Here is a 288,358-nt window from a genome sequence, read left to right as displayed (position 1 = left end):
CCCCTGCCAGACACAGCCCTCTCCTTTTGTTCTTCCCTGCTCCGCCACTTCAGGACGGGCTGTGATCGCTGCCGGCCCTCCACGGTGTGGAGCTCCTGGTCTGGTTCCACCCTCACAGAGCAGCCTGGAGGCTTGTGTTGCTGTGGACAATTTCAAAATTTCATCCCTGGTTTAGTGCCTGTTCTGGGGAGATACAAAAGATATCCATCTCCGAGCCTATCAGTGTGGCAAGCGGCGCGAACAATAAATTCAGAAAACGTCATATTTTGAACAACCAGTTTTGGTGTTTTCCTCCAGTTCCCCAATGAAAAGGTCTAATGTTTTCTAAACACTGATTTTTTAATAAGGAATAATCTGTGGTGCCAGGACAATGCGGTTTTAGACTCATACATGTTTACTGCATAAACTGTGAAGCCTGTGAAGATTTATACACTGATCAACCGCTTCAGCATCCTGAATCATTCCAGAGACAGATTGTCTGTAAATAGGAGACCTTGAGGGAGAGAAAATGTAAGTAAGAACGTGCAGTTGCTCTAACAAGCAAAAAACCTTAGAATAGGGGGTGATCTTCAGTACTGAAAAGCATTTAAAAGTAGAGCTGACAGTTTTCCATACAAAGGCATACTGATGAGGCAAGACGAGTCAGAGGAAAAGCAGCTGCCGTATAAAACAAGCCACGACAAACCTCTGCAGCCTGGGAGGACCCAGACCATAGGAGAAGACCCTTTACCCTTCTGTTCCTTCCTAACCATGCATGGGCAGCGCGTGGGCAGTACGGCCCCTAAGAGGGCAGGGGAACAGTTCTGCCTTTGGGGCTTCCCGCGCAGATTTGCCTCCCCCTTCCAAAGCATCCTCTTCCGAGGTCAGACCTCCTCAAAGATACGGGGAGCAGCGGTGGCTGTGACAGAAGCCCCCACTGCAACCAAACACCTCCAGATGAAGGGTGGTAGGAAGGGACACAACCAAAGTGACGACTCTCTGTTTTTAAGAGCAGCAGCAGTGCCCAGTACCCTCGCTGGGACAAGGTTTGAAGGCACTGCCTTGGTTTATCAGCAGCAGAGCAATGCCTCGCCCTCCCCCAAGCCCATGTGGGCTGAGTCGGGGGGGGACCCAAGCACAGTGGACGAACGGGCTGCTGTCTGCCACCTGCTATAAGGGCATTAGTAACGAGATGCTGCAGCCTCGGTGTTTCAAAGCCGCCTATTTCTGGTTAGATTTTAACTTGAAGAAATTGGCTCCAGGCAGCTGGAGAAGAGTCTGAAATATTACTTCATCACGCAGAAGCTTTTTAAGAAGTAAAAGAAGAACTTTGAAGAGTCACCTTTGGGCAAATTCACAGGTGAATCGAAGCACGGATAAAACGCTCTTTGCAGATAGCACGAGCCGCCAGCCCCTGCATGCAACATCTCGGACTCGAGCGTTGTTATTTACCTGTGGGAAATGACTCCATAAAGTTTCCAAACGGCAGCACAGGCACTCCCACCCTCTGCACAGATTTGCAGAGGGGTCTCAGACCTGTCTGAGCTGGTGGAGAAGCCCATCTGCAAAAGGAGTCTTAAAGCAGGCACAGCAAGAAACACTGTCCTTGTAACCGTGCCTAATGTGGGCATCAAAAGTATATACGAGGGCCTCGGCACTGTTGAGAATCGGACCTTTAAACTCACATGGAGTTTATGTCCTCCACAATTTGGCCATCTGAAACTAGAGAGTCTCTAAGTCACACATACAAGAGACAGGAAAGTATAATCTACCCAAAATGCAGCTCGCAGAAACCTGCAAGGAAACAGCTAAAATAGACCACCTATTACTTTAACTTCTGTTTTTCCCAGGCAGCGGAGTTAAATCTGCTACCTTTTGTGTACTGTAAATGTAAGCAGTGAATCCAGTTTGTACCAGCTTCCCTGGCCCCAAAAGCTGACCCACTGTCTTTACTTTCAAAGGCAGAATTTATAAAGCCTGCATTGCAGTTCAGCCTTGAGTTTGGGCTGACATTTGTCTCCTTCCCCAAATGAGTTGCCTGGTTACATTTCAAGCAGACTTCTGAAAGTATACAAATGTACTTCTTCTAAAACTGATAATCATCTTCAAGGGGGAAAGGCTTATATCCTGTTTTTGCTGATGAGAAGGGCCCCAGGCACCCTGATTTAAAAAATGATCTGACAAGAAGCGAAGACTCAAATGCTCCTTGACACATATACATCTGACACCTCAGATAATCAGCATAGTTTCATGGAATTAGCTGAAACTCCATCCTCATCCCCCACCCCACACTTGTCATCTCACAGCAGAAAACATGCTGAATAACAGTGCAACGCACCAGGGCTAGGCTTTTATGATATTTTCAGTCCAGAAAAAAAAAATAAATTCTTTTTTCTCACTGCTTTTTCCATCAACAGAGCTATTCTTCCCTTGATGCCGTATCAAGTGTTTAAAAATTTTCCACAGTTCCATTTCAAAAGCAGTACATGAACCCAAGGAAGGAAAAATGGAAAAAGAGAAGACAAAAGGGAGCTGCTTGAGCTCGGCTTTCAAACAAAGAAGCCCAAACAGGGCCTCCATACTCCTGAGCTGGAAGCCCTAGTCTGCCTTCAGACAAATGCCTTCACTTCTCACTGACTTCAGTGACATCTGCATAGTGTGGGCATGGGAGAAATTGGGCCCATCTTGCTTGAAAAAACTATCTATCTGTGCAAGATTTTGCTCACAAAAGAGAAGCTAAAGGATATGTAAGTCACGTGAAGGCACATGGATTTGGAAAAGGAGCACTTTACAGTGTAGAGGAGTGCAATCATAGAACCATAGAATGGTTTGGGTTGGAAGGCACCTTAAAGATCATCTAGTTCCAACCCCCTGCCCTGGGCAGGGACACCTCCCACTAGACCAGGCTGCTCAAAGCCCCATCCAGCCTGGCCTTGAACACTTCCAGGGATGGAGCAGCCACACCTTCTCTGGGCAACCTGTTCCAGTGTCTCACCACCCTGACAGTAAAGAATTTCTTCCTCATGTCTAATCTAAATCTCCCCTCTTTCAGTTTGAAGCCATTACCCCTTGTCCTATCACTACATGCCCTTGTAAACAGTCCCTCCCCAGCTTTCCTGTAGGCCCCCTGCAGATACTGGAAGGCTGCTATAAGGTCTCCCCAGAGCCTTCTCTTCTCCAGGCAGAACAACCCCAGCTCTGTCAGGTGTCTTCATAGGAGAGGTGCTCCAGCCCTCGGATCATCTTTGTGGCCCTCCTCTGGGCCTGCTTGAACAGATCCATGTCCTTCTTACATTGAGGGCCCCAGAGCTGGACATAGTACTCCAGGTGGGGTCTCATGAGAGCAGAGCAGGGCAGAGCAGAGGGGGAGAATCATCTCCCTCAACCTGCTGGCCACAATAAATTACTCCCACACCTCAAGTATTTTTGCAACAGCTACATTTCCAAGATCCCTTCTTTATTCTCATCCCCTTTGATCTATCAAGCTCCTTTGATGTAATCAGTCCCTGTTTCTTTCCTCCCAAGAGTTTCAGAGAGTCTGTGCCCTACTGTCATGACTACGGTCAATATCCCCTGAGTTAGGTCTCGTCTTCCTGCTCCATCCTCCTACTGCTCCTCCCACTGTCAAAATTTCCCAAAGTCTTTGTCCATAGCTGTCTCCTTGTTCCTTCTCAGCATTGTCCTTAGGTGTCCTACAAATGACATCAATAGATAAATGACCTGTAATCCTCTCTCAGTCCTTCCCAGATCTACTTGGTTTCTGAGGATGCTGGTGCAGGAGGTGAAAGGGCAACTCCGTATGGTCTGGCACAGGGGGTTTTGTTTTCATTCTTTCATCTCCACTTCAAAAGTAGCACAACAAAACCCAATTTCCTTCACCTTTCCTGGCACCATTTTTCTTGATGACTGGTATTGCTGCTCCTGCAGTCCTGTGTATATCTTCACCTATGTGTCTCCTGAACCTTTTTCTGTATGTCACAGTCCAGGGCAGGAACTCTCTTTTGTAGCCCCTGGAGCAGCTGTGTCTCAGCCCATGCCTGGACTTCCCAGCCACTTGGGTTAGGGCCGTATTGCTGATGCAATAATGTAGATGGAGGGTTTGGATTTCTAGGCATATTTTCCTTCACATATTTTTCTTTCAGTAGTGGGCTGTCAGTAACCTCGGAAGAGTGAAATCTTTACCCAGGCTCTGATTATCTTCCATCTTACTGGAGGTAGCTTTTCTACCAGCCTTCCAAGTTCTCACCTAAACTGAATCAAACAGTTTCTTTCTCAGGCTTCGCTTTAGCTCGCAGAGATTTGAATTTGGGAATAAGTTAGCATCCCCATAATAAGACTAGAAGAATTTCAGCCCACGTTACATTTTGGCTGCTTATCTGAGGTCTCTGAGCAACCACGGTTTCCATCAGCTTCAAATGCGGATGCTCAGCAACTTTGGAGAAAAGTAGGTCACTAAATTCAATAAATTTCATTTGAAAAACTGGTATAAAACTGTTCTCTTTAAAAAAAATCCCAGTAGTTTTTGCTTCTAAAAGGCTAGGTATACTTAAAAGCATGGTCTCTTCCCCCATATTTTAGAGTAGCAAGGTGCCAACAAACACCAAAAAGTGCAGATAGCTGGGACAAGGAAGACAGCGGGGGATTGACGCTTTTACAAGTTTGGCTTGGGGAAAGTGAAAAAAGCCACCGCAGTAAAAGGACAGAAAATATATGGTGAGTTGATAAGATATCTCACCAGCCTTACAACATTCGTAGATAAAGGTTTTGCAATCTGTCCGCATTGTATTCGCGTGGGGAGTACGTTGTAAAAGCAGTGGCGTCCGGCCGTACACACCACTGCAGAAGTGTTACTATCAATACTGTTAAGGCTTGCATTTATTGTGCCGGGTGAAGGTAGCAACTGTGATAGCTGAGACCACAAACACTGCCCGTTTTAACCTTTTGGTTTATGACTGTTTACCATTGCTTTTTAGGCATCATTTTGTGTACCCACTTCAATACGTGGCTCCACACCCACTCTGGACAAAAAAAGCATTTTGGTCAGCTCATTACAGTAATCATTAAGTATAAGAGGGTTAATTTCAATAATTAGATATAAAACATACCTGTAAATGATGCAGCTGTCTTCACTCCAATATTTTTAATCCACATACTCAAATTTATAATTCTACATGTAAATTTGTGTGTTTGTATGCATCTGTCCACCTATTTTAAGGACTGTCCTGGGCTCTCTGTTGTTACAGAGTGTCTCTATGTTGTGGCATTTGGCATCTCCTGGCATCTTACAGTAAAGGCAAGGGCATTGGAACTTTTATAAATAACAAATCCAGAAAATGATTGCAGCCTCAGCCCGCTCGTTGACGTTCACTGTGTGCTCCTGCAGCCAAGAGAGGCCATCCATGGGTGAAGCTTGCTTCTCTGTCCAGGGCAACCCCGTGCCAAGCGCAGGGCACAGCCGCAGCCCGAGCAGTGCGCACAGCACGGGGCAGGGCATCCTCAGCCTGGTGAGATTTACACAGTGATCAATGGCTTCGGCATCCTGAATTACCCTGGAGACAGTTTGCTAAGAAGGTGGCCTTAGGGAGCAAGAAATAGAAGCAGGGAGCAGATTCACGGTTAAAGGAAGAATTGGTACAAGGCACTTTATAGGTGAAAATTCAGATCCCTTTATGAATTTCCTAAAAGCTTGAGGTGTTTGAGTCCAGGGCTTTGCTCTGGTCCCGCTTCTAGAACTGATGTGCAAGTAAATCAGGCTCCTGCATGAAATCTCTCTAAACGTGTAAGACGCCATCAATCAAAAGGTGTAATCAGCTTTCCCCTGCTCAGTCCCTGCAGAGCTATTCTTGGCATGCTGTTGGGAGAAAGCAAAGGCAGAGAGATGCTTCCCCCCCCCGCCCCCCCACCGCCGAACGTGGTCCCAATAAGATGGCTGCCCCGCATAACGAATGCAGCCAATATCCCCTGTCTGCAAACGGAATTTCACAGTGTGTCATCGCCACCTCTGCCAAGGTGATCGATTCCTGGTGTCTGGGACTGTCGGGTCGGCGTCTGGTCCACCCTGATCCACAGATATTTCTACCTCATTTGACTGTTAAAAGATTTTCTTCTCATTTCTGGAACAGCGTTATCAGACATGCCCTAAAATTTCATGAGAGAACTACAGACCAGCTCCTGCCTCCCCTTTCGTGTACGTTCAGCTCCCCAGGTGCACCAGAAGCAACGTGAAAGATGAAAGCAGGGCAAAAGGAGTCGTGTCCACCAGCGCTCCCTCTCACACTTAATGGCTGTGAAGAAGAACTTGGGAACCACGGCGTAGGAGTTTTAAGAAGAACTTGGGAACCACTACTTAGGAGTTTTGGATGCCCTCCGCGTTAGCAATTATAGAAAACCTCCCTATGTTACTGCCAGCCCCTGAGCCACAGCCACTTGCTGCAGCCCTTCTCTGAAACAGGAGCTTTACGCTGGGCATCAGGGAACCTGGCTTATACATGCACACACACACAAACAAATGCGGAGACATTTTGATTATAGGACTGTTTTTTAAAACAATTTAAAGGATGTTCACGGAACCAGGAGGAGACATAAAGGCCATAGAGCCTCACAGGAAAGAGGGGCGGAGAAGGAGGGCTGGGAATTACCATACCTGGGGCTGCAGCGCTAAATCCATCCCCTCGGTCCTCCTCGGCACACTGTAGGATTTTACATCAAGGTTTCCCACACCGACATTAACCCTCAATCCACACATCAATGGCTGTGTCCCTGCTGGGATGGTTTAGAAGATATAGTGTCAAACGAGGCCTTTCAGCAAAGAGCATGGCGGTGAAATCAGATCGACCTCAGAAATTTTATTCCTTTTTTTTTCTTTTTTGTTATACAAAAATCTTGCACAAGGGTTACTGCATATTTTGCAATGCCAAGATGCGTACCGTTCACATATAGAGGTTACACAGGTGTCACTGGGAGAATGTATCCCTTCAAGAATTGTTCTAATTAGTGACTTGAGCTTTCATTTAATTACACTCTTTAATACGCATCTTGGAATTACAGAGGTGGGTGTAATTTAATTAGCCAAAAAAAAAAAAAAAGGGTGCGTTTATATTCCCTTAAAATATAGGTTACACTTAAGACATGACAGGGATGACACAGATTTTTCCCGGGAACGGGGTCCGTACGCCTTCACCTTGAGGCATGTTCAGACGCAGCCCTGGGCAGGAGAGCGCGAGCGTGGCTGGGGGCTGACAGCTGCTCATTAGGGTCTGCCGGGGGGTCTCAGCCCGGCTCCTGGCGGACAGGTGGCCACATGACAAACGAAACCCCTCACAATTAGCACTAATTGACACTCTTGTGGCCGGGCTCCAACAAGAGGTCGGGGAGAGGGTGAGCTCGGAGGCTGAGCATCCCATCCTGGCAGCGAGGATGCCCTGCCACTGCCGTGTTGCCGCCTGCAAGCATGGGACCCAGAGCCAATATTTTGACAGCCCTGGCATCCACCAGGGCCTCCTGACACAAACTACTCCACTTTTAGCTCTGCTGCAAATGCCTTAGCCTGGCCTCCTTCCTCCACCGGCCCTGGGACTCTGCCCCATCATCCCTCCTCCCTGCCCTTCATCCCCTCCCCACAGAAGCGCCGGCTTTCCGGCGAGCAGATGCAAGAATCTGAGTTTGCTACCATCTCCCACCTTTCATTTTTTTCATTTAGAAACATTTCCACATTAAAAATGTGCAGTAAACTGACCAGCTGCCACCCCTTGATGCTTAATCCTCTCTAATCTGGTCTGGGAACACTGAGATGTACAACTTTTGTTTATTATGCAGCTTCCAAAAATGATTGAATGTAGCGAGTAGCGAGGGTAGCAAGTGAGGAGAAAAGGAAGCAAACCCCTCAGCTATTTATTTATCATTTGCGAAGGGCTTGCATGGCACGCTCGCACCACCGAGAGCGATGTTCACCTCCTTAGAGGGCACGTACGCCGCTCAAGCCGTGGACTGAAAAATGCCCCCATCCAACGCAAGCCTGCTCCACCTGGGAAAGAGATAGCCCGTGCCCCATAGACCTTGCAATCTAACGGCAAACAACATGGTCCTCAGGGACAGAATTAATTGGGAGTTTGGCTTTTATACTAGTTGGCTTGATTGACTTCATCTGAGGCCTCACAAAAGCAGTAAGTCTTTCAGAGGGGCTCCCTATAAATTTATGGCTCACAAGGCAGGAAAAAAAATCTCATGTAAATTATACCCTTTGAAAATGATCATGAGGTATCTAGATGGCCCAGGGGACTGGGGAGGAAGCCTGAAGTTTCATCTCTGGCTCATTTAGCATAGGTAAGCAGCAATAACTCATTGTTATTCTCCTAAAGCAATGTAAAAGATTAGGAAAAACAAGTTGGTTTATTGGTCTGCTTATACCATGCCCGGTACCAAAACACCCAAATACGCTGCTGTCTACAACCAGGTATCTACAAGCATTTTTGGACTTGAAAACCAGCCAGGTCTCAGGACTGACTGGTGGGTAGTTGCAGTGACAGACCGGTCCTCCTCTTCCTTTGTGGGTGGCCTCTCCTCCTTTTGCTGAGAAGACACAGTCACACCTCAACATTTTTGTGAAATGGCAATTAGGAAACCCTGCTGTATGGGGAGTGATTAAAAGTCCGTCTGACAGTGCCACTGGCACGTTGCTCCATGTTGCTCCACGTTGAGCATAGGTTCATCTGGAGCCCCACCAAGTCTTGCCTTCAACAGCCTCCATGGCTCCAGTCATGATTTCTAATCCAAACACCTAACATGACCTTTTTTTATGGTGCCAAAAGCTTTTCCCCTAGTATATAGCTCTTCTTCCTGACAGAAGTACAACTTCTTATCCTTCGGAGAAAAGACTTCTCTCAGGATCTCACCGTCTAACTTGTCTAAGAGAGAGTTCCTAAGGCATCTATAGATAAGTGAAACATTCAGTAAAATTCAGCTTTAAAAAAATTCTTTTCCAGTCAGTTGTATCCCCCTTATGTCTCAGCTCTGACAAATATTGAGTCTTTGCTTTTACTTGGCTTGGGCAAAAGCTTTAAAAAAGCAATATAGAAAGCTCTAGGGGTTCCGGAGGTCAGGATCCTCTCTCAGTTGTCTGCAAGCCATCTAACAAAGTCATCAGTTCTTAACAAAGTGCAGTATTAAGAGCATATTGTTTCACACATGCTGCTTATCATTTTCCACTTCGAAACAAGCAGCTACGAGCTCTTCTAGAGGGGCATTTTATTTCTAGCAAAGACAATCAACCTGGAAAAAGTGACTGATTGCTGTAGTGCTAGTTTGCATTTCATGTCACCTTGCTTTCAAGATCTCATTAATTACATTACATTAATTAATTAATCCTGATAGCACACCTGTTGTTAAGAATTATCCATACTTTATAGTTAGAGATGCCATAAGAGAGCTATTAAGAGGCTTGCGTAGGGTCTATATTAAAACTGGAAACTCTGGTCTAGTTTTATACTGGACCCAGATTGTATCTGGGTAAATATATGCCCTCCCTCTACCCTTCCCAATTGTATCTGAGACTTCCCAACTTCTGAAAACAGAGGCAGTATGAAAGGAGTCACGCTCACCATTCCCAGTGTGAGAAGAAAGCTTGGCTCATTTATGGCGCTGTACATGTACAAGAAAATTATTGCAAAAAGGCAATAAGGGCAAAAACTCCTGCATTTGCACACCTTTTTCATTCACCCCAGCTAGGGCAGACAGATGGGGCTGGCCCTTGACTTCTGTCTGGGTTTAAGGCAGAGCCAGAGCTGGTGGCTGAGCCCTGCTGGAGGGCTCACTGGGAGATGGGTACGGCTGGAGCAGCCCAGGCACAGGCAGAAAGGGCAACCCGTGGAAGCGGCTAACAGCCAAGTCCTCACTTGGCCTTTCCTTTCTGTGGTGTGGTAGGTGGCAACAGTGCTGGGGACTTGGGTCGGGCACCACTTTCCTCAGCTCCCATCCTGGGGGTGGGCAGTGGTGCAGGAGACCAGTCAGACTGGCCAGAGTGCTGCCTTCTCCTCCTCCACCCATCCACCCAGCACACCCCAGCTTTGCCTGTGCCCTGGGAAGCCGTGCCGTGGGCTAAGGTACTTTGTGCCACTCCTGTTTTTACAGGAGTGCCATTTCATTCCTAGATAGGGTGGGATGCTACAGCCAAGCATCGAGATGATGGGGACACAGGCCACCATGTCCCAGTTCAGTGGGATGTATTACAGATTACCTGCTAACTCCCTTCAGGGAGAAGTGGACTTTTTCCAGACATGGTGCGTTGGGTAACCAGACAAGTCCAAAACCCCTTTGTGTTATGGCCTGCCTTAATTTCAGAGCCTGCATCCTCAAACAAGGGCCACACAGCCCTTTGCATGGCTTCCTCACAAACCAACCAACCAACCAACCAACCCAGGAAAACCAAGACTCCTTGCTGCTAGGATGGGTGCTGAAGGGTGTCCTCACATCTCATGAACCTCAAACAGCCCAGCTTCCCTCCTTTCCTTATTTCTCCCTCCATCTCCTTTTGCTGCACCTGAGGAGGGATTGGGTCACCCCAGGCATTCCAGTTGCCCAGGTGGCTCCCCTCAGAGGTAGGACAGAGGTAAGGGGAGGCTAGAGCCAGCAGGCATGGGCTGGGCACGATGTCCCTGTGTCCTCCCTGCTCTCCAGCAGCATTTTAGCATTACTCCAATCCCAGCAACTGAGTACTTCCCAGAGAGTTAATTTGTGAAAAGAAACGGTATCGATTTGAGGTGTGTGCAGCAGTAATTCTGTCGTTCGGCTTCAGCTCCACACAATCACACTTCATTTTTAGTCTCCAAACAATAAATAAAGATAAAATGAGCATTGGCTTAAACAGCATTTAACAGGCATGAGTTCCCATAGAGCAGCATGAAAGCGGGATCCATTGCTGCTTTTTCCTATGAGAATCAATAGGAAATGCTGAATGAGTTAAGAAAAGCAGAGAATAAAAATAAAGATTACTGTTAGAACAGGGTGCTTTCCACACCGCTTGTGCTGTATATCTGTGATCCTTTTGTGTCCTTCTTTATCCTACCCTGGAATGGAATTAGCTTTCAGTCTTTCTGGTGTTGTTTTTTTTTTTTTTTTAAATAAAAAAAAGAAAAAAATTTGATCTTATTTAAATCAGCCCCTTAGCAGGTTGGCTGAATTCTTGAAAGCCTAACGCAGCCTGCAGATGTCTGTCTGTGCAGCCACATGGCAGAACCAGGCTTTGGGGGTCCCCAGAGCATCACGCGGGACCGGGAACTTCTTGGTGCTGGTTCCAAAAATCCATATCCCTTTCCAGTTCATTACAAACGCCTATTGTTTGCCATATTTATCTGCCATCACTGCTGTTTGTTAGCAAATGGAAAAAGAAATGCCAGGACTAAATTTCAGCCTGCCCTTAGAATAGTGGAAAGGGGCTACAGGAATTGAATGACAGATGGTCTTTGAATGATATACAGAACCTCTGCCCCTGGGCCTGCTTTGGAGGAGCTGTTTTGGATTGTTGCTCAGAAGAGTGGGAGGTTGTTGTGTGATATGTGATTATTCCATAATAATTTTAATTATTTTGCCTGTTTTCAAACAATAGTCTCAGCCTTTTTTAATTTTTACACTCACTGAGTTGTGACACGAGCATTCTTTCCTCTGTGTTAGCAGGGATTAAAATCAAACCCTGTATCCCTTCCCATTTTTTTTCTTTTTTTTTTCAAATAATCCATGTTTAAATAAATTACCTCAGCCTGGAAAAGTGAGTTACAGGGCATTCTCCTGACGTGCGCGGCAGAGAGAAAAGCGAAGGGCTGGGGAGCGGGGCGGGGGGGGATGGGGAAGGCTTTATTGTGTTTTGCAGGATGAGATTGTCACCGTAACAAGTTTCAAGAAGAGGCTGCTCTTTAACTCCTCTTCCTCGGCGCGGAGAGCGCAGCTCTGGGAGCCTCATTTACATGCATATGGGTATCTGATTGGATCTGTTCAAAGGTACAGTAGGAGTCAGTCAGATTGCATATGATGTGCATATAAATGAAGTTCCCAAAGTGGGGTGTGATGCTTCGGGAGAGACAGGGAAAATATGCTGTCTCTGCTTCATCCAAAGTCCAATAGAAACTTGGGGATTTTTTTTATTTATTTTTTTTTAACTGGCTTGAGATAAGCAAGAGTGCAAGCCAAAAAAAATACATATGTATGTACATACATATATATATATATGTATGTATATATTTCTTCCCTCCCCGTTTTCCGAATTTACATTTTAGACCAAACACAGCTCGTCGCTGAAACCCCATAAATCTCGTTAGCTCTGCATTATCGGAGCACATGTTGTTTGGTTTACAGGATGACTGCACACACATCCCTCTGCACGGGGCAAAGTCGCGGGGTTCAGCTCCTCTGGAGAACACACACCTCCCAGCCAGCACGCCAGCATCACGCGTGACTCCATCCCTCCTCTGACAAGCAGGAATCTGGGGAAAGCTGCTGGGTTTTGAGGGGTTTTGTTCTTTCTTACTGTACAGCAGATCCTGTTCAGCCAAAGCCAGGGGTCCACAATTTTTTGGGTAGCTGTAGGGGCACAGGAGCACATGGCTTGCTCTTGAGTGCAGGTAGCAAGCGCAGGGAGTGCAGGGGGCAGCTAGAAGAGTCGGGCAAAAAATCATAGAATCATAGAATTGCCCAGGTTGGAAGGGACCTTTCAGATCATCGAGTCCAACCATCAGCCTAACTCTGACAAAAACCATCACTAAATCATATCTCTAAGCACTGTGTCTACCCGTCTTTTAAATACCTCCAGGGATGGTGCCTCAACCACTTCCCTGGGCAGCCTGTTCCAATGCTTAATAACCCTTTCAGTGTAAAAATTTTTCCGAATATCCAGTCTATACCTCCCCTGGTGCAACTTGAGGGTGTTTCCTCTTGTCCTACTTGCCTGTTACTTGGGAGAAGAGACCGACCCCCACATCTCTACACCCTCCTTTCAGGCAGTTGTAGAGAGCGGTAAGATCTCCCCTCAGCCTCCCTTTCTCCAGGCTGAACAACCCCAGCTCCCTCAGCCGCTCCTCATAAAAGTTGTGCTCCAGACCCCTCACCAGCTCCGTTGCCCTTCTCTGGACACGCTCCAGCACCTCAGTGTTGCTTCAAAGGAAGCTCAGTCCACCCTCAGCAGCAGGTGTGCTCCAAAAGGGGTAGGGATGCTCCAAAAAATGCAGCAAAATAACATGGTAAAGGACAAAAGGAAACGTTTCACCCAGTGAAATAATCATTAAAGAAAGCTACATTTCTGGGCAACGCTGAATTTAAGTAATACCGTGGTTCTAACCCAGAACAGGACAAAGCACTCTGCCTACAAGCCAGGACCCCTTCGGTCCATGGGTCCTCCTGGCCCCCATAGTGTGGCAGGAGCTGGGATGGGACCCTGCGGCATGTGGGCACGGGGAGAGCCCTCAGCCCCACAAGCAGCTCCATCCCTGCCGCGCAGCTGGGGTAACCGGAGGGCCCTGCTGCCATCCCTGAGCTGGCTGTGAGGAGGAACACACAGAGACTGGGAGATGCCCGGTTAAGATGGCTGCAGAGGCCGTAAGGATGGGCGCTTAATTCCTGCCACGAGTTGCTGTCTTGGGTGATGCAGGCTACAGACGGGGGGATCCTGCATCTCGTGCAGGGGGACGTGCTCTGTAATATCTACAGTTTTATTTTCATCAAGTCTCGGACTGTTTCTCCATGGAGTGTCTCACTCATCCCACAGTTAATGCCCAGTTGAAAATCAGATTACTCCCGTCCCACCAGTGAGGAGAGCCTGGGAGGTGTAGTCTGCCTCCCCCAGGATACACGCCGGCAGATGAAACCTAACCAGTCCCTGCAAGGCACTCTTGAACCACAGACACCAAAGCCAGTAAGCATATATCCTCCCATGGAAGCAAAAATGCTCTGTATTCCTGTCTCCTCGGCGTTACAGGGAGACCAGAAGAAGTGGCTTAGACGGTGATGAGGATGCTCTGGTGAACATCAAGAGTCCCTTGAAGCTAGATGCTGTGGTTTCAAAACCTTAAAGCCACAATGCACATCTCTAAGAGAAATGTTTCCACAGCAATCGGGGGGAAAAAAAAAAAAAAAAAAAGAACTTAAAAGCTCTGTCTTTTTCTTTTCTTTTTTTTTTTTTAACCTGCCAAGACTTGTATTCTGGTCTGGGTGTTTCTCATAAAGCATTAGAAGATATCAAACATTTCAAGCCATCATTAAAAGGAATTTACTGTACAGCTTTAGGGACACTACCAGACATAAAAGGAGCCAAGCAGAACACTGAGCACAGGTGAATACAACAGTGAGACATTTCCAGTTCTGCAGCTTAAAAAATATTTGTTTCTGTAACTTTGGGCTACTTGCTATTTGTGGTTCAGAATCTAAACAGCTTTGCTTTGCCTTTGCTTTAAAGTTGCACCTTGAACTCCTTTAGAAAGAGCCCACGACAAGCAGAGCAGGTATCAGGTCTTAATAACAGGGCTTAAAGGCCCGTGTTTGCGGGGAAATACGAAGGAGGGTCACTGCTACAAGAGCGGGCTCGCAGGCAGGAGCCCATTTCAGTTTTTATCAGCAACCCAGATGGTAAAATGAAATCTTGTAAAACTCAGCCACAAGACGAAGATTGGTGGAGCGGCAAACAAGGAGAGCAGCTTACTGTCACAGGCTGGATGGTCGCAAGCCAGCAACATGCCTTCTAAGACAGCTGAATGCCGCGTAATGCAGGTAATGCGTTGGAGATCGGAGAACAGGCTCTGCCTGGGACCACGGGGACTTGGAAAAGGACTTAGAGTTGCTGAAGACAATTGCCTCTACAGATGCTCTCACAGCAGTGGCGTTGCAGAAGAGAGCAGTGTGGTCTTTGGGTGCATAAGTGGGGGATACCTGGTAGAAATCACAAAATATCCCATCTCCACATTCCCAGATACTAACATCCACCTCTGGAGAAGACCGTGAAGTGGTCTGTACGCATACAAATGAAATACAAGGCAGGGCTGGGAAAGGCTTTTCAGCTTCTCCAACACAGGCACAACACAGATGCTGGGCAAGGAGCAAGGCAAAGCGCCAGGACCCCAAGCTGGCATGATAGATGTTTTGAGCCTTTTCAAAGGAAGCGTAAGGGTGACCCGTGCACAGGGGATTTGTGCAGTTCAAAGGGGTCTTTTGCCACCAGAAAAGCAGCTCTCAATCTGACTGGTGGCACTGGCAATTAAAAAGTTACAGTGGCTGCTCAGCACCCCATTAGTATTTACAATGAGCCTGGAGATCTCGGTGGTGAATCACTCACTTGCCAAAACCCCTCAGTCAGGTTGCTGATAATAATCTGATATCATAGGTAACAAAGTATGGGGCATAGGGCCTCACTATTACATTTCCTTGAATACAGGTTGTTATCTCGTATCTTTCCATGGGTTTTTTTCCGGGGGTCTGGACTAAATGACCTCCCGAGGTCACTTTCAACCTGAATTATTCCATCATTCCACCATGATACCTTATAAAAAGTGAAGATCAAGTCACAGACCTCACCTCCAGACTTCGCAGGGCTTTGATGTCCATCACCCTTGCAAGACCTTGAAGTTCTCTCCTGGACGACAACTCTTAGCACTGAAACACTGCAATTGCCTCTGTGATACATGGAACAGCATTAAAAGAAAAAGTGTGATTTTGGCCAGCTGGGGTTATTTTAGAAACCTTTTTAAAATTTAAAAAAAAAAAATAATAAAGTACCCCTGGGAAATAATTGTTATTCTTCATTCATTGTTTAAACCTTCAGAAAAAGCTTTGCAAATACTTATGTACAGTGTTTGTCATAAAAAAAGTTAAACCATATGATACATATATGATATGTGTTATATTACTTCCTTGAATTGGCCAAATATAAGACAGACTACAAGGTGAGAATATAAGTGGTTGCTTAAGTCAAAATTCCTGTTAAAAGTTTGGGATGTTTAAACACAGATCTAGCTCCCAGCATTAATAAGAGCAACAACAATGATGGAGTTTACTTAGGAGGTTTTTCCCAGTCCATCATACCTAAGGCTTAGATTTTAGTGATGTGTAATGCTAATCCACATTGTTTAAATGCCTGCTGCCCTTCAAAGTATAATCCATCTGGAACTACGAGAAAAACAAGAATCAGTATCCAGTGGTGCTATTAATTATCCTTCATGGATTAAATGCTTCAATTCCACCGGGTTATCACCCTATAACGACACTGCTCAGTAACTTTGCAGTATCTTTCCTCGCCCAAACAAGCTGAATCACATCATTTTTGCATACTGCTGCTAACATAGTTCAGGGCATCGTCTACATAATGTCGTTCCTGGAAGCCAGTGATTGAGAGAGTGCAAAATGTGTGTCCTAAGGGTTTCCACTGAAGGACTTAAATGGAATAGAAAGTCAGAGGTCCTGAGAGGTCTCCTGGTAAGGATTGTTTGCCATGCCTTTGAGCGGAGCCCTAAACTGCAAAAGTAGCAGAATATTGGATATTTTTTGTCTGTTTAAGAAGCCCAGTCCTCTTGAAGTTACTCAGACAGCTCTGATTTCGAAACAATTTATTCTGGGTACCCTAACTGCAGATTTAACTTCTTACTTGCGATAGTTTTATTAATCTTCACTGACATTTCACTGAGAGACCACAGAAAAACCAGTGCTACTCAGTCCATACCCTGGTCTCGAGCCTGCAGACCAAGTCAGCAGGGAGGTGGCCTGTGTAAGGAGCCCTGGAAAAGGTCCTTAGTGGAATTAATTAGTATTAAACGCACTAACATTTCTTGCAAGCAATTGACAGGTTTCCTTGTAAATTAATTCAGAAACCGGCTGCAATGAAGTGGTGCTCCTGGCTCTGCTTTACCCTTCTCATTCAGGGCGGGTGATGTGGGGACACCCAGATCGTCCGATTGAAGAAGAAAGGTATTTTTCCTAGCGCTTTCCCAGGCACCCAGGGAGGCCGCCTTCTCTCCCTCTATCAGATCCCACCACCATCTCAGCTCTTCATTTCCATGGCAAACCCAAGCAGCAAGACCTGGTACCGCAAGAAAATATATTCTTACTGAATGCTGAACATCTTTTCTTTTTCAGGAAGCTCTTTCCACCACAGACAAGGTACTGGGATACTACTCAGATTTAACTACAGGGTTACAGATTTAACTACAGACCACCTTCTGCTCCCCGCAGAACCCTTTTTCTTCAGTTTTTGCTATTTCAGATAGAAGTGCTAAAAAGAGGTGTTTTTTCCTGAGTATTTGCAAATGTATACGTACACGTATACACTCAGATGGAAAAAATATACAAACAGCCTAATTTAATATAGCATTTCCTTTATGAAACTGTGAACAGCCTGTGTTTTAAAAATAAGTTTATTAATCAGTATGAACATTAAAATAAAAAAAAAGTTAAAAAGTCAGTATGTACGAATGGGTTCGTCAGCTATTCCAGGAAGATACAAAATAAATGGAAACAGTCATTTAATGCTTACTAAGTACAGTATATATCCTGTTAATCAATGCAAGAATACAAAGGCTGTGATTAAAATGCAGGTTTTGTTATTAAAAGGTACAAAAGGCTAAATCTTGATACATATGACTCATCTCGACTAGAAGCAGAAATGGTCAGAAAATTTATGGCTTAGTAAAAGGTTGTTTTGACTGCAAATAACTGCAGGTGAAACCACAGCCCGTTCAGTGAAATTTTCTTTAAAAAAAAAAAATTAGCATTTTGGTGTAAGAATGTAATTTAGAATGTAAAAATTTTGCTTAGTGTTTATTTGAATTTCATTTCAATGCAAATATTTACTTACTGTATTACAAATTTACATGGTCAGAGCATGAATGCATATTTAAATTATTATATTATCTTAATCGCAAATTGACATTTTAAAATGTCACATAAAAGCACAAATTAAAGAGCCTAGCTTAATACAATAAACATGATGTGTGACTTCAGAACAGGTACTTCCATTTTTCTTCTGTTAGCCTAGAAATACTTAATTAAGCTATTTTGGGGATTAATAAAATTATTTCAAACCAGTTTATTAAAATACACACACAGAAGACAGTTTGATCTAGCAAAAGAACTTTCAACCCCAGCTAAGTAGCAAAAACTAATTATTTCTGTTAAAACTTTACAACTTGACTCCATTCATGTTTTGGCATGCTACTCAAATGAGTAGAGCATAAAAATCAAAAGAAAAATAAAATTCAGGGATTTAATTTTTAGAGTGGAAGTGGACAAAATTTGCAAAAGACACTTGAGGTAATTCCTGTTTCATGTAGAAATTGAACTTTGACATGATTAGAAAGCAGGCAAGGCAGTGATGGTTTATTACCCTCAGCACATTGATGTATCACAGTGTGAATGGAAGAAAATTGCTCTGGAGGTCTCAGAGCCCACCCCTGATTCCTTGTCACGGACCCTGTCCCAGTGCTCAGCCGCTCTTGTGGGCAGAAAATTCTTCTTCCCTGTATGTAGCCTACATCCTCATGACTTCTCATCTGATCTCCAAAGGACATCCAGACCACTTAAATACTTTCCATTTGTGCTTACCATATGTTAAAACTGGCCTCACTTTTTTCATCTTCTTCTTCTTCAGATGAAACCAAGCTAACCCTGATATTTTTCCTTCAAAGGTCATATTTGCTGGTGGCAGTTCCCTGCTGCCCTTCCCTGGCCCCTCCTCTCTCTTGAATATACAGTACTTAACACCGGTCTCCAGTGCCGAGCACCATACTATTTGAATATCTGCATACTAACGTCTAACACATAGCTTTAATTATTCTTGTGTAATGCTGTGGATGTACATTCGTCATTCCAATCTCCAACTTTTCTGCTGCCGAACTGCTCCCTAGACATCTATTCCCTTTCTTGCATTTCTGCAGTCAGTTACGCTACCGAAGTGTAGGAGCTTGCGTTTATCAAAATCTACCCCGTTTTTTGCAGAAAAATTCCTCAAATTTTCAATATAATTCTGAATGCTAGTCCTGCCCACCGACACACTTGAAGTGTTTCCCAGTTTGGTATTTAAATCTGCCTGAGAGTGTCCAAACGACAGTGGAGGGGCATTCAGTGCAGCCTTGCAGTGTGGCAGGGAAGGGTTCCTTGATGTTCTTTGGCCAGTTTTCATCTGACCATAGGTCACATTTTCCGTATTTGTTCACGAGACTATCATGTGAGACAGTATAAAAATCTACTAGGAATCAAGATCTATCTGGCATGTAGAGGACATGCCCTCCTCTGTGCCCCAGCGGAGGCCATGAAGATGCTCAGAGGGCTGGAGCACCTCTGCTGTGAAGACACCCAAGAGAGTTGGGGTTGTTCAGCCTGGAGAAGAGAAGGCTCCAGCAAGATTTTACATCAGTCTTCCAGTACTCAAAGGGGGCCTACAGGAGAGAAGGGGAGGGACTCTTTTTGAGGGAGTGTAGTGACAGGATGAGGGATAACAGTTTTAAACTGAAAGAGGGTAGATTTAGATTAGATATTAGGAAGAAATTCTTTCCTGTGAGGGTGGTGAGACACTGGAAGAGGCTGCCCAGAGAAGCTGTGGATGCCCCATCCCTGGAAGTGTTCAAGGCCAGGCTGGATGAGGCTTTGAGCAGCCTGGTCTAGTGGGAGGTGTCCCTGCCCACGGCACAGGGTTGGAACTAGATGATCTTTAAGGTGCCTTCCAACCCGAACCATTCTATGATTCTATGATATCGTTCTTCCTTCCATAAGTCTTGTTGCTCATAAGTCAGTTACCTTGGCTTGATGTGTTTTATTCTTAACGAAGCCATTACTGACTGTTGCATTGTTTTGTTTCGTCCAGATGATCACAAATTTTGTCATGATCCATTGGCATGTATGTCCAAGAATTAAGTTAAAATGAGTCTGATTCCTTCCTTCTCTTTTTAAGATCCCCTCGTCTTCTCTTTTTAAGAGAAGGTAGACCCCTGAGACGCCATCACCCATGCTTCTGAAGATGCACTCCCCCTTCCCAAAGCTCTGCTAATTCTTCAACTCCTTCAAGCAGCTCCCAAGCTATCCAAATTCATGCCTGACATGTCCAGCTGATTCGAAATGTCTCATTCTTCATATACATTTCTTTCTAATTCTAGCCAGACTCCTTAGGTGTTAGTTACTAGTATTAATTGTTTTAGCTGTTTCATTCTTTACTGTAAGGGTGGTGAGGCACTGGAAGGGGTTGCCCAGAGAAGCTGTGGGTGCCCCATTCCTGGAAGTGTTCAAGGCCAGGCTGGATGGGGCTTTGAGCAGCCTGGTCTAGTGGGAGGTGTCCCTGCCCATGGCAGGGGGGTTGGAACTAGATGATCTTTAAGGTCCCTTCCAACCCAAGCCATTCTATGATTTTATGATTCTATGATTTAATCCTTCATGAAATACAAGGAAATACCAAAAACTTTGCCCTTCTTAGCTTCCTCCTTGTTAGATTTTCCTCACCGTTGAAGACTGGACTGATGCTTTTTCTGGTCTTCCTCTTACCGGTAGTATATTTTCAGAATCTTGTATCTTTTATAATTAACTTTGCTTGCTGCACTTCCACTTAACTCAGTAAACACCTTGTAAAAATCATTTTTATTTTAAGAGGCGCACACAAAAGAAAAATGCAATTGCTTTCCTTAACATAATCAAATAGAGATTTTTCAAAGTTACCATGTCATTTAAATATCCCGGATCAGTAGTGACATGGTGAATGCCAATGAAATACCACTTTCATATTATACCAGCATCATTCTGCCAGTAAATTTCCCCATGTAGACAAGTCCTTAGCAGTATTCCCCAGTGTTCTCCCATTGTGAGTGACATTTCACAGAGCTGAGAAGAATAACATTGAAATGACCCTAAACCGTGACAGACCGCGGCAAAATTGTGAAAATGCAGTGGCTTTGAATATGAATTATTTTAGATTTTAAATACATATTTCTTTTATTAATCTAGCGGAATTAGGGAGCTATTAAATACAGCAGACCAAACAAAAAGAAGCTAGGAACTGTCGTGCAAAAAAAAAAAAACCCTATTGCAGTCAAAGTAAGACGACCAGGCTAACAAATCTCACTGCAAAATACCTACAAGGTTACAGCTATTTGTATCTATTTGTACATGTAGATCCTAGTCTTACTATTCCATGTGGTGATAAATGCTAACTATGCATATTTTTTCTGGGAATTGGCCTTTAATAATTATCATAATCATATCTGGCTCTAAATACCAGGTAGTTTCTCCACTCTTGCCGGCCTGCCGCCCTTCTAGCTGACTTCCGCGTTTCCTGCGAAAAGTGGTGGCACTGTGGATGTCAAACTGTGCTTGGCAGCTTCACCGGAGAAGCTGGGAAGGGCTCGGAGAACATCCTGAATCACCAGGCTCTTCCGCCTCCTTCAAAAGCAATTGCAGGAAGCCAGTAAACTTCACTGAGGAGGCAGCAAGCCAAGGTGAGGGTGTCTTTGCATCAGGTGTCCTATAGACGTTCCCCCTCAGCTGCAGTGAGGCAGATTGCGTTAGCTCCCACGTGTTGGTCATTTTCAGGATTATTGCAGAACCTCCCTTTTTGCAACTTTCAGACCCAAAACGGCCAAACTGTCGCACACTATTCAGTAAGTTCTCAGCAAATGATGCCTAGAGAGAGAGAGGAAGATCTCAATCCTAAATTAATCGTGCATCAGAGGACGTCACATCTTGGAGATCTGCTCACTGGCAAAACTTTCCAGTGCAAGTGTTTCTCCCCGAAAAACTGGAAGCCTATTGGAGTAGGTGATAAACAAATAGCAATAAATCAGTGTGATGCCGCTACTGTACTGGCTACACATGGATTTTTCTGGCTGAGAGAGAACTTACAGGAATGGCTATGGAGCTGTAGTAGCGTAACCACTCACGGAAGCGGCAGAAGGGTATAGCAACCTATTTCAGAACAATGTGGCTCAATGTTTGGGCTTTTTTTAAATATCGCAGCCAGCCTTTATAGCCTAGGAAGTATGACATGGGGGTAGTTCAGTAGTCCAAGCACAGGACTTGAGCCAACAGGATTTGGGTTTGCTTGGGTTTGCTTCCTGTAATGAGCGCTCTCCTGCACTCTGTCTTTCAGGAGGCCAGATTTACAGATTCTTTTTTTTTCCAGAAATATTAATTTCCATTGTCTACCTTGCCTACCTTTCCTTGCCTAACTAGAGTATTCACAGAATATTCACAGAATGACAGACTGGTTGAGGTTGGAAGGTTCACCTGAGGTCACCTGGTCCAGCCCCTTTGCTCAAGCAGGGCCATGTCCAGTTGGGTTTTGAATACCTCCAAGGATGGAGACTCCACAACCTTTCCAGGCAGCCCACACCAGTGCTCAGTCAACCCCACGGTAAAAAAAAGCGTTTCCTGATGTTCAGAGGGACCCTCCTGTGTTTCAGTTTGTGTCCATTGCCCCTGGTCCTACCACTGGGAACCACCAAAAAGAGCCTGGCTTCTCTACACTCTCCCTTCTTTACATCCTGTCTTTTATTCAGGCTGAACAGTCCCAGCTCTAATTCCTGTGCACAGAAAGCTCATCAACTTAAAATCCCAGTCTTAAAAATAGGCTTAATTAAGCGCTCACCTGGGATGGGGCCTCTGCGGGATGCCTCTGAGCTGCACCAGCAGACCACTACAGAGAAGACTTGTCTTCCACAGGCTCTGCAGTAGCTATTGGGGGTTTAAATGGAAGGCTTGTGGGTGCAACACCTTCCATCCAGCATGGTTTAGAAGAGGAAAAATTCCATTTGTTTGAAAGGTTTTTTGCTGTATTTAATCACGTTCCTTGGTTGCTCTTTGATAATGCTTGTTTTGTTCTCACATCTTTTTTTTTTGCATTATTTTAAAATGGGTGGCGGGAGATGCTTCTCAGAAAAAAAAAATATATATATTAGCAAAAGAGAGTTTCATGCAACTATAATTCCATTTAGATCACTGTCAGTGACAGGCGGAATTTACTTAAAGATATTTTCTGTGCTTTACGGTTACTCATTCATGCAAATAAAGATAGCCCTTGAAGCCAAGTCACCTTGCCCTCTCAATCATCCACCTTGCCCTCCAGAGCTCTGGGGGGAATGCTAAATTAAAATCTGTCTGCTCTGGCAGAGGTGGGTTTTTTGATATAAAGCCAGAATAATTATTCAGACATATGTTTACAGCTGCAAGGTTATATTTTGCTGAAGATTTTTTAAAGTGAAAATGTAACTTGGTTGCTAAAGGGTTTTCTGTTTAATCACTGCAGAGGTATGGAAGACAGGGAAATTTGTGCATTTTCCCTCTTTCATCTCACTTCTTCCAACTTTTGTTTGTTGGACTCATTTTTTTTTTTTTTAAATAACCTAAAATTTTGGAGGGTTGAAAACATTTCCAAGTCATATCATTTAAGGAATTTCATTATGTTTTTGTGCACAGAAACAAAGTTACAGTCTTCTCCCTTTTTTGGCCTTCTGTGATGGTAACAAACACCGGTCAGACTGAAGTAAAAGACTACAGAAGGGTTATGTTAGTCATGTTAAGAAGAGTTCAATGGAGGGCTTCAAACAATATTTAAAGTTGTTTTGCAGCACTGAAAATTAGCTTAAAGGATGACAAATGCAAATTGAAAAACACCTAGCTGGAATTTACAAACTCTCCCATAATGAAAAAAGATCCACACTTTAATTTTTTAACTGTAGTGATCCTTGAAGCAAGAAGAAGAACAGAAGAAACAGAATGGGAATATTCTCAAAAGGAAGATGACTCTGTCTTTGATGTTTTAATGGCACTCATGTTGCATAACCCTTGCAGGAACATGTAACATAATACAAAATAAACTTCCTCAAATGCAGCAGAATTCCACTTTGGGTATTAAACTCTTGAGTAGTGATGCATCTAAAGAAACTTCCATAGGACTAACTCAATGAGAGACCTGAAATACCTCTAGATGCTTCCCCCCGCTTTTTATTTAAGCCAGCTTGAGCTTTCAAAGCGATGCTAGTTGTGAACCAGGCCTGGCCAGTTTGGCAGGCTCTGTGTTCCCACCTCCACAGCTGGAACACATAGGCAGTGAATGAGGTACGTAGCGCATCTGGATTTTTGCCTCTCTCTTCCACTAGGGTGTTGCCTAGCTGCTCTCGAAAGAAAATCAATTATAGTTAGATCAGTGTTTTTCAGCCGTTCACCTGCCTGGAGCTTCCAAGTCCCTGGCAGCACTGCCTCATGAAGCTGCAAAGCCAGGAAGATGGGGGCCATGAAAGCGGAGGCTCCAGGCAAGTGGAAATTAGAAACACTGGGAAAAAACCCAAGTTGTAGTAAAAGTTCGGAAAATTTGTCTCATAGTAAAAGACTCCAGAATCTTAGTTATATTACTTAAACCGAAAAAAGACCTAAGAAGTGATTGACTATTGTAAGCAGGCACCTTCGTGAGGAAGTGGTGTCTGATGCTGCACGACTTTTTGATTCAGCAGAAAAGGACATCCAGGAGTAAAAAGCCAAAGCTTGAGAAAAAAGTGGAAACAGAAGTTTTAAAAGAAGCATTATTAACACCTAAAGAATCATGGAATGACTTTTTGTGGATCCCTCAAAGCTTTCATTTCAGGACTGGGCAGGTTTCTAAAGGTGTAGGAGCTGCCTGGGTGTAGACACCTGAGGGGAGCCTGGCTTGTGTCCTTAGGGAGGTCACACGAGATGGTCACTGAGGTTCCTCTGTCCTTGTAGTTCCGTGGAAGCAGTCGGAGACATCAAGAAAATAGTTTCAAGTTATGAAGCTTGCAGGCAGAGAGAAATCACCTGGAGCCTACGAACCTTTACTTGCAGCCCAGAATCAGTTCTGATAAAATCTTTGAAATCAGCCCACACTTTATGGGGTGAGAATGGGCTGAAAGAGAAAAAAAAAATTCCAATTAATTCTAAGAATGTTTGCTTGTTTGTTTTATTCATCTCTCTGTCTCATACTATGTTATACATAGTCGTGTTGAAGTGTTTAGTGTAATCTAATAATCAAGAGAGTTTGGGAACAAATTTATGTACACAAAGAAACTTTTTCTCCATTATAATCTCTAATCCTGGATAATGACATTACATTTTTGAGACACTGAGATCAACATTGTAACTGAGCCCATTCCAAGACCTATCAGCTTTCATTAACACAGCCATTCATCCCTGCTTTAATCTTTCTTCTTAAACTAATCAAACTATGAATCAAAGAAAATGTCTTTGTCCATACGGCTTAAATTTTAGCGAAGTCTGATATTTAGCTCAGGGTCTGATTCACAAAAACATCCGCCCACCAGCCTAGATTTGTACAGTAATTTCCAGGTAAGACACCTTTCTTGAAAAGACCATACTTCATACTGGAATTTAACACCAAGTATAGAAAAAAAGCATACTGACATTCAGTTCAGGGGCTTAATGAATCAAACCAGAACGATTCAGGCCTTATTAGCCCCAGTTATGTGTCATTTCATCTTATACAATCATTTTCCCCACCTATTTAATTTAAGAATAATCTTTTGTCGCAGTTATTTTTTTAACACTTAGGAATCGGGTGGACTGCCATCAATGCCACTTTCTGATACGATTTATTCTTCTTTAATGAATTGTCAAGATGCTTTCTAGTCTTTCTGAAAGCAGCTCATAAAAGGCACTCTTTTTTTATTTTTTTAAAGGAGTAGGTTTCTGCTCTTTGTGGATCTTGCAGAGGATTTGGCCTCCTGTTTAATTGAACAGCAGATGTGTTAGATGGAGAAATTCCAAGCTGTGGGTTGACTACAGAGCTGGGAAGTAGCAGTCTCCTCTCATTGGCCTTCTGCCTTCAAGGTTTCCAAACATGATGTTGGGTTGACCAGCATTTGCCAGTAACAGGATTTGTGAATGCCAGCAAAGGCTCATCTGCGCTCTGATGCTTTCAAGGTATCTAAAATACCAAGTGTTCTGTTTCGGTTGCATTATATTGTGAAAAGACAAGAAGCTAAGTTACCCGTCGCAATGCAGAGAGATAGACACCACCTCCAGCCCTCCCACCTTTCAGGTCAGTGCTGCAGTCCTGTAAGGAAGCACTACCGTGGTTAAACAAAGAAAGATCTGTTTTCAGAAAAGTTATTTACAGGACATGCAAATCCTCAAAGTTTACTACCACCACACACACACAGACTCCACTGAACTCATAAGTACACTCCTCGTGAGCGTGTGTTGCTGAAAAGAAAGGTGAAGGCAGAGGAATGAGGGAGTACCATTAGACCAAGCTGTTCAGAGAATACCGAATCCTTGCCTCCCTTCCTGACCAACATTTGAAGTGGTGTTTTCTGTCAACAAGAGTGGCTAAGAGCCAGATCCAATCCCTTTCCTCACTGAGAGTAACTCCTTACTCCCCCAGTAGCCTTGCTGATGGAGAGGTAAGGAAGTGTGGAAAACCTTTGGCTGTATAGCAACCTAAGGAGCTTGTGGGCCCACATCGTTCGAATAACCAAGAAAGGTGCAAGTCCATCGCAACCATTGTATACATACAGGAGCTGATATACGTGCCTATCTACCTACCTATATAGCATGTATACATATATGTGGCACTTACACTTTTATCAAATCCCACTGATTGGATGGGATGATAAATATCAAATAAGAATTTTTGCAAATGGCCATAAAAAAAAAAATCCTGCACCAGCAATAAGATCAAGAAAGGAAAGACGTGGAACAAGCCATGATCTGCTACAAAACATCTCTGTTCCTCAGTCTGAAGTCCTCTTAAAATGCATCATGAAAACTCTGTGCAGAGCTACAGCTGCCTTTACACCCAGTGAGCCAACCTCACGTCCTCCACAAGCCACTAGCTACAACATGAAACTCTCCACTGGATCCTGACAGCCATCCGGCTCCATCCCAAGGCTGAGTCCCTCTCCTGCAATGGGATTCACCTCCCTCCTGAAGGCCTCACGCACAGGATCTCTGTTGCTATCCTTCCATTTCCTCCCACAGCCTCCTACCTCTGATGCCCAGAGAGGACGAGAGAAGCCGGAGAGCTAATCAGTGTCACGCAGACAGCTGAGGTATGACCATGATGAGACACGAGCCAATGCAGGTGGCATTCATTCCACAGCTATGCGTTGGAAAAGCAGATTTTGGAGCAGAGGGATGTGTGAAGTTACTTTTCTGCCTCCCAGGAAACTGCTGTATGCTTGCAGGAGAGTTTTCATAGGTATCCAGAGAGAAAGACTCATGAATTTTTGCCATCTCCCTTAGTACCGCTGGAGGCTTTACGCTCCTTGTGAGTAAACCGGCACCACAATGCTTGATAGACTTTTAAGACCCGAGGTGACTCAAGTTAAAGTCCTCCCTGGGAAATCAGGGACTTGCTTGCAACAGGTGTTATTTAACTTTTGAAGTTCCTTAAATTACCCAGAAGTTAAGAGAAAGAGATGAAATTTGAACAAAATATGTTAAAATACTTTTGAGGGTGGAGAGAAAAGAAAGATACTGAAACCAGTGTCATGCAGATAACGCTAAAGCATTTAAATTTCAAGGTCTGAAGTTTCAGATTAGCTGGTTATGGGCAAATTTTTTAGTCTTAGAAGGTAGGTAATATGCTTTAAATGTGGGTTTAGTGCAATTAACGCTTTTGTTTGAAAGCCAGAAACATATAGTTGTTAGAGATCTCCTGAAATCAGGTGCACGTGTGTGCTCAGTACTTACAGACTCTGGCAGGCCCCTGAAGTTGTAGCAGAGACACAGTACCTCCTGCTCAGGAGAACCCTGTGGTTCTCAGAAGAAAATAAGCAGGACCCAGATCTGAATTTTGAAGGTACATACACAATCTGGTGCTGCAAACAAAGTTAACAGAAAATGGGTATTAAAAGCAGAATTCTGTCTTATCAAGTGCTACAGTGATGGTTCATCTAAATTACAGCCGTAGTGGCCCTTGCAAAGGAATTGTGTTTCCTATAGCGGACGGGAGAGGGAATTTATATTCTGCATTGATGAAGTCTAGCTAAATAAAACCATAACCAGTAAACCACCAATATATGGTTGAACGGGACAAGACCTATTTTGAAGAGGAAACTGTCATAACCACATAAGGAGATACAGATGGGCATTATAGTTGCCTCCAGCGACTGGGAGTAAATGGAAATTGCAAAATGTGTCTTCATTGTTTGATGAAGAGCCTTCTTGGCAGAGACCGGATATGTGCTCTCCATACCAAAGGATTGCCCAGCCCACACGTTTCCCAAAGCCCATCCATGAGGATGAACGCTCAGCCAGTTTGCATTAATCAATGTCCCAGTATGCACCAGGCACTGGGAACATGCCTTGTCTGGGTGGCTTGATGGCATTAGACATCTCACCACACTCCCCTGAGATGGGGCAGGATTTTGTGACGATCCCAAGGAAATAGACACCAATTGGGCAAAGTACAAAATTCTGCAAAGACAAATTCACCCTGGATTCCTGTCCCCCATTTAGACTTGGGTAGGCCAACCAGCGAAACTAATTAAGCTTCTGGGCTAAGTTTGTCTTCGATCAGATGGAAAGATGACAAGAAAAATTAAGGGAGCCTAGCCACGCTTTATAACTAGCACTCTTAGTACGAACCCCTGCCATTTAAAACTTTCAGTTGAAAGTCTACACTAAGCTTCTGTATGACTCTTATTTTTCGTAATGAAACTTCTCATTCTTGTTTTCTGGAATGTGAGAAAACATAAGTACCCAGAGTATGTTGGTACGCACAGACTGCCTTGTAACTTCTCCTCCTCCTCCAGCTGCCTTCCTTAGCAAGTCTTAGACAAGAAAAGTTTCTTCAACTTTTTCAGCATTTCTGTTACAGCACCTGGCCAAGCCAGCCTGATCACAGAGAAAGCAAGCAACAGTGTTCACTGCCTCGTCTCCTTTCCTCTCTCTGCATGGTATAACCAGCCTGGATAACACTGGAAGCCACCAGTCTGGTGTGCATCGGTCTGATATGAACCTTTACTGATCATGTTTATCCAGCACCTACTCAGTTTGATCTGCATACCGAGCCACATGAAAGCTGTGAGGCAGAAAGTGCATTTCAAAAATGTGATTTTCCTTTCAGATAAATGCGTTTTACTCAGAGCAAGCTGAATTCTAACTTCTCTCCCAGATTTTGCATTTAAAAATTGCTCTTGAAAGTTGAGCAGCTAAGCGTCCAAATCTATGGAGAAAGTTCCAGTGTCAATCTGTAAGGCAGGAACTATCCTCTATCCATGCCCCCTGCTTTCTACTTTCTGCTTCTGGCTAGTCCTGAATTTATTTATTTCGTTTGTTTTTATAGTCAGGACGGTTTTGGATGCCTCCAAATGCCCAGAGGACTGCTGATCAATTAATATAAGTGTTATTCCATGCCTACAATTACCAGAAATAGAAAAGTTCTTCATTTTCACCGGAGATACTTGCGGTTGCTAAGCTGGACCTCTTTAATTGATGGTAGTTACATCGAAAGTGAAACTGATGATTGGGAGATACCCACCCATCCAGCTGTCAATGTCCAAAGCTGCTGCTATGACCTACTAGCCTGGAATGACTCTTGCCTTTGGATGAATTTCCTCTATTTAGGGCATGATGCTGCATGGGACCATGGGACTACACAGGGTCTTCCTTCAACATTGTAACTGGGGCCTATAGCAAGATAAGACTTGTTTTTCCTGTGCTTTCTGTGATGTCCATGTGTAATAATACTTCAAGGACAAAGGAGAAAAAGCTGCATCTATCGAAAACCACGGAGAGGGGGAATGGTGTCAGGGAATCAAAGAGGGACGAAGAGTTAGGGAGGAAAATAAGACTAGAGCAATAGCCACGCAGCAATGTGCCAAGACCAAGAGGGGAAAACGAGCTGAAAGAAAAGCTGGGCCAAACAGAGCAAGGAGCGGGGGATCAGAAACTAGCGGAGTGGTGGGGAGAGATTCGCGAGAAAAGATGTGTCAGCAGTAGCAGTGCGTTACATTATAGCTATACACCTACATGTAAATACAAGCAGTTTGGGAAAATAAAGCCCAGGTCCCATGCATTTCCAACTGACCACCTGAAATAAATCTATTTGCAACTCTTCCTTGTCTCTGCTCCTCATACGTAAGACAACAGCGCTGTCACCATCACCACCCTGCCCGGAGCGCCATGAAAACAAAACAAGGTTCCTGAAGCACCGCAAAACCCCAGTGGTGGACAATGCAGCAAAACCTCAAGAAAATGAACAACTTCTGCCTGCAGAGCCGAGCTTGAATAGCAGGCAGAGACCACACACAGAATGAGTCAAAAACAAAGTGCTGAATAGTTGCCTGTTAAGTAAGTATTGCCCCTTCCACGTACAGAATAAGGCCACAGCCCCGTGGGAAAAATATTATGCAACGCAATGACCAAAGCTTGTTATGCAGGGGGTAAATTAAGGGCTGCATAGAAAACTTGAACACTACTAATATATCACTTCTGCGTGCTTGTCAACATAATAATTTCCTTTGAAAGCATCTTTTAGTGTAATAGATATAAGAGGGGGGAAACACAATTATTCAGAGCCACGTGAGGGTCCGGAGAGAAATGAAATACATGTTTTGTGCTTTTGGGTGGACTCTCAGATGAATGCCCCTTGCATGGATTTCTCTGATTTCAGACCCTTCCTGTGAACTTTACTAAAGAAAAAAAAAAACAAAACCAAAACACATAAATTTCTAGAACCCAAAATAAACAATCGATTTGCTAAATTCAAGTGTCCTCCATTTTCTTTTTTATGCATGCCCCCAGCCAACAGTAACTAAATGTCATTTTCTGATAGTGTATGCATAAAAAGTAAATACAGCTGTTTGGGGGCTTTTTTTGATTGACCAGGTTCATTTCTGAAGCACTTGTCTGAGAATTTCTACCCGACTTCAGGTTTGTAATTAAATTATCTCAGATCCTGAGGCATCCCAGCAATACCTCCCAGAAGAGAAATCCCAAAATCTTTAGGATCAGTGTCTATGCCTCTGTACCTATGAATCTTTATATATATCTATGTATAAAAAAAAGTATGTATGTACTATATATAGACTTATACCTATATTTGTATTTAAATGTATACATAAATATATATATATGGATATAACAAGTGATATATCGAAGAGATGGAGGACAAAATATTGACTCCCCTGTGCAACCCAGACCCAGCCTTAGCGTCGGGGGGAGCAGCAGGGAAAGGGAAGCCCCCGTGACCTGGTGTGGCCGCAGCCTCGTCCCCTCCCACTGCCATCGGAGTGTTCCTTGGCCACCGCCAGTGGTCCCGGGGGAGCCTGCGGGGCTGGCATCAGTGGGAACAGCGGGACCAGGACTGGGATGGGGAGCAGGGAGGGTATATGAGATGTGCCCTGCCGGCGGGGTCCCCAGCGAAGCCGCAGGTATCCCCTGCTGCAACTCAACCTTCCCAGGGAAGGAGAGGCGGGGGGAGAGGAGGAGAGTCTTGGCTCCCCGATTAAATTTTATACATCCCTCCACTGTTTCTCAGGTTGCTTTCAGAATCAGAAAATCCAAGAAATATATTCACAGATGTTCCCTTGTTTATTTGTTGACTCTGTGTAATTTGTTTGCCCTAATTTGTTTTTGTCTATCATGGGACTTCCCTTTTTAATTTCCCTTTCTCTGTTTACCACTCTTTGTGGAGCAGCGGTCTGTTAAGCTGTGAGAGGCACATGCCAAATTAAAAAAAAAAAAAAAAAAAAAAAGAGGAGGAAGGAAAAGAAAAAAAAAAAAAGAGGCGCCGCAGATTGTTTTAAGCATTGGCTGCCCCTTTGGGCCTGAAGGCCTTGCTTGCAGCCTGCACCTGCTCCTCCTCTTGAGACACAGGGCTCCTGATCTTTATCCCCTGCCTTTAAGCTGCCTGATTCCTATTATCCAAAGTCAAACAGCGTTCTCTACATTCACGCCTCCAGCACTTGGCATGAAATTAATAAGCCTGGCTGATATATTTCCCTGGAAGCCTGCCACTCTTTAACAGTGGTGTTAGATTAAAAATTTTGGCATGGTTAATGAACAGGGAAAAGCTGAAGCCAAAAGTTTCATGCAGCAATGCAAAGATTTGGGGGTTATGAAAAGAATACCAACTTTGTTCGCATTTTCTGAATGCCGTCCTAATTACAGGGTTAGATAACAGTCACAACAAAATAGTCATGGCTAGAAGAAAGGACCGTGTTCTCATCCTTCCCTCGCATTTGATTTTATCTGTAGCCTTTTCAATCGCATCCCATTCTGCTGCATTGTGTAACCTGAAACACAGCTCAGTTGGGTTCAAAACTCTGCAGCTCACACAATTAGCAACGAAAGGGGGCGGGGGGGGCAAAACCCAGATGCTGCCCTGTCCCCCCTCTCCGGGGCCTGGGAGCACGGCAGTCCTCCTTCAGCTTCTGCTGGAGGCTGGGGACAGCCTCTCCCCGACAAAGCAAGGGCCGGTGTGGGTTGCAGGCGACAGCGGCATTCCCAGGTTGTTCTGGCATTTGGGCACTTCAGATCTTCATCTATCTCTAGTTTGAACAGATTTTGTTTAGAGAATGCCGGCGGCGTGATTGTTTTTTTCATATAAATAATACTCCTAAAAAAGAATTCCATGTGCTTACGCATGTACGCATGTGTGTTACATAAATGCACATTCATATAAATACCTGGGCATAGGGAGGTGGTTCTGCCCCTCTGCTCTTCTCTGGTGAGACTCTACCTGGAGTTCTGTGTCCAGGTTTGGAGTCCTCAGCACAGGAAGGACATGGACCTGTTGGAGCGGGTCTAGAGGAAGGCCACGAGGATGCTCAGAGGGCTGGAGCACCTCTGCTATGAGGACAGGCTGAGAGAGTTGGGGTTGTTCAGCCTGGAGAAGAGAAGGCTCCGAAGAGACCTTATAGCAGCCTTCCAGTACCTGAAGGGGGCCTATAAGAAAGCCGGGGAGGGACTGTTTGCAAGGGCATGTAGTGATAGCACAAGGGGTAATGGCTTCAAGTGGGAAGAGAGGAGATTTAGATTAGATATTGGGAAGAAATTTTTCACTATGAGGGTGGTGAGGCACTGGCACAAGTTGCCCAGGGAAGCTGTGGATGCCCCATCCCTGGAAGTGTTCAAGGCCAGGCTGGATGGGGCTTTGAGCAGCCTGGTCAAAGGTTCACAACCTGGAGGTGTCCCTGCCCAAGTCTGGAGGGTTGGAACTAGGTGATCTTTGAGGTCCCTTCCAACATAAACCATTCTATGATATGTATGTGTACATGAGCAATACGAGAAATGCTGTCTGAGTCTTTCAGGTGCAAGCCTTTTACCTTTTACTTTAATTCGTGTGACACACAGCATGCATTCACTGGGTTTCTGTTCTCTTTGAAAATAAATTATTTTAAAGTTTCCCCATAATAGCCACTTTCTGCCTCCTGGTTACTCCATTATGACTACGCTGTTACTACCAAAGCTGTAAAAATACTCCGAAACATACAGTTTGGCGAACTGAAAGAGAAGGAAAACAAGCTAGTGCTAAAGCATTCTTAGCATGTCACCCTACGGGTCTGATTTAGTGTTAGGAAAAACACAAGACCCATCTCTTTCCCCATCTGCCATAGGTTCCGCAGCTGCAAAGTCATAGTGTCTGACTAGTGGCAGAAATGCTCCCCTCTTCCGTTCCCTATAGAGTCTTGACCATGCTCCTGAAAATCCCTCAAAGTATCTCGCCAAGCAGCTGAACTCTAAACTAAGGGCCATCCTCTACCGCAAAGAGGCCAGCTCCAGGGAGATCTGCAGCAGTCATTTTGCTCCTGAAAACTGTGCAACAGTGCTAATGGCAACAGAAAAGAACAACTTCTCCAGCTCACCTCTCAGGGGAAACTTGGAGTGATAGGGCACTGTATTGCTTTACTATTGTCCTACCTACTTTTTCCTTATCTGCTTTCCCTCCTCTGCCCCTTTTTTCCTCTGTTATGAACACAGACTTGCCACCATGCCTTGACCAAATCCATTTAGCATCTTCTGGCTCTTCTGCTGCACCCAAATTCTCTCATTACCTCCCGGGATGCATTTATTTTCTGTCTGTCAAGGTACCCTTTGGAGCAGTGTTTTCCGGGTTCTTCGATGTAAATTCCCTCCTCCAAAATTTCCTTTTCCATAGTCAGTAATGACTTCCAGCTGCATCAAAGGGACATCTCTTCCACATTAAAAAGTCTTGGTTAGTCTGCTACCACTGAGGCGGCCAAACTCCTTTCCCTTTGGAGAAATGGCCTGTCCTCAGCACGATTTTTCGAAAGCGAAATGTGTCCCTCCCTTGAATTATCAACATGAGGTGCACTGCTTGGGCTGGCGGTTAGCGCTTCACGCACCGCGCTGTCTGGTTTCGCTCAGAAAGTGCCGGTATCACACAGCAGCTAATGCATTAATGGCTAGCTTATACTACCACGTCAACTGCGGCCTCGGCTGATATTGTAGAAAAGTGTGAAACGATAAGGAAATTGCTAATCTGAGTGATAGGGCATGGCTCTGCGTGCAGCTCCTACCTTTCACAGCCACTCTTTACACATGCGTGCCCTTGGACGGCTTCCCAGGCTGTCTCACTCCAAGGGTCTCCCATAACGCTCCTCCTCTCCACCTTGGGTCAAGTCGCCTTCTCCTACGCTAGCACCAACAGCTGGAGGCCAATGACATATGAAGTGCACGCCGAACATAATAAGAGTTTACAATGCTAATAACTTAAGCAGGCAGCATTTGACCGAGGTGTAAGTGTGACATGGCAAAAAAAAAAAAAAGTGATACGGGAGTTTAGACGGCACAACTTGTCAGACTTTGCATCTTACATCCAGATGAAAGAGGGCATCTGCAAAACATGACCTTTCCTAAGCTGTCCTGCTTGACCTCCTGTGGAGCTGTTCCAGGAGCCAGGAGGGATAGGCATATGGGGAGCTGATTAGACACTGGGAGCTTTTGTTCCAGAATTTTGAATTTTTGCTGAGAATCTAGAAACCATTTTTTTTCCACCTGTCTGCCAAAAGAAAACCGGTTTATAGTTTTTATTTTAAAAGCAACAATTTCAAGAAAAAACGACTTTTTTGCCACCGAATTACCAATTTCCCATTTGAAGAAAACTGGTTGGAAGGAAAGTTTTTGACCAGTCCCTTCCACCAAGCATCAGTTCCTTCATTCTGTGATCCTACTCGATGAGTCCTTTGTGCACCATTGAGCTCAACTCCTCCAACCTACCTAACGGCTCCAACCGCGGCGAGCTTCTCTGTGCAGTCGGAGCAGGCTATGCAGAAATGGCGTGCATCTCCATCAGATCGTAAGGTAAGGTAGCCCCAGCCGTATGCTCAAATATTGGCAAAATTGTGATATTTTGAATGTCCAGCACGCCTCTAATTTTCAATGATGAGTTACACATGAGTTTATCATCAGTTAAAGGGAATCAAAATCAATTGAGTATGAGCTCACTGTGTATTAATCAGCATTGTCTGCTACTACTAGAAATAGCGATTAGTCTATATTATTACTGTGTGAAAAGTGGAGGGCTGGTTTAAATATGTGTTAAGTCATCATTTGGTATTATGTGGCTCCTGCCGTTCTGGTCTCTCTATTCCATATAAAAATGGCAAAATCAAAAAAAGATGTAGAGCACAGTGATATCGCATCAGTTCCTCCTGGTAGAAACAACAATAATACAGAAATTATTTGTTTATGTGACATTTTGGAAAGAATGTGACAAAAATGCTAAATATCTCTCTATATTATCTCACTACATAAGCTGTTTCTAGCGTCTGAGTCAGCCATACTACGTGATACTGCAAACTCTTCAGATTACATGAAGTTTGAGAAGTGCGGATAAACACAAATGTTATAATTGCCAAAATAAAAGAGTGTTAAGGCAGGGAGAATCCAGCTTAAAGCCTAGCTTAAGAGACTGGATCCGTCCTCTTTCTGTAACAGCTTCAGCCGAGCACATTTAGAAATCTCCCTATAAATCTTCATCTGTAGCTGTGTTTATTTCCTCCATTCCCAGCAGGCAGCCTGATGCCTTCATGCCTTGGAACCTCCTCTTTATATTAATTCCCCCTCCCGTTATATTTTAGCTGACTAGAAACTTCCCCCCACCCCCCTTGATCTTTATTATTGTTTATGTTGATGTATGGAAATTAACGATCATAAGGGAAAAAGACATCTGTATTTGGAGTGGGTTGCAGGAATAGTTGGCATAACAAAGAGCGGCTGGGACCTGGTTTGCAGTATTTTCCCAGTAGATGCTCTGAAGAGGGGCATGGTCTAGAGATAGCTGCAGCTTAACAGCCTGCAAAGACCTGCAATGTTAGACCGTGTTTTGGACCTCTTCTGCCACATTTGTTTGTCCGTTCTCACTGCCCACCCTATCTTCACACCTCTTTCACAAAGCCTGTGAAAGCAACTCCCAGGCTAATGCTGGAACAGGATGAGGCACCAGCAGAACAACTGGTGCACGTCAACATTTAAGGTTGAATGAGCTGGGGAGGTAAACTCCAGTATAACAAGGGGGCTGTGCTGAGAAATGGGGCTGTGGGGGTTATGGATACTACGTGTGAGAGGTGTACATGTGTTTTGGAGACCCACACAAAAGAAAAGTCAGTATGCTGGAGAAGATAAACCAGAACTGGACCTGAGGACAACTGTCCAGTGTTATTCATTACCCTGGCCTCTCCCAAATGCATCAGATAGTCAGAGATCTGCTGTAAAGCAGCAAAGATCACAAGCCCATGGTGATGCAGTATCTTGAGAAGGTCACCTGGTCTTCGACCACCCTTACATCTCCTTATCTTCTGCTTTCTCAAGGGGTTGGTTTGACTACCATTTCTGGCATTTATCCAGAAATTCCCCAGCTCTTTGTTTTGCCCCCCATGTGTCTCCCCAGATTACGATTGGAAGGTACTAGTTTCAAGATTTTCTCCCGTTATTTTGCCTAGCGGAGGGGGTGCCAGACATGTCCCATGAGACCTATTCAGCTGGTGTCCCCCTTACTCCTGCTTCGCTGCAACACCTTCCTGGTGGTAGTGCTGGTGCTGCACTCACCACCACCACCAGTCACACAGCGGTGCCGGGGTGATGTGGCACCAGCGCAGGGCCTGAGGAATGCATCTCCTGCAGGATCCTGCTCCCCAGCCTGCGACCCGGCATGTTTAGTCACACAGCTCTTGCGTGACGCAGTGCATGTGACTGCAGCCATCGTATGATTCAATATGTGAGATTACCACCCCAATCTGTGACCCAAAAAGTGTCACACTACATTTCACGCTCGCCTAATTCCAAGTGACCTCTCAGCAGTTCGTATTTCCTCTCTTTCTGTGGGTTTTCTTCTCTTTTTCTCTCTTTTTCTTTTTTTTTTTAAGGCAGCGGATGGTTGTCAAACATGTTATCCACGCGGATCAGTCCTGGTCGAAGCTGGAATACATCGCTGGATTTTTTCCCTGGGGTTGTCTGGGAACTGTGCGCGCTGCTCTGTGACGAGCTCTCCCTTGCCCTGCAACCAGCAAAAAGATCCTAAACTACCCCAGGTGCCAGCTGCATCCTGCCAGATGGTCAGGGATTTTTCTCTTTCAGTTTCAGACTGACCCAGCAAAGATGGCACGCTCCCACCAGCTCTACGTGACCCACCGCAAAGCTATGTCCTTACGCTCAGGCAGCTTCCAATGGCTGCTCTCCCGTAAATGCGTTACCGTCGCTTCTTTGAGAGATCTGGGAGGGGAGGATCAATCTTCATTAATTTGTGGAACAGGGACCTTGCCGTTGCCGAATGATTCTTTTCCTCGGCGCCTGGGAGCGCGCTGCTACCTCCAGCCCTTGGAAAACCCCAGTTCCAGGCACCAGAGGCACCTGGTGCAAAACTCCGTGCCATGGACTCGCATCTTTGCTGGAACGCCGAAGGCCAGATACGCTGAAGATGCCATGCGTTATCCTGGGGGCTCTGCTGACACCCTGCCAGCCTCGGGCTGGCAGGAGCTGCCGAGGCAGATGCTTGCCCACGTCTCCCGGCAGAAGCGCAGCCGAGTGGTGACTATCCAGGAGAGGGGAAGAGGTACGAATAAAATCCTCAAAGTAAGAGCATGGTGCGCTCGTGAAATCTGATTCCTTCATAATTATTTCACTTAGCACTCTTAATGTTGCCAATTATACAAGAGGGTGCAATTATTCATGCTATAGGAATTGCGACATGAGAGCAGGTCAGCGGACTTTTGATTATTAGATAAAGTTCATCTCTCCAGAAATATTCTCATGGGCCAGTCTATGGCAGCCGAATGAACTCTCACAGGAGTGATGAACCATTGCTAATTCTCCCCTGCTCCGTATGCAGAGCACGTTTTACCGTCCTCATCATCTTTAACGCTATCAGCAAGGTACCTTTTAAAAAATGTGAAAGACCCTGCAAAAGATGCCTCCACCGTTCTCTGCCCTAGGAAGAATAAAAAAATTTCTTTTAAAAAAATCAAAATTAAAATAGGCACTGATTAATGTAGCCTAGGAAGAGCTTAGTATAGGCACACTGAAGGTTGTGTTATTGTGATAGAATAGAAAGAGTAGGATAGAGCAGAACAGAGCAGAAGTTACTTCTTTGTCCAGATCAATTAGCCTACATTCTGGCAATTAGGAGAAGCTAAAATTGATCATGCAGTCAGCTACCTCTTTGAATCCTTTTTATTTACAGGCATGTACACAGTGCCCTGTTTCCTGAGCCAGGCAGGAATCAAGAGGAAAGTTTCCTCAGTCCCAGCTCTACACCTCTTGCAGCCCACACTCTGCCCAGAAAATGAGTTCTCTTCCCGTTTTTGGTTTGTTTGGGGTTTTTTTTCCAGCATCATGTTTCCTTTTCTCTTCTTTCCCTCTCTTAGATTTTCTTGGCCGTGTACTTCATCAAACTCTTCCTCTCTGTCCCCTAAATAAGTCGGTTTCTGACCAGGCTTACAAGCAATCTACATTTTATGTAACTCTTGTATCTATTTTCATCCTGAATACCAGTTTTTATCACGTTTCCCCTGATCTCCATCATAAAAATAGAGTAGACAAATAACCAAAGTTTGGTCATGTCCAGGGACAGATGCCTTGAAGAAAGATGCAAGAAGTCTTCATTTAGATAATTAAGGAGAAACCTGCTCTTGGCGGAAGTGTCTGCTTAACCCCTGTCTCTTGAATGGCTTCTCTATTCACTGAGGCAAAAGGTTGATATCCCTTTTGCATTTTTCGTCCTACCATCTAATGTGACTGTAGACTTCTTAGTTATTGGTAATTGCTCTAATAGTAAATGTCTAATCTGCTTTTAATCCTGCCAACTTGGAGCTCCATGATATCTAGCCATCGTGAGCTTCACAAGTTTATTTTGCATTGTGTTAAAAAAGCATTTCTTTAGATTTTAAATAGTAATAGTGTGTTTTAGTTTAGATACTCATTTCATCTGTCATTACCAGAAAGAATACGCAATCTATTTACTTTCTCCATTTTCAGTATTTTATATTCTGCCAATGTGTTCCCACTTCCTCATCTTCTTTCCGAACTAAGCCGTCTTAGTCATTCCAACCGTAACTCAGATGGAAGCACCTTCTATTTTTACAACCACCTCTGCTACCGAGATGGAAGCTTCTGCTTCACACGTCTTTTTGAGACAAAAGAAGCAGAACTTAGACCAGAATTCTGGATGACGTCATACTTTATGATTTGCGTCTTCATGACATGTCAGATAGGACTGTCACATGCTCAGCACTCAGCCCCATTTTTAACACGGCAAGCCTTTCAGTCCTTTCACCTCTAGCTGCGTATTGATCAGCCACTTTCACCGAGCTCTTGGGCTGCCCCAATTATTTTCTTAGTTATGCCGAACTGAGATCCCAACAATATTTATGAGTAGCTTAAATTATTTCTTCCAATGGAATGTATCAGATGGGATAATTTAAGCTACCTTGTATTCACTAAGAACAGAAACCTTCACTTTCTGTGTCACAATCTATTAATTAGTTTATTTTATTTTTTAAATGCTCTTTTCAAAACCTGACTCTCAACACCCTAGGTTTTGGCATAAGCTCTTCTCTCAGGCCGTTGAACTTTTTTCCCACTGGTCCTAGTTTTCCAGCTGGATCCCTGTACTCCCCACCTGAGCTCTGCTCTATGCCTGAGCTGACATGTCCACCCTCCTCTATTGTTTCTTGGTATGAGAAAGGGTAGCTGATTTCTCACCCTGTATATCACAAAAATTTACATTCAAACAGGGAGAAGTTTACACCCTGGGTCAGTAACGTTTGATTATATACATCCTGGTACTAGGGCTGCTGAGAAGCTCTTTTTGCAATCCTTCTCCCAGTACAACATGCTTAAAACTAGTAGTTCATTATGTCGCTCGTTTTCTGTAAACGAAAGATGAAAAAATACATTTTAAGTCTGGTTTCTCTTGCTTTAAGGCTAAAGTAAAGCGATACAGAATAAATTCTAATGTTCCCACCGAAGGAGAAAGGGGAAGAGAGAGAGAAAGAGTGAGAGAGAGAGAGAAGCATGACCTGCTGACATAAGTAGGACTGAATATGGCAAATCTTCTGCAGTAAGTGGAAGAATTTCTTTTTCTTTTTTTCTTTTTCTTTTTTCTTTTTTCTTTTTCTTTTTTCTTTTTCTTTTTCTTTTGCTTTTGCTTTTGCTTTTGCTTTTGCTTTTTTTTAACCATAGATACCGAAGTCAATGCATTAAGTTATTTCTAGGGGCATGTCTTAAGCCTGGCTCTTCCAAAGTGTAAATCAATTATAACGACAGACATACAAGAGAAAAACATGCAATTAGGCTTGGCCCCAAAAATCTTAACAATAAAATACTACCACTGACCTGTCTCTGTGACAGAAAAAGTGCAGCCTGGACAGTGTCAGAAGACAGGATATAATTATTAAACAAGGAAAGACCAAGATTTTGAAAGAGGGAATGAAACGTGGGAACCTAGCACACTGACAGAAGGATCCATCTGCCCTGACTTTCAGGGCTGAAAAGACGGTAAAGCCTGACTTTGTTGTTTTGTGTTTTTTTAATTATCAATGGGAGGAAACAGAAGTCTCCAGAGGTGATTCCTTGGCACCTGTTGTAAATGTCTGTCTGAGGATGTGATGAAAAGTTCTCTCGGGATACCTGTTCTATACATCAGAGTCCAAAGGGAGCCTTCATGATTTAATTCCAGTGTAGACATCCAAGAGTCATAAGTGACCTAGCTTTGATTTAGACACCTAACTTTAAGACAGCTAAATTACGTTGGATGTACTTCACCCAGTCTTCCTTTTGTTTAATGTCATTTTCCCTTCCAGAAGACAGAGAAGGAAAACGTTGTGACCCCAGCACATAGTGACCCTGGGCAGTCACCGTACAATGGACCCAAAGAGTCGCTGAGCACAGCAGGAACCTGCAGCATCTGGTATTGCAGTGGCCCAAACCTCAGCAGTAGCTTCTCCAGCGGTGAGCTTGGCCACCTGCCTTTTTTGCTAGGAAGACTCCAGCATAAACATAGTTCTGCCTTCTCCTGTAAATCACAGGAAGGCTCAGGCTAACGGCTCATGTACCTGCATTCACCGCGAAGAATCAAAATTGCATGCAGAAAGAAAAAAAAAAAACAAAAAACCCAAACTGCAAGATTTTCCCCATTAAACTCCCACTGAAGAGGAGAAAGGGAACCATGAGCATCCATGAGAGGCACACTTACATGACTGGGTGCAGACAGACGTACTCTCATTCCAGTATGAAAAACAGAGAGCTGCATGGGCATGCTTGAGCTAAAAACTCACCCCTATCTCTCCTCAGACCTTAGTTTCCTTGCAGGAACGCTGGCGGGGATGGCAGTTGTGAACACCTGCTTGACAGAACTGACTGTGAACTGCAATACTGCTTGTTCAGCTCTTTGACTACATTAAGTGCCACTAAAACACTGCAAGTGCTACCTATATTATTCAACTTTTAAAGGTATAACGGGAACTGGCAATCATTATTGGCTTGGCCAGAGTCTGTGTGAAATTTGTTCTGGCTGGAAATAAAAAGCATAGCTATTACAATTTGAGTAGGAAAACTCGATCATTAGCTCATATAATTGCCTCATAATATATAAGGACTGGTTTATCTCTCTGTGATTGGAGCAGGGAAATAAGTTCATAATTCTCATAGGCAGTGCCACCAGCTTTACTATTGGCCATGCACAGGCTGAAAAGTCCAGCTCAAATCCTGCTCTGGTAGAGACTCTGTATAGACCTAGCACAGGCAAACGAGTTGGATGGGATGTGAACTCTTATGATAATGACAAGGAACGAGGAAAAAAAAAATTAAAGAAAGAAATCCACTCCTACCTCAAGAATACAACAACACAGCCCCATCAGTTTGTTGCCACTGGGCTTCTCCTGCTGTCAGACTTCATCAGCCGGACCAAGGCTTTACACCAGCAGCTGCCTTCTTCTTGCAGAGGCCAGTGGATCCACAGTCTCAGCTGGCTGGGCAAGAGGTATTTAGTCCAGGCAGTCCACCAAAACATCTGCTCCAGTGTCACCACGCTGCCTAGCCCAGAAAACACTTTCTAAAATGTTATCCTGACCACTAACAGAGGCCAAAAGCCATTGCCTCAGCAGCACAAAAAGAGAGCAGGAGATATCCACCAGCATCTAAGCACCTCAGACCATGCCTTTTATATTATTGTTATATTAATAAATGAGAAAGTAATGTAAATGTTCAGAAGTTAGGAAATTACAGTTGTATCCCTGCCAATGGTAGGGGGGTTGGAACTAGATGATCTTTAAGGTCCCTTCCAACCCAAACCATTCTATGATTCTATGACAAAATGAATGTGACCCTGAAGTTGTCTTGTGCACATGTTTTACAACATGATCCTTAATTACATTACCACTGGTTTTTATCTTTCTTTCAATACCCAAGATATTGGGTATTGCTGTTTTCTCCTTATAATTTACTGTTGTAGCACCCAACCTTTTCTGTCAACCTCTTACATCAATGTAGCTACACACCCTCCAATGACCATTCCACACTGATGTACTAGATGAGGTTAACTGTAGATATGCAATGTATCCCATTAGCTGGTTTGACAGCTGGATTTCATGCACTCACACACAATCAAATAGTCCACGCAATACTTTTTCTGAGCACACTCCATAAACCTGATGGTTTATGGGAGCTGGGATTGTCTGCGTGTGCAGTGTCATGTCTTCGGTGGAGTATTGCCTTCTGGAGCAACCTTTTCCACCTTGGATTATATAGAAGCAACCTCATTCCTGACTTAAGCATTAGTTGTTTAGAGTTGGGCAAGATGAATAAGCACCCGTGATGCCTGTCTTGTTGGATAGCCAGGATTTTTGTAGCAGCCACTGTGTTTGGGTCAATCTCCATGTACTCTGTTTATTGCTGTGTGTTTTGGTGCTCTGAGAACCAGGGCCTGAGCAACTCAGGCTGGACAGCCTTAAGAAGGGACCACACAGGTGTGGCTACTTGTGAATGCATGGCCATTTAAATTAATTGTTCAGTATCATCGAAAAACTCTGTTTGGGCTGAAATCCAGTTCTCCAGGATGGCATTAGCCAGCTAAACCACAGTGCTGTCCCTTTTCTTACTGCAGTTTTCTGTCTTGTTCACTATTCGCTTCCCAACTTGTGCGGAAGACATGCTGTAGAGGCCCTGCAGGCAATAGTCTCTTCCACCACCCAGTCCTGCCGCGTCTCCTGCACACCCTCCCGGCTGCTCTCCAAGCTCCCGGCAGCTTTCCCGCCCCCAATAACCCCATGGATTGAGGAAGGGCTAATTGAACAAGTAAGTTTACAGACTTCCTAGAGAACTTCGCTCACCTGCACTGGAAAAAGTGGAAAACAAGGTTCACTGAATTCCGTTAGAGTGAAAACAATGGCAAACAGGCTCATAAAGATCACTAGACAAAAGTTTTAAGCGGTCTTAAACTACACTTACAGAGGTCTCTGTCCCCTTTTCTAGAAGTCCGTGTATCACATTACCATCTTCCTGAGGAGCAAAGAGCATTTTTAGGAAGGGTGCAGTTTGATAAGCAAATTTAAAAAAGGTAAAACTAAGGCGGCATTTTCAGACGGGGCAGTACAAATGTGGAGCTCACCAAGGTTTAAAGGAACCAAAATTAAGGGATGCAGTGAATCAGCCCCAGGACTGACTACACAGTAAGAAATTAACCTGACAGAGCAGCATCAGAAGCTCTAGAGGATGAGGATATTTTTCAACTTAGAATTTAGCGGAAAAGAACAGGTAATGAGGGCAGCTTTTAGATATCACATCTGAGCAAACAGCCCAGAGGAACCTGAGACTGTCCAAATATCTAAATGAAAATTTAAGAGAACCCCCAGCACCAGAAATTAAGAACTCTGCCTGAAGCTCTGACCTGGCTTCAGCAAAGAGCGGCACTTAGGTATGGGGGAGCATAAACATGACTGTTTAAAAACAAGGAGGTGAAATGCAATCTTCCCTTGAAATGGGCTTGGTGATGAATATCAGTACAAGATAACAGAAAACCTTACCTCTTCTACTCTTCCTCTGCAACTTTCACCTGTAAGCTTATCATCAGGCTCTTGAGATGCATCCGTGACTGTTCGGGAAGTCATAGTAGTCAGCAGGGCCTACAGATATCCACAAGGATAGACCTCAGAACCCTTTGCAGATGCGGAGACAAAGACACTGCAAAGGACATAGCTTTCATTGGCCTTAAAAATTTGCTCCATTAAAATTAGGCTTATGTAGGGCAATCAGGTTTGGGAACACCTCGAAAAACTTTTGAAGGCCCACTGGAAGCGAGCTAGCACCACCTTTGTTGGAAGTTGAACCAAGGCTGACGTAGCAGGTAAAAGTACTGAATAAATTTGGTCAAACGTATCAGAATTCCATTGGCATGCAACAGGAATGGACTTGATCTCTACTGTTTTGACACTATAATTATCTGCTACCCGATTTATCCTCCACCTTTTATAAGATATGACAGTGTTCACTGATCAAACATTGCTTGTTTTCAAACAGAAGGGGTCAAAATCTTTTGTTTTGTGAGCCCATTCCTTGCTACCCAGGCCTCTTTGTATTAGTATTCTGATAGTGGCCCAGCAGCCGAGTAGCATGGAGGGGAGCAGTTGTTTTGGTTTGAGTCCACTTAGCATTTTTTAGCCCCAAGCACTGCCTCCAGCCACTTGCACTTCCTTAAGAGGATTATTTGCTAGTGATATTTTCTTGAAAAAACATCAACACAATGTGATGCTGTTGCCTTTGGTTAGGAAAATAAGAGAAGTTAATGACCAGGCATATGTCCAGGAGGGATTACTGATGTCATTAATATTTCTTGTTTATTTAGTGGCTTAAAAATAACAACAGAAACAAAACCAGACTTGTCTCAAAACTTTTTTTAGCGCAGACTAGCTCATCTTGGTACCCCCATGTCCCTCTCTCCCCTTTCACCACCCACTTCCACTGCGTAGCCTGGGAGAAGCATTTGGCTTTCAGCTCTGCAGGCAAAAGAAACAGCTCTCAGAAGAAAATGTTCCTTCAGGTTGACCCAGATCAATATTTCTATAGCATTTATGGTTAAATTTAGACTGTAGCTGGGATCATTTTTGGTAAAGACTAGAGCACCGGGGGGAAGTCATTGACAAATATTATCTCCCGTGAGGGGAGGACTTTTGTGCCCTGGTGCTGAAGGCACTGATGGAGGTTTGGGTACGTTGATATGGGGATGGCTGCGCTTCCATGAGAGCAGAAAGCTGAAGTGAAACCCTCCACTGTTCAGAGCAGTGCCCTAAATCCCCAGTGGTCCCTCTTGGCCCTCATTGCCTCTCAGAGAATGGCAACAGGGGATGCTGTTTTGGGAGGACAAGTGAGTCTGAATGCAAATCTGCAGTCCATTTTCTTTGTCCTTCTCCTGAACCTACAGCTGTTGTGCTGGGGACTGTGGAGGGCACATCCCTGCTTCATACGTGTTTGTGGACGTACAGAGCACTTCTGCAAAGCAGAACAGCTGGGAAACTGGGAAACTGGGAACACATCACTACAGACCACACAGCAGTCCAGTGGAAAACGCTTGGGTTTGGATGAGGTTTGAATCAGAGGAGGAATTTGAAGTATCATCTCACACAGTCTAAGTGACTGTCCTAACTCAGTTGAGAAGATTTGATGTGGAATTGAATGACTTGCAGGTAGTACGCATATAGAAAAAAGGTCATAAGTCATTACGGATTGGGGCTTAAAGTCAACACCCTGCTCTGGAAACAGCTTGACATTTCTTTGTAGTACTTACCTCCTTCAATGGGAACTCCGTTGGTATGTTCCAGGTGGGACCTTTATGCACCATGGCAGGTTTTTCTACACAGCACTGTTTCTCTATGTCCTTACCCATTGCTGCCAAGATAACAGCATTCAACATGAATACTTAAAAAATATCTACCGTAGCCACTCCTATGTTCATCTTTATCTCAGAACATGGGAAATTCACAGTTTCCAGTGAACTTTTCCTCAGTAGAGGAAATAATGGAAGAGTATTGCTCCTACTTTATAAATAGGCAACATGGAGGCCAAGAGGGCTGCCAAGACCTCACAGCAAGGAGATGAGTTTTCAGAATTGGTTGTGAATATGCTGGGGAAAGTTCCAGAAATTAAAAGAATTTAAAAAATATAAAAAAAAAAAAATAAAATGGAAATGCATACTCATTGGTAGGTAGGTCACAAGGAAACAGCTGACAGTATGCAATACTCAATATTTGAAAGAGTTGAAATGGTCACTACCCCCATGCTGCGTTCACTGTTCGCAGAAGGTAAGACGAACCAAGCATCTCTGCAGGTACGGTTTCTCGATTCTTTCCTGTTGTGTTACAAAAGTCATTTAGAACCTACTTTATCGGGAGATGTTCCTGTCAACAAACTTATTGCCCTCAATATTGAGGAAACCAACTGAAAAGGGAACGAGAATCTAATAACTGAAATGCTCTCCCTGCCTCCCCCAAAAATCGGTGACGGGTGGGCTGTACGTGGGGTTGCGCACACACACCACTGTCGGGTACCAGCCTGGAGGCTCAGTTTGGTGGTGGTGAACAGTGAAAGCAATGCAAGTACGGAGAAATTCCGCGTCTTGAAGTTTACGTGCAGTTTTGGATGTACTGTAAGCCAAGCCTTCAGCTGAAAGAAACGTGTTGCAACCCAAGGCCAGTCAGTGACAGATCTAGGAGGGCACAGTCCCGTGCAAAATAAGCCAGATCTGTAAATCCGTGTAAACCCACTGAGAGACAAATCACATATGTACCTACACAGCGAGTCCAATTCATTCACAGCGGGCATGTGGAGTCTGACCCAGCAACCGTCGGGCTGGCCAAATAGAGATTTTCATCAGTTGCCCCGCGGCTTCTCGTCTGCCCTTCATGGTTAAGGGTCAGGCTCCCTTTGCTTTTCCAGTGCCATCTGAGCGTCCTCTCCTGTCGGCGTGGGCACGCTGAACCTTGCATCGGGAACTGGTGACCAGCCAACCTGGCAACTGAAATGGTGGGTCAATAACCTACTTGACCTACTGGTCTGCATTTGGCCGCTATACCTACGCACTGTCTGTTACATGGAGTCAAAACTACTTTGGCACAAGTCGCAGAGCTCCTACCTTGACAGCTGCTAGGATACGTTCTTCTATAATTAGCTGAAGGAGCTTGTACTTAGGGAAATGTGAGTTTTGCCTCTGCTGCCTCTTTTCCTGCAATGCCTCAACACAAAGACTGGCTACTCTACCGCAAACGTCAAAAAGCTCCAAAATGCTTGAGAGCTGGTACTACTCAAATACAAATAGACACCCTCTCCCTCGCATCCAAAAGTTAAAAAAGCAGCCCCCTGACAGCCTTTTGGAGGTACTTTTGTCCTCACTTTGCGATAGGGAAACTGAGGCATGGCAAGCGTGGGTGACTAGCACAAGGTCATACACGCCAGTGGGAGTTCTGGGAATAAAGCCCAGAAGCTTCTGGCATATTGAGACACAGGCATATATTTCATGCCGCCTTGGCAGGCTGCGGATGCTCTCCTCTCCTCCCCGCACTCGGTGTGCCACAGAAACAGCCTTTGTTCTCCATAACTCGCTTCCAAATGTTTCAAACATCACTTCTGCTGCGAACTGTACAACTCGTATTCGGTCTCCACGGAGTGCTTGTCCAGCCGGAATGTGGCTGTTTCTGCTTACTGCTAGGCTGGACTTCCTCTGATCCTGAGTGTTTGCCAACTTCCATACCTTTGATGGGGGTACGGGGTCAGCCCGGAGAGCTTGTCCTGACATTTTAAGTTGCCTTTTGTCCTTCCCAGAGACCCGCTGGCCACAAACACTGGTCAGGAGGAGACCTGTTTGCATTCATTTTTACCAAAAATGTTTAATTCCGCTTACAACTACAACTTTTACCCTTTGCTAGCCTAGGCTGGAGTGGGCTGAATAGCATAGTGGCAAAAAGATACCCCAGCCCATTAGCAAATCTTGAAGCCCCAGGAGGCTCGAGGGGTAGGGTTTTGTTATTAAACTGCTGGTTGGCTGAAACCTGGGCTGAACACGGGTCAGGGTCCTTCAATGAAGAAGGAAGAATTCGGAGTGCATCTAGGACAACTTAGCACCACAGATAGCCATTAGACTGTTTGTGGGCTCTCCGTTCTGTTTTTTCGTGGAAGGATGTCCTGACCTTGAAAGTTGTGTAAACAGGGGAGTTGTACAAACACGTTCCTCCCGGCTCCCCTCGTGCCCTGCGCGCAGTACCGGGGATGGTATCACACGCTCTCCACACACTGATGATAAGCTGAACTAACAAGAAGACGAAGAAAATGTGCCAAACCCGCGGAGGGAAATGAAAATCAAATCCCTTTTCTCGCATCAGCGTCAGATTTTTATTTCTTGACAAGATAGGGGCTCGGTGGAAGGGAAACGAAACGATTAAAAAACAGATAAAAACTAGGAGGAAAGCGCATATCCAAGTCATCCACTGCCCTCCCGTGGCTGTGTGTAAAGCACCTCCAAAGCACTTGGCAGCAGGGAAGGGCCTCATCTTTGAGCCCATTCAAATACATTTGCCAAATTAGTAGATTGTCTTTATGTTGTCTTTCCCCGGCACTTAATGCTTGGCTGTTGGCCGAAAGATTGTTTCTAACTTTAATAGTGGTAGAAAGTTAATCAGAAAAACCCCAGAAGGTATGTTACACGTACAATTTATAAACCACAGGAAAGTATAACGTATTAATATTTCTCCACAGTTTTTAGAAAAATATAATAGTGAGTTCTTGTGTCAAATTCAGTAAAATCTCTTGCCACAATAATATTATCTTCTGAGATTAACCCTGCATTTTTCCTTAATGCAACACAAAAGTCCCTGAAAAATTCCTGGATCGGGCGCAGATAGGATTACAAAGTCTTACTCATTTTCCCGTGCCGTCGCCGAAGGGGCAGGATTGGGATTGTCGGGTGCGTTGGAAGCGTTATTCTGTGGCTTTTGATCCAGCAGCGTTTTTGGCGTGCGGTGTCAACGCATACACGATTGAGGTTTGAGAGACGTTCAGTAATCTTAAATCAAAAATTGGCTACATTCTTCTCAGAATTTCTGCTGTTTGTATGAGCTGCTTCCCACATTCGCCAATCAGTAACCTACAGATTGCTAAATTACTGCCACACTGCCGACACGGCACAGGTGTGTCTTGTTTCTAGGAAAATAATGGGAAAATGTGCTGTCACCACAGAGGCGAGCGCTGAAGGTCAGATGAAGGACAGGTTGCTGACTGAAGCTCTGTCAGCACAGATGTGATAATTAAGGGACACTTTCTCTGTCCTGGATGTCCCCACACGGGCAGGGCAGCCCATGCAGCAACAGGGGAAGACGGTAGAGGGATGTCCCCTGCTGCCCAAACCCACCATGGCCACCCTGCCCACCACACACCCAGCAGGGCGGACACGTGGCCTGGTCAACTCAAGGGAGCTGCTGCTGTGAAAGGTGTCATGATGAAACCCCTAAGCAAGCGGACAGAGAGGGAATTTTGAAGGATATACAAGTCCTCCTATTTAAATACGGCTCCACAGTAAGTAGCCGACACGGAGGAAGAAGGAAGGGCCCTGCTTTTCTCTCCACCAGAACACAGAAGAGATGGCTGAGTTGGTGACACACAGCAAAGCCTGGGGGCATGTGTTTCAGAACAAGATAGCATCTCCAGAAAAATGTTCATTTGGACAGGAACTAGAAACAAGAGAAACCAAGGAGGCGGATTTGTCACCACAGGGGGATCCAAGAGTCATCCGAGCACGCCAGCAATACTGCACTACCACCAGGGATCCATCAAGGCAAGCACAGAAGAGGAATGACTCGGGACGTGACGGGGACCTTCCCTGCAGCTGACAGCAATCGATCATCAATGAGGATTCTGCAAAAGGAGAAGAAAGAGGCACAAACAACAGAAATTTCTACATTTCCCTGATGTGTGAATACAGCAAGATTGGATGAGACATCTCATGTCTCTCTTCTAATAACAATACATGACTAAAATCAACAAGTGCCACGTGGCAGCCCCTCAAAGAAAGATGTCAGGGTCTTTTTTGCAGCTTCTTTCAGAAGATCTCTTCAGAGTCTCTTTCAGTTTTCCCCAGGAGAGAAAATAGGAATATTTATGGTCGAAACACTCATTGCTGGATTCTCTCCTAGTGAGGTGGCAGACTGCAGGAACAGGAGGGTGCCCATCATCAGGAGCACAGGATGTGGGAGCAGGCGGCTCTGCTGGAGACCCGTCAGAACAACCAGGAGGAGGCTGAACTGCAGAAGCAAACTGAAGACAAATAAGGTAGAAGCCCAACTTCAGTCCTCCACAAAGATGTTTGGCTGAATGCAAAGTGGCTGATCCATCACAGAATCATAGAATGGTTAGAGTTGGAAGGGAACTTAAAGATCATCTGGTTCCAACCCCCTGCCATGGGCAGGGACACCTCCCACTAGACCAGGTTGCTGAAAGCCCCATCCAGCCTGGCCTTGAACACCTTCAAGGATTGGGCATCCACAGCTTCTCTGGGCAACCTGTTCCAGTGCCTCACCACCCTCACAGGAAAGAATTTCTTCCTAATATCTAATCTAAATCTCCCCTCTTTCAGTTTAAAACTGTTACCCCTTATCCTGTCACTACACTCCCTGATAAAGAGTCCCTCCCCGTCTCTCCTGTAGGGCCCCTTTAGGTACTGGAAGGCTGGTATAAGGTCTCCTCAGAGCCTTCTCTTCTCCAGGCTGAACAAGCCCAACTCTCTTGGGTGTCTTCACAGCAGAGGTGCTCCAGCCTGCTCTTCATCTTTGTGGCCCTCCTCTGGACTCACTCCATCAGGTCCATGTCCTTCCTGTACTGAGGACTCCAAAGCTGGACACAATACTCCAGATTTGTTTCTGCTTCCCCCTATATATGGCTGCTAAGAGCTGAAGTACCAAGCAGGGAGCACTAGATGTTTTAGAAACCTGGTACACCTGCGTCAGATGATGTAATTGTGTCACTGAAAGCTCGTGGCACAATTCACTTGGCTTGAATGTTAAACTGGCTGACTATACCCTGCTTAGGATGGGGAGGTTAAAGGAGAGGAAGGATCAGCACTTTAAATTACAAACATCATTCTCTCATTTAGAGTTCTGGATAAACAAAAACTAATGATCTTTCGAATGCGGATGGAACAAAATGCTGACTAAACTAGGGCAGGAGGGGGGCATCCGAGGGGTCTGACATCTCCGGTGTCAGTCAATCACTCATATCTATTTCATTTCATTCACATGTCAAAGAGAAAACATATTTACTTACCTAACAAAGCTACGTTTGCTTATGTTTGCAGTGGCCTGATGACATGAGCTACCCTCGACTCCGGTAGGGAGGCAAATAGGCTTAGATTACAGTTAAAAACGGCACTTCTGTTTGACGGAGATTACGCACAGAGCGAGAATGAAAAAACAGCTAAATGGGGACTTTGTCGGGCCTTTCCTTATTTGGGGCATTGTTGCACCAGATCAAAATCAGGGTGATTGACGCCTAAGTTGTCATTTTAACCCCAGCACAGATGTTTGGGGATGTGCAATTAATAACTGGCCCTGGCGCCTCCCAGCAGCAGGGAATCAGACAAGGGGCAAGGTGTGAGGCTGCTGCCCGGGCCAGGGCTGCCTCAAACCCCGTTCCCTAAGAACAGTTTTACTTTGAAGCATCCTTCTGTCTTGAATCTGGATGGAAACAGGAAAGCTTAATAAGATTTGTAAGCAGAAGTGCTGCAGGACAACTGGGTTTTTGCCTTGCGGAGTAGCAGGGTGCGTACAGAAAAGCCGCCCCGGAGAGCAGCACCCAGCAGGGAAGCACTCAAGCCGAAATACACGACTTCTGTCTCCCCTGAGACATTCCAGCCATGTTTTGGTATCCGAGAAATTTAATCACCGATGTTTGCAATCAGGGCAGTACAAATGATGATTTTATAAATGTGTTTACCTGAATGTTAAGTATTTTATTTATCATTTCCTTCCTCACCCCAGTCCCTTCTCCCTCTTCCCGTCTCCTCAGCCACCAAAACACAGGCGAATACCAGATTGTCTGTAGAGCTGAGAAACCGTTTAATTTAGATGATGAATGAACCTCTTCCTGACTTAAAATTCAATGGGACAAGTATGCACTTATGTTTGTGGAAATAAAAGTTGTCACTGAATTTACTAATGTTTCCTCTTGCTGCTAAAAGAAATCTCAAACAACAGCCGCAAATCCAGAAGCTTCTCACCTTACTAGCACGGAAAACACTGAATTTTAAGACAAACTGATAGAAGCCATTCTGAAGCCTTCAAGATGCCTAGGAGCCTCAGTTTAGACTGGTAAAAGTGCATCACAAAATCTAGCCGGCCTCTTTGCCAGCATCAGCTGCTTTAAGAGACGGATTGAACCACCATCGCAACGACTTTGTGAACGGGAACGTGCCCGGTGCGGCCGCAAGTGGAGACACCCTCCCGCGGATCTCATCCCTCTCACTCCCTGTGAAGCTTTAAAATTCTTCTAGGTAGGATTTTAAAACTTCACACAACAAGCATTGGGTTCGCATTCGTAAAATGATTGCTCGTCTGCTGTATCCTCCTCCTACCGTTGGCTTCTGGTTTGCTCCATTTTTTTAAACGTTTGCTCTTTTTTCCCCCGCTAGCCGTGGCTATTTGCCAGCACGTATCACGTACACGGCCCTTTCTGGCATTTTCCTGATGCTGTCTGGCTCAGGCAGTGCATGTTTCCAAAGCTCTCCGAAATCTATCTACGGATTAAAAAAAATACGTAATAGACAAAGCAAATCATTACTAAGTACTTGACTTTTATCCATCTTGTTAGCCAGCCCCAGAACCATGGAGAGATTAGTTAGCAATCATACCATTCGTTCTTGTTTGTCGTATTTTTAGGCTCATTGTAAAAGTACTAATATTTTCACGGCTTTCAATAAAGGACTGAAGATTTCTTTAATGATTTGTCCAAGGGATTTGACATTGGGAACCATTTCATTAAGCAGGCTTTAAAAAGATTGCTATTCACTCTCATTCCCCAAGCGGGTTCCAGCATTATCCATTATATAATTTATTTATTATATAAACAGCGTATCAGATTTAGTCCCTTTTTTCCCCCTCTTTGGTTAAGATTTGCTTTTGGCCTCGTAGCAGAAAGCAAATAAATAAACTAACAATAGTTATAGCAGCTAAAAAGTCTACATATAATCCTCACAAACTTTTACAACTCCTTGGTAATTCTGCAGGGGTTTGGTAGCTGGTTATGAGCTACAGCGAAATCCAGGCACTTCCCAGCTCCCATTCGTTAGGACATATGCATTAATGTAAATATAACCTTTTGAATTATTTTAATGGGAAGAGCAGGGCTGGCACTGGCTTTCAGAAGGTAGCTGGGAAAATATTTACTATTCCAGTGGCGCCGAGCCTGAGAGCGCAGAATAGCTACAGTCATAGAATTTGTTGGGTTGAAGGCACCTTAAAGATCATCTAGTTCCAACCCCCTGCCATGGGCAGGGACACCTCCCACTAGACCAGGCTGCTCAAAGCCCCATCCAGCCTGGCCTTGAACACCTCCAGGGATGGGGCATCCACAGCTTCCCTGGGCAACCTGTTCCAGTGCCTCACCACCCTCACAGGAAAGAATTTCTTCCTAATATCTAATCTAAATCTCCCCTCCTTCGGTTTGAAACCGTTACCCGTCGTCCTATCATTACACTCCCTGATAAAGAGTCCCTCCCCATCTTTCCTGTAGGGCCCCTTTAGGTACTGGAAGGCTGGTCCCACCTTTAAAAGGTGTAACGGTACTTTACCGCTGAAATATTACAGCCAAGTTTTACGGAGCTGTAAGAGGAAAAGCACCGGCTGCTCACAACTTGCCCAACAACTCAGGAGAAAGGAGGCACAAACTTCACCCTCTGCTTTTTCCAGAGTAAAAGATGCACGTGGTTGGGAGCCAGCTGCTTTCACAGCGATGCTTTCCTTCATCGCTGTGTGACGATGAATCACTGACGATCTTTGGTGACGGGACCAAAAATAGGGCTAGGCGCAGAGAAAGGCTGGCGTAGGGGGAAAACCTTTGCCGTGCTCAGCCCCGGCTCTCCCAAGCGACAGCGAGCACGTCGCTCTGCCTTCCTTTGGATCCTCCTGGGAGCAATTGACCACCTCTCCCTGCTTGGCTAGCTGTACCCCCCGTGCTGCATTCAAGGTTAAAAGGGGCGCCGAGAAGCCGCAACGACAAGGGCCGCGTCAGCACGCGGCAAAGTCTGCACGCTGAAAATAATTACGGTTTTCTTTGTCAGAGTGAATCGGGGAATGGGAAAGCACGGCAATTTCTCTATGCAGAGACGTAGGCAACAAAGCAAAGCTTCTTATTAGGTAACAACTGTGCTTCAGCTGGCTCCCAAACAAACGCTGCCTTCGAAACGACGGCCGAGCGTGGCCCAGGCTTACAGCTGCCGTGTCTGGGCAGAGAAAACTAAGCTCTTTTCGATGCCGTCTGTAAGGGCAGCACACCCCCAGCCACCCCAGATTTTTAGGAGAACGAAGGAAAAAAGGGCCTCTGCCTGATGACAGCCCATGCCTCCTCTCCCCAAATCTTATTATTTCTGTATCACTTTTCTCCTTTAAATCATTTCCTTCCTGTTTTGACAAATAAGGCTCTATTTCAGACCCTCAACTTCCATCCCATAGTAATCAGCACTTCTCCAAGACCCTCTAACCCGCATTAAGTGTGTCTGCTAAGAACATCTTTGATGCCTACTGCTTGTTTTTATTTTCCTTTTCTTTGAGTCCATCCACTGGGCTCTTCCTATATCAAATTCCAGTTTCTTGCCCTTAGTTTCCAGGCCCTTGACGACTCTATCTTTCTAGTCTTGTCTATTACTGCATTTCAACAGGGATGTTGTGAAAATAAATTTGTTAGTATTTCTGAAGCACCCAGAAACCATGGTAATGACTGCCACAGAGACGCTCACGAGGAAATTAATCATTAATGTTGCCATTGTAGGGCTTGAATCCTGCGCAGTAAATAGGGCTTGAGGGGGTCACACTTCAAATGAAATCACCACCAGCTCATCATTAATTCACTAGTCTCTACCCCCTGCACCAGATGAGGAAGAGGTCTTAAGGGAAGAAAAAAAAAAAATAACAAGAGACTGAAAGAAATGAAATCTGCAACTCGATACTTATGCAAAAAGAGGTGGCATTAAAACTATAGGGGCAATTGAACTCTGGTATTTCCTAACGCCGGAGCGCTCAACGTTACAGCCTGAAGTTGCCTTGAACAACTTCTCCTCTCTGCAATGTCATTTCCCAGAAAAAGTGTCAAAACAGAGGCGATGGTTGGGCTTCCAAGCAATAACACGGATGTTTTAGGGTGGGATTCAGCCTGGGATTAAGAGGTGTTAATTTTGATGTCTGACTGTAGGGTACACTCATGAGCTAAAGATTCGGCTTCCACCATCGCCAGCACAGCAGGAGCAGGTCAGCTCACCCGAGGGCAGGCACTTCTGCTCCCCTGAGGAGCCCCGAGGCTGCGCGGACCACTCAGAGTAGATCTCCACGGACGCCTAGAGATGCCTAGCGAGGTCTTAATATAAAATCAAACGTACATGGCCAAATCTGCAGCCAAGTATTGAAACAAGAGACTGCCTTTCTCTCTTCACGCTCCTGTTGCATCCCTTTTTTTCTGGGATTGTAAACCTCACGGTAGGCAGTCTGAGCCTCTGAAGAACGTCACTTACAAGGGTTTATGCTGGTCAGATTATTTGGGCTCTACCATGATATAAGCATTGAATATTAGTTACAACACCACCATCATCACTTTCTTTCATTTTCCCTTTAACGTGGTTATCCAGGGTGGGATTCTGTTGCCTGGACACAAGTGTTCAGCCATCATTTTAGATCATTTTAGCCTGCCTGGCCTCCAGCTGCTGCTCCTGCCCTCAGGTCTTCCATGGGTCCTGCCAGCTCTGCACAGGTGCCCGAGGTCTCCCAGGGCATCTCAGGAGATACCGGGCACCTACCTTGGGCAACTGAAGCCCAGCCTGGCAACAGACATCTGAGTGGGGGGCAGAGCTAGCATAGAGACTTCTCATCAGCTGCTATAAACAATTTCATTGGAAAATGAGGAATAATAGAACCATAGAATATTTTGGGTTTGAAAGGACCTCTAAAAGTCATCTAGTCCCACGCCCCTGAGGCACTCTCAGAGCACCTGCCTCCACCTCCTCCCACGGGACACAGAGGTACCCTCAGCTTTTCAGAAGTGCTCTGTGAAGTAAAGATGAAGCTTATCACCAGTGACGATGATTGACCAAATTCCTGCCAGCAAGGCTGCAGGAAGCAGCTGCATGTCCCAGAACCACTGTGTCACATCCAGAATACTTCTCACATGCCATAATGTAACGGTTTGGGGACTGGGGGATAAACGAGAATCTGTGAGTATTCCACCAAGACAGAAGTTCACTGGAACAGAGAGAGACCTGACCTTGACAGGCCTCTCAGTTTTGGCTGCCAGCTCTTCTGAGCTTGCAACACTTAATGTTTCGAGTCCTGTGTTACAACCTAGGTAGGTGTTTCTGACCTCTGTGTGTATTAAATACATTGACATTTGTAGCCTTCATGGAGAAAAAGACTACAAACATCAACCTCACTGGCCATAAAACTTGAAGGCAATGAAAGGAGCTAAAAATCTATTCAGAATGGTACTCCAAGGCTGGGTCTGACTTGGGTTTTTTGTGGGTTTAACGTTCAGGTAGGTGAAGTGCACCTGCAACACTGATGTCATCACTTACAAAGCGGGATTTGATGTCAAGCCCCTGCGAGGTCTGAAGGCACCTGCGTATAGTTGTGCACCTTAATCATCCTCACATGTCTCCCAGCAAGGCCACGTCTCCTGTCACGCGGTCCCTATGCTGCCATCGGGGCAGTGTGCCCAGTCTGGCTCAGGACTTACACCTGCCAAAAAGTTTCCAGAATATTATTGTACAATGAAATAGCACAGTGCTTCGGGCAAAGACCTTAAAGCTTATGCACTCCTCTGACACAGTTCCCTTCTCAGGATTATTTATTTTCATGCTGGTGGCAGTAGCCACAAAATAGAGACAGAGGGAAGCAGGGACCCCTCCTCATGCCCAAGCTTAAGTGCAGACCCTCCCCCTGTGCTGGCTCCCAAGGTCCTCCCCACAGCGTCGAGGGGAGAGACAACCCATGACAGAGTGACCCCATACAAATAATGCTGGTGGCTGAAGTATTTACCTGAGGAGATGAGGGTTTAACTCAGCAGCCATTAAAGCTTCACGCACTCCCCACCCTCACTCTTAAGAGAGCACCGTTAGCTCACAGCTCTACAGAAAGCAGAGAGACGTTCAGAATAAGGACATGAACCCCAAAGGTATTTTAGATCCATTAGTTGTAATTTACACAACAATGACATACAGCATAAAGACAAAATATACAGATTTTCATATATATATATACATGGATCAACACAGTGCACAATTTAAAATTATGTTACAATTAAGTGTACAATTTTAAATATGGCTTTATAAACTAGTAGTAATAACAGTGCTAAAATAACGTATGTCTCATGTAAGTTCATACCAAACAACATAATGCAGCTACAGCAGTAAAGTCCTCATTTAGCAACGCGTTGCTTCATTTTGTTAATTAAACCCTGTACACTGCAGCTAGCTGGATAAATCCCTCTCCCTGTATCCATCCACGTGCACTATATTCTTTCTGGATTGCACACCCCAATGGTTAAAACTTTGGATCTTGCATTCTTCCACTATCCTGAAAAATAAAAACCTGTACATTCAAGGAAAGATGAGTTGTAAGAACAAACGAAGAAGTGAGGGAAGAACACACACAAACATAGTGCCCAGTGAGAATATCACCACGACCAGTGAAGCTTAAAAATGCACTTTCTTGTTTTTGTTCAGAGAGCTTAAAAAAACAAGAGTAACATCTTGTTTACCTTACTGCCGCAAACAAGGCAAATTTTTAGGTGAGGATAATTAGAGGAATAAGAGAAGTGGTAAATTCTGGGTCACTTGGAAGCTCAGTTGGAAACTCCGTCCCCGCTGAAGCAAATGGCACTTTTGTCAGCAGCTTCAAAGGGGGCAGGATTTTATTTGCTCTGTAAAAGTTGAATGCCTTTTGCAAGCATATGCTCCGTTTCAGCTTTAGTTTGTTGAGCTGAATGTGGAAATTATTAGATGAAAACCTACAATCCTTTTTATGCATGAGTCAGACTAAATGCCCATAACGATCTCTTCTGGCCTTAAAAAAAAAAAAAATCTGCAAGTGAGGCAACCAGGATGCGGTGCTAACACTGAACACTTCCAACGATGGAGATCCCTGTGCTGTACACAGACATCCCATTTCTTTTCCAAACTCCTCAGGGAGCTGCAGAAAGCCTGGCTGAGAAGTACTTCACATTAGGGTATTTCCATAAGGAAGGAATGCAAGAGAAGCCCTCCCCAATGGCCACCAAAGAGAGGACTGCCCAAGACCGCTGAGACAGAGCCCATTCATGCTGCAACACCTCTCTCCAATAAGCCAAAGCTGTCAAGACTGGGGTCACCGGCCTGAAAATTAAATTCCCCCTCCCACCAGCAACCCACGCGGCACAGGGAATACCTTCCCTTGACAGGGCACCAGCTGGACACAATGACCCACGTTCGCCAGTAAGCTCGAAGCTGCACTCACTGCAGTGCCCTGCAAAGGGGCCAGATCCGAGCAGATCCTTGCCCTCGCCCTTCGTCACCGGGGCATGGATGGTTCTGCAGCGTGAGCACGGGATGACAGCACGCTGGCGGCCTCACCGGAGCCACAGCTACCAAAAGGAGCCCCTGCGCTGGCTACCCAGCACTCATGAGTACCCGAAGCACAGCACAGCACACACGGATACCTGCTGAAAACCACCGCAGTCACTCAAAGGTACCTCTGGTCCTTTTGGTCCACAGGATTAGACACTATTACTCGGGTGCTCCTCCGGATCACAGCCACTGACACGTATGGCACAACTCGCACCTACGCTATACAGATCTCTCTCCCCATTTCCATATGCCAGATACTGGGCCATCCAACATAATTCTGCATTTAGAGTGCATAATTTGCTTTATTTTGATCACATGCCTAATTCATAATTTTGCAGTATTTGGGGGTGGGGGGTAGGCTAAATAGCTACTTGGCAGAAAACAGATCTGAATTCTTATTCAAACATCTAAGGACAAGATGCACTTGAATTCATCCCCTGCCACAGAAATTTCACTTGGTGAGCTGCCCTGCATAAATCTGCACATAACACACTTTTCCAGCAGGCAATATTTTGTAAGGCTTAGTATCTGACAGATATAGCCCTTTCAATGAAAACAGTATGAAACTGTCATGATTACTTGAGCAGACATCACTGACAAAAGGAAATTTGTGCCTGAACTGTTACTGCAGAAATATTTCAGGCAATATTTTTCAAAGAGAATATAGATCTGGAGGGACATTGCCAAGGTTTTAAAGATCAAAACGTGTGACTTGCAGTGTTATAATTGGATGGGAACAGTCCTCCAGATCTGAAACATCGGGTTTGGTTTGGTTTTTAAATCAAGCACCACATTTGTAGGATTTCTGTAGGACCTATACGTCCCGGCGTCTGTTTCTCCCACTCGGTAACAGTGAGCTCTGCTGACAGAGCCAATGAGTCCAACAGGGGTAAACAAATCCCTTCTGACATGACAGAGTGTTACATAGTCAAACACTGCAATTCGCATGAAAAAACAACAGACTGCTTCAAATGTAACTCTTCTGGAAATGCAGGGCTTGCTTTAAACTCCCATTTGCCAAACGAGGAGCAGACCAATTATCCGTTCTCTTAAAGCAGCACAACGGTAACAAAGGCAGTGCTCAACCTTTAGCGGTATTTAAGGTAAAATAACCAAGAACCACCACACTGTCTCCTCGCTAGGATGAGGGGTTGTGCTCCAGCTCGTGACCAGGGAGGGCTCCCATCCAGTCACTGGAAGTGGCATTAGCCAGGCCACAGGTTCAGCCCGAGTCCTCCTGCGGCAACCTGCCACTTGGCACCCTTCCTGCATCCCACCCTCTCCTCTCCCACCCGCTGCCTCCCTCCCTGACCATCCAAGGCCCCCTGCCCTATTTTGGGAGGGGCCGGCCAGCACGGAGGAGCCCCAAGCTAGCTTTCCTCCTACCAGGACCACGTACCACCATCTACCCGAAACCAGCCCAGGGCTGCGGCTGGGACCACGACCAGGTTTGGCGCTGGCAGCTGTGATGCTCTCAGAGACCTCAAGGACATCTGACTCATGACAAGTGTCCCCGAATCTTTCCTAACATCACCCCACAATGAGTGTCTGGCCACAGTGGTGGGAACCCCAGCTAGGGGAAAACCTTATGTGGTCCATGTCACCTCAGACATGACATCATGGCATCCTTCACCCTCCAGCTTGAAATGTCCACCCCAGCTCAGCCATCGGGCATTCGGCACCCTGTGGCTGTTCCAGGTTTCACTGCTGCAGAGACACCTGATGTCCCTGACCCTCAGCAGCAGCGCAGCCAGGACCTCTGGCATCCCTACGATGGATTTGCTTGCAATTTTGATCAATGAGGGACGAAAAAACCAAACAAACAAACCAACGCAAAAAAACCAAGAGGAAATAAAGATGCTCTCCAACTATTTTACGTCCATATGGCCCCTTAGCACTATGATAAAAAAATAGAAATGATCAAAGAGGGCGGAAAAAAAAAAGCCAATCAATCAAAACACTGCAGGACTAAGAAAATATTGCTCTTCTAGCAGAATTTTGGCAAGTCAAAAAAATCTGGGTTTTTTTTTTTTTTTTTGAAGAAAACTCATCTTCTCTTTCCCAATGCAAACCAAAATTAATTTAAACTTTTTTCACAGATGTTAAAAAAGTTGTTTTTTTTTTTCTTTTTAAACATTCCTGCCCTTCCCCACAACACTTTAGTAAGACCAGCTTCCAAAAGAATGAAGTTTGGATTAAATCCTTTTAAACAGGTCTAACAGTCAGTATTTGTTTCTGGAAGGGATAAATAAACCTAAAGACTGGCTATCAAACCTGGACAAAATACTACACCTATAAATTCCTAAAGAGATGCCGTTTTCCTAGTTTCACCTGTAGTTTGAAACACAGTCAAACACAGAAACGCAGACTTTATCAAGAGTAGTTGTCATGAGAAGAAAGCCAACTAACTTCTCCCAACCAACATCTCCTCTAAACTAACCTGAGCAGTCCTCAGAAAAGGCAGGCATGTGACGAGCTGCAAAATACATTCACCTCACTGATTAACACCCTGGGATGCCTCAGCCGACAGCCACAGGCTGCTCCCCCTTCTGATCCTTTCCTCTTCACCTTCTGCAGGGGCAAAGCCCGTTACCTGGCTGGTCAGGGTGAAGTTCAGCCTCCGCTGAGGCACGCCGATTTATTCAAAACAAAAGTAAAAAATGCTGGGTGCGAATGTAACTGTGGCCCCGGCAGGCACCTCCATCCTCAGCACAGGTACTCATGCTATGGTGTGGCAGGACCCGCTCTATCCGCCATGCCAACAGCTCCGGGTACCGGCGGGAGAATGGGGCTGTGGCACAACACCGGCTGTCCACTGCTTTGGTGTCTCCCATCTCCATGCACAGCCATGCAAAATCCCAATCTGGCTGTGCTCAAGCGGGAGGGTAAAACAGCACCATTGACTTCTGGTTAACCCACGTTTCGGGATGTCACAAGGACCCCTGCCACAAATAAATCTGTCAGCCCACCGAAATTACAAAGGTGACAGTGTCTGCTGAACTCAGGCTGGTCTTTTAATAACTGTGACTTATGGCTGGGACTCATCTGCTGTCAGCAGGAGCCTCCATACCTGCAAGCACACCCTCCCAACGCTGAAAAGACGGAGGAAGCACAGCCTTCAAACACACACGGGTAAATGAATGAGAACATCTCCATAAGAATTCCCAACACATTCCCAAGCATTTTTAAAGAGGAACTTTTTGACACGGATGCCTTTTATCCAGAATATCAATACCTAATCTCCGTAGGTAGCATTTGCCCTGACTTGGCTATTAAGTTTCACAGGCGCTTCAGGCCATCACCTCTGTGCTTTCAAGCCCAAGACTTATCTTCTTGTGTCCTATTCCTGTGATTGGTTTCCCGAGAAGAGTCCCAAGTAAGTGGATGATGCCTTCCTCCTTCTCAGTTTTGGTTCACTTTGCAAATGATACTTGCCCACAATAGTGGAGATCATTGACTGGAACATGGCTCCAAGGACATGTCTGGGGAATTGAGGAAACAGGTGCAAATTCATGCCCATCTCAGACCACATCAAACTTGTCAGCTCTCGCTGGGCTGGCTCCCATACATGAAGAGACCCAGGAACTCACGGCAGACACGTGTCCCCCTGCTTTCAGAGCCACGGCTCACTCAGCATTTCCCCAGAGTAAGCACTTCCCTCTACAGGAGATACTCCACGATCCAAAAGAGGTACTCTTTGAAAGCTGGAGTTATTTCAAGCTCCAAACTATTAGGACTACCAACAATTAACGCTCTAAAGCAGTTGCCTGCCCTGTCTCCTCCCAGAATGTATGGCACAACCAATACATTATAAAAATTTTGCTGCAAGATCCCGATTCATTTAACTGTAACTTATAGCGAAAGTCATAATTAAAATATTTTTAAATGGGCCACTACCAAAGTCTGCAGGCAAATACCCAATTTTATACATGTTTACAAATACCACAGCTGTCTCTGAGTTCTATATGCTTTATCTCTACTTAAAACCAACTAGTCATGGCCAAGCAACACTGCTTACCTTCAAACAGGTAAGTAAATCCAATGGATTCATTCTCGCCTAACCTGCATTTAGGGAGACACGAACACAAAGCATGTCAGCACCTGTGCAATCATTCTGCATTTGGGGTTCCAGATTTACAAATGCGCTAGCAAAGGCACCTTAAAAATCAATTCTGGTCATGCTTTCAGCACCAGGAAATCCCCACAGACAGCAGTGCTGAGGCAGCTGCCCTATCTCAACTGCCTCCTTTGCACCGGCTTCAGGGACTGTGCACTGTGACCCAGCACAGTGCCCAGCACCCTCTGAGGCACCTTCCTAAGCCTGGGCCAACACCTTACATTTACACAGCATCCCATGCCTAGAAACACCCCAAAATCGCTTTGCAAGCTTCGTGGGTTTGACGTGCCTGTTGGTAAAGAACACAGGGCACCCACTGCTGAGGCACACCGGACTTTTAGTAACACATCCCAATTCTTTAGCCTTGACTATCAATAGCAGACAACAGCCAGTGGCAGGAAGTAAAAACATAATACTAATTTGAAAACACAGAAGAAATCTGGCCAACACACATTCCAGATGAGTGTTTGGGAGGTCATTCATTAAAACTCACATTTCCCTTCTGAATAAAAATATTCTGGAGTAGCGATTTCCACATTTTACAAAGAACAAGAAATACTAAAAAGCTCCTTTTTGTAGAAATATTTTTTTCCCTCCTGCCTTCCTTGAACTGTGAGCAGTTCCTTCCTGCAAACACTGTAAGTAGCATGTGCACCCAGAGCGTGGGTAGCTATCAAATAAAATCCCCCCCACATCCCCTCCAAAAAAAAAAAAACAAACACCTCAGCCAAATCAATACAGCATCAATCATTTTCTTCCTTGGGAGAAAGGTGTGCCAATCATGCCTCTTCCATCTTTGTCCTTGACCCATTCCTGGAAAGATAAGATATCAACACAAAACAGCTCTGATAAATGCTCCACTTCCTGGAGGTCTGTCCCACCTGGTTGCAGAATCTGGTTTTGAGTGCGAACAAAAACGTAGACTGAAAGGTCCTGTTGCCCTCTGGACCTTCAGTTTGCCCATGTGTGTTTTAAATAACTGTTTACCTTGGTTCCACCTGAAAACTTACACAAAATGAATTAAGGTTGAAATAGTCCGGGTAGCACATGACAGCTGAGTCAAGCACAATGGTCTCTTCCAAAGTGGTATAAACCTCTTCCTGACCTGGAGGAGAAAATAAATCACACTGATCCCAAGAAACAGCTTGTCTGCAAAATGGGAGATGCTTGTACGCATCACTTGCATTGTTCATGATCTCTGTAGTCATCCATGTCCACATCCGAGTCAAAGAGGGAATGTCCAGTGTAATCTGTGTCAGGGGTTTGAGAAATACTGTTCCCTTCCTCATCAAATGTTTCTGTCCTTGAATAAAAACTGAAGTCCTGCAAAGGGGAGTAAGTCTTGCTTGCTTCACTGCTTTCCTCAGATTCATACAGAGTGTTATCATCATCATGGTGCCATTCTGGCCAAAATTTCCTCCTTATTCTTTCACAATACATAGCAAGGTTAATCAGTTCACCTGCAACACAGCACAAGAAACACCAGTAAATACATCCAGTCAATGATGCTTTAACTCACTTGCTGATGCAGAAACACATTACCACTGTTGGGAAACAATTTGTGAAGGTTCTTTCCAAAGACGTTTCAAAATTCCAAGATCCCACCATTCCTCTTAGGGACTCTGTTTCTAACTTTCAGGTAACTTAAAACACACGTTATTAACCTACACACAAGAAGGGTTACACTGGAATGAACATAAATGCATGTAGCAAAATAGCTATCCCAAATTCAACCTCTATAGAAATAAATCAAAACAAGATATTAATACTGTAAGTTTTTCATAGTAAAATTCTTGCTTATTTTGCAGAAGCCTCGTTTCTAAAGACAGAATTCGATCCTATATATACACTTACTAAAATACGGTGAATTTAGCTTTTCTACCACCAGATGGCAGCGTTGTCTGCAAGATAAATTCACATTCTGAAGTTTTTATACAGTCTCCGGCTCACCGTTGATGTTCCTAGCCTTAGTAGCTTATGCCTTATGTTTATACATACATGTACGCTTAGAGAAGAAATTACAGAAAACTTCAAAGAACAAAGAAATAACAGCATATTAAAGGGAATGTCTGTGAAAACTGCACTCACAATAGCATGAGCAGCTGGATGGGTACAGAGAATCATCCATACTGCTTGGGTATTTGCACCTATTACCATCTATTTATTTTCTTTACAGACAAACTAGTTCAACAAACATTGTATTCCTTCTTGAAAGCCATGGACCCTTCAGAATTGTATCTGTGATTCCCCAGACAATAAGGGGAAGAGTTGTATAGACAATACTTACGTCCTCAAGTATTTTTTTCCCCTCAAAGTTTTAATAATGAGCGAGTCTATGCCTCCTAACTGTTGCTTTAATACCTCTCCCTTGCACAGAGCAGATCTACGGGTTGGATTTATTCCTTTTACACCTATTTCACATCCTTTTCCTCCTTAGCTCTTCCCATTTTTCATACTGTGTCTGGTTTTATTTTGAAGAGGGATGCAAAGATACTTTCCCACGCCGATACCACCCCACAAGAAAAAAAGAGAAAAAACCGTGTGGAGGGGAGGGGTATGTTTCCAATTCATGCGAAAGCACAGTGACTCCAAAGCCAGGCTAGACTTTTTCCTTGACCAACATCGTCAATAACAGCAAAGGCTGTAATTTCAGTGGGACAATAGCACTTGCAGTTCTATGAAACTACTCAGCTCAGCAGAATTTGGCTCATGGCCGTGCTTCTGTCTTCTCATACTTTACCCAGCATTCATTCTTTAGAGGCATTCAGTCTCTGCTATGTTAAACAAGGAAAAGATCAAGCACAGGAATAGAAACAATTACCATGTAGAACATTAAAGAGAAAACAAACAAGAATTTTAAGAGAAAATAACATTACAGGGTACAAATGCTACATCAAAGGCAAGAACAGCCTGCGACGCAGCTGAAGTGCTGCTGCAGTCTTCAAATAGCTGAAATGCTGCGGGTCCTTACAAGGTGCTCCAAGTTTAAACGTGGCAAATGTCACCAGGAGTTTTTCATCAGAGATGAAAAACTTAAGTTTTCTTACCTTTGATCAGTCTCTCTGGTCTAGTCCCTGGGAGTGTCCACATTGCCTGTGCCAGATGCCCAAAGACAGTGGCATCAACCGTGGAAACGGTTGGTCCCATAATGTACTTCTTGTCACCTGTAAAAACAACAGCAAACATTTCTTACCTGGATGACACCTCTCCCCAGTTAAAAAAAAAAAAAAATTCCCTGGTTACATCTTTAGCATTATTTTTTTTTTCTCTGAAATCACTTAGCTGAAAATGTTCACTGGTTCAAAGACAATTCAATGTTGAATATGGTTCAAAGCTGTTGCTAGGGTTCAGCAGGTGAAATCCATTACTGCAGCTTCCCCTCTGCTCATCACTTCTGTAACTAGGCCAATTACAGAGCTACCACTGGCCAAATAACCTCCTCCGCTCATCACAGCTGGCAGCACGCACACACTGCACTAGTTCTGCTGCATATAAAATCTCTGCAGCCAGCAGGTGCCTGAAAGCATGATTTTCTCCTTTGGTGCAAACCCACAATCGTTCAACCACGGTTTGAAATCAAGAATGCACTTGCTGAAAGAAGCTAATCACCCTGTATCTCTCGTGCGTACAGATCCAGTTTCAGGTTACCCATTTGATCACATGAAAAAAGGAAGTTGTACCCAAAGCTTCTCTCCCACCGTTTGCTCAGGCTGAAACCGATGCAGCAGTCAGACTGGCAGCAACTGCTCAGAAGTGACCGGCATCTTCAGGAGGAGGACACAGCCATAGACAGGAGTGAACATCTCCTCTCACACACCACCAGCGCAGGGTCCCCAACACAAACACTGGTTTCTACTTCGCAGAGACCAAACAGAGCTACATCAGGCACGCAAGTTGCTTAGGAGTGGCCTGGGTCAGAGGAAGGACGTGTCCACTCCACACAGCTATTCTGCTTACCTCTCTGGGCATCCCAATGCCATGATGGTCCTAAGTGGCCACCACAGCACAAACAGATGGAAAACTACCTAAGATAGGGAAGAAAATCATGTTTCAAAGCCACCATTTGCAGAGAAACATACAGCAGAAACTTGGAGCAAAGACGACACATACGGCACGCAGGTAAAACATGCGGTATTTCAGAGATCAAGTTAGATGGTTGCACAGTCCCTGCCTTGGCCCAAAGTGCTATAAACTCTGTGAAAGTGGTACATAATTGAATTCTCCAAATCCAGTTATCCCGTCTCCCCAGGACATTCTTCCCCTGCCCAATATAAGCTGCCTGTAATTCAGCAGGTTATTAAATGTTAGGGTTATTGAGTGAGTTTAGAAAAACTGTCCAGCAATAAAATGCATCAAATTCCAGAGTACCATACAACGAACGCTGACATCCCCCTGTACTATACAGTGTAGCAAAGCAGCGCTCAGGAATAACCAGTAACAATAACCTCCTCCAGCCTGTCGGGTGTAATTTTAACATGGAGTTAACTCTCTCCAGCTCTCTCATGGCTCCATCAATCTATTGTTTGAAAACTACGTAGAGGGTAAATGTTGTGTCTTTTCAGTACTTATGTGACGCCTAGCATTCATCGATCTCAAACACAGCTCAAAAATTGGTCCCCAAACCACAGTTATATGCCAACACTAGAATTTAGCACCGTACAACCAGGTCTGGGATTCAATCCATAACGATGTTGTGCTGGGAAGTTAATACTGCTGTTTCCATCTTGCTAGAACTAGGGCAGGCAGTGAGTGAGGGCTAAACCACCCCACTCTTTTGCAAGCCAAGCAGCTCCCCAGACACAACACGTACACCCTCAGGTGCGTGGAAACAGAGGGGAAGCGGAAGAAATAGAGCTGTGGTTCCACAATACTGTAAATCTGGTTTTAGGTCACCCTGCACTGCGTAACACAGCCTCCACGCACATTTCCTCCTACCGGTTCCAATCCATTCCCAAAACTTCCCAGTACAACAATTTTCCAGAAGACTTTCTGACAGACCAGGTATCGTCTCTCAGTGTCTAGTTTTATGCCAGATTACACAGCGCCTGTCACATCGAGGCTGCCATAGTGCTAATAATCTCAAACACCCCGATCCCCTGCCTAATCCAGCAGAAATGCAATCACCTGGTCACACCAGACTTGGGTCAAATTTGTACTGCCTGGGGATTTGAGAGCACACAGCTCCACTATTTACAAATGCACCCACCAGAGAATTAAAAAGCAGCTACTTCAGCACGGGGTCGAGAAACCCCAGCATGAGACAGATCTACGATACACAGGGCCAACAGGAGACCTGCAGCCTTCCACAGCAGCACGTACAGCCCACGCAGGCTGCTGCAGGGCATTACAGTTAGCATTAGAGGCTTGCGTTCAGGTTAGTCCCACCTCTGTGTTTCAGCTCTGAGTGCCCCTGCCCTCCACAAAACAGCAAATGCTTTTCAAAAGCCTGTTCAGGCAGCTGCTGCCCTGCAACTCCCTGCTCAAAAATCCCCATTTACCCAAAAGCCTGAAGCAAGCAGACAGCTGAGAGAGCACCAACAGATTTATGGGCACTGCTCACTCACTTGCATCTTTTAAATAATTACCAAAACATATATTTTTATATATTGCTAGCTCATATGCCCAGTTCCCTCCACTTCCTTAACACGACTACCAGGTAGCAGGAAACTACTACAACACAAGGAAGTTATATTCGTGGTTCAAGGACTGCAGGACAAAGAGCAAGATGATACCAACAGGGCAGAATGATCCATCACAGGATTCCACATTCCAATTTCCACGTTTATAAGAGATCTGGAGGAGTCTGCTAGGGAAACAGGTACATGGAAAAAGGAAAAATGATTCTCAGAAATGAAAAAGAAAAAAAAAAGCACCCAAGATGTGACTGGGAATGTCAATATGAGTGTCACAAGACCTGACAGATGCCAAGTTATCGTTCTCTGGAAGCAGCTCTTGGAATTTAAAAGGCATTCTTGTTCCCACGTGAATGGCTCTGTTAAAAAATGGGGAGCATTCAATTAATCTGATATACCTGATGACTGACAGCTATAGTTTGGTATGTGCAGCTATTCTGCATGATAGACATCCTTTTTAAGCTCTTAAAATTGCCCTCTAATTAACAGCCAAAATCCCAACTGCCTCCTCCTAAGGGAAAATATGCAGGCACATATACGTGAAGGAGAAGATTGCTGTGCAGGCAACAGACTAACTGACCACCTTCTCCTTCCCCCTGTGAAACTGGAGGGTCTCCAGTCAGGCTGGAAGTCCTCATCCTACCTCCTGTCCCCAGTCCCAGGATACCACTTGGAGACCACAGTTACCAGACCCAACCATAAACAGCTGGCTGGAGAAAACGTCACCATGCTGGTATTAATGAAAAATCAAGGCAATTATAGAAAAGTAGACAAATGCACCAATAATCAAGAGGGCAAATATAATGATTCACATAACTGCACACTGACTAATCTGACATCCGTTTCAGAGGGGAAGATGAAAAATACTTGACAAATCTGAGTGTCAGCAGAGACTCCAGAGACAGAAGGATGCAGACTTCAAAAAAGGAAACCAAAAGACTTTTACAGGTACTCGGGAACACATTTCAGTTTTCTCTTGAAGGTTACGTCTATTCTTGGCAGACAGGGATGACTTCAGCATGGACACATCCACTGCTGCTCCCTTCAGCCTGCCAGTGCTGCCTAGACAGAATAAGGGGGTTCTGCTGAGCTCCCAAGTCATAGGTTGAACTTGCTCCATCACCTGTACCAACCCCATTCCACTCTGTGACATACATGGAGCCATCCTGTGTCAACCTCAAAGCTATGGCAACGGCAGTCCCACAGCTGAGGGCACTTGGAGCTGGCCACAGCTCTGCAGACGTGCCCAGGTCTCCTCTTCTAAATGATCTGCTCCCTCCCTTCGTCCCCCAGAAAGAAAAGGGACCTCTTAAGCTCCAAAGTTAGGTTTTCTTTGAAGAGGCACTAGAACAGGTAACTTTTTTTGTTAACAAACCAAATGCAGCATGAGAAAGCATTGACACAAGAGAAGCTGTCACCAAATCCCTGCCTTGTCAATTTTGCCCATGCATCGCATGTCTTTTTTCTACCTTGATCCCAATCCAGCAATTCAGCAGGTTTGTTTCAGAAAACAAAATCACAGAAAACTCTACAGAGTCTAGGTCTACAAACATCTGCCTTTCCAAAACACCCTGGAAGCCCAGAAGCATCTCCCTTCCCTTTCTGAGCAAGCACTCAGTTTCTACCTTCTGCTGGGCTCTTCTCACTTCGCTCCCTCCATCCACTCCACACCTATTTATTCAGAGGATGTGCGATATGCCCTCCCTCTGGAGCACAGAGCAGGGAGGTATCCCTCCTGCCCTCCTCTCAGCCACCTCTTTAAAGCGATCACAATAGGGAACAAAGCTGCCACACAGGTACCATCTCCCTTGGTTCCTTGTGCAAGAGGCAAGCAGCACAGCGTAGACGGCTCTGGTGCAGATTTTGGCCTGAGCTACACAACAGAAATAAGGCTCACATGGTTCCAGCTAAGGAATAGCTGGAATAGTCTTAAGGTCAACCTTAAGACTAACCCTATGGGATCCACCCATGACAACCAAGAAGCCTAAACCCACCCATTTTGACAACACAGACTCATCTCCTACTAGCAGCTTTGAATAAAGCTGCTAACACCAACCAAATACAACAAAGTCTAGCTCATCAAAATAACATCTGCAAAGTCTTTCCAAGTGGCTGCCTCATAACTGCCTAGGTGGTGGAGTCTCCGTCTCTGGAGACATTCTCTGTCTCCTAGGCTAGGCAGCCTAGGTGGTGGAGCCTCCGTCTCTGGAGACATTCTCTGTCTCCTAGGCTAGGCAGCCTAGGTGGTGGAGCCTCCGTCTCTGGAGACATTCAAAACACGCCTGGACGCGTTCCTGTGCAACCTGCTTTAAGGTGACCCTGCTCTGGCAGGGGGGTTGCACTAGATGATCTCCCCTTCCAATCCCATGATTCTATGAACAATCCATCAAACAGCCATAAGTTCCATGAATAAAAAAAATGAGACACCCCCCCCCAAAATATAAATAAGAGGTTTCATTTCCAGAACTAAACACTACATTTTCCTAAATTCACATAGCAAAATGCTCTTCCAAAATGGTATCACGTTCTGCTCCTCTAGACACACATACCAGGTGCACAGAGAAGAAAGCCATTTAGCCCTCTAGAGACAGAATTTGGTAACAAACAGCAGGGGAAAAAAGCACTGTCCCTGCCAGAGCAAGGGTGACAGCAGCAGCGCAGACTCTACCTACTGACAAAATGAGATTATTTGTGTACACAACCAAGCTGCCAGGAAGCAGTCGCCATCAATTTCATCCTGTGGACAGCAGGCTGTGATCAAACAGAATGCGCGGAACTCGCTGTACTTTACCCAGGAGGCTTGCTAGAGTCCGCATGTCCTTCTCCATCAGCGTGTACATCTCCTCCTCTGAGAAGCGGCCAATGCCATGGCCGTACATCTCCCGCTTCACGATCCCTTTGGTCAGATGGCAGAGGATCCACTTCAGCAAGTCACTGAAGGGGCCAAAAAGTGAAACCATCTTTTGTGTCTCGTGAAGATTTTCCACCCATTGGCAATAAGCCAAAGTCCTAGAAGGATGCGAAAATAAGTTACAGCAGTGAAATACCCAGACAGCCCATCACCACCCTGCAAAGGCTCGCAACAAAGGTTAGGCAGCGAGCTTTCTTAACGCTGAGCACTCACTGCCCTGGTGGAGAGGTAGTTTCCAGTAAAGAGCAGACCCTGATGCAACTCAGGTGTGACAGCAGACAAAACTGACTTTGCAATCCTTACGCAGGCTGCCCCACACTTATTCTTTCAGTAAATCATGACTCATTCAAGAGAAAATGGCATTCACATTGAAATACAAAATAAACACTGCAGAATTCTGCTAAACTCGCATAACAGAACTGCAGTGCCAAATCTGCCAAAAGGATTTATTAGCTAAAGATGATTGACTGCACAGACCTGGGGAAAACAACAACAAACAGCCCACAAAGAAACCAATCTTTCCCACCAACCTGTTTTCCCCGCTTTCTATACTGCTGAAACTTAGCCAAGCAGTAACTTTGCCCCAACATAAATACTGTAGCAGTCATTTTTCAGAAGATCTCTGCTCTCCTCAGAAACTAAGAATGACACAATCTTTTAAAAATAAAATGTAAGAAAAATGAAGGGGTGGTGGTTATTGGATTAGTTTTCTCCTGTATTTTTTCCTCTCTTCAAAAGGTTGATTTTGTGAGAGACACCTTTTCAAAGGACTCTGTTGTATTTTGAGCTGTATTTCAGGTTTATCGAATGGCAGATACATTACTTTGAAAGGTCTTTTTATAAAAATTTGTCTTACCAGCTGAAATTTGTTCCCTACGTGAATTTTTGTTCTTTACTAATATTTTCAGCAAACAAAAAATTGATTTGTTGCTCTCACTACTCAAGAAACCTATGAAAAAAGAAACATTAATTTTTTTAATATCTAACATCTTCTCACATTACGAAGAAACCAAAAAGACCACATGATTTTTGTCACCAAGTTCAAGGGATGTTGGAAAAAGAGGCTAAAGACACCTCAAAGTAGACATGACAAATATGTGAAGCCAACAGGCTCTCAGAAACACTGGGAGTTGATACACATATTCCACTATGTTTGTAGCAATTTCCAAAATTACAAATCTAAAAGTGGATTTACATATTTGAGATCGTATGAAAACAGGCCCATGGAGACATGATAAACTAATGCAGCTAGATCAAAAAGTTGAAATAGCAAAAGTTGCAAGTTCATGTACACGATTACATTAAACTTAATAATTCCCCATTTCCAATACGATCAGAGCTCAATTTTTTTTAGTTTGGAATACAACTTCAGTTTTATCTTTGTACATATTTCTAATTCCATATAATTTCCTTAGTGCTGATACAGATCGCCTAATTCGAGACAGGGGGGAAAAAAAAAAAAAAAATCACAAAGCAGTATTTCCTGAAGAATTCCTGTGAATTTTTTTTTAAATGTATGTTTTATCAAACTCATGTATGTCACAAACAGAAGCTGAATTCAGCAGTACCACCGGGGAACAACTATGTTTCCACCACGAAAATGTATTAAACTTTAAGTTTCCACAGATTCTTTACTGGAATTACTAATAACATGAGGTAAAAGAAGAACATTTGGCATAACAGCTGAAAAAAATCCACTTACAGCTCAAATTTAGAATGTTCCCAACAGAGCAGGTGAAAGGCATTTTAATTCATTTAAAAATTGTCCACTGCAGGACAATGCCTTCTGCTCAAACTGATTTCATTAAAATCAGTATAGTGAGGCACGTGCAGGTTTTGCTGCAAACGCACTGCTATGTTTCTGATGGCTTTTATCCTCAACAGGTTTCTCCACAACCCTTTACACTGTATTAAAGTGACGAAAGCATCCTGCTGAAGTTTCGCACGCTTCGGTACCACTCTTCAAACGGGGTTGTTCTGCACAATCCTTGTTTTTCAAAATGGACGGATCAACTCAAGTCACTGGGCTGCTTTCAGCACAGCAGAGTTTGAAACAAAGCCAGACTTAGCGAGAGGCACCAGCACAAAAAGGGGGAAAGCGAAGCCAGCAAGCACAGGCATAAACAGCTAGTGAAACGCCAGAAGTATTGTATTTGGCTAGATGTGGTGGAAGACTGCCTTGCTCCAGGAACAAAGGTAAAACAGGATTTAAGAAGGCTGGAAAGTAGACTGGGCTGAAAGCATAAGGGTGCTCCATAGAGCAGAACGTTTCAGTAGTCGTGTTTCATGGGCCTGGGAAAGGAAAAGGTCCCTTCGGCAGGTGCAGCTCAGAACAGGAAGAAAAACTCTGGTCTTGGTGCAAACGCTGGGAAATAATAGCAAATACTATCTATATCTGTAAGTTATTACTTGAATAAGCTGGGGGAAAAAAAAAAAAAAAAGAAAACTGCTCTCCAAGAGGACTGCTGTGCATCTCACTGCAAAGACCTCTTCTTCCCCAAGTACAGACCTGACCAGCTTCACGCAGCAACTCTGCAACACAACTCAGTTGCTTTAGGACAACAGGCCTGGCCATGGAGAGAGACAACAAGGAAAAGAAGCTAAAACAAAACAGAAAAAGAAAACAGGAGACTCTGCTGCAGCATTTTAAAAAGTCACCCCAGTCGCAGAAGACTAACTCAGCCCTATGGACTTACCATCACTATTGTTCACACCAGCAAGCTGGCACTGCACCAAGAATGATCAACCATGTCCAGGATGGCTTTAATTTCATGAGACAGGATGAAGAAGGTTTCCCACAAAGCTAATTAGCCTATACTTTAAATCAAAAATACATTTCCCTAGCGCTCACTTGCTTGCTCTGGGGCAGAAGGTCTTTGGGTCTGGAAGAAGCAGAGATCAGACGAAGCGTTTAACGATCAGGACACTAAGGCAGGGAGAGCAGAACTGCACAGGATTTAGGTAATCCTGCTTACGTTAAACTGTCAAGCACTATCTTAAGACATCTGCTTGTCACTCTGAATGAGTAAAACTATCACATGTCCCAAATCCCAAATTTACATGGGCAATAAAGGCAGCTAAACAGACAACTACAAAGTTTACTCCTACAATTTTATGGGTTTGAGCATGCAAAAGCAAAGAAAAAAAAGCAGGCTCAGATCCAGCGAGTCAGTTAAAAGCACTTTTAAAACTGGCTTTACAAACACTTTGTTAAAATAATTCTATTCAAAGGTTCATTAATCTGTGCTTCCTATCAAAACATGCTCCTCTGCATTTAATCCCACCCTTCATCCTTCTGCTCAAACTACATTACTAGAGTATTATCAACATTACAAAAGGTTAGAAAATGCCAGAAAACTGGTAGTCTATGTAACCTACTTCAGCATAACTATACATCTTAAACTACAGTTAGTATTTATAGGATGACATAATTATTTTAAACATTGGCCTGAACTGAGCATTTTGGGAAACATTAACATTCCCATTTGTGCCAGCACATCTGTACAAATCTTAGAATATAAATAAAACAATAATGCGTTAAAGAGCAATGCTGCGGGGGTGAAGCAAATCTGAAGTCTAAATGTAAAAGCAGCTTTGGCCTCAATACATAAATCAGGAGAGGAGATGGAGAAAGTGACTCATCAACAGTGGCTTGCCTGATTATTCCCAAACTCTCTGAACATCAAGGCAAGGGGGAGGTGTTCACACGGATGTGAACTGGGGCTTATTTTGCCTATCTGAACCTGTGCAGAGTGGAATTTCTTGATATACAAAAGGATTATAATAAATTCATTCCACAACCTCCTGTAGAAACACCACCTGCTGTGCACCATCCAAAAGCAACTGGCTTTTAAGCTGCCAGTGGCATTCAAGGGTCATCATTGTTAATAGCAGGAGAGACGCTGCTCTTGTAATTGGCTTGATGTATTTAAACATATTTATATTATAAACGTATTTTATGTTTAATACATGGCAAGTCTGAATGCCAACCAAAGTCAGATTCATTTGTATTCTCATACCATGCTTTTCCTGTGCTTCAAGCACTCATGAAATACGTGATGCTTACATGGTCTTCTTGAAAGACAAAGCAAGAAGTGAGTTGAATACGTATGCGTGTGTGTATATATATATACATATATACACACACACGCTCTTATAGATCACCTCTTTAGATCACTAAGGTTGTGTTTGACAATACAGCTAAACCAAGCTAACAGGTTAGTTTGGTTAAGCTGCGTATTCAAGGCTTTAGGTTCTCACTAAGCACATTAATGTCATCAGCCTGAGATCCTTCTCCTGACATTAAAGTGCCAGAAAGCACCTCGCAGTGCCTGCTAGCCCTCCAGGCACCAGGAGCTACCTGGTTTGAATGCTGGCAATGCTGCCGAGTCCAGCATGTCAGCACCAAAAGGATGTGAGAATCTGACATCCCCCAGCCCATCTTACACAGAGGTCTGGTCCCACCAACGTGCTGCAGATACACCAAAAACTCAACGCATCCCGAAGATGGCTGTGCGTGCCCCACTGGTTTCTGAGGGCCCACGGGTCGCTGCAAGCAGTGGAGGCTGCCCAGGGCAAGCCTTCAGCAGATAACAGAGGTCTGCAGTGGGTCCAGGGCCTCAGACAAGAGCCACAAAATCGGTCTGCTCCCATCTCTTCCCTGCTGACTCAGCCCAACACCCATTCAGGTTCCCAGGCTTTTTTATTTTCTTTTGCTGATTTAAACATAGCAAAAGCCTAATAGTTATGGCATTCTCCAGGGACAGGAGTTCCAGTGCCAGCTCCCAATCAGTCTTGTGCATCTCAGAGATATGCTCTAATCCCAGCACAAAAATAGGTATGCTCACTCGCTTGCTGTCTTTCTGCCTGACCCCTGCCAGGTATCGCAGCCTGGGGCGGAGACAGGGTGTCTAGAGGCTGAGGTTCACAACAGCCCTGCATTGCTCTCAACTCCAGCCAGAGCAGCAATTTCCACCTGTAAGAGGCACTAATTAGTGAAGATGAGCAATTACCTCAGCAAAAGCTAAAAGTTTCAGGAGGAGATGCTAAACACCCACCAGGATTAGCTCCATCCAGAGACAGCATACCACAGGATGTACTTTGCTTCTTTGTTCGATAAATGTACTACAGTATTACTTATTTATGACGAAGCTACTTTGCATGCTGCTGGCAACGAAATGGTATGAAATCACTTTTTATATCACTGCTTTGGAGGCTGGATTTTATAAACCTTATTCTGCAGAAAGGCAATCGCTGTCCCAAGTTCCTCACCGTGAGACTTGAGGACACCATGAACAAACCCTAAGCTTCTGGTGGGAAGTGGGCAGGTTCAAGGACCAATGTGAAGGGATCCCACAACCACAGATGCAATGCTGTCAGGGAGAAAGGCGGTCCTACACAGCTAAAGCCTGATTTTATTTTGGTCTAAATACAAGATGGTCAAGGTTCTTATCCAGGACTTAGAGCAGTACAACTGTGATGCCACACAGCTCAGGCTTTGCCTAGTACTGAGAACTGGCATGGTGTAACCTCACCAAGGTAGCAAGCTTCTGGTAAGCCACACAGCAGGTACATACAGTAATACAGCTGGATGTTCTATCTACTACACTGCAGCAAAAACACATGCCTTAGGGAAACTCAACTGTGTGACTAAACAGGAAAGGCAACAGGGACAGAGTCAGGCATACAGGTCTTTATTCTTACTTGGTCTAGCTTTGTCCACCCATTTCAATGCCACCTCCCTGAGTGAGCACTTGAATTGGCAATACCTGTCCCCCATGCCCCCCCCTTATATCACACCCAGCAGTGCTGAGTCAGCTCAGAGGGAGCCTGGATGGACAGCCAACAGCTTCACAGAGGAAAGCGTGATTTGTAATTGAGACACAACAGCTGTGTAAGTTTGTCATCAGTAATGTTACATTTAAAGCAGTTAAGTCTATGGACCGCGAAACAACCGACACTAAGGCAAGGAGATGGAGCATTAGGGGATTAAAAGGCCTCATCTTCCCTTTGTCAGCTTTTATTATTGAGGGGGGAAAATGAACACACAAAATAACCAACATTTGCAGGCTACTTGAGTCAGATTTTTTGAGGCTATGGACTACACATGGGCATAACTGGTGAAGGTCACACTTCTTGGAAGGCAGGCATTACATTTCTAAACCACACCATTTGAATCTGCCTACTGAATGCTAAAATTGTTCCCAGGAAACACTAACAATTATTTGAAAAACTATAAGTACACGTGTTGCTGCTCATATTCGATCACAAGGTGAAAGAAAAAGCAAGTAAACGCATTCAATTTAAAATCACACATTGTTTTGAAGAAAAGAAGTGCAACATGAACAGAAGACTTAGTACATCAAGGACTTAAATGCACGCTAGCAAGCAAACTACTGGGAAAATGCCTTGTGCCCGCTGAGGCAGCCAATGCAGCATCCAAGATGCCATGTCCACCTGCTACTTCTACGAATTCAGGATGGAAAGGGCACTTAAAAAAGGACTGAAACGTGAAGTGGGGGAGGGAAATCACAGGTATTATTTTCAAAGGTATCAGTAAAATGCACAAAGTACCAGCAAGGCTATGTTTTCCATTCATTCACATACTTCAGCTTCTCCGGATACTCTAAGACTGTATCCTATCAACTGGCACTGTTGCCAACAATACATATTAACAGGACTATCCTGTGTCACAGGAAAGGCAATAATCCATATTGTAATCACACACAGAGATAATTAAAATCAGTATCTGTAATAACACAATATTCTGGATTCACTATGAATGCTGGATTTGTTCCCCTGCGCAGACCCAAACCAAATGTATTCAGCCATCTTGATTATTTGCTCATTATTAACAAGGCTGATCCTATACGGAGATCACGTGAAACAGGACAGAGAAACAGCCCACTGCTGCTCCCTTCTGCAAAGCTGCAGGTGAAGGGCCTGACTTCTCACCGTGCTTCCACAGCACAACAGCTTCTCAGGGGAATTACCCCCTGGCTCATACTAGTGCATGCAGAAAGCAGCAGCAGTTTTCTAGGGTGAAGACAGTTGTGAAATTAATAATTGGGTACCCAAGCTTTCTGCAAGAGAAAATAAGCATTCACATCCAGGCACGAGCGCAGGGGCAGATCTGATAGCGCAAGAACGCAGCCAGCTTCGCCATACAAGCTTACCAGTAGAAGTGCTCCTCCACCATTTTTGTCACTGCTCTGGAAACAGCTCTTTCATGCGGGCCAAGGTGTTTATTTAAATTCACTCCAAGTTTCTCTTCCAAAAAGTCAATAATGAACTCTGTGCCAGATACTTTCTTGTGATTGTATTCAATCCAAGGCATTTTCCCTTGAGGGGAAAGTTTTCCATCAAAATAGTTCTAAGAAAAAAAAGGAAGTAAACAAACAAACATACAGACAAATGAGGCCCTTCAGGTTCTGTTTCAATAAGAATAAAGCTTTTAAAATATTTTTCTGTGTTTTTAAAAGGCAAACTTTTTTTTTGTTTAATACTCCAGACTAGTAGTAGCTGTTCAATCAGAGCAAAAGCGTTACCCTGCATAATTCAGATAAAATTATTTCCAGGTCCTGCAAGGTGTTACATGCTTTTATGTTGGATGCCACGTGATGTAATATTATTTAAGTACCCAGGCTATTTAAGGGGTTGGAGATGCTCAGATCTCCCAGAAGACTGGGTTTCTTATTTGTCGTGATTTTTAATCACAGGACTGAAACTTAAATTTGGCTCTTGCACAGAGCAGCGCTTTTCACGTTAAAAGTACTCTACGCAGATTCATCCACTACCTATCTCAGACAGCTGCATTACCTCCAAGGATAAAACACACACAATCACAAGCATGTAACGAAAGGCCCATCATTCCTTCACTGGCCAGGAATGAAAATCTGCCTTTACATGTGCTTCTGCAACTTCATAACGTAGAAGTGTCATACATTTACAGACACACTTGTTACAATTGGATCTCCAAGAGTCTCGCACCAGTACAACACTACTGTATTGCTGGATGCTGGTATGCTCAGCATAGCACTCACATGCTAGTAGCAATGTATTTTCCCCATTTTACAGTTGGGGAAGGTGAAACAGAGATTAGAGAATTTATGTCTCATCTGACAAACACAAGAGGAATTGATGGCTTCCAGAACATGATCAGATGTTTGACTTCAATTCTCTCTTACTGTTGAAGGCAGAGCTTTCTATTTTATTGTGATTCACTTCCTCATGTCCTGTTATCTACTGAATGAAAAATCCCAGCTCAGAAACCCAAACCATAAAGGCTCATAATAAACAGGCCCATACTCAAGTCTCTGTCAGTCACCCTAACCATTTTTGGATCTGGCTCCTAATCGCTGGAGGTTTAGGTTTAGTAGTTCTGGACCTCAAATATTTACCCTTCCTGAATCCATTAAAGATGCGTTAAGGTCCTCCCGCAGCAAGGAGCGTACACCAGAACATGCCTCCATCTCAGTCTGAGAGCACAGCATCCTGGCTACCACTCAAAACACGGATGGGCAAAGCACTACAAACGCCCAGTCATTCCCGAAGACTCTTCCCTCATGGATGAAAACAGAAGAAACGGGTAACGCTGCTGGGAAAACAATGCCTTCTGGCCGTAGCCTTTTCTGGGATTTCTGCCCAAACAACTGCGTGGGTCAATAAAGCAACTGAATCCACCCCGCTTGCATGTATGGGTGACGTCGGGAGAAACTCTAAAGCTGCTGCACACCTGAAACTGAAAGGAGAGCACTGCCCCATCCTTCCACATTCCAGACCTTTCCTTCAACAAAAAGGCTCTTGCAGCACTCAGACTGACTGATAGGTTTCCATATTTTTTCATTATGAATTTACTACAGAATCATAAACTTTTTCTGGAACTACATAGTGTGTCTATATGGCACTGAACATTTAATCTTTATTAAGCCCTTTCAGAATGAGATTTCCCTTCTTGTGCACAAACACTGATGTTTTACAAAAGCCACTAGACTTTAAGATGTGTTTATTACACATTGCAATTACTACAGTCCATATCATCTGCAACGCAGAAAAAAAGCAAGTTTTATTATTCAATTACACATTTCTTCAAGCACATATATTATATATATGAATACATTGCGTAAAAACTTGTTAGCACTGCATTAATATTACACTCTCAAAAACACAAATGAGAGCTAAAGTTCTTATAGGAAAGTTAGTATAGGTAAGCTTAGAAAAGCCTTCTCAGGATTTTCATGTTTCACTACATAAAAACAAAATAGGAAACATCTTTCAATGACCTGAGAAAACCTTAGTCTCTTGACAAATCTGTTATACTGTTCTTGCATCCACTGTTCTCAAATGGGTAATTTTAGGCTTGAAACCTCAGTACCCTTACAGCTGCTACTAATTGCCATCAAATATTTATCGATTTTCCACTTAAAAATTGTTCCAGCTGCAAAGCAGGGAAAAGCTATGGTATTATCATTAAAAAAAAAAAAAAGAACAATCAAACAAAATATCCCCTCATACCTCATAGTACGTTTAACTGAACTGCAAAGCAACAATAACAAAAGGTCCCCAGAACCTCATTTATAGAGGAATTTATGAACAGAATGGCATAGGGCACTTCTGGGGCAATTTTATAGTACTCTCCAGAAAAAATTACGTTCCACATTTTCAGTGCTTATGCTTTTAGTTTTACTCACGTCTCTTCACAAGGAGGCTACCATCTTCACAGACCCAGCACAAAACCAGCATGTTTCTGCTGTGCTAATTACTTCTCAGATTACATAAATGCTCAGCTCTCCATATTTGTGAGGGAATCAAAGAACACCCAAAAGATCTCCACGAACACACAGAATAGGCTCTTTCTAAGCAAGCTCTATCAAGAAAAGCATCAAAAATCTGAAAAAAAAAAACAAAACAGCTGGGTACTATGACAGCCCAGCTGGAGTGGGGCTGCCAAATTGTTTTGGATGGAGAACTTGCACCTAGAAAGGCAGCTTCGGGAAAGTGTAAGCACGTTACAAGAGCGCATCCATTGGGAGCAATTCAGATGAGAGTAAGGTAGGAATGTGTCTCCCAACTCCACTCCTCATGTGCCATTAAAGCACGTTGTATAACACACAGCACGTTATTCAATAGTCTGATGCCCTATTAATAAACACAAGGAACTGAAAGAGTAAAAGCAGTCCAACGACCTCTGATGCCTTTTCTTCACCCCATTTCACCTCCCTTCGAAGCATCCCCTCCCCAGGAAGGTGATGACCACAGCAATTCTCCAGAGGCGAGCCCTGGTGCCAGCAGCACACAGGCAAGGGAGGTGTTTCCTCCTGCGTCAAGCCATATAGCCCCCCTACATACCCACCCCGCTGCCTGCCCGGGGGGCCATTGGCTGCCTCTGTCACCTACAGTGTCCTACAGGTAACACAGTCACAAGGGAACAAAATAAATGTCTCCGGATAGTCCGAGTATAGAAAACTTCATAACTCCAGCTGAGAACGGCATTGCCTGCTGGCTCTCCTCCCTCTTAATCCCATGGTGGCATCTACACCTTTCTCCGCCCATCAGAACCAAACACAGCACCCTACTCCTAACACAAGGACAGAAACAGAATCTGCCTCTTCCAGAAGAAAAGCTGGGTCTTCGGCTTAGCTCCACAAAACTCACCTCTAAAACCCTACATAGGGTGGGTAACCCCAAAACACCTTAAATCTGTATAAACCAGCACGGCTAAAGTGTCAACCTGGCATTCCCAGCATCTGCGGGACCTGTTCCTGCTCTCCCCCTCCGCATGTGGAGCATGTGGGCAACTGAGCTGGGCTAAATAAACTAAACCTTCATGGCTCCAGCCAAGCCAGCTCTGTCCCAGCCTGATCTGCCACAGAAAAACACAGGCAGGAAGGGACAAGAGGGAGCCACCTGCCGCTGAAGGTAGGACTGCTGGTTTTGGCGGTTCCTCTGACCTGTGCCAGCTTAGGTGCTCACAGCTAATGAGTAAGGACAGATAGATGCAACCCCAAAAAGCAATCCTGACCATCAGTACAGAGAATAAAGAGGGGAAGATAACCCCCTGGAAATACCTCTCTCTCTCCAAAAAGCTGGGTGAGTCACTTCTACCCAGCATTAGCTGTCTAAATGGCTCCAACTTGAATCACACAAATGCACAGTGTTATCTTTTAAAAGTGACCATAACCTGTCACAACCGTATTTTATAACCACAGCTTGCTTTAACTACTCTCCACCAGAGCAACTTTGACCATTGCAAACCTCTGAATCGCATCAACTGCCATGAAAAACAAAACAGAAAAAAGAAAACCGTTCTCACCAGAATAGTTTTCCCCTCAAACATGCCATTTCTACCCGAATTACTCTGGGTGGAGAGGCAATGTGCACTAAGTCCTCCTGCTCCAATGATGTGTTCAAACTTCAGTTATCTTGCAGGTTCTGTAAACCTAAATGAGGAAACTACATCCCACGGGATGGAAATCTCCCAGTTTAATGCCCTGAAGTATCTGATTCAAGTACCATTAAATCGTAAGATAATGAACATTAAACTCAGGCTTTTAAAGACTTAAGCAAAATGTGCTAATTAGGTTTTCTTTCACTTCCGATGTAAAGGAGTTTAATCGCATACAAAGCCAAATGAATATCAACCACAAACGTGTAAAAAAAAAGAAAAGGTTGTAATATGGTTGGTTTTCCTCTGTAAAACACTGGACATAAACAAAACATTCTTCCTAACACCTTGGTCTGCAGAAGTTAAAAGTGACTTGAACTCACGTTGGGCGAGCAGGCAACTTACCCACATCTCAGTCTCTTTGAGAAAGTAAGATGCCAAATTTACATCATTTGCGGGGAAAAAAAGAAAGAGGAAGAAAAAAAGAAAAATGACATTTCTTCTACCCAAGATTCTTGTTACACTTGTGACCACTGTTGTACCATCTTAAATACACTCAATACTTTACACAAAAAGAAAAGAAACCTGTTCCACGTTTCAAAGAGCTTCGACACCACAACAAGGTGCACGCCAGACTCGCAGCGTCACAACTAAACCTTGCCGCTAACAGGCGAGACTGCTACATTCAAATTTCTGCTCTCCCAGGTTTCATTCACCCGAGTAGCTCGGGCTTCGTCCCCTGTGGGAAGATGGCCCAGGATACACCCAGCCACAATTAAGAAGCGGCTTTCAATACCTCTAAAAGCAATCCTGTCTCCCTTCACTGGAAGTGAAGCACTGGCAATGGGGGGTGAAGCAAAAGGCAAGTATGTCTTCCCAGGAGAGCTCCAGAGAGAAACCCTCCAGGAAAATAAGAAGCTGCAGCTGTCTAATCTTGATCTCTTTCTTTAGCACGGTGAAATTCTAAGAGACTACATAATGTTACACTTCAGTTTCGGGGTGTTATTTAGCATTACATAAACTCCAGACCACTATCCCACTTCAGCATTTCCAGCCAAGGTAACTTCTGACATTCATTTAGCTTTGCCAGTGAAATGCAGAGCTGTTCCAGATCAATCTTATTCAAGTTGTATCTTTAAAGGTTATAAACACCGAATTTAGGCAGAGACAAAAAAGTGTCGGGGTACCCACCTCGTTGCAGGTGTGTGTTTACATCCCTCTGGGTGAGACCGACTGGGGAGGAGGGCAGAAAGGATGCCTATTTGGCATTTTATGAAATCATAGCAAACTGCAGGGTAAAGGAAAGCTGCACAGACGTACCTGGTAGGGGAGATCCGCCATTCTTAAGTAAGTTTCCATTTTCAGGCAGAAGGGAGATAAGCTTGGAACGCCATTGGTAGGCCGTGAAAACTGATGCAGTATGATAGCATCTTTCGAATCAAGCTCTTGCTCTTTCCTGTCAAAAAGAAAACAGAATTAAGGAAAAAAAAAATAAATGAACAGGTGCATGATACATCAATAGATTAAACAGACAAAGGAGACATCCTGGCCGAGACAACGCAAACATCCTCCTTTAACGGGGGTGCTGCAGGCTTGTGATTCCTCGGATCCAGAGATGGCGAGAAGGAAGCGGGGGGGGGGGGGGGGAGGGATAAACGGCAAAAAACCCGGTGAAGCGGAGAAACCACCCCCATCAGGCCTCAGCGCCCTCGCCCCTCAGGTGAGCGCCGCCTCGGCCCCGCGGCCGGAGCGCCCTTCGCTTCACCGCTTCTCCTCAGGGGGCAGCGCCCGGCACCGCCGCCCTCCCCCAGGCCCCCCGCCGCCCCCTCACCGTATGGCCAGCAGCTCGTGGAGCAGGTAGGCGGCGGCGGCCAGCAAGGCGCCGCCCGTCAGGTACAGCGTCTTCTTCCACCAGGAGTCGGTGCCCAGCGCCGCCATGGTGCCGCCCGCGCCCCCGCCCGCCAGCGGGAAGGCGACGATCTCCCCCCCCCCATAGAAGGCGGGCGGCGGCTCCTCCGGCCCCCCGCACCACCCCAGCGACAGGCTGCGGTTGCGGCTCAGGTCCGCCACGCAGGAGCGGGGAGCCGCCAGGCCCACCCCCCACAGCATGCTGCGCCCGGGCCCCGCATCCCCCGCCGAGCCCCCCGCCCTGCCCTGCCCAGCCGCGGCGGCGGGGAGGGCCGCGCCGCGCCGGGCGGCTCCGGCGGCTCCCTCAGCCGTCGCTGCGCGGCTGCGCAAGGCGGCGTGGAGGGGAGGAGAGGTGGATGGGGAAAGCGGGGGGCCGGGCCTGCCCTTCAGGAGGCGTTCGCGTTGTCCCCCCTTCGCCGGGCCCTAAAGTGTCCGTGGGCTGCCGCCCTGAGCATCGCCTCCCCGGCCCCGGCCCCGGCCCCGTCCGGAGGAACGGCGGCCTGGTGTTTGATGCGGTATTTGGGACATAGTGCGCCCCGGTGCCTGACCCAGGGTGCGGTATTGGGGCCGGTTCTCTTTAGTATCTTTATCAACCATCTGGGTGAGGGGATCGGGCGCACCCTCAGTAAGTTTGCAGGTGACACCAAGTTGGGCAGGAGCGTTGGTCTGCCTGAGGGCAGGATGGCTTTGCAGAGGGATGTGGACAGGCTGGATCCATAGGCTGAGGCCAATGGTCTGAGGTTCAACAAGGCCAAGTGCCGGGTCCTGCATTTGGGTCACAACAACCCCATGCAGCGCTACAGGCTGGGGGAAGAGCGGCTGGAGAGCTGCCTGGCAGAAAAGGACCTGGGGGTGTTGGCAGACAGAGGGCTGAATATGAGCCAGACCAGGTGGCCAAGAAGACCAACAGCATCCTGGCCTGTATCAGGAACAGTGTGACCAGTAGGACTAGGGAAGTGATTGCCCCCTGTATTTGGCACTGGTGAGGCCCCACCTCCAGTACTGTGTTCGGTTTTGGGCCCCTCGCTACAGGGAAAACTCTGGAGCGTGTCCAGAGAAGGGCAATGAAGCTGGTGAGGGGTCTGGAGCACAAGTCTTATGAGGAGTGGCTGAGGGAGCTGGGGTTGTTCAGCCTGGAGAAAAGGAGGCTGAGGGGAGACCTTATCACTCTCTACAACTGCCTGCAAGGAGGGTGTAGAGAGATGGGGGTCAGTCTCTTCCCCGAAGTAACAGGCGAGAGGACAAGAGGAAATGGCCTCAAGTTGTTCCAGAGGAGGTTTAGATTGGATATTAGGAAAAATTTCTACATTGAAAGGGTTATCAAGCATTGGAAAAGCCTGCCTAGGGAAGTGGTGGAATTGTTATCCCTAGAGGTATTTAAAAGATGGGCAGACGTAATGCTTAGTGACATGGTTTAGTGATGTTTTTTGTCAGAGTTAGGTTGATGGTTGGACTCGATGATCTGAAAGGTCCCTTCCAACCTAGGCAATTCTATGATTCTATGACTTCAGCTGAACTTGACCACCACGAGTGTTTCTTAACACCCAGCGCCCGGCAGCAATTGTCTTTCTGTTATTTCGATGCTGGATGAGGTGACTGAGAAGAACACCTCTACAAGGAGAAAGATGCAGAGAAGGGAAGCAAAATGACGCTAGAGCAAATCCCTCATTTATCTGGCACCGAGGGCCCCCCTGCACCCTCGCCTGCTGCCTCGAGGGCCCTGGGTGTTATATGTGTTATATTTGTTGGTTGATGGTGTTATATTTGTTATGTGATGGTGTTATATTTGTTATGTGATGGCGTTATATTTGTTATGTTGACATTATATTCTGCCAAACATCCACATCACACTGACCCTAAAACGCTAACAGTGCCCTTTGTGGTCTCATTAATACCGCTGCCCAAACAACTTAGTCCTTCATTAAATGCAGTGGTGTGTACAGAGCTGCTCCAAAAAGCTCCCACTTTGTTATGCCATCAGGGGCAATAGAAGTGACCTGATTCTTCACACAAATGGAGCCATTTTCAGTGTCTGGTAGGGGATAGATGGGGTCTATGCCCAGAGCTTTGTAGGTGCTTTAACTCAGGTTATGGGACAGGTTAGACAAAGGAGGAAGATGAGGAAGAGGAGAGCCCTTAGCAAAGCCGTGGAGTTCAGATCCATGTACCAAGTTCTCCAAGTGCCAGCAGTGGCCAGTTTTGCATTTAGTTTTGCTAGGCAACATCAAGCAGTGGTCTCTGCCTCCTGCCTGCGCTCACCGGGAAGGGTGCTATGCTCTGACGCTTTCTTGCTGTAGCTCCTTGCAGCATTTTGTTTTATTCCTCACTTTTAACTTGTTGTTTATGGGTGTTCGGTAACCACAGGCTACAGTGCAAGTGCCACGAGTTTGATACATACCATGTGTTTGATACTGTGCTGACGCCCTGCTCTCAGGAATTAATGGGATCAGAGAGGTCCCAGGGACACCGTAAATCTTGTTCCACAAACAGGTTGTTCCCTCCAAACCCTGCTGAGCTCCTTTGCCCTCATCCTTCACAAGGTGGGGGCCGAGCACCTTCTTCACAGCTTTTGGGCCACTCCACGCTACAGATGACACACAGGTAATGAAGTAAGAGTGCAAAGTGAGAGTAGCGGCTGCTCCCTGCCACAGCTGATGATTTGCAGCATGAGGTTTTGTCAAATTCTTACAACAGGGCAGCGAAGAGACAAAGAAGGAAAGTGCTTTTTCTCTGCCATAGCACCTGCAGATCTCTGGCTGAAGATTTGTTTCAAGTGGCAGATAGCCTAATAAATCTGGACCGTCACAGCCTGGTAACTGGTCTCAGCTTTTGCTACTGCAAGGGAATTGCTTGTTGTGTTACAGATAAGAGAGATCCAGTTACAGATGGGATCTAAGCTTCTGTGAGGGCAAAGAAAGGTCCTGGGCATCCGCATCCCAGCTGCTGCCACTGCTTGACTTGCAGAGGCAAATGAGCTATCCTAAAACCTGCGTTTGGAATCAATGGCCAGCACAAATGGGGAAGACCGTTGCGGGAGAGGAGAGTGGGAAGGAGGGAGTAAACCATCATCTCCCGAAGCTGCCCCAAACAGGGTGGGCAAACCTGGTGTTTGGAAGGAAGTATTACTGCAATTTATGCTCTGGAAGTCAGTGCTTTTTGTTGGCAGCCCTGCCTGTGCCTTTGCTGGCATTAAGATGCTGTACAGATGCAAGGGAGACAGTAAGGCAAACTGGTTGCCCCAGGATTATTATTTAGTCAGATTTGTTCAGCAAGGAAATTGCCACCCTCCTGATGGACAAGGGCCTTACACTGTGTTACTGCTGCTCTGGGTGCGGTGTTGCCCAGAGGCTGCAGCGGTCCAGCGCACGGTGATGCCCCAGCATGGGACGCCCCAGCTGCAGATCCCGTGTGCCTTGTGCGGGGATCTGGATACAGATCCCTGCAGACACCCAGGGAGCCTTGTCCTGCTCATAAACCAGATTTTAAAAGGTTGGTTATGACCTGTATGGCACTGACCAGACTCGACCACTTAAAAGGTGCATGTCCATCTTGTGAGCCAGAGTCTCCTGCCAGCAGTTACTGAATCCGTTTGGCCTGGCAGTCTGGTAGCCAAGCTTATCCGCAGGCAAAACAGCAAAGTGCATGTCCTCAGCCCGCCTTTTCCCTGGCTGTTGGAGAAGGCAGTGTCCATTCCTCCAGGGAAGGTGCACAGCCCCACAGGGCACACTGTTGCCTGTGACTAATGACTTGTTGACTAATGACTAATGAGAGGCTAATTAGACAGTGGTAGTGCCCAGGAACCCAAGCTGCAGCACTTCATCCAGCAGTGGGTAGTTTTCTGCTCCTGTGCATCGCAGGTGCTGCAATCTCGGACTGGTTCCTGGCATATGTTTGGGTTTTCCCACCTTTGCCTCAAAGAAGTTCACAGGTGACGCACGCTGGACTGATGGCCACCTTGCTCTCTCGCTCAGGGAGGGTGGGAATCCAGCATCGTTGCTAAATTACCACTTTTCATTTTTGTGAGTGGGGAAAATAAGAGCTAACAGTGATACACCCACATGCCTGTCTGGCTGCAGACATGCACTGAGCGCGGCACAGTCTGGAACAGTCATCCCTCAAATACATCGTGCAGAGCAAAACAAGATCTAATACGTTAAAGTACACTTTTATCTGTAATCTGTTCTAGTGCAGCTGCCTAAAGGAAGAGAGAATAATAGAATAAAATAAGTAGATTTTTCCAGTTAACATAAATCTAAGCCTACTTTGTTACTCAGCAGGTCAAATTTTTCTTCTGAAGTCTGCAGTTTGCTTTGGGGGCAGGGAGACACTAATAAACTCATTAGTGTTACTAGAGTCTGTATGTTGGTATAAAAACTCTTGTTGCTTATTACATTAATTTATTTTTTTTTCTGTGATGTCTTTCCTCCTCTTTAAAAAAGCCTGCAGTTAGCGTGGCCAGCTGCCCATGGAGCTGGTGGCAGATATCAAAACCACGCTGTGAGCCCAGCGGTTGCGATGGGTCTTTGAAGAGTCCCACTGCAGCCTGAGAACTAAATAAACATCTTAAAAGTCAGGGCATATGCTGAATGTGTTGTCCTGAGTTTTGCTTTCCTGTACTGCCACATCTCCCTGGGGGCTTCGAGAATCAGGGACACACGTTTTCTGCTCGTCTCCCACTCTGGTATCACCCATGGCTTCTACTCACTGCCTCTCTCTCTTCCACATGGCCAGAGTTTTGTCAGTGCAGAAGAGCTTTTAACAGCTCCATTAATCAGTACAGGTTGTTTTTACAGGTTGCTCTGCCTGAAGCAAAAGCACCTCACCATCCCCACGTGCAGTGATGGGTTGTCCCCAGCCAAAGTGACACCGCGGCTCAAGTAGGACTCTCTCTTTGTGTGCTGGCAGGGCATCCTCCAGTGGGACAGAAATGCTTTCCTTCTCTTTGAAACAGCCCAAACTCACTGAGCCCTTGTCTGCAGAAGACATAATTTAATAGGGTTTTGTGGTGAGGGACAAGTTTATGAGAGGGTGAAAAAAGGCTTTTTCATCGCCGGCAGGCTCTCCAAGATCCTTCTGAAATAATCACTGACTGCTGCCAGGATTGGTTTTGTTGTAATATTAATGATCTCTCTGGGCAGCTTGAGTTTCATACGCACATCTTTTTAGTTATTCAGATAAAAATAGCCAATGTAAAGCTGCAAAATGGTCATGATGCATTTCGATTTGGATTTAGAAAAGGGGTTAATGATAACTTTAATGACATACAAATGCACAAATACATAAGAAATGCAAAACATCCAGAGTCCAAACTACTTCTTCTGTGCTATACAGAAGTACCTATATCTAAGTCCAGATTAAGTGCAATTCCAGGAGTTTCCCAGAGTTTACATTGCACTTTCTGGTAAACAAAGCCACTTTCTGAGGTGGCACATACCCTGAGACTGCCTCGAATGATGTAAATAACTCAGCATTTTTTGCCCGCAATTAGGGAACTATCCTGGTGTTCAAAAGCTTTATGCTTTTGGTCTTGGGAGGGGGAAAGGATTAATGAACAAGGCGACACCTTGCTTTCTTTAACATTCAAAGGAAATCTGGTACTGCTCCGTTTAGAAAGAACAACATTGGGGTTCACTGGTTTTTAACAGCCCTGGGCATGGCAGAGACACAATACTCTGTGTTACAGGAGCGTGCAAAACGCTTTAAAACCTGTTGGAAGCCTTCTCAGGTGCCACAGCTGCGCTTGGCCGTTCCTTGCCTGTGGATTCCCATTTGCCTGCAGACATCACTACCTTCCAAGGTCTGTGTTTGTAATCTTCTACTGCATTTTGTGTCCGACTGCCTTCTGCACAACTACACAGATGTGTATCTAACCACTCGCCTGCTATCAATGCCTCCGTTCCTGCAGCCACAGCAGGCAGCACTCGGTGGCTGTAGATGTGGCTGTCTAGGTCAGGACCTCCTCCGTTACAGCTGGGAAGCGGGGCAGGGACCCTCAGGGCAGAGCCGCCGGGGTGGCCGGGTCCCATTCGTTCTGTGAAGTGTAACTTCAAGGCGGATCAAGGGAGGCGAGGCACCCAGCTGCCACTCATCCGACAGCAGGAAGGCAGAGCTGGGAATTAAACCCCAAGTTTCAACGCTGGGGCTATGCTTCATCAGAGCGTGTTCAGGGTGAATCTGCTAACTTTTATGGTTATTTATGTGAGCTGGATACATTCTTCTAAGGTCTCCTCTTTATTGTATGTTTCTTTTACTTTCCTTTTTATATGTCTTCAGGTTGTATACGCTTATTCTAATTGAGGAAAATAAACACCAGATCTTTTTCTATATCATCTATTATTGCAAGTTTTTATAATACAACTACTGTACACGGCAATATTAGCAGTGTAATCTCCAAGTTGTTTCAGGGTTGTGGGTTTTTTTTAAGATAACATATCTCATGAAGACACAACAGAGGTTTCAGATTTATTAATGGAACACTAATGCTCTTCACAATCCTTTTAAGCAGAAAACAATTTTATGTTTTAGAAAAAGTGAATATTGATTGTATCTCTGGAGTGACTCCATTTGGGAATAAAAGCACAATAAAATGCAGATCAAAGTATATATCCTGAATCCCTAATGCACTGAGAGGTGGCTGTGCAATTAATGCACGTGTAAGTCAAGACAGGTCAGGTGATTTTACATCCTAGGTGAAATCACAACCCTTCTGGCTGGAATAAAACGGGACATCATTTTATATTGCTTCAAGAAAATTGAATGTGTGTCGATGCAAATAAAATCTACTGTTAGTACAAACATTAAATGATTGGAACTTTGTCCTATAACCTGGAGGAACCAGGGGAAATACAGGCTGATTTTTATAACAAAAACGTCACCTGGAAATGTTTTTGTGATAATATAATATTTATATATACATACATATATATTTAAAAATATATATATATGGTATTAGGATTTATAATACTGTTCAGTCTAAGCAGAATCAATTAATTTTGAAAGGGTTATAAAAGCAGTGTTCTACTTTCCCTTGAAGAAGGGGCTGGGAAAAATACATGGTTATGACGGCAAGACAGCACATTACTTAAAGAAGAACTATTTTTCAATCATTCATCATGAAGCAGGAGACAAGGCAACAAAACTCACCCCGCATTGGAAAAATAGAAAGTTATTCTGAGACAGCACAGAGCCCAATAAACCACAAAATTTGCTTTGGGATAATTCTGAATTACCTGAAGGATAACCGTACCCACTACAGCGTTACTGCTCCCTCACGGGCCCAGCCCAGCCGAGGCAGTAAGGGAGAGGCGCTGCTGCCCAGCAGCTGCAGGACTTCAAAGGGGAGGCGACTTGGAAGAGAAATGACGAATTCGGGCTTCCACATTTTTCTCCTTTAACAAGTTAACATTAATAATTTTATTAAATAAGTATCAACTGAAGTCAACAGTGTTGCAGTTTTAGGATACAGTTGTTCCTGCCTGTGGGCATCTCCATTGGAATTGCATTTATCTTCCAGGCATCGCTCTTCTTCCTTCTGCAATTTCAATGCTGTCCCCCATCCCAGGTACTTCTGGGTGCCTCTCACATCCCTGCAACCACGGTGTCAACACACACGTGATGATTAACGTTCTGTCTCACTTTTCCAGTCTGCTTCATCAGGCTAGCTAATTAGAGAAGCTGCGCCTTTTGGCTTCTGAACCTCTAGACTGCATGTGATTATTCCATTCAAGCATTTCTTAGAAGCGTGTGGAAAATAAGCTGCCTTTTTTTTTTTAATTAAAGCTGAGATTTCAACATAATGAAAGAAATTGAGAAGCCATTTTCAGAAAAACTTTTTACAAGATATTCTTATCTCTACTCACAGCCACTACAGATTTCCTTTCCCACTACTTCCTCCCTCCTTTATTCCATTCCCTACAAACCTGACACCGGCTGTTTGTGGAAACATATGTAAAGAAAATGTAAAAAGTCCTGCAAAAATGGCTACGAAATGCCACTTGACCTCCAGGGAACAATGGGGAATGAGACAGTGTAACAGGACGTCATGGAAACTTCAAGTTCTGTTTTTATTTTAAAAGGAAATTAAATGCAAATCTCCTCTGAGGCTCTCAGACTACCCAAATTGGGCTTGAGTTAAATTCATTTTTCAATTATTATCTGAAAGTGCTGTTCCACCAGACAAGTTGAGCCAACCTAAAAGCCTCATGGGGCTGTTCTGCCCCACCTTCTCCCTGGCCTTGTGCTCCCACTGCTTACCTCCTGGCTGGCACTAGTCCTCGACAGTGGGAAAATTCAGCTCCCTGAGCAGCACAACCACCACCAGCACCCCAAGGAAAAAAAAAAAAAAGAAAAGAAAAAAAAAAGATTTAAAACTTGGACAAGCACCAGCCTCACCAAAGGGCTGGGACTGGGACCGTGCGGAGCAATGGGGGAGAGATGAGACACACGACAAGCCACAGCAGAGCCAAACAGCTGAGACCACCCAGAGCACCAGTGTTTGCTCTTTTGGATTTTTTTGGCCAGATCAGGTCCTTGCTGTGATTTGTTGTGTTGCAGAAACAAATGGCTGGGAATAGGAGAGTCAAGGGTCCACAACCAGAAATAAACACAGGGGCTGAAAAAGAGCAAGCCCCAAATAAGACTTTTTCCTAATATCAAGGCAAGAATCACCTCTTGCCTCACCACTAGTCCCCGCTGCGTGCCTGGTGCTATAACATTACTTTTTTTACACCTCCTACCATCACTATTCCTGTAAACGTTGAAGCTACGGCTCCATAGTCATGAACAAGTTGCAACAGGAAAGTCAAAGATTTGCATATTTATTTGACTTAAATTCTGTCCATTTCAGTAGCACCTATTAAATCTCCACAGCAACCAGGCTAAGAGAAGAGTGAAATCACGACTGGTTTCCTATGCACAGATTTTAAGAAAAAAGTTTCTGCAGCATGAATATATAGTATGTATTCAGCGCACAGTACTGAATTTGATTACACTGTGCCAGAGATGCATGTTCATGAATAATGCAAGGATAAAAAAACCAAAAAAAACCCAAACCAAAAACCAGCTAAAAAGCAAGGTGTAGGACATTCTCGCACTGTTTGTTATCTCACTAAAATTATCTCTAGTGCAATCATTTACTTTCTAGATTTAAAAGAGGTTGTTTTAACCAGAGGGATGAAATACAGCCAGAATAGTTAGGATGCTCCGGGGCTAGAGACTGAGGATGGAGCACACAGGGACATCTGGAGACATGCCATGGGTACAAGGACCTGTTGAAGCAGTCCCCACACCACTCACTAAACTCTCCCAGGGTGATAGGGCTCCTATACACGTGCAGGAGCAGCAGGTCAGGTGCTTGCGAAAAGGTTTTTGTCAAAAACAGGGGTATCCATGGACAACCAGGTCCATGCGCTTGTTGCTTAAATGCCAGCCATTGTTAATTTGGTATGTGAGCCCGGACAGAGAACCCAAGCAGCATCAAAGGCTTTTTTGTGCTAAGTGCAATAGAAATAGCAGTGAAAAAAAAAAAAACCAGTTCTTTCCCCAGGCGGCTCACAGTTTAATGAAAAACTACACGCAAGCGACAAGCAAGCAGGAAGAAAGGAAAGGATGAGAAAGCCAGGATAACAGCTGGTCAGCTGGTTACACAAACATCTGGATTTAGGAAATCGGTGAACGGGAGACTGCTCCCCCTCAGGGGGTGTTTCTAGTGGTCTACCCTAGGAACCTGCCCAGGTCTCAGTGCTTTCCAGATACTGTTTCTTTCCGTTCACTGTTGGTAAAATTTGAAGCAGTCAGTCATAGAGCTATAAATAACTTAGATTGAAGTCAATTACTTGGCATAGGGAACTCACCCACGTGCCCTGCTGGGAACAAAGCCTGCTGGTTATGTGCTCTGGCTCCACATTTTTCCCCGGTGTCACGCCTCTCCCCAACACTGCATGCTGCTTTGCACGCGTGACCGATGGAGCAAATGCCTGTGCAAAAGAAGATCAGGCAGAAGCAGAACGACATCATCCCTCCTGCAGACAGCATTAGTGAGACCGCTACTGAAATGCTGTGTCCATTTCCACCAGCATGCTTCAAAAAGGGTGTTTACCACAAAATTTTATACGAACTTACACGGCAGCAGTAAGCAGCTGTAGAGTCCATTTATCTAAAATTAAGGGGTGACTTGACTTGAAACTACACCAGCTAGATTTACAAGACAGAGAAAGCTGATAGCAGAGAGGTCCTTAACCTAAAAATATAAGACATTAAGACAACACTGGCTGGGATCTGAGGTTAGACCACTTCAACTGATGAACTTTTGGAACAATTTACTTATTGACATAGTGGCTTCTCCATCACTCAACTCTTTACATGAAGATGAATCTTCTTCCCAAAGCCAAAATACAGCCCAAACAGGTATTATAAAGCAGAATTTACTGTCATGGAAATGATCACACTAGACAACCCTTTTCAGTCTTAATACGTATGAATTACTATTATTTGCATTATAAATTAACTATATTCTTCCGTGCATCATCAGATCCATCATGAAATTGGATCCCAAGGCATCATGCAGGTGCAGCAAACCAGCAAGAACGCAGATCTGTAATACAATAATTTAGCCCACCAAACCTCTACAGCAAGAAAAATGCAGTGGTAGCAAAAAAAATCCACACAGCCCCTGAACCACCACCCCCCGCCCCGCAAAAAAAAAAAAAAAGAAAGAAAAAAAGTTTACTTTTAATCCCTGCAAACTAAAAGTTAGAAAAAACACGTCCAGCCCACCTCTCTACCTGTATACAACAAGCTGAGAGGAAGAGGAGAGAAGGAAAGAGATACTGCCATGGATATACACAAGACATTTTATTGAGAAAGTCCTATTTCATTGCAGATCAACGCTTTTCCTTAACCTGGCACTAGGACTTGAGAGTGAGCAGGTATCTAACTTCAATTCTAGGACAGACTGATAATGCATCGTTTTTCTAGCATAAAACTCTGGCTGCTCAGTAAAATTCTACCTGCAACTTTACTTCCCTTCATTTCGGTAGAGCGAGAAATTTGAAATAATAGGCACAGATACAAGTACCTTTATGGTGAAAAGACTTCTGCCAGCTGAGGCACTCTGGTCTAGGAGATTCTTCTTCCACCCCTGCACAGTTAGCTCACGTCAACTGTAGAAATAGCACGATCTGACAGAAAAGGTTCGCAGCTCTCTGGTTTTTTTCCTCCTCTCAGGGAGAAGGCATAATATAGAAACAAGTGTTTGCGGTTTTTAAAGTGTTTTCTATATTTTAACTGACTCAGTTCAGTAACTTAAATATCTAAGGCATTTTATTTATTATACACTATTGTGTTTTTAAACTCATTCTACATTTAAGCTATTATTCTATGGAGATCTGAGTTTTCCTAGTAGGACTGAAAATGCCATCACATATAAGAGCTTCCTCCCAGCTACTGACAGAATAATTTGCATTTCCCTGTCCAACAATTCAAAACCACTTTTTTATAAGAATACTTACTCTTTAAAAGCGTTGCTCATTTCAATCTTAAATTATTCCTGAGATAATGGGCACTGGTTTTTTTCTGAGACTGCCCTAAAATATTTGGCCAAAAATAGCATAAGCATTATTAATGCAAATGGTAAGCTTGTTGTTAAAAAAGGTTTTATTGTGTCCACCTGGGTAAAACCTTCTTTGCTGTTCCTGGTGGCAGTCCATCACCACCCATCTCAGACTGTCACACGGTAGTGCCAGCTGTGGCTGAGGGCTGTTCGCTTTCCATCTCTGACAGGGCGTCTGTGGGGCTGGACTGTGCCCGAGCCCCGGATTTCACCGCATGCATCGCATAGTTCACGCTCGTGCTTTCCATCCAGCTCCACGACCCCGAGAGGGGGTTATACAACATCCCATTCACAGTCTTGACTGAAAAGCCATCTAGAAAAGAAAGAAGCCATAAAGCAACTGATGTTCTGAAATACTCTAAGTCACTGCAACATCAAACCCTTTAGAACAACAAGTCTTCTTCCTCCGAGCTGGGGAGCAGAGCTTCACAAGCTGGCCTCTGTCACACACCACCACAGGCAGTGGCAACGGCATCACCGGTGACAGTGGGTCCTGCTACCGGCAGTAGCAGCGACAGCTCTGTGCCAGGCCACGTACCATGAGCATGCTTTATGGTGAGCCACCTCAAAGCCGTATGCTAGAAACCCCAACTTCACACCACCACATTTTGGTGACTGGTAACATTTTCTGCAGGTGGAGACATTCTTCAGATTGATATCACACATATCAAAATCAAAATCTGAGCACGTCTTTGAAAGGATTCGGCAGACTCCCCTTAGGAATGGAAAAGATGAGAAAGAGGCAGAAGAATGCCATCACGGACTCAGTGCAAGTGAAGAGTGATTTAGCACTCCCTGCTGAGCCGCGCTCAGTTCACTGCGTGGCTCTGCTGCGTCCCAGCTGGATGCATGAGGGAAGGTGGAAAACACACACCCTATCAAAACAAATCACTCCACTGCACCTGCTTCTCCTTTTGAAGGGAGAACAGAAGGAACCACCAGGATGTGAACCGCTATGTCCCGGTTTCAGCTGGGATACGAGTTAATTTTTTCTTCCTAGTAGCTGCTGTGTTTTGGATTTGGTATGAGAATAATGTTGATAGCACGTGTTGTTTCAGTTGTTGCTAAGTAATGCTTACATTAAGTCAAGGACTTCAGCTTCCCATAAAAGCTGAGAGGGAGCAGAGACAGGACAGGCTGGCCAAAGGAATATTCCATCCCACAGACATCAGGCTCAGTATATAAATGGGGGTGGGCCAGGGATCCGCAATCGCTGCTCGGGATGGGCTGGGCACCTGATCATTGGGTGGTGAGCAGCTGTATCACATCACTGATCTTGTACATTCTTTTACCATTATTGAGTAATGAAGCTGACGAACAACGCAGTGGCAGCAGCGCAGCTCTGGAGTGCCAATGCAGTTATTTTCTCAAACCTGACCTTCGGCGTATGAACCACTTCAGGGCGTACATTCTGTCACCAGAACAGGATGGAGAACCCTGGCATTTTCAGTTAGGGGATCAAACGGAAGGCAGCTGTGACAGTCATTTTGTTTGAGTAATCTCTGCATTCTTATGACTCCACTTAGTTTATTTATTTTATGCAAAATCCAGTAAGCAGCAGTGTCTTTAAACCAGAAACGATACTGATAACATATAACCGGTAACTCACACAGGAGAAGCTGTGTACTGTTGCTAGCACTCACCCCACCTAGCTTATCCCCTTGCCATTTCTACAGGGAGCGTTTGGATACCTCTCCGCATTCCCATCATCTGGCCTAGAACTTACTTGATTCCAGGAGGCGCTCCAGCTCTTCGGGGGGAACAAACTTCTCCCACTCATGTGTTCCTTCTGGTACAATGCCTATTATTTTTTCTGCAACCACAATTCCCAGGACATAGGACAGCTGTGTTTTATTGATTGTAGTAATGAACAAAGAACCTTCAGGCTAATTAAAAGATTAAAATGTTAAATCAGAAGAATATTTATTTTTAAAAAAAAAATGGTAAATTTCATCACATTAAAACACATAATTTGTCTATCTTCAAGTCTACATGCTGCAAGAGTAAGAATTAATTTCATCCCCGGATCAATATTTACAAGTATACCATTTAAATACAATAAAGAATATAACGTTCTAAGAGTATGACTCAGTAGTCCTCAAAGAGTCAGCATAATCAAAGTCTTGGATGGTCTGATAACCATTTTCTTGCCCAAAAGAACATCTGACAAAGTCCCTTATAACGTAACATTGCTGAGAAGTAGATAAATAAAAGATATAATGGTATAATTACCTCCTGTAAAAAGAAAACCTTTTTAAATTAAAACCAAAGTAAAACATGCAATACTGCCTAATTTTTGATTCTGCTGAATGCCGTGCTTGTTTTAATGATTACAGGGTCAAAAAACAAAGCCAGAAATGAATTCTAAGTACTGAAAGAGACTGTTTGGTAGAAATAAAGAATAATTTCTATGTCCCCAGCAGGCTGAAAATTAGTTAAGTGTTCCATTCAAATAATCTATATTCCTTCTGATGACCAGAAAGATAAATCAAGAGATTAAAGGAAAGCTGCTGCTTGTGTACTGGGCCTACCACCCTTTACAAATGAAATAATATCAAGAGGAATAAAACGACACCTGGTATCTCCAAGCATAACTATGACCCTTTAAGAGCAATCCAGGAGCACATCTGATGTGATGCTAGAGCTGGAATAGAATCTTGTGAGTCAGAAACATCATTGCAGCCAGTTTCAATGCAGTCTGAGCCACTGCCATCCACCAACAATGTTTCCTCCCACCTCAGTGAAATCAGATGCAACCAGATTTCTTAAGGTCTTGATGCAAAGCAAAACTGCAATGCTAGGTAATGCCATTAACACTTTTCTAAGGCAGGGCTGGGGAAATAAATTTTCTCTAACTTTAGTTACAGAAGGTGGGAACGTGTACTTGCAAGATGGAGGAGAATGGAAGGCACCTCTGGAGTAGGCTTCGGATCTCAAGCACTCCAAAGTGGAGGAATGAATGCAGGTTTAGGTGTTTTCACATGCCTTCAAATGAAAGCCTTAATGATAATAAAAGAGAATAAATATTCCCAATAATGAAAGCAAAAACTCTCTTACCTTTAACACCAGAGAGCAACACTTGATAAACGCTTCAAGGTCAGCCACATGCTCCACTACTTCAGAAGCTACGATTACATCAAAGGTTTCCATAGACTCTTCCACAATCTCCTCCAGTGAACTGGACTTGTACTGTATTCTCTTGGCCAGGACCGGATCAAATGACTTGTGCTGATCTGCTGTTCTAATGTTGTCCTCCAGAGGATCAATTCCAGTAACTGAAGCTCCCAGTCTACCTAGAGGCTAATAAAACAGAGGATAATTTATTCTCTGCATGAAAACAATTTACTTAAAAGTTTCTGCAGCTTTGCAATGTACATACACGATCCATAAAGCATTACCAGGGAACAAGACAAACAACAGTAAACGATGAGCTCTGATCCAGTAGTTTTATTTTAAATGTTTGTTAAAGCAAGAAATTCTTTAGATTTGGGGGAGATGGTGTTAATTTTCTTAGAAAATTATATACTGGAATAAACACATTTAAATTGTCTTTTAAAATAAATTGTTCTGAATCCATTTGGTTACACCAAATAAAGATTTCCTCCACTATTGCCCTCTGATAGAGGAAAAACAAAGGGGGAAAATCAACACAGTACTTAAAGAGGGGAAAACAATGCCGTATTTAATTACCATCATTACTTTCTTCAACATCCACCTGTAATGGTAAATCCTCATATCTTTTTAATGGTTACTTAATATATGATTATCTCTGGGACTTTCTCACTGCTGAGAACTAAACGCTGATGTTTACTAGGATAGCATCAGGCTTGGCTGTCACTCAAGTTTCTCCAGTGTCTTCTTACTCACAGGTTAACACCTCAGCCATCACCTCTTTTGAAACTGAAACAGGCTGCAGAACATGACCACATGTATGTTATTCCAACCTGGAATTCTCCAGTTGTTCAGTCTGAGAAGGTGATGCAGCACACCGGTTTTGAGAGCAGACTCTGACAAGGCTACAGGATTTTGCTCAGAATAAAAGAAAAAAGAAAACACGGGGGGGAGACTCAGGTCCCTTTGTTACGCCTCGTTTCAGATGCTGATGAAGTTCCCAGAGTAACTCAGCCAGATCTGTAATCCTAAATTCACAAACCATCCCTAGTCCATTGATAATGGATACAGCACCGTTCAGAGCCTGTGCGGCCAAAGGGTTCCACGAAAAATAGTTCCTTCTCAGTCCCAAGTCTGAGCAGACTCCCCAAGAAGCAGCAGTAACATCAGCCTCTGTACCAGGAGAATCTCTCCTGACAGAGAGGAGGTATGCCTCAGGTGTCTGACATTATTCCATGCTTTTCCCATGAGATCAAAGCAAAGGCAAGAATCCCCACCCCCAATATAAAAAAAATGAAGATAAGCAATTCAAAGAAGTGAACATGTAAGGACAAGTTTATAATAGAAAATACTCCTTTAGTAATGAGGATTGTCATGATTAAAGTATTCTTGTCTAGGCTCCAAAGTAAAAAAAGAAAAAAAAAAAAGTTGTCCTACTGTGACTGCACAGAGGAATACTCAAAGACTTTCACACAATTTTCCCCCTCTCCTTTTCTTTACAGTGTTTGAAACCTTATTTTTCTGATGAGCCTCACAATTTTAGAATTCCTCATTACCAACTCCCTCCTTTTCTGCAAACTGCTCCAAAACATTCAGAAACTAACATATATCATAGAAGAGAAAAGCTCCTCCTCAGAGGATTAGAAATTAAGCAGTGTAATAGTAAAACAATACAAGTACTTTGTATGCTTTTTAGCAAGAGAAACTGGAGCATGCTGCTTCTTACCTCGCTTAACAGTCCACCACCGCAGCCAACATCGAGAATCTTTACTCCAGAAAGTGGATTTCCCAAATGATAATTACTACTCATATTCAACAGAGTATCTCTGGAAGAAAGGGGATGTGACTAAGTGCAAACACACAAGGTGGTTTAGTAGATGCAATATGCATTTATCTTAAGTACTACTAAGTGTTTTTCTTTTACAATATTTTCTGAGGTTCTGCAGCAACAGTACATACTAAAAAAAAAAATAAATCTGTCTTCAAAACCATACCTAATAAATGGCACTCTAATATCATTCATAGAATGAAGGGCTGAGAATTCTCCTTCTTCATCCCACCACTTATGTGCGAGGAGCTGGAATTTTTTCATTTCCTTTGAATCCACTGATGAGTGTGAAGTGCTGAAAAGTCTCTTCATGGTGAGCCTAAATAATGAAAGCTGAATGTCATGAAACCAGTACCGACGTTTCATGTCAGATGAGATATGGGAAAAGAAATTCTGCATCAGAAAATGAAAAAAAAACCCAAACTCATGTTCCTTTAGAGGTTCTAGTTATACTTGATTAATAACAAACAGATTTTATATACTGTATGTATAACATATCTCCCAAAACAGATGGCTGCGTATCTGTAATTTTTAAGTTGGTAATTAATAAAACAAAAATAGGCCACATCAAACATTTAAACACTTTTGAGATGTAAAAATCACTTCATGTAACACTGACACAAAGTAAAATTAAATTGTTATAGAAAATTATAGTCCTTGTCATGCAGGATTATTTTAGATACAATACTTACATACTGCTTTTTATTTCAGTTGGAGAGACAGGCAGAGTACCGCTGGATTTCATCTGTATTTTCCAGTTATAGTTCTGAAGGGCACCTCTCAGGCCTGTCTGAAAAGACAGATCAGCATGGTCATCTGCATCAATAAAAGGAAAGCAACCGAATGGAAAACATCAGCTTTATGAGAGCTCATAGGCAAAAACCCCTAGTTTAACAATGCCACCGCTCTAGAACAACAATACTAACTGGGCAAATCTTTACACGTTTGCTCACTATCGTAGTTAGGGAGCACATGGGGATGAAATAAAAAGGGCATATGCTAGTTCACCACCCCAGTACTTCTCTAATTATGTGTGATGACATTTTTCAGAGCCCAAACAAAGAACTTTTCAGGTAGCTGAAATGTTCCAGTTAGCAAAAATTTCACCAAAACGTTTACTCTGACCACAGGCTGTGCATGTGCACAGATATCATTACTGACCCTGGTCTCTGATTCCTGTCTGGACAAAGGAGTAAGAAATTCCATATTGTAATAAGAAATATGGAGCTGCACGCACAGTTTGTATTGTATGAATTGTTAAGGAAATACAAGAAAACCTCACAGACAGTGCGGACACATGGCCTTGAACAGGGTTCTCCAGGTGCGGTGAGGCTCCCCCAGGCCTGAGGGACACTCACCCACCGCCCCGCTGTCACCAACAGCCCCCAAACCACAGCAAAGCCCCACTGCCCCACAGCAGTAGCCCCCTGAAGGTGACTTTAGGCGGCAGGGTGCGACGGAAAAACCTACAGATCCCTCCGGGATGAAGAAGGGCTACGAAGGAGGTGGCCGGGGGAAAACGCTTCCCTCGGGAGAGCTCTGGGGGGAGCCCGCCAGCACCGAGCCTGGCCTGCGGCTGCCTCGGCCTCCTCCGGCGCAGCCGCCGGAAAACAGCGGCCGACCTGAGCCGGGGGCGGAGGGGGGTCAGGCCGCGGCCGGGCCGCCGAGCCCAGGGCCGGGGAGACGCCACCAGAAGCAACCGCCAAGGTCGGATCCGGTGGGAGGTTTGCTGGGGCCCTGCTGCGAGGTGGCCGCCGAAACAGCGCCCCGTCAGGCCACCTCAGCTGCGGGCACCGCGCCGGGCCGGCCAGGCCCCGCCGCCCGCGGGCACCACGCCGCGCCAGGCCGGGGGCCCTCCCCACCGGCGCCCCCTCCCAGCTCACCGCCCGCCGCCGCCGCCGCCCGCCGGCGCCCGAGGGCGCGGGTGAGGGCGCGGGCCGCCCTGCCTCCGCCCCACATCGTCGCGGCCGCCGCCGCGCTCGTCCCGCTCCGCCCTGCTGCCGGCGCCGGGCGTGCGGCGGCCACAGGGCGCCGGCAGCCTCTCGGGGCGGGTGCCGGGAAGGTTGGTTCCGCCCGTCGATGGGGCCCGGCCCGGCCCTCGGTGGCCGCCGGTGGCCGAGGTGCCGGTCCGGGTCTCCCAGGGGCGGCCGCCGCGGGGCTGCTCCTCCCCGGGCCCGGCCGCGGGTAGCGCCGCCGTTTAGAATCTTTCATAAAATGTATTTATAGGTATTTATAGGAGCCGGCAATGTGCGCTCACAGGCAGCCCTGAAAGGCAACCGCATCCTGGGCTGCATCAAAAGCAGCATGGCCAAGCAGGGCGACAGAGGTGATTCTGGCCCTCTACTCTGCTCTGGTGAGACCCCGCCTGAGTACTGCGTCCAGCTCTGGAGTCCTCAGCATAAGAAGGACAGGGACCTGTTGGAGTGGATCCAGATTAGGGCCGCCAAGATGCTCAGAGGGCTGGAGCACCTCTGCTATGAGGACAGGCTGAGAGTTGGGGTTGTTCAGCCTGGAGAAGAGAAGGCTCCGGGGAGACCTTATAGCGGCCTTCCAGTACCTAAAGGGGCCCTACAGGAGAGAAGGGGAGGGACTCTTTATCAGGGAGTGGAACGATAGGATGAGAGGTAACAGTTTTAATGGAAAGAGGGTAGATTTAGATTAGATACTAGGAAGAAATTTTTCACTATGAGGGTGGTGAGACACTGGCACAGGTTGCCCAGGGAAGCTGTGGATGCCCCATCCCTGGAGGTGTTCAAGGCCAGGCTGGATGGGGCTTTGAGCAGCCTGGTCTAGTGGGAGGTGTCCCTGCCCATGGCAGGGGGGTTGGAACTAGATGATCTTTAAGGTCCCTTCCAACATATTCATGTTATGAATATTTATTTTATAAAACATAAGGGAAGCAAAACAAAATGCTGGACAGACCATTACAAGCACTTACTCAAGCTTGTTTTTTTTTAAAAAAACCAAGATTCCAGCTTAGGAAGATGTACAAGCAGCAACAGCTTTATTTTCCCTTTCCCTTCGCAACAGGAAAGCACTGCAGTGTCCTGATGCATTTTGCATTGCAACATCGCTGATACAGCCCGCATTGTCCCACAGGTGCGTCATGGGACATGTCACTGGGGCTCCACCTGGGAGCCCTGCTGAAAATTAGCCCAGTGATTTTATTTAAATTTATGCCCCCTCACTTCTGCATGTGGACCTGATCCTTGCATGTCTCGTGGAACAAGAAAACACTCCTTTAGCAGAGGCTTGTTCAGATGACAGTGATTAGTTCTCAGCTTCCAGTCTCTTATTGCCAAGTAGCACACCGGACTTGCAGGGGAGGGCCCGAATTACAAGACTCCTCTCTCAGGGAGAGGGGAGGCACAGGGGGAGAAGTGATACCCAACATCCCGCATGACACGTCTGCGGCACGGAGCAAAGCCCTTCGGCCCCAGGATGGCCGAGCTCGAGACAAACTCCTGAGTGTTTCCTCTTGGGAACCATCCTGGCTGGTTTGGTGCCATCTCAGGGTCTGCCGGCACAGTCCGGGCAGCGGCCCAGCAGGGACAGGGCTGCTGCCTTCCCCGCTCCCTCGCCCAGGCGCTGCTGCCCAGTCAGGGGGTTGGAATCCATATGGAGCTGCGAGAAGCACTGGCCATTCAGAGCCAACAGACACTAGGAGATCTTCTTCCCCTCGGCGAGCTCGGTGAGCTGGTTTTAACACACTTAAATGGTAAAGAATTAAGCCATTTGTGAAAAAGAATAACTTTCTGACACTTTATTGAGCTGCAGGTCTCATGAGAAAGTCCCATGAAAACCAAAGCTGGCTGGGCGGGAGCGGTGCGGAGCAAGGCTGGGGTAAGCCATGGAAACAGCCGCTGGCAGCGCTCCCGTGCTCTCCGGGCAGACGATGGCAGCCCAGCCGTGGGGACACTGGCATTTGCAGATGAGAGGCACAGCCTGCACAAAGCCAGTCGCAGTTTGACTCGCTCTGCCCTCTATCTAACGCCAGTCTGTTTTATTAACTGACCTTGCTTGGTGCTACAACCCTCGCTGCTTGAAACCTGCCCGTTTACAGGTCTCCTGCAAATTTAAAAAAAAACAAAACAACCTAACTGAAAGGTCTCAAAGCAGCTTGTCCTGGCAGCAATTAAATACACAGCAAACCTGCTTAGTCTGTACGTGCACCACTTCCCTGCTCACTCGCTTCCCATCCAGCAAAGCTCAGGGTGCAGTGGACTCACGAGTCGTTAATAACACCTCAGAGCTCAAAGTCGTCCTTTCTGCCAAGACACACAGTCTTCTCAAGACACAAAACTAAGCCTTCCTTCCAAGTGTGCTTTTGCATATTACTCATGCAAATTAATTGATGACTTCTCATTTACTGAGCAAAGCAAAGGCAAAATCTGGAGAGAGAGAGCGCTAATCCTTACATTGCCATTGCTTTTATATTTGCCATTTTAAAAAGTTCAGTAAGCAATTAAATACATGCACACTGGCAAGTATTTTAGTTAACAGGCTAGGCTGGTTTTAAACAAGAGGTAGCTGTTCCATTTTTCTGTTATTAAACAGAGATCCTCAGATAACAGCAGTTAAATGCAGCAGCCTAGACTCTGACTTCTCCCACAAGACAGAGCCTCAAAGACACCAATAACAGATTTTTTTTTTTCCAAGGCAGTTATCGGGCCATGTTTCAAAGAGCGTGTAGTTGCTCAGTCTTTAAATTTAGAACGTTTTACCCAACTGCTCTTGTTTGGCCTAACCACGGCAGCAGCCGACTCCTGTTCTGATGGTGTAACAGGTACCGTGGGGCACACGCTCACACTGGTTGCGTTGTACTCATCTTCAAAACAGTATCTGCACGGAGACCACTTTTCACTTGATTCCACACCATCCCTTATTTATTACAAAAAAATCTCCAAGGGAACTGCCTCAGAGTAGCTGCATCACATTCACGATTGTACGTCTTGCTCTCCTACAGTGCACGAGTACTGAAATGTTTTCAAGTGTTTATTTAAAAATGTAAAAGAATAGAGCAACAACCCAATTTAGACTTTTCCAAAGCGATACATTCCCATTTTTTGTATGTATTTCCACATGTTTTGATTTAAGATCACTTCAGATGTATGGAATTAAAGACTGGATGCTATTTTAGCCTTCACCCTTGAAAAACATTCATAAGGAAGTTTTAGTAAAACGCCAAGCAGTCTAATGTATGTGAAGCTGACATAGTACCGATGTATTTTTAATTACTGGTGTGCCGAGTATGCTGTTTAGTAAGATTTCTGAAACAGTTAAATACAGAGATCGTATGCTCTTTTTATTGGCATACAGTCACTACCCATATAAGTGCATTTGTGTCAAAAAAATAATTTTCATATGTACAGGAAGTGACAGAATTCCAGTTGTTGGCAGAGTATATAAAGCTTTTCATACACAATCTTTTTTTTATTATTAGACAGAGAATATAAAATCTGAACTGAAAATCAAATTCAATGCATCATAGAAACTGTATTCCTCAATAGCTTTTCTTAAACTTAATTCTAGTTTCTTTCTTTCTCTCTCACAATATCCTTCTAAGGCATCTGAAGTGTTATGCTACCTATTCTTCCAAAAATCCTCACTTTTACCAAGAGCCAATAGTGTACCGAGATTGGATCAATACATTGTTATTTATATCCATACCAATGCAAGTAAAATTAGCGCATTGCAAATTATGCCTTATTTTGCTAATAAGTATGACTGCTTACTCTCTGTAAACGGACTTAATTGGGGCGGTATGTTATTTATAACTGGTTAACTAATTATTTCCCTGTAACGGTGTTTTGATAAACATGCACGTATTCACCAGCCGTTAGCTTGCTTAATAAATGTATAGTTAAAATGTGATTCTTTGCACTGAGGCAGTTTACTTCTGCATTTAATTTACAGAAAAAAAATTACACTGGCAAAAATGCTACATAGCTGAATTCTAATTTTAGTAAATGGATTAATCCGTTCATGAAGACATGCTTTGCAAGTTGCCTGTACTAGTAAATTTTTTTTCTTCGAAGATACAGCCAAAGAGATCTTACTTTGATATTAAGCCTTTTATCTTTTTCACAATTGGTATCGTACCAGACCTTCCAGGCACAGATCACCAGTCTCTTCCTGAATTAATGTTCCTCTGTAACAGTCACTGGCCTATTGTTGTGGGTTTTTTTAACTAGTATTATTTCACACTCTTATTACTACCAGCAATAGTCTGAGTCCGTTTCCTGAAGGAGGAGGTAATCGCAGTGACCTCTTTCACTTTATGGTGATATTAAAAAAAAAAAATTTAATTACGTTGCTGTCTTATCAATGTTTTAGCTTTGCAGGAACCACAATTCTCATAACACTAACAAAAATAACCAGCTTTAATGTTTACTACACGTTTAATGCCTGTGCCAAAGTGTGAAGTTAACCTGTTACTGGTTTTCTAATGTGTACTGAGTGCCATTTATAAATATATTCCATAAAAAAACATCTAAAATACTGAGTCTTGTTCCTGTAATATCCCTGAACGTCCAGAAAGTTCTCTCTGAAAACTGGGTGAGGAATATAGTTCCAGAGCTTAACACCGTCACACAAGATCAGTTAAGTCGCACATATTCCTAATGGGGTTCAGTCTGTTTAAGTACAGCTTGCATTACAGTGACCCATATTTTACACACACAGCATATATTACTTGCTAGTCCAAATCAAAAGGATATTAAAAATCTATTACACATATCAAAAGAAAAAGTATGATGTCTTTTCTTTGTTCTTCCACGCCCCACACCCCCCCGAGATAAATCTCGTCAGGTCCACGATTACATACTTTGACAAGTGTTTTACGCTAAAATCTTTTTCAAGTACTTTAAAAATTTGTTATACCAAAAAAGCTGCCTTTTTCTTTTCTTTTTTTTTTTTTTTTTAAAAAAAAGGTACTTTCTACAATTTAACACAAAATTCGGGTGCAAGAATTTTAAACAAAAAATGAACTAAAGAGCTTTATTGACATCACAGTACATTCAATAGTAATTTTAAGAACATTACAGCTGAAAGAGAATGGCATGTTTTATATTCTTAATAAGCACTACCGTTCTTGAAAAAATGTAATACAAAGAAATCCTATTAGGTATTTAATTCTGAGCAGCATTTGGAAAAAATACACCTATTTACAGATAAAAAAAGGATTCTGGTTTCACCTACATAGCCACAATGTGCCTCTATAATGAGACAAGCCTTTTATAACTCATGGAATTTTTAAACGTCATAGCACTGGTGCCATAAATTCCTCAGCGTTTACGACGAAGAGGAGTTGTTGATCTGAAAAATAAAGGAAAAGGGGGAAAAAAGTTAATTGGAAAAAACAGAAGACCCCCAAACCCACACACACTTTAGGCTTAGTAATTAATAGCTTTAAAAGATTTTTCCAAAATTACTTTTGCCTAAGACAAAAAATCTAATAAATACCATACTTTATTTAAAAAAAAGTGCATATGCCGTACACATGAAGACGAATAGCAAAAAATAATAAAAAAAAAAAAAGTCAGACAAAATACTTAAAAAGTATACTACCTTGATCGTGACTTAGACTTGTGTTTGCGGCTTGCCTTCTTACCAGACCTTTGAGATTTCTCCATGGAGCATGACCGAATATGCTTCGATTTCTTAGCCTTCTTTTCTTTACTGCTTCCTGGTGATTCAGAACTACTCCTCGCACTAGATTCGGAGCCTGACCGTTTTTTGCTATCTTTGGTAGAAATTTTTTTGCTTTCTTGTCTGGAATCCTGTCTTATTATTTTCACACATATTGAATCACCGCGAGAGAAAGTTCTTTCGCTGTCTCTTTTTCTTTTTAATCTACTGTCGTCATGATTGCCAGCCTTACTTTCTTTTTCCTCTTTTTTGGGCTTATCTTTTCTTTTTTCCTGATCTCTCTCCCTTTCTCTGTTCTTTTTTCTGTCTTTGTCTACACCTCCGCTCTGCTCCTTCTTCCTTTCTTGATCTTTACCCTCACTTTTATGTTTGTGCCTATTTCCCGCAGGGCTTCTACGCTGGTCTTCAGTTTTACGTCTGTCCCTGCTTCTGCTGCGGCTCGCACGGTTGGCTCGCCTGTCTCTTGAGCGGCTGCTACTTCTACGTCTATCCCAGCTTCTCTCTCGAGAAGGACTCCGATTTCTTCGCCTCTCCCCTCTTTCAGCGCTGCGATTTCTACTAGACCTTCTCCTTTCCCTTATTTTCTCCCTGCTCCTACTCCTCTCTCTCCTGTTTCTGTGGGAGTAACTCCTGCTTCTGCTGCGCCTAACTTTATGTGAAGGCGTCCTACTGCGACTGTGCCTCTTCTTCCTTTTAGGAGAGGAAGAAGGCGAAGAGCTGCGACTACTACCTGAGCTAGTGCTATAGGATGAACTGGATACGCTGCTGCTACTGCTGCTGCTCCTGCTATTGCTGCTAGTGCTACCGCTACTAGAGCTTCTTGACCCACTCCTTCCTGTCCTTTCTTTACCCTCTTTTTTGAGTTCTAGATCAGGTGCGATTGCGTTTGGAGATCTTTTCTTTTCATGAACCATGTCTGCTTCAAGCTCTTTTGCCTCCTGTGATGCCAAGTTACTGTTTTGTTCTTTGTTGATAAATTCATTCATCTCCTTTGAGATTTTTTCATTTTGTAGCTTTTCTTCTGGGGGGAAAAAAAAAAAAGGTATACAAAAGAAAAATGCAATTAATTTGGAGTAATAGGTAATAATTTCCATACTGTTACTTTTGGCAAAACCAAATTTCCGAGCACATTTCATAATACTTATAAATAATACGCTGTCTGCCATTGTACCAACTACCTACCACACAACTTATTTTCTTTTTTTATAATTCTAGAAAAGTTGCCCTCCTGGTTTAGAAAAAGTGTACAACCCAGACACTTTTAGAAGTGCTTGATGCCATTTCATGTTTCAGTGGTAATAAGAGAACAAAGTTCTCCAATGAATACCCTGGAGCACCCGAACTCCCGAATTCATCTACATACACATACCTTTTCCTCCTGCAACCTTTTGGCACGCCTGATTCTGCCCTTCTCCCTCCTACAATACTCCTCTAGCTCTGCCTACGCTTCCTGCCTTCCTTCCAGCCCTGTTCATCCAGGATTGAGTAATCGCTGGCTGGTCTGAAGAAGTTGTATTTTGCACACGGTGCATGGGTGGCCTCTCAACCTCAGAACAACATTGGCCGTACGTTTTGCCAGCCTTATGACACAAAAAAAGTACCTTCCGCTGTAGCGACGCAAGTTTGTTTTTTGAAAGAAAATACTGGGTTTATGGTGTTTTCCAAGGATAACTTCAATTAGTCCTAAAAGCTAACTAGGATAAACAATTTACATTTGTCCTTGTTTTTAACAAGCCAATGAATTCCAAGGAAGAGAGGAACAGTGTAAAAAGGAGACTTGCAGATAGTTCTTTGCTCAAGACTCAGCTTGAAAGTTAAGACCACAGCATTTAATACAGACAGATGGGGCTTTGAGCAACCTGGTCTAGAGGGAGGTGTCCCTGCCCACGGCAGGGGGGTTGGAACTAGACGGTCTTTAAGGTCCCTTCCAACCCTAACAATTCTATGATTCTACGGTGAAGCTCTTACAAAACAAAAAGTTAAGGTCAGTTGAGATTATATATAAACTTGGTAGTCAGCAAGTACTATAAGCATGGCAAGAACACAACAGAAGAATTAAAAATATATTTCTTGAAAGTAACTTAATGACTATCAGGCCCATATTTTCATATAGCAAAATAAAGAAATTCAGATTCTCAGAGCATTTTCCAGAGGTTTCCAATTTTAAAAAAAGTTTTACTTATTTCCATTCAACCTACGACCCTTTGCATCATTGGCCAAGTTCATCTCCCCTCCCCATTTTTAATTGAATCCAGAAAAAATAACTGACATACAACGTTTGTAGCCAAAAAATGGCCTTTTGATGTGGGCCATCAGTTCCTGAATTAACTTAGGGAATAAAACCGCATCCAGAAACCCACTGTGATTCAAAATGGCAACTGCCCGTGGCAGGGGGGTTGGACTAGATGATCTTCAAAGGGTCCTTTCCAACCCAAACCATACTATGATGGTCAAATCTAACCCAGAAAACAACTCCATCTGGTCCCCAACTTATTCGGTAATATAGGCAGAAGTCAGTGTATATTAGAAAATGCCGTAACCATATATTAGAAATCTCTTCTTTTCCTAAACACCGCTACAAATAGGATTCTGCATTTAGTATTCTTCAGTATTTTGGATGTATAGAATCAGCTTATTTACTCTAGATTTATATTTCGGTAAATAGTCCTATGGAGATGTCCCCAAACTGGCATCTGGCCTCTTGTACTTGGAAGACAGAGGTCACAGGCCACCATTCGGTCACTCTCCACACGACTATCCTTTTATACATAAATCTTAAAACACTCAGAGAAGGACAGGAATATTAAGAAAACTAAAAGTTTAGCTAGTTCAGACTTTTATTAAGAGATACATGTGTCTTATTTCTAGGCCTTTAAAAATAAAAAGGAAGAAATCATCTGTATCAAAATAAGAAAAAGAATATACTATTGTAATAGCACTTTCTTTCTCCTCCAGCTTATGAACTTAGATCATGACTTCTTACCATTGTATTCATCTGTTACCTAGACTGCTCTTCAGCAGTGCAAGGTGACAATTGTGATGCCCTTTTCACCTACATTACTGGTATAAAAGGACAAACCTTACCTTGTATAGAGCAGCAGAAGTCAATCACAGTTTTGGTTTTTTTTTGTTTTTTTTTTTTTTTTTAAATCAAGCCTGTCACCTTCTCAGAGGCTAAGCGTGAACTGACTGGGTTTAATAAATCTTGCCCCAGCAGCAGGTATAAAAACACCATTACGGAGACGCAACATATGGACATAACCCTCAACTATGACTGGGAATAGTGAGTTCAAAGAAACTGCAGCCTCCTGCTCCAGGTTCTGAAAGCTGCACGGCACAAGATTATGTATCAGAAAAGCAGGTTTTTCAGATGACGTGAAATGTGCTTCATATACTTACAGCATACAGCTTTAAGGAATCAAGTTTATATAAACTGCAGTCTGGTGCAGAAGGGTGACATTTATGCCCCAGTCACAAGAGATACTAATAATTTTTTAAAAACACATTATAGTACAATATCTACAGAATATAGATATATGTGCACCATGTCTGCTCTTTTAACGCTGAAGTAGAATAGTTTAGGGAAAACACTACATGGATTTTTTTCTTACTAGAAAGAAAAGCAGCAAACCCATTTTGATCAAGTAGCTCAACCATCTTTTTTTGTTAAAACTTTTTACTTAAAGAACATTATTTCTAAATCTGGCTTAAAATGCATTTTCTCTCCCACCAATTTACATGTGCTAAGCAGTAAACTCCATATACAGCAGCACAGTAAGAAGACATTACATGATTTACCTTCTAGCTGTTTTTCTAGTAGTAGTTGCTGTTCTCTCTCTTTTCTCCAAAATGCTTCCTGTTTTTGCCTGATTCTGTGTCGTAATTCCTCATCATCAGTATCAGATGATTCAGAGCCTCTGTCACTCCTCTCATCTTCACTGTCTCCTGATCCATAACCACCCAGTCCACCTGCGTGCATAAAGTCCAGTCTATCACGAGGAAAGATTAAGCTTTGTTCTTAATATTTCTGCGGGGCAAAGAGGAGAGTAACATTGCCCTTCCTTCACTTCCTCTTCTCTGAAGAAGCCACTTTATTCTGGTAAGTGCCAATGTTGTTTGACTGGTGTGATCAAGGCCCCCATATCTGCATTGATGCTCACTGTCTGGTTCTACTCCATCTGGAACAGCTCGTCTATTTTCGGCAAGCAACCACTGTGATCACGGTACTTTTCCCATTGTATCGAAAGGGAAAAAAAGCTCCCTGCGGAGATCGTAACAGTGCCTGCCTCTGTATCAGCAACCGGACAGAAAATGCCTGGGACCTTTCCCAGAAGACATCTCTGAAATGACTTCAGCCGCCTCCGTAGTCCAAGGCTACAGAAATTCTGAATGCCACATCAATTTTTCTATTTTGATTTAGAAAACACTGCACTTTGACAGGTACGGAGATGGAACAGAAATGGACTTTCTTCTCCCCTAGAGATACCAATAACTACTGGACTGGTAAGAAAGATAAAGTCAATTTAAACATCAGACATGGAGATATTTTACTTTCTTTCAGTCTGAGGTTCTTATGATCTTGATTGAGTTAAGTTTTAAAATGTGTATACTTGTGATGACAACATTCAACCTAATTCATCAGAAATCCACACAAGCAGCACATAACTGATGACTGACACTGCCGTAGTATGTTTTAGATGATAAAAAGCATGTTGGGAAAGATTTTTTGCTGTTGGTGTCTCAAGCTGGAATTTCAATCTCTTTTTTCTGTGTTGTTTCTGGTCATACATGATATGGGAGCCTCTGTGCTTATGTAGCTTTTCAATAAAATAATAATTCCAAAGATTATAGTATTTTTATTTATAGACTTCCACATTACTCTTAACAACTTTCCCTTCTTGTTTGGATGGATCAAAATAGGACAAAAATATAAAACAGTATTCCTCTCTCTGAAGACCGCAGTGTGCTTCTGAAACAATCATACTTTGAAAAACAGACCTATCTAAAGTTTTTATGCATTTTCAAAATCAGGGCAAGATTCTCATACGCTAACTCACACTGACTAGTCCTTTACTCCAAAAACCATCCCACTTATATCAGTAGGTTTACCTGTGGAACAAACAAAGGTGCTGACAATAATAAAAGTTATTGGAAAGCGACCCATGCTCTTGGGCAATTAAAATCTAGTTTCAAAATGCAATTTCTAGAAACGCAAGGCAAGAGTGAAACTCCCCCTTTAAGCCCTCTCAAAAATAAGGAACATACTTACCGAGTCCAGTGAGGGAAGCCAGTGCACTGGACTGTGCCAGCTGTTTTGCAGGAGCTTTGTATCACATCAACAACAGGAACAACATGTTAACACAAATAGCCACGATTTCATAGTCATGAGTCTATGGTATTGTTAAATCTACTACTATTGCTGTTCTTTGGAGGGAGAGAAGAAACATTAAAAACGCATCATCCATTTAAAACCAATTCTAGATTTTCTGACCACGAAGATTTAGAATTTAACTGCAAATTAATAGTGAACAGAAAAAAACCAAATATATACTCATAAATCACTTTCCAAGTTACAGCATCTGCACATCATTTTCAAGTTTCAGTAGTTACATATTTAGATTAACTCAGTTATGTTAAAAAAAAATCTGTTATGTAAGTACAATACATGTTAATATTGAGAGCAAATGAATTACTAATTGAGGACTCAAAGTTTGTCTCTTTTCACTTCTGAACAGCTAAGAACTTGAGATAAAGATGATAGCATTAAGAAACAGCTACAACTCAAGAGGCACTGACACATAGGTACCATTTTAACTAAATAAATGAATTGTATGAAAGAAATGGAATAACTGAAGTAACTCACAATACACTGCACAGGACAACAGTACATGATTACTGGATTTGAACTCTACCAAGTTGAATGCATTATATTGGAATTGTTCTTGGGGGATAACTATGGAGGTTTATGTTCTAGAGACATGCAAATACAGAATATTCACAGAGTAAACTAAAAAAAACAAAAAACCAAACAAAAAAAAGAACCGGCACACCTTTAGTTGCTTTACGGTGAACATCTTTGGCCACATAATAAATTTCTTCATTTGTGACATCTAAGAGAATCTCTGTCAGCAGCATTTTTGTCAGCATCATCTGAAGAAAATTGTATATACACAATTAAAGGCTAAAATCTCATGAATAAATGCTGCATTCAATTTGTATCTATAGGGCATCACTTCTTTTGACAGCTATGAAAGTACTCTCATGCACATTTTATTTAATGGTTTCTTTCAACAGACAGGACTTAAAAACTAAGTCTGAAATTGTTTAAATTTGACCTGATTTCAAAACTTTTAGAACTGTATTTTGACCGTGAACTGTATCCACACGTATTACACACAGCTATCCAGGGCACTGATTCCTAATGTAAAAAATGGTACAACAAATGAATATGTAAATCAGAAATGACTGGTCCCATTTATTCTTTTAAAAAACAAAGAGTACATTTCTGTCTGGTATGCTGCCTCACAGATCCCAATCCTGCAAAAATCATCAGAGGTTACTTATATAGTATTTTATTATTACATATTTACTACAAAAATTGAAGTGTTGGTAGCTACGTCTCCCAGCTGCTCAGTCTGGCCACGTGCTTTACAAAAGTACATTCATCAAACAGTTTAGAATTCAGGGCCTTCATTAACAACGTTTCAGTTGTACAATTAGCATACAACTATGATTTCGAAGTACAAAGTTTCTGCACACACAGTGAAATTTTTGCTGGTCTAGGACTTAGATTTCTAGCACTTCCTTGCAAGAATACATTTTTTAAATTCCCTTTCACAGGAGCTGAGGTTGAACGATAGATTTCAGACGGGTGCACTTAATCACTAAAACTCTTCAGGAATTTGACAAGTTAAGCCAAACCACAGAACTAATAACAATCAATGTAAAGATTACAGTCATTACATTCTTACGTTACTGTGCTAAATATGCGTTATATAACCTATATCTCTCTCTACATGAGAAAAACAGCATTATACAGAGACATGCAAATATAACCTGCTTTACTGTATGATAAGTACTCATATAGTACTCAACAGATACACCTGTATTGACAGTATCAGGCAGAGAAAAAGGGTTTTACTTTGCTATGCCCCAAAAAATATGAGCAAATACGACTACGTTATTAATACCATTTGATATTCCTTTTCTTCTTCTGTCATTTCTGGTTCACTTTGCTCCTCTTGAGGAGCCGGGGACGGACTCCTGCTGATTTTCCCAACGCTTACAGCTTCTGTGTTTTCAGCATCTTCATCGTCCTCATCACTGTCCTACAAGAACAGCAGCATGCATTTCAGGAAAAACTGAGATGTCAAGCTCATTAGTTTCTAGTTATGGTAGTTAACATGATTTACTTTATACTGAAATCTGTATTACAGTTATAAAACTCTAGTTCTTTTCTCTCCTCCTAACAAACACGCAGGTACCTCTCTACCCACACGAGATAAGTAAATACACAGTTGTCAGTTCATTGCCAGACAGGTACTCGGAACTGCAAACAAATGAGATAACTGCTAAAGTGAAGGCAACACAAGGCTTCCTGAATGGGCTCAGTTTAGCAAAAACAGGTGTCTGAATTTGTTCAGCTGCTGATTTAGAATTCAAGCCTTCAAAGACCATGTATGTTTCCAAAGTACAGAAAAGAAAAAAAAGCCTAATTTCATCGTTGTTTCTTTGCTACTGCAGATCAAATAACATACTTTTACCTCTCAGACATTAACAACTTCAAAACACCAAGTAAATATCAGCAAAGCAGCAGCTTAACTTCAAGGAACAGAAACAAAGAGACAACCAGGAATACACAGTCTCTGCTTGAAAGAGACCAAAAAGTTGATACGTTTCAGGAAATGCAAACCTGAGCAAAAAGCAAACCTTTCTACTTACAAATTTGCTTTTTTGAGGTAACCGTGGACCATCCACTTCTTCAGCCTCCTCGTTTTCCTTTTTGTCTTTTTTAGACATCTGTGAGCGTTGCTGCTCCATCCTCTCTTTTTCCAATTTTTTCTGTTTTTCTCGTTCCATCTTTTCAAGGCCCTCACGAATCCAAGCAGGCAGAGTTCTACGCTTCACAGCATCTACATAAGCAAGGTTTACAGTTTTGTAAGATGAAAAAAACCTTCCCCCCCAAAACAAAAAAAAAAAAAAAAAAAAAAAAACAAAAAACCAAGAGCAAAGCAGCAAACCCTCCACCCCAATCCAATCAAGCCACATATGTGATTGTGGGGAAATGCCCATTTACCATAGCTTTTTCTTTCCCTCCTTTTTTATTTAAAAAAAAAAAAAAAGAAAAAAAGGAAAAGTCTTCAAATTTTGCAATTCTTTTCAAAACACAGCTTTTATGTTTTTTCATTAAGGAGTGGTTAACATGTACCAATCTGCGGAGGCTCCTGCTTCACAGGCATCGCAATAGGTGAACGTTGTCGGTCTCTGAATGAGGGTCTTTCCCTTCGATTTTGAGGAGGTGCAGGAGGTGCTGGTGGACCTGGCGGCCCTGGTGGTCCTGGCTGCCAATAAGGTGGATGAAATCCACCTTGAGGTGGACCAAAAGCAGCCCCATGCTGAAAGAGCAATGCAGTTTATTTTTCTTTACATGTAACACTAAACACAGCATGTGTGCAAGTCGGTCTACAGAAATCCATGCAAGTAGGAATCCACGATTTCTAGGCTACTGAGATCTCTCAATCTCTTTTTCTGTGGTCCCCAAGAAAGTAGTTTTCCTTAAATATTTAATGAGCCAACTCAGATTTAAGCAGGGATACTAATGAAGCTGGAAGGGCTTCAATCAATCTCCTTTCGTATTGTGCTAAACATTAAGCCCTATAATCACCATCTATCTCCGGCAGTTCCTTCCCAGCTTATCAACAGAGCATGCAGTTAAATGAACAGTATACAAAATTAAGGTTTAAAAGCCTATGTTAGCAATCTTTCCTTGTAACTACAACATAAGTCAAAAATGGAAAGTTTGAGCTTTCATTACAAAAGAATTTTGCACTGTGCGTTTTCCAGTGATCATTCACAGATGTTATTAGTATGGCTGATTAAAATATTAAATGCATAAATATGTAAGTTTAGTGCAGACCCTGGGTTCTGAGCAAGCTGTATACAATCCAAAAGTCACAGGTCTTGAGGCATACATGAGGGGGTTACTGTTTTAATATTTGCTGCCCAGAAATGCCCAATGAAACTATTTAAGAGGAGAGTGTTTAGGAAGAAAGTTATAGCATCTATTTTTTTTTTAAATTATATTTTATTGACTATTTATTTAGTCACTAGTAGTAGAAGCACTCTTCCACTACAGTTTCAGGCCAAGCATCCCTGTTATTCACTGCAAAACAAGTTTTCTGTAGTACTTAGAAAAATAATTTTAACAGTTGGTCCCACAATAGTAAACAAAGGAAATTATAATAACCTAGTGTATTTGAAAACATTGATTCACTTCCTTCCTCATATTGCTGAACAAGAGCATTTAATAATAACATAGGCCAGAATATAGAAACACATTCTGCCTGTCTTCCCTTGGGTTTGTTTATGAACAGGAGGTGGGTGTTTTAACAGGTACAGTTTGTCATTTAGATCAAGAGTTTTGAAAGAAAAGTACTGAAAATAGGGGAAAGATCCAAAACTTTCTTTGTGTTTAAAAATTTGTGCAATGCCCTCTGCTATTATTAGTGCTAAAACCACCTACAGATTATTATGCTATGCAACTTGTATGCCACGATGAAGAAAAAATTGGATGTGGGTTTTTTTAGAAATACCATTGTTTATTAAAGAATCACAGTAGATAGATATGGACAGATCAATGGATCATCCAGTCTATCTTCCTGCAAATACAGGACTGTTCCCTATGGTACATTATCTAGTGTATTTAAGTATATATTTCTGAACACTTTTTTCCCCCTCTTTTTTTTTTTTCCTTTAAATACAAAACTACGTAATGTTAATTTATATACTGGAACACAGTGATTCATTTTAATATTGCAGACAACAGCCATTTCTCATTACTAGTATAGAAAAAAAAAAACCTTTGGCCTCAGCACAAAACTGAAAACTCTAAAGTCTCTTCTGTAAAGTATTTGGTAAAAATGTGTCATAGCAGATAACAGATTCTGTAGATGTTTGTAGAACTGAAGAATGAAAGTCGCCGCTAGATGATATTAGAGGAACACATCCACGGAAGGGACTCTGCGCGTCTACAATATTAAAGCAACAAATATGTTTCACCTGATAGTCAAACTGGTTCACTGGCCCCATTGCAAAGTTATCGGGAGGTCCCCCAAAGTTGTGATTGTTCTGGTTAAATATATGCCTGTTGTCAGGAGTAAATTCCCCACTGTCCTGACTGTTGCTGTCTTCCGATGGAGGAACAATTTCCATTTGACCTGTGCTTGGAGCCATCCACTGCTGATCTGGAGGTGGGTGAGGGGGTTGGTGAGGCATTCCCCATTCTGTTTAGGATTCAGAATACAATTCAATACCAAGTTAGTACAATTCATATGAGTCACCATATGAGTTCTTGTATTTATCACAAGGTTCCTCAACGCAACGCAGATGATAAAAGTTATGAAGACTCATCAATCTACAGACTGTGTTATACCACCTCAACAATTTCTTCAACTAAATGAAGGAAATACAAATAGCTGTACGAACTGTTTAGTTCAGCTGTACTTTAGCTGAATGAAAACGGCGGGTGGTGGGGGGGGTGGGGGCAGAACTGGACTAAGACATAGATGCTGTAAATTTGTTTATATAAGTTTCCAGTGATATTGAGCCCACCATAGCACTTATAAATTTTGTGAACTGCTAAAGAACTGCTCCTACACCTCTATTTCTACCTTGTTTCAACTTTCAAAGCAATGAGCTATCTTATTCCTTTGCACAGTAGACTTAGAAGACATATTACGGAAAGCAAATGGTTTTGTGAGCAGGAGAACCACTGATACCTGCTTTCCAAATTCTTGTGTCTTGATAACAGGTAATTCCCTAGATTCTCTAATATCTAGCAGAAGTCCCAGCATAATCTGCAGTCGTAAGCCCTCAAACATAAATTAAAATTGGTTAACTGAGTGAAAAGGGTTTAAGGAATTAATTAGTAGCTCAAGTGGCCATAAGCTTTGTGTCCTTAAGAAGCCAGTCTAAAAATTATGTTCACTAATACAGATATATATAGACTGTGACAGAATTTTCACGGTAACAGAACTAATACCTGGCCTCTCAGGTTAATTCCTACCTTCCATCCAGTCCTGGACTAATTCTTTCCATTTTTCTAATTTTTACTGTCCTTCCCATCTGCATCATAACTGGATCCATTACTGTAGCAACTAAAAAGCGTTAACATGGTTTTTCTACTTCGTTGTTCTTTTTCTTGTACCTTCAAAGATTGTGTCACTCCTTTCTCTCTCACTGTCATCCTGGTAGGTCATTTTTAGCTGATTAATCAAATCCTTTTCCAGAGTCAATACTCCTAAAGTATTCTAAGGGACAGAATCCTTTATCCTTTAAGTACAGCTTACAAGAGCTATTGTTCATAAGTGTATGTGTTAACATTTGATACTATTTAAACGCCCAGTTCAGTTCAAGTCAACTGACTTGAAAGCTTGCAAGTGCATACAACAGATGCTGTTTTCACTTCTGGAACATGAATCCCTTCAAAATTAATTGTCTGCAAGTTATGCAGTTGGCTTTCCGATTGCCATTTTGCTTTTTTATTAGTAGCGCCTGAAGGACTTTTGGATCCAAAAAGAAACTTGGAAGGATATGGAGAAAGATGAAGCTTTGTAGAAACAGAGTAAATACACAGAGGACTTTGGCTAGCCAAGCACGCTATGATTTAGTTTGTCTGCTGTGACTGCTTTTACACATTAAGAATAACATTGCCTAAATTAAGGGAAGCTGGGTCCTACCTGCATCAGCACGGTCTTTACCAGTGTCCCAAAATATTGCGAAAACTATGTATTTTTTGAATGATATACCCAACAATCAAAAAATGCATTGGCACATTGTTTTCCGTTAACAAAAGGTGTTACATTATTCTCACTCCTAGATCCAAGATGTTTTCCTGTTCTGCATCTTCTGGGTGAGCTTGAGCACCAAACATTTATAATTATCAGCGAAACATCTTCCTCACTGTTATCATTCTGTGACTATATGCAAAAACTACCACTTAAGATACTATTCTTTTTCACCTCACAGATGCAAAAGCACAGGAGGAAGAACTTACCACCACCGGATCATATGAAAAACAAAGTTGTCCAATAATGACACAGTATTGCTGTGAAAACTTCTACTTACAATACAGAAATACAGCTAGAATACACTCTGTGTACTGCCACATAGTAAAGTTAAAATTCTTACATGTAACTACAATAACTTATAGCCCAGGGCAGGTGGGTGAAACTTAAATGAACCCTGATGGCGACCACCCTTTGTTATGCACATGTAAGAACCGTCAATGACATTTTAAGCTGCTTTTGGTAAACATTGCACTTAAACAAGTTTGAATAGTCACACTGAAAATTGGGGGTGTTATTCTTTCAATCATTAACAGAATCAAGCAGGAAGTGCAGTTTTCACCAAGACAACAGAAGGCCTGGACACAGGCTGACTACCTTGTTCACGCATTTCAAACTGCATTATAGTGTGGTGACATAACAAACCTTTCAGAAAACAACTTCAGAAAAATTCTTAGCAGAAAATACTCAATCTCTACCCCATGCTTATTGACAGTGTTATTTTATGAAGTTTTAAAAAGAAAATGAATTTTTGGCCAAAACTGAAGTTTTGAGGAAGTTATAGAGAACTGAAAATAATCAATACTAACAGAAGCGTTCAACCAACTCTGACATACGATAACTGAAAAACTACACAGATGACAATCAAATAGGTAAGTCAAAAAGGGCAAATATTAAGCATATGAAACATGTAATAAAACATATTTTACACACAGAATTTTGCTTATCTCCTTTTTCAAGATTTTAAAACACCTAAAGCCAGCATCTGTCAGTTGTATTGTGAACTCATTCTACATCTCAAGATCATGCCAGAAGCAGGTATTACGCTACAGGAAAGTGCAACTGATGCACTTTAATTCTGAAGCGTCGTGTTGCCTTTAGTGCTGCTGCTCCTAGTGCAGTGGGATACGCAACAGAACACATAAGATGCAAGAATAAAATCCATGGAAATAAACATATAACTGCCAATTCACAATTTATCTTTCTACAACATTCAGGGACAAAACAAATCTTTTGCATGTGTATATTATAAAAGCAATTTATTTATTTTATATAGATATTACTGAAGTGTTATCAGACCTTTGTGTCTGTACTGCTACCCATTCTGTGGAACACCTGACTGGAAGATAGAAACTGCAATACTCGGTTAATTAGTTTATGCTACTGGTAGTTTTGCATCTTGAAAGCTGAGGGACAGGGCCTATTCACACTCAAAGATATCTGACAAAACCAAAATTTCATTACATGAAAAAAAGCAATGAATGGGAAGGAAAACAAACCTGTTTGCCACATTCTGTTGAAGTTGGGATCCCCCTGAAAATTATTATGGTTGTTTGGACCAGACTCTATCCCTGAAATATCCTGTCCGTTTGGCATCATTCCTTGTTGTTCCACTACGCTCTGTTGCCCTGAGGCTTCTCGCTGAGCAATCCATGCTTGAGCTAATGCAGCCCAGTCAATCTGGCCTAAAATAAACAGCGGAAATTTAAAAGGTTAGTATTCACATGTCTGAAGTTTAACTGTGTTTCTCAATTACATGTCCCATTGCTCAAGAGAAACGGGCAACGTTTACCTTCAGCAAGTACCAGGAGCACCATTAAAAGTTATTCACAGTGTACACTAAAACAGACTGCAAGTGTCAGTGTACATACTTGCTGAAGTAGAGCTTCTCTGTGTATGTTCAAAATGCCATAAGGCAAATTATTTTAGGTTCACATTAGCACTGAATGGGTGGTCGTAATACAAATTTTTCATAAGTGAACTCATTTTGAGACAAGAAAGAAATATATATAGCCTAAATTCTAACTTCATAAACCTTGAAGTGTAAGAAAGATGCATAGTTAGAAAAACACATTTTGCAACCTATACTCTTTGTATAAGCCCTGACTTCTGGAATTCTATTTTATGTTAGAGTTCTCTCCCCCCTTTTTTTCTTTACTACCATTTCGACCAGTAAGTAAATAAATGGCACTCTCAGAAGAGGACAGTAGTATGTCTTCTGTTAATTATCAAGTCAGGAAATCTCTCTAGTGAAGTTACAGAAATTGAAGTGACAGAAAGCAATGTAAAACCAGTATGCCTCATCATTCTGCCCGAGTATTAAATACACGCCTCCACTCTCTCTATCCATTTCAGTATTTCTCTTGATACTTTGAATTGTCACCTAACTCTCAATTTAAGGTATATTATATTCTACTGTTTAAAATGATTTTTTTGGTGGTGGGGAAAAAAATCCAAACAAGAGATCATGGTCATCATGGCTGTAACCTAAAACAAATATCATACCAATCTTCCAGTGAGAGTTTTTCCTGTGTATACATCTGCATTAGTACTTCTGCCACACAGGCAATGGATAAAAAGCAGATTTTCTCAAATAAATGATTCGGCTTGGCTAAAGAACTGATAGGGATACAGATTTTGTAAAAGTACAAGAGGTCTAAATGCTGATCTGTATGATCGGTAAAATGTTGATAGCTTGTCCAGGATAACTCAGGTTGCTTGCCTGTGTTTTACATATGGAATATTAACTATGTCAAAACATGCGGAATTGATGTATGTTTTCTATTTTTTCTAGTTGTTCAAAGAAGCAACTATCGGTCATGCTCTGTAACAAAGACTCAAAAATTCAAATGACAACAGATTAAAAAAAAAAATAAATTAATCCACAAAGCTTTCTCTATACTTACTTGGATCTTGCTGGTGCTGAAATGACTGCATCCACTGCTGTTGGTTCAAAGGCCATTGCTGCCAAGGTTGTCCACCTTGATCCCACATCTTTTAAGTCTTTATATAGTCTATATTTCAACTAAAAATAATAGTTGTATGTTTAAATAGATGCCCATGAAATATCACACAACTGAAACTTACATAACTGCAGATATAGTTAAGCCTTGCAAAGCAAGCTGAAGCAATGCTGGCTTAATATTTTAAGCTGGAGGAAATGGTTCATCCTTTAGAGTAATGTCTGAAAATATTACTGTAAGATTTCAGAAGCCTAGTATGCTTTCTCTGTATTTTCGCAAAGAAATTAACTACCAAATGACGTTCAAGGAGAGATATGACAAGTTTGTAAGATAAGAACTCATCTGACAAAAAATGCAATTTAAAGTCAAAATATAAAAGACATTAGTTAAATTATATCTTTGCCTGTTTCTTAGGGAAAAGATGTGTATTTTTCTATACAAGTGTCATGCAAGGCTGTTAAGCAAGACAAAGGAAAGCCACCGAACGGTAAAACACATCATTAACAATTGCACTGGAGAACTGCACAAGTACAAGACAGTGTCCACATGCATTTTATGCATTGTACAGGCTCGTTATAATTACTAAGTAATAGATGCCTTCAAATCTGAGGAAAAAAAATAATATCACTGCATAACTGCACAGTTACCACATCATCCCTTAAAATCACAAGAAACATTTTTTGGTGTCATGCTGTACATCCTCACCGAGCAGGCAGTGGCGGCCCCTAGGACCTGATGGCACGGGAGCTCCACAACCTGCTTTAAGTGAAGCCCCAGGACCAGCTATGCAAGAATTCGATGAGGCACAGAGGTCTACCAGGTCAATATGCCTATAATGGCATATCAATTCCTTACAGTCATTTGTATACCTAACCTGCCTACACCTAACCTGCTACACATGGAGGACCAGAGAGCAGCCACCTACACCACTCTAAACAGCTTTTCTGAAGACAAAGCCTGGGCTTTGGGAACACTTCACTCCAGGAACCGCTCCCAACGCCAGTACGGAATACACTGCACTAAGCGCGACTCCCTCTGCCCTTCCCAGGCTGTTAGCAACTTCTCAAGAGGCTTTCCCTTCTCAATGAGTATCTCCTCACGCCATTGCATCACCCATGTAGGCTCTTTCAAACACTCCAAACTTAAAAAAAACAAGAGGGGAAAAAAAAAAAAAAACCAAAACCAAACACAAACAAGCATTCCCCGAGGTCACAGGAGCAGCACACAAGACCTAGATGACGCTCGCAGCGATAGAGAACAGATGAATACAGCCGTCCGCTTCAGAGGAAACTGGCTCAAGGCAGCCGGTGTCACTCGGGTGGCCAGCCAGGGACATCGCCCCAGCCGTGACTACTGAGTAGGACACATGAAGACCCACAGGCAGAGGCGGCTTTTGGCTGACCCAAGAAGAGCAATTAAGAGGGAATCCTGCTTGCAAAGGGATCCGGTGCTTAGTGCTTAACACATTCTTACAAATAACTGCGTGATTGCAAGGAAGAGAGCATCACACCACAAAAATGCACAACAACAACAACAAAAAAAGCTGTACATAACACTTTGGGGTGCTCGGTTAGGCAGAGATGAATGCAAGCTCATATTTTACATACTTTCGTCAAATTTTATTTTTAATTTGAAAAATTGTAGATCACCTTTGGTTTGAGACCACTTATGTTCCAGCCAGTGCAAAAAGTCCATGTGTATGGCTCAGAAAAATTCAGCTGAAAATGCATTTTTGGGGGCTTTAAACAAGACCACATCAACTTTGGGAATGGGGGGAAGTATTGGGCAAAACCTACTTTTCTATTTTCACACTCTTTTCTTGCCAAATTAAATATTTGATCTTTTTCCTTGTCCATGATGTCTTTATGATATTAAAAATTTTAGTAGGTGAAGACAATGGCCTTCTTTTGTGTTTTTTCTTTGTTTTGTTTTTTAAAAGATTTTGATCTGTACCTAGGAAGTCAACTTTCTTTCACCAGTTGAGTAAAAAAGTAGCTAATGTGCACTTAATCCAACATTTAAGCTGGTCCTGCCACTCCTAGCTCTCCAAGTACTCATATTTTGTACACAAAGTATGAAAAAGAAATTTCTCATACTATTTTCATCCTAAAGTAAGAAAAAAGTAACTAACTGTTTCTTCCTCCCCTCAATTCATCTCTCTGTCAAGAACCCAAATTCTTTCAATTGTCAAAATAAACTTGTTTACATCTTAAACCAAGGTTTTAACAATTGTGGTTCAAAGCACTGCACAGCCTCACCTTGATGCTCCCTTTGTTTCCAGCTGTTAAATCACGCTAGTGATAAAGACTTAGAAGATTAAATTGTTCCACCAATAACCTAAGAGGCAGGTTTGCATATAATTGAATGCTAAAAAAAATCCATTTTTCAACCAGTTAAAGAAACTGTCAACTTGTCTTATGGAAGTGTAGCAATATTAAGAGCACCTCTACAAATTCAACTGAATTGGAACCTCCTACACACAGTTTGTACTTGATTGGATCAGATGACAATTATTTTTTATTGGACTGGCTATACATCTGTCTTAAAATCTTAGACATTCAGGATTATTTTTTTTTTTTAACATGATCCAGCTAACACAATTACCTTGTAATAAACTTCTGTAGCTGTTAAAACACTTCTCAGTTACCTGTTTCTTATGGATTCTGCACTGAAAAGGATATTTAGTATTCTAGCCTTTTCTTTGTTCTTTCACTACAGGCAGACTGAAGCACTAGTTTGGAGCGTAAGAAGCTCAAAGGTAACCAACTCCTCCAAATCTCCTCTGTATAACCTGCCCCTGAGATAGCAACTACCTTACTATTTTAGGAGGTACTCAAAGAAATTAATTCAACTTTTTTTGTGGGAGAGAGATAAATTATTCTGCAGCTATATCAACCGGAATCTGAGCAAGTCACCAAGAGTCCCAGAAGACAGGCACTGACTTTAGGCACCAGCAGCAGCATTTGTTCCTCTCCTGGTTTCCCTCTCTGCAAGTTATCGTGCTCGAGCCCAAGTCTGTGCTGCTAAGGGAAGCGGTGCCGAAGGACTCCACCATCTTCCCATTACAGACCAGCACGGACCCAGGCCACCAAGGACTCCTCTGGGCTGCTCCCAACCACGTTTCAGGTGTCAGCACGGACCTGGGACCCAGCGAGCAGCTGGGACACGTCCATCCTGGTTTGGAAGGTCAGAGACTTTCATTCAGAGCCAGCTGGCTTTGGGGCCAGAGAAAAAAAAAACAGTTGGGTTTTAGTTGTTAGCATACATAGATGCTTCTCCACCACTCTGCAACATAATACCGCCCAGAGTCTTCAGCTTTCCCCAGACAGATTATTTCACCTTATTATCGCTATTTTGGGATGAGAAATCAGGTGGGGAAGTGCAAAGCAAGAGGTCAAGAGACGGGGCTGACTTCAATTTTGATGCACAACAGTATGACAAGACAGTAACAACTGCATAAAACCCTGAAGAACTTCAACATTTGGTTAATTCAATTTATGCCATCCAGAGCAGACGAATTTAAAAACCACTGCCATTTGAAACTGCTAATTTTAGTTTGTGAACTGTATTTGAAAGCTTTTAATTCTGTATTGCATTTGTGCTTCCACTGTTTTCCCAAAGAAATGTTGATTTTCAGAGGTTGGCAACTACAAAACATGCTGGCTTTCAAGTACAGATTTCTTACCAAATTCAGTATAAAAAAAAAAAAACTTTTTTACTAATCAGAAATATGTACTACAAAAATACTTAAGCAATTACATCACTTTCTTTATGCAACTATATATGCAAAAAGCCCTTTTTCAAGTAGCTTGTGAAAATTGGCCAAAACTATTTCTAATTTTCTATTTATTTCAACTCATCTCTGTTGTGCTATTTTTCGGACAGAAACAGGAATTGGATACGGAAGGAACAAAATTAGCATCTTAAAATGTTTATAAAACTAACCTTAAGATATACCGGCTAAAGGAAAAGACCACATGTATTCAAATTCTTTCAGTAGTGAAAAGTAAATGATGTATTTAAACATGCAGTATTCAGAGCCAGTGAACAGAAGAGGTTTGTTCTAAGGCCTCCACCTACATGGTGACCTGAACCAGCAGGACACCATCACTTCCAGAGAAACAAACTTCCCTGCTTTTTTTGCACCCCACTTGGTTTCCTACACTTTTTCCAAGTTTTCCCTAACTAGTATATGGTAAACATGAAAAAGGTACTTGAGGTAAAATTTTCTCATTCGCTACAGGGAGGCCACAGGCATTTAAAGGTGATTTATTGTCTTCACAAATTGTTTTGCTAAGCACCGCGGTGTTTAATGGTTTTACCTGCTTTTAAGTTTCAGAGGCAAATAAATTGGCTTTAGCTCTTCATTTTAAGTTATCATAGTCTAAAAGAATCATAGAATCATAGAATTTTTCAACAGAATCTCAATATTGTCCCATCGGATATCGCTGATATTTTCCTCTGCTAGTGATGCTATTTTAAAGATGTCAAAAATAAAAGCAGACCGAGACAAGTCTTAGGGTAATGAACAAACCCGATACGACAGTTACCAAACAACACTTTTGAACCTTAGCGCCATAAACTGGAAATGGCACAAACTACTTCTAGAAGAACTCACAAAACACAGCAAAGAAAACATAGCCTGTTCACAGTAATTTTAGATTTACTGCAGGCAATTCACTCCCAATACTGAGGGAGGGAAGAAAACCCAACAAACCCAAAACCAACAAACAATGCCTCTCCCCCACCAAATCAGTAACTTAAAGGCTTGAAACAGCTGAAGCCTCTTGTACTAATCTATGTGCCAAGAAGCAAACATTATTTTCCTGAGACACATGAAGTAGTAATAATGGAGAAAAGAGAATGAAGTCCACTCCCCACCTAATTAAAATCCGCATTGCCAAAACTGAGGACACTACCACACAAATTATAAACGAGTTTTAATTTCTTACCAAGTTCGCAAATCAGCATCACCTGAAAGAAAGAGGCTTCACCTAACACAACGGAGAGCTCTAAGCCCACCTCCCACTAGTGACACGAGGCCAAGTACGCAGCAGAGCACCCAAATTGCAGTGAAACAAGCGTTATTTTCCACTGAAAGGGACCAAAGATGAATACTGGCTAAAATCTACTAAATTTAAACATTAGCAAGACAGTTACTTACTAACAGAGGGGTACATCAACTGTGAAGTCATTAAGACGCTCTGGTCCCAATGTCACTACATGTAAAACAGGTTTTGAAAAGCAAACAAGTTCAAAGAATGGATCCATTTTACAGGTACCTACTCGTAAAGGAAAATGCATATAATACCCTCCTTTATGATGACAGGGGTTAAGGTTCTTTTACTTAGCTGCTCTACCCTTCAATTAAATCGGATATAGCCTTTCTGCTTTCTCTCTCTCTAGCAAACACAAATAAACAAAAGAACATTTATTGGTGCTTCAAGAGCCGTTCCCTGATGTCGGATCCCAGAACAGGAACCTGAATCTATTAAAAATCTGTTTACCAATGAAGAAACAGAAGCCAATTCAGGATTCTTTTTCTTTTATACAGAAACACAATCACATGGGAAAAACACTCTGTCAATTCACATTTACTTTCAGTTACGTGTACTTAACAGATTATGAAAAGTTAATGTGATAACTCAAAATTTTGCTAGAGTTTTTAAGAGCACACATGTTCTGGAATATATCCTGTTGTATGTTTAAAAAAAAAAAAAAAAAAGAGAGATTCCTATTCAAAAGCTGGACCTACTGGAACTTTATCCAAAGGCAGGATCTGCTGAACTTTTATTATTGCAAATTACCGGTACTAAAACGTGCCACCTTTGAGAGGACTGCTGCTGAAAGCTTTCCTGTTGGTGATAAAAGCTGACATAGTGGCATAGATAGGACTTACCTTGATCCCTAGCAAATAGCAACCTCTGAGGGCCAACAGCACCCAGGAAAATTGAAAGTCGCTGTCAAACTCTCTACTACACTTTAGTATTTTACCCAACAAAAAACTAGGTTAAGACAGATAAAAGATATTTTAAAAGGCACCTTTCCATTCCTCTCCTCGATTGTGATGTGCATCTCAGCTATAGATTACACCTCAGTGTTAACCTGCTCTTTTAAGAAAAAAGGCATCTCCTTCAACCTGCCTATCTGTCTGCAAAATAAGGTATTTTTCAATACAGTTGTATGATGTGTCCAGACACACCACACACACTGAAAAGCATACAATTAGAAGTTACTTACCAGTAACCAGAGTTTTGAGTGATAATTCATATGCTCACCTTTAACTCTGGGAGACTCCCCCAAAATACAGTTACCTTGAAGCAAATTACAGGCTTTTACACCAACAGAAATACCACCCTGTCAAGTAGAGCATGGTTTCTTGACAATTCCCAATGGCACAGTACTTGGTGAAGGCCTCCATAGTTAGTTGCCCACCGATATCAAAGATGGGCCCATTTTTTAGTTCAACAGACCTTGAGCTCTAACGAACTCACTCAGATTCCTTGAAAACTCTACCTCGGCAGTTTCACAGTGTAAGTTCATAAAATCTGTTACCCAGTTCAATGTACCCAGTTCAATGGTACAACGTACCCAGTTCAATGTACCCAGTTCAATGGTACAGTCCAGACAATGGAGAGGAGCAATCTTAGGAAGCGAGACTCAGTCCTGTGAATGTCAAAAGATAATGCCCACTTGTCATCCTGAAGATGCTATCTTCCTTACATGCTTTATAAGATTGGCCGCAGCAGAACTGAAAAATATCACGAAATTTTCACTGGGAAGATAAGGAAGACCTGTCCCTAAATAAAATTTAATAGAGCTAATGGATAATCTGAATTGGTCCAATTCTTGCAGATCGTCCAAGACAGTAAGACAGAGACTTACAAAGTTAGCCCAGTTCCAGAAAAGCGCCAGGAAGACAACCAACCATACCTAGTTGGCCAGATGAGTACATCTAGCAGACTCTTCCTTGCTCCTTCTAAGAACCTATCACCATTGTGACAACGTGCTTCTCCCCATTATGAACGTTACACAGCATCCAAACTACATAGAACATCTGTCCCAGTTTTAGCTAGGATAGAGTTAATTTTCTTTCTAGTAGCTGTTGCGTTTTGGATTTGGTACAAGATGAATAATGAGGAACGTTGATAACAATATATTGTTTTAGTTGTTGCTAGGTAATATTAAGTCAAAGACTTTTTCAGCTTCCCACAGAAGCTGAGAGGAAGCATACACAGGAGAAGCTGACCAGGGGGATATTCCATACCACAGACACGAGGCTCAGTATATAAATGGGGGTTGGCTGGGGGCAAGGATGCTCCATCACTGCTTGGGACGGGATAGGCAACGGATCATCGGAGGTGAGGGTTTTTTTCTTTCCCCTCCTTTCCTCCCTGTCCTACCTGGGGGAACAGGAGAGTGAGCGAGCGGCTGCGTGGTCCTAGTTGCTGGTTGGGGTTAAAACACAACATCACCTTACACATCAACAGCTTCTGCAGAAAAAGAGATCTGGAGATTCTGAATGGCTTGTCCCAGGAAATTCATGACAGTGAAATATCTCGGCAGTGCATAACAAGTATTCTTTGGAAGATGACATTAAATAAGATACTTGTTAGAAGCAAGATTACCTGAACTCTAATAAATCAGGACACAGCCTAGGACTCAGGCTGTCCCTAGAAGGAAAGGAGCAGGCACCTTCTGCTGTGTCATGAGCTGAAGAGATCAAGGTTAGGAACTCCTACATCAGACATCAACCAGCATTTGGCCAGATCTCCAAGAAACTATCTGCCAGACTGTTTTTTCAACGCTGTAGACAGGCAGACTACCAACAAATGATTCTGGAGCCTACAGAACCAGAGCCAATAATCAAGTGCTTTCTGATGCAGAAGAGAGGCTGTTGCATCACCTTTCTGTTAATGTTACTCATCATCCCTGAACGGCAGGTCCATATGTGACGTGAGATGGCCTGACAAGTTTTACTTGCAATCTGAGCTCTAATACGTAGCTGCAGAAGTTCTTCTGGTGACTAAAGATCTTGTCTTGCAGGCCTTCCAAACAGGTACTGCATTTTAGCAAGGAAGTATCCATCATCTAAATAAACAAAGAAGTTGAAACTGCAGGTTGCTGTGCATACTTTGAGAACCCCTACACAGCTAGTCTTTGGACCCCAGGGTTAAAGACAACACTCTTCTTGATATTCCATTCACCGGTCAGATATCTAGGTAAAAAAACCCAGATATTCCATTTCCTCGCAGCCAAAGTGCTATTGCGGCCATAACTATTTGACTATCTTTAGGTCTACAGAGTAGCTGAAGGGAAGGACCTCAAGAGGTAGGAGTACAACAAACTGCAATTACCAGTTTTGAAACAAATTAATATTAATAATCAGTGTAATTAGCTAGGTAATCTTTTGCATAAGCTCAAGACAACACAAACAGCAAAGATACATCAGTCTCTGTTTGATGCTCTTTGTGGAATTCCTGGACTGCAGAGAGTCATCTACATCACACCTTGAGAAGCATCTCAAAAGTACCACATACTCTGTGGGCAGAGCTTCTCTGTCCCACATAGGCTTTGGCTCTGGCGATGGACCTAAAGGTAAACGGAGAGGTCTCAGCAGCAGAGGTCCTTGAAATCAACAGCCTGATCTCTTCATCTTTCATGCGAGCGCCTTTTCCTAATGTAAGGTCTTTTCCTTTCATTCAAGGTAGTTGATATTGACTCTGTGAAGTTTCAGCACAGTGACTGAAGGCTTATGGTGAATTTCCATGATGAATTTTGTGGAACCGTTCAGTTGCAAATAGGATAAAGGAAAAACGGCCTCGCACACCTGGAGGAGCCCCACTACCAAGAAGGAAAATTTAATGCAGAAAGGGTACTACAAGAATCATCATCTGGTGATCTTAATGTGGGAGACCTAGGTAAGTCAGAACACCTCTGCAGCAGAAAATATCCGGGAGTATGGAAAAGCGCTGCACCCTATGCACCCATGAAGGAAGAACTCTGGGAGTTACTACAGAAGGGCTGCATGCACACATTCACTCAGAGTCAGAACAAATGCACACCATCGCTCAAGCAAAAACGCACCAGCTGCCATTTTATTTGGGAAAACAAATATTTACTACTATATTATACTCAGCTGCTGATTAGAAAATTAAACATTTATGGGATGAGTTAAGTTTTTCACCCATCCCACTTCTATTTGGCCAAAGACCTCTCTAGATCCCTTAGGGCATCACTCTAAGTTGTTGCAGGTATTTAATGCCCAGATACTGTACATCTTTTCTCTTCCCAAGAGCATTTTTTAACATCAAACCATTCTTTCTTACATTGAAGAACAGAGGCTTTCCAAATGCATGACCAAGATCCAAAATACAGAACCAGAAAAAGAACTGAAGAAAACAGCTTGTTCAGTATCTACAAAGTTTTCCAGAATCTGGTTCACACGTCAGCATGTCTGACTAATATTTACAGTGCTACCAAGATGAAGTAGGCTGAACAAAGGCCAAATTAAAAAAAAAAAAAAAAAGAAAAGTACTATGAAAACTTCTTCAGTGAGTCACTCAAGCAGTGTAGCTTCCAAGGTCTGTTATTTTAAACTTAAATCCACATATCCACTGAGCTGAAGCCAACCCTTTTAAAAGAACAAAAGGACCAGATATTGGCAACTCGGGTATCATTTAATATTTTTTTGTATTTTGAAGGCATAAGGACATAAAGCACAAAACCCACTGCTAAAACGTTCACTATCACAGAAACACCATAGTAACTTAGGTGGTCTGAGACAAAACTCTACTGGGTTTGGGGTGGGGGGAAAGAAGGTCTGATCTGATTTACTTTTTGCACGTATCATTCCACTAGAAGACCTGATGCTAGACTTTCAATTAGCAATGTAAGAGAGTCTTATTTTTTTTCCTGAAGTGCACTGTCCATCTGCAACTTCCTCCTTGATGAACGTGCTCTGTACAAAAAATGAATAGCACCAATAACTAAATAAATAAATAAACAACTATTCTCATGAGCAGATATTACACTCAATAACTACAGTAATCACTTAAGGAAGAGATATCAGCTAGTGATGAAAGCTAGGACGTCTAATAAAACCTACCCATAGTATTATTTGTTGCCAAAGGCAGACTTACGATCATCACATACCTCAGTCATGGGAAGAGGGGAGACTGGACGCTCCTGTCTCCGTAACACCTTTGCATAATCCTGCACCTGACTGAAAATCAAACATGGTTAAGACTCCTCTCTACCACTACAGGTTATATGGTGAGCTGTCCACTAAAAATTTGTGGAATTGTGCTAAATTTGTGGACTCCTAAGCCCTGTAATACCTCTGAGCGCATTCTTTCAGAGCAGGAGTTTGCATGTCACCTGTGACAGTGACAATCCAGGAATTCTCATAATGGCATAACAGCAGAGATGACACAAGGTTTGCTGCTGCCCCAGGCAAATTAAAAATCAGTAGCTTGTCTTCTGATTTGTCACTGAATTGGCAGTAATGCTAACGACTTGTCCCTGGACAAAGCCGAGGCTCCCAGTTCCTCCTGTGCTCTACGATCAGGAGCAGCCGCAGGATCAGTCACCTCCGCGAGAGGCACCACCTCTCAGCGTGGCCCGACTTTTGATTTCAAGAGGGGTTTCTTACTCCTACACACAATACAGCTATTCAGCTGGACTGGCCTGTTATTTGTAACCCTGTCATTGTAAAATGATGTTAGAATATTGTCTGCTGGTAGACGTACCTTATGCTTTGAAGACTACCTTTGAATTCCTCACCTCTAAAAGCTGGCTGACCCTTTGCCTTAAAATAAACCCTTTAGAGCATCCCTTGCTCTCTGTATCCCACACCTTTAGATACAAATTGTTTGTGTACAAACATTTACAGGTATGACTATAAGAGAAGAAATGAACAACCACTAAGGTAGATGAATACTCCCTACAGTAATTTGTTTCAGAAACTTGGTAAATTTCAGCTGGGATAGCACCTCATAGAATCATCCAATGGTTTGGGTTGGAAGGGACCTTCAAAGGCCTTCTAGTTCAACCTCCCTGACACGGGAGGGACATCTTGCACTTGATCAGGTGGATCAAAACCCCAACCAACCTGATCTTGAACACTTCCAACGATGGGGCATCCGCAACTTCCCTGGGCAACCTAGCCCAGCGTCTCACCGTCCTCACAGTAATTAATTTCTTTCTAGTATCTAATGTAATTCTGCCCTCTTTCAGTTTAAAACCATTGTGCCTTGTCCTATTACAGCAGGCCCTACTAAGGAGTTTGTGCCCATCTCTCCTGTAGGCCCCCTTTAGGTACTGGAAGGCCGCTATAACATCTCCCCGGAGCCTTCTCTTCTCCAGGCTGAACAACCCCAACTGTCTCAGCCTGTCCTCATAGCAGAGGTGCTCCAGCCCTCTGAGCATTTTTGTGGCCCCATCCTAAATTGTACAGGCTAGCATATCCCAAACAAGTTTAGTTCAACGCTGAATTGTGTGGGATTGTCTAAAAAGAGTACTGGGAATCTGGCTGGAGCAGTGCTTGGTACAAAAAGGTTTGCAACCCTGTGGTCTGTTTAAGGATCGATTTAGGAACCTCCCGCATTCGCCAAGCCGCTGAACCAGGCTGCGGTGCCTTACAAACGTTGCTGCGCGTGATGATATTGTTAATTTTAGTTCTCCGGAGCCCTCCAGTGGAACGAACTCGTGAGAATCGCCACAGAACTACACAAACATTCCACAGAGACGCTTCATCTCCCAGAGCCGGGCTGCTGACACCGCCGGCCGCCGAACCCTGGCCCACGTGTCGCTTTCCTAACTAGGTTATTACCGCCTAAATAAGTCGACGTCCTCCCCTGCCCATCCAGGGGGGTTCCTTCGCCACCTCCCGGGGCCGGCCTCTCCCGGCCCGCCCCCCCCGGGCGGGAGCCCACAGCACCCACGGCGGCTTCACCCCCGGCAGAGGCGGCGCCGCCGCCGCGCCCCCCGCGGGCATGCGCACTGCCGGCTAACGGGACCCTGTCCCCGATGGCCACCGGGGACCCCCCAGCGGGACCAAGAGGGGGAGGGGGGGGCGGCGGCGGCGCATGCGCGCTGGGCAGGACGGGGGGTCCCCAGGGGCTCCCCGCCGCCGGCCGTCCCTCATCCCCCCCGCCGCCGCCGCGCATGCGCAGCGGGCCGCCCGGCAGGCCGAGCAGCTCGCCTCTTCCCTGTTCCTCCGGGCCGGCCCGGCGCCGCCGCCGGCTCCTCACGCCCGGCTCGGAGCTGCCGCCACGGTGGACGGGCGGCCCCCAACGCCTCCTGGCCCGGCTCGGCTGGGGGAGGAGGAGGAGCGAAGGGGAAGATCGGGTCCGCTCGACCCCCGCCGGCCCCCGGGAGCGCTGGCGAGCGCAGCCTGCCCCGCTACTTACACGCTCCCCTGCCTCCCGCCGCCGGCACCGCCGCTGCTACCGCCCGGCGGCCGCGTTCTCCCTTCTTTCGCTCCTCGTCTTCACGAACAAGACAATATGGCGCCTACTGGCGCTCACCCGGAAGTAAAACGCGTCACGGTGGCGACCCTTGCCTGCAACACGCGAACGCCTCCCGCCGCCATCTTTGCTAAGGGCGGGCGGGCGGGGCCTCCCTTCCCCCCGGCCTCCGGCGGCGGGAAGCGGCCGGCGGCGGGCAACGCCCCCCCCCGCCGCCATCTTTACTGTGGGCAGCCACACACGTTCCTGTGGCTCGCCGCGCTCCATGGCAGCCGCGGCCGGGGACGGAGGGGTCTCCCTCGGCCAACATCGCCTTGTCCCCGCAGGACGCCCCAGGGGCCTCCCCTCGGCGCCGGCCTGCCTTAGTGTGAGGAGACCCGCGGGGAGCTCGGCAGCCCCGCGGCCTCCGCAAGTAACTGCTGGCCAGGGAGCGCAATCCATCGCAGGCTCCGCTGTGGAGCCTACGTGAAGAAGTATGTAAAGGTGCTTCATGAAGTGGATGTAACTCCGGGCAGTGGTGCCGCATGGGGATATATCAGTAACTTCCACGTCGTGTAGCTGCAGGGTGTCGGCCTTCTAAGTCAGTCGGGGCAGTCTTGTGCATCTCTGGAGGATTTGTGGAGCAGGGCAATTCTTGAAGTATTTTATTCAGAATCCCCAAATTAACCTTTAAGCTATGAGATTTACCTTGAAGTTATCGTTGTATATTTACGTGTGAAGATAAACCAAAATCATCCTTGGTAAATAGCTCTTCTTGTACGGATGCTGGGGTTGATTCTGTAGGCCAGGACTTGGTGGTTGCGTTGCTTTTTGCGGAACAGAGATTTTCATTAGCCAGCACATTACTTACCGCTGTGATCACTTCCTTTCACATCATCTGTTGTACATGCCTGAAACATCCATAATCTCTTTGATCGTTGGATAAAGTCACGTTAATACCCACATAGAGTAACAGAATAAACTAACTTCTGTAAATCTATGGAAAATTGAAAGCTTCAAGAAACTTGTGCTTTACTTCACATAATGACTTCATTGTAAGATTTGTTGGTGCCACTTATGCTACGTATTACTGTTAACTGAAGTGTTGTAGACTTTTGTGTCGCAATGGCTGGACCGAGAATGTTTCCCATGGATGGAAGTGTTTTGGAAGTTTTAAGTCTGTCCAGCGCCAACTGACGCGCAGCTGGAACCCTGGAATGGACCTTACGGATGCGCAAGCTTGAAGCTACTGCTGAAACTGGGGATGTGAAGGGGACCCAGTTTTGGTCCTGATCTTGTCACAGAAGGACAAAACTCTGTTCTTGTAAAGGGAACCAACTCTGTCTCTTACTCTACGACCTACGTCATGGATGGTAAGGCAGGGGGACACAAGTGGTGTAGCTTCAGTGTTCAAGGATATGGACTCATCTCTGGGGAGCTCTTCCAAGTGCAGTGAAGTTGTGACGCAAGACAAAAGGAAAAAATGTTCTCTCTTTAGTTGGGAAAAAAAAATGGAAGCTTTGCAAACTCAATTGTACAACATACAGCTTCTATGTAAACAATATAGTTTTCCAAATGGTTGGATGTTTTATTTATAAATTTGTCAAATAATATATACCATAGATGTAAAGGCAAAATGAACAGAAGATAAATGGCAGCTTTATTCTGAGAAACTTGTTAAAGCCCCTAGGATAGATTGGAAAACTGATCAGACTTCTGTTTGTTTTTTAAATACAGTCTGTGCTTAAGGCCCTGTTTACTTAATAATATTTGGAATTAGAAATCTACAAATAAAGTGTACAATGTATCAGTACTGTAGTAAAATTCTAAAAATACTGTTATTTAAATACATGCAGAGTAGAGTCAGACTATTAGTTCAAACAAATGAAAAAAGTAAATGAATGAAAACAAGACAAAACTTTTAACATGCTTGATGTATTTTCGAGCTTAGCAATGGGGTTTTTTGATTACTTGGATTGTCTTTTGTATAAGTGCAAGCACATATGAACATACCAGGGATTATTCCCCATGCACAGATGACAGCAGAGTCAGAACTCTGCTTTGTGAAATGGCTAAATAGGGAATGTCTGCTACTGAGATCGTGGTTTCCTTACAGAGTTCACTGTAATGATCCCCAGGTTACACAGCTCAAACCCAAAAAAAATAACCTAGCAAAGGAATGAGATAAGTGTTAAGAAGTCATAAACCTACTCAAAATAAATGCTTTTCTGTTCTCTTTTAAAAGCAGTACTGCACATTTATGCTTCGTACTAGAAAAATATTGGAAGCAGCAATAGATGTAAGAAACATTCTCAGCACTTAAAAAATAGCTTTTCTACTAATATCAATGAAGACAGAAGTATTTATAACTTTTTATAAATGGAATGTACACCAAGTAGTCTTAAAGTAGTTACAGTACATTGCAATTGTTCTATTATAACAAATAAATTCACTTACTTCTTATATAATGTTGTGCAAAGGAACTGTTTTGACTTGAACTGACAGACTTCTGTCTGAAAATATATTTTATAATCTCAGTTTGCCCAAAAAATAGATTTTGAATCATTTTGAACAATCACTTTCCCCACTGTTTCTGCAGTGTATTTATACATCAACAGGAGAGGTACAAACAGCTAAAACTGCTGGCAAAATTACGCCCTAAGACACACTAAGTAGGTACAGAACCAAAAATTATTCTAAAATAATTAGACTGAAACAGTTCTACTGAACATTAGTGGAATCTCTTTCATGTAAATGTATAAATCCTTGTACAAATGCATACATGTGTACAGAGCACAGCAAAAAAGTTTCCAGCTGTTTAAAACTGAGGACTATCAAATTTGTGTTTAATCAGGGCTGCTGTGGAGCTGTTTTGTGAAGTATGCTACCACTTCTCTAATTAAAATTGGATTTGCTAATTTTTGCTAAATGAGTTGTATTCAAACGCTTGCTTTATTCCCATTTTAATAAATCTTAAAGTTTATCCTTGAGAAATTATTCCTTTCCAAATCTTAGTTTCTTACTAATACATTCAAGTAAGATTTTTGTAATGGGTTGAGAATGTAGATGCATTTATTTCATATCCCTTTATGATTCAGTTTGTGTTAGTATAAAAAAGAGAAGCACATGGTGAAGCTAAGACACTTCAGCCTTTTAATGAATTCACAGGCCACTCTCACCTGCTACCACTTGAAATCCGTAAGCAAGAGCACTTCATTGATACACACAGAGGGTGCAGATGGGAACAGGGTAGGAAGGTTTGGCAGACCGTATTTCATTTTCTAAACAAAGACGACTACAGCGGGTACATTTTGGGCAGAGAAGTTCGGGGTGGGTTGGTTGATTTGTTTGTTTTTCCTTCACCACTAAGTATTTGTAGCCCTCTCTTAGGAGGACAGGCTTATACAAACGTGATGTCTGTACACATATCAGTGTCGGTAAGTTAGTATAATAAATCTGAAGTTTCTCTGACAAAAAAAAGGAAAAAACCCACCAAAACAACGCCCACCCCCAAAAAAAACCCCAAACAAAACAAAAAAAACCAACAAAACCAAGAAGGTAGGGTGTAGCTCTGTGAAGAGTACGTGCTGGAGGCCTGAAAATATTTTCTGGTAACAGAAGATATTTTAAGGAGAGTCTTAAACTTTGGAGCCCTTCAGTTAAATTCTGAAAACCCACAGCTTTTCCATAGTGTGCACACATCAGGAAACTAAGAGTTCCTAGACTCTAGAACCACATTTAACATTTTAGCAAATACAGGGTTCCTGGAATGCTCTGACTTTCTCTTGCAATTCCTGATAAGGAAGTATAACAGATCTTCAGTATGCATATTTATGTACAATCACTTGCTTTAGAGCCAAATTTGGCCACAAAAAAAACCCCAACCCTATGTCTTGAAGGCCACACCAAGTGTGACTTGCATCTAAAATTGTGTATGACATCGCGTGTTAGTCATCAATTCTTCATTCTAAAGCCATAACTTCACCTGTTGCCCTCACTTTTAAAGCGTGTTTCCTTCTCTATTATTTTCATACCTGTTCCTGGCTCTGAACTTATTGGAGTTGCTGCTAACACTGCTTTTATTTCAACTCAGGAAGCCATCACTATTGGTCACGAGCGAGGCTATCTTGGATAAAGGCGTTAGCTTTTTTTCATGCCACTTTCTCTACGTGTCCTATAAAATACCTTAAAAGGAAGGAAATGTTCCCTGGCTGTTAATGAGGAAATAATTCTGCCGGCGTCTTTCATGGTATCCTGGTCTGTAAGTTTACTTGGGAAGATTTCGGCAGTCCAAACAGTATGTGAGCTCAGGTTAAAAAGAAGCAAAGACCACCTCAAGAGTTTCCTGGAAATAGCATTAAAATTAAGAAAATACAGGTTAAGAACCTTGTTCTGTTTTTCTCCTAGGTCTGTACTCCAGGGAGGTAGTTCTAGGCTAAAAAGTAGGAGATTAATATAGGTACTTAGGTTCAGTAGTTCTACATAAGTCAGCAAAAACTAGGAGCTTCAGGCCTCGTCTAGTCAGTCCGTCTGCTTTCAGGTGGATCAAACGCACTCCATCTGTGGTCTCCTAGCAAGATTGCATCATAGAAGTGAAACTTGGTTGGTATTTGCTGCGACTCTTGCCCAGAACTAGTCCTGAGTTTTAACCATTTATTTACAAACAGGGGGAGGGTGTATGAGGTGGATGAAGGGCATGGGAAGATAAGGAGGTAAAAGAGAATTAACATATTTTAACCAACTCTAGTCTAAACATGATTTTTTTTTTCTTTCTTTCTTAGTGTAGACTCAGGTTAAGATGTGCTTAGTTGGAATACATATGGCTAAAGCTGACTGCTTGGTTTTACTACTTTTGGGTAGACTGAGACAATTTTAATCTGTGGAGGGCAACAAATTATTGCATTGGCCAGAAGGCATAGCCTAATTTTGACCTAAACAGAGGAGTTTTCCTTTGGAAGGTAAAATCCTGTGGGAGCAGGGTCTCACTCTGTTATGACAACCAGTTGTCTGGCCTAACAATCCTTAGTGCCTGTACGAGTATGCATAAGTAACGTGGCTAAAAAATATACCTCAGCAGTTTGAGCAAATATAATTATGGCAGGTTTTGCTATTTTCTTACGCAAAAGAGCGAGTGCAGGTGGGAGGAAGGTCTGAAATAGAATAGGAGAATAGGAAAGTCGAGCAAGTAGGAATGACAGCATGTGGTAGAGATAGTGGTCGGGACAGCATGTCTTTTCACCAAAAAAACATTTCCATAAATGAAAAGAGTAAGCAGAAATAAACGTAAGTCTTTTCTCTACCAAAGAGCAAGTTGGACAGGATGGAACTGTTACGGAAGTAATTTGTATTTAAGTAACTGCTTATTAAATAAATGAAATACCGCATACCTTCAAAGCAGACATCAGATTTTGACCTTAAAATGTATCTATTACTCTCCCGGTTGGAAATAAGAAATTACCAGAAGTAACTCAAAACTGTGCAAACTGGATACAGAAACAAGTTCTGCCACTGGGACAGGTGGTATCCTCTACGTACGACACAGGGAAGTCCAGACACGTATGACAGGGCAAAAGTCATCATTTACTGTCCAACTCACACACACAGTGCAAAAATAATTTATAGTTTATTACTCCTGTGAGAAAAGTATTCAGGAACAGATAACAAATTCATGTTTAGAACCAAAAGTAACAGAATTACCCAATTACACTTAAACCCCACACATACTCATACACAAGCTTATATACTGTACATTGTCATAATTATGAAGTCGAAAATTTACTAAATACAGAAGTATTTGCAATTCTCTTTCCTAGTAGGTAAAATGACAATATATATTGATAGATTTACGGTGTGCATATATATATATACACGCGCACACACGTGTGTGTGTGTGCGCGCGTATGTATCTCAGAGGATATACATATGCACACCAATATATATTTATATTAAAACAGGAGTACATTGCTATACCGGTGCCAGTTGGAGACAGCCGACAGGGTACTGGGTATCCGAGGATTCACTGTCACTTTGTGGAAGCCACGTTCTCCCCAGTCTATTCCCCAGTCTCTCGGGGAAGAGCGCTGCAGCATCACCCAGAGCCAGCTGCTGTTACTCCATCCTGGAAGCACTGTGCTTTCCCATTACTACACGGAAGTGACACAATTAGACAGGTTCTTGTCTGCAGAAGTCTTAACAGATGACATCCAACCCAGTTGGATGGGTTGGGAAGGGGATCTGGACTAGATCACAAAAAGTTGAAATATTTTATATTCTTACCGTACACCAGCAAATCCAGGCACTTAACGCTATCAGTATTTTTATTCTCAACTGTTTTAGAACTACGGGTGAAAGTTTATTAAAATAAAGAACGAACTTTCCATAGACCTCAAGAGGATAGGACATCATTTTACATTCTAACGGTACTGTATTTTAATGTATCCAGGAATTTTAAATGTTTGGCAAAGTGCATACTTTAAGAGAACCATCCAGATATTTATAATAGCGTGACTGAACTTCAGAGTCAACATATGATAAATTCTCTACAAGATAAAGGCACAATATTTACAGGTACTCTTACCACTGCAGCTTTAAATAAGATAAACTAAATAACCACGACCATCTTTTAAATTAAACTGTTGTGAATTATAGTAATAGTCTTTCATAAAAAAGTAGATATGCTTGTGCATTTAGTACTCTTGACTCTGGAACCATCTGAACGTGAGCATCACTAACATACACCCACTGTCCTCCTGATGCGCCCATGGCTTCTTTTAAACCTGAAATGAACAGCAAAAGAAGTTGTTTTTTGTCTTTCACGTCGTCATCAAACAAATACAGTGGATATTTCAAAAAGCAAGAGAAGCTTCTAACCCACAAGAATAACTCATGACTTAGATGCAGTCCAGTATTTGTAGTTTGAAATTTACACGTTAAAGAGAACTGTAAGAGAAGCTGGTGGAAGACAATGCTTACAAGTGTACACTGCCAGTGCTTTTTTCATATTTTTTTCAAAAAGCCTAAGACATTTCAAGTACAGCTTACTGATTTCTAACAGAAAGTTATACTAGCACACAACCAGTTCTGACATAGAAAAACCCCCATATTTCCAAAGCTGATCAGCGTGAAATGAAGAACACAAAAAGATCTCATCTGTTCTAACAATCACTGCAAGGGAAGCGTAAGAGTGAGGAAGACTTCCATTTCAGAAATAATACAAAAAATAGACCTTTCTGGGAAACGCGCTTCAAATGCAAAGGGATACTACACAGCATAGACTGGATAGTGCTTGGTTCTCACTCCTCCCGTGAAGGGAAACGGTAAATATATTTATCTTACTCTGACAGCTCAACATTCTTGCTTCCACAAATCATTCACTAACAGATTCTATCCTAGAATCTTATTTCATTCTGCATATCCAAAACATATTAATAAGAACTAGTGTGCTGTTCTTAAAATACCAACAGAAACCCTACAGCAAACTTCGCATCCTCCATGAAAAAGTTTCTTGCTGTTCACATTAAACCAGAGTTTTCCAGATTTTTTAAAAATTTGTAATCCTAAAATAGGTAAAATGCTCAAATATATGGAAAATTTAGTTTAAATTGTCATGGATTTGTCTCTTGTACTAGAACTGCAAATACCAAATATGCCAAGGAATTACATTTTACCAGGCACAACTATTCATCTGGACATATTATTTTGACTAGGAACGAGAGAAGAGTTTTCCATCAATTCTGTTTAATAACTGAACCAAAATTCCATTATCCACTGAGCTCTACGTGGGGTTAATACAGAAGTAGGTCACGTACTGGGTGTAACCGAGGAACAAAAAGAATTGATTTATGCAGCCCTAAAAATAACAGAATATTCTGAGCTAAAACAGTTATTTGCTATAAATCCCCTTAAGGATAAGGAGCTGTACCCCGTGGTTGCTTTTGGTTTTACTCACAGAGAAAGGAGGCTCTGTTTGTACATACCCAGAACACTTTTAGTGGTAGAAATATGCTCCAGTAATTTCTTGGAGGGTGTCCTGACTTTCACATACGCCGCATAATGACCACCTCTCATGGACCCACTGTGCTCCACTATTCCGTAAAGGCTGTACAGCACTCTTGAACCATCCATAACGTTCTGCATTCCCAGATACACAGAAAACAAAGAGAAATTATTTCACAATGAATTTTACGGATATCTTAACTAGCTTTCAACAGTATTAATTTAAAAGAAGCAAACAGACATCTACAGCATTTCCAGTGGTGAAATAAATCTATTCAAAATACTCGAGAGGCTATTAATTAAATTAGTTACCATGGAAGCACCAATACTTGTCCTTAATGCTGTTAGATACACTAACACCATCAGGGCAGCATAGCTTAACTAGTACTAGTTAACATCTGTGGTATTCTTGATATGAATGGAACTTCAATTAGTTACAGTTCCGATCTCGGGATACTATTTGAAAACATTCACTCTAATTTCTCTAGGAAAGGAAGAAATAGTAATCCTCATCACCTTCATCATCATCAGTCCAGTTTAACGTGTGCTCAGGACAACAACCCGTTGAAGTACAATAAAAATAAAGATTCGAAAGGGGTACCTTACAAGATGCGGAACAAAATGGTGCCAAGTCTAAAATCAGGGGGAAATCCACATGCCTATTTACTTTCCGTAGACTCAAACCAGCCTTCAAAAGAAAAGAAGAAAAAAAAACCAGACTGTCAAATAATTATTTTTACTAGGAAGATTTTTAAAGCCAAGGTGCGTTGCTATACCATTAAAAGAAACCAAAAGCAAGAATAAAATTGTAACATTTAAACATTCTTTGTTATGTTTTCAATACAGCGCCTGCTACACATAAGCATGATGGACACGTAAGAGGTTTCCCTGGATACTGCCTAAATGCGCTCTTGAAGGTAACAGGCAGTCAAAAAAAAACCCACAAGCATGTTTCAAATAGTGGTTCTACCAGTTCTCCATGTAAACAGCAAATATTGGTACGCACAATGACACTTAAAAAGAACTGCTCGTCCACCGGTGAGGCAGAGGAATAGACAAGAGGGTTTTGGCCTTTTACCTGGTGGAATCTTTTCAGATGGAGAATAAGAATAGCAGGAACTGAAGAAATCAGCAGCTGTTTCCGGGCATTTGTGTAGACACCGTCCATTTTCTTTTCTGTATTTATGAATACCAAAATAATTTGTAAAGTGGGGCAGTCACACAGAATTTAAGTATTTTTAAACATCTGTTAGAACAGATCTACATTGCAATTAATTTGTACATGTATAAAATCCAAGGGAAATTTTGTGTAGCAACAGAAATTTTTTGTTCTCATTTTTCTTGTTTTTAATAAACATCACCTGCCAAATCTGAGCATTATTTTAACCTGTCCTGCGCAAATCAGATCAAAAGTTGGAAGCATGTACGCTATCTAGGTCAGCTTGCACGCTGAGATACCTACATTGTCTGTTACTATAGCACCCAACTTTCCTGTTAAAACCACCTCACCCAAAATAAATGGATGATCACTGGAACAAGAAAGGGAAGGCGCAGGTCTCTTCATCTATGCTAATGTCCTAACGGCTAAGATAGAGATTAATTTTACATTCTTCAGTTCTTTCTGAATGACTAGATGCTTTGTGCTTATTTAAGAGAAGGGCCTGAGGGGGGGTGTCTACTTCAGGATGCCTCAATCTGCTGGCTTCAGCACGCAGGACTGGGGAACGTGGGCTCCGATCCCCCCGTGCTGCAGAGGGAACTGAATCCGGGGCTCCTACCAAAAATAGCTCAGTGGCTAGCTCTACAGTAAAAGCATTTCCTTCCCTGAATAATTAATTAATTTACTGGTTTTACGCATGTCCAAGGGTAAATATTTCATTTCAGGTAGAATGGAGCGTTTCAAGTAGGTGACTTCTTAAATCTTTTGCTTTAGAAGGCAAAAATTAATTATTAATTATGAACTGATTTTCCATTTTTCACTGTGCCCATGGAACCAAAATATGATTTATATAGCACTTACTCGCAGACCAATAATGATGAATGAATGATTATAAAATAGGTTTTTTAGATTAATTTTTCTGAATTTACCCATGCTTAACCTGTATCTCTCCAGATATCTATAAACGCACAGCAAAGAGGCAATTTTTTGTTACTGTAAGACTTCCCTTTGTATTCTATTTATAAATAATCAGGAGAGCTTAATTTTTTTTTAATCTTTCTGAATTACTACACATTAAAAAAAAAACCCTCCAGTCCTTTTTAAAAGTTTATTTTTCGTTATATTTAAGTTGTTTTTCTTACTCAGTGAACCCTAATGGTCTGCTTGGGCTATACAAACATTGAGGAAAATGTCATGACAAGAAGGTAGTTCTCCCTCATCTCCATTTTTACAAATCTTTGTAAGTTTTTCTTTCCTCTTCATTACAAGTGTCATTTTTTGCCCCTCTTACTTAATTACATGACTTCCCCAATTATGTAAGTTGCTAGAGCTGAAAAATACAGCATTTATTTCAAAGGTTCTGGGATTGCAAAGAACAGAAACAGCAGCAAAGATTAGTAACGATGAGCCTATTCAGTTTGTGGTCGTCATTAAATTACTTATCTTGGATAAAATAAAGATGCAAAATAAATTCTAAGTTGCATCTATGCTTACGTTCTAATATAAGATTTAGTCTTGTTGCCTTCGCAGGATGAACTTTAAAGTTGTTACGAGCAAGTTCTACCTGGGGAGACATCTTCTCTTTATCCACAAGGGGGAGGCCCATGCTGGAGCAATGAAACTGCAGGTTTTGAGAGGCAATTTTGTAGTGTCCAGACAGATACAAGCACTTTACCTGTGGAGTTTGTTTTCTTCTGATACTTCTGTTTCCTTTCCGTGCAGCTCTCACATAAAAGCTTGTTGTTCCCCATTAGGAGCTCTACAGAGGTGAACTGGTAAAGGCAGGACTGAACAGAACATTCCTTTGAGCTAGTTATGTAGCTTTGGGAAAGCGTCTGAAAAGCGTTTTGAGGGTTTTGGGACGGCGGGGATTTGTCTACTGAGAACACGGAATTATTCGATAAACCTAATGCTGAATCCCCGCGGCTCATTTTTTTATCTTCATTTATAGTATCGCAGAAACTGAGTTTGGATATGGCGCTGGAAATCATCTCATCGTTACCGTCACTTGGTTTGTTGGGCGGCATTTTAGCATTTCCATGGTTGACGTGCAAACCAGACACGTTGCTGGACAGGCTGAACGCTGTTTGCTTGGAAGCACTTTCGCTTTCCGAGGCTTCACTGTCTGCATCGAAGCTGCTTTCCGAGCGGCTGGCTTCCTTCTCACTGCCTTCCGTCTGACTTCCATTTACGGCAGAGTCAGCGGTCGCGTCTTTGGAGTACAGGACGCCAGAGCTACCTTCCAGCTCAAGCTTTTTGGTTTTTTCCTGCATGATAATGGGACTTCTTTCCTCTTCATTAGAGGCGGCTTTTCTGGCAAGCCGTCTCTCCTGGTTCAATTGATTCTGTAAATTATGGCATTATTATTTCAGTAATATAGGGGAGAAACAAAAAACAGAACTGTGGTCTAACATAGGTTTTGAAACATAACAAATTCAAAGCAAATTAAACCTATTGTTTTTATATTCTTCATCTCTCACGTTTAAGCTAGTTGATCTCTCCTTAAGATCTTTTTAAACCAATTTAGGATCAGAAACCTACACCCTAGCCGGCTAAGAGCATTACACTTACTGTGAGATCAATACTTCCCACAACTAATTACATTCACTTCGTGGCAGCTGGGGATGGCACATTTGAAGTGGTATTCTCTTAATCTAACTTAAGCTTCTAAAAGGTTCTCAAGTTTAAGCTTGTCCCTCAGCCTCCCGTCGAAGGCCTTAGCTCCTCCAGGAGAACATTCAACTCACCTTGTAGGCACTTGTCTTAGAATTAAATAAAACATCCTTAGTAGTATGTTTGCTAATTTGTATGTTATCTGAAGTTGATTTTTTTGTATTTTATCAAGATTGTAAGAAGAAAAAAAAACCTTGCTGCCACAGAAAACTACTACTATAGACTAAAAAAAACCAAAGCTGCCATAATTTTAGGTGATTTGTAAGTGTTCATGATTCTTTTACTTCTTTCTTTTGTTTGCCTTTTTCCCAGAAGAAATGAGAAACTTTCCTTCCCCTTTTGCTTTTTCCTTTATCTGAGTTGGATCAAAATTCCAGTGATGCCAGCGGGAATCCTCTCATTCACCTCAACAGTTTGAGTTTTGGTCCTTATCTCCTACAACAATCAGTGTCTGCACCTTCTTCTTTCCATCCTTTCCTTTGTTTCTATCACGTCCTGTTTCTACCTCTGTCTCATTCTGCTCCTATCAGTATTTTATATGGTTATTCTGTTTTATTTTTTCTTCGGGTGCATTTAGTGTGTTGGGACCTGATTCAGGAGAGGTTTTATGGTCCCCAACAGGGCACAGACCCCTTCAGTAGGGCTCACTCAGATACCAGGTACAAAAATCTAAAATTGCCACGATCTCATAACCTATAGTCTAGGCACATTCCTAAAATAAGGCTCATAATGCCTTCTGAGCACCAGGAGCTCTGCGCACTCACATCTTCCGCTTCTTGGCATTAATGAAGTATGTTTAAACAAACAAAGTGACATACAGGAGGAGTTAAGCTCACATCAGTGCTCTCACGGAGCTAACTACAGAAACTAACTTTCACGGGTTGCTTCCGTAACAGGGAACCTACGTGGAGGGAAATAGCCATCTGCACACCTGATCCTGTGCCTACACTGCAGCGAGCGCGTAACTTTAGACATGGCTTTGTGTTTAGCTGTTCCTCCTGACTCTCGTTAGGTAGCTTCTTATTTGGTAGAGGGGGTTTCTGGACTGGTTTTGATTTGGATCCCACTCCAGGTCACGGGTACCAAAATGCTAGGCACTACAGGGAACTGCCTGACTTGCAGGCACTGAACTTTTTTCAGTCTATCCCTTAAATATAGACCATAGACTCAATTCATGAAGACTCCTCAAGCACATACTCAGTTTTAAACTTTAAGCAAGAACTTAAGTCCAAATGAAGTCTACGTGAAAGACAAAAAAATACTCCTGAGTATTTTCTTAAGCAGGGTTTAAACCTACACTAAATGCGTGACTTTGTAATTCAAGTCCTTAAACTTGTAAGCAAGTGAACAGTTTATCAAAAAAGGAAAAAAAAAAACAATAAAAATAATTAGAACCCCACAAAACTATTCTCCATTAGGACAATTTCTTGTCTCAGTTAAGCTTGCTTTATACGTAGAGGAGAGGGAGAGGAGCTTGTCTGAAATTACTGCTGGTGTTGACAGGTACTATGTAAACAGCAGTCAAAAAATTATTAAAATTGTGAAGCTCCCCATTTCAGGAGAAAAGCCAAACAAGGAGCGTTCAGGTACTCCGTTGCCTACAAAATCACCCACGGGACAGGCCCCATTTTCACAAGCAAGCTTAGAAAATGAACTGAAGTCACAGAACATCAACAAACGCTGACTGAATTCAACAATTGCTTGTTTTGGATTAGAAGTTTTACTGCAGAACAGTTATATTACACTGAAATAATTAAAAAAAAAAAAGAGACTAAAATAATGATAAATACGTGTCTGAAAAGATGGAGGGGGCGAAGAGGATCACAAAACCTCACCAATTAGACAGACATAATTCATAGGTCACTCTATCCATTTTTATTGAAAGCAGAGCTGTTGCTTCCTTTAGTCTGTATAATCTAGTTTATTGAATCCATACTATATTTTATTTTCTTAATTTTGAAAACGTTTTAGTAATTGTGTTTTATGTATCAGTATTAACTCTATTATTAAGATTGTAATTGGCCACATAACCCTATATCGATGATAAGGCTTATTAAAAAAAAGAATTATGACCGTATATGACATATAATGACATTATATGACAATAATGACAATGAGAGCCTTTCTCACGTTTCATTAACAGTAATATATGTGCACAGTTATTACTACATACTTCTTTTAATCTCTAAGCACTAATACGTACCAATAATCACTTTTGTTAGGCTGGCGTGTTTGCAGAACCCTTTTACTACCATCAGGAAGAACCATGCAGCCAAGGAGGCTGCACTGGAGAGGGGCTGAACCCAGCTCCCCAGCCCTCGGGCTGCTGAAGGCCAAGCGGATCACGGAAACCATCATCTCGGTCCCCCAGAGTCTCTGCTGGCTGTACTATTTTTGTTGCACCCGCTACCAGCTAATCCCTGGGACAGCACTAACGCAGACCTGCCTGCTCTCTGAGCCAGCATTACTTAACAGTTCTTGTGATTGCAACCAGGAACAAACTATGAGGGCACCAGAAGAAAAGCAGTCAACAAAACCAAAAGCAACGTGAATCAAAATTAACTTGCAGATTTTTTTTTTCCTTTAAAAAAAAACCCCGTAACTGAAAACTAAGTGGTTCCCAATGACTGTCCTTTCTCACACTTCTAATAATGACCTAAATATTTTAAAACAAGTCTATGTCAGCTTTATGTATACCAAAATACCTTCATTGATAGATGTCAAAATTCCTACCCCTGTAACCCTAGAAATTTCAGAATAAACTCAAGATGACTGGTTAGTGCGAGTATTTGAGTTCTTACCTTATCTTTTGTTAAAGTGTGTTTCTTGACAAGTTTGGGTTGATTATTCAGTGCAGTGATAGAAGAACAGTTATATTGACCAAGATCTGCCTCTTGTACGCTTTTACCTTTACCTGTTCTTCCCAAAGGCACAGGTTTTGCAACCTAGGAAATTAGACAGGAAATTAGGAAAGGAAATACGCCAATTTTGTATTCCTTTGCAACCTACATAAAAGATGAAAGTATGTGGGGGTTTTCCTTCGCTTTAGAAAATAGTAACCTACCTATATCCAATTAACTGGCCCCTGAATTACAAGATAGGACTACTTTCTAATTTTATTTATCATAAACACACTGTCAACATCGTTGAAGGATCAACCGAGAGCCACAAGAAACAGGAATGATACAGAGTTCCTGTAGAGAATACATACCAAATAATCTATTCTAGTATTGTATAAACACATGCGGAGCTGTACGAGATGTGAATTTATCAAAGGGGACATCGCTCCCCATATGTCAGACCCTCGTGCAGCCTACCACCTTGAGAGGTGATGAAGGAGCTGCTGCACAGCCCCCATCACATTAATGGCAGCGGTGTATCTAGACTGTAAAGGAAAGAGACAACCATAAAATAATGCATGTCCTCAAGTAAGTGCTGCGATTGCTGAAAGCCAGCAGATCTCTTGCTCTCAAAAAGAGCCCGTGAAGTTCCCATGTTACACGTGTGAGCCGGGAAGCACAGGGGCCCAAATACTCAAAAGGTTCCTAAAGCTTTAGCTCCCACAGACATCAGCACTCAATGCAGCAATGGAGAAGAAGAATTTATGATGAGCAAAACTGGTGTTGGGAGACAAGTACATTTTATATGGGATTAAATATTACGTTAAATACTCTCCCTTAAATAGACATGAATATACGCAGGATGGGGGAAGAACCACCCCCAACTCACCCCCCCTACTCTCCAATGAAAACCCCAAGTCCTGCAAAAGCAGAGTATATGTCTCCAAAGCAACACAGTTCCTCCACAGCTATTGGAGGCATTCTGTGAAATGCCAAAAACACCAGAATAAAGATATTCGAAGTCTAGCCATTTTTACACTGTCTCATCCCATAGGTATGCTTCAGCCCAATGATTCAGGTTCTCTAGATGCAAACCAATATGCTAGAATCTAACTTTCTGGACCTTAAAAAAAAAAAAATATAATCATTCTATTCATATAAGTATATACGAAAAATACTACTAAATTAAGGTAATCTCAGACCTACATATACAGTAAATTACAATGGTCCTTTGTTCCAAGTTTGGACTAATTTAAAAATGACTTAATGACATTGTGTGTCTATATATATAAATAAAATTATATAATGAACAGATGTATGACAGTACACGTATTTATGGACAAGCATCCATTTTTAGGCTTGAAATCAAAACTGTGTGTATATCCATAAACATTTTCATAAAGGTATGTAAAAATAATCCACTGGAAGCAACAGTTATTTAGTACATATTCCGTTTCTTACCCTCTCCTCTATTATAGGAAGTGAAAGATCAATGAAAGGTTCTTTTACTGTTGAAATCTTGAAGAAAAAGAGAAAATGCATATTAAATGCAAAGAGGAATATATGAGTTTAGCACATAGCTCCCTTTTTTAAATAGTTATCAGAAACTATATAAAAAGCTTATTAGTTACAAGATGTATCAAACTACAATGAAGAACTTCCAGAAACTTCTTTTTTTTTTTATGTTAGCGCTGATTTTCTTTCTAACACTGCAGAAAATTTCGGCACACAGACACAAAGGGCAAAGCCATTCATCTGGGCATGAACTGGACCTAGAAGCAAGTACGGTGCTGTTTCTCTGAGCTTTTCAAGTATGTGGGCCTTCTAGATGGCACGGTTCTGCAGAAAGCTGATTTGTAGAGTTTCCTGACCCTGGATGCTTCTGTGCAAGCGTTGGACCTCGTACACTGTTAAGCAGCAAGGACTGGTTAATGACAGTTAGATGACAGGTTCTAACCTGACACTCTCCGAAAAGATTAAGTCAGGCTTCCTGGTTACAGCCAAAAGCTTTATTAGAAATTTTCACGCCATAACATACGCTAGTAATTGTTAAAATAAATCCAATTACTGGGGAAAAGGGGACTGAAAAAAAACCAGCCTTCTTTTCTGTGCTGAAGTTTTATTTTGCCATCTATAAGCCATATAAAAATCTAAGTTGAGACTAGAAATATCTGGCAAATCGTACCTAAAGACTTTCGCTCTCAGCACTTCCCATGTGCCTTTATGACTAGAGCATCTCATCCAAGCCTGTTCCTTAAGCTCTCTCCCTTGCCGTTATCAAATTCCTTCCAAAACTGACTTATCTTGCCTCTGGAAAGACTGAAAAACAAGGCCTTAAAAAAAAATTTAAAAATCATGTTGTACATGTAAGTTACTGAACACAGTCATGCCCTCAATTACTGTCATCATTGCCCTTCTCTTGCATCCGTGACCCTGTCTTACACCTGCGATATTTGATATGGACTGTAGGCCTTATTTTTACCTGTTGTGCAGGGACTCGCCATGATTTGGGTTCCAGTAAAGCAATAAATGAGATCAAAACTACTGTAACAAGAATGACTGCCTGATGAGCGATGTTCCAAGAGGGGTTCCCCTAAAGAGTGAGTTTGCATGAACAAACATTAGTCAAAAACATCTTTGCCAACACAGGCAAAGGAAAGCGAATGCTTAACTCTTCCTCAAACGGCTACAGCGAGCAAATTCCTGAGTCCTCTGCAGGCGGAATATAAGAATCCAGCAAAAATAAATGAGACACGCCAAATACATACAACCTCTATTTTGTATATTGTAAAAGTTCTTCATTGATACTAGTAGCACATTGAAGTGTAACCTGCACATCACACAGAGGGAAGTTTACCTGGCACTGCGGGACTGTGCTTAATTATTCAGGCTGATTGATTAACTTAATCTCTATAATATGAAATATAATGTTTTAAACCAAACACAAATGTAACATTCAATTAGAAAAGTCATGCAAATAAGATTTTTCTCTTCCAAAGTTAAAGAAAATTATAAGGATCATGGAAAGCATTTATGATGAAATGTCAGTAATATTAATTATGAAAGGAATATGCTGTTCATTAGAGTTATTACGTTAATTATCAAAAACACTTCAAGTAAAAAAAAGTAATTTTAGCATTTCCCCACTCACGCTAATTCAAAGTAAGCAATTCCCAATTTTCAGGTATATCCCAGAAGAGTAGGCAGGAGGATTTGCATCTTAAGATAGGCAGGTGTTTTAAAAATATCAAATAAAATCAGGGGGTTAAACGGATGATTATAGAATTTGGAACCTCCAGCCGTAAGTTAGATGTAAAATCAAGCCCAGTACTTGAATCCTTTTTTGAATTTAAAGGATACCTCTTCTTAGGTTTGCGGAGGATAATGCTTTAAAGAAGGAATAAATCATTTTAAATGAGAAACTTTCAATAAAGTCTTGCTTTTACAAACAAACAAACAAGTATAAAATTGGCAATACAATTTTATACTTTCAAGACAATGTAATCAAACCAGTATGTGATCTATTCCACATCAAACCAAATTCCAGAATACCTACATTTTCACATTCCTCACACATGACAGTGCTAGTCAATTCACCAACAAAGATCCTATCTATGAAGTTCATCTTCACACCCTCTCTTCCATATGCTGAAAAAACATTGCCTTTTTTAAATGTGAAAAATAACAGATCCAATGCCACACTATAAGTACAACAAAATTCTTTCGAGGATTTATTGTGAAAGCACAATTTTAAACATATTCAAAATGTTTTGAACACAATAACTAATACATCGTATACTGTATTATCTCAACATTTCAAAATATTTTAGTGATATGATTCCCTGTTATCCTTCCCTTCCCCACCTACTGTAACAGAATAACAGTACTGTATCTCTCAAGAAGAAGCCTTTTAAATAAAATCACAGTTTTCTTTTGAATACTTAATATTGTATTGTCTTGATATAGACACTAGGGTAGCAGACAGGTTGTCACCCTTTCTAAATGATTTTTGAAACCATAAAACTCTAAAACATGAGACCAAAGCCTGTTCTAATACATCTCTATGCCTTAACTGCTGCAGATTTGGAAAGGGCGACTTTCCAAACAGCTTAATCATTATTAAGACTTTAATTAAAACAAAATCCCCCAAATTAGAACTTTTGCATAAAGACACACATACAAATTAATTAAAAAACAGCTGTTTTGGAAACAGCGTCCTATCTTGGCTTTGCAATCAATCATATTTAGAGTGCTCGCAGTATCAGTCAGCTAACAGAAATCAGTTTTATTTATGGAAAGTGGCCTCTCTTGAGTGATACAATGATTGTGGCTATACAACAAACCTGATGATGCAGCAAATATTTTAGAGAACAAAATTAAATTCTACCTATCATTACAAGAGGCATTATTAATACAGGGGAAGACTTCATCCTGGATACAAAGATGCAAGTCAGCACATACTAAACTCTTTATCCTTTACATATGCACTAGGTGGCACTAGAATAATACATAATAAAAGTCTTGTAACTACAGTACTTTGTTATTGCTGTTTGCAATAACCAGTTTTGAAGAAAATGGTATTTAAAAACTTGTGCATTTTTAAAAGCATTCAATAAAGAGTTGCATACCTTTGACTTTTCTTCTAGTTTCTTCATCTGCCGTCTTAGTAGTTGGATTATTAAATGCTTTTAAGATACCAGTTTGTATACGCTATAGTTAAAAAACAGACAAACAAAATGCTTAGCAAGTATTTTAAGTGTAAACATTCTGAAAACTAATAATATATGATTAGATTTTATCTACTCTTACTTCATTAAATTAAGCATCATTTAATATTTTAAAACGACTGTTGTTACTAAGAGTGCCAAAGCTACATGAGGTTAACTTTAGTAGGTGACTACTGAAAAATTTCCTCCCCTCAAAGAGGGAGCCATTGTAGAGCACTTGAGAGGTTATCAAGAAACTATAAGATTTGCAGTGAACAAATACTTCCCATTTTTTCCACTGTTGGGGAGGGAAGTGCTGAGGAAAAATGGACTATTACTAACTGCTAAGATACAAAATACTTGAAGGGAGCCAAGTATCTTTCAATAGCCAGACTTCAATGCCTGCGTTTGGGCAGTATTTTTATTACTTCTGTTTACTTTCTAACACTGCACATTTCAAAGTTATGTTAGAAAACCTTAGAGAGATACAAAACTTTTTATGAATCCACATAAACGTCATCAACACTTGCTTAAAAAAAAAAATCCTAAAACCCGGCATTTTTGGAAGAAGAAATGTCATACAGGTGAGCTGTAGCTGCACCTCCAAACAGGGGGTGCTCCCCCCGCTATTTCTCAGCTGCCCCAGGGGATACGGAGGTGCCGTGTTCCCGAGAGGTGAACTCCGGCAGCAGAACCGCACCGGCTGGCAAAAAGGCGGCTCAGCCCAGGCCTCCCCAGGCTGGGAAGCCAGAGGCAGCGTCAGGTCCGTGGCCAAGGAACGCCACAGCCTGCATGCCCCCTGCTTCCCTTTTTCCTGGAAAACGTACCAGCTTTCTAATCCACAAACTCTAGTAACGTGTACAACTCCCTCACGTCAGTGCGCAAATGACATTTACAGTGACACGTGTCACTGAAGTCACACTTAGAGCGAAGTACCATCCTAGAGACAGACAGAGATATCAAACCTTCTGCGAGTAACTCAAACCCTGTGTCCTAACAGGAAAAGAATCATAAATAACTCTTGTTTGCAGGCAGCAAATAACACTTGCAAGCCATATATTATGCTATGTCGGAGGTTCGGTTTCCAGTTCAGGCACCCATCCAACCAAGTCATACTCCCACCTTATGAGTATGTGACCTGGCTTGTGAATTAACTCCCGCTGCCCCGAGCTCAGCTTTGTTCATCTTAAAGCCCACAATATACTAAAAGGACTAATCAATAGGTAATTCATGAAGTCGAGCACCATAAATGGGTTTAGGGCCATAAGCAACCCTTTTGTTGGGATTAGCGCGTTGAACCATTTATTTAGGTCAAAGAAAGACATAGTCTTTGAATGGGCAGGGCGCTGGGGACAATGGCAGCAGACATTAATCAATTAGCAGCAGGGTTCAGCCACTTCAGGCCCCGGTGTGAAACCATCTCCGGCCCACATTGCTGGAAACAGCAGACGCTATGTCATCTTCATTGTAGTATTGACAAGCTTTTATCTTAAAAAAACCCACTTGTGTACATACACGCTTTCTAACTTTTTTTAACAGGGATAGGGAAAAGTTCAACACTGGTGTTGGAAAGCCCTTGTATGAGATACAAAACCATGGAGAGGAGGCAAAAGTGGAGTGTGATTTTTTTGTCAGTTCCTATAACTAGTGCCATATTATGTATCATACGTATTTGTCATCAAAACCCTTAGGGGTTGAAAAAACCTAATCGCGGTAGGGACAGGGAAGCAGGCACGGCCCCACGTTCGGCTCTCTCGCAGGGGGCTGGCAAAGCAGCCGGCTGCCCTTTCAATGGCTGTTCCCTCTTCCGAGAGTAAAGTTTAAAAGCAGCGTGAAAGAGGAAGGTTAGCGGCTGTAACCCCCACCACAGGGCTGCGGTGGCAGGCAGGTTGCTGCAGGCAGGCTGTCCCCAGCAGGAGCCGTTGTGGTGGGGAGGACACCGGGCAGCTGCCAGGCTCCTGCCGGGGTCACCACAGGCCTGACGTTCGCCCTTTGTCACGCCATCTACAGACCTGAAACACGGGATAATCAAATAAAGTTTAAAGAAAAAAAAGACTGAGAGCTTTTACTAGTACTGTCTGTGGTGGAGCAGCCCGAGGTGATAAAGACGTGTTTGCACAGAGCTAGGGTTGTTCAGCCTGGAGAAGAGAAGTCTCCAGGAGAAGACTCCGGGAGGAGTCTCTGGACCTTAAAGCAGCCTTCCAGTACCTAAAGGGGGACTACAGGAGAGATGGGGAGGGACTCTTTATCAGGGAGTGTAGTGATAGGACACGTAATAGTTTTAACTGAAAGAGGGTAGATTTAGATTAGATATTAGGAAGAAATTCTTTACTGTGAGGGTGGTGAGACACTGGAACAGGTTGCCCAGGCAGGTTGTGGATGCCCCATCCCTGGAAGTGTTCAAGGCCAGGCTGGATGGGGCTTTGAGCAGTCTGCTCTGGTGGGAGGTGTCCCTGCCCATGGCAGGGGGTTGGAACCAGATGATCTTTAAGGTCCCTTCCAACTCTAACCATTCTATGATTCTGTGATAATGCACCATTAAGGCAGCAGAGGGGTGTAATTGCAGGGGGGGAGCAACCTCTCCCTGCCCACTGATGGGAGCAGCAGGAATAGTGCCCAAAAGGTCACTTAAAATTCTCACCATCTTCCATTACTCTCTTGTGGTAGCTACTCTAGCTGTCACCACTCTCTAATAATAAACTATTTAAAAGGCAAATACAAACGCAGGCTATCATAATGATAGCACATTCACTGGTGAAACTGGGGATTGACTTAAGGGCAAAGTGGAATCACCCACTCGAGAAGCTGCTTAGTCGTCGTAATAATCCCGCTTTTGGTGAATCCTCACTTGTGGAGCAAATACAGTTTCCACTTTTTATTACATTAAAATCAATAAACAACAAAATAAAGTTTCCCTCCACTGCAAAAACATGACAAATGTTTTTTAACTAAGGTTGGCTGCTTCTGTTGCATGCCCTGTTCGACACCTAATTTTGTAAGCATGACAAAGTCAAGGTTTAGCTCTTTCTTCCTGTAGTTCAGTTCTGCTTATGACCAAGTGTACTGCTCCCAAGACCAATATATAGTGATATTCTGGTAGGATGGGGATTTGTTCAGCGCTACTCTAGTGCCAGGAACTGGGCTCAGACACAGCTTTATGTTTCATCTCAGGATCATGACATTCATCCCGTTACTAAGTAAGAGGGAAGAGGAAATATGCTGGTCAGTATGAGATTTAAGGCCCTCCTTTTGATGAGACTTATAAAACACCATTTACCAAAATATTATCTGAAAAGAAGGGTCCAAGATTATTAAATCCAGCAGATGAAATCTGATATGGTCGAAATAGTTTGAGCAAGCAAATGCACACTTCCTTGTATTCAACAATGCAGGAGCCAGAGATAACGAAGCAAAAAAAAACCATGAGAAAAACCACAAGAAAAACCACACAGGGACATTTTTAATATAACAGTTTATGTACTTGGCATACTTGGATGTAGATTTTAAATAATGAAAAGCAGCACCTTATTTATAAAACAAGTAGTTCTTCACACTTTCAAGAGATATAAGAAACTTTTCAGTATTTTGGTTTTGTCCTAATTTTTTCATTTAAATAGATTTCATACAAAAGTATGGGCAGGCCCACAGCTAGGAGCTGCTAATTTCTGTCCCAAAGCTTTACCCTAAAATGCCCACTGTCAGCTACATTAGAGGTTCTACTTCTACTTTCTTGACGACCCAGAAGTCTGGTTTTTGTCCTTTTGTTTTTTTAATAAAGGCAAACAATTCAGATTCCTAAATTTATCATGATCTACTTACCATGCTCTTTCTGAAACTCAAACTGTTATTCCAATCAGCAGTTTTATTATATAAACATGAACATAATTAAATCCTCTTTCAAAAATGTCATTGTTTTTCCCAAGATAACAAACGAGCCACTGCTACTCCATTAAGTACATCTTTAAAACACAGGGAACATGAAGAACACTGAAGCAAAGACTAGTTTACCATACAGTCAAATAAGTTCTTTAAAAACATCCACGAGGACGTTACCTTTGTTTCTTCAATCCTCATTGCATCCAACAGATAGTGCAGAAGCTCCTGACTGTCTTGCTGCTGGAACCCCTTAAATCGAGGAGCCCTACGGAAGAAGCAGCGAGGAACTTAAATTTACATTGGGAGGTGCTTAATGAGAGAAAGTTTACATCAGACATCTTGTTGGATGCCAGGGGTACAAACAGGTGCAATCCCTGCTGGATCTAATGGGGCTTTAGGAAGCTCCTGGTGTGTTTGCAATTACACCAACAACGCTGCACTTTCATTTGGGTAGCATTTTGACCCTATTAGGGATGGCTTGAGTAAAATGCAGTTTTGCCAGTAAAGTTTCATCCGTGCTAGCAGCATTTTGGTGACAGACTATACCAGTACTTCTGTATCACCAAACAGTCCCAATGTCATGCAGGAGATTTTCAAAGTGCTGAACCTGCCTTGCTGTCTCACCCTTCTCTCTACCAAGAAGAAATCTCAAATGCATATAAACAGTCCGTAAATAGTAAACCAGAAGCAGCACTGTAGTCTGAATTGGGAAAAGATGATCTTGAAATGGAAGGGAAGTCACAAGGTTGTGCATCAAACAAAGGAAAACTGCAGGTCAGAATCCAAATGAGAATTTCTTAACTTCTTAAACAGAAGTATGTTTTCTTCTTAAACATCTCTTCTGAATGGCTCCACAGTCAATCAGTCCAGTAATCTGCAGCTTACTGAGTGAACAGTCAATAAGTAAGATGGTAAACATGCTAAAAGTAAGTAGCATCACATAAGCATATGGATTTCAAATGCTATTAAGAAAACATGAGAGAAAATTGTAATATGATATTCTGACCTATGTAATTTACATTGTATTCAATTAGCCTTTTATTTATGCTACATTTCTTCAATTAACGTTACAGATATTGGGGATAAATGCGCTAAACACAAGATTTCCATTCTAGAGCACTGCTAATGAGTAAAGACAGGGTTTGGGGGTTTTGGTAGGAAGAGTTAATCACTCTTCTAAGAGTCACTCTGGTAAAGTTTTAGAAGGACCTTTCAGCATCATGAATTATCAACTCATATCACATCCACATCCAAACTCCTGTTCTACAGTCTAACAAACTGCAATACTTCACATCTGAAATTCCTATTAAAACATACGCAAACGAAAGCAAACGAAATGCAGCTTCATACCTAAAATGGAAAGAGCCCAAATTCAATGAGACAATCTCTTCACAGTTGCTTTGATTCAGACAATACATCTGAATCCAGATTCCAAAAGCTACCAGGTCTTCAAAAGCAGGTAATAAATTGAGTACACACTGTCTGATTTTTTCCCCCAAAGCTGCTTATAGGAGCTGTATACCCAGTTGGTTTCGAGAGCAAAGAAACATCTGAGATGACAGAGGCTGGAAATTTCACAAGTCTTTTGCACTAATTCAAAGAAATCTTCCCAATTCACCCATCGTAACAGCCAAGTACAGCAAGTATTTTGCTCCCACTGCATATTGAATACAAAAGCATCACAAATTTTAGCTTTTTTGCAATTTCTGAGTGCACCAGAACAAGTAATCTGGACGACCCATGGAAGATCATAAAGCGTCCACACTGTTACTGTGATTTAATATTGCTACATTTCCTATCACCATTAGCTTCCTTTACTAATCTAAATAGCCAGCATTAAAAAGAAAATCCCGATACGATGCTCTTTTCTCACAATAATCAGGTTTAGGCGATGGGGTATAGCGTGGTCCATCCCATCCAAACTTTATAACCCTTGGTAAAACTTTTTCAAGTGTGATTTCTGTGCCACATCCGTAAGCAGCCCCAAGTCCTCCAGAATAGGTTCCTGCACAGCAGCCTACCATGGGGATTTCCCTGGCTGTCCCCAAAATGGCAGCGAGCAGCATCTTGAGCTGAGCATGTGAAATGACCTACAGGAGAAAGCCATGAGGATGCAGCTCTCCAGTCGACCTGTGATTTTGTTCACGAGGTGAGTGATAAGCACTTCTTGTATAACCATGTGCCACAGCCATCCTTTTTAAAATAAAATTGAATGAAGGAGGAGTTTTTGCTTTGGTTTTGAGATCCTTAATGAGCTAAAAAGCATTAAAGCTGCAACCAAAAAAGATACCACCTCTGCATAAATGATAACATCACTACCTTTTGGATGACTATCTGAAATTCCCAGATTACAAGCCCACCTTCTAGAATAATACACACTGGCTACTCAGGTTAAAGATCTAAGTCACCAAAGACTGCAACAGCTTCTTAAAATAATAATAATAATAATCTGCATACTTCCAAACTCTTCATCCCTAGAAACTGAAAGTCTTGAAGGAAAAGGGTCTACATGCCTTGGAAAACACACATCTGGTGTCGCCCTTGTCTTCTCAGACTACACTGCCCTTTGAGCTGTCCTCCTCCGTGGTGTCTGGCCACAGCACCAGCGGAGACGAGCCAGCTTGCGAGTCAGCCCAAGGACGCAGAAGGGACACTGGCACTGGCTGAGTTTGTACCGTTTACACATTACTACACAGGACACGCAAAAATCAAAGGCTCCACAGGAAAGGCAATTCTTGCAAAAAGGCCATCAGCAGCATCCGCATGAGCCCCATAAAACAGAAGAGGAAAAACCTCTGTTTCAAGCTATGCTGCCATTTGCACCAGTGATGTTATAGCCAACTGCACCAGTGATGTTTTAGCCAACTGCACAGAGCATCTTAAATCACAAGAGGAAAAACCTCTGGTTCAGGCTATGCTGCCATTTGCACCAGTGAAGTTTCAGCCAACTGCACAGGGGTAACGTTGCATCTGTTCATTCAGCAGTTTCAATCACTGCCATTCAAAAACTGTAAATGTCTTTTTTTCACTACTCACGGCATCTAAATATACTCTAAATATCCTATTTTGCAGGCATAGGTTACATAGAAATTACTAAATACACTTATGAATACGTGGACAGATCCTTAGGGTGTTATCCTTAATAACCCTAGCTAGAAGGCTTCTTGTGAACAATTTGGACCTCCAGCTTTTCACAACCCCAAATGAGACTGTGTAAATAGTCACTATTATCATAACTCTATTTACATTAACTGTAAATTACTGGCCAAACCATACCTGTCTTTCCAGGCAAGTTACCCTTTAGACCTTTATAGAATCATACAATTGCCTAGGTTGGAAGGGACCTTTAAGATCACTGAGTGCAACCATCAACCTAACTCTGACAAAACCACCACTAAACCATGTCCCTCAGCACCATATCTATGTGTCTTTTAAATACTTCCAGGTATGGCGATTCCACCACTTCCCTGGGCAGCCTGTTCCAATGTTTGATAACCCTTTCAGTGTAGAAATTTACAGTCTTGGACCAATTAATCTAAAACAGGATTTGAAAGGCTGGGTTGTTGTGTTTGGTTTTTTTTTTTGCATTTCCAGTAATGCTATGAAATGGCAGCTGTGACTCTCGCTGCACATTGGGAAGAGCACGTGCAGGCGTAACCATGTGCAACCCTTCCAAAATCTGGCACAGGAGACAACTGGCTGAGCAGAGCTCAAATAGGAATTTTCTCAAACCGTCAGAGCAGCCAGAAAAACCAGCCACTTACTTGGTTACTCAATTTTATTAAACACCTGTTGAGCCAGTTTTCATTTTCAGCCTCAGACTGTGTGCTTTGGCTAACAGGTACATCGAGCTGTAAATACGTTATCCGTATTTTTTGAAGGCACAATAATCTTACTTGCCCAGCCGCGCTCTTCAGCTCTTCTACAGTGTTGCTGAAGGTGAGGTTTCTTTCCCACTCATGCACTAAAGCTGCTCAGGTTTGCTTCAGAAATTTGTGCCCGAGGACGGGAGAAATTAAAGGCGACCAGAAAATGCATCAGACATGCAATGTGCCTACAAGAGTAAAACTTAAAGCTGGGCAAGATGTCAAGATGCCAAGTTAGGGCATGGCAGCCCTGGGCTACAGGCAGGACCGTGATACACGGGGCTCAGTTTTGAACTGCTCGCTGGAGGCACTTTGGGATGTAACTGGAGAAGGCTCTAAGGTGGCGAGGCATCTCAGGTCAGTGCCTAAAATTAAGTGGAATAAATCTGGACCTGCCTATGCAAAACAACATGTTCACATTTACAAATATGACACTTTCACATTTATACTTTGTATCTACTTTTTGACACAAAATGGACAATATCCCTAGATAAAAATGATTTAATGATGCTGCTCTACCATGATGCTTACTATAAAATCTGGAATCAGCAGAGTGGGTGATTTTTTTAAGCATTCTTTTTAGAGTTAAATTTTTTTTTGCATGTGCAGGCCAACATAAAATATTATTTTCAAATTTAAAAAAAAAAAATCAATTAATTCAAACTTGAAATACTCCTCCTAAAAATGAAATATTTTTGGTTTACTATTATTAAGATGCAAGTTTTTGCTGCTATTAAAATCATATGTTTTATTTCCACTTAATTTGATTATAAAAACTAAATAAATCCTGAAAAGCACTAAAGCTTTCTTTTGGATCCAATAAAACACCCAATATACACTTAAAAAAAGCCCCAAACATATATACCTGCACGCACATGTTTACATGTATGCACAGTTTCACTTTTCAATTGGCTAAAACAGTTTTCACATTGTTTCTTTCATTGAATGGCCAGGAATCAGAAAGAATCTGGTTTTTATTTTTTTAACACAGATGCCAAAATCAGTTCAGTTTGAGAAACCTAGTTAGTCAGCCACAGTATTATCATTAGTTTTATTTATGAGAAAGTTCTTGTTTTCCCAAGACAGTAGGAATCCATGGTTATATTCAGTCTATCTCCTCCAACATATGCACATCAATAGCTCCAGCGTATAGCGAGAAAACAAAATCTTGCATTTACATAACCTGGATCTTGGTACTAATAGGAATTTTTGTGGGGTTTTTTGGCCACAGAAGCTGTGCCACTGCAAGAGACATTATAGTAAAAAGGAGGAAAAATGAATAATTACTTGACAAAGCAGCAAGCAAAGACTCCATCACTGTTACAGGAGGGTCTCTTCATTGCAGGCACACCTCCCAGAGCTAGATCTTCAATGCCAATCAGAAAAAAGCCCCACACATACCTTTCCAGTGTAACCTCCCACTGATGAACACACAATAATCGTTCCAGATGAAAATTAATTTACTAAATGGTATTTCAAGAGAAAATAGTTTACCCGTATGTTCCACACCAGTTTATTAGCTTAAATGAAAGGGGTTAAAATTAACTGAGCCATGACAGTTTTTCATTTTTCTTAGTCTTTCATTTTACAAGCACGCATTGCATCTACGAGGACAAGATTATTTAGGCTTCTCTGTGCTTGTAATAAAACCCCTTCCAACCCCACATAAATCTACATGCTTGAATTTTAATGGAAACACGAATGATGGGAATGTAACAGCTACCACTTTGTAAGTAAAGTGGCACGGAAAATGACGTGTAAAGATGCTATGTAAGGTTTGAGTCAATTATTTTGACTGATAAATGATGTCACTGTTAACACTGCTTAACATATAGTTAATCTGTCATTCACGTACATAGCACGTTGTACATAATACTAAATATCTGGTGTTCTGTGGAAAAACGTTACAGATTAGTGCATTTGTTTTTGAGGGGAAGCCACACAAGAAAACCTAAAAATGATAAAAAAAAAGGAGAGAGAAAGGGAGGGAATTTCACACCACACAGTGCATTTACTGGAAACTTCCTACACTTACAAACCAGTATTGGGGGGGGGGGGGGGGGGAAGGAATTAGTCCATGCTGATACACAGAAATCTGACAACTAAAAGATGTGCGCTCTTGTCTCCTTGAAAAATATGCTTCAAGCAAGATCCCTGGCAAAAGTGGGGGACTTGAAGATGGTTGGTTGAGTTGACCGCTCACAGATGTGCTGACATATGGAAGCCAGTGCCAATGCGATACAACCTGTTGTACAGTGTCAGCAGGATAATGACAGAACAGGTTGAACTCCTGCTAATGGCTGTAAGTGGTGAAGGACAACTGTGACATCTACATGCGTACTGCTGATTTAGCCTCTCGTTACTCATCTGGAGACCAGTTATAACTGTCAGTTAAAGAAATACTTCTCATGATGATCTACTTCCTAGAATGCTTTAGTAACAAAAACTACATAATAACATAATTTTTAAAAGGAAAAAAAAACCACCAGTCCTCTAAGCATTAATACTTTCAATTCCTATCTTATATTAATTTGAGGCAAATTAAGCTACACTTCAAAAGCAAAACTGGGATACAATTGCAGCCATTCAATCATACTGCACAGAATGGCCATACTTTTGCTGTCTCTAATAAAAATCCTCTCCAAAATAATCCTTCCAATAATTACTATCTTTGAACAGAAGATAGCCTAATACCTTGGAAAACTTTAGAAACAATAATAAGTGTTTGGAAAGAGAAAAAAAAAAAAAATATTATTTGATTTGATTTGATCCAGTAGGAATCCCTTCAACACTGCAGTACCATATAGAGAAGCAAAATAATATGTTTACTTAATGTTAGCCAGAGAGAAAAAAAATTTTCTTATCTGCGTATGAAAATGTTCATCTCTAAAGACTGGTCAGTTATCAATGAAAGTTACAAAAAAACTATGCAAAAGGCCAGTTTATAAAAATTACCACAATTCACATGACTTACCTTTCCCAGTGACACTTTCAAATACCTATTCACTGTCATCACACAACAGCTAGAATGAAGTTTTGTTCTTCCTAAAGCAATTATTCTCATTAATGACCCCAAGTTATATGCAGCACTACGGCAGAAAAGAGAGCAAAATCCTACAGCATGATTAATCCCCATGATTAATCTTACCTCAAACCTGTCCCAAAGACATAAGAGTTCTGCTGCCACGGGGTGCTTAGTAGGAAAAAACCCAACCAAACACAGGCTTGCCCCCACATGGAAATAACACCACCAGACATGCCTGTCCTGTCTTGATGGCAGGGACAGACAGCACTTCGCTCTCCTTTGGATGTGCTGGCTGATTTCTTTCATCTTTTTCTGCCTCGCCTTCCCCCAAAAGAGAAAACGAAGCACTATCACTTCCTTGCGGCGCACCAGATCTCTGCTGCCAGCGCAAAAAGCACTTGTTATAGAAGTAGCTCTGAATGAACATAATTGCTGACATCCTGCACCAGAGCCATTTCCCACTTGACCATCAGAGAGAAATGAGGCTCTTTTCACTGAGTAATGGAAATACCTGTCTGGGGAAATTTCTTCCTACCAGCTGGTAGCCAAGTGAAGGCCTTCATGCATGAGGTCTTGTATCCCTATACAAAAAGTTTTCTCTTTTTAGACGTCTAATTTTTCTTTCTTCCTTTAAGTCCTGCTAAGATTTGCAACAGTGCTCTGTGACAGCAAGTTCCACAGGTTAGTTCTACGAAATGTTAAAAAAAACCCTTCTTTTCCCCTGGCTCTAAATCTGTTGCCTTTCAGTTTCACAGACAGCTCCTTGAACTTTTCCGAGGGCAGTTAAATAAGCACAACTGATTTATCTTCTATCATTTCCTGTCTTGTCTTGCTGTCATGCCTCCTTTCCATGTCCTCACCTGCCTAAACTCCCAATATTCAAGTCCCTCTTGACGTGAAGGATTCCTCTTTTTGTTACCTCTCTCTTAAGCTCCAAACTGGCTTTATCTTCTAACGCTCTATTCTGGTTAATGTGAACATTGCTAATGAGGATACACCTCCAATGTACCTAATGAAATTACTGGTTTTCTTCTTCATTGTATCTACAAATATTGCTTACGCAGCTCACCAATACCACAAACATTGCAAATACTTGTGTTGTCCAATATGCTGCAGAGGTCTTCCTCCTGAGTAGAAGAAGCGAATGCAAGACGCAGGAGCAAGTGCAGATGATTCCTGCCAATGCACACCACTTATATACGCAATTCACCTACTTTGCACTCATAAACCTCATCCATCCAGCTTTGTTAACTTCTTTGTAAAATTAAGGAAACTCTGACAAAGTTAACCAAAAGAAAGATGCGCAATCTCTCAGCTACTGCTGCACAGAGAAGAATATTCAATCTCCTGTCAGAGAGCTCCTGAACATGGCACAGCACCGTCAGCAAAGCACATGGAGGCACGACAGGGACCCGAAATAATCCTTCACAACCGGTCAAGGAAACATCAACCACGTGTTCTGCTGCAGTTATCTTTAAATGGTAAAAATCAAATGGGAAAAATAGGCAAGTTGGAAATCTTTTCTTAAAAGAGATTTTTCTCTACAGCAATTCTATTTGAAAAGAAAAGGCTCTAAAAGACTCCTAATCAATGAGAAAATCCTGTTCACCCCTTAAATCTCATACAACATTACCTCAGTTTCCCTTAGCATTTCCTCTCAGAAGTGATAAATATGGAATGCTCTAGGCTTTGTTTAGGTTTCCCTCCAAAACGAATCGATAGTCCTAACTGCAAGAGCTCCGTTCTGTCAGTCCCACCTCCGTCTTCAGTCCTACTTTCCGCACCTGAGAAGGAAGGATGAATACTCCTCGGGGAGGGAAGACCGATGTATATTTTGTGACCACTAATAAAATCTTTGTTAGGCAAGTATTTTTTCCTGCATGTTAATGTAGCAATATAACACCCTTATAAATAATTATTTGGTGGAAATCTGAAGCACCTAAGTTCTGTAACTACTTTCTCGACTCATCACTTCTATGCTGCAACATTCACTTGCTACACAAATCTAAGCTTTCTTCCACCAATAAAATTATTCAATCATAACAAATAAAGGAAATAAAAGGTATGTCCTCTTAAGATATCTGTGTTGCGTTAGTCACTAAGTCTCCAGATAAGTCAGAAGTCTGCAGTCCTGATATTCAGCATAGTGGAAAACCAACAGAAGGGCCCCGTAGCTATGCTCACAATCTGTCCTCGCAAAACATCTGACAGCTGCAACACTAACAAAATTAACAGTGGATGAATTAGTACCAGACGCTGAACAGTTGCTATAGAAAGACTCATCCATTTCTTTTCTTCTCCCCTTCTTCAACCCAGCTACCCCACCACTTGATAAAATTAACACTTGGTATAATTTTTTTTTCTTTTGTTATTTAATAAAAAACCACCACAAATACCCTTTCATACAGAGGATTATGAACTCCATGCCATGATCTCCCTAGACCCTTAAAGACAGAGTCTGCTGTTGAAAGGACCGTGTCCCAGTTCTCTCACTGCTTTTGAGCCGCAAACGTGCATCTACTTTGCAGAGTTTCTCACTTGCAGGTTTGGGGATCCCACCTGATGCCACGACAGAGCTGCAGCTGAACAAGGCAATGCCTGGTCCCCTTCTTTACAGCCTCTCTGCCCACACCTAGCTGTATTTCTACCTTTGCCCACTCCTTTTTTCCTCCTCCTTCCTTCCCTGCCTTCTTGTATCTTCTTTCACTGAGCACTTTTAAATTTTTGGGTGAGGATGCCCAGTTCAAATGCAAGCATTCAAACTCATACTGCAACATCCGAAGCAGGTGGAGTCCTGAAGTCCTACAAGGGTATAGAAAAAAGCAACTCTGGGCATCAAATTCAGAAGTGTATTCCAGAACTGAACTGGAAATGAGGGCAAGTGCCAGGTGTTAAATTATACAGCTACCTTTATCTTGCGTCAACTGATTCAACATGAAAATACATCACCATTCAGTTAGGAGATTGAAAAACAAAAAAAGTAAAATTCATCAATACCAATTTAATCAAAATTCACATATATTTTTATATATATATATAATCTAATTGTGTCATCAGGGAAAAGTAACCATTTTTAAAGGATTACCTACACATGAGAAATATGTTATTTGGAAACTGCTGTGTTACTTTTCGGCTAGATGGTAAAAACTGGGACTGGGAAGACAATTCCTGGGTCACTGAGTCCAGCTCTTGACATCACAGACAAGTACAACCTATACTCTCTGTACAATCTGCTTTATGAATTCTTTATTGAAGAAAGGTATGGCCATATACTGCAGACTGGGACTGAGACAGCAAGATCTGTGCTAGGGAAAGAATAAACTAAAAAGAAAAAAAAAAAAAAACAAAACAAAAAAACAAAGGTTGCAACTGGAGTCAGCAAACTTTTATGTAAAATGTATAAAACCAAACCATTATTATTACAAGTCCTTCTCCCCAGTAGTTCACTGACTTGTCTTTCTCTGACATATCCCTCTGAAATACAAACAATTTTTTAGCGTAGTTCTTCCTTTTACACACTCATCCTGTCATCTCTTTAGGAAAAATGCTGTTTGAACTCTACTTGTTAAGTAAAAAGAGTTTGTGCTAAGGCATGTGAAGACCACAAGTAGTGCATGCCTTTAAGATTACTTTATTAATGTGACTTCTTGGCAGGATTCAAAAAGCAGTTTACAGACAATGCTGCAGCAACACAGATTTCTTCCTAGCTGGGGACACCTGCAATCTTGCCATGCTCTCTCTCTCTCATTTCAGCTTTGCTAAAGAGTAGAAAGACAATTTTAAAAGGTGAAAAAAGGCTTTGTAAAAATGGCATGACAGAACACTGGATTCATAGTGTTGAAGTTAATATATAGTAAATGTATTGTTTGCAAAGATGAGCATTTCCCATTCTCCTACCTTCACCACTGCAGACTGCTGAATTTGCTGAAATTCTCCCTTTCTTCTTTCTTGCTTCTTATGTCACCATCAATAACAATATAATCAAAAGACCAAAACCTTCTGTCATACCCATGCGGCCACTTAACTGCCCTCAAACACCTAATTTCTTGCTAACAGGACGTGGCTGACACTTTTGTTAGTGATACTAGAGCTAGTAAAGGATTTATATCTAAGTCGTGTTCTGCAAGGCTAACAAAAGCAAGGAGTAGGGATGAAGGCAGGAGATGACAGAAGCTGACAGATACATGTCTAAACAGCAGAAGTCTGCTGCCCACGTTTCCATTTTAGCTGGTGGTTGAAGTATATGCCTATCTTAAAGATCAAAAAACAACAAGAAGAAAAAGAACAACTAGATATCTGAGATTCAATACCAATATATTGTGTAGCCATCACTTGATGACCATACAAACACACACAGAGCAGGTACAAAATAACCATCACTTCAAAAATACAATGCCATCTGAAGTACACTGTATCACGATTGTTTTACAACGAGTTTGCTAAGGTGGGCTTCAAAACATGTTTTACATCATCTTTTCCCTTCTATCCTTAATACGTAAAGAGAAAAAAATATTCTTCCTATTTAATCATTTCCCTTTCATTTCCTGACCAAATTTTGTTCTTACAATCACATTTTTGGGGTAGTCCTGAAACAGGAGGAGGAGTGAGAAAACAACATATTTTTTTCACTATATATTTTTCTTCCAGGTAGATAATGCTAAACAGAGAACACTGCTGTTTGACTCAAAATCACTATAAGGACACTTTATACAAATTCCCTTTTACAGCTCAAAAGACTCAAAAGGAAGTCAAGTACAATAGAAAAAATATAATATTAAGTTTCTGAAGTTGAATTTTGAGGATAAAGAAAAAGTAATAACTGATTTCTTTATCAGAATTAAATTGTCCTTGATGTAGTCTAAAAGCTTTTGTTTATTGATACCAAATTTTAAACCCATGTTTGCACAGTGAGGTTGCCCTGCAATGCCATGGTAGTGGGCTGCAACTCTCCTCCTAACACTCTTGCTGCTTAAAATTCCATACAATAATATTGTAGCAAGTAAAACAACACGCATTATTTATCTTTTTTAATGTGAGATTCAGCTATATCATCCTCCAGCTACTCTGCTTCTACAGCTTCTTCTACTTATAAAGCAAATATCTAAATACTTGTATCAACTTTTACATAGGTCTTCTACAGGTGCTTTAAAAGCAAGATTGTTTGCATCATAATTGAAGGCACCTACAAAGCACCACTGTAAACATTTTCCAGAACAAGAAACAGGAGTTTCTTTAGGGCTTGTGAGCTCTTTGCAATCTGGAGCCATATGCCATTTCAGTACTGCTTCAAGTCCTTACTTGTTAGACTCTTTTTAATTTTGAATTGATGCCAAGGTCAGACATCATAGCAGAGGTTTCCCATTTAAAAGCTTACCCTTTTTTTTTTCAAAATAGCTCCATGCACTTTGCAGTATTAGCACAGCTTCATGCTAACATACCACAAAACCTCGAAGGTAATTCTATTTTCTTCAGTTTTACCATACCCTCTTCTGCCCCCTCATACTCAGTTCAAAGCCCATTGAAAGTTACTGGTTATGAACTGGATCATACATTTCACGAAGAGCAGGTACAACCCTGGAGCACAACAAGGAGCCCTGCCACTTTAAAGCATGAAGAAAACATTTTCTGGACTGCCCAGTAAAAACCTAATAGCACCTTAGAAAGGACAACAGACATGTCACGCTTAGAAACATATCACTGGAAATTAAAAATAAATAAGTAAGAGATACTGACAATACGTACTTTTGACAAAGCTGGCTAAACAGCACTTTCGGAGAAAGCGGACCTTTTCCAGCTTCCCTCATGCTGTGAAGGAATAAGAACATTGCCGAAGTCAAGGGTCCTGGGCTAGAGAGGTTTACCACCAAAGGATCCTTCAAAGCAAAGGTAAATTGCACATCAGATTTCAAAGTTAATAACACACTAGACTTATTTCAAGTTAGGACATTTATGACAAAGAACAGTGTAACTTTCAGTCTTAAGAGTGGTTTTGGTTGCGTTTTTTTTTTTAAAATGTTGATGTCACCTACATGATTGAAATCATAGAATCATAGAATTGCCAAGATTGGAAGGGACCTTTCAGATCATCGAGCCCAACCATCAACCTAACTCTGACAAAGCCACCACTAAACCATGTCCCTAAGCACCACAGCTACACAACTTATAAATACCTCCAGGGATGGTGACTCTACCACTTCCCTGGGCAGTCTGTTCCAATCCTTGATAACCCTTTCTGTGAAGAAATTTTTCCTAATATCCAATCTAAACCTCCCCTGGTGCAACATGAGGCCATTTACTCTTGTCCTTTCGCCTGTTACTTGGGGGAAGAGACTGACCCCCACCTCTCTACAACCTCCTTTCAGATAGTTGTAGAGAGTGGTAAGGTCTCCCTTCAGCCTCCTTCTCTCCAAACCAAACAACCCCAGTTCCCTCAGCCGCTCCTCATACGACTTGTTCTTTAGACCCCTCACCAGCTTCGTTGCTCTTCTCCGGACTCGCTCCAGCACCTCAATGTCTTTTTTGTGGTGAGGGGCCCAAAACTGAACACAGTATTCAAAGTGGGGTCTCACCAGTGCTGAGTACAGGGGGATGAGAAAGCTTATTATTTAAGCAGTAATAGCTGCAAACACAAACAATTCTTGTCCAGCAAATTGGCTGGTAACCAATAGTTTTGGAAACAGGCATGTCAATCAGGCAGTCTGATTCTCACAAAAACAGACTACCTCCCGAATTACTTGCTTTACTCTTACTCCCATGTGCACTGAAATTCAGTTGCAGAGACAACGCGGGCGACCTCCTCTGTGGGCCAGCGTAAGACAGAGCTCAGTGACACTTTGTCTGCTCAACCCCAGGGAAGGGGTGGCCAGCTTCTCTGACCTGTGAGCCGCACACTGAAATTTCCACATGTTCAACAGCCACAGAAATATACCGTGTTCCTCCAGGAACCAGGTGCTGGGAAGGCACCAGCAGTGGTTTGCAGCAGGTCCACCATGGCGGAGCAGGGACAGGCACAGGGTACATCCCACGCAGCCCCTCCTGGTATGAGATTCACCCCAGCCAGCAGGTCCTGTTGCTGGAAGGAGCCCCCCAGCAGCCACCTGAGCCAGTCTTAGAGTAGGAGACACTCCTGCACTGCTCGCATGCCACGTGCATCTCAATAGCCACAGATGGCCAGCTCTCCCTAACATGCTCCCAGGTCCGTATGTGACCACAGTGCTTCCTACTAGCTGGCCCGACTCTCACAAAATGAGATTACAACTGCCAGACAAACAATAAGAGAGGCTGCCTCAACCAGAAAGCAGATCTACACAAAACATAAGCACTATGGATACACACAAATATAAAGTATTTGCATTATAAAAAGGTAGGAAATGGTGGGAAAATGCCCTTTACCATGCAGGAAGCTGGGAGTTTCTCCATTACTATCAGTTAGACTACTGCAGCCCTCTAATCCTCTGTTGACATATAAAGACCAGAAAACACAGTCTTTGCTCCAAAGATCTTATTTACATTGTAAGCATTGTCATTAAACAAAAAAATAAATCTTTCAACCTCCTGGCTGTGCAAGTTTCACATTAAGCATAAACCAACATACCACTGGCTTTTTAAGCTTCTGGGCACAAACAAGCTCCAGACCTCCACTGTGGCTCAGGAGAACTTAGTGAAACGTGTTGTTGCTCAGAACTGCCACAGGAGGTAATGAAGGCAGCAAGGCAGTGCATTTCACACTGTTCTTGCCTGGAGAAGTTCGGAACATCACCGACAGCAACATACAGAAATCTTCATTATTTCAGAGGTATCTGAAACAGAATCCCACCCCTCAACCCTCCCTGCCACCAGGAAGCTCCCAGCGACCAGCAGGAAAAAAAAAAAAGAAAAAAAAAAGAATAAGAAATCCTCTGTCAACTGCCTTTTTTAGCTAGCAGAGGGAAAGGGGTATCATCTTTATTGCCAACAACATATTATGAAAACCTATGTCTCTCCGAGACATGACTAGGAACAGCAATGTATTTTGAGAACAACCACAGGAGTCTCTTTCCCATATGCCTGCAATGAGCTTGAGGACAAGAAATTTGGTCCTCACTCTCAGTTTAATCCTCTGGCCCGTGAAGTACGTAATACATTTTTAAAGCCTTATCAATGAAGGGCTGGGACAGACTGGAATAAAATATTTCATGAACACTTTCTAGAGCCAAATATACTATTTTCTGTATCATACATTCATACTGAAGAAACTAAATGGGAAACAAAAATAATTCATCCATTCTTTCTTAAGGTCAGGCATTATTTGCTACTTCTATGTCACAAAATGTGAAAGGAAGTGATTATTCTTCCTTCTCCAGGGCTGAATAATCAGTTTTGTAATTGGAGTGAGTTCACAGAAATCATAAACTGGCTAAACAATTACAAGGCAAAAGAAAGGGGACAGTAAGAGTCTCTCTTTAATGGAGATGCGATTCTCCATCCTCCAGCTTCTTCCCACATTTCCCCAAACTTATATTTCTCGCTGCATACTTACCAATTGGGAGTCTGAAGTATGACAGATTTTTAACTTTGTTCCTTTCTCCTTCATCTCATACATCAGTTCATTTAGTATGTGAGTCTGTGCCAAGTTCTTAAAGGACAAAAAAAAAAACCAAACAACCAAGAAAGACATGCTGATCTTTCAACTATATTTTTTTCTTTAGTTATAAATTCTTGTCTCAGGGATAGACAAAACCAGATATATTTCATAATGTACAACTGAGGTTTAAATGAGACCACTAGAAAAAGCAGGTATCACTCTTGTAAGAGCCAAGATCATTGAACTCAGACTGTTTCTAAAATTGTATCTACTTCTGGTTCTGTAATTCCAAAATAGTTTCCTAGTAATAACTTTGTTATTTTTGTTGAACAACAAGATTCATTAACTCTTAGGGTTTTTTTATGGCGAGGACATTAGTATCAGAATTCATTTGTTTCTTTTAAACTCCGCAGTCCCCTTCATGGTGGCACAAGAAGCACAAAGGCTTTGGCACACTGAAAAGCATCACCTCTCTGAATTTGAAAAAGAAACCAACTCAACATATCCCAGCTTTGTTTCTTTATTTTTGGTTAACTTTGACTGCAGATCACTTAGGTTTCTACAAAGCCCTAAGACAGGAAACAATTTGCAGTAATTCTGCTCCTGACAAATGTACTATTTGTTTGCCGAGTTTTGTAATCACCACCATAAACACAAGGTAAAGAGTGCCAGTTCAGAACGCCTTTGTAGCAGTTTCTCTCATTTGTTCACTCCTGTCTGCAGAAATAGAGATGTCCCTGCTCAACTGACAAGCAATAGGATGGTCCAATATAAAACCCGCTAAGGCTGCTGCTTTTTTGAGGATATTGGATTAGTTGTACACTCAACATCAATAAAAGTGTATTAGTATCACTCATTCCTCTTATTCTGGTCAGAAAAAAAACCCCATAATCAGTACTTTTATAACTGCATCCATTGTAAGGGCTTAAAACCATCCCAATGCACTGTGCAGACATTTATATTACGCAAAAAGTACCACTTTTCACACCCACCATTATGGTAAATACTGTGCATTACTCATGACTGCCTAATGCTGAACTACAAATAAAACCATATGCTAGAGCACAACCCACACACATATGCAGTGTGTAAAACACTTGACATTTTCATTTGTCTCATTACTGTGAAAAATGCTACTGATCCAGGGATTCTTTTTTGTTATAACAGGAAATCTTGCTTGGATAGCAAGGAGTAAAAAGAATTTGAAAAGGACCTTCAGAAAGCAGAATGAAGACTGGTAACAGTCAGAACCTTTTCTGAAGTCCACAGCTTATACAGATAAAGTATTTCTGAAATATATTAAGAGAAAGCTGTATGATCTTTCCATCTTACCTGCATGACAGCATTAAAAAAGCACGTATTTCCTAAATTATTTATTCCTTTAACTGGAACTGATGCACCATTACCAGAACTTTTTCCTTTCAGTATCTCACTTGTTTCATTGTTTTCTTCACGGAGTCGTATGATTTTTGATGAACCTATAATTAAACTATAGATTAATATTACTATATAATTGCATAGTTTAATCAATACAGTCCTTCCATGGATTATGTTTATGATTTTTAACATCCGCGGAAAGATACCTTGATGGTACCCTCAGCTTGTTCAGGTAATCTTTAAAAATAATAGTCAACAGCAGGTGGGAAAAAAGAATGAATCCCCCCAAAAATTACATATATCCAACAAAACCTTCCACAATAATCACGCTCCCCTATAAGACTGTAACTTCTTCAATTACCCAAGCAATAAATAAAGTAAAATAGGCTCTGTTAGTTTATTAACAATGGGTAGTTAAGATGTATGTTCATTAGACACATTAGAAATGCCACACAAAGGCTGCTTTCTGGTGCATTTGAAGAGAGGTAACCAAAAGTTACCAGCTGAATGCTGCAAGTCTTTATTGCTTACCGTGCTTTGTTCGAATTGCGTTGTACAACACGGTCAACAGCCAAATCAGAGTTGTTATCAGTTTCCCCAAATGCTACATTTGCTCCTCCACCCGCCTCCCTTTGTCACAGCCTGAGGAATTGCTAACGCAACCCAAATGCATATAATGCAGCTGTTTAAATTTTAAACAACAAAAACTTGATAAAACTGCAATGGAATATGCTACCAGTATTATGTCCACGTATTTCCCCGTTTCCCTTATTATTTAAATAGATGAGGGGCAGCAAAGTTAGACAGTCATTAACTTGTAGCCTAGAGGTAATGGAAAGACTTGAGATAACAATATTTAGCCTCAAATTCTACTAGCAACTTTCATATTGTCATGGTTGCAGGACTAAGTATGAACATTACTGACATCTGCAGTGTCTTAAATATTGATTAACAATGCATGTCAATGTAAATGAGTTATGGACTTAATAGATGCCAAGAACTGTGATGCTGCAATCTCTGTCTTGACATATGAATTCATATATTTGTTCTAATGAGTTTCACATTGAAGTCTCATTAAAGTGTTCTTGAGAAATAGCTAACAGACCTATTTACGTTAATGAAATGCTCATGCCAAAAGGTTCTTTTATGTACACTCCTAGGTAGTTTCTTGCTTAGAAGATGAAAAAAATATAATTAAATAAAAAATAAGTCATTAAAATATCTACTGTATCTGGCAACAAACTTCTGACGCAGTCTGCCTGCACCCTATAGTGTCATGAGGGCATAATTATTTTTCCAAATTGTATCTGTGTTTGTCAAAACGCAGTTAGAGGTGCTTTGCCGTGCAAAAACATTTTTAAATATTTTTGGTAATACTGCTTACACAGCTTTCCACTCGTGTGGAAAATTAAGACAGTACAAGGGCGAAGTAAGACACCAAGTTCTCCTTGAAAAAGCAGACAAAGTGTTTCTGAATGCAACGACTGACAAACAGCTTGGGGGCTGCTCACACCCTGAAACAGCCACTGTTTTATGGACCACGTGCAGCAACGCCTTTTAATTGACATGCTTACAAGGGCCACGCTGCAGTGTCTGAGACTCATCCACCCACGCAGAGCTCCAAAAGAATGGGAGCTCCAAGTGTCTGCAACTCAAAGGCACCGCTCACTCTCAGAAATTTAGTAACACAAGTGGAGACTTCTTCCCCTCCGAAACATGAGAGAGAAGTGCTGGGAAGAGGAGATGGTTAAAAATAAAAAAAAAAAAAAAAAAGGAAAAAAAAAAGCCAAAATTGTGTAAATAATTTGTGTATTAGTATACCACAGTTGTTGCATTTATCCATCGGCATTCAAAAACATCTGGGACAGCATCTTAAAGTAAACAATGTTCACAAGGCCATCTGGACAAAACTGCAGGCAAAAATTAAAGCATAAGCATATGGAAAAGCAGATTTTTCTCTTCCCTTTAGCAGTACAGGATGACAAATGTCAAACCTAGATCTGTCCACGCTTCACTGTGCTACGCTTTGCAGCACCACCTGGCTCTCCTTGCACAGCCACCAAATATGGACAGCCCTGCCACAGCGGACCATATCTGCAGGGCAAACTCGATAAAAGCATTTCACTTCATGGTTAAATGGCAGCTTCACACAAGTAGCAAGGTTCCATTTGCTGAACCTTACATATAAATTATTTAAGGGGGAAAAAACAAAGCCAAAGCATCCAGCTTTGCGATAAGAGCTGGATGAATACGCAATTATAAAACACAATAAACGAGAACCAGACATTGCCACAAAGCTGGATAATTAGTATAGGGATAAGGAGAAGTAGCAGTAAACCAAGAAAAGGCCTGCATCTAGGAAAATTCTTTCATTCAGAAGGTTTTAATTATTGCTTCTTGATTTTTAATAGATTTTACAAACACAATCCATGTGACGTTTTACTGGTTTTTTGTATCTGTGAAAAAGTCTTGACAGAAAAGTGTTGCTTTGCCATTACAAACATTATCTGCTGCCTCGCTTATTCCATGCAGACATTTTTAAGGACATATACAGAGTCAGAGGAGGGACAGCAGTTTTTAATTTAACTCAACTCAGTGTCCCCAGCTCAGTGACAAATGACAGACAGGCCTGAAGCTGAATGTTTAGTTGACATGTGAAGAGTTGGTCAGTCTTAATAGAAAATGCTGGTAATGACTGTGATAGCTAATACTTCTACAGATTGGGGCTGGAGGGTCCTTCTGCAAGATTAACCCAAGGCTACAAGCATGTTATTAATCAAAAGGGTAATATGTGATTTTTTAAAGTGTATTTGCACTGAACCATTCCATAGACTCTTGCTGACACAATCTTGTAGTCCTGTAATATTTTAATGGGCGTGCTTTTGAATATGAAAAGTGACTTTTATGCCAGCATAGACACAACGAGGACCCCAGCAGAAGGATTCCATCAAAATGGTTGTCATCCGCTGCTGCCCACAAGGGCCTTCAGCTCCTGGCCAGTGTTTTGAGAAAAGTACTCCAAGCCACCCCGCCACGTGCAGTAATACCTGTTATAAAGGACCTCGTTAATGTTAACAAGAGCAACGTGGGTAAAAAGCACAAAAGTAATTAAATTCACAGATTGACTTCTGCCTGTAGTTCACTATTACATCTTTTAGAGAACTGACGTGGTGCCCCTCAAGTCTCTGCCCTTCTCAGGCCCTGTGGACACCAGCCCAAGGCAGGTCTGTCCCTCCACAGCAGCGACAGCGCACCTGACTGTGACTGTTTTGGGGCTCAGACGTTCAGACTACGCTTCTCTGTCTGACTCCTTCTGCAGTTTTGTAGCAGAGGTGGCCTTTCTAATCCAGTCACACAGGGAAAACTCTCACCCAAGTTGTGCCTTGATCACCACAACCTCCTTTTCCCTCAACGATGCGTATCTGGCCGCAGAGACACCTGACTGGAGCACTCTGCCAACACCCATTGCCCAGCTCTCAATCCAACTCATCACACCCTACTGACCGCCTCTTCCCTGGCACCAGGTCACTGCCTGCTTCTGGTCCCACCATGATGTCCACCTCCAGCACCTGCTCCTTTGGTGCTCAGACAGCTGTATTTGCGCTTTAGGCACTGCCTTCAGGCCCGGCAAAGCTTCACGACATCCCCTGCTCTCCCCCATGCTAGTAACTCCCATTCCCACCACAGAATCATGGAATGGTTTAGGTTGGAAGGGACCTTAAAGATCACCTAGTTCCAACCCCCTGCCATGGGCAGGGACACCTCCCACTAGACCAGGCTGCTCAAAGACCCAGAGGAAAGAGGGCTGCAGTCGGAGACTGCTCCGCTGCTACACCTCTTGCTCAGCACAGACAACAATTCAGCCCGTGAATCGGAGCAAGTCACCAGACCAGGTGTACGAACACACACACAGTGCTGACACATCCACTTGCAAAAGACTTTCGGAAAACTTACGGCAGGGTCTCCATCAATTTGTTTTGCCAGTATTTCAAACATTTGCAGTGCTCATGGACTTCTGTACCACCCTTGCTGAAACTGAGCTGTGCCTGGGGGTGCAGATGGTACGCAAGCAAAAGGATAAATGACATCCAATTTTTCTTTCAGCCAGGGGAGTAAGCATTTTTGCTCATCCTTTCAATGCAACTTTTTTTTTTTTTTTTAATTAAAAATGATGGTTCCAGGAATATGCACTTTTATTCCAAGGTCAAGCCTTTTCTATTGAATACAACTCTGGTACTTCAGTTGAAGGTCTTCACAGTAAAAGCAAGGTTAATAGACTGCCTTTCTTTTACCAAGTTCTCATCACGCTGTATTATGAAATGCTACTAAATTGTCTGGCGCTCCTTTTTTATTTAAAAAATTTAGAATTTTTTTTTCCGACACTGTACAACAATGAGAATCTAACCCTTAGAAAAACAGCACGGTTCTCTTCTGAAATGGTCACTAGCTTTACGTTTTAAAAGCCCAGTTTCTCTTGCAGTGTTACAACACTACCAAATGAAAGATTACAACTGCAATTTTATTTCTCAGATTCTGCCAGAATGTTACAAACGAAAAAACACGTCTGCATAGTGTGAAAGAGCAAGCTATTCAAGCACCAGTTTTGATCCTCTACGCTTAAATGACTTGTGCTACACCTCACAAGTAAATAAGTATGTGCACAGGAAAGGGAAGAATACATGGATTAAAATGACAGAATGTCTAAAAATTTTTTTGCCAAGGATTCACTTTTCATTTCTTTGCAACTTGTATAATTAACAGTAGCCCCTAACAAGTAAGTAAACTTGAAAGAAAAATTTATGACCAACAACAGAAATGTCTTTTTGCTAAAGTGTATCTCAGATTTGGAGAATCACCGTATTCTGCTTTATGTCGCTAGTTAGTTTTCTTTTTAAATAGACATAATGGACTTACATGACTTTAAAGTCCAAATTACACATAGTAAAAATCAATTTTGAAAGAACACAATTATTTTTTCAGTGCGATCCTTTGTCAACTGCTAATATCCACAGACGAATGCAGATCTGAGAAGTTATTCATCATACTATTTGTTTTTCCATACAAGTTAACACCTATTAATTGTACTGTAAAATTATATATGTTTTAATCTTTCCTTTATGTCCATTACATCCATTAAAACAGCAATCAAGTTTCTAACTTTCACCTATTGGCAAATCCGGGCAGCTGAACTTACTAGCAAAATCTCGTTCCTCTGTTTGACCTTCCCAACAATAAATTTAACTAGAAAATCTGAGAATAAATATTCTCCCTTCCCATTCTATTGCCACACGAACAAATTTAATTAACTGCTCTCTAAAAAAATTGAGTATGCAATCTTATGTCTCCACCAACATCTAATTTGGCTTTTGTCAAGGAAAATACGCATAATATTCACTTTTAAGACTGCAAAACAATTTATTTTCTCCAGCAAATGAGCAGACATGCAGATCGCAATGTCTCAGCATGGTTTCTGTGTACTACATGTGCATTATGTCCATGTGAAGCTCACAAGTGTGCCACACGGACAATACTGCACCTGCCTTTCCGTGAAAATCATCATGGCCCGCTAACCTTTTCCACAAAACAAATTTCTGGGTGGTACACCCTAGAAAGCAATCTTGCTTTATTCTTCCATCTTGTGCCCAACATGACCTCTTAACCAAACAGACTCCTCTAAAAAAAAAAAAAAAAAAGGCCAAAAAAACCCCCCCCAAAACAAACAGGCATTGCTGGGTACAACAAACCATAGGATCAGATGCGAAAATCACACAGCTGCAAGCATTCTTTTGGGAACCCAGCACTGGGATTTATCTCAATCGCTTAATGTAATTACAAAAGTCAGTCATGTAGTAGTAATGTAATTTGCACATTTTTACAGCTGAAGTGAAGTCGAATCTTTATGAGGCCGAGTGAAAAGCAGGGATCCTGCTGCCACACTATTCCACCACATTAGTACCAAATGACAAGCATTTTGCTTTTGTTTATTTTCCAAGATGCATTAATTAGGAAATCTATATAACCCTCCCTTACATGTTTAAGCTGATCATTTTATCTTTAAATGACTCTTGCAGTTTTGAGAACCAAAAAAAAAAACCTAGCAGCCCTTATCTGTTACTCATATCCATGTTCATACTGCATTTATGCAGAAATTTCTACAGAATGCTATTTGAATTTTAATGATGCATCATGCCAACCACTTGGTACAACAGAAAGAAATACAGACATAAGATGAATTGTTGTTACAGTGCCACATTCTGATATGAAAATCAAGTGTCTTCGCTGTGGCTGCTTTTTAGGAAGAAACAGAAAACCAATGGGAAAAAAGGCACAAGATTTTTAAGTGAGAAATATGAATGAATAATTGTCAGGTTTTACACTCCTTGTTTCTCACACAAGTTATTTTTCATTTATTTATAATTAGAGGGGTTTTTTATAATGGCTGAATGTACAAAATAAATTTTTAAAAATATAAGCCAAATAATAACTTAAAGGGTGACAGTTATCCTGAAAATATCACTGTAACATGAAATAAAATGCTACGCTTAAAAAAAAAAGATAACTTGTCAATAGTAGAGTTGATTTTCTCTGTTATACTTTGTGTTCTGAACAACAGCATGAATTACATTTCGATTTCAGATTTTATTTTTAAAAAAACAGGCAGTCTAATTTAAAGAAAAAAAATAGTCTTACTTAAACTACATTTCTTTAGAGGAAGTACCAAGTGTGTCAGCCCAAGTATTTGACATAAAACAGAAAAGGCATTGCTGTTACATTTATCAAAGTGAAACAAGAATGCCAACTCTGCCTGGGAATGCCCTCTCACGCATACCACTTATTTATCCACACACGGCTGTTTCCCAGCCTCTTCCAGCAAGGAGCCTGCCCAAAGCAACGAAGTATGCCAGGCAAACAGCTTATTCCTCTTTTCCCTGCCACTTAAGAAATCCCAACAAAACACCTTTGGGCCAACGTTCCCAGAGTTCTCAAGAACGAGGTCCAAACTGCTCAGCACAGCCACACTCTCTGCGGATTTCCAGTTTTAAAACCATTACTGGAAGTACACACATGTGCTCGCTTTTTGTATCAGCCTTAGCCCTTTCCTGGCGTGGAGCAGGAGACACAACTGCCCTTCAGAGCTTCCAGTTATATCAGGCAAATACTTAAATGAAATATAAGCGTTTTCAAAACAGAGCATCAAAATGAACCACAAATATATTCTGCCCTGCTCTGCTATAAACCCCATTTTTAAGAAATCCTGGGCCTAATTTAAGGTTACTTTTCCTGAGTTAGTTTGGAATTTTTGTTGCTTAAGACATTTCACAGAAAACTTCTAAGCACCACACTCTGAAAACTTTAGATATTTTGCAGATTCATAAATTAAGAATCTAAACCATGAAGCACACAGGTACATATCATTCTGAAAGTCTTATCCAGTAGCACAAAACCAAAATGAAATTCTTTCCATTAAATTGAAACAAACACTACATTTCCATCTGCAAGCAAGCTGCAACACCCATTTATTACACATAAACTTGAAATTGAAGCTGTGAATGAAACTGAAATCACATACTGTTTTTTCACTGCTCCAAGAAGAGATGCAAAAATTAGCAATTTATCAATTTATTACAATTGAATAATTTAACATACAACTTGTGACTGGATCAAAATATAAAATATGTATTTCTGAGTGGCCTTTCATTTTTTCCCCCTCAAAAAATATGTAACACCTCTTAAAACCAGTAGGATTTATGCACATGCAGCTAAAAGGAATACCTACTCTAATTCAGAAAGGCAATACTTCTCCATTCTTACTTCTAAACAGATGACTGTCTCTGCTAAAACCTACAACCAATTGTTTTAAAAGTTTACTTAAGCTCTGTTTTTTGTGAAGAAAATCTGGAATCCAATGCATTCCATAAGTCATAAGCCAGAAATGCTGCCAAGGTGGTTACAGCAGGGATGAATAACATCAACTTTATCATGAGCAAACACCTGAGGGCCACACGTACGAAGTTCTATCAACTGCTGCATATATTGAGAAGAATAGTAGGCTCCTAACATAAGAAAACAATTTAATACTATTTTCTATTAGTGTTCTATTTATTAAAACCCAATGACATCAGTGAACAGAAAGCATTACAACCAAAACAGAGTACTAAAAGATCCCCTTAAACAAATTTAATTACTATGGGAAACAAATTTAAATCAGAAAAAATTTAAGATGTGACATATCCATACTTGGAAAATTCAATTGATTAATGCTTCTATATAGTTTTTGTGCACTAAATTACATGCTATCTTTTTTAAGGTAACACCTTTTCTACAATAAACTAATGTTTCTTCATTGAAGATAAAATTTGGGAAAACCATCTTACAGTGCCAAAAATATTCCTAAAATGTAACCACACTGTACGAAAAAAAATGAAATTACGTTTATGAAAACCACTACAACAGGCATTACTTGTAGAGTAATTGTGCAACTACAAATTGAACCATACTTACATCATACAGAATTTTTCATTTGTATGTTTAACATGACTCAAAATCTGAAATACTCGCTTTTGGAGACAGTACATTATAGACATCCCCAGATAAAACTATTCGTATAAACTTACTTGGTTCAGCCCTGGAACCATGTTTTTGAAGAAAGTCAACTATCTGAGCCAAAACCTTTTTGTTGCAGTGTGTTGACAGTTCTTCATCACATTCGTAACACCTAAACAAAAGACGAAACGAAGTGGAATTCAGGACATCTGGATGCACCTCCCAGCTCTAACAAACTTTTCTCACAACCTTACGCAAATTACTTAAGCTCTAGGTTGCAATGTTTCATACTAAAAAGAGGAATAAAATTGAATTCTCTCATCCCTTATATGTTCTTCTGTAGATCAGCCCCAATGCACCGTGACACAGATGTAAATAATCTCAGTTTATAGTCCTGCAAACATATTTGGCACTGGAACAGCCTGCCCAGGGAGGTGGTTGAGTCACCATCCCTAGTGGTATTTAAGAAACGTCTAGATGTGGCACTTCAGGGCATGCTCTAGTGACAGAGATTGTAGGGGTTTTTTGTGTGTGTGTGTGGTTGGACTCGATTATCTCAAAGGTCCTTTCCAACCATGAAGATTCTACGATTCTATGATATAAAAACAAGCAGGAAGGACAAACTCCTCTAACCAGCCAACTCTCTACAGAACACAACGGACACAAACTTCTATCTTAGTATTGATTTGTGACCCCTCCGAGAGTCCTAAAGACAAACTAACTTTCTCTCCAGAAAGCCTGCCTTTGCTTTATATCAAGTATTCATTTTACCTGTCATAATCATTCTTTATCATGAGAAGACACTACACTACATGAGTAGTCCTTACACACAAGCACCCACGAGCACCTGCATACTCATTCTTACCATATGATCCACGTGCTGAGGTTGATAACAATGCAATGAGGATCTGTGCGTGCTGTTTGGAAGTGTTTCAGAGAATGCTGGCCTTCCGAGTTCTTACTACATCCCTAAAAACGGAAACATCAACACAGTAAGGGGTAAAAAGGAAAGTACAAAAAGACTATATTATTAGTAAATAAACTGCAAAAACTTTACTTTTCAAAATTAAGCAGAAAGATATAGTGCCCTAAATACTTACTTAGCAATCTCAAGGACTGAGAGGGTTTAACACTCTTTATAATTCAGTATTACAAATTAACTTTTTTTTTAATGAACACATTTTCTTCTTACTAATAAAGGAAAATCAATCACTACACAGAACCAAAATCTCATCTTTTCTACTTGGAAAAATCAGTTAAAAGTATAGAAAATTACTAGGTTTGTTTTAACATAATAAAAATAATTCCTAGCTTTCAAGTAAGTATCAACAGACAGCAAATTATGCCATTCACAAAAGTAAGAATTCCCTTTAAAAAATGTGAAATAAATTACTATGTAGCATATTTGCTTCACAGAATATCAAGGAAAGGACAGCACAGGTAACCCTCACTGCTCAAGAATGCCAAATGCATTCCAGATAGCAAAAGGCACATAAAATGGTTTTATACAAAAAAGCTACTCAGAACACACTATGTACAGCAACTTCAAGAGAACGCATTTGTAATTTTTTAAGTGTCTACAGAGTGGGACTTACAAGATTCAGGACTGGTCTCTGAATGAGGCATGAGTTTATGCAGTTGTTAGCCTCCAAAACATGAAAAAAGCAGACAGATTTAACTCCTTGTAAAAGCCCTCATTAACTACAAAATTTCAGAGACAAGCTATATGAGTCTTCCTCTGATCTAGTTAACTATTTTCTGAAGACTGTGAATAGCATGTTTCTTCACAAAATTAGATCTGTTCAGTTAATACTGGTAGGACCTGGCTTCTGTCCTTACTATAGCAAGATCTACCAAAAGTCTAAGAAAATTGTGAAATGCTTTGTTCAGGCAACTATTAGCTGAACCAAGCATGGCACTGCCTGTAAACTGATTTTTTCTGTATCAGGCTTTACTTCACTCACAGGTCAGAAACCTGTGTAAGCCCTTGGGGTCAGGACCCGCCATTTTAAACTCTGAGGGCACAATTTCACATTATAACTGATCAAATCTAATGGCTAGCTGCCACAAAAAGCGGCATTCTCACGCCGGCACAATCCTTTCTCCCTGGTTTCAATCAAATCTAGCACTGAGTGCCCACAATGTGAGTTGATTCAGCAATATACAGATCCGTTTTTTCATTCATTTGTATTTGCAGAATCTTCTGCCAGATGAGCCAGCTGAACGGATGCATTTTGCAACCACACAGTTCCTGGAGCCGATTCTCCGTAAGTGGCAAAAGCATGCAGATGAAGAACACAGGAAAGGTAGGACTGTCACTTACTACTTGCAATACCGAACCACACCATAAAGCTAACACAAAACACTGACGAAAACCAGACAAGAAGACCGTAATGCTACATCGCACTCCACTGAAGAAGCTGGAGCATGGACTCTCACAACTAAGCACTTATGTCACATTGTTTCACTGAAGGTAACGAGATGCCTAACACACAAGGATCCACACCAGCCGTATCCTTTAGAAAAATCAGGGCCGATCCACCTCCGTAAATTTACAGCATATGCTTACCTGAGAGCCGCATTTGAGACACAGCCAGATGTCTGAAGGTGCCACGGGCTCACCATCACTCATCCGCCTCTCCTTCAGACATTCTGCGCATATTGACCAGACGCTCTGAGCTACCGCTCTCTTCACATGATGCACATCCACCGCTTGGCTCACGTGCTGGCAGGTTAAGCCTAGAGAAAATGGCACATACTCACTTTCAACCATTAAAAATAATAGCTATGAAAGGGAGCACGTGTACATTAAAATAGCAGCCTTCAACGAATTCAGCATTAGGAAAAAAAAATAGCAAAGAACTAAAACAGGAAAAATGAGACAGCTGCTCCCCATATACTGAATTTTATGAAGGATCTATTTCAGTCTTTCTATAATAAGAATCATTTTCAAGTCAATAAACACCACCTCTTAAAAACAGATAAACTACTTTGTACAGAAGTATAAGGATTGCTTTTGTATAAAATTAATTTCCCTGGTTTTTGTTTTGTTTTTTTTTGTCACCAGTAAAATACCATATAAACCTATTTTTGCATGTAACAACACAGGCAGTTACCTCTTTTTCAATCCATAAGGAAAGATTTTTCAAATACCCAAATACTACAACTGCCCATTCTGAACATGAATATCAACCACATTCTTCTCTGTCATATTTTTTGCACAAATTCCACTATAATATCACAGAATAACCTAGGTTTGAAGGAACCTCCGAAGGCCATCTTGTCCAAACCTTCATCCAAAGCAGGGCCAAATACAAATTTAGATCTGGTTGCTGATGGCTTTGTTCAGCTGAGTGTTGAATATCTTCAAGGACAGAGGTTTCACCTACTCACTAGAAAATCAGTTTTCCATCTGACCATCCTCAGGGTGAAAATAAAGTAACTTTCCTCATACCTAGCCGAATTTTCCTTGCCCTAATTTTTTTCTGTTGCCTTTAGTCCTTTCATTGCGGACCTCCTAGAGAAGTCTGTCTCTGCCTTCTCTATAACCACTTATCAGGCAGTCAAAGAAAGAAACTACACTTTCAGTCATTTGGCTAAACAAATCCATTCCTTTCAGCCCCTCTTCACGCATCACGTTCTCAATCTCCCTAACAACGCAGAGGAGGTGGCCCACTGCTGGACTCAGTTCGACAAGTCAATGTCCTTGTAACAGGGAGCCCACAACTGGACACAATACTTCAGGTGAAGTCTTAGAGGTGCCGAAAAGATGGGAAGAATCACGCACCTCGCCCTGCCCTTTAGTTAATACAGTCCAGCACACGGCAGGCACAAGCCACACCGCTTGCTTTTATTCAGCACGTGCCCCAGGACCCCCAGGACCTTTTCCGCAAAACTGTTTTTAAGCCATTGATTCCCTGTAATTGCGTGCAGTTATTTTGGCCCAGGTGCCAAACTCTCCAATTGCCTTTGTTGACTCCGTGCAGTTTCTGCCAGCCCATTTCTCCAGCCGGTCTAGGTGACTCTGAATGGTAGACTTACCCTCTAGCATATCAACTGCTCTCCCCATTTTGTTGTGAAGAAGATGACAGAGTGTAGCCTCACAGTATCACCTTGCTCTCTCAGCATCTTCAGGTGCCACCTGATGCCACAGACTTACTCATGTCCAGTTTGCTTAACAGCTCTCAATCTTTTTATACTCTGGACAATGCCTAAATCCCAGAGTCTGACACTAGGCTCAGGGACCAGGGAGGACCAAGTGCAGAGCTTCCATGTGAAGACAGAAGCAAAGGAAGGATCGAGGTCCTCAGCCTTTTCGCATGCCCCTTGTCCCTAGGTCCCCTGCCCCATCAAGCAGCAGGCTTGCACTTGCCCTAGCCTTCATTTTTGCTGGCACAGTATCCATACAAGCCTATGTTACCCTTTACGGATTCAATTCTAACTTAGGCTGGGTCACCTAATCCCATCCCTGCACACTCAGGGCCCCTGCAAGGGCAGCCCAAACCTGCCTCCACCCTCTCTGCCCTTCCTTTTTGCCTCAGAAGCTCCCTGTTCAGGCAAGCAGCCTGCTGCCACGCACGCTTGACCTTCTGCGCGTTGGAAAGGACTGTTCTGCTCTGAAGAGGTTGTCATTGAAGATCAACCAACTCTTTGGCCCTTTGGGCAGTCACGTAGTGTAACAACTGATCATGTCATAAGCACTTGACTGGGGATATTTCTGTTACAAATCGAAACAAGGAAAGTATTTCATGGTACCGCTCATTTGTGGTTTTCATCAGTCAACACGGAAGTTATTAGCCCTCAACCTCAGGGCCAAACATCCCTTAATATATTTACCTGAAATATCATCTGAGGAGTCCTCATCCTGCGGCCTGTTAGGCCTTTTGCTTCTCTTTGCTTTCTCGGGGTTGGCTCTTGATGGATCTTTCACCCGCATCTGTTACTTACTGGGAAAGAGAAACAGGGGTTGCTGTATTGTCCAAACGCTTCAGCAAATGTCTTGAGTTTCAACTCTAAAAGCATGAGATTAAATCACACATTCAAACCTCACGAACATAGTTTTAGGCTTTGACCAATGTCAGCTATTGTGTAACAAGGAGTAGGAACGTGTCAGGAACGAACTCTTAGGAATGCTGCAAGATCAGTTAGTTACGTTACATGACATGAATTATATCTGCAGCTACAGGGGACGCACACTTCCAGGCAGCAGTGTTAAATATTTGAGATAACAAGATTTTCTTTATTTTTGTTATTGTGCAGTAAACTACCACAGAGCTACATCCATACCTTACCAGAAAAAATGTCATTAAAACAAAAGCTTCTCTTTCTTAACATATCTCCCTTTGGAAAGGGATACCTTGCACATTCCCTAAAAGCTTTTGAGCAATTTAAAACACTTTAATAAAATACTCAAGTCTTCCAAATCTCATGAAAGTGTCCTCTCATATGAGCGAGGACAGACTGGAGTGTGAGATGACCCCTCTATTAAACACCAGAGAAGCCATATGGATGAAGTCTCTCATAGGAAATTTGGGTCATTAATCAAGGACTCCTCTGAGGAACAGAATTAAAGGATAAATATTTGCCACTAAACATTATTTTAAAAATCTTCAGTGATTTCACCACACTGGTCATTTAATCAAAATCCAAATGTGAATTCACTGAAGAAGTGTAGCTGTGCATCACACAAACAACTTCTGAGGCTTAGCATACAGGTTGTCTTTTAATTATCTGTTTCATAAAAACAAATTTATGTTTTCCTACAGAATGTAAGATAGTCAAACATTCATACATTGCAAACCTGTGAGCCATTCTGTTTAGAAAAAAAATTACATCTTGTTATGTACCCCAAACACGTTAATAATATCACCTGAGCCACCAGTACCATTTTTAACTGTGCAACCTCGTTCATGTATAGGAAACTTCTAAAATGCCCCGCATCTGGGGACAGCAAAAGATATTTTCTTGCTACCAATCGAGTAGATAAGTTTGCCAAAGTTTAAAAACTTTGTCTACCTAAGTTTTTAAATCTTCTTCGTATATCCATTTAGACCTTTACTGAAGCTCTGAGAGACACGGGAACTGACCTGTATATTGAACCCAGTATTCCCTCTCCTTTCTTATCCATTAAGCCAACCAGCAGAACAGTCATCAGTATCGATAGCACAACACCACCGTCACTGGTTTCTGAACAGCCCTCACTAAAGTGAAGCAGGCAATCGGTACCTCAGAGCTCCTGCTCCAGGTTCCTATAGATCTGGACACATCTCTGCATCTGTCACGCATACTGCTAGCGCTGGAGGTTTTCTGCATGAACTTATGGACTAGAAATTTCCTTTGGACAAGTAAAATTTCTGTAGAGTATGAAAGAAACCTTTGGTCTCTGCTTCTTTGCATCAATGGCTTCATGTCTCCTCCACTTTTCAAAATGCACTTCATTTTTTTCAGAACGCTACATTTACATAGCAATCAGTTTATATTCTATACCACGATGTTCTTAAATTATAGATTTCAAAATTTCCTGTACTTAAGTGTATGAAGCTTCAAATGCTTAGATGTGCAAGTGAAGAATGCCACTGAATTCAGCTTTGCTGATCTTCTAGGTTCACAATTTATGTTCATACAGTAAGAAAGATCTGAGTATTCCAGCTCTTGACTATTTATATTCAACAAATGTTAGTGTGCCTAATGTACATCAACAGCCATGCATCACGGCATCCCTAGGACAGGAGAAGGTGCTTCAGACCCAAACAACTTCAACTTGGCACCTTATCATATACATCTAAGCTTCATGTAAAACAACCCATCACCACTTGTCGCACTGCCACTTAACTGAGCACAAGATTCATTGAGACATTCATCAAACAGTAAGGCCAACACAGCTGCTGTTAGAAAACTCATGATTTTACACTAAATTATGTAAAGAGTCAATAGCAAAGACAGCAAAAATGTCCTCCCTAAAGGAATGTAGTTGTGTTTAGGTTACTCAACATTGACATAAGCGATTTACGAGTTCATTTCAGCATAACAATTCTTATCTCTTTGGACAGATTATGTAAGACTGTCCAAACCATAGATTTCACCCAAATGAAAGTCATGTTCATATCAGTACATTTTGAGAGCTCAGATAACTTCATGAAAGAACAATTATGGGCCTGACTAGCTGAACTATAATCAAGTCTTTACCACCTGTGAAATCCTGTGGCCCATAATCCAAGCGATACAATCCGGATCGGGGCACGCACAGCCCACCACTCAACCCGCTCTAGAGGGTCCCTCAGGACACATGGAAAAGACAGAGTGTCAGCTGGTACCTGCAATGACTGAAAACGTGGCATTTCTAGCCCAACATAATCAACACAGCATTAGAAATGCACGCTGGCATAAGGAGCCGGTGTTCACGCTGCAGGTTTGGGAACCCACCGAGCAACCCGGAGACTTTTCAGTCTTCTTTCAGTAAGAGCAGGCAGAACAAAAGATAACACGGACCATTAGGTTAATCAGTTTTCATGAACACACATATAGACAGGCATCCATCAGACAATGTTTACTGACCTGTGAGCTCTTGGAAAAGCCACAGACTATCAAGGACCTAGCCAGCCGAGGCTTGTGCCTAATTTTGAAAAGCATTTAAGTGATATGAAAGGGTAAGAGCAAAGAGCCACTCAGCAAGCATCTGCAATGCAAGTAGCACATTATATATGCAGTACTATCTACTACTTCTCCAGTATATTTGGGGACAGAAAACACTACAAGTAAAAGATTTCATTTAACAATTAAAAACATGATCAACACTTCAAAATCAAAATGTTTACACCAGGAATTTGATTATTATATTTAATTGAGATAAACAAGGAAGAAATCTAAGGTGCTTCAGAAATTACTTCTCGGAAATATTTCAGTTTATGGGAAATAGAAGATCAAGATTTTATTGGAATGAAAACCCTGAACAAAAAGCCCCAAGATACAAAAATACAGAGCATAAAATACAGCTAAGAAAAAAAGGGAAGAGAGAAATTCTGTACGTTTCTGTTGACCATAGGCACAAGCCATTCAGGACAAGCAGGCGGAGAAGAAATGAGCAATTTACACAAAATGAACTTAACACAATGAAAATTAAAAACCTTTGCAATTTTCCCATGATTTGCCTCTTTTCAACCCATTCTCCCATTTTTTAAATACATTCAGTGAGTAATTTGTGGCTACAGCCATCAGCTGTGGAGTCTCCTAAAGGAGACAGACTCTCCCTCTGAATGCACAAGCAGAAAGAAGTCTCTACACATCCTTGCTTGGAAGTTTCTTTTTCTGAAGGAAAACCAAATATGGTAAGTTTCTCACTTCATATGCACAAAATCAAGTCACACTGCAAATGACGTTTGACTAATGAACCTGACAAATTAAACAAAAAAAAGATTTTGCAATAGAAGAAGCTGAGTTCAGAGGGTATGTTAGCTCCAGCCTGATCTCTATTTGGCTCACAGTACAAACCTTAAGCAAAAATCATGCAGTTTCACGGGGAAAAAACTAAAAATAGAAAAAGCTAATTGTCTTCCTTATAAACAATAATTTCATACAAAACTAAGAAGTAGTCCTTGCCAAACACATTCATATTTTTTTTAGCTCAGCATACAAGAGTTTGAAGTGTAATCACCATCACTTTCTATTCTCTGCTTACTTTTTACTTCTTAAAAGACTCCCAATGGGAGTCTGCCTACAAAAACCTGATTAAGATCAAAAGCTCCTCGCTACAACTGCTCATTTCCACCTTTCTAGAAAGATCAAACCACTTCAAAAGCAGCAGAATGATCTGCCTATCTAATTTTAAAAGCTTTAAATTTGTCAAAGTGCCAAGAATCAATGTGCTAAATTTGTTATGTTAAATCCAAGGTATGCCTAGACTATTTAAATGTAAGGCATGCCTGAAATAGTCTGTATGTAACAGCATTAATATTTCTATCTTTAGAAATGCACCCTCTTCATAAAGTATAAAATTAGAAAGTAAAAAGAGATGGATATAATTTCTAAAATAAGTAATTGTTATTTTTTTAAAGTTTTATATTTTACTGTAACTCAGCAGAGTTAGGACCAATAAAAGATACAAGGCTAGTGTGAACTACAACTCACTTTTCCTTTGGGGAAAAAAACCAACCAACCAACCAAAAAACCCAAACCAAAACCAAAGAGGTTGTTCCTCTTCACAGCATCTTTATGCAGGAGAGGCGGAGAAGCGAACTATGTCTTCACTGTCTAGACTCCCAAAAACCTATTCTCGTCTTACCATCTCACACTCGTTTGCTTAGAGGTTGAGTCCCTCCTCCTACAACGTCCACAGCTCACTTGCTAAATTTTGAAATGTGCCACCTTAGTGAGTTTTCCCATGCTGTACCTTCACTATGGTGCTTATAAGAAACCTATCATTGGACAATTTTAAGATTCGGCTGGACAGGGTGCTGGGCCATCTTGTCTAGACCGTGCTCTTGTCGGGAAAGGTTGGACCAGATGATCCTTCAGGTCCCTTCCAACCTGGTATTCTCTGATATGATTCTATGAAACCCAAACCAGATCATCAGTATGTTAGAGAAATACCCTGCTGTCCTGACTACTACCATCTACCATACCACTGCTTCCACCTGCCAAGATCCACTTTTTCTCTCATCTTATAATTAGGGTGCCAGATCTTTCAGGCAAGTGCCACATTTTTTGTTCTTATCTGTGTAATACCTACCACAATATTTTTCCTGATTCTTGATTAACTAGGAGGGTTACACTTGCATTACTAAAATGCAAACAACAAGATACAAACGGTATAATAACCACCAGCTCATCTAAGCATGCTTACCCTATGACATATAGCTAAGTGAGTCTACAGATAGTCTCCAGGTACTATTTTGGATTCCAATAAGACTCTCCCAGTAGGACTGGCCATTAACTGCAAAACCAGCACTGTTAATTATTCCATCAGTGAGCACCTGAATTCAAAGAGCTGGGGCAATCACATTTACCTCAATCCCTCAATTCATCTGAGGTATCCTAAATACCAACCACCTCAGCACTTGTAGTCAAACTCTCCAATTAAAATGATATGATTTTATGTTGCTAATGGGAAAAAAACACAAAACTGCACCACACTGAAAAGGCATAGCGCACTGAACACAGCATTTCAAAAATTAGCACTTTCATGTAACTTAACAGAACTGTCCGTCTGTCAACAGCAGCCCACCACCAAAGCAAGGGGCTGAGGAACAGCGCAGACGTGCAGATTAAGTCCAAAGGCCAAGATGCTCCATAGCACATTTGTAAAGGGGCTTTATGAGCTTCCACATAACTGCAAGAGTACAAAAAAGCAGAGCCTCGCACAGCTCAGTAATGCCAGATCCTCTGCAGAATTGCTACATGTTTTGATGTAAACTGCAATTTTATATATTTTGGAGCGTTACCTGTGGCATTTTGGCTTGCTCGCTGCTAGATCAAATGTCACCCAATCACAGCAAGAACCACATCCATCACAGTTAGCAACCGGGCAGTGTCACCCATCAGCAGGCCAGGAGGCTCAGCGCTCTGACAGCCACCAAAACCTTTGCGGCAAACAAGCCCCCACTGCCTGCTAGAGCAGTAAAAGGACCAGAACTGATGACTGGTAGTGGCAGCAACACTTCTTCCCCTGGAAAATGTCATCTGAAATTCTGAAAGTGTCATCTCCAAGATTTCCTAGCCCAAAGGCACATCACACATCCTACACCGTCACTGGAGCTCAAACGCCAATCCTGACATTCTATTACAGTCCTAAAAGGGTGAGACACTGAGGTACTCTTTGAGCAAGAAGTGAGACAGAGCCTTCAGACCACCAGATACAACAAAATCCCACCCATAGCATTTCTCACTTTTAGTAATCCCTTTTATCCAGCTGCCCATGCTAAACACGGTCTGTCAACATTCACATTTGCATCCTGCACAATCCCCCTCAAATTTCCTACTGAAACCCACTTGCCACAGAAAACTTATTTCTAAGGATGAACATAAACCAGACGTGTCCAGAAACAAGAATAAAAAGACCCTGTTACTGGGCTTATGACTAAATTAAAGGATTAAGTGGGCAAAAGGAGTAGTATTTTGAGGATGTATTTTTGCTAGTATCTTATAGCAAAGGTTTTGCTAGTGTCTTATGGAAAACTTCAGGGATACCTGTCAATATCCAAACTCATAAAGAAAATTCCAACTTTTGCTTAGGTTCTCTAATCCAACTTAAATGTATTTAAAAAAAAATACGAACACACCAAAAGGCAAAAACATCTGGGTGGATGCATTCCTGGTCTAACACGGATTTTCCTTCAAATTCACACTTTAAAAAGCAAAACACATAAGTACCATAAAAAGAGACATGACTTATAACTCAGGATGTTGGCCCACAAGTGAAAATTTTGTACGTGAAAAGGCAGTCAGATCACTGAGCTGACAGACTATGCACTCACGTGATACGAACACTGATGTAATGGTGCCATCACCACAGAAAATCTGAGGATGTAACAACGGAAACAGCTGGAGAATAACCCGTGAACTTACAGAATCTTGGCAGGATAACCATGCAGACAAAAACTGGGAAAAAAAGTGGTTCAAGATGTCAGAAGAGAAAATGAAGCCCAATATGAGCACAGGATGAAGTTCAGAGAAACGTTAGTTCTGTGAAGTCTAAAAAAAAAAGCGGAGGGGGAAGAAGAAGAAACTGTAAATTAATAGCAAGTAATGAAAAGGAACTGTGGTTGCAGCACAGTGTGTGAGATACCAGGGTGAAGCCCACACAAGATAATACGTTAGGCCGAGACTCACGCTGTAGCCCTGCCTAAAGGGCTGAGTCAGAGAAGATGAAGGAAGACACAACGGCTACGCATAACTTCCCATCTGCTCTGGAAGGGTGTTGTGGGAGTCAGCTAATTAATAGGGGTAAAGCAGATAAAATCGTAAATGACTACAGAAAACTAGTCTGAGCTCTTTGAAAGTCAAAGTCTTGACGCTGAGGGGAAAAAAAATTTATTCCATTTTCTTCCTCCACGCAAATTGCCCCAGTTTGTTTTGATGACACGTCTAAAGTGGAACAACTTGTCCTTGATCTACGATTGATGCTCACAGCGGAACCCGTGAGACGCGAGCTGCACTTCTGTGAATCTCACAGAAACAAACTACAGAGCACCAGTTCTTCAATATTTCATGAAGAAATCTGACAAAATATTTACAACCATAGTAAACTGCAGAGCAATTTCACAAAGGCATGTTCTGCTATCAATCTGGCACATGCTCGCACCACTACTACACTTCCATTTAAAAAGCTGGAAAATGAGGGTGCAAAGAATCCTTTAAACATGACTCTGCTTTATGTGGTTGTATGGGAGGATTATTTAATGGGATTGGTAAATACTTGAAGCTAAAGACGATGCATAACAAGAACATAGTGCTACACCTGGAGTAATTGCCATCCACTTCCATGTTCTTGATGTCTTTCTTTATTCTTGCGCATCTGTGTTTAATATGCTGTTGCGCGTAACCCTGTTTAACCATGAGAGTAGCGACATATCTATAGCAAGAGCTGTAGGATGAAGTCCTAAAGGACATCAACAGCAAAAGACCGAATGAAGTTCTAAAAGAAACCTGGGAATCCGAAAATCAACACATTAACTCAAATACAACGTGCAGAGTTGCAGTTATGGGTCTAAAACGCCGTGTCTGGAAAGGACATCACCGGAGAGGACTGTCACCAGGCTGTCATCTCATCACCAGGCACGTACGTACCCATCTGCATTCGCTGAAAACCAAGCTTTCAGGTCGCGGAGCACCAGCGCTGCGGTCACACGCGCCGCCTGCGGAAACACTCGGCGCGGGGAGCCGGCAGCGTGCCTTGGCCCAGCCAGGCCGCGGCGGCAGCGGGACGGCGGTGGCATCACCAGGCCGGCATATGCCCAGCTGTCAGAAATAACCACGGCGGCCTCGCCGCGCGGAGCCGCCACACCACTCCGTAACCGCGCTTTGCCTAATGCGAAGTGAACGGAGCTTATGTTTAAACCCGACCGAAGGCGATGCTGCCGACGCTCTCTAATTTCACAGACCGAGAAACTGACTGCAGGTCACGGAGACGGCCCGCTGCGGCTGTTTGTCATGCCACGGCAGGGTCACATTATTCCGGACGGCACCAGCACACAAAACGAGCCCGCGCCGAGCCGTACTGGGACACCAGTTCAAAACACCGGGCAGGACTGCCCCGGGGAGGACGCCCGGCCCGGCCCGGCCCGGGGCCACGGCGGCGTAGTACCCCCCCACTCCCGGTCACCCAGCCCGGCACAAGTTCGCCCCCCTCCCCGCGCCCAGCCCGGCCCCACCTGCGCGGCTCCGCCGCGGGCCCGGACGCCGCCATGGCGGGGCGGCCCGGCCCGGCTCGGCCCTGCCCGGCTCGGCCCTCCAGCCGCGGCCGCCGCGCCGAGGCTCCGCGGTCCCCCCGGCTCGGCTAGGAAGAGCCCGCCGCGGGCACGGCGCGCCCCCGGGCAAGTCCGGCGGGCTCCCCCCCCTCCCCGCCCCGGGCGCCCCGCACTCACAGAGCAGCGCGCGGCAGGCAGGCTGGCGCGGCGGCGGCGGCAGGAAGCGGCGGAGGAAGCTGGGCCGCAGCCAGAGCCGCTCCGCTCCGCCCGGCGCGGCCCGCCCCCGGCCTCCCCGCTCCGCTTCCCCGCCCCGGAGACAGCCTCGGCCCGGGCGGCTTCCCGGGGCGGCGGGCCGGCTGCCCCCGACGCCGTACGAGCTCGGCAGGGGGGGTGCGGGTGGGATCGGGGGGGTCTGCTGGGTAGGAAAGGCGGCGGGGGAGCGGGGCTGCCGGCTGGGCGGGAGGGAGGGAGGGACGGAGGGAAGCGGGGCCCGCTGAGAGGCAACAGGTAGCGGCAGGTCCGGCTGCGGGGCAGCTGAGAAACTCACGGGAAAGAGGAGGGAGGCACCATGGGGGTCCCTTCGCAGCTGGGTTTGGCGGGGCCTTGCTGGAAGGCCCAGAGGTGCCGGACTGGATTTGTGTCTGCAGGGAGCAAGGGAACAGGTTTGCCTGTGCCCAAGGGTGTGGGGATACCCCTGCCCAGAGGGGACGCAGAAGAGTCTGTGCAGATTTTCAAGGAGGGACCGGAGGGAGATGGCAAATCAACGGTGCACGTCCCAGCGGAGGGACCGGCAGAGTCACCAGTGACCAGCACGCGAGGGAGGAGATAGTAGAGGCTGGGACTGAGATTAAACTCGGCCTGTGGCAAGGCAGCAAAGGGGGCTTTATCTGGACAGAAGGCAAATCTGAATTAAGGACTGAGAGACAGCAGTTGTATTGGAATGAGATTATCCAGTGATAAGGCATAGAGAAAAAAAGGGGGGAAAGGTGAAGCTGCTGTGGCATCCCTCAAAAATACAAGGATGGAAAACTTGTAGTGGATCTGAAAGAATCAAACAGGCTGAAAGAATGGTTAGGGAAGCATGCAGAAGTCATCGGACCAAGCAAAGACAAGATGCCAAGAAGACTATTGTCGAAAGAGGTTGACAGATTAAGCGGGATTTGATTTAGGTAGGAGGAATTCTTTAGGCCCTTCAGTGGCAGTGGGGACAACTGAGCCCAAAGACGTGCGGGCATACTGCAGGCCATGTAACAGAGGAGCCCCAGACATGGGTTGTGAATGCTGTGTTCATGGAGTCTGTATGGAAAAGGGAGAAGGAATATGGGACAACAACCTGAAACAAATTGGATCAAGAAGTAGGCCCTTCCTTCTCCGCACAGGAGACGTTAGGGAATTACTGCACTGCAAGAGCAATAACTAGATTAAAAGGTTAAAGGGAAGGAAGGAAAAGTGACGATGTGCGAAAGGGGGATAGTGGGATGTGACGGGGAATACGTTCATTTAGTACAGAGAGGAGAGCAGAAATATCTGGAAGAGGACATCTGCTTTTATGCTAAATATAGGAGACTCATTGCTTCCTGCTAGATATTCATATAGGGAGTTGGTCAGAGCCCTGTAGCTCTGTGTGATCACTCACTGTGGTGTTTTGAGGTGAAATATTGGTGGATAAGGGAAAGGAAAAAAAAGCAAGTGGAGTACTTTGAGCATCCTAGTCTAGTGGAAGAAGTCTCTGTCGGTCACAGGGGGTGGAACTAGATGATTTTTAAGGTCACTTCCAACCCAAACCATTCTATGATTCTACGATAGAACATTGGGGTGCTGGCAGAAGGGGAAGGCAAACAAAGGAGATGGAGAAGGTGAGGTGAGAAGATGTTTCGCAAAGGAAATTATTTGAATTGTGTGCAGAGAGTGAGGACAGCAGGCTTTATGCATAGGTTCCCACTGTGTTGGGGAAAAATGGCATATAAATTCAAGTTGCATGTTAGGAAAACAGATTTGTCACAGAAGTCAGCCAGGTCCACAGCTTTCCTCCAGAAGCACTTAACAATGCAAAAGCAGAGCCAAAGAAAGTCAATATTGTGGTTGAATCATGTCTGGGGTTTGGTAGTGGGAGAAAATGAAGGGTCAAAGGCAAATAAGAAAGAAACATGAAGAGCATCAGCAATCAGACTTATGAAAGAAGGAAAAGAGAAAGCAGAGAAGGCCAAAAGCAAATAATAAAGCATGGTGAAGAATACTATGGGAATGCTGAAAAGTTTGTGGGGAAAAAAAACCCCAGATGATAGAAAAAAGATGTGGTAACAAAAAAATTAGAAAGGCAGTAAGGCTTGATGAAGGGCTAGGTCTGTGAACCATATCTTCAATCAATGAAGGCTTCAGTCAAATGAGAAGATGAGGATAAAGAAGAGGGTAAATGCAGCTGGGTAATCAGCTGGGAAATGACGCCAGTGGGGATGAGTGTGGGAGGCTGTGCAGAAATGGAGAAAGAGTGGACTGAAGAAGAGGTGAAATGGAGAGAGTTCCAAGAGGTGAAATGAAAAAAGCTGCTGAGGAGGGGTTGAGCGAATGCTGGATGACAGTGCCATGAAGGTGAGAGGGGAACTGAATGTGCTGCTTCCCACTCTTTCACTGACCGGGGGAGTTTGCCTAGTTTCATCTCCTCTGACTTCAGCCTCTCAGTCTTTCACGAGATGGCTAGTGGGTCATTCCTATTTCTGCAAGGAAGCTAGTGTGTTCACTCTTTGTGTGTGTGATCCAGGGTCAAATTAAAACCATAAATTAATTTATAAAAATGCAATTTGATGTGAATGTGCATGTGCGATGGTCCACATCACATGCTTTATGGTCCTTATAGCAATATACGCAATAAATGGAGAGTAACCATGGTTGTTATTTTACTACAGGGGAAATATACAGTAAATTATACTTCAAAAGAGAATTTGCAGAAGTAGTGTATTCTACCCATACCTTGTTGAAAATGGAAAACGCATAAAACTTCGACTCATATATATATACAGATAGATATACTGCTTCAAAGAGACAATCCGCAAATGCCTGTCAAGGAGGCCATATGGAGAGGCTGGCAGAAGGGCAGCTAGTGAACCAGTTACGTGTGCCAGGTTCAATTTGTCACACTTTACAGTACTGAGAAATATTTTGTTCTTGTTTTGAGAACTCTCATTAGCAAAGATTAGACAGCGTACTCCTCAAAACACATCTTTTATGAAGGAGGGAAAAGATCCAGCAGGCCTGCCTTTAAAGGCTGGAACCACTGGTATGGTTATGTATTTATACGTGGTAAATACAGAGTACTGGTTTAGGACGCATTGGATGGAGGAACCCTCATTTCTAACATTAAGACATTAAAACATGTCTTGGCCATCGGTCCTGAGGGCTGGAAGACCGAGAACCTCCAAACCCAAAGCATATGGAATCCGGGGATGCGGTTCTTGCCCTGGGACTCCTGCAGCTGTGAGGGGACAGCAGGGAGGGTGGAAGCGGTGCAGGCCAGTGCTAAAACCACCTTTTCTCCTCAGGTTTTGGAATTACTCTGGAGTCACAAGGGGAAGAACAGGAAAAGAAAAAAAAAAAGGTTTTAATTGTTTTTAACCCAGCGTCGACTAGCGCTGCGGTGCTCCCTGAACCCCTGCGCCGGACTGAGGCCTGAGGAGAAGGCGGTGCCGCCGGTGTCCCGTCTCCTCCCCCGCCGGCGGCAGGGAGGGCCGCGCCGGGCGCCATCTTCCGAGGCGGGCTGATGGCGTCCGGGATCCGGGGCTGGCGGTGGGCGGCGCAGGCCCTGCGGGTGGCCGGCAGCGGCGGCGGATGGTGGCGGCCGGCAGCGGCCGGTGAGGCGGGGACGGCGGAGTGGCGGCTGGGTCTCTCCGAGGGCGGGCGGGGTCCGGTTTGCCGGCGCCCGGGGGCAGCCTAGTGTTACGTTAGACGTTCTCGGAGACGATGGCCGTCCCCGAGGGGCCGGGAGCCGGCTGTGGGCTTACGGGCTGCTCCTCTCTGGCAGGTCCGAGCCGCAGCCTCTGCGCCGGCGAGGTGCCGAGCCTTTCCTACCAGGAGCTCAAAGACTTAAAGAAGACCAAGGTCCTCCACGTAGATGTGCGGGAGAGGTGGGAGATCGACAAGTTTGGAAAAATCCCAGCATCCGTCAACATACCCCGTAAGTCGAGGTGTTCCCCTGTGCTTGATGGCCATGCCTGTGAGCAGAAGTGGCAGGGACTGAGCGAAGAGGAGCTGTGCTAGAGGGCTGCTAGTGTGGTGTGAGGCTAAACTTCTTAGGAATTGGAAGCCTTACAGCGTAAGCCTGGTGAATAAATGAAACTTTTCTCTTTTTTTTTTTTTCTTTCGGTATTTCCCAGTGGGTGAATTAGTGGAAGCTCTGCAAATGGACCCAACGGAGTTCGAGGAGAAGTACAGTCAAAAGATGCCAGCCAAGTCGGACCCTGTGGTTTTCTCCTGCTTGGCAGGGAAGAGAAGTAGACAAGCACTCAGTTTCGCCATGTCCTTGGGTTTCAGCAGGTAAGCTTCTGTGTGTAAGGGTGGCCTCTCCCTGTGAAGTGGAAGTCTTACTCGCTTCTTATGGGCCAGGGTAAAAATTTAGATGTGGAATGTGAACAAAGCGACTGGTATTTGAGTTAGGCAACTCCTCTTGCTGCCACTGAACCTTGGGTGTTCCAGCAAAGTGAGGTATATTGCCCTGTGAAACAACCCTTCAGCAGCTCTGCGCATGTGCTGCCGGTGATAGAATCTGCTGCAAGACCGTGCTGCCACACAGGGGTCCTTTTGCCTCTTAGGGCTCCCTCACCAAGACATTGCTTCCTTATACAGCTTCATCAGCACTAGTCCTGAGATGTAGGATGGTTGGAAGGGTGGAGAATTGCTCACCTTGGTAAAAGTACAATCTTAAATTAGTTTAGGAGACCGCACCCTTTGTTAAATTGCAGTTCCACCTGTACAGTTCACTGTTGACAAAGTACGCCTTCGCTTCCAGTAAAGCAATGGATTGTTTGCCATGAGTAAAGCAGTGAAGCCAATAGCTAAAAAGACAGTGAGATTGATAGAGCGAGAGCAAAACCAGCATTTGGTTGGCAGAATTGTTACACCTGTGACAGAAGGTGCCTCGCTGGCTTGAAGACTGCAGATAGAATTTAAAAAATTGGTTGGTTGCTCGTGTTCTTGCTGAGCTGCATTTCATGAAATGGAAGATCCCTGCAAATTCTAGTCAAAAGTATGGAAGCATGTTCCTGTTTTATAAATACATTGTTTTAATAAGTGCAAAATATCCTCCATTACCTGTTTTTCCTGCTGCCTAATTGAAGGAGTCAGTATTGTTTTACATGGTGGGTTTTTGTTTTCCAGAGTTTAGTTCTGTGCAGGCTTATGTCAGATCTATAGAGCATGTAGGTTTGCAAGGAAGTAAAGATCAGTGTGCTGCATTTATTTGACAACACATGAAGTATAATAACATGTAAATCTCCCACCACAGTGAGTCTGTTCTCTCTTTTAAAAAAGAAAAAAAAGAAGTGGCAAACTGTTTCATTGGTCCAGCTGCTACTACTTGGTTGATGTTTGATCTCCAGCATTGTGTCATTTGGAAGAGAAGAGCTACAGAACACACTGCATGGAAGCAGGCAGCGTTAGAGTACAAGGAATGTTGATCTGTCTCATTGAAGCTAGGTACAAGTGTATTTGATTACAGAGAATTTCTGTATGTTTTTCCTCTGATTTTTTTTTTTTTTCCATTTTAGTTTGGGGTTTTTTTGCCATGTCCTCTTAGATACCTTTTTCAAGAAGAGTCCTTCTTAACATTGTATCTTCTGCATGTTTTCAGTGTTCAGCAATATGCTGGTGGCTTTGAAGATTGGGTAAAACATGAACCTCCAGAGAAAAAATGAAGATGACTACCCCAGCCCTTGCCCCATCAAGGCTTCGGGATGGTTGGTAGGTTTTAGCGTGCAAACTGTGTGCGTTCCAATTCCAGAATACACTCCTGCTTGCTTGTGTAAATGGACATTCACGTTTAAATAGCCATGCATACCAACTGCTTGGTTTAATTTATATCTGAAGATTATGACATGAATAGAGCATATTAAATTTGTTCAACCTTTACTTGGGGCTATGTTTTTTGGTGAAAGTATGTGAAGAGAACCTAAGTGCTTATTACATTTACTAAGATTTTTGTGTGATTTAGTTTATGACTGCTTAAAATAATGATGATAGGACAAATAAAATTATCCTTTCCTAAATAACTGCGTTGGCTAGTTTGTTTAGAATAGTTACACTGCAGATATTCTAATGGAATTGGGGTAACTGCCCTAAGCACAGATTTATTTTATTTCATGTGTAGCTGGAGTTTTAAAATACTTGCTGTGTCATCAAAGAGTACACGTAGAGTACAATTTTTTTTTCAAAATACTTGCTGTTCAAAACGTGTTATTCCTTATTTTTAAAAGTATATGCATTTTTATGTGCAGATCTGCTTCTGAGCACAAAATACTACAGCATTCAGTCAAGAGCTTTTCCCTCAGCAGCTCAGTATCAAGGGAGAACTTGCCTGTATTTGAAGTTATTATTACAGAGATGTAATCATTTTAGGCTGGAAAACTTGAGGTGTCCAAGGAAGTTACTAAACTCCCTTCCTTCTTTTATGTACGTTAATTTGCATGTCTTAAACTTCAAAAAACAAAGCGACCCATCCCATCCCCACCTACAAATTTGCGTAGTCATTATTTTAAGGATTTTTTTTGTTTGTTTTTTAATGCTGTTAGCAGTTCAGAGGAACCAGCAAAGGTGAACTGCTTTGGCCTCTAGAAAATTTAAGTTATAGCCCAGAAGTTCAGCACTCTGCAGTATGTCTGGAAAAAAGAATTAAAATTTCTGGTTCTGCTGTAATCAGCAATACGGGCAATGTGTGCTTACCCTACAGCTCTTCTGTTCTGACAGTGCAGTCTGCGTGGTGAGAAGAGGACCTAAAAAATATACCGTCTCAAGTTCAGAGAACAGAGAAGGAAAAATTAACTAATCTTACTGGAATTTTATTTCCTAACAAGTCCTGCAGTCTCTCTGCAGTCATTTGTTTCTAGAGGAGAACTCCTGTACTTGGCACAGCCAGCTGTGTTAGCCATGCTGCCCTGACTTTGTATCTTACAGGGGTTTCTGTTCTCCTGTCTTTACTAGTAATTAGAGACCCAGTAGTGTAGTTGTCATAGTAGTGAGTAATGAGTGTGGTTTTCTTGAAAGTATTATTGACTTTTTAGCGCTCTTATTGCTATACTTTATTTCCAATCCATAAAAAAAACCAAGCAACTTAAGAACCAGAATTTAGGTTAATTTTCAAGATGCTGGTTTAGTTTAACTGATGAATTAACAGGATAAAGATGAAATTAAAATGGCAGGATCAGTATGCTTTTTACCTTGGTGGGGGTCAATTATTCTGTAATTCTCACTATCTTACTCTTAAAAGGTCTTTTTCAGACGGGTTTGGGAGGAGTAGCAGATGCCAGCAGTTTTGTTGGATTTAGCCAACTCCTATGATCTATTAATTTTGCCTGTTTAACATGACCTATGCTGTCGGCTTCGCAATGCTGTGGGCACATAGTCAAAGAGGCAACTGAAGTCCACCGTTGGCTGTGTTGTGCCAGGTCTCACCAGGACTAAGGATGCCTTTTGATCTAGATCATTAAGGTCAGACTGTCTAGAAAATTTGAAAATATTTAGCTAAACGTGTAATTAATCTTGTCTACTTGTATTGAGCAAGCCACCAAACCTCAACATACAGGTGAACAAGGCAAGGAGATCTAGTCAACTAAACTTAGTCACAATTTAATCACAAGTGGCCAGTGCTTCCTTTTGTAGCTACATTAGAGTTTGTTGGGAACATCTAAAACTACATAGCCACAAAAAATGAACAACAAACCGTCACACTGGGTCACACCAAGATTTGTCTAGCCCTTTATTTTCTGTTAGCAGCAACTGGTCATAAACATCTGAGGAAGAGCATGAAGCAGGATAAAGTATGTAGGGATACAATTCCCAGATTATCCTCATTTACAACTCAAGAGTGCTTTGATACTTCCTGCAGGCTTTGCATGTCTTGGTATAGTTGGGTATTTGTAAATTTTCCACACAAACTCCCAGCGCTCACAGCAGGCTGTGCTGGCTTCAACAACGCATGGTTAAGAAGTCTCTCCCTTTGCTGCTTCACAACCTGCCATGTATTGTTTTCATCAGACCCTCCTGCTTCTTCTGTCAGAAGTGGTGAACGGTTGACACCTCATCAGTCTTCACACCACTCTAGATTTTTCTAGACCTCTGCTATCTTTCCTGAGCTGAAGAGTTGTGGATTTTTATTTTAACAGAAAAGCCACTGTATACCTATTTTTTCTTTTAATTAGTTTTTATTAGTCTTGGTAGGTTTTTTGCAAGGTGTTTCTCAAGCTATTTGTATCTTGTCAAAGTTGATAATCCTTTCTGTGTCTTTCTCTGTATCTTCCCTATGTGGATGTAACTTGATTTTCAAATGACAATTAAGTTAAATAACTTGTCTGGTCCAGTTCATTTTGCTTCCTTTTAGATTTTTTTTTAACTCTTTTTGGCATAGATGGCCTGTGTTTGCTTTGACATTACGCTGTCACCTACAACCATGTAATCTGTGAAGAGTTTCAGCTACCTCTCTTCTAATGAGGTACCTCATTTTTGTGGATTTATCTCCTTTGAAATGAAGCACAGTAAAGGTGATTTCTTCTGTCTGGTTGGTAGCAAAGCTGTTGAATTCACATTATGTTCGATGTCCTGTTGTTCCAATTTACAGCTTTCCTTTTATAACTGTCATCACTGAATCCAGTTCCTTTAACCGTACTTTATTGCCTTTCACCATTTACACTGGAATCAGAGCTGGTAAAACTATCCTCACCTTCCCAGTAGAGAAATGACTTAAGATACTTCCAGTTACCACCAAGAAGTGCCTGATATTTTAGCTCTGAGGTTTTAAGTCACACAGGTAATTTTGGTGTGAAGTAAAGTCTGCAAAGGCTCTTGAGCAGACAGAAAACTTTTAATCACTCCAGTTGGAATTCTTCATTAATAGCGTGAAATCCCTAATTTCAAAACACTTGCTTTCTTAGCAGATTATGTGGTATATGTGAGAAGACTGACATTTACCTAAAGAATAGTTCCTGTTTAAGAACTACACACAGTGGTCAAGTTGCATTGATTTATTTCTAGTCCCCAAGTCCACATTACAAATAGCACATTTTAGACTTCAAGAAACAAAGGTAAATAGCCAAATTCCACTTTATCAATCAACTGGCTATAAAAGGTATGGATCAAATGGCAACAAAAGTAGCAAAGACCAAAATGTATATATTTTCCATCTCACCAAAGTGGTTTGGGCTTGTTTACCTAATACTTTACAAAAATAACCTGAACAGAAATAAATGCTAGTAGCCTAATGGGCTACATACAAACACACTTCCGTTGTATTTCACTGAATGACCAGCCAATTACAAATACAGGTATTTGCAAAAGACAGGTTGGTTTTTTTTAAGGGGACAGTTTTTTGAACCAAGACGCATCATAGAGCAAGGGCTTTCAAGAACTTCCCTCCAATATTTCAGACCAGTGAAATGTGTTGCTTCAGGAAAAAAAATAATTGAGAACAATGTTACTGAACTTTATTTTATCATTCAATTCTTATACTCGGGCAAGTCGGCATCATCAGTCAAAATGAAGCTGTACAGAACTTCATTAAAAACAAAGTTATCTAAAAATCAAGAAATTCGATTTAGGCCAATTCCTGATTTCAGTGGGATTATCTGCCTGAGTAAGGAACACAGGATATGGCCTTCTGTTTGAAGGTATCTCATTTTCTCCAGCACGTAGTTAACCAAGGAATCCCATTTCAGTTATTCTAAAGAGTTGCTCCTAACACCACGATTAAAATTAGCCAGTATGAAACTCACCAAAAGCTTGATCCTCTTAAATAAACTCTCTAATGAACCACACAAATTCACACTAACAGTGAAGGCAGACTAACAGTGTATATCTTTTGTACAAAAAAAATCCACCATAAAAAATAGCAATTATATCCAGATTTGTACTTGATTGTGAAATATTCCAATAGTACCATACAGTACATTTACTTGCAAAAAAATTCATAGTATGTTGGGGTTTTTTTCATTCCTAACACTTGAAATGTTTAAGAAAACTGCAGAATCACTATACATATTGCACTTCTCTGGTAAGCTGGGCTACTACGCTTCATGGCAAAAACATCCAAGTACATCTATGAGTAAAACAGCATTTTTCTAATCCAAAAGAGGAACTGAATTTCATTCCTGCAGCTTTCATTAAAACTGTAACAATATTCTTTGCAGGCTCTTCTAGGCTTTGTTTCTGAAGGGTTGCCGTGTCACTCGTTACAGAATCCATATTAATTTTTTTTTAAAAATCAACAAAATTCAAGGTAATGAATAGATTTAACATACAGTGCACTATCTTCCTTCAGTCACAAACAAAATGAAGACAACACAAGTCATTAATACAGTTACACTTAGGCTTCAGGTTATTGTCGCTTTAAAAATAGTTCACTTCAATGGCAAGTTACAATTTTCTCAAAGCAAACAAAACCGATCATGAACTATTTGTTTTGAGTGGACAGTGTTAATCTTTTGCAGCTGGGTTTATCGTTTGATTCCTTACACTGAAAGATCTTAGTACATTTGCTCCAGCGTCAGAGAAAATGATGCAGTTTTAGAGAAAAAGCTTTCAAAATGCTTGACACAAACAAGCTATTTATTCTTCAAGTTCTTCGTCAAAGATGTTACTAAAACCTTCTGTCCATTTCATGAACGCAGGTAAAGATCCCAGGATGTCTCGAGTCAAAGTGGTCCATAAAGAAATTCTTTGGAATGTTTTAAGATTGGCTATAACTAGAGTTCTGGCTACCATTTGGACCCTGTTCTCCTTCACTGTTTGGAGGAAAAGAAAAAACAAAAACACGTGTCTTCAAAAATAAGCACCATATTACATTTTTGTCTTTTTTTTTATTTATTAAAAAATACAGTATTCTGAAAGTAGTAAAAACCTTTTGAAGGAAAATACTTCAACATATACACAAATGAGTCAGGATATTCTGCTGAATTTCATAAAAAAATGCAAAGGTTATTCTCAGCACGCATTAAGTATTCATTTGAATAATAATTTCAATACATCCCCATACAGCTGCCTGCTGAATCTACTTCTGAAGTCAACATTTCAAAGTTCACATTACATAAGCACGGGATTACAGTGTGCAGGGATTTGCTTGTGCGGATCCCCAACAGTGATCTTTAATCACAGTAATCAAATACGACATCAAGCAGGCCTAGTTCCAAGGAATCTGGCCCAGTCACAGAGCCTCACACCGCGGTTCCTCACATTTGCTAAGTGGTATCGATCACCTTCTAATTACATTAATGCATTCCATAAAACAACGAATGTTCTGCTTCTCACTAGCTCCTCAACAGTCAGATGGGCTGTTTATAATAGAAAAGCCTGCACTGTAAAAACATATGCTGTACCTCAAATTAAACATTTACTCATTCTTAAGATGTTTTTCCATATGCAAGGTATATTAAGAAAGTACAGTACCTGTTCGGAGGTGGTTTTGGTTTAGGCATTTTACTAAGAATAGTAGCCATCTCTTTCCTCTCATCAAAGTTCTTCCACTGCTCGTACAGCTTCAGAATAACCCTGATTATTTCTAAAATCTGATTAGAAAGAAAACAGAGCGCAAGGTCAGGCACAATAGTGATTTTATCTCTGTCACAGTCAGTTTAAGTGTGTAATTAATTAAACACGCCCCAAACTGAAATTAAGTAGCACAATTTTCATAATATAAACAGAGCCGTCTCACATTTAATCTGGTCTGGCAATCAACCATTACTACAAGTAGTTTTCTGATTTAATTGTGAATGGAAGCCTGAACAGTATACTTTCCCTCCCATTCGACTGTATATACCACTTCTCCGCCCCTGCAAGCTGAAGAGCTTTTTATTTATTTACTTGCAATGACGGTCACAGCTTATATCTATGCTGCTCGGAAAATACAGACAGCTGGCAGCATGATTGCAGCTAGGTGACCAATACAGTAGCTGGTGATTATCAAAGTTCTATACACATCAGAGACAGCGTAGGGGGGAAAAAAAGCCCCAAACCACAAAACATTGGTCTGAATTCCTTCCTACTTCTTATTCTTACTATAGTCATCGTCTTATTATTATATATTCTTATTATATTCTTATATGCACATAATAAGAATTGTTGAACTTTCATATTCCACTTCTGGAAGCATAAGCATTCTCTACCAGTTTGGACATTTTCTATCTACTGCAACTTAACTACCTTAATTTCCTATTAAATTTCTAGTGCAATATCCTATACAAAAGGTGGATAATACTTGTTTCATCATTCGCTAAATTAATAAAGTAGAATTCTTTCTTCTTTTTAATACATGGTCTTTTGATTAAATGCAAGAACAATATGTATCTTTGAAACAGAAGTCCTAGTTGGCTACGAGGTCCGTGGTGTTAATGTAAAAAAATCAAGTTTAGATTGTTTCACTGGGGTGAGAACCAGGACGTGTGAACATTCAAATGTGTTCAGTATGAAGCTTATGGTAACCTTATCTGTCAAATATAGGTTGGTTCTCCCTCTGCTGCCAATTTATTATCACCCTCCTTTTACATGCACGACAGCGTAATTCACAGAACTCTTGATGCAGCACAGCATCCACACTGCGCTTAAATTTGAAGACAAATCCTGGAATACAAATACAACGCCAGGGTATCATCAGTGGGATAAAGGGCAATACAGAGCGCACAGAGGGCAATGGTACGTCTCATCCATAACATGCTATTTAATTCCAGACTCCCAGTTTCAAAAAAGACAGACTGAAAAACAGTGTGATAAGGAGTATATGTACTAGTTCGACTTGCTTGCTGCAGCTAAACAAAGGTTAAAGAAGTCAACCTAAAAAGTAAAAGCAACTAATGAAGAACATTAATAGTATGAGAACAGTTGCACCTTGGAATCTGATAAATTTATGAAGGGGATTATTTGACATAGAATTTGTAATAGCAGCAAACTCAGAACGGAACGATCTTGGTGTCCCCCTGTTTAACACTGACTGAAGTCATGGCCCTGGTCATCCTCAAAGCGTCAGGAACGTTTTACACTCTGCTATACTATGTAGATTTATAGGGAGAAAATGAGAACAGTATGGAGGCATGATGCTGAAAGGAGAATCAGAAAATTACATGCACTAGAATTTAAAAGTCTATCTTGAGTGACAAAAAACACTGGGAATTCTTTTTCTGGCAAAAAAATGCAAAGGTTTTATATTTCCATCTGAAAAATGGCAACACCAGCAACACTTTGCCATTACACAATGGTTCTGTCTTAACTTTCAGAGCAGGGTGATAACCGAATGACCTGACGTTGTCTCCCTTCCCATGAGATCTGCCCGATTTCAACAGTGCTTAACACGTGATCACTGAATGAAGTTCAAATCAGTATCGCAGACACGGAAGACGACAGTTTTATAACCATGACTACCATTTCTGGTCAATCTGTTAACAGGTGGTGGGAGGAAAAAATAGAGTACCTTTTCCATATCAACAGATAGCTCAGCAAACCATTGCCTTGCATCCTTCTGCTGGACAACACAGGCCACATGTAGGCAAGCTGCAAAGATCAGGCGACATGGATATTGAACAAAGATCCACTCTCAATACAGTTAGAAACATTCTATTTTTTATAAGTCAGACAAAACAGTATACGGTTCACCAGAGGAAACTCGGGATTAATGATCTGATTTTTCTTCAAGGCTTGCTAAATTGCAAGGCTACACTGTCAGCACTGTATGAAACACAAACTGAAGCACCTTGTGAGGTCAATCTAAGGAAATGCTTGTTGATGGGACAGTGCACAGAATACATCCATTTAAACAGGACAAGAAACATTACTTGTGTTACTTACCTAGAGCTATCATGAAAGGAGGGTACAGCAGACAAAGATCAGTTCTATATGTGTCATTCACTATCCTCCTGTGCAAAAAACAACTTGTAAGTATTGCCCTATTCACCTTTAGACTATATGACTTCAAAAAACTGCTGTTAGTTTATAAATATTTTCCCAGATGGTAGAAACAGTAAGGCTGCAGGGCAAAACAGCAAGGGAAGAGATCTCTTCCCTTGTAAAAAATCTCTTAAAGCCTTTCATTTTTTTCCTTGTAGTCACAGCAGAAGTTTATTTGGAAGCACTGTGTTATAGCATCATGAATGTCTTTCTGCAGAGGGTATTGACACATGCCGTAAAATAATTATACCTCTTTCACAAGTAAGTAAGGGCAAGCATAAAAAGTATTTTTATTGTCTTTCTGTGTTTGAGAAACAGTTCAAGACTTCTGATAACACAGCTAAAAACCCCTATATATTGCTCCTATGATAAGATACAAGAGAAAGCTGACATTAATAGGAAAAGATTACTTCTGCTCATAGTCGCCATTCAGTAGTGTAAAAAACTGTGCTATTAGAGCTAGTCTAAAAATAAAAATTAGATCGCTGCAAAGTAAAATCATTACAGGGTTAAAGACAGAATAAGCTAAGTCGGGGACGTATACCTGCACAGGTTAACTAGGGCACCCTTTGTATTCAAATATAGCTAAGTCTGCTTTTGCTTAAACACCTCTGAAGCGTAACTGTTAAATACTCGCTTTCTTGCCGAAAGGAGGCACTACTATTAATCATTGTCTTCATTACCATGCAAGAGGTAGCAGCATGTCTTCTTGGCCCATATCTTGCACATATTGGAGCAAAGGTCTATAAGGATGATATACTATCAAACAGCAGTCCTAGGAAAAACGTCAACGGGATAAAAGTTAGATTACAATGCAGAATGTGTTGTCAGTTCATATTAAAAAAATACAACATTTCGTTTACAAGTCAATTACTGATTTTATTTTTTTTAAGTAGCATTCTGACACCTAACCCTGCTCTAATGAGGGCAGTGCTCTCTCTAGAATACCATTACATAGCATGGTTGCCAGTCTGTCAATGTCTTTCCCCTAAGAGACAGAAAAAGCCACATCTGCAGCACACTGAAACCTCATTTGCTTACAAACCCGTAATTCCCAGTTGGAAATACAAAACACTGCCAGAAAACAGTCTGTCACTAAATACCATACACGGAAAGCACGCCAAAATAATTGACACTGGTTTGGAAAGGAAGAAAGAAAAAAAATCCACTGCTCTCGCTCTCAAATCCCCTCTTTTCAGGCCCAGGTTGGTGTAAACAAGAAGGAATAATCTTGCTGAAAGCAGCCAACTGCATGGACACTATAGGGAAAAGCCGCATTAAGATACACGTGCTGAACACTGAAGCGAGACATAGTTATCACACGTACTACATATTGCATAGTGTACTGCAAAAATAAGTTAATCCCCAAAGCATAACTTCTTGCAAATGCAGTTACTGATGATAAAACTCCTGTATGCAAAACTCTGATGAAAAATGTAAACGTTAGACCTCCACGGACATCATTCTAAAATTGGAGACGGGGTGGGGGTGGGGCGGGGGGGGGGGGGGGGGGGGACAGCATAATGCATATTTCATAGCACAAAATTCAAAATATTCTTCATCAGTAAAAAGTAAACTGAGGCAACACCCAAAAAAAAAAAATAAAAAAAAGGCAAACCACCAAAAAAGCCCACCTACCATTAATTCTAGGAGATAGAATTCACATTCTAGTATCTGCAAAGAAGTAAAATCACAGTTAAACAGCAGCATGTTTCAGACAGCAGAAAGAATTAACCGGCATCCAGTTTAACGTCATGAATCCAAAGGATTTCTCAACACGTATTTCTAACAGTCCTAAATGCAACTCCTCTGAAACTACAAAACCAAATAAAAATCAAACTATTATTAGCCATTGCCTTACCATCATTAGAACTTAACCCCAGTCAGAATAACAATGCATTTAAACATTTTGGATCAAGTTTACTAGGAAAGTACTTCACTGGCAGTACCTCTCTGATTTGTTTCAACAGCAGCAAATTGTTCCCTGTGTATAAATACTTAAAAGCAACAGAGAAGTCCTTTTTGTAGAATTAGAGCCTCTTCATCAGGCCACTAACAAGCCAAATGGGCTTTTAAAGTATTTTCAGATTTAATGTCATATGAAATATTCTGTCCAATCGCAGCAATTAAATCAGCTCTCATTTTCCATAGAGATAGTGACGTATTAGTGATACCAAAGAAAAGACTGGACCGCTTTGGCTACAGGAAAGCAGTACTCTGAAATACATTTCCATTTGCTTTTATCTGTAAAATAGCAGCGCATTTTTATTGCAAGGTCTTAGATGTTTTATATTCTGATATATCATTTGGCTTTCTAGTTTGGGTGAAAAGCAGTATTTGTCACAGTCAATCTAAAAATAATTAATTCTGTTTAACTTTCAAAATACTACAGCACAGGTCAAAACTGGTTTCAAGAAAAAATACAAAATTTCTCAGCATTGTGACTGAGAACACCTTGAAAACCACTGGTAGATCTAAATTTTAACTAATAAATAAAAATTATTTTTCAAAAGCCATTACATTTTATATGCAAAAATAAAAGTAAGCAACTGCTCCTGTGTGCAAGCTTGACGTATCCCAGGTGTGAGGGCTACTTACCTTCCCTGCAGCAATGTATTTGTAAACAAGAACATTCAAAAAAAGCTAAAGCTTTAAAAGTATCATCATACTATACTAAAAATCACTATTTCAGTCACCCAGTCACATCACTTCTCTTTATAGCACTCCCGTCAACAACTTAAGGAAAGAAGGTTATGGGAGGTTTATTACTTTTAGAAGTAACTTTCCCAATAAACTATTTAAAACTAATTATAAGCACCCTGACATATGAAGATGAAAATATTTCTTTCTTAGAATTTAAAAGACACAATTTCCTGCTAACACTTATTTGTCTTTTAATTTATTTGATCAAGTTGTACTTCGAACAGGATACTTACATGGTTCATCCTATAAGGAAACTCCTTCGGGAAGGCATACGAAAACCTAGTTTTCACTACAGCAAAGAGAAATGAGTATGTTAAAAATTACGTAATTAATACTTTCACTTCTTTCCCTTTCTATTAACTCATCTGTTTGCAGCGCAAAAGGTTTGTTTTTGAAAGAGAAAAGTTAAGTGATAAGATTTAAGATCCTGAAAGGGAAAGAGAAATACACCTGAAACCCAGATACTCACAGGTACTCAGTCAGACATTTGTCTGCTGCTTTGGGCACCCTTAAATCTGATTAACTAGCAACTAGCTTGTGGGCACCTAGTTTTCCACAAGTTATCATTCAGAGAGCTATCTACCCACTGATGTCACTCCAAACCTGGTGATCTCTTCAGGATCTCAGTTCCGACACTAAATCCAAATGGAATTTTCAGATGCGATTTTTTTTACATAGGCTTGATCTTTCAACATGCAAGATTTTAAACCATGTAATGAAGCCTTAGAAAAGCAAGACCAAGGGCAGAGTGAGAGAGCTCAGCCAAAAGCTCTTGTATGTCCACAACACAAAGATTTTGGATATGCAAAAAACAGGCTCAAATTGAAAGCAAGAAGTCAATGCACCACACTGCTGACAAATGTCCTAGGCACTGGATTATCAGACATTTCAAGGGTGTTTCTCTCCTTGAAAGAGACACCTAAGCATCTGGTTAGGCATCCGATATGGTTCAAGACACTTGCCTCCAAGGGAATGTTCAAATATATCCTCGGTTTTCTAGCTTATGATGATCCCTAATTTAGATACCTAATTATCCTCATGCATTTTACAATGAGAACAGGTACAAATAGTGCACTGTTAAGAATTCTGTTAAGTTGCAAAACCAGAGTGACCTCATATTGGAATGCTGAGCAAAGAAAAACTTAAGTACACATGAGGATGTGGATTTGAGATTTGTACAAGTGAAACATTTTAACATCTATTTTAAGTCCCTGTCCTCCAAGGAAAACAGGTAACATTTAAACATCCTGGAAGTGGACAACAGTCCTTATATTAATGACAGTATAATATGAACCGATACTACATCTAGAAAATCAGTACGCCGTTCACTTTGATGAAATGATAGTGCCAGTCCTCTGGACTAAAGAATTCAACATTTAGACCTATGGTGGCCTTTGCTGGAAAATTTGCCGTAGGACAATACAACTAGGCTGTTGCTTGGAAATTTTAATGAGTTCAAGAAGGAGAAGAATGAATAAAACCAATTTCTCAAGAAGCATGCAAACTGAAGAGATACATAGTAAAAAAATAAACCACTTTGAAGGGGCAGATAGGGAAACAAAACATTTTCCCCACAAAGCAAGCTGCAGACACAACCATATGGAGCCGTAGAAACAGAGTGAAAAGCTTTTGAAGAGGTTGCCAGAAACCAATCTGAGATTATCTTCCTCACAAAGAAGCATGTGTTACTAACTTCATGTTTCTACCTAACTAAAAGCAAACAAACCTTTTCAACTGACCACTATTGTGCTAGTCATCCCTTTCATTAGCTTTTCTTTAGTTGTCTCACCTCCTCTTTTTTCACCTTTTCTATGAAGGCCTCCAAAAAAATTGCTGTACGCTACTGAAGCGACTCTGGTAAAGGAAGACCAGGTAGAGTAAGAGACATAAACGCTAGGAGAAAGCATGTTGCTTTTTGTCCCCACTTTCATGACATGCAGAGCACTTATCAGGACAGGCAGGGCTTCTAGGTCTGAAGGAAGAACTGTGGGGGGGCAATCTTCTGTGGGATTCTGAGAATTGGGATTTTCAGCAACAGCATGGCTCAGGAGAAGAAGTCCAAGTAAAATCAGCTACTGCGTATTTACCAAAATCCATCCGGCTTTCTCACTGATGCATCAAAACTGCCACACAGGTCAGTGCTTTGAGATGCTACTGCTGTAAAAATAGCAACTCTTATTGCTAAATCCAGTACTGGTCTTGGTCATGCTGGCACTGAAGATGCGTTTCAGTTCCTGATGGTGGAACTGTCATAAGGCCAGCCCCATGGACTGATGCACTTACTGCATGTGGAGGCTACAGATGCAGCCAGTCACCTGTCCCCTCTACAGCTAGGAGGGATTTTGAAAGCACTGACCTACATTTTGAAGAGCACAGCCACGAATTGTCTCCTGAGAGCAGCTGGACCTTCTGGGTCAAATAATAGCATTCAATTAAGGAAGCCATCACTAAGACCTTGAAGGATGAGATGCAAGCTACAGGAACTGGAAAGTACGAGGCAGGTGTGAAAGACAGAGAACGAAGTAACTACAGCGTGATTTTATTGCCTTTATTTGTGAACAGTATGTAGGTTATAAGATGTATTTTTAGAAATAAGTATCACGTGCAGAGACTAATATTATGATGGGGAAAAACGGATTAAAAAATTAGGAGGTATGGAGCCTACCAAAAATTCTGAAAACAGGTACTTCCTTGGAGACATACCTGCTATAAAACAGACAAATAAAGCCCTAAGTTTCCAAAGCTATCTTTGAGTAGTTCAGAAATCAATTTACTACTCAAGGCTGTTTATAAACCTCAATAGTTTAATTTTATTACTTTGGTTTTATTTATGCTTGGCATAAGTTCAAATGAGAATCAACCAAAAAGTAATAGAGAAAGGACCCTTCTGTTTCCATATTTAAAAACAGAAGTTATTTATTCTGTATAGCTTTAATTGGCTCCTAGCAGTCAACATGCAAGCCCCCCAATGACTTGATAAAAGGCTACCTTTTAAAGACAAAATAGAACAAAAAAAAAAAAACCACAAAGAAAATGTCTGATCTCCCTACAGAGTTATACTACATTATACTAACTACAGTATAATGAAAATCATTAATACTTACATACAGAAGTAGCAGCAGAAATCAACCTTGTATTTGAAACAACACCAAATTCCTGAAGAAAAGGAATGGTAAATGAGGTGAACCACCTGAAATACCATGTACTCATACTGTTATCTAATTAAAATAATGGCTTCTTACTAAAATGGGCTTCTTTACGCAGTATTTCTTTTTTTCCCCACCCCTTTTTCTTTCTTTTTCTTTTTTTCTTAAGGTGAACAGAGTAAATTAAAGGATTTTAGGTAAAGAGTTTTTTCATTTATTAGTTACTTTGCTGTTTGAGTTACGGAGAGACAGTAAACATTTACGAAAGGTACCAAAGCCACAAAAGCTTAGCTGGCTAACACCCTACAAGATAAGATAGACAAGAGGGCTTCAAGAAGGTACGTTGTTTTTCCTTAACCCGCTTGGAGAAAAAACTGCCTTTAGAAACCTGTCATTAACTACCTTTTTTTACTATGTTTCCACAAAGCCTTAGCTTCTCTGCTGAGATAGTCAGCAAGATTAAAAATTTCTATGGACAACATTCTTTCAGAGAAGTGCATAGCAGAATCATTACCACTATAGCTGCCCTCTAGAGTTGCAGAAGCCATAGCGTAAAAAAGGCTGCACTGACTTCTAGTAATTGTTCTATGAGATAAGGTAAATCTGTCTACATATGCTCTACGTTTGCACTTTCTTAAAGGCTTAATTAACAGGCTGATAAAAAATACTCTCTCCAATATTCTGCACCTTTCTCCTTTCCTTCATCTCTTCCAAACACTTGAAGGTGTCACAGTCTTTGTACAGAAAACAGTATCACATGCAACTACTGGTTTAGTAGGACTGCTTCTACCATCCACTAGGCATTTGAATTCCCCCTGTAAAATTCATTAGTGCTGACATATCATAATTTGGCCAATTTGATTTTTTTCCATTATGCTGACACTTCTCAGACCGCTGAAAAACTTCTTGCATTACAGAGGACTAAGAGCAGTGCCCAAGCTGATGCTAACTCTTGGCCACATTCAAAGTGGACTTCTGATGGTGGAGGCATTGGAGCCTTCTCACCACTATCCCTAATGGGTCAGTTCCTTACGATAATTTCTCAAAGATGCCATATGAGCTACAACATACTTTTAATTCAAGTAATGAAAGTGTGGTAAACTCTGAAGATCCCTCACTACGTGGAAGGGAAAAGGATAATTAGGAAAACATTTCAAATTATGTTTTAAAGTTTGAGTAAACATAAAGAAGGAAAAACACACCAGAAAGGCAAACTGCACAATTTAAGCGATAGTGTATGTAAATACGTAAACACTGTACCACAGTGAAACAGCCATTTAAATTACTCTTTACAGTTTTCAGAGGCCCTTCAGGGTTAGTAATTCAGACAAAATTGTGAAAGATCAAACACTAAGTAATATGTTTGAAGGCCTTCTCCATCTCCTTTTCTTAAATTGCTATAGAAATCAGTACAAAAAAAGAGAAGGTTTCAACCCCCAAAGCATGAAGAACGACAAAAAGTTTAAAAGTCCTAAACGGTTTCTCTCTCATACATCACATAATTTTACATTAAAAAATTGTAATACTTCATACCTCTACTTTGGATGCCAAAAACACACACGTAGGAGCCATTAATACTGGATCTATACTTTTTAGGGAATATCTGAAATGTTATAACAAAATTATAATATGTTGTTTCATACACGTAGAACGATTAATCTATTAAGAGCACCACACTTCCTTTTGAAAAAGCAAAGCTTAAGTTAACTTTATTAGCATAAAAGCTTTACACCATCCAGAAAACAAAAGTGGCACTGTTTTTAATACAGAACTGCATTTTTAAAGGGCTACCAAAATGTGCCTAGCAAATGTTTTATTCTCGTACCATCATAGTAAACAGTCCTACCTGGCATAGAATCTCTTGAAGTAGACTGTAGCAGTGGCAATAACTTGTTGTCTTAATTTAAGATGTTCACCTAAAGCCTGGATAACTTAAAAAAAAATGAACAAAAGCTTGAGTTGAGTTTTTACAACAATTTGACACCAAATACCAAAGGATCTCAAAACACGACTAGTGCTGGGGATTCTAAAGAGCAGCAGCACAGTCTTCTCCCTCAGTTCAGATACAGCGTTCCGGTGACACAACATGTTGCTGTAAACCTACAGACCTGCAGGTGAAGAAGAAGCACTGCATCCTGAAGCTTGTGGACACCTTTAAAAAGGGAAAGGCAACTTGACTTCGTTGTGTACAAAATGAGTACGACGTTTAAGATGACAACACAAATCTCAGAAGGCTAAAAGCTTGGGTATTCCATTTTAGAGCAAAACAAATCCAAATACTTACAATATCAGTCTACGGCTTTTCAGCGCCATGCAAAATGGATGTTTGTTTTGTTGTTTGTTTTTTTTTTCCAAACAACTAAAGCTGCCAACACAAACATGGTCATTAAATTTGGCAGAGGCAGCAGGTGTTAAAAAAATGACATATTTAGTCTTGGGAGAGGGGGTGGGAGACCAGAGGATGCAGTCAGCTGCTCCATCACAGTGGTCCTCTGCCAGTTGGCCAAAAAACAACCCTGGTGTCATCTGTGCAGGTAGCTCTTGTTTGGCCTCCCAGGCAAAGGAAAGGCGCCAAGCAAATTAGATGCATCAAGCTGGGATTAAGAGCAGGGGTCAGATATAGAGAATGGCAGAGCAAAACAGAAGGTTGCTACTTGTTATTTTTCGCATAATTCTTCACGGCCACTATTCTATGCAAGTCTCGGCTGTGTTAAGACTCCCTCTTCTTTTTTTCCCCTCCTCACCAGAAATGTCCAAAACAGTAATTTAAAATACAGTTAAATATATCTTTAAAACATGTACAGCAAGATCAAGACAGTGACCACTGATGGAAAAAGCAAACAATTCTGTTATCAGTCATTGCTGAATTCTTAGTCTCTACTTAAGCACGCAAGTCCAGATTTTTTTCCCCATGCCCTTACCCCATATCGCTTGGCGACAGTCAGGGTACACCCTACTCTCACTTCTAATGAGCAGCACAAAATTTTAAAACACACAAATATCAAGGGAAGCTGTTGGCTAAAAAGGGCTGAACGTAGGAGAAGAGGAGAAAGCCACCCTGAACAGCACTGATAATTAGCAACTTTTTTTTCCCCCATAGGAAAAGGTAACTAATTTGTCATCCACTCTTGATTACACAAAGCAACATGAAGTTCCTGTCCATGTCATACCACTCTTTTCCTAAAAACAAGAATGCCAAATTGAGACTAGTTTGCCAGTGACACTAGGACAAGCAATACTGCCAGAAAAGAGGTTAAGCTCGGTATGCAATGTCTGTACAAATATTAAAATATTTATCAGCGTATCTTGAGAGGTTTGAAAGGATTTTTCCCTTTGATTTGACCATGGGGCTACAAAGCTGTCTTACTATTAAGGCATCAGAAAAATCCAAATACTAAGCTAAACAGAATTCTCCAAATATGTTTCTCACTCCCATGGGATTTTCAGGAACGGTTAGGCCATCTGCTGTCAGAGAAATATCAAGCATGGTTTAGGGAAAAAGATGGACAAGAGCCTAGAGAGACTTAATGAAATGGAAGCTTGTATACGCTGGGAAAAAGTCCAATACTTGTAATTAATTTTTTTAATATTTCCAAAGAAACTACTGGATTATTTATTCCCTTATGTTTACAAAATACATGGTTTCAGTGGTTTTTTTAAATAAAAATTGTTTTAAATATGAATGTCTTGGGTAACCTGCAACACAAACATTACAGCTTCTGCCCTAAACCAGAAAGGGAAACCAATTAATGTGTCTTTCAACCAAAAACTCTACTAAGATTTGATGATCCAAAGAGAGAAATCAACATCAATTCCCTTTTCCAAACTATTTTAGATGACAGCTTTCCTTCTCTACAGTATTAACATTCCGAGTAGTTGCACATGGCCATACAATCGGTTGGTGATCTATTGCACTTCTTTTACAATGAGGAGGCAGCAGGAAACGGCCTTTCTCCAGGCAATTTCTTGCTTGCTTTAGGGAACAACCATCTCCTGGGCAGACACATGCTGAACGTGACAAGCCATGGCCAAGACTCATCGCCCCACCCAGGTAACACAGTAAGTGAGAGAGAAGAGGGGGAGGCTCCATAAACCCAAAGCAGGATCCCTACGCAGAGGCAGGTGATGATACAACACATAACGAGGGCTTGAATACAGCAAGCTCTGCCTGAGCTCCCACCAGCACAGAGCAGCCCCTGAGAGCCTTCTGCATGAAGGTGGCCTCTCTCTGCTAGAGCAGGGGTGAAAGCCCAGCACCACTCTCTCCTCCAGGGCAGGCTGAGGTCGTACATGCACAAGGGAGATGTTGGCAGAGCCATTCCCCAGCTGCTGCGGGTCACACACTGAACCTTCATGGGAGGCAAGGATCCTGAGAACCCCGAACTGAAACCACCTTGTCTACTTTGTAAATCTTTGTCTACACAAGAAAAATGCTGGAGTGAAACATTTTAAAAAGTGTATCTCATAATTCAAATTCATCCTAGTGAAAATTAGCATAGACATGCAGTTTTATAAATATCAGTACCCCCCTTTCTCTTTTTGCATTATGAAGCTACAACACTTTGGTTTAACCTCAAGGAATTTCAGGAATTGACTGAACAGATTTCTAGCTTGATTTCCTGGTGCCATGTAAGCGACAACACAGATGTATCCACAGCAATCAGATTTGCAGCATACGCAATTATTATAAAAATAGCTAAGCCAAAAGAGAAGCTGGGATAAGTATCTTTCACAGATACAATTCCAGCACTGACATAATATCTTCCAGTGGCCTCGGGAAAGTCACTTAACTTCTCTGTCTCAAGTATGTCTGGCCAGATAGCTGAAAAAATAAGCATTCTGTACGTTAAAGGACTGCTGTGGAAAATATTCAAAGAGCTGTCTGCAAAAAAAATACTACTTAGCAATATCCTTTGTTTAGGCAGATTTTTTTAAAATGCTGAACAATTGCACACAAAAGAGTTTAAGTGCCTGCATAATCTGATATGCTCCAGTGCGGCCATTCCTAGAGTTAAACACTCTGCAGGATGACGTAAGTCTTAGGTAACTTCAGAGACAAGCCCCAAACTCTTTTGGAGAAGAGGCTTCCTGCCAACAGCTCTCAGAAACTTGTAGGCAATTTGAGAGCCACTCGGTGCCAGGGAATCAGTCACACGGCAAGATGCAGGCTGTGATGCAGGTTTCAAAGAACGTAACTGATCCCAAATAACAAGTTTCCAAGCTTTGCTGTTCAACAGGACTGCACATATCAGCTACAATACTTACCACAGCCGAAAAGCCCACCAAAAGCCCAGTTTGAATATTAATGCTTGACACTGAGCCTCTCATATGCTAGCTTAGCAGTTTCTGCTTGTTTCTCCTTGTACTTTTTAAGTAAGAACCTCTTGAAAATATGAAAACGTACCATGTTTTGTCCCGTCACAGGTTAAAATGTTATATATGCAGCTAATTTGCCTGTAATTTCTCCTAAAATTGTGTTAATACAGCTCACAAATGACAATGTTATTGATATTCCAGTTCTTTGTTAAAATAGGTTGTGAAAGTGTACGGAACACCACAATGAAAACATTGCACTCTCTAAGCAATTCAAACTTGCATTTAGACATGGCAGATGCTGTACAGATTTTATGGCAGAGATGAAAACAAAACAGTTTTACCATTAGTAAAAAATATCTGTAGTTTCCAATATTCTTCTTCGGTCAGAAATTTCAAGTCTTTCTGGCGTTCCTTCAACAGATCTTGTTTATCCAAAATCCATTGTAAACTAAAAGAAGGAGAAATAATTTCAGCAACTCTTTGTCAGCGTTATATTGAGAGTGCCCCCCCTCCAGCCACCCCGTGCCAGCAGATTACAGGTTAAGGCTCGGGGCTAAAGGGCTAGTGGCCTTTAACCAAGCCACACACGACCTCCTCAAGGAAACGTTCACTGGGGTTTTCAAAGTTAGATATCAAAAAAAAAAACAAAACCAAACCACTAACTAGCAGGGATTAAGGTTAGCTTTTAGCTATATCAACTAAACCGGCTGTATAGATCCGAGATGCCTGTGGGTAACGAGGAAGGTTTACGTTATATTTAGTACACCCTGGGCACCCGTTTAGATCCGGTCGCGCCCAGCACGGGGTATTTTAAGGCAGCTCAGCCCTGGCTGCCGCTGGGGACACACACATTGCACCCGGGGGACCGCAGCCACCCACACCCCTTGGCCGGAGACGGCGGCAGCCGACGGAGACGCCGGGAGGCGGCTCCCCCTCACGGAGAGCCCCCACACGTCGGGGCGGCCCCGGCCGCTCTCACAACTCCAGCTCGCCTCCCGCCAGGGCTCCGCCGGCCAGCAGGCCCCGCCGCCGCTGCCAGACCGGACCCCGGCGCCGCCGCGCTCCCCTGGCCCCCGCCGGGCCTCCCCACCGAGCCGCGCCCCGGCAATGAATGGACAAAGCCTGGCGGCGGCCCGCAGCGCATCCCCCCGCCACCCCCTTCCTCCGCCACCCCGCGGCACCCACTAGTGCGAGCTCTGCCAGAAGTTCCCGGCCATGGGGAGGAGAGGAGAGAGAGAGCGAGGAGCGGGGAGGAGGCGCCCGGGCCCGCGATGCCCCGGCCCCGCCGCGCCGCCGCCGCCACCCCCGCGCCGGCAGCAGGAAGGAGGCGGCCGCCACCGCCCCCCCCGCGCCCGCCGCCGCCGCCGGCCGGCAACACGCGGCACTGGGAACCGTTCCCCTGCGCGGGGGTTCCGCCCGCCGCCGGCGGGACGCGGCGGGTCCCGGGCGGCCGTCAGCGGCCCGGCGGCGTGGGGCTGCGGCCGCCGCGGCCTGGCAGCCCCCAAAGAGCCTCGACCCGCGGGTGGTGGGGGCCGTTCGGGATCCCGCCGCCTGTGCAGGGCTTTCCTGAGGTGTAGTGGCTTCGGGGAGACACGGGGTGGTTTGGAAGGGACCTTCACAGGGCATCCAGTCCAGCCCCCCCTGCCACGGGCAGGGACACCCCCCCACCAGAGCAGGCAGCTCAAAGCCCCATCCAGCCTGGCCTTCAACACTTCCAGGGATGGGGCATCCACAGCTTCTCTGGGCAGCCTCTTCCAGTGCCTCACCACCCTCACAGGAAAGAATTTCTTCCTTCTGTCCAATATAAACCTGCCCTCTTCCAGTGTAAAACCTCTGCTATCTAAATTCGGTACCAGGCTGCTCCCAGTAAGGGCCCAGTTGGGACCACATGTTGTCTCCTGTGATGTCTCAACCATGTCCCAATGCAACTTCCTGATAAACTTTTGACTTTGTTCTTTAGACATCAGACCACTTACTTGTCTTGCAGCGGTCTCCACCTCACCTAAATTTCCCTTTACCCTTACCCAATTCCTGAGGTTTCAGGGCTCGGTTTGCTCCATGCTGGAATTTTCCTCATTGGAGAAAGCCTCTGGAGGTAATTATTTTTTTTTTTTAAGTTTAACAGGAAGAACCTGGGCCTGAACCCTTTGCAGCTTTCTTTTCCTGTCCTTTCCTGCGGTGGCATGGGAAACGCTCACAGGTCATAACTTCTGAGCGGGATCTGAGATGTATTAATGCATGTACTGCTGGGAAGGGTGCACCGAGGCAGGAGCCGGGGGGTCCCGGTACCTGCGCTGCCCCAGGATGCAGCACGCCGGTGAGGGCGAGCATGGAGGGAGGGATGGAGGGAAGGATGGTGCCTTCTCTTCAAGCAGCACTGGCTCTAGGAGAATTACGCCTGACTTTTGCAGTGAGATCAGTAAAAAAAAGGATGTATTTTAAAAGTCTGAAGGAGTCTAGCTGAATGCTAGCCATCACCTCCCAGGCAAACAAGCCCACCTGGCATTTGGCAGGGCTGGGAGCGCGTGGCCACCCAACGAGGGACCCTGAGCAAGGCTGTTACAGGCCAGGTAGCCACACTCCTATCGCTCGCTGGCTAACACCCCACTCCGTGTTTGGGGAGGGGGCTCATTAATGCCATTTGGCAGCATGTAGCAGTGCCTGATGGCCCCGGGGGGCTGAGACGGGGTCCTGGGCCATGGGCAGGGTGAGGGGAGCCCTGGGGGGTGGGCAAGGACAGCCAGGGCTGTGAGTGCGCTCGGGGCCCTTGGCATATGGAGCTGGTGTGTGGTGTGCCAGCACAGATGCAGTAAAAGTGACCTTTTTGTTTTATGAGATTTAATATTTGACCCAAGCATGTTTGCATTAAAGCTGCTGTCTAAATCATTAGGTTTTGCATTTTGTTGCCTCAGCTTGGCAGAACGGTTTCCTAAGTTGCTAATTAACCAGGAATGTTAAAAAGGTGAAACTCTTGGGGTCTTGAAGGCAAGCTCTACCGGTGTTTGCTGGTGCCAGAAGTTGCATTCATCTCTTCCTCTCCCCTGTCCTCCACATGCACCGTATATAAAATTAGTGGATTGAGTTAGTCAGTCCTGGGTACGTTACCCACTTCCACACCTTCTACTCCAAAATCATCACTCTGACTTTGTTACCTCTAATGAAGACCCTACTTTGGCAGAACCTAGGTCGGGGGGGGGGGGTATTTCCTTCCCCACCCAGAGATGTATGTAAGTGTGGTCTTACACCCAGGTGAGTGTGTGTACTCACCCCTCCTGCAAGCCTAGTTTTCAGGACTGAATGTGGGCAGGAAGGGGAAGGCTGCCTGGACACAAGACAGACAGACAGACAGATAGACAGCAGCTGGCAGCAGCTATGGGAAAGCTGCAGCCCTCATGGCCTCCCCATTCCACCAGGAACCCAGGCTGTAGTTCAGACTTATCCCTGCACTCACAAAAGTCAGCAGAGTTTCTGTCAGCCATCATGGTGGCAGCAAGAAGTACTGGCAAGGGCAGATCCTCAGCGAGGTGAGGTAACTCCTGGTTTATCCTGCTGGGAAGGTGGTGCTTGGTGCTAATGGTTGGCAAGACCTGTGAGCACATGAGGACTATTTTTTCCATGGTCTGACAAAACCTATTTGTTATGAAATTTAAGTATGCCTTGTCCATTTGCATACAGCATACCATGCGAAGAGCAGCCTACTTGCTCCCTAGGGGCTCTCCTCACAGTGGCAAACTCTCTCCATCTCTGTCCACCACTTCAAACCTCTCCTCTTCTGCTTCATCAGCCTGAACTGAGAGACTGTCTGTGGAGCCAGAAGTAAATATCCCGTGAGGCAGCCAACACCACTGTCACCAGTAAGCAAAGAAATGGCTCCATTCAGCAAAACTTAACATAGGACTTTCTACATATTCAATGAGCAAATTAGTTTGGCTATAATTAATGTAGTTCTGGGTATCTTTTGGGATATTCATATATTCATATATATATGAATATATTGGGCATTGTGATAGCCGAAGATGAGCCTAGAGGTATGCAGGTTTGTATTCATATACATATGAATGTATGAGTATGAGTATTTATATGCGAGTTTGTGTAGGGGAACCTGAATGCTGGTCTTGATTTTATCATGACAGAGATGGACTGCGCATGTCCCTCCTTGTCCCTGCAGCATCCCGGGGGTGCTTAGTTTGGGCTTTGCCTTGAAGCTGGCAGGGGCTGGGGACTGGATGCAGTAAACCAAGAATTTTTGGGTGGAGCAGTGAGAAGTACCCAATAGTTGTCCTTAGACTGACCAAGTACCCCTGAAAGGGCATTTCAGACCCAGTCTCACAGAACCATGCAGTGATCTGTTGCTGACGGTGTAGCTAAGGTGCTGGGGACGCATGAGGAACTATGAAGCGGAGAGGGAAGATGCACAGGATAAGATGGAGACAGTGATGTTTCTCAACATGTGCCCCTGGGATGAGAAGCCTTTCTTGGCACGTCAGAGAGAGTCTAGGTTTGAGACCCTGTTTTGTAAGTAGGAATGTGAGGGTGAGGGGTGAGGTAGGGAAGAAAGAATTTTCATATCCTGGCTGTTTTTCCTTTACTTCTTCCCTTCTCAATGCAAGGAGACGTGGCGGAGACCACAGGCTGAGTTCTGTGGGATTTCTATGGAAGCGCTCTGACCAGACACCTTCCTCCAAAATGCCATCCAGACCTTGCAGAACTTGCTGAGCATGTGAAAACTCCAAGGAGAAAGTCCTTATTCCTCTATTTCAGCGTCACAGCTACAAAAAGGGGAACCAGATTGCCAGCACATGCCTTTGGATCACAGCCACCCACAACTGCATCGCACCCAGCTTATCACAGCACCCAGAAGCCAGCAGAGAGGGAAGCTGCCGTACAACAGAAGCCTGTCATTGCCTCACTGAACATATAAGAGCAACCAAAAATAGCAGCAGACCTCATGCTGCTGCTTATCACATCAAGCGGGCATCTCTTTGTTACACCATCCTTCTCCACCTGCCCCCTTGCCTTTTTCTTGCTCTGCTTTGGTACCTCGTGTTGGCAATTTGTGTTTCTGCATGCTGCAGTGTGGCAGGAAGCAATTAGTAGAGATTGGGCAGGAGATTTACCATAAGCTATGATAAATACCATTGCTCCACTGCACTCTGGGCACGGGGAACAGCCCTGCTCGCCCAGCACCTGGCACTGCAGGACACTGCTGGAACGGAGCGCCTGGCACCACAGGGTCTTGCCAGCCCCCGCTCCTGGACTGTCTTCTTCTCGGCAGGACAGGCCTCATGTCGCATGACCCCATTTCACAGCACAGCAGCAGACCACACCAGTACCAGGGCTGTGGAGGAGTAAACCCTCCTGGTGCCTTGCAAAAGGCCATCCTGCACTGCTGGAGAGCATCCCTGCGGCGTGGCACCTGGTACTTCAGGGGGGTCCGTCCTAGCCCTGCAGTATCCCCCCGCGCAAAGGGGCCAGGGCTTCTCTCGACTGGGGCGTGCTGGGGATGCCCGTTGCCAGGCCAGGAGTCCTGCGGCTGGTGTGGAGCCGCGGGGCTGCGTTATATGGTGCAGGGGGGATATTTGATGGCCATGTGTGGTTTCCCATGTTTCTTGGAGAACATGGATGCCCCTGCGGCTCCATCTCCCTGGAGGCCCAGCTGAGAGGTGCTTTCCTGGGCAGGGGCACGGCAAGGGCAGACAGGGCAGAGCTTTTTCCCCTTGACATTGCTCTGCAGCCTTTCTTTTCCAGGAGCTGTGCGGAGATCGCTTTATTTACCATGTCCTCTCAGTGTGTTTCTGTCAAAACAGGCAAACGAAGATTTCACAAAACAGATGTGCAGTGCTGCTGTGTGCGCTGATGTCCCCTGCTCAGCCCCAGACCTGGCTGCTGCTCTGAGGGACATCCAGATATAGGATGAAAAAATCGCAGCCAAGAACCTGCAGGTAAAATTATACTTTGTCGTATCTGTGAGCTGAAATTATCTGTCAGCTCTCGCTGATCTCTTCCCCCTCTGCCCCCCTAATAAAACCCGTCACAAACATATTGAATATGCTTAGTAGTCCATCGCTAGATATAGATATACACAGAATAGTTGGATAGATTCTTTTTTTTTACAAACTAAATGCTTCTTCCAATCCACATGTTATAAACAGCATTTAAAATGATGGAAGGATGATGCTCGTTCAGGATTTGTTCATGGGTCCTCCTCCACAATTCCAAATACAGTATTTCCTTATCCTTTTCCTTAGTTGCACACAGAAATAGTCTCTACTAATGCTCTCAGTTTTTGTACATGTTTACATATTCATCTAATAACCGAAAACAGTACGTCTCTTCTCACAGATCTGACAATAAGCATTCCTGTTTGCCGTCTTCTGTTTAATATCCCCTCGGGAAATGAATGAGTGGTACAAAACCAGATTTCCTGACTTTAATCAAGCTTCCACAAAACATATCGAGAATGTGAGACATTTCAGGGAAGGAACGGGGAAAAGAAGTGTAAGTGGAATTGAAAACCCCTTCCAGCTTATGTTATGTCACTTCTAATGGAAGCCTTTGTTATGATTTCGCTAAGTTAGGTAATGTGACAGTTGTCTGATATTTTTCCCAATAATGGTGGTCTTTTAGGCTATATACTGCACTGAGGGAGGTGGATTGGAGGAGTGGTGACTCTGGATGTGACCCCATCAAACCAGTGGGAAATATCCACAAATAATGTTTATACATATGAAACAAAAATTCGGCTGCTTGGTAGCACGTATCTGAACATAAGGATCCTGTTGTTCCTGATTGATGATTTCAGGGACAAAGGATTTATATTGGAGAATTTTTTATTTGAAGCACCCTCACCCTACCCCAACGCACAGACACAAAAAAGGACTCTTGCACAGGCAACCATTTAATATTCTACGTAGAAGACTTTCAGGATAATTTCATTAGATGAGGGAAAGACTTTAGAATAATGATAGCTCAGTTTACAACGTGAGGATAAATGACAAGAGACGGAGGCATTATTAAAACCATCAGCATCAGCTCTGTTGTGAGAACTCCGTGGCGAGGGTAGCCAGTTCAGAAAGATGCTCTCAGCCACCTCCTACCAACCTGCACTTAGAATCATTTTTAAAAATCACCAGCGTTCCCACACTGTAGCCTGTTATTTCAAAGGGCTTTCCTTTCTGGGTCACAGACACTCTGGCATTTAACCCCACCTCCTCTCAGTAAAATGTACACAGCAGGAACATATGCAGGACAGAGTATCAAATCAGTGTTATGTTGATTTGAGGGTTGTTTTTTTTTTTTTCCTCTGGTCAGCTGGAAATGCATCCTCCGCCCCGATGGCTCAGAGTTTCCATGAAGGGAATGGCCCCAGCACTGGCACGTGGGGCCACATCCTGAGCAGCACACCCGGTTCAGGCTGTGATGGGACTTAAACTGTCCTTCAAGCCCTGTGAGCCGTGTAGGTCAACCTGCAGTCCAGACACCGACCAGGTGGCCCTTCACTCACACGGGGTATGTGTCCCATCAGGGAGGACTTTCCCTACTGGAAAGACCAGGGTGAGTGAAATGCAGCCCTTCTGAAAGGGTATTTTGCAGATTGCCCCCTTTCTCCCGTGGCCAAATCCCAGCACTAAGCAGAGTTACAGCTTCTCCTTTCCCTGTGTTGGAGCTGCAAAGGGAGGGTGGCTCCGTTGGGGACCCCCGTGGGGACACAGAGAGGGGACTGAAGGTGTCTGAGGTAACCGGCACCTTGCAGGGAGAATTTACCTCTCCCTTACCTCTTCACAGAGGTCCAGTTAAATGAGCATTGAGCCGTTGTGGGCGATGAAAGCTGTCCTGAGAAGTCAGGAGGCTGCCCGAGGCTGTCGCCCAGCCCAGGGCAGGAGCCCTTTCTACCTGCCCCCGCACCCCTGGGTGCCTCCGGGCACCCCTCTGCATCTTAAACACCTTCTGGAGAAAGCGAGTCTGGCCCGAAGGTGCAAGTTTTTGCTCTGAGCTTTCGGCCTCTCCGGAGGAAAGGATGCTACCGTAAAACAGAAATAGCCCGCGGCCGCCCCGGCAGGGCACCGGGGATGCTCCGGCGCCACCTCAGGCTTGCACAGAGGCTGTCCCCACCTCCCCAAGCCCTCTCCTTCCTTTTTTACTATTCCTCCAGGTTTTCACTCAAAACTCTGCGTTTCCCCCCCACCACCACCCCCGAGAGCGGCTCCTCCGCCTTCAGCCCCAGTCTCCCGCCTTTGCAAACCTTGTAGTGTTGCTTTTATTAACTCGAATAAAATTAGGAGCACGTATATTCTTGCTTGACTCGGCCCCGTGGGACCTCGGCAGCCGGGTTTTCTGCACGACTTCGCAAAGGTATCGGCTAACCTTGAAGCAACCCGGCAGGCGAGAAGGGGGGGCTGCGCCTCCCCGGTGCGTACGGTGGAGCCTGGCCTGAGGAGAACCGCCCCCCCTCGCCCCCCGTCCCCGGCAAGCCCCTGACATTACCGGAGAGAAATGAGCGGAAAACAGAGAAGCGAGTTAATTAGTTGCGTCTTCGCCGGATCACGCTTGAGAGACGCTTTTCCAAGGGAGGCTTCGCTGCCTCGCTCTATCTGGTAGCAAACGGTTTCTCTCCAACCCAGAAGCTCAGAGGGGGTTTCTGAAACTATATATGTGAGGAAAAACTATGTAACCGAGGAGACAAAAATATATCACTGCCATGTTACATATTTCCGTGCCTACATTCCCCCGGACAGGTTTCATATACGTGCGTACAACACGCACATGTGTATGCGCATCTTTTCCACCCCCGTTTTGCGGTCTCCTAAAGGGAATTTGAGAAACTGCCGTCTTCTCGCTCCAGATTTCAACCGCCTCCAACACAACCCGCCCCCCGGGGCCGGCTCGGTGCGGCAGCGGGACGGGGGTGCTGCAGACCGTCCCCGTCCCCCCGCCCCGCTGGCAGCCCGTAGCCGCTCGGCGCTGCGGCCCCCGTGGGTCTGGGCCGGCTTCTCCTCCAGCGGGCAGGCTACGGGTGGAGCGCCAGTAAAGGTTGATATTTATAGGAATTGAGGGACACGGAGTGCGGGGCTCGGCTTGAGCACTGGCACAACGGTGCGGGGTGACAGCTTTCAGGTGTGCCGTGATGAAAACGCAGATATTTCCCCTCCTGGGAACTCATCCCAGGGGACAGGCGTATTTTTGCTTTCTCGGAATTGAAAGGAAAAGGAAAAGGGAAAAAAGGAAGAGAAAAAGGAAAAGGAAGAGAAAAAGAAAAGGAAGAGAAAAAGAAAAAGAAAAAGAAAAAAGAAAAAGAAAAAGAAAAAGAAAAAGAAAAAGAAAAAGAAAAAGAAAAAGAAAAAGAAGAAGAAAAAGGAGAAGAGAAGAAAAAGGAGAAGAGAAGAAAAAGGAGAAGAGAAGAAGAAGAGAAGAGAAGAGAAGAGAAGAGAAGAGAAGAGAAGAGAAGAGAAGAGAAGGAGAAGAGAAGAGAAGAGAAGAGAAGAGAAGAGAAGAGAAGAGGAAGAGAAGAGAAGAGAAGAGAAGGAGAAGAGAAGAGAAGAGAAGAGAAGGAGAAGAGAAGAGAAGGGAAGAGAAGGAGAAGAGAAGAGAAGAGAAGAGAAGAGAAGAGAAGAGAAGAGAAGAGAAGAGAAGAGAAGAGAGAGAAGAGAAGAGGAAAATAAAATAGAAAAGCGAAAACTAAAAAAAAAAAGTCTTTTTTTCTTTTTTTTCTTTGCAATGTAAAGCAGTAGAGGAAAATCTCAGCACACCGGCTCCGCGACGCCCAGGCTGTAGGACGGGGCCGCCTTTTCTCAAATAAAGGCTGTCCAGGGTTGCGGGGTCTTCCTAGGGAGCGGGCAGGGCAAGCCGGGGCGGGGACAGCGGGTGCGGACAGCTCGGTGCAGCGTTGGGAGCCCAGTGCCGGCGGGTGCGGGCACCTCGGGGACTGGCCCGGGTCTCACATTGCCGAGGAAAAGCTGCCTGGAAGGCTCATAAGGGATGGATGAAAGCCTCCGTATTGGGGTTTAGGTTTGCAGCGGGTCCCAATCCTGCGCCCATCCCGAGAGCAGTTTCTGCGCCTGGGGTTGAACCCCAAAGCCCGGGGGCTGCTCTGGCTAACGCGGGATGTTGAAAACTTCTCAGCGGTTGCTGAATGTGCACACACGATTTTTTTCATCAAATATCTCGGGACACGGGTATAAACACAGTGGTGGCACAAGCCATCTTTCTCAAGCAGAAATACTGATACGGTGGGCATCATAGTTTGTCTTTAAAGCCAGTGACTCAAAAGCAGGAGTTAGTTGGACTCTGATATTTTGAGCGCAGCTTAATTCAAACACGATTTTGAGAAGGGTTCATTTCCGCAAATAATCTAAATAGGTCAGATTATTAAAAAGGCGTCCCCGCCAAATTACCAAGCCGTGATCGAAATATTAAAATACAAATATTATTTTTCCTTCTAGTTTGGAAGAGCTAACCCTTCTGTATGTGTGTGCACGAAGTGCGCCCTTATTTTTCCGTGTGAAAGACATAGAGTGAGACCGAAACTTTGAGGTTAATCTGTCTTTTTCTTATAAACGCATATTTGAATATTTAGACTGAAAGATGATGATGCTGGGAAAGCTGAGGGCAGCGGTCACAAGGGATCAGGCAAAAATACTGAATAATTTTATTTAGATTTTATTTTAATAGCACAAACAATGAAGAGAAATAACAACATAAAATCTACAGGCTGTGAAGAAAAATTATTTCCGACAGATGACACCAAAAGTTTCTTTGGTTTCATAACTCCGAAGCTGTCAAAATGATGCATATTTCAGCATCAGAATATGCAATGCCGAAATAAAGAGAAGGAAAAAGACTGTACTTCGTGGTGTACTTTAAGATAAGTCCTAGATAACGTGAGTTTAACCTCCGTTATTCTACGTATCTAACCCAAATACTTTCTTGTTTCGAATATCTTTACTGGGTTAAAAAAAAAAAAAAGTAAAAAAGAAAAAAAAAAGTCAAGTCGCAGGAACCAGAGGAAGACCTTTCAGTTTGTCGAATTCATTAATTAGAGAGCTGCACATACTAGAAAAAGATGCGTTTTCTTGCCCTGCCTTCCGCCCCCACCAACAATTTCACCACGAGGGGATGTTTACCAGAGTGTAACGAACAGTTTCTGATGGCTACGTTTGTGACAAAGTTCTATTTTTTCTTTTTTTTTTCTTTTTTTTTTTTTTCTTCTTGCGGATAGCCGTATCTTGGAAAGCATAAAATGCTGAAACCCTTTACAACATTATACGCGCTCATTAGGAAGTCAGCTCTCTTACAGCCCTTTCTCCCGCTTGCTGGCAAAACCCATTTCTTTCTCCATCTACATCATGACCAGCCAGCCAGCAAGCTCTGCCCTGCTCTCTGGTGCCACTGCGGAGAGAGATCTTCCTTCCAGCAGCTACCGTTTTTTCATCCCTTTCTCTCTTCCGTGCCAATGATTTATTTCCCTGCCTCCCCTCAGTTCCGGGGCTGGATTCGGTGGGAGCCTTAACGGGCGAAATCGCCACCGTTTCCACCTCCCGGCTCCCCAACCGAGGGCATCGGCAGCGGGGCGGGTCGGTGCCTTCCCTCCGCCGGGCCCCGCTCCCATCCAGGCACTGGTGCCGCTTTGCTTCTCCCGAGGTCCTTGGCATCTACCTGTGAACCGCCCCTCCGTAGCCCACTGCTATAACGCTGCCCCTCGGGGAGAAGATTTCCTGAAATTAAGTGCTTCGTTTTACAGCTGCCACTCTTCTGTAAACAAGGGGCTGATTTTAAAAGATATGACCACCACCACCCCCCTCCCTGTAAGCTCTTGAGGAAAACGCAACAAATTTACTGCGCGTAAAGGATATTTTTCGGCCTGAGCCGAGCTGAGCACGGCAGAGGGGTCCTCGGAGGAGGAGGGGGAGGAGGAGGAGGAAGGGAGCTCTGGGGGCTGCGCACTCTGCCTGCGTGCTTTGGCTTCCTCTGTCGCTGCACAATTTCATCCCTGGAAGAGATTCAGGGTCGGTCTCGGATCTATCAAGCTGTCAGGACGGAGAGAGACAGTCTGTGGAAGTGCTCAGAGAAGGAGACTCCCATTGTATTTAAAAAACCCAAACAATTAAAGCCCAGGCTGAAATTAAAAGTCAGTGCCTGCCTAGAGGTGGAAGGACCATGTGATTTAAGTGGTACAACCACTGTCTTTACAAAGGCCGACTCAGAGGGAGCTCAGATCAGAATATAGCTCTATGGGTTGGATTCCCGGGGATATTTCTGATGCTGGAGGATGGGGAGGGAGGGAGGGAGGGAAGCGCCGTGCTTCTTCACCCTGCTGCTCTCCGGAGCACAGGAGCGACTCGGTTCCTCAGCGCCATGCAGACCTTTGCAGATGCTTCCTAGCGCATTGATCCGGTATATATTGGGTAACCTTTGGCTCTGTATGTACAGTATGCTTTTCCATAAGTCACAGCCCTGCCTCTCAGGGAGGGCCGGGAGGGAGCGGAGAGGGCCTTTCTCCCTGCGCCCCTGTCATGAAATCCATGGGAAAAAAAAGGGCACTTCAGTGTCTTCAGCATACCGACTTATAAACAGGCACACTCGTGTGCCTGTGTACGGACACACAGACAAACCCGCATCCCTCCTGCCTCTGTGGATGTACGCGGGATAACATATGGATGCTGGAGCTGTAGGCAGCTGCGTGCAGCTCTGCCTTTACCCCGAGGAGCAGCCTCTGCCCAGCGGGGCCTCCCGGGCATCCTTTCCGCGGGCACCCGGGAGCGAGGGGCAGCCGGGGGCCGGGGGCCTGTCCCCACGCCCGGTCTTGCCGTGTCCCGGCGCCGCGCTTCTCTCCTCGGGCCGGGGCAAGGGAAGAGGTTTGTCTCCCGGGGGTGGCAAACACGGGTCGCTCTCGCTGGGCTGGCAAACCCGCCGTGCCCCCCCGCCAGCCCCCGGAAAGCTGGGGCAGCGCTGCCGGCTGGCGCGGGGATGCTCTTTCCTTTTTTCTATTTAAATACCGCAGCCGTCTGGGGGCGGAGGCACAGCAGGGCTGTGCATTTCCCCCTGTCCGTCGCCAGCGATGTTGCGGCTAAATTGCCTCAGGGGCTTCTCCCGGGCTCAGCGGCGACCACCCGCCCGCGACCGCCGTGTCCCGACCCCCGCACACGGCCACGCACGACCGTGCCCACCGCTCCATCCCGCTCTTTGTCTTGCAGAAATATGAAAGTCGGGCACCGCGGAGATGCCGCAGGGGATACCCTGTTCTGTATCGCCGAAGAAAGCCGTGTCCTATCGCCCCGGGTTTACCGAACACCCCCCCGGAGGCTCCGCCGGGCCTGTGGGTCCCGGAGCCCGCGGGGACGGCAGCGGAGCGCGGAGCGGGCACGGCGGGGACGCCATCTGTGCCTCCAGCGGCACATGAGCTTGCCGGGGACACCGGCACAAAGCCGCCCCGTCGGGGCGGTGGGTACTTTGCAGAGGAGCGTAGAGAGGACGAAAGCAGCAGACGGTCACCAGCACTCGGCCACCTCGCTGGGACAAAGTAGCCTCGGCAAACAAAGGCCCTGTTAGCGGTACAGGATCTTCTCCTTCTGATTATGATGGGATTAAACATCGTATTTCTAATAACTGAGCACAGCGTTTAAAAATCACTAACTTAAATAATATTTTTCTCTCTGCGTTGCCACATTCAGATGACCCCACACCCGGATTGGTCACAGTTGTGAAGGCCAGGCCTGAGCTTTGAACATCGCCTCTCTCTATGGCTCCACCAGTGCAGAGCCTTCATCCCGGCAGGATGCTTCACCCTGCCAGGGCCACTCGTGCACAGCTGGCACGCAGCTGGATGGACGGGCAGACAGGGCGATGGATGGATATGGACGTGGAGCAGCTTTGGGTTAAAAGCATAGACTCACGGGGTGGTGTGGGTTGGAAGTGACCTTTAAAGATCACCTCGTCCAACTCACTGACCGAATCGGCATCTGAGCGGCATCTTTCACTAGACCAGGCGGGGCCGGCGCCGGGAGAACAGCCCCCGGCCAGCTCCCGCTGCAGCAGGGCCACATTTCCAAAAACGCCATTTCCCTGGTACCAGTGCTGGGCTGGGCAAGGAGCGACGTCTGCCTGTGACTCGTATCTCCGCTCCCTCCCTCCCTCCCTCCCTCCTCGCTGCCTCCCTCCTTTTTTGGGAGCCTGTTCCTTAGGCTAGAAACACCCGGCGAAGTTTCCCCGTGGGGTTTTTCATTCCCATCCCATATAACCCCCCAGCCGCGGGGTTATTATGTCGCATTACGTTTTCAACCCCCGATAGAAGCCGGGGGTGAGAGAGCCGAGGCTTCCTCCCCTTTCCTCCGCCGGGAAACCCGGCGCCAGGTCCGCTGCCGGCCGTGCTGGCCCCGGCCCCGCCGCCTCGCCGGGTCCCGCCGCTGCCCGTCGTTGTCCCCAGCAGTTGCCACGCTGGCAGTCCCGCAGAGGGACATCAGCCCGGTCATTTTCTCCGTCTTCTTTATTTCCTCAGTTTCTCCCTGAAATCTTTAAAAATCCCCCTTTTCCAGGGCGAGTGTCCAGGCGGGTGGAAGTCTGAGCACAATGAAACCTGAGAATTTCTGTCACTCTCTGCATATGGTCCGAAGTGCTTTAATCCCAATTAGGGGCGGGCTGACACACGGTCCTATTCATCCCAATCAGCTCTTGAATACATTTGCCTAGAAATGAACTTCACAAATAGACTCTCTCCTAAATGTGCCCAACAGCAAGGAAAATCGAATTGAGGCAGGGGCTCATTCTGAGGCGATCGAGGGAGAAAAGGTATGAATTTATAAGGTACACCGAAACATTGCAATTCAGCAACAAGTTTACTGACTTTTATTTGCACCATGTCAACCGAAAGAACCAAGAGATACGGCGGGGGCTGCGGGAGGGGGAGAATCCGGTTAAAAGGCAACTTTAGACAGACTTTGAATACTTTATGCGGTAAGTTTCGCCTCCAATTGAAGCTGGGCTAAAAGAAAAAAAAAAAACAAAACAAAACAAAAAAAAGAGAAAAATCTCAGCCCCTACACTGGAATTTTTAACGAGCACAAAACGTGTTTGAATCCGATCTGGGCTGACGCTCGCGATTAACAATACGAATACCAAATCGAGCTCCTGTCATCTGCCCGGGTTCCCATAGAACCTGAATTACTATTCAAAAGCTGCTTTAATATCCCACCCGCATCTCGTCTGCACCGCACAGCTGGTTGGGGGCCGCCGGCCCCGGGACGCGACCGCCCGGCCCCGCCAATCGGCACCGCCCGCCCTCAGCACTGGGCACCGGCAGCGCCGGGCACCGGCACCGGCAGCATTGCGGAGGGGCGGCGGGGAGGCGGCGGTGGCGGCGGGAGGTGTCACGGGGGAGGAATGGATGTGGTGGGAAGGAAGAGAAAGGGGGAATGCGTGGGAAAGGGAAGGGGTTTTGAGGGAGAGTGGCTGAAAGAGTGGAAGCGAGGGAAATCGAGGAAGAAATATCAAGGAATTGCAAAAGAGAGAGAGGGGAAGGCAGGAGGGAAGGAAGGAATGAGGAGAGGAGAGGAGAGGAGAGGAGAGGAGAGGAGAGGAGAGGAGAGGAGAGGAGAGGAGAAAAAGGAAAATATGAAAGTAAACGTTCAGACCGTATTGGTGTCTTCGGTTTAAAGGGGATTTGCGTGTTTCAGGGTCTCAGCAAGCCTCCCCCCTGCCCTCCACCCGCTTCCTTCCATCCCCATCCCCTTGCGGCGGGGCGGTGGCGGCGGGCGCCGTCCGGAGCCCCGAGGCCAGCCCGGGCAGGGCGGGGAGCACTGTCCCGTTCCCTCTCGTCCTCCCTCACCGTCCCTCTCACCGTCCCGTCCGGTCCCCTCCCCGTCCCGCCCCGTCCCGTCCCGTCCCGCAGCCCGGGGAAGGGCCGCCTCGGCGGGGCAAAGCCATTTGGGAAAAGGGTCACCCCGGGAGCCGGCGGCGGGGCTGGCTCTGCGGAGCATGGCCTGCTGAATGAACTTGCAGCATTTTGTTGGAGCCTGCGCTGCGGTGCTCGGCGGCATAATGAGGCGGGCCCTGTATACAGGCATTCATGCTGGTCTGAATGTGGTGTTGAACCTTCTCTGTGCCGGAGCGGTTTGATGGTCTGAATGGAGCTCCCTGGTGGGACATTGCTCTCCGCAACTGTGCCTCTTTGGATGACTGTTGTTCCTTAACATTCATGCCTCATTATGGGGCAACCTGTTAAATCAGGGAGAACAGTGTGCCAAAGTGTTACTCAGGGGCACCGGCAGTTCAGCGGTGGGCATAAATAAGGGCCGCCGAGGAAAATAACTTTCATCGCATCTCTGGGCAAAAGTGATCTCGCTTTAATGGTGCCTCTAGTAGCCCGGTTTAAGTATATAAAGAGCGATAGTGGAATGTTTTGATTGAGTCTAAACATTGTCTTTGAATAAAGCTGAAACCATGTAATTAATGTGTCTTTTTAATAAGGGACAATACGGTCGTTCAAGCTATTTAATTTCATTTAATTTTCCATCCCATTTGCTCCAAAGGCTGCTTTTACTTTTAACACCCGGCCTTTCATGCTGCATCTTGCTCCAGTGGGCACATTAGATCGGTTTCACCCTTCCTTTTTAGGGAAGGAAAAATAAAAGAAAATGTGGTTCCTTTCCTCTTTTGTGGACAATTTATTTCACTTGGGGAACTTCAACTTTGAGCCACAGGACAGAATAAAAATTGGAGAACTGGTGTGAATGCTTCCAGAGCAAGGGCTTTTCTTTTCTGAGTGGATGGGAACCAGCCACAATCGGCTATATTAATAAATAACTTTCCTCACAGTCGGCCTTTACATGGTCCTATTGATAAAATTGTTCGCGTGTCGTTCACGCTTTTTGACTCATTAAGGCCTGGGAGGGAGCGGCTCCCGAGGCGGAGCAGTAGGGTACCTTGGTCGCCTTAAAAGCCCTCTCTCTACCTCTGCGGCTCTCGGAATTTCAACCCGGTCTCATCCTCAAGCGGCCAGGCCAGAGGTTACAGGGACATGTTCATGGCTTAAATTTATTGCCCTCAACTTCTTGTTTATCCTTTTTTTCCCCATTCAGGCCGCTGATCAAAGGGGTCATCTTCAGTTCCCCACATCCTCTCCCCCCTCTTCCCTGAAGTGAAAAAGAAAGACACACACCCCGCTCCCGGGACGGTCGCTGCCACCGCACCGCGGAGAGACGCGATCGATGACCATTGGTGCCGCGGGGGGCAGGCGCGACATTTATCTCGTGTGCGCGCCGATACGCATCATTACTAAAAATACATCCGCGGCCGACGCGGACTCGGTGCAGGCCAGCAGCCCCCGGCAGCGCCTCGTCCCTGCCCCGATCCTCGTCCCGGTCCCCATCCCGGTGCCACCCGTCCGGGGGAGCCCAGCGCTCTCCGCCCGGTGCCCGCGGGCAGCCCCGGGAGGGAACGGGCGGTGCGACCCACCGGTCTCAGCAGGGACGCTGACATTCCGGGGCTCGCCCCGACTGTGGGAGCGGACGCCGGTGCCTGGTGGAGGGCAGCCAAGGCCGGGGGAGGAGGGGGCTGGCAGCGGCGGGGCTGGGGCGCGCAGCCACCGGCGTGGGCAAGTGTCATGGCAGCAGCGGCAGTAACTTGCCAGGATGAGCTTTCATTGCTCTCCCGGCGCGGGGCCGGGCAGGGAGAAGGGAAAGAGCATCTTTGCGACTGACAACTCGTGGAGACGCGCCGGCTTCCAAAACGCTCTCGTCCCCCGTGCCCATCCCTGTGGCCTTTTCCTCCCACGCTGCCACGCGTGACGGCGGCGAACAAATCCAGATTAATGCCCACGCTAACGATCACATCGAAAGCGACGGGCCAAGGTTTGTCTTGCAGAAAGCGGGGTTACCTGAGAAGAGCCCGCTCAGTTACCTGGCACCTACGGGTAGACACACGTCTAAGCGTAGCTTTTTGGGTTTTCTTTTGAAATTTATTAGGTCTGACTATTAGAAAAACGGCAGTGAAAAAAAAAAAGGAAAAAGCTCCATACCTGCCATTGCTTCTGAAAGCAATGGATAAAATCTGCGTGTGCAACTTCTCCGCAGGAGAAAGGTTGAGAAACCTTCTTTTTGGAGAGTTACGAGGTATGGTGCGGAGAAAACCTGCTAGCGGGAATATAGACAGGACTATAAAAGCGAAAGTGGAAAACGGAATTTGTTACTGTACTCTTTGGTCTGACAGGCACATCTGGAGTGTTGCATGTGCAGAAGAAAAAAGTCGCATGCCTTTCCTTTTCAGCTCCAGGAAAATTCTTGGGGCACTTGCCCATCCTGAATTATAAAATGACTTAATCCTAGCGCCTCGTTGTATCTTAATTAAAACATTTATGCGGAGAGGAGGGACATAGACGCACTCTGTTCGAATCGCTTCGTTCTGGCTTTATTTACAGTGGCTTTTTGTAGGTTCCACCTCCGAAAGCAGTGTCGGGGCAGGCGATTTTGTGTGTGGGAGAGGAACCTGTGGATGTATTAAGCGGGGAATCCAGCTGCGTGCTGTTCGCTAGACATCTGTGTTATCTGTTGGCCGTGTCCCTGTCTTTCCTGGTGGCTGTGTGTCTCTATCTCCTCCTGTCTCTTTCCTAATCGCAAGAATTACAGGCACAGCTTCCCCAGCGCTCGCAGATGCAGCGGTTTGTGTTTTACAGGGGCTACAGCGGCTCATATTTTGTGCTATTCATCCTCCTTAAGGATCAAAGCTCTTCTGAACAGATTACTGGCCTGAAACCAACCCACTGAAATGGTAATATGGTCGTTCTTTAAAAAAAAAAAAAAAAAAAAGTGTAGGTATTTTCTGGTGTTTTCCCATCAAGTACCTGCCCAATTTCTGTATGGCACACGCCGAGAATCAATAGAAGTTAACAAGTCCTCAAAACATTCCCCATCTCTTTGTTTAATCTCCTTTACAATAAAGCCAAGGGAAGAGAATTAAAAATCTTTGAAGTATATTAAACCTCAAAAGGCTCAGCCAAGTAGACTTAAAATAGTCACTTATTTTCCAAAACTGGTTTGTCGAGGAACAATAAAAGGAAGTAAAATTTATGGAGAAATTATACAGTGGATTTGTCACTTAAAATATCGTAACTGTCTGGGGGACAATACCCCATGCTGAGGATTAATGGTCCCTCCAGACCTTTGATTCACCAGCGCCTTTTCTTTGCCCTTGACAAATTGGATTTTTAGGAATGGGAAGGTCGCCTGGCCCATTGTCTGCCAGCCATTCACTCCGCCTGATTATGCAGGAGGGTTAGGGAAAGGCTCCATGTGACCCTCTTGGATGGGACTCCGCAGCTGCTCGAGGAGCCAAACTCTCTCACCAAACTCTGCGCCCCCAGAGCATCCCCCTGCCAAGGGGTACCCCTCCTCGCTCCCGTTGAAAAGCCGGCGGCCCGCACGCCGCCGCGTCACTCTGCGGGCGGAGATACGCCTGTCCTCACCCTCCCCGCCGCTGTCACTCCGGCCCCCTTAAGTAGTTGGGGTTCCCGAGCGCTCACACCCAGAGGCAGCGATGCAAAGCAGCAGGGCTCCGGCCATCAGCGTCAGCGCCGAGAGCTGCATCCCGGCCGGGCTGCGGCTGGGTCCTGTGCCGGGCATCTTCAAACTGGGCAAGTACCTGTCAGACCGCAGGGAGCCGGGACCCAAAAAAAAGGTATTTTTATTTTTTTTTATTATCATTTTTTTTTCCTACGGTCTCTCCCGCACCGCTGGACCTTGCTTTTTCGTTGACTTGGCTTGAGACAAGAGGCTGCTCTTCCCCCCCTCTCTCTTCGAGCCTCCCTTCTTAGAGCGAGCCAGGAAAGGAACGGGAAACGTTTCCAGAGCGTCCCGAGATGTCTCCTCGTGGCTTTGCCAGGAAAGCCTGCCCGCCCGTGCCCTCTCCCCCTCCTCCTCACCGACGGGGCTCCGCTAGCCCAGCCGACCTCCGTGGCGAGGCCAGGGGACCCGGGGGCTCTCCCGGAGGAGCGGACGCTCCCCCGCCTTGGACATAGACCTGCTGAAGGCGCCGCCGCAGCCCCCTGCCCGGTGCCGGAGGGCTCTGGTCCCGCCGCCCGGCCCCCGCCCCGCGGGGCTTCGCTCACTTAGGCATCGCCCCCTTCCCCGGCAGGGCCAGGACTAGGAACGGCGGGCTCCTCGCCTCTGGAGCTCCCGCGAGACGGGGGCATGCGGCTTTCACAACCCCCGGGTTTTGTCCGGAGGAGGAGAGGCGGATGCACAGGTTTATTCCTGCGTTTGGCTCGGGTTTGTGCCCCCCCGCCCCCGCCTTTCCTATCCCTCTCCTCGGCCGCGACCCCTTTGGCTGGGGCCGGAGGGGAGCTTGGGGCGAGCGGGCCGGGGGTCCCCGGGGGGCGGCGGCGGCGAGGTGCAGGTGTCGGGGCAGCCCGGCGCAGCTCGGCCCCCTCGCAAAGCCTGGGGCCAGCTCCGACCCCCGGAACGGCAAACAACTATCACGGTCGGAGCGGGAGGGGGGTGACGGCCACCCGACTACCGGGTCAGACGGTGTCCGAGGTGGGAAGGAGCGAGGAGGAGGCGATGAAGGGTGCTCGCCCCGTCCATCAGGCTCTTCAGGGGGCTGCGGATGAGAGCCCTCTTTCTACCCCCCGGGCAGCCGCGGCTCACGCGTTCCGCTCGGATTTTTAATGCCCTTTAATTGTTTTTAAACGCTCTGCCAGCCCACTCAAATTTATTTCTCATCTGGCTCCCTTGGTTTCTCGCTTTAGACTGCTTTGTTCCGATGACTTTTATTGCACGGTCATTCAGGGAACGGGCACTTCATTTTCTCTTTGTATGGGCAAGCAGATTATGAAGGATGGGGCCACAGAGACTTTGTAGCTAAGCAGAATCCTCTCCCCTTTCCCCCTCCCCGTCTCCCGACAAGTCGTGTGTGTCGCAATTGTTTTGCCACGGGCTCAAAGGCTGCGGAAACCCTTAAAAAAAATAACATCTTATCTGGGCATTTAATATTGCGTTAAGCTAAATGCGGCAGCTGCGACTGAACAAGGTGCGTTTGGGCCAGTGCGACCCGAGGGAAAAATTCCCCATTTCCCCTCGCAATGCTGCAGGTCCCCGCCGGGCCCGGGCTCTTCCATCCTCACCCCGGCAGAGCAGCAGCTCCCTCCAGGCCAGCCGCAGCTCTCCCGGGGCACCTGCGAATCGAGGAAGGTCCTGCCCAAAGGTGGGCGAGGATGGAAGAGCCAAACCGGCGGCAAAACGGCACGCTGTCGCCGCTGCTCCCCAGCTGCCATGCCCAGAGACCTTCCCGGCGTGGGAAAGCAGGCTCGCCCGGGCAAGGCAGAGCGGGGAGGGGGACGGGTAAGCTTTTTGCTGTCTTTCTGTTTCGTGTGGCGTGGAAGTGACAGCGGTGCCGCCTGTCTTCCAGGTGCGGATGGTGAGAGGGGAATTAGTGGATGAAGCCGGGAGCTCAGCTCTGGAGTGGATAGGGTTAATCCGGGCTGCCCGAAACTCCCAAGAGCAGACACTGGAGGCTGTTGCGGATCTGCCAGGAGGACAGGTACCCCACTCGCGGCTCCGGGACGGCCTGGCACCGCTCTCCGCCGCCTGCCTCCCCTCTCAAGCCTCCTGAAGAAGTTTTCTTTCTCCCCCTCCCAGATTTTCTACCGGGCGCTGCGAGATGTCCAGCCGGGAGAGGAGCTCACCGTCTGGTACTCCAACCCCCTGGCGCAGTGGTTTGACATCCCGGTCACCGCCACCCCGACGCACGACGAGAAAGGTACGGATGCGGTCATTGATATCAGAGCAGCCAAATTAAACGAAACAAAACAAACCCTCTTTAATTGACACCTTTGAGGGGGGACCCCAAACTGCGGTAGGCAAACGTGGCTCCTCAGAAAAATTAATGCCAGCACAGCTGCTGTGACTTTTAACCTGCCACCCTTTAAACTAAGACTCCATCTGCTTATGTTTAAAGGGTGATCTATTAACTCGGTAGCGTATGGAAGGGCCCCCGTGCCTCAAGTCGTTCCGTCAGCGGCACAATTTAATGATCTTTTGATAGGCAAATGGAATTTCTATGAAAACAGCGCTCGTGTTGTTATGCATGACAGCAATTTGGCTTCGCAGTTTCTAAAAACATCACTTTCACCTTGTGTGTTCCTTGGTCAGAGCTTCAGACCCTCTTTTCAGGTCATTTTGTGGGCAGATTCACATAGTCAAGTCGAAACGGGTACTGGGCAATACCTGTAAATTAGGATGCATTAGGTAAAAAATTAAGTCGTCATCAAATCACACTCAAATAAGGATTTCCGAGGATATTGGGGAGGGGAAGACAGTCATCTGGGACCGCTTGTTTCAATCAGCAAACTGATTCTTAGCTGGAATTACACCCATGTTAACAAAAATGATAAGGTGGCAGCACATTAAAGAGGGGGAGAGAAGAGGGCACCCCTCAGTGTTCACCCGTCGGGCCGCTCTGGCAGCAGGCACATCCTCTGGCTAGTCCCCGCGGGGGAAGCCAGTGTTACATCCCAGCCCAAGTTGGGCCGGGAGAGGTTCGCAATGATTCCAAGCGTGAGAGTAGGACACAAACGAGGTCAGATGCCGCTTACTGTAGCTTTATTGTTATTCCCCAGCAATAGTCACTGACATGAGGGATAGAATAAGGCAGAAGTAGCGGAAAGGCAGAAAGGAGAAACGGTATTGCAGAACACAGCAAGAGTATAGTCACCACCACAGGCCCGACACCGTCCCGATCATCCTCTGGAGTTCAGCGGTGTCCCATTGATCCGTAGTTCTCAAGTCGTGATGGTGGTGGGAGTCTCAATTTCTGGTGGGGTCACTGTACCAGTTATAGTCCAGGTTGGTCTGTAGCTTGACCAATCAGCATGACAGTGGCCTGTGCCCAGCTAGTCGTTGTTTGACACGGTCGCCGTATGAGCTCTTCCTGCCTTTGTTGCTTGGGCAGCACTTGGCTCAGCACAGTCATTGTGCCTCAGCGAGTTTGGGGTAGACAGGGTCTGGCCACTCTGATAACCAAAGGCCTACACCCTTTTCAGCTGGTGGCAATACACGTTTTTCAGCTGGTGGCAATACACCTTTTTCAGCCGGTGGCAGTAAGCAAAAGAATGGTCTGCAGAAAGTGCTAAATAGACACAAGCAAGCTTCTTATCGGCCCGCAAGCCTGCTGTCGATTTACAGAAGCTTAAGCAAGCTTTGAGACAATTATTTTGAGGGTCCAGTCCCTCATGCATCCTCCCGCTGATCCCGGCGGGGGAAACGGGCTCCCGGCACGCCCAGTGGGGGCGGCGGCGGCTCGGCGCGACCGGCGGGCACTCGCCCACCTCGGGCTAAGCCCGCTGAGCTGGCGGCGAGGCGACCCCCCCTGCTCCTGCCCGACGCAGAAGACCCTTCAGCCTGGTGGTATCCCCGGGAAGGAAGAGAGGGCACGATGCGGGGGAGGCGCTGAGCCCTCCTCACCCCTCAAGGCTGGCTGCTCCGCAGGGTGATCGGGATCCGGCCCGCAGGGACGATGGCCGAAACGCCGGGCGCTGGCAGCTCGCCTCCCATCCGACTCGAGCGATGCGCAAGAGCCCAAATCCCTCCTTGCACTAAAACTGCAGCCGGAAAAGAAACTCTTGGTAACGTCTCTGTCCTCCCCCACCAAGGGCAGTGAGGGATTGAGTCTGCGGAGGGTCACCCTCCTCGGAAAGCCCAGGCTCTGGCGAAGTTTCGGCTGCAGGAAGGAGGACACAGCGCCGGGTTCTGCCCTCCCAGCACAGCAGTCCTTGCCTGCGGATGGGGACCAGGCTGCTCAGGGGAAATAACGACAAGAAAGCACAGGTCTGCCAGAGGCACCCAGCGTGTGGCATCCTCCTCGTCCCGTCGAAGCGAGACTTGATTGCAGGCTGATCCTGCGGATCTGCTGTGTCTCCGGCCACACAGTTTCCAGGCTAATTAATACGGACTAATTAATAAGTGTATCAAAATGCTGAAGAGCTCTTCTTTTAAGGATAGTATGCTGGAAAAAAAACAAAACAAAGCAAAGCACCAGGGCGGAAGAAATTCAGAGAGCGCTTTTTAAAAAGAAAAAATAAATCAAAACCAAAACGAAACAAGAAAACTTTGGAAATCTTCTGTGTTTGACCCCATCTGTTTGTGTTTATGGTGATGAGACAGGGGTAGTTTTCCTTGTTTTTGTTTCTTATTTTTTTCACTTTTTTTTCACTTTTTTTTTTTTTTTTCCTCTCCCCCGAGCGATGGTCTCTGGGCTGGAGCTAAGCCGGGAAAAGCGCTGGACCGGGTTCGGTGGCGTTCGCGGTGGGCAGCCGGTCCTGCCGATCCCGCCACACTTTTGCCGAGGACAACCCGGGGCCAAACGGCGCGGCTGGAGAGACCGCAACGGCCAATGGAGGCAGAGGGAGGGAGCCGGCGGGCGTGCGGGGCCACACGCCTTTGGTTCCGTACCGCTCCGTTACCCGTTCCCCAAAGCACGGCGCTGCGATCCCGGCCGTGGTTCCGCATCCCCGTAGCCGCTGCCCCACCCGCGCTCCGGGCGGACACGGTGCCACCCCCTTCCCTTCTCGACGGGGCGAAAAAGCACGTCCAACGACTCCATGAGGCTGCACGGCCCGGGACCGCCGCTCCACGGCAAGCGAGGAAGGGCTGCGCACGACGGCGAGGACACGGGGGACGCGGGACACGCACCAGCGCTGGATCCTTCCACGCGAGTTCGCTGCCCGAGTTTCCCGCGGAGGGCGAATACCTGGTGTTTCACCCGCACCGGCCACCGTCTGGTCCCTGGCCCAAAAGCTGCGTTACAAGCCCTCTCGGGGCTTGTAAGTCCGCCTTGGTGACCCGCCGCCCCCCACGGCTGCCGCGGAGCGCAGCGCAGGGCCGAAGCCACCCCGTCCCCGGTGGCTTGTGCCCTACCTCGGCCCCCCCCAGGCGACCCCCCAAAACGTGAGGAGCTGGCCCCAGGCTTGCAGCGGCCTCTCGTTTCCGTGTGGCGCTTGGCCTCACCCGTGGCGTTTCGGTGCGTTGGTTCAGGAAAGAGGGTCAGCTGGGGACGGGCAGGGTGGGCAGCAGCTCGGGGGGACCCTAGGGTCTTCTGGAACGTCTTGTCGGTGTATGGCAGTGACTGGAGGAACGGGAGAGAGAGAGATATGGGTACACAGAGAGAAAAGGAGACAGAAGAAAAGAGAGGAGAGAAGGGAGAGGTAAAGGGGAGGAGAGAGACAGTTAGAAAGAAAGATGGAAAAGGAAAGAAAGGGAAGGGGGAGAAAGAAGGAAAGAAAAAGAAAAGAAATAAAAAGAAAAGATACCCAGACAGACAGGTTGCCCGCAGAGGCAGCGTGTCACCGTCGGGGCTGGGGAGATGCTCCTCCGTGGGAACACACTCCTGGCAAGCAGGGCCACGAGGGGGAAGCGAAACCTGTGCCTCCGCAGTGCCGGGCAGCCACCACAGCCGCGGCCACCGAGGTCTGTTCCGCTTGAGAGAAGCCGAAATGTTTAGGGGACGGGGCACAGAGGGCATTGTCCTCTGAAAGGGAACGATTACATATGGCCCATACATATCGGATATTGTCTCGCCGCGTAATGAGGGGCTCACGATCATTAGATTGGCCTTTGTTCGGTGCAGCCGACTCCCTGACATACGCTCTCTCCTCCGCAAACGCCAACAGATGGGCCCCCCGACAGACGACTCGCGGCAGCAGCTGCTCCCCCCGCGGCGCCCCGTCCGCGGGAGCGCAGCCCGCACCGCGCAGCGCAGCGCCCGCACCGCACCGCGGCACGGCACGGCACGGCGGGGGGCGGGCCGGGGCGGCGGGGGGATGCGCGGGGATGCGCGGCCGCCGCTGACGGGTCCCCTCCTCTTGCCTCCGCAGGGGAGGAGCGGTACATCTGCTGGTACTGCTGGAGGACCTTCAAGTACCCCAACAGCCTCAAGGCCCACGTCCACTTCCACTGCGCGCTGAGCCACGGACGGCCCTTTCTCCACCACGACCACGGCCGGCCCGCCGCCGCCGCCTTCGGCCTCCCCCACAAGGAGCCGCCGGCCGCCGCGCTGCGGGGCCACCCGCCCCCCGGCTGCGGCCCGCGGGAGGCCGTCAAGCGGGAGGTCGCCGCCGCCTCCCCGCCTCTCTCCAAGCCGGGGCTGCCCAAGCGGGGGGCGGGCAAGGACGAGCAGGAGCGCGCCCTGGACATGAGCGTGGGGGCGGCCCGCGGGCCAGGGCCGCTGCTGGGGCCGGCGGGAGGCAACGGGCTGGCTCTCTGCCCCGGGGCCCGCTCGGCTTTCCGCCCCGCCGGGCCGCTGCGGGAGGAGGCGCGGGGAACCGCCGCCGCCCTCGGCTTCTCCAAGCTGCTGGGGGGGCTGAAGGCGGGACGCGCCGCCGCCGAGGCACCGCCCAAGTGCGGGGCGCTGCCGGGCGAGGCCGCCCCCCCGACGGCGGCGGCGGCGGCAGCGGCGGCGGCGGGGCTGGCCTGCGGCGGGGGGCTGCGCGCCTTCCCGCTGCTCTCGCCCCTGGAGGAGGCCTCGGCTTTCCGGCAGGTGGAGCGGGGGCTGCCCACCGCCGCGCTGCCCCCCGCCCGCTACCCGCCGCTGCCCGGCGGCGCCCTGGAGCGCTTCGGGCTGCCGCCCTTCGAGGGGCTGAAGGCGTACGCGGGGGAGTGCGGGCTGCCGGTGATGCCGCTCACCGTCTACAACGGGGAGCTGCTCTACGGAGCCGCCCCCTACTACCCGCTGAAGCTGCACCTCGGCGGCCTCCTCAAGTACCCCGAGTCGGTGTCGTACTTCGGGGGGCCGGCGGCGGGGCTGCACGCCGCCGAGCTGGGCTCGCTGGCCAGCATCGACCGCGAGATCGCCATGCACACGCAGCAGCTCTCCGAGCTGGCGGCCGAGAAGGGCCGGGGGCGGCTGGAGGCGCTGCCGGCGGGGGCGGCCGGCGGGAAGCCCAAGACGGGTCACCTGTGCCTCTACTGCGGGAAGCTGTACTCCCGCAAGTACGGGCTGAAGATCCACATGCGGACTCACACCGGCTACAAGCCCCTCAAGTGCAAGGTCTGCCTGCGGCCCTTCGGGGACCCCAGCAACCTCAACAAGCACATCCGCCTGCACGCCGAGGGCAACACGCCCTACCGCTGCGAGTACTGCGGCAAGGTGCTGGTGCGGCGCCGTGACCTGGAGCGGCACGTCAAGTCCCGGCACCCGGGGCAGAGCCTCGGCAAGGCGGCCGAGGACAAGAGTGACTCTGGCTACCCGCACCCCGAGCAGGAGCAAAAGACTGACAACGAGAGCGACGTGGACGTCTGCTTCACCGACGACCAGAGCGACCCGGAGAGCGGCAGCAGGCACCGCCAGCAGTGATGCGGAAGGCGGACGGGGCGGGGCGGGGGGTGTGTGGGGAGGTGTCGCCGCAGACCCCCCCCATCCAACTTACTCGGAGCTCCAGGCCTCCCGGGGCGGTCCCACGGGAGGCCGTGTCGAGGGCGGTGGCGGACTGGCAGGTCCCCGCGGGCGGCGGGGCTGCGCGCTCGTCGCGGGTGTCCCCCCGCCGCGGTGCCGGGAAAGGACGGCGGGGGGCGAAACCCTGGCGGGCCCGGGATCCCATCGGAGAGACACCGCTTCCCCATCGGCGCCCGTATTTCAGTGGCCATATATTTTTATTGTACCTTTGTGTCGAGGAAATTGTGCCTTTTGGAAACGATTTTTTCTATGTGCTCTCCCGTCACTTGTCCCAGCGGTCCCAGCCGTGGGGGTTCCCAGCAGTCCTGGGTCTGCAAGCGCCTCTGGCATCCATACGCTTTATTTGACACCTCAGATGTGCTTTCTCGCGTCCTAATAAAGCAATACCAACAGCTTTTTTTTTTTTTTTTAAAGAAAGAAGGAAAGAAAAAAAAAGGCAACAATAAGCCACACTTGCAGCACGGAAGAGGTTTGCATACGGTAACAGGTGCACCATTTGATCAAGTTGCAATTATTTATAACAGATAATATTTGAGTAACAAATGTAAAATAAATATTGAAAAGCATGAATCTAAAAGCACGCACTATATAATTTTAAAGGAAATACACTCTCTGTTTGGTAGAATACAAATGTGGTGTATGTTTGTTTTCTAATGAATGATGTACAGTGGATACAGTATTTTGGTCTTGGTTCCAGTTTGTCATGCTATTTTTTTTTTTTTTTTAAATAAAGTTACTGACAAACTACTGTTTGTCTAGTTGGTTCACTGAAGTGCTGTCAGCAGGAACTCCTGTTTCTCCATAACGTTTCTGATGACGGGGAGCTCGGCCCAGATCCCACGGTATTCACTGTCAAGCTCTAAAGAATTTGCCACTGAGTAATTTATATATATATTATTATAATAATATATTATAATATATTATTATACATTTGTCTGAGTATTTTCCTTCTCTCATTCATCAAAACAAACCAGCAAAACCCAAACGAAGTCAAATCCGTTCTTTCCTATACCTACGACTCTTGGAAAACAATAATTTTTTTTTTTTTTGCAAAGGGCCAGCACAGAGATGTTAAAGACTGAATATTATTCGTCTGCTTTATCTGTTTGTGTTCTGTCAAACGTGCCCCTTTTGCAAACACTCTTCTTTAGAATCGTTTAGAAGAATTTAGAATCTTTAGAATCGTTTAGAAGAGGAGACCGGAGGGAGCCCCGCTTTTGGATTTTGCGGAGCTCACTGTTCTGAAGCAGATGGTAAATCTCTTGGATTGGTGCGGAGAGGCAGGAGGCTGTGAGTTTCCAGGATCGGGCCCTATTTCAGTCCCGGGTGGAGGTGATGTAATGTAGAATGCAAACAAATTACTTCCAGCATCTGAAAGAATATCAGATAGGAAACTGATAGAATCTCAGATACAAAATTGATCCTTTGTTTGCTCACTTAAGGCTAAACGTGCTTGACAGTAATAGGAAATGGTAATTCAAATGCCAGGCTTGGATTTCCTTTAAAGGTTTGATTTAGATTCAAAAGCTGTAGGCTTTAGGATTTTTTTTTCTTTTGGTCTGAGCTAGTGCACTAAATATCCACTTATTCGATTCGCTTTTATCCCGGGACGCAAGTTGTGTTTCCGTCATGAAAGTAAATGGAAAAGGTCTCTCCTGCGGAGTCCGGAGTCTTGTTCATCTGTCGGTGGAGTCGCAAGCGCTGTTGTCATTTATAGCACTGGCAGCGGGACCCGGAATTTAGCCGGCGAGTTCTTTATTTCAATATTTATTTCAATATCTATTTCAATATTCCCGAGGGAAGGCACGCACCATGGAGCTGCTGCCGGGGAGAGATGCGCCAGGTACGCTATAAGGTCGTGGAAAGGGTTGAGTAATAAAACTGTCATCCAGGAATTATTTACATGTCAGTAGCATTTGTGCGTTTTAATAGAAGTGTCCCATCAAATCGTAATACTTGGGCTACCTTTAAAAATAAAAAAAGAAGTACTTGGGGCAGTCAATTTGTGTGAAGTAACTGTTCTTATATCGAAAAATTAATGTAGTCTTTGAGTTAAGTAAAACAATACAAACCGAAATAAATATAAGCAACCGCAAATAATCAAAGTCGAGGGCAAAAAAAAAAAAGAAAAAAAGAAAAGAACAAAACAGGATATGGATTTTAATTTTTTTTTTAATTTTTTTTTTCACTGCTATGCAGCGGCTAAATCGAAATACAAAATACAGAGGGGAGACACAGGGAGGAATTCTGCCACATCTCATGTTTAGGGCCCCATCCCTGCCAAGTCCTTCGCGGAGACGCGCACCGGGTCCCCCGTGTCCCTGTGCGGGGGCGGAGGGCGCGCTCCCGTAACCCGCCCGGGGCGCGCACCGGCGCGGCTGCGGAGCTTTCCCGCCGGCGCTGCCCGCCGCCCCGGGCGGCTCTGCCGGGCCCAGCGGGGCCGCTGCGGGGGGAGGACGGCGCGGCTGCTGCGAGGAGCCACCGCGCTCGGGTGCGGCTTCCCGTATGTCAGCGGTGCTGTGCGCTGCGGCAGCCCTCTTGTCCGAAGAGAGGGTTGATTACTATTATTTTTTAATTTTCTTGTGGTTTTAAATTTTATTTTATTTTATTTTATTTTATTTTATTTTATTTTATTTTATTTTATTTTTATTTTCAATTTTATTTATTTATTTTTTCTTTTTAATTTAATTTAATTTAATATTTTATTTTATCTTTTTTCTTTTCTTTTCTTTTCTTTTCTTTTCTTTTCTTTTCTTTTCTTTTCTTTTCTTTTCTTTTCTTTTCTTTGCTTCTCTTTGCTTCTCTTCGCTTTGCTTATTCTATTCTATTCTATTCTATTCTATTCTATTCTATTCTATTCTATTCTATTCTATTCCATTCCATTCCATTCCATTCCATTCCAATTTTCTTTTATTTTGTTTTACTGTCCCTCTGGGGCCAGGAATGAGGTGACAACCTTCACCCGAAACCTCCGTGATTTGGGCAGCGTCGGCAGCCGGGGCTGCAGCCGGGGCCGGGGACAGCAGCAGCTCGGGAGAAAAAGCAGTGGCGGATCAGCAGTCTCAGCCCCCGGGCTCTGGCACGCCGGACGGAGCTCCGTGCTCGCCCTTTGCTGGCCCCGGGCGAGCGGCCGCCGCGGGGGCGACGAGTATCGGGCGTAGCGGGTCGCCCCCGCGACCGCCGGCGCGGCCGCTGATTGGCTGAGCTCTACAGCGGGCCGCGCTCCTATTGGCCACATCGCGCTTCGCCCCGCCCCCCGAGGTGCCGGTGGTGCCGGGGCGGTGCGGGGGGCGACGGCGGGGCCGGGACGGTGCGGGGCCGGCGGGCGGGACGCGGGGGGACGCCGGGCGGTGCGGGGCCGGGGCGGTGCCGGGGTAGGCCGGGCGGTGCGGGGGGAGGCCGGGCAGCGTTCTCCCCTGCGCTGGGCGAGTTTTCCCTGCGGCCCGGTGCATCAGGGCTCGTGGGGTCAGGAAGTCCTGCGCCAGTCTTGGCGGTTCCCGCGCCGTCCTTTGGTTTCCCTGGGGGCAAATTTGGGTCTGAGAGGAGATGAAGAACCTGCCGGTGGCGGGTTGTGTGGCTCAGCTAATGGCAGACTCAGCCGTGGCACAATGTGCCCTGGATTTTGCGTTCTTAACACCTCTAGGGCTACCATCGCTGCTGCTGGCTGGTGGCCGTAGTAGCTACCATTTGCAACTAGGGTAACAAAACCCAAAAGGGACAGGAACAGGTTTTGGTTTCTGAATTTGTAATTATCGATAGCTGCAGTTAGGCAAGTATGTCCTCTGCATCCTGTAATAACAGAGAAATTAATTAACCACATTTACAGGAAAAAAAGAGCTTTCTAGATGAGAAAAACATTCCATGCAAAGTGGAAAGTGTAGGCAGAAAGAATGGTGGTGAGGCTGGAGAAAAATTATCTCCTTTAAATATTACTCATTGGAAGGTTTGTTTTCTTAAGGGCCATAGGGATTAAATGACTATTTTATTTTCTATGGAAGAACTCACGTTTTCTGAGTAAAGTTGAACAGACAATAATGAAAAGCTGCATTTTGCGAGTGAAGAATAGAATGTTATTTACTTGCTGAAGCCAAGAGTAAAGAAGAATACATGCACTGGGAAGGCTTTTGGACATTATTAGAAACTAGTCTAAACATCCCGGAAACTGGTCTTTCAGTTTCCAAAAATTTATGCTCAGCCTCAGGTATTCTTGGAAAAACAATTAATTTGAGTAACTTTCCATTTTTTAAACTTGAGAAACAGTTTTGATGATTTTTGACTTGCCCTGTATTAGCCTCTTCATAGAAAGAGCACCAAGAAGTCTGGGTGTGTCTGGCAGGAGGTGCAAAGCATCGCAGAAGCAGATTGTAAAGGTCTTGGGAGTAGTTTTGTTTTCCAACCGATCTTGGTTTCAGTATGAAACTCTGCCACAGTTAATGCTGTAGTTACAGTCTTAATGCTGTAACCACGGTTGTGTCCATGGTCCAAGGATGCACATGGGAGATCAATGGTGCTGTGAATGACCAAGCCGTAGGACAGGGTCTTACAGACCAGAGATCTTGGTCTTACTCCTCTAAACTTGCTGAATGGCTTTAAACACAAGACTAGAATTTACAGCCTTATACAACCCGTCAAATTACCTGATTTTGCTAGTGTTGGATACCTGCTCTTCTCAGTGAAGCCAGTGGGACTGATTTAAAATTTGCCAAGTCCTTTGACATGTAGGTGAGACAGATGTAGTCTGCTGTAATGCAAATGAGCTTAGATTTTGGACTGGTTGCTAGTACAATATTCAGGGAGGACTTGATCACTTCTGAGCAAGGCAATGGCTCTATACAGTTAAAGGGGTATAGTTTCAAAGCTTTTTCTGTTCAGCTGATATTTTAAATTCACGCACGCACAGATGTGATCTGATCAGAAAGCTCAGCTACAGGTATGAAAAAGTGCATGTTCTTAAGGGTCCCTTTCTATGGCCGCAACTCTGATGTGGCAAAGAAATGATGTATTGGTTCAGAAAAGCCTATGAATTCATTTGGGAGTCTATGAATTCATTTGGGTGCATTCATGCTGAAAGTATTTTCAGGGAACTGTTTTTCTATTTGCACTATAAGTTACGTGCTTGGAAATACATTTTGAAATAGTCGCTGTATTTGTAGACTGTATTTTCAATACCAAAAAAGAAAAAAGAATCCCCAGACCTGCACCCGATGCAGTGAGCGGCAAGCCTTGGCTTCAAACTTCCTGTGTGACAAGGAGACATGAGGATGGGAGAAAATCTAACTGCACTTGGCTTCGGGTTAGGGAATGGTGAAGGTCAAGGCTTGTTTTTGATCTTTTTGTTTTCCTCAAAACTGTCTGAAAAGAATGATTTTAAACTTGACTGTGAGCAGTTACTTTCTGAATTATCACCTGAAGGTAAAGAGCAACATGTCAAGGTCGGGTTCAAGCTCACTGGAGCTCATTGGACCATAGCGGATAAAATCTAGGAGCAACAAAATGCTTTCAGGTATATTCAAAGTCAATCCAATGAGGAATGATTCCCTACAGCATGTCGGATGTTATAAACTTGTATTTTACAAGAAACAGGAGAAAGAAGTTTCTTAGCAACTGAAAAAAACCATAGCTGAAGAGCTAGATGGCTAGATCCGAGGTATATATTCAGCTATGTTTAGAGCTGATATTTGGAAATATTATGGAAAACTATGATCAAAGTTCACAAGGTTTTCCTGTAGACTTGCATCTGGGTGTGGTTTTTTTTTTATGTTTAATGTTTCACAATTTTTTATCTCTTCTGCTTTGGAATGTATTATCCCATTCCAGTGGAAGGGCTTGTATTTATATTCTTTTGTAGAAATTGTAGATGGCTTGCTCCTGAGGGGAATGATTTGGTACCAGGTAATTTGAAGTCCTGATCTGAAATGGAGACAACATCAATAAACTAAGGTTCAGAGTGCTAAGGAATAATTCATAGCTTTTTCGCTGTTGGCATCATTTTAGCCACGTTGCAGATAAATAAACAGTTGCATGGGGAAAACGTTAGGAAGAATGAGCAGAGGTGAAGCCTTTGTGTTCCTTTGTAGTTTGTAAAACCTGCTGGTGAGTCAGAGCGGCTGGAGCTTAGAGCATGAGCAATTTTATTATTATTTTTTTTTTAGCTCTATTCAGAAAATTGGAGTACTAAAAATACATTTCAGCTCTGAGTCCTATTTATCTGTGTAGAACTTCGACTTTTCCATTTTCCAGTACTCTAAACTATGCAGTAGCTCACCAAAAGAAATGCTAAAAGAAGCAGACAGTGTATTTTTTTAGTATATTTATTGAAAAATCAAAGAGGCTGGATACTCCGGGGTTTTCAGAGGTACTTCACCAAAGATCCTGCTGGTCACAGCACAGGGCTAAAGCATCCTGTTGAGAATTCACATTTGCAGCTAAGCAGCCACTTCAAATTGCGTCCAAACAGCTATACCAATGATGGCTGGCCTACAGTTTGTGCATTTTAACTGTTGAGAGAGCCCCTCCTTGTAGAAATAAGCAGAAAATAGACATTTTTTGATTGAAACAAAGGACTCGGGACCATCTTCAGCCTCTGGTCAGAGCTCAGGCAGGATTCTGGCACCCTGTGGCCCACAGTGATAGTTGTCTTTGGGTCAGCGCCTATAAGGAAAACTATTCCAGCTTTGCACAGGCCAGAATTCACTGCATCAGTACGCTGAAATTTTATGGGCTCTTTTCCTTTTTCTCTTTTCTGTTTTTAAAGCAGAAACTTGATTTAACTTCCCTTTCTTTTTTCTGTTGCTGACAACCACTTTGCTAATAATAAGGCATTAGCCTTTTGGACAAAGCAGAGGGAGGAAGCTAAATAATTTTTCAATATTTTAGTGTGAGAGACATAAGAAACTGTGAACAAGTTTGTTATATTGAACGATTTCAGTGGTTCCGTAACAGATTGTATGTTAAAGTCAAATGAGGCAGCTTAACTATTGAAGAAATGAAGGAGAGCTGAGTTCCTTAATGAATTAATTTTAGTGTCCTGTGGGGAGCAAAGTTGCTTAAGCTTAATTTTTTGAGGCAGCCTGTATGTATTAATTTCAGAATATGCCTCTATGCTTTGCCATAATCTTCCAAAAACTTTGAAAAGAGATAGACACCTAACATTTCAGGAATACATATACACACACACACGCGCGCGCGCGCGCACACATATATATATTTAATTGAGTAATAAATACAAAAGAAAGGCATAACTTATGTTCCTGAATGAAATTTGTTGGGAATAACATCTCATACTTTTGTCACAGCTAATGAAAAAAAAAAAGACCTGTTGTAAGGGTATATATAAAACAGTTGAAAAATATAATTAGCAAGTAAAACCACTATATGATGATGCAGAGAACTATTTGCCTCAATTATTAAATCCCATGTTTATCTTAAATTAGAAGAATTTGTATATAAAACATAAACCTTATCTCTGATTATATGCATCTCTTCCACAAAGGTCTGATTCACCACACTTCAAACGAGACCTTCCTGCTTCTTGCTCTCAGCTTAGTGTTTTGGAAATAAATGAGTTTTAATGCAGTGGAGAAACTAATAGTAAATGAGAATCCATAGTTAGGAGGGTTTCCTCAAATCATTATTTTCAAATGCTCGTTATATTTAAAGCCAAGCTACGCATTTGTAAAAACAGGAATACATTTCACTGATTAAGATGTGTGGTGTAAGAAAAGGAACAGATCCTTTTTCTGCTTTTAAAATGCCTTCCTCTTCTACGCAGCAGATGGTGCTAGATTGTGAATATATGTCAATTTGATTTATTTATAGTCTGAAGAATATACGGTGAAAGACATGGCATGTACAATGTTCAAATAGACTACATAGCAAAGTGATCTTTATAAACTCATTTGTTTTGGCACAGTCTTCTGTGGTGTGCATGCTTTCCCTGATGTCTCCTCTGCACCCTTCCAAGACTTTCAGAATTGCTTCTATCTGTCATGCTTACGAAAGATGCCAAAACTAACAAGGAACTGAGTGACAGAATCACAGTCAGTTCTAAAGAATCTGTGTGTCTGTATTTCTGAAGAATACATATATCAGAAGCAGAGGTAATAGGAGTTTACACAGATTTCATTAATCTTTTGCGCTAGATCCTCTGTCAACAGCCTCCCAAAAGCCTGGTAATTTTCCTTATCCATGTCTGCGTGTCAGCTCTGCTGGACTTTGCTTTGGCAGGTACAGCCACGCTACTCAAAGGACAAGCCAGACTCCATCTGCCTATAAATCCCGTTTAGCCTTTTGGCAAGTGACAGGGCCCTTTCTAGAGTGGACTCTGGAGTGACTTTGCCTATCATATGGTGGCTGTATGATGCATTTCCACGAAAAAGAGATATTTGGGCATCCACAGAAAGGTACATGTGTAGACCTGTGCTCAGACTGCTTCTCAATAGGTCTTTGGGCTCACCTAAAACGCCTGTTTGCAGCCCGGTGCCAAAAGTTGCAAGAGGTAAAAGAGCTGCAGAAGTGACCATACGCAACTGTCAAAGCATAGGATGCCACACGGCTTCTAATGTTATCCTGCCCTTGCGCTCTCCTGCCCTCATCCAGCCTGGGACGCTGTTGGAGTGCAGTCAGCTCCACTCACATCACCTGTATCTCAGCACAATTAAAGCTGTTGGCTGGAGCGTTACACAAGGAGCTCGGTGTCTGACTCTTGAGGAATTATGATGGTCATTTGGTGCGTATTTCTTTCGGGCTCTTTAGAAAATTCCAGATGCAATAGTTTGCAAAATAGTCTGATTTGTCCCTTGACTGTTAGAGTCTACCTTCATTAGAATCTGTTAGCTTAGATCCTGGAAAGACACTGCTGCTTTAAGGAAGGCACAGATCAAGCGGGATGCAAAGATGTAGCTCACTTTCCTTATCCAAGACCTAGATGCTGAAAGAGGCGGTGTCACCACAGCCTTTCCAAGGGTCCTTTCTGGAATGGAGAAACACCCTTTTGGGATCCTTAGTCAGGTACTGGCTGGATATTCAACAGAGAAAAAAGCCTGCTCAAACACTGAGGAAAACTAGGATATATTTGCAAAGACATTTTCAAATATGACCCCAGCAGGTGTGTCCTGCAATCAGTGCTGTTGCCTGGTGGTCAGCACATTGGTAAATAGGAGGAACCAAATTAGTGGATTAGTAAAGTAGAGACTGGTGGGGATTTCAGAAAAGTGACGGTGACAGAATTCTTTAATCCCATCAAAGACGTGGTTACTAAAGCAACTGCGGGAAGTTTAATCACTGAACCAGTTAATGTCAGTATATCCAGGTGTTGCTGAAATTCCTCAGAAGTGAGGCCTCAATCACAATAATGGCATAATTATTTAGTGACTCCACAGATGGGGAAAACAATATGAAAAATGGTTCCGAGGCTTAGGTCTCCTGCGTCATTCTCTCAGAAAGATAATTAAACTGTTACCCAAATTCATATCTTATTAAGGCTTTTAAATATCATTCTCTCGGTGTGAATGTTTATAGTGAAATCTCTTGCATTTCAGCTTTCCGCATGCGGTTCAAACTCCTTGTTCTTTCCTTCAAGGTCTTGTGCAAATTAGCTCCCATCTGTCTCTCTAATTTTCTATCTTCTAGCCCATTTCTCGCCTGCCTTGCCTAGCTCAAGCTGCCCCTTTTCCTACTCCCCACCTTCAATTCCTTTTCTGGCAATCTTTTTTTTTTTTTTTTTTTTATAATATGCCTGTTCTGTGTGTTCTCGTCCACCTTGCCCAAACACTGAGAATGTGCTACGTGTAAGTAACAACTCTCTACTTCTAAAATAAAAAATGCTCAACTATGCAACATACTCATGTTGGACCATAATATATTGTTAATGATGGAAATGCATCTTACCCCCTGCTAGACCAAGTCCTTGTTAAGGGCTTGACCTTTGGAGACAGGGAAGGTGTCACAGAAACGGAATCAAGCAGAAGAAAACAAAAGTTATGAGAAAAATGGTAAGCAGTAATGATGTTGAGTTGAAGTGAGTTGGTGATGTTGTAGAGGAGCTACAGCACCATTTGATTAGACCATGGATGTAATACGCGAAAGATTTCTTAAATCTTAAGTAGAAATCCCTAATAGCTTAATTCAGCGCTCTTTAGCAGCATTATCTCTTTTGAGCTCTCAACTTGAGTTAGTTCTTTAGTAGAGTTTAACTTGAGCTAGTTCTTTAGTAGAGTTTAACTTGAGCTTTAGCTCTTTGGTAGAGTTTGAGTTAGCTCTTCAGTATCTCTTTCAAAGAAGCCAAGACAGTTTGTAGTCCTCACCTGAATTACTGGGTCAAGTTTTAAGCCCTGAGGAGCAGGATATATTAATTTGGGTCCTTTGTATTGCTAATACACAGACCTTCTTAACCAAAGTCAGCTTGCACTCGCCCCCTTTCAGTCTATTCCCAAACCATTTTTTAAACCATCTTTTTCGTGCCAGATGATCTCTGTCTACGTTTTATCTTGCAAAACGTTCCAGAATGTCCAACGACATCGGTGTCGAGCATTTTGCTGTGGTCTTGCGTAGGATCGAGCAGGTATCTGTATTGGACTCTGGCTTTTCTAAACATAGTTTAAACAATTTTAACACTGTTTCTACAAAATTGTCATATACCCACAGGAGTTTCACTGCAAATGTTACTGCAATAGCTGCTTTTTTGGTCAGAATTCTGATTTTCTCAGATGCCTTCAAAATTAGCCTACTCAGTCTTAAAGTGTGAAGATTTTTATGCTTGAATGATTACTTTTCAGTTCTGCCCTTCTGGAGCTCCAGGCTTTGCTTTATGTCCAGTCCTGCTCCACCTCTACCCGTAAGGGATGCCCATTCTCCTTTGTAGATTCAGTTAAAAAATAAACAGCCTAAAGATCGTAGGAAAAGTTTGAGGAAGATGATTATTTTTTCAGGGATTTTGTGTAAGAGGGCAGCTTGACCGAGGCTGTTCTAATATTTTTTTTTTTTTTTTTTTTTATGGCTGCCCCGGGAATTAGTCCTCAGTTTTAATGTCTCAGAAGGAAAGATCTAGGTTTCGTGAGATCTGTTTCCGTTGAGAGACGTCTCTGGACATTGCTGTCTTTCCCCGAGTCTCCCACCCTCAGCTCGGTGGATTAAGCCTGACTCTGTCTGTAAGTGGCCAACTTCAGGGTGTTTGAGGCCGAGGGACAGGTCACTCTCTATGAAATGAGTTAGATAATCATGGGGGGTGTTAAAGAGGGCCTGCTCTTTGCCCATGATCTCTTTGGGTAGGAATGATGGTATCAGACTGCAGTAGAGGTTTCTGGCAAAAAAAAAAAAAAAAAGTCTTACTTGTTGACATGCGTCTTGTCTCTTGAATCAGTGCCCTGGGGAAGGACCTTAGCTTCAGGATTCAACCGCACATACACTAATCAGAGAAGGCCCCTGATTCCCCACCAGCCTTGGCCATGTCCCTGGGTAACAGCGAGAGCTACTGATGCTGAGCCAGGCTCAGGGGCTCCCTCCGAGGAGAGGGAGCCCAGGCTTGAGGACACATGCTGGGAAGATGACAAATGAACACCATGAGATGTGACAGTGTGCTGCATCCCTGCAGGAGCCTCCTGCATTGGGATGAGCCGGTCCTACAGAGCAGATGTTCACTGCTCTGTATATCTTGTCAACAATTCGAAGCATGGGAAGAGCACGGAAAAGGCTGATAACCCACTGAACTGTCCTGTTTCCAATGGTCCCCTTCCTAGCCCCTGGTTTGAAGCAAAAAGTAATGACATGTCTGTTACAAAGGCTGTGAAGGATGCAGATGACTATGAAGAGCCCAGGAGAAGAAGGCTTGCCAAATGTGCAGTTAGACCTCAAAGGACAGGTGAGACATGTTTGGGGGAGTACGGATGTGACTGGGAGCCTCCAGAAGTGCCATGCAGTGTGGATGGAGAAAGGATAATTTAGTCCTGGATGTGCTCACAGGGACAATTCAAATTAACAACCTCATAACAATATTAAAGTGACCAACAGGATTTAACACCTGGTATACTTTCAGCCTGCAAGTAAGCTCTCCATTTTCCAAAACTCTTACAAATGTTACCTTTTTGAGTTTTTATTTTACCTTACCACAGTAAGGAGTGATTTCTTGACTTGTCCATTATCTCAGTTTTATCAGTCTGTGTTCAATATAACTTAGTCACGTTTACACAGATTTTCACCTTAATGTCAGATACTGTCTTAATTTGTTCACCAGATACCTAGTTTTGCAATTTATGGACTCCTCAGGGTGAATTTTTCTGCACCTTTGCCTTTGAATTCTCTGTACCATTATTTATATTCCCTTTAAAACTTAAAGTCTGGTTCTGCAACCTTTAGAAATCTAGATGAGAATCATCTAACAGTTACTTTTTCGATTTTGTGTTTCTGATCCTTATTATAAGCGGATTTTGAGTTAATGTGGCCACAGGCATTACTATACTGCATGTCTGACTCAACAATCTCAGGTGTGTTAAATGATAAAAAGAAATCACCAGTCTGAGATTTTAAAAAAAATAAGATCATGTCTTTTAGAAGTATCTTTTTTTCTAGGATCTCATATTCTTTGAGTTTCTTTAGCACAATCTAATAACTGCATTCTTTCCACACTGCACTGTAGGCTATTGAAAGTCTAGCAACTCTGAGCAAACAATAGAAAAAATATTAGCAAAAAAAATAACCTTTTGCACACTGCTAAGCCTGCATGATCAGCTGCTCTTTTCTTGTTATTCACCTCTTTCTGACATTTTTCTTCTAGATTTAAGGCTTTACATTCACTCCTGCAACCAGGAAATGTTCTTTGTCAGTCAGAAAGGAGCGCTGTAAGCCGGAGCTCACAATTACCAGGTGGGTTCACCCAGAGCAGCAGAGTGCTGCGGCTGATACGAGGGGCTCCCACGCTCAGTGTAGCAGGTGCTGGGATGTGGGGACCTGAGCTGGAGCAGTAGCTCAGTGCTTAATGTGGGAAATCATAGAATTGCTCAGGTTGGAAGGGACCTTTCAGATCATCTAGTCCAACCACCAACCGAACACTAACAAAAACCATCACTAAACAATATTTCTAAGCATTACATCTACCTGTCTTTTAAATACCTCCGGGGATGGTGACTCAAACACGTCCCTGGGCAGCCTGACCCTCTCAGCAGCAGCATTCACTGCCCTTGTCTCTCCTGTCCTCCTATCCAACAGGAGAAGCATGCTTGATCCTTCATGGCAGTTCCACGGCTCCTCCATCCCAGTTCCTTTCCATAGCAGGAAAACCCTAGCCCTGGGTCCTGTTCTTGGTGGGGAGCAATTCAGCTGTTTTTGCTATAACGAAACACGGGATCATTCAGGAGGCCAACCAGCCCAATCTCCTGCTCACAGCAGGGTCAGTGCAGGGTCGTTCAGACCAGGTTGCTCAGGGCTTGGGAGACTTGGTAAATTCAGTGCAGCCGCAGCTGATCATAGTTAAAAGAATGAGAACAGAATGTCTTGCATAGCTGTTTATCTTGAAATTAGCAAGGCATCTGACACCATCTCCTGCAACACTCTTATTGGCAAACTGATGAAGAATGAACTAGACAAATGGAAAACCTTCTGAACTGATGGTTTCAAAAGGTTGTGATCGACAACTTGAAGTCCAGCTGGAGGCCAGTCACTAGCAGTGTGCCCCAGGGGTCAATACTGAGGCCAATAATGTTCATCAATTACAAACATCTTCTTAATGACCTGGATGATGGGGTAGACTGCACCTTCAGCAAGTTTGCAGATGATTCAAAACTGGGAGGAGTGATTGTAGACCAGATGGTTATGCTGCAGATCAAAAGGACCTTGGCAGGCTCAAGAAACAGTTTGAGAGGCATCTCGTGAAGTTCAACAAAGTGAAATGCCAAGTCCTGACCCTGGGAAGGAAGGCAGAACTACATGGACCGCTATGTGCTGGGGATGAAATTTCTGGAAAGAAGTTTTACAGGAGGGACTTGAGAGTCCTGATGGACAACAAACTGAGTGTGACCCAGCAGTGTGTCCTCACAGCAAAGATGGCCAACAGTCTCCTGGGCTGGATTAGACAGAGCATCACCAGCAGGGAGGTGATCCTTCCTCTTTACTCAGCCCTGGTGAGACACATCTGGTGTGCTGGGTCCAGGTCTGGGCTTCCTGGTGCAAGAGAGACGGGGACTTACTGGAATGAGTCCAGTGAAGGGCTATGAAGAGGATTAAGAAACTGGAGCACCTGGCATACAAGTAGAGGCTAAAAGATCTGGGGTTGTTCAGCCTGGAGAAGAAAAGGCTCAGGAGAATCTGCTCCATGTGTACATATGCCTGATGGCAGTGAGTAAAGGTGGCAAAGCTGAGCTCTTCACAGTGGTGCCCAGCAACAGGACAAGAGGTAAGAGGCATAAACTGAAACAGAAAATGGAGCGATCATGCAAAGGTGCACTCTGAATACTCATTGGAAAGCTACAGTCTGGCAGTGAGGCTCAAGAGCAAGAATTAGCATTTTTCATAGATAGACATAGCTCCATGCTTCATATTCACACACATATTATTTTGTTTATGATTTGCCACCTTTCATGTTTCATTTTTTCGTTGACTTATTTATTGTATCCAGGCCCCACTTTCATAAAACTTCCTCTCCCTGCCCCCCACCCCGCCCCCCCCGTCATCTGAACTCACTGGTAAGTGTATTGTGTCAACTAGCAAGTACCAGGTATGTCTTAGACCAGCTAAAGAAGACTGGTAAATACTTCAGCGCAAAACCAGACATGTAAATAAGGTGCATTTTGTGGTCAAACAAAGAAAAAGACATTCGTTTGTAAATTAATGCAGTGTTTGACGTGAACACAGTGAAAGGGCCTTACTGAAGAACCTGAGAGGTCCATACAAACCTGAGAATACTTTTTCGGGTACTCATGTATTTGTAATATTTAATATGTGTATCACATAATTTGATCAATAAGTTGTGATTTTTTTTCCTACTAACAGACAGAAAATCCATAAGACTGACTTCTGTGCACTACAGCAAATACTGGGAACGTATTGGTATAGTCACAGGCAAATTTAAGCTGCTGCTATGAGTTTTAAAATACAAAATTAAAACTATTCTGATAAGTCACTAAGATGTACATAATTTTCCTCCAAGCTTTTTGGTGGCATTGCAAATGAGCGACAGTATCACAGAAGGTATTCAAATGCTACGTAATATTGTGAGAGGAAGAGCAAGGTTACGAAATTATGCTAAAGCAGGATGTTTAACAATTAGCCAGGAAGAAGCCACTTTGACAGTCTGAGTCAGCTAAGGACAGAGCCTCTTCCCGTCATCAGTGGAGTAAGTGGGAGATGTGATGTTTCCAAGGAGTCAGATGAATTATAATGTGTCGAAAAAGTTTATTTGCGATAATTAAAAAAAAAATAAGGATAAAAAGTAAAAAGTAAAAAAGTAAAAAAGACCTTGTCGTGAAAATTAGGTATCTTGCTTACCCCCTCACCACAGTAGTGGAGCCTTCATTTCTTACCATCAGCTCAGATCTAGCCTGTAGCTTCCTGCTGGGAGAGACATGGTTTCCCTGCATCCCCCCTCCCCGTGAGGGAGCCCTCAGCCGGCAGAAGCACCTGGTGGGCCAGAGCGTGGGCTGGGGGAAAGGAGACATGAGTTTGATGGACTGCCATCGGGCCCATGCAATGGGTTTCTGTCTGCTCTCACGCATTTTGGGTTATGTTATTTCTTTTGTTTGGAGCCTTCTGCTGCCGTTGTGGCGCAGGGTAGCTCAGGACAGCAGGAATCTGCTGGAAATGCCGACATCAAAGTCCCAGGGCTCTTGTGGAGATGTGAGTTATTTCACCTTCTGCCAACAGAAAACATCCTGGAGGACTGAATATTTACTTCTGCATTTCTTGTGCTTTCTGGCTGCTTTTCTCTCTTTAGAGAAACATTACCAGTAATAAAAATTAATTTGCCTTAAGATAAATGAAGTTTCTGGTGGACTGAGTGTTGACATGATGATATTTGTGCACCTGATTCCAATGTCCTTCTCCATATAATACAGACAAGTCTTTCTCTCCTCTTTGTTCCCTGTATCACTCCTTTTGTTCCTCTATATTAATAACATTTAGTATGGATTTTCAGCACCCAAGACATCTGAAGGTGGTGAGGTATATCATCTAACTTAGCTGACTAAAAGCTATCCAGGCTGTTGCTCACGGAGCCATAAATATCTCCCAAGAGATGGTTGTTCTTTATTTTTATATTTTTTTTCCCTAAGATGTTGCTTACCATTGCTTACAGTGACACATTTCAGACATGCACCTGTGAATGACTGCTTGACTGAGAGTCAAGAACAACATTTATTTCATGGTGGACTGACATTTTCTGGTAAAGAGTAGTAGTGACAGGAGGGAGATTTTCCTGTTCTTTTAGGAATTTTTTTTTGATCTTTCTTCATCTTACGTTAGGTTTGCTGCTGGAGATCAGTAGTTGGTTGACATTTTCTGAACAAATGAGAAAAATGAGGAGCTTGAAATAACGTGTCAGAGATAATAGGGATTATTTATTTCTTGATAGTAGAAAGATAGAAATTGATCCTTTTTCAACACTGAAAAAAGTTCAGTTTGCGGTTTTCAAGACAAGATTTTTTTCCTGCCACTTGCCTCATGCTGAACAACCAGTTCTAATAAGGAACTTTCAGTATTTGCATCTTTATGATTATTTCAGAAACACTAGCTCATTTGTTCTTAATAATGTTACCGAAAAATACCAGTAATTATATAATGGCTGTAGAAATCACATTTTAGGTAGATGAAGAGAGAAATGATTTTTTTTATTATAACTCCCCAATTTATATGTAATTACCAGCTATAAAAGAACCTTCCTGGTATGCATAATGACCACCTTTTGTCCTTGCATGAAAAGTCGAGGTGTTTTCATTCAAGGTTTTGTTCTCTTCAGCTTATTCCTGGCTGGTTGGGGAGACAGAGGCAGCTGTTTTTATGGCAAGTCATACAGCCCTTCCCCGGACTATTGAAAGTGTTGGTTTGAAAACCAGCTGGGTGTATTCTTAGTCTGTCAAGCCCAGGCCATAGAAACAAGAATCCTGGGCAAGCTAGTTGAAATGTGCCATTGTTAAAAAGGAGCTGTTCTTGATGTTTTTTTTTAATGTTAATAGAAACTAGCAATTATTAATTACCTGTAACTGCTATGATTTAAGAGTAATACAATAGAAGACATGCAGGCAACATAAAGTGAGACGCGTTGCTTTTCCAGTTACCTTGGGCTCCACTGGAGATTTGATGCTTTATTGTCTTTTGTGCAAGGATATACAAAACTCGAAAGGAAAAAAGATGCAGGACAACTCTTGCTGTCTCAGTTGTTGTGATTATTAACCGTAAGCCACAGTAGAATTTGTAATCAGAGCGAAACAGACTTTTGCTTTTTGACAGATGGACAAAGTTTACTGTCTGTGTGACACCACAGCTACGTTTCTGATAGAAGCGTGTCGGTTAATTGACAGGGGAAGATGATACTTTTGGCCTCTGTATTTTGTTTGGACTAGAGGGGCATTGCTAGAGATGGAAAATGTAGAAAAGAGGTGGTTGCTCTAGACGATACCCTCATGGGCTGCACCGAGACTGTAATTACTGGGACAGAAGCAAAATGCTGGATGTAAATCTTGTGGAGAGATAAGAGATGGTGCTTGACAGCAGCCTGGACACGCAGTCCCAAGGTAGGAGATCCTCAGCTGATTGAACCTGAATGACAAGGAGGAGAGTTCCTGAGTAGCAGTTTTCATAGCCTACAGCAATTTTATATGCTTGACTCGTATCATGTGAGAATGCTCAGAAACAGCAGTCTCTTTAGCATCACTTTTGTGATGGCATGATATTATAGGTACAGCGAACGACTGGTACAAAAAAGACACCTGCATCTGTCGGCCCGTCACGAATCTAATGGCAACTGAGATGAAGTGGCTGCAGAATTTAGTAAGCGTAGAGCTGGAAGAAACATCGCTGTCAAGAACGCCCCATATTGTCTGTCAAAACATAAGGAACTGGACAGTGTCTGTCACATGTGTGATTCTGCTTTGGCAGAAATACTCCCAATAAAGTGGCCCAAGAGGAAGAAAATGTCTTGCTGCAGTGTTATTTTTTCAAAATTTAACTAACTCATGTTTTTAATTAGGAGCATGGGTGAGCAAATAATTCTGAAGCTCGACTTGGCTGTTCTGCTGAAAATTTCCCCAGATTCGGGCTCTGAAAATTGCCTTTTGAATTGCATAATCTTTATTTTGTAGAGTGTGCTTTTTCAAGCAGTAAGCAGCCTGGGCAGTGACGGGTCTGTGCTTTGTCAGCGCAGACTTCTTGCATTATGGCTGTGAAACAAGGGGGTGCAAGAACGTGGAGTTTCAGTTGCACAAGGAGCAATAAATTCTGAATGCTGTAATAATGAATGTTGGATTTTGGGTCCTGAACTGTCTTCATTCAGGTATGGATTTGTAGGTTTTGAACTTATGTTTCAGGGCATTTTTCCAAAAGATTAAAGCTAGTCCCAGATCTGAAACGCTGTGGTCTGAAATGTGGAAATTAAATTGCCTTTGTTCAGGTTAGAACTTAAAACCCATTCACCACCATGTATGGGTAAACGGGCCTGCCACATCAGATGCTATATTAAGAATCACTAAATCCTAAGTCTATAACAATCCTACTTCCTATTTAATTAAAAATGCCTCTTGTTTTCAGCAATCCACATGTTTTATTCAGTTATTTCTTAAGAAAGTAGACTACGTAATGTTCAGGGGGTTTACAAGGTGTAATTTATTCCTGGTGATAAGGTATAATTATCTGGCAGAATTTTCTCCTTCCAAACGAACTACATTGAGGCAATGATGCTTTGCTATGACTGAGCTTGTGACAGCAAAAATGCCACTGAACTTCAATCAGAAAAAACCTCTTAACATTTTAATTTAGTTAGTTCCAAAATTCAGTGTAAACCCAGTTGCCTCTAGCCCATTCTTGAAAAGATCTGTCGATGTTTTAGAAGCTTTTGCAGCAATCACATTGTAATGGTTCAAACTTAAAGGGTGTTTATGCCAAGATGAGTTACATTTTTTACTTCTTTTTGAGAAAAGCTGACAACTGTCTTCACTGAGTGCTGCCAGATATGTTGTGCTCTGGTGATCTTCTAACTGTGGACAAAGGCTTTTATGTGTTTGAGGGAAATCGTACTGCATTTCATCTCATTTTTTTCCACCCACTTTAGACAAGACCGATTCCAGCTTATCTCACAGAAATCAATGCATCCAATTCTGTAAGTGTTTTTTTTTTTAATTATCTATAGGAATATTTACAGCATACTGCAATATGTGAAACAAGCTTTTCCATGCCTGCTGTGAGCATGCTTTGCTATGAGAACACCAAGAAGTTTGACTGGAGAAATTACATGGGTAAAAACAGGGGCAGGAAAATCAGCCTGGATAAATCTGACTTCTATGACATCTCCGTCTATATTACTGAGTGCGTTATCTATTCAGCGACTCCTTAAGCTCTGCTTCTTAAAAATAGAACGATGTGTTTCTGTTGTTTTCTTTTAACCTCTCTCTAGTCTCTTTGCAGAAATTTTTTTTTACCTTGAAGGACTTTTAGCCATTTTTGTTAATATGCACGTGTGTGTATGTTCTTATGAAGAACCTTAATGAGAGAAAGCTGGTGAAGAAAGCCAAAGAAGCTTAAGTATCATCCTTGTAATTTCAGTGCTGAGTTGTATGAGTCCTTTCTCTTGCACTACAAGCTTCATGCTCTTAATGGAAAGTTTCGCTATTTAGAAAATATACAGAAAAAGGTTTTTGGGAAGGAAGAAAATACATGTGTGAGGCTAGGTTTGGTCTTATGGTGGGTCTTAGCACGAAGAAGATTTTCTTTCTGAAAAGCATGCAAGGGTCAGCCTGGGAGGCAATGGTTGAGCGGATCACAGTTTGGGTTTTCATAGCCCTGAGGAGTCCAAAAACCCACCAGTTTCCTGGTGGATGCATCACACTGTTGCGATGGATGGTCCAGACAAGACAGGCTCTCCATAGTGCTGTTCTGTTCTTAGCACTGTCAGCTCCACCTTGCTCATATTTATAACCTTTGCTTTTCAATTACCTGCAAGCTATTGAGAAAGCTGCAGGATGGCGTGATTAGCACACAAGATAAAAGCGATAACGTGTAAATGCATGTATTGTCTGCCTACTGTAACAGGCTGTTGCCTCACCATCTCCCTCACAGGCTTTGTACTGATGCTGCTGCATATGGAAGAGAGCGCTCTGTCCTGGAAGAACCCGCAGGTGTTGCCACTGGGGCCTGTCGCGACCCTCTGTGCTGAATGTGAGCGGGAAACTTGACGACTTCTTTATTCCACCCTGAAGTCTTTGGAGATGGGACAGAAATATTTGGTTGTTATCAAACACCGAAAACACCAGAACATAGCACATCTAAACAGGGTTCAAGTAATACTTCCTTTTTATCCCACAGAGACACTTGCATTATTTACCGTCAATAGGGACTGAATGGTGAATTTAATACACAGTAACTCATGCTAAAGCCTACAGGTAAATGACTGTCTTATTTGTAACAAAAGGCTTTCTATTTAATACCCTGGAGTTGTTCCAAGGACGTCTTTTTATAAGAGAAGCAGATGTAGATGAAGTTTTGCACAATTTAGGCTGGGTTTGTTATGTTTTTTTTTTTAAAAAAACATTTAATTAGCAGGCATGAACACAGCCAGACACTTGAAATGGCACTAAAACAATTGTTTGATATTAAACAGCACACACATTCAACTTGTGAATGCAGTTGTACTTGAATCTTGAAAATATCAACAAATTGTGATGTGTTTAAAAAAGAAGTTTTAATTTTCTTCCAAGGTTTTTTCTTACAGAATTTGAAAGCCGGGGAGGGAAAAAAGTTCCAATGAACACAAAAAAATGAAAAAAAAAAAGAAAGAAAGAGAAAAGATTGATTCTCTAAATGCCAAGAGCTTATTAAGGCTTCTTTCAGACATCAGAAAAAAGAATTGTGACCCATATTCGAAATGCCGTATCGAACTGTTGTGTTCCTACCTGAAAAAGTTTGCTCACATCATTGTGGGAGAGTAGGAATCTGGATCATCTTGTTAAAAGTTTGAATACAAGAAAAGAACCTAAATAGTATTTTAAACGAGAGATTGATAAAAAGAACAAGGAAACTCAGCTTTACAGTCATTTTCACAAATGGTTGGGTGCTTAGGGCCAGTTCCAACAGAATATTGCAAAAGCAGCTGCTAGCTTTTCTGTACTGTGGTATTGATTGCACTGAAAGCACTTGAGTGATTAAGACATGAGTATGTCCCAAAAGGTCTTGATGTTCTGGGATAACGCCCAAAATGTCCTTTGAAGATATTTGTTAGTAGCACCCTGAGGTGTAACATTCTGGATGAGTCAGGAAACGCATAATTCAGAAAACCTTGATTGCACCACCTAAAAAATATTGACTTTGCAGTTTTCTACCATCAACGAGCTACCATTTCATCAGTCTGTCTGGAGAACTCTCATATCCACATACCCTTTCTAGTCATCATTCATCATCAAGAAAAGGGCAAGGTACAGATAACTACATACAAAATATCACAAGCCTACTCCCACAAAATCAAAATTTTTCCAAAACATGCTGAAAAATTTGTAATTTGCAGCTGAGATCTCAGCTGCGCTGTGATGGCCTTAGATTTGCTCTGAAAAAGCTTTTCATTTTACCAAACTAAAGAGCAACAGTCACCCTCTGGATGAATAAGTTGGGTCTTTAACTGTGCCACCTATTTACAACATAAAAAGAACCCATCCCTTAAGTCATATATTCCTAGTAATCATGTACCATCATGTGCTTGAAGGCACACAAGTCCATGGGACCTGATGAAATCCACCCATGGGTCCTGAGGGAGCTGGCGGATGAGGTTGCTAAGCCGTATTCCATTATATTTCAAAAGTTGTGTCAGTCTGGTGAAGTTACCACTGACTGGAAAAGCGGAAACATAACCCCCATTTTCAAAAAGGGAAAAAAGGGAGACCCAGGGAACTACAGGCTGGTCAGTCTCACCTCTGTGCCCAGCAAGATCATGGAGCAGATCCTCCTGGGATCTCTGCTAAGGCATTTGGAAAATAAGGAGGTGACTGAGGATGGCCAACGTGGCTTCACCAAGGGCTAGTCGAGGCCTGAAATTTTGGTGGCCTTCTATGATGGTGTTACAGCATTGGTAGATAAGGGGTAGATAAGGGGAGAGCAACAGGTGTCATTTACCCGGACTTATGCAAAGTATTTGACACTGTCCTGCATGGCATCCTGGTCTCTAAATTGGAAAGACATGGATTTGATGGATGGACCACTCAGTGGGTGAGGAACTGGCTGAATGGCTGCACTTAAGGGGTTGCGGTCAATGGCTTGGTGTCCAAGTGGAAACCAGTGACAAGTGGCATTCCTCAGGGGTCAGTACTGGGACCGGTGCTATTTAACATCTTTGTTGGTGACATGGACAGTGGGATTGAGTGCACCCTCAGCAAGTTTGCTGATGACTCCAAGCTGTGTGGCGCAGTCAACACGCTGGAGGGAAGCGATGCCATCCAGAGGGACCTGGACAGGCTTGAGAGGTGGGCCCGAGCAAACCTTATGAAGTTCAACAAGGCTAAGTGCAAGGTCTTGCACCTGGGTCATGGCAATCACAAGCACAAATACAGGCTGTGTGGAGAATGGATTGAGAGCAGCTAGAGGGACTTGGGGGTGTTGGTGGATGAGAAGCTCAATGTGAGCCGGCAATGTGTGCTTGCAGCCCAGAAAGCCAACCACATTCTGGGCTGCATCAAAAGAAGCCTGGCCAGCAGGTCGAGGGAGATGATTCTGCCCCTTTACCCTGCTCTCATGAGACCCCACCTGGAGTACTGCGTCCAGTTCTGGAGACCTCAGCACAGGAAGGACATGGACCCGTTGGAGCGGGTCCAGAGTAGGGCCGCCAAGATGCTCAGAGGGCTGGAGCACCTCTCCTATGCGGACAGGCTGAGAGAGTTGGGGTTGTTCAGCCTGGAGAAGAGAAGGCTCTGAGGAGACCTTATAGCGGCCTTCCAGTACCTAAAGGGGGCCTACAGGAGAGATGGGGAAGGACTTTTTTATCAGGGTGTGTAGTGACAGGATGAGGGGTAACAATTTCAAACTGAAAGAGGGTAGATTTAGATTAGATATTAGGAAGAAATTCTTTACTGTGAGGGTGGTGAGGCACTGGAACAGGTTGCCCAGAGAAGTTGTGGATGCCCCTTCTCTGAAAGTGTTCAAGGCCAGGCTGGATGGGGCTTTGAGCAGCCTGGTCTAGTGGGAGGTGTCCCTGCCCATGGCAGGGGGTTGGAACCAGGTGATCTTTAAGGTCCCTTCCAACTCTAACCATTCTATGATTCTATGATATATGGAGTGTCTATAGAAAGTCTTTCACACAATTACAGCCCTTACTATGCCCTGAAATATATTTTACCAACACCTCCTCTGTCATCTTTGGCATGTCTCCTAATCTCACCAAATTTGTTATCAAGAACAAACAAGTCAAAAAGTACTGAATGAATCTGTCCATGACAGAACTCTGCGATCCAAAACAAGAAATATGTGTGTACAAGATTTCCATAACTACCATAGTAAACATTTCTCACAAGGGAATCACCAGAATCTAGAAACCCTATACCTGTGTATTGCTCATAGAACATTCCCATCCAATATGTCAAATACTTTTACAGAATTTATTTGAATGAAATCAAGCAATCACAAACCCCAGGAATTAATTAATGCAGAGAACTGAGAAATGCCCAGTCACTGAGAAGAGAACACTTTCATGAAACAGCAATTGCATCTGTGATGTTTTAGTCCTGATTTTCAAGGAAGTCCTACACAATTTCTTCAAAACATAAGTATGGAAAATAAAATTCGTTCTTCTACTGGATTCTGGACATCATTAAGGGCTACAAAGATGATAGGGGACTGGAACATCTCTCTTAGGAATAAAGGCTGAGGGATTTGTGTCTTTTCAGTCTGGAGAAAAAGAAGACTGAGGGGGGATCTTATCAACACTTATAAATACTTAAAGGGCGGGTGTCAGGAGGATGGGGCCAGTCTTCTTTCAGTGGTGCCCAGTGACAGGACAAGAGGTAATGGACACAAACTTGAGCATAGAAAGTTCCACCTAAACATGAGGAGGAGCTTCTTTCCTTTGAGGGTGGCAGAGCACTGGAACAAGCTGCCCAGAGAGGTGGTGGAGTCTTCATCTCTGGAGACATTCAAAACCCACCTGGACGCGTTCCTGTCCAGCCTGCTCTGGGTGACCCTGCTCTGGCAGGGGGGTTGGACTAGATGATCTCCAGAGGTCCCTTCCAACCCATACCATCCTGTGATTCTGTGATTCTGTGATCATAGACATGATAAAAACAAGAATTATAGGATAAGTTAATATTGCAACTTGCAGAATTGGAAAGACTGAAAAAGCTAAAAAGAATTAAGACTGTTAGTGTGCATGCTATTCTGGGAACAAAGAGAGCAAAGAATGCTTGAGAACAATTTGTCTGAGTTTTACATGGTCCCTTTAACCATTTAGGCAAGTAGACAGGCAATGGGAGTTGTTACCTGTGGAGGAGCATGGGGATGTTAGCAAGAGGAGGGAAAATGAACTTGATTGCCTCTGTGAGACACTCTCATGGACATGGAAGTAGATAGTTATTAAAAAAGTTAGTTATGTAAAAGATTAGTGTTAGACAGCTTATGGGTAAGATTATAAATGCATTATAAAATATGGCTCCTTTCTGGTAGCTTTTAAAATAACCATAAGATAGAAAGATGAAACAGGCAAAAAAGCATTCCATATACCCCATCTAATGGCTGAACTATATTTTAGGCCAAGTGAACAATATATTTAATATTTTAGGTAGTTGAGATGAAAAGTTCGGATTAAAAACAAATAAGCAAAGCAGGACCTTCAAATTCAACTACATATTTTAAAAAAACAGCCAGCGAACTGCTCTTTCCAGTTTCTGCCTTTATAACGAGCAGTTATAATGAGCACAGCCATAGAGTGGTTGTGGCCGTGCACGGAAGTGGGAATGGGAGGCACCAGCCCTGAATCGCAGTATGGAGGAGAGCACAGCAGAGCCTGTGTGAAACCACACAGCGTGGGATTTTCAAAACAAAGCACTCATGTGGCAAAATAAAGGATTTAGAAGAGAATAGTTCATGCACATATTATAGTGAGAAATTAGCATATGTAGTACCATTTTCACACTCCACCCATGGGTTTTAGCGGGAGCCAATTACTGCCAGCACCTGCTTTGGATGGCAGTTTTGTTTCAGCTGGCCAAGAGGTCATGCGAATGAGTCAGGAAATTTATGATTCCCTTTATGCAGCCTGTCCCAGTGAGATGGTGGTTGCTCGCCAGTGAAGGTGAGGGATGAAGCAGAGTACTTTTGGAGAGGCCATGAGGATGCTTGGGAGTGCATTGCGTAGTGGAACGAGGAAGCATCAGTTCAATCTGCTGAGCAAGGAGAAGGCAGCTCCGGCCACGGTCAGGGTCGTGTGTCACTTGCAGGTGGGGAAAGCAATGCCCCACTCAGTCTTCAGATGAGGATTCTTTTTCCACACCTCTTATTTGCTAATTTGGAATATAGCTGTACCCAGGGGTTATGCAGCTTGGTTCCAGACGCTACCAGAGCACTGCTACATCAGCCTGATCTTTGCTTTTACCTGCCTTAATCCCATTTAAACTGCTGTCTCACATTCAGGCTGTTCGTTTCTTACAATGCAGTAGGTCGGTGTTGTGTAGAAGCTGTCCCTGAAATGGTGCCTCCTGCTGACTCCACTTATCAAAAGTGACCTTTGCAATCGTGTGGCCTTACTTTTGCTTCCACGGTATTTGAACTCTGAATAAACCTTAGTCGTATTCACTCGAGTAAGAACATTTCAGCACAGAAAATTCAGCTAGTGGCACTCAAGACATCTCTTTTGCTCCGAGTCACGTTTTTCCTGCTGCAGAATTTGAGATTGCAAAGGTTTCCAGCAGGAAAAAAAAAAAAAAATTGGCGTAGACCTCCTGCCCCTCAAAAGAAAGTCTGTAAATGGGCAACCAGAGAATAACAACATCCTAACTACAGGAGAAATGTCTTTTGAAATGATAAAGTGGAAAAGATTGGCTATGTCTGCACCAGTAAACCAAACAGGACCAGGGTACCTGGCCAGCTGCTGTGTTGCAAACATCTGTACTATATTTTGTAGTGTGGCCCATGGCACGGCTGCTGTCTTGTTCCAGGCACCTGGAGAGGAGCAAAGAAGTTTCATGCTGATCACCCTGCTGTGAATCGCCCAGGCAGCCTCGCTCAGTCCGAGCAGACCTCTGAGAGTCATGGCCACACCGAGCTATTGTGGAGACACAGGGAAGACCAGGAACCACCAAATAGGGGAGGGTTCCTCTACCTGCAAAGGAGAAGGAGGCAATACACGCAAGGTGGTGCCTGAGGGCTGGCACACCCTATGATGTCGCAACATGTATTTGTTTTTAAATACATACCAGCTCGCTAGTTGTCTTGAAAATTTTCTGCATATTGTAGCTAAGTTTTGGACAAATATTGCCATTTTAAAGTTGCCGTGCTGCTTAGCCCCCCTCCATTACCTAACCTTGCTCTGTTCTACCTGAGGTCAATAACTCGACATTGCACAGGAAAGTTGATTTGTCAAATAATTTAATCACCTCTTTGTATAATGATAGAGTAAAATTGGCAGAGGAAGCTTGTTATCAATCTGGGGTACTGGTAAGCAGTAATTACGTGTAATGAGGCTTTTGTCTTGCAGCATTCTGAAGATCATCTTGAACTCCTCCTTGCACTTTAGCAAAGGGACTGTCATGTTGAATTTTCCTTTAACATTTCCCCCACTCCCTGAAGAGAAATTATAGGTTGTTAGATGGAAGCTCATTTGGAGCCTCAATTTTCTTGAGTATCCTGCTCTTGTGGGGAGTACCAGGTGTGCTCAGAGACTGTGGCCTTCAGGTTCAAACTCAACTGGCATTCTACAAGTCTTTGATTTTTTTTCCCTTCTGCTGAAGAGGCATTGGTTGTCTTGACAGCAGGAACAAAGCTTCATCCTTGTACTTTGATACGTAGCAAGGTTAAAACTAAACTAAAATAGGGCTTTGAGAAACTGAGTATTTTTTAAGACAAAGGCTGTACTAATGGCTCTTGCGCTCATAAGATATACTAAAAATTGTTGATTGTATTCATGGCATTTTATTACGCTGCTCGCTGTAGCATATGAAGATACTGCCCATAAAAATGTACGCTTTGCAAGGTGATTTGTGAGGTGTCACACACCCTGAACTCCAAATGATGTTACACTCTCAGAATCATATCCCACAGGAAGACAGAAAAGCACTCAACAAATTAGTTTCACTGAAGAGGTACAAATATTGAAAAATAACATAATTGTATTAAAACCACTAAAAGGAGTTCTGGAGTGCCAAAGAGACAAAACAAGCTATTGAAAGAGAAAATAAGCATTCTGCCTTTCACTGTTTCTTAGAAATTCCTACATCAATGATTTCTATAATGTTGGCCAGATTTGCAGGGACTCACGTTCAGCTATTCTGTATTGATAAGAAGGTCAACATAACATTTTAGGAAGCATTAAAAAACTTGTGTATGACACTGGTGTTCTGAGCTTTTAACAAAATTGTAATGTGACCTACTGTTTTCTCAAATTAAAACACATTTGTCTCTACAGTTAACCGGTATTTGTATATAAAAACTTTTGGTGAAGGCAGAAGTTAGATATTCATCGAGTTCATTTGCTACTATGAATTCTTGTTGACATGCTCTATATAAATTATAGTTTTCTATTTAGTTGTAGTTGTATACATATCTGAGTAATTCTTTTGGTAACTGTCTCTCCTATTTTTCTTTTTTCTTTTTTTTTTCCACCCTATACTACTGTAGGCACTCCATGAAAATGCAAATACAATAAATGAACTAATAGTGAAAAGAATTAGCCAAGAAGATGATACACCTCTCAGGTGAACTACTGTGAGAATAAAAAAGTAATATGTCTGTATTAGACTAATTTCTCTATCATGCAACTGAAAAGGAAATCCAAGAGGTAGAAGTCCATACTCACATTCAGATCTATACCTGTTAGTACTCAATAAATAGCTTTTCTATTATTTATTTAGTTCAATTATATATACAGGGACTGTACCAAGACATATCTTAGAAATACACACATGATCGTCTTTATATTACTTCAGTTTCAATTGCTATGACCTGTATGTGATCTGCAAAAAGATATTTGCTTTACAAGAAAGAATACTAACATTTATTTCTAGTGCAACAGACTTGCATTTAATATTAGTTCATCTAAAAATAGCAAAAATTATATAATGGAGTCAGAAATACTGACAGTTGCTGGAATATTGGCAGAGGTTAGTAACTAAATGTTACAGAAAACGAGTTGTGTAAGCAGATGAGGTAAAAAAGAGGCAAAAGTTTTGTTCCAAGCTGAAAATAGCAAATAGCTGTGGTATGTCAAGTTGTTGAAATTATCGGTCCTTCCTCTCAGCGGCGGTGAGGCACCCGTGTTGGCTGAAGCAGTGAACAGTGGGAGAGGTGCCCCCGGTGAGAGCCGCCAACGATGATGACATGAAGGAGGAACGACTAACACTACTCTGAATGTTGTCCAGCTGCATATGTCAAAATATAACACGAGAGAGAGCTCAGAAGCCTCAAATTGCTATTCCCACCAACTTAACTTTCTAATGAAATAGAAGGATATTTTCTAACCTTTGCAGTGGCCACAGGGAAATAGGAAAGCCCCATTGATTTCTGCCAGAAACATTGAACACAATGCCAACATCTTGCCATGCCTGTATCTTTGTATCGCTCTTAATCATGGAAATTATTATTGATGGACAAAAATGAATGCCATGGAGGCGCAAGCTTAAGAACACAACTCCAATCACATTGTTGTCTTCATAAGAGCAGTTGTCAAGATGAAGGTCCAAGATGCTACCTCTAAATGTGACAAAACCAAAAAACACTGTAAAAGATTACTTTTTACCTTTTCACTGGAGTATTATGCCAGCAGATTAATTTTGAAAAAATGTGAGAAAATGCTCCCTCAACGTGTGAATTTATTAATCTAAGTAGAAGCTGGAGCTGAAAGGCACAATACAACCAAAGCAAGAATGGTTTTTAATGACTGTTGTAGAATAAGTAAGGAGGTTATGAATTGCAAAGGAGCATCTGACATTTCTGAGTAGATGATGTTAGAAAACTTTTGGATAGGGAGGCAAAAATACTTGCAGCGAATTTAAATTCACAGATGATATCTCTGGTTCACCTCTTTTAAAATAAAATTTAACCAATTCCTAGTGTGGTTTTAGTGGTCTGATGCTCATATAAAACATTATCTTCTGTGCAGTCATATGAATAAAACTTCTAAGTGGTGCTGCTGATAGCACGGAGTTCTTGGAAATTCAGTGACCGGATACTACAGATTTACATTCTTGCTGTCTAAGAAGAGATTTGCAAAACATTATACTGTGACATGTACTTCTGCACAGACCTGCGTGCAATTCTGTGTTTGTATAGGAAGGTTTGCCATCACCGGCAGTTTTCCGCTCGTTTGCAAATTGCTCAAAGAAGCTGGTGCTTGACTTTACGAACCTGCAGTGGGGAAGAATGTGGAGATGAGCCCACCAAGCAACATTACTCATTGTTTCAGATATACCGTCCTTTTTATACTTACTGAGAGACTTACCTCATGCTTACAAATTAATTTTAATAGCATGTTTAAATGGGAAATGAGAATGAAAGACTTGCCGGTATTATCTTGAGTCTCCATAGAGCAGCATTTTCCCATGCATACCTCTGTACTGAAGGATCTCTCTTCTACCTTGCACGTTAGAAAACTTGCCAGCCAAATTCAGGGCCTTTCTTCATTTGTTTGCCACACAAGCCAAAGTAAAAGGATAAAAGGGTGACTCTTTAGATCTCTTGCTTATCTTCTATTAAGACAAAATGAGCATGCAGGCAAATATAAACTTCAATCTGTATTTAGTAATTAGCATACTGGATATGCAATATCTTAGAAAGAGGATTGTATCTTAGAACCCTATCCATTTATCACCTGCTAGAAACAAGTATAACTGCATAGTAGAAGCTAGATTATTTTCTCTTAAATGGAATTTCAGTTAATAACTGCAGCTTAATCACAGCAGTATATAATTTATTTTCATTAGGCTCTATCAGTCTCCTGGGAGACAAGGGCTTAAGGAAATTCAGCAGTTGTAGGATCAGCCATCAGTTTTTTTTTATTCTGACCTCTATTTTTAGACTTGCAATTTATATTATTTCAACTAATGTCTCTTTATCTGCCCTCTTTGTAACTACACATAATTATCTTAAAGAACATTAAGAGGAAATATCAGAAATCAGAACATATTATGAGTGCCTTGCGTGGTCCAGAGAGAATAGGGTCACAATACTATAGCACAATTTCTTCTTGTAGATGGCCTTATATATTTTTCATGTAATTATTTGAAAACCCACCACACTAATTTAATGTATTAGTAACCAAAAGCTAATTTGTTTTACAATAACATATAATTAACATATAAAGATCAAGACCAGATAAACTGCTTAGAGATGTACAATTACACAAAAAAGTTTATATACATAAGAACATGTCTGTGGACACTCTCCATCCAGTAACAAAATGTGCTAAGGCCCTGGATTCAGGTGTAATGCCAGTAGCAGCCAGGATCTGGAATTATTGCCTTATGTTTCTTCAAAGCACTAAAACGGTGCAGGTATTCTTTCAAGGTTTGTAACTAAGATTTTTGTTTCCTCTGAAGAAGAACTCACAGTAGCAAAAAGCATACTGCCACTTTCCATGAAAGATATTTTCTTTTTCCTTGGCATCTTTGAAAGATGCCAACCATGGGACAGTGACCTGCGGGCGGCTCATCAGCCCCGATGCTCACGCAAATGGTCATCTCGGTGGGAGGGCAGTGGGTGCAGCTCACAGAGCTCGGAGCGCGAGTCTCCCATTTGGCTGGACATCGGCAGTCCCCAGCCAGCTGTGCTGCGCGGGGCTGGGCTGGGAGGCCAGATGTGCCTGTGCTGCCAGCTGTGCCCGTGCTGCCAGCTGTGCCTGTGCTCGAGGGCAGCGAGTGGCTGAAACCACAACTCTTTCCCTCTGTTAGCCTCATAGGATGCCTGTCCCTGGGGTGCTGGGATGAGTGCTGTTTTTAACTCTAATTTTTATGGAGTTCCTCTCGTTCCCTTCTAGGGTCAGACCCTTGAAGTCGCTATTTTCACTTCTTCCCCCTCGCCTTTTTTCTTGGGCATTGCCTGCTGTTAAATACCCAGCGTTACCTTACTGTCCTCCTTCTTTAACGTTCTTGAGCCATAGCAGCCTAACTCCTGTAGTGGTAACTTGTTCAGCATTGTCTGAGTTGTAGGTGATGTCTAGAGCCCTTGCCAGCAGCTAGACACCACGCTGAATGAGGCTGCTGCCATCATGCTGGCTAATAGCGCCTCAGAGCCTTAGCCCATCTCTCCATCTGCTTGCCGGACTTTTCCTCGGGTGAAAGCGTGCCAAACGCAGCTCTTTCTGTAGCTCAGCAGTAGACGGCTCAGCCATGGCCGTTACTTCCACCACTTGGCACCGAGTTGCACCACAACTGCAGCGCTCCCATGACAGGTTTGCTTTAATTGCTTCCAGTGCAGTATAATAAGAATGTACGTGAATAAGTGAACAGTTGCCATTTGGCTTCAATCTTTATTTTAACTTTTTTTGCTCTGTATTCTTTTGCTAGACACCAGGACAGGCAGGCAGACATCTTCTCTGCTCCTATGGCTGCCACTGGAGGCTAGCTCGCCTGTGAAAGATAGTTATTTTCACTAAGGCTCTGAGAGAGTGATAATGGGCCAAATTCTCTCCCCTTTCCCATCTGTATGAAGTTATAATAACTCCTCTGGAAACAAAATAGTTATTGTGGCTGTAAGTGGATGTAAGAGGAGGGACATTGAAGCTCTTCATCTGTCTGTATGGAAGCACTGATGCTTATTTGATTTCTCCGAACACACAAGGAAAGACAAAATGAGGGAAAATGCTCTAACTTAGTTGCTGTTTTGGATACATATTAGTGATACAGCATGCAACGCAGGTTTTCCTTTGGAGTGAATGTGCCTTCCATCCACACCTGGGGGCAAGTGGAGCACACCTAGGGGGATCAAGGATGAAGCTCTGCGTGTGATGCTATCCCAAGTACCCTATTGCAGACTGAGTGCAGGGTGGCTCTAGAAGAACGAGAGCAAATAATTTCCAAGACCGTCTAAATACGTGCTTTTAACATGAGTGCAAGGTGTTGTACGAGGCAGTCCATAATGGCTTGGCAGGCTCAGTTCTGAGCAATTGGAGAAGACGTCCTTGTCAGATGGTGCCACGGAGGACTCCTGCTTTCCATTCCACTGTCAGACAGACAGGGTGTGCCAGGCCTTCCTGCTAGCAAGGAAGGGGAAGATATTTCTATGCATGACCAACAGGGTGGTTAAACTTTGCGGGGAATGGGTGGAAAGTTTTGCCAGAGGTCATCCTACTTTATGGCAGTATGTGGAGGACACCTGCCAGCTGAGAGGCGCAGGGCTGCCCAGGCAGCGGGGATATAATGTTACCTGGGGGGAGTGTGGGGGCAACAGCTGCCTAGGTACCTGTGCCTGAGTAGTTGCAATAGCCTCCCTCTGTGACTGATGGAGGGAGAAACAGGCACTGGTGGCATACAATCCTCTGACCTATTGTCTGTTTTAAGGTGAGGTGTAACTTAGAAGTGCCCATTCCTTGCCGTGGTTTATACAGTCTGGATGACTAACTGGGATGTGGATGTTTAGAGATGTAGAAGTCCCAGGTTGGAGGACATGAAACCATGCTAAGGTGCCTAATTACATTCCTCAGTTTCTCTATAATTTTAATTCATTTTTAGTCTCCCTGTAAATTCTAGCTCTATGCTGTGGGAGCTAAAGGGACGTGCCTCCTATAAGTAATCAGTGTTTTGGGGGGACACCAGTTACATTGCCGCCTCTCTGAACCTATTTCTCAGCTGACATCCCCCAGGTTCTCGAAGTGCTAGAGGACCATGTGAGGAGCAAACCGGCAAACCTATACACCCTGCCCAACTTCACAGTAGGCAAAACTGCTCATTCTCACCCATACCACCCCCACCCCCCAAAAAGGCTGCCAGCACGCATTGCCCACGGGAGATTACAACTCCAAGAGTTTCTGCTGTCAATCTCAGCAAATGAAACTGCTGAGTCTGACACAAGGAAAAGCCCCAGCTGGTAAGATGAGGCTTCTATACCATCCCCTATATCTGGAAGGGCTTTACCTGAGCCTCACGGACCAGCCACAAGTACAGACATAGTCTCTTCCTGCTACTCGTGTCTCTTGCCACCACTCTATAAGGTCACATGGGGAAAAAAAGGCCCGAGGGGAAGCAGGGAGGGGGGCTCTTTTCTGCAGAAGGACCTCCCCCCGCTTCTGCATATGAGGTCTTGGGATGTGAATGTGACCAGCCTAATTTTCCTTTGTGTTTTGTTAAAGATTGACGTGTTGCTCAAAAATTGTGGCGTGTAAAAACGAATGTGTTCACTGTGAACTACACTGGACACATATTCCTTTAATCGTTACGTCTCCCATATCTGTATGAAAATCGTTAATAGAAAAAGGCTTTGCAATTATGTGGCTACTTTCTCTGTGAGTGTTCTTGTGCTCTTGAAAAACTTTGCTAATTTCTCAGTGGTATATTCATAAGAAAGAGAATAGAACAGAAGACTTTTAGCTGGAGCCTATTATGTGCTTTTTCCATCTGTTTGTGGTGAACCAGAAAGAGCTATGTGTTAGGTCTTGCCTTATGGCAAATCCTGATCTGCAGTTGCTGTTTTCCCACACTTACTTAAGCTTCTCTGCACATCCCCGCGCACACAAAGCAGATGCCGGTGCCACAACAGGCCTGAGAGGCTCCTTCTGAGCGCGAGAGACTGTTATACAGCCAGGTCCTTGGGACTAGCCTCCAGCAAAGCCAGCCAACCAAACAAAAAAAGCTGCTTACTGTTGACATCAGATGATCTGAAACTGGTTTATTGATTGAAAAGGCCAAAAAAAAAAAAAAGAAAAAAGCATACGAGACCATCAGCTGTCTGATGCAGCCGTCCTGGGCTCAGTAGCTTCTTTGGTGAAAGGTTTCGGGAAAGGAAAATAACTGCCAGAAAGTGCACGATATTTTTGCTGTTTTCAAGTTCCCCGTTTTCAAGAATGTAGCAAAAAGCCGCGGCGCTGAGGAGACCCCCCAAGGAACGAATAATATTTTGTCTTTTAAAAAGGACGAGGGTGTAAAACAAGCAGTAAAGTGTTATCTTTCCCTGCATTGATGGTGATTGTTCCCTCTCCCCAGGGTTGCAATCTTGCCATATTAAAATAATTGGGAGTATGCCATTAATGTCAATAGGGCCGGGATTTCACCCCTGTTATTCAGACCTGGACTCTTTTTTTGGCAATTGGCCCCATCTCAAACTTTCCTCCAGGGAGCCTTTCTCTTTGCATTATATGCCAATCCCCATCCCGTGCTACAAACTGTCTGCTAGAACTAGACACAGTACTGACAAGAAACAATGATTTTGATACATGTGTTGCTAAAAGACTAAAATAATCTTGGACTTCCTTTTTTTTTTTTTTCTTTTTTTTCCCCTACAGCATTTGAAGATTTTCTGTAGCCATGTGATAGCTTTTGAGTGTGAGGTATTTGAAATTATTTTTATGAAAATAAAACTCACAGTTCATTTATGGAGTTACCTATAGAACAATTACACATTATCCATAAGGAGTGCCTTTTTATAACAATAAAATAATCTACCATACCAGATTAATTACTGCATTTTAATAACAGGTGTGATACTGGTTTTTCTTACATGTCATAATTATGAAGTAAATTGCAGAACTTTCTATTCAAACTGACAGAACATTCACAAATATACATGAATTTAAAAAGTAATTGATTTTGCTTCTCATCTTTCCCACACAGATTTTTGGGTCAAATTCTGCTGCCTTTTTCTCAGCAGTTAAACTAAAGTTAAATTCTGGGTTTTTTTACCGCTCTTTTGTTAAATGAAACAAAATTTATATTACTATACATTTTTTGGCATTTTATATCTCAGGTAACCAAATCAATAGTTGCTAATAGGCGTTTTACCAAAACAAAATTAAACTCTTTTATCTCTGTCAATTAATCTACATAATGCACTCTTTAAAGACTTAATTTTGGCTGCAATGTAATCTGCAGCAAAATCCGTATTTATTTATTTCATGGTGCTGGCTCATGTATGGATGTTTACACGCACCCTTGCAAGAGTCTACTGAAAGGGCTTCATGGGTCAGCTTTTCATTTCAAATTGGGCTGCCCATATTTGTGAATGGATGTTAATCTAATCTGCCAATTTAATCTTCTCTTTCCTTTTTTAGAGGCCTACTCTTAGGCTTAGAAATCCACTGAGTCAAAAATACACGTCCCAAATGATCATTTTTTTATATCTATAGATTCTTGAATATTTGTTTTTCAAATTTATCGATTGCTTGGCACTGTTGTTGTTAAAGGCAGTATAAAAACTTCCCAGTCTCTGCTTTAAAATATAGATATAAGGAGGAAACCATGACAAACATCTTGCCTTTGTGACAACATTATTAAAAGTCTAGTAGGGGCCTGGATCTACAGCCCTGAGAATTTATTTTGTACCGAAAGCTCTTTGAATAGATAATGAATACTCACAAATGAGAACCTATTCAGACGGTGTGCTATTGAGGCAAGTTCATCAAAGTTAAAGTAGCATATATTTTCTGAAAGCTGTAGATCATTACACACTGGTCTAACTTCAATGAGTTCTGGTAATCATAATTTCCTGCAATAGAGTTAATTAAATTATGTTCTGCCTTGGGGTTCCTTTTCTTATACCAGTACGCTTGTAAAATACTCTATTATGTCGCATTTCTGCCCAGCAGATTCTACTTAAAAGAAACCAAACCAAGCACCATATTTGTTAGCTGGAAATAAACTACTTCTGTTTTGCGTCTCTACCCATTCCTTTAATGTGTTCCTCCTAAATCGCACCTGCCAAAACCGGTTTGAGAGCTGGCATCTCCATCTCCTGACTAAAAGGAGCAGACAGTGACTGACAGCAGCCTGCCTTGTCTCTTGGGGGAGCTTTTGGGGAACCCCCTCCCCAGCACACGAGCCACGTGTCAGCAAACGTCCCCCAGGAGGCAATACTTTAAAAAGTCTTTAAACTGTCCTCATACCTGCGGCAAAGCGAGGGAACTCCTATTTTTGAGGATTCGAATATCTCATTTATGAACAGTGCTGCACCCCGCATTTTCATCGTTTGAGGGAAGAGAGTTTAGAAAAATATTCTGTTTATCCCTATCCCCAGGTTAATAGAAAGAATTCTTAAACTAACTCACGTGGGCAGGAAAAGTCGGTACAATGATTTAATGGAGAAATCGATTTCACGAGGTTGCTGTAATTGTATTTGATGTATTACTTGGCAATTGTTTAATCTCGTTCTCCAAGCCTGCTGAAATATGGTGCTTTTTAGATTTTAATTTTTGAGAATACTTCAAGAGAAACTCTGAGTC

At 43.5% G+C, this 288,358-nt stretch overlaps 7 protein-coding genes across 25 annotated transcripts; 2 read left to right on the top strand and 5 right to left on the bottom strand.

The window, feature by feature from the left end:
- Window positions 1-57,841: 57,841 nt before the first annotated feature.
- On the bottom strand, window positions 57,842-85,404 carry FAXC (failed axon connections homolog, metaxin like GST domain containing). Of its 4 annotated transcripts, XR_008465756.1 has the most exons (9): window positions 85,127-85,404; window positions 84,616-84,751; window positions 79,088-79,284; window positions 71,793-72,010; window positions 66,416-66,532; window positions 64,379-64,828; window positions 64,091-64,181; window positions 63,270-63,313; window positions 57,842-62,733 (listed from the first exon to the last, which is right to left on the bottom strand). XR_008465756.1 is itself a non-coding variant. In XM_054197164.1 (6 exons), exons 1-6 carry the CDS (start codon window positions 85,402-85,404, stop codon window positions 64,545-64,547), a joined length of 1,230 nt encoding a protein of 409 aa, XP_054053139.1. In that variant the 3' UTR covers window positions 57,842-64,544. The 4 variants fall into 4 exon arrangements, 1 of the variants encoding a protein (XP_054053139.1); XR_008465755.1 differs by having other exon boundaries at window positions 64,091-64,828; XR_008465754.1 differs by having other exon boundaries at window positions 57,842-64,181.
- An 8,599-nt stretch (window positions 85,405-94,003) lies between these two features.
- On the bottom strand, window positions 94,004-103,754 carry COQ3 (coenzyme Q3, methyltransferase). Of its 5 annotated transcripts, XR_008465658.1 has the most exons (8): window positions 103,634-103,736; window positions 102,443-102,566; window positions 101,917-102,069; window positions 101,649-101,748; window positions 99,869-100,111; window positions 98,538-98,697; window positions 95,055-97,124; window positions 94,004-94,972 (listed from the first exon to the last, which is right to left on the bottom strand). XR_008465658.1 is itself a non-coding variant. In XM_054196572.1 (7 exons), exons 1-7 carry the CDS (start codon window positions 103,707-103,709, stop codon window positions 96,928-96,930), a joined length of 1,053 nt encoding a protein of 350 aa, XP_054052547.1. In that variant the 5' UTR covers window positions 103,710-103,754; the 3' UTR covers window positions 94,004-96,927. The 5 variants fall into 5 exon arrangements, 4 of the variants coding, with proteins under 4 accessions (XP_054052547.1, XP_054052550.1, XP_054052548.1 ...); XM_054196572.1 differs by having other exon boundaries at window positions 94,004-97,124; window positions 103,634-103,754; XM_054196575.1 differs by having other exon boundaries at window positions 94,004-97,124; window positions 102,443-102,540; window positions 103,634-103,741.
- A 4,967-nt stretch (window positions 103,755-108,721) lies between these two features.
- On the bottom strand, window positions 108,722-137,010 carry PNISR (PNN interacting serine and arginine rich protein). 3 transcript variants are annotated; one of them, XM_054194475.1, is made up of 13 exons: window positions 136,842-137,009; window positions 134,584-134,653; window positions 124,372-124,490; window positions 122,965-123,150; window positions 119,679-119,902; window positions 117,829-118,015; window positions 117,342-117,532; window positions 116,591-116,728; window positions 115,451-115,550; window positions 114,670-114,723; window positions 113,199-113,369; window positions 109,320-110,421; window positions 108,722-109,067 (listed from the first exon to the last, which is right to left on the bottom strand). In XM_054194475.1, the coding sequence occupies exons 3-13, from the start codon at window positions 124,457-124,459 to the stop codon at window positions 109,037-109,039; spliced, it is 2,472 nt and encodes an 823-aa protein (XP_054050450.1). In that variant the 5' UTR covers window positions 124,460-124,490; window positions 134,584-134,653; window positions 136,842-137,009; the 3' UTR covers window positions 108,722-109,036. The 3 variants fall into 3 exon arrangements, with proteins under 3 accessions (XP_054050450.1, XP_054050451.1, XP_054050449.1); XM_054194476.1 differs by lacking the exon at window positions 134,584-134,653 and having other exon boundaries at window positions 109,320-110,418; window positions 136,842-137,010; XM_054194474.1 differs by lacking the exon at window positions 134,584-134,653.
- A 5,466-nt stretch (window positions 137,011-142,476) lies between these two features.
- USP45 (ubiquitin specific peptidase 45) lies at window positions 142,477-199,233 on the bottom strand. Of its 7 annotated transcripts, XM_054197282.1 has the most exons (19): window positions 199,079-199,232; window positions 190,338-190,447; window positions 188,071-188,240; window positions 186,367-186,470; window positions 185,573-185,673; window positions 176,913-177,058; window positions 175,536-175,631; window positions 172,760-172,890; window positions 160,304-160,391; window positions 156,173-156,254; window positions 155,101-155,192; window positions 154,027-154,137; window positions 153,006-153,062; window positions 151,506-151,649; window positions 147,707-148,376; window positions 145,951-146,048; window positions 145,474-145,560; window positions 144,854-145,007; window positions 142,477-143,653 (listed from the first exon to the last, which is right to left on the bottom strand). In XM_054197282.1, exons 2-19 carry the CDS (start codon window positions 190,435-190,437, stop codon window positions 143,520-143,522), a joined length of 2,565 nt encoding a protein of 854 aa, XP_054053257.1. In that variant the 5' UTR covers window positions 190,438-190,447; window positions 199,079-199,232; the 3' UTR covers window positions 142,477-143,519. The 7 variants fall into 7 exon arrangements, with proteins under 7 accessions (XP_054053257.1, XP_054053258.1, XP_054053259.1 ...); XM_054197283.1 differs by lacking the exon at window positions 154,027-154,137; XM_054197286.1 differs by lacking the exons at window positions 142,477-143,653; window positions 144,854-145,007; window positions 145,474-145,560; ... (1 more) ...; window positions 147,707-148,376; window positions 155,101-155,192 and having other exon boundaries at window positions 199,079-199,233.
- A 3,364-nt stretch (window positions 199,234-202,597) lies between these two features.
- Window positions 202,598-207,977, top strand: TSTD3 (thiosulfate sulfurtransferase like domain containing 3). Of its 4 annotated transcripts, none has more exons than XM_054197292.1 (5): window positions 202,598-202,746; window positions 202,917-203,069; window positions 203,269-203,428; window positions 204,741-204,850; window positions 207,510-207,977. In XM_054197292.1, exons 1-4 carry the CDS (start codon window positions 202,656-202,658, stop codon window positions 204,802-204,804), a joined length of 468 nt encoding a protein of 155 aa, XP_054053267.1. In that variant the 5' UTR covers window positions 202,598-202,655; the 3' UTR covers window positions 204,805-204,850; window positions 207,510-207,977. The 4 variants fall into 4 exon arrangements, with proteins under 4 accessions (XP_054053267.1, XP_054053268.1, XP_054053266.1 ...); XM_054197293.1 differs by lacking the exon at window positions 207,510-207,977 and adding an exon at window positions 204,490-204,586 and having other exon boundaries at window positions 204,741-207,503; XM_054197291.1 differs by lacking the exon at window positions 207,510-207,977 and having other exon boundaries at window positions 204,741-207,503.
- A 130-nt stretch (window positions 207,978-208,107) lies between these two features.
- On the bottom strand, window positions 208,108-225,508 carry CCNC (cyclin C). Its single transcript, XM_054197289.1, has 12 exons — window positions 225,376-225,508; window positions 224,532-224,638; window positions 220,721-220,805; window positions 220,408-220,477; window positions 218,833-218,884; window positions 215,962-216,017; window positions 214,664-214,699; window positions 213,709-213,800; window positions 212,927-212,994; window positions 212,553-212,632; window positions 210,539-210,657; window positions 208,108-209,877 (listed from the first exon to the last, which is right to left on the bottom strand). The coding sequence occupies exons 1-12, from the start codon at window positions 225,405-225,407 to the stop codon at window positions 209,823-209,825; spliced, it is 852 nt and encodes a 283-aa protein (XP_054053264.1). The 5' UTR covers window positions 225,408-225,508; the 3' UTR covers window positions 208,108-209,822.
- An 18,203-nt stretch (window positions 225,509-243,711) lies between these two features.
- Window positions 243,712-251,520, top strand: PRDM13 (PR/SET domain 13). Its single transcript, XM_054196925.1, has 4 exons — window positions 243,712-243,852; window positions 245,581-245,712; window positions 245,811-245,931; window positions 250,043-251,520. The coding sequence occupies exons 1-4, from the start codon at window positions 243,712-243,714 to the stop codon at window positions 251,518-251,520; spliced, it is 1,872 nt and encodes a 623-aa protein (XP_054052900.1).
- Window positions 251,521-288,358: the final 36,838 nt, after the last annotated feature.

Source organism: Rissa tridactyla, chromosome 3 (assembly GCF_028500815.1).
Source record: "Rissa tridactyla isolate bRisTri1 chromosome 3, bRisTri1.patW.cur.20221130, whole genome shotgun sequence".
Taxonomy (NCBI): Eukaryota; Metazoa; Chordata; class Aves; order Charadriiformes; family Laridae; genus Rissa; species Rissa tridactyla.
This window is presented reverse-complemented; position numbering and strand designations above follow the sequence as displayed.

What these genes read in the sequence shown, in the direction of transcription:
- FAXC (XM_054197164.1), bottom strand. Translation starts at nt 85,404, where the DNA reads ATGCTGTGGGGGGTGGGCCTGGCGGCTCCCCGCTCCTGCGTGGCGGAC. An exon ending in GTGGAGGAGCACTTCTACTG is followed by an intron (nt 72,011 to 79,087) that starts GTAAGCTTGTAT and finishes GCATCCTTCTAG; the next exon opens with GACTTTGGCTTATTGCCAAT. An exon ending in ACCAGAGAGACTGATCAAAG is followed by an intron (nt 64,829 to 66,415) that starts GTAAGAAAACTT and finishes GCTGTGTTGCAG; the next exon opens with GTGAACTGATTAACCTTGCT.
- COQ3 (XM_054196572.1), bottom strand. Translation starts at nt 103,709, where the DNA reads ATGTGGGGCGGAGGCAGGGCGGCCCGCGCCCTCACCCGCGCCCTCGGG. An exon ending in ACTGAAATAAAAAGCAGTAT is followed by an intron (nt 102,070 to 102,442) that starts GTAAGTATTGTA and finishes TTCATTATTTAG; the next exon opens with GCTCACCATGAAGAGACTTT. An exon ending in ATTAGAGTGCCATTTATTAG is followed by an intron (nt 101,749 to 101,916) that starts GTATGGTTTTGA and finishes CCTTTCTTCCAG; the next exon opens with AGATACTCTGTTGAATATGA.
- PNISR (XM_054194475.1), bottom strand. Translation starts at nt 124,459, where the DNA reads ATGTGGGATCAAGGTGGACAACCTTGGCAGCAATGGCCTTTGAACCAA. An exon ending in TCAGCACCAGCAAGATCCAA is followed by an intron (nt 123,151 to 124,371) that starts GTAAGTATAGAG and finishes TGTTTATTTTAG; the next exon opens with GCCAGATTGACTGGGCTGCA. An exon ending in AAGTCTAAGTCACGATCAAG is followed by an intron (nt 109,068 to 109,319) that starts GTAGTATACTTT and finishes TTTATTTTTCAG; the next exon opens with ATCAACAACTCCTCTTCGTC.
- USP45 (XM_054197282.1), bottom strand. Translation starts at nt 190,437, where the DNA reads ATGCGGGTGAAAGATCCATCAAGAGCCAACCCCGAGAAAGCAAAGAGA. An exon ending in GAAGAAAACAAACTCCACAG is followed by an intron (nt 146,049 to 147,706) that starts GTAAAGTGCTTG and finishes TCATAAATACAG; the next exon opens with AAAAGAAAATGGACGGTGTC. An exon ending in ATCTGAAAAGATTCCACCAG is followed by an intron (nt 145,561 to 145,950) that starts GTAAAAGGCCAA and finishes TTTCTTTTGAAG; the next exon opens with GCTGGTTTGAGTCTACGGAA.
- TSTD3 (XM_054197292.1), top strand. Translation starts at nt 202,656, where the DNA reads ATGGCGTCCGGGATCCGGGGCTGGCGGTGGGCGGCGCAGGCCCTGCGG. An exon ending in GTGGCGGCCGGCAGCGGCCG is followed by an intron (nt 202,747 to 202,916) that starts GTGAGGCGGGGA and finishes CCTCTCTGGCAG; the next exon opens with GTCCGAGCCGCAGCCTCTGC. An exon ending in AGCATCCGTCAACATACCCC is followed by an intron (nt 203,070 to 203,268) that starts GTAAGTCGAGGT and finishes GGTATTTCCCAG; the next exon opens with TGGGTGAATTAGTGGAAGCT.
- CCNC (XM_054197289.1), bottom strand. Translation starts at nt 225,407, where the DNA reads ATGGCCGGGAACTTCTGGCAGAGCTCGCACTA. An exon ending in TTTTGGCATCCAAAGTAGAG is followed by an intron (nt 218,885 to 220,407) that starts GTATGAAGTATT and finishes CCTTTTCTTCAG; the next exon opens with GAATTTGGTGTTGTTTCAAA. An exon ending in TCTATCTCCTAGAATTAATG is followed by an intron (nt 213,801 to 214,663) that starts GTAGGTGGGCTT and finishes CGTTTTTCCTAG; the next exon opens with GACTGCTGTTTGATAGTATA.
- PRDM13 (XM_054196925.1), top strand. Translation starts at nt 243,712, where the DNA reads ATGCAAAGCAGCAGGGCTCCGGCCATCAGCGTCAGCGCCGAGAGCTGC. An exon ending in CGGATCTGCCAGGAGGACAG is followed by an intron (nt 245,713 to 245,810) that starts GTACCCCACTCG and finishes TCCCCCTCCCAG; the next exon opens with ATTTTCTACCGGGCGCTGCG. An exon ending in CCCGACGCACGACGAGAAAG is followed by an intron (nt 245,932 to 250,042) that starts GTACGGATGCGG and finishes TTGCCTCCGCAG; the next exon opens with GGGAGGAGCGGTACATCTGC.